The 220,493-nt window shown below is 46.6% G+C and overlaps 8 protein-coding genes, 2 long non-coding RNA genes and 6 other non-coding genes across 18 annotated transcripts; 9 read left to right on the forward strand and 7 right to left on the reverse strand.

The window, feature by feature from the left end:
• The first annotated feature begins 5,644 nt into the window (after positions 1–5,644).
• On the forward strand, positions 5,645–6,580 carry LOC129554197 (olfactory receptor 4D11-like). Its single transcript, XM_055422806.2, has one exon. The coding sequence runs from the start codon at positions 5,645–5,647 to the stop codon at positions 6,578–6,580; it is 936 nt and encodes a 311-aa protein (XP_055278781.2).
• Positions 6,581–20,240: 13,660 nt separating this feature from the next.
• On the forward strand, positions 20,241–21,200 carry LOC129554198 (olfactory receptor 4D9-like). The gene has a single exon (XM_055422807.2). The coding sequence runs from the start codon at positions 20,265–20,267 to the stop codon at positions 21,198–21,200; it is 936 nt and encodes a 311-aa protein (XP_055278782.2). The 5' UTR covers positions 20,241–20,264.
• Positions 21,201–32,700: 11,500 nt separating this feature from the next.
• On the forward strand, positions 32,701–33,636 carry LOC129554200 (olfactory receptor 4D9). The gene has a single exon (XM_055422808.2). The coding sequence runs from the start codon at positions 32,701–32,703 to the stop codon at positions 33,634–33,636; it is 936 nt and encodes a 311-aa protein (XP_055278783.1).
• Positions 33,637–45,638: 12,002 nt separating this feature from the next.
• LOC129554201 (olfactory receptor 4D9-like) lies at positions 45,639–46,646 on the forward strand. Its single transcript, XM_055422809.2, has one exon. It carries the CDS (start codon positions 45,639–45,641, stop codon positions 46,644–46,646), a length of 1,008 nt encoding a protein of 335 aa, XP_055278784.2.
• Positions 46,647–51,703: 5,057 nt separating this feature from the next.
• On the reverse strand, positions 51,704–51,776 carry TRNAV-UAC (transfer RNA valine (anticodon UAC)). Its single transcript has one exon. It is a non-coding gene; the product is annotated as a tRNA-Val (tRNA).
• A 265-nt stretch (positions 51,777–52,041) lies between these two features.
• Positions 52,042–52,127, forward strand: TRNAR-UCU (transfer RNA arginine (anticodon UCU)). Its single transcript is given in 2 exon segments — positions 52,042–52,078; positions 52,092–52,127. It is a non-coding gene; the product is annotated as a tRNA-Arg (tRNA).
• Positions 52,128–52,558: 431 nt separating this feature from the next.
• TRNAL-UAA (transfer RNA leucine (anticodon UAA)) lies at positions 52,559–52,641 on the forward strand. The gene has a single exon. It is a non-coding gene; the product is annotated as a tRNA-Leu (tRNA).
• Positions 52,642–57,603: 4,962 nt separating this feature from the next.
• TRNAK-UUU (transfer RNA lysine (anticodon UUU)) lies at positions 57,604–57,676 on the forward strand. The gene has a single exon. It is a non-coding gene; the product is annotated as a tRNA-Lys (tRNA).
• A 1,650-nt stretch (positions 57,677–59,326) lies between these two features.
• On the reverse strand, positions 59,327–59,399 carry TRNAK-UUU (transfer RNA lysine (anticodon UUU)). Its single transcript has one exon. It is a non-coding gene; the product is annotated as a tRNA-Lys (tRNA).
• Positions 59,400–59,508: 109 nt separating this feature from the next.
• LOC148775789 (uncharacterized) lies at positions 59,509–65,388 on the forward strand. 2 transcript variants are annotated; one of them, XR_016039024.1, is made up of 5 exons: positions 59,509–60,787; positions 61,227–61,407; positions 62,482–62,758; positions 63,163–63,499; positions 64,465–65,388. It is a non-coding gene; the product is annotated as an uncharacterized LOC148775789 (long non-coding RNA). The 2 variants fall into 2 exon arrangements; XR_016039023.1 differs by having other exon boundaries at positions 59,512–60,787; positions 62,676–62,758.
• On the reverse strand, positions 64,068–64,140 carry TRNAF-GAA (transfer RNA phenylalanine (anticodon GAA)). The gene has a single exon. It is a non-coding gene; the product is annotated as a tRNA-Phe (tRNA).
• Positions 65,389–70,948: 5,560 nt separating the features above from the next.
• OSBP (oxysterol binding protein) lies at positions 70,949–100,049 on the reverse strand. Its single transcript, XM_055424195.2, has 14 exons — positions 99,612–100,049; positions 94,890–95,098; positions 92,506–92,756; positions 87,689–87,884; positions 87,349–87,451; positions 86,988–87,042; positions 86,671–86,802; positions 81,805–82,050; positions 81,418–81,538; positions 76,588–76,691; positions 75,480–75,575; positions 74,247–74,428; positions 73,092–73,312; positions 70,949–72,988 (listed from the first exon to the last, which is right to left on the reverse strand). Exons 1-14 carry the CDS (start codon positions 99,977–99,979, stop codon positions 72,846–72,848), a joined length of 2,427 nt encoding a protein of 808 aa, XP_055280170.1. The 5' UTR covers positions 99,980–100,049; the 3' UTR covers positions 70,949–72,845.
• Positions 100,050–110,226: 10,177 nt separating this feature from the next.
• On the reverse strand, positions 110,227–111,931 carry LOC129554202 (uncharacterized). The gene is made up of 3 exons (XR_008685571.2): positions 111,804–111,931; positions 110,950–111,070; positions 110,227–110,804 (listed from the first exon to the last, which is right to left on the reverse strand). It is a non-coding gene; the product is annotated as an uncharacterized LOC129554202 (long non-coding RNA).
• Positions 111,932–119,619: 7,688 nt separating this feature from the next.
• On the reverse strand, positions 119,620–148,375 carry PATL1 (PAT1 homolog 1, processing body mRNA decay factor). Of its 2 annotated transcripts, none has more exons than XM_055424196.2 (19): positions 147,360–148,375; positions 145,402–145,513; positions 139,817–140,034; positions 139,436–139,516; positions 138,431–138,625; positions 137,396–137,497; positions 136,857–136,946; positions 136,408–136,628; positions 134,736–134,825; positions 132,412–132,592; positions 131,818–131,941; positions 130,901–130,998; positions 130,143–130,202; positions 128,980–129,128; positions 127,550–127,709; positions 123,597–123,752; positions 121,613–121,704; positions 121,368–121,517; positions 119,620–121,054 (listed from the first exon to the last, which is right to left on the reverse strand). In XM_055424196.2, exons 1-19 carry the CDS (start codon positions 147,372–147,374, stop codon positions 121,033–121,035), a joined length of 2,316 nt encoding a protein of 771 aa, XP_055280171.2. In that variant the 5' UTR covers positions 147,375–148,375; the 3' UTR covers positions 119,620–121,032. The 2 variants fall into 2 exon arrangements, with proteins under 2 accessions (XP_055280171.2, XP_088699482.1); XM_088843356.1 differs by lacking the exon at positions 147,360–148,375 and adding an exon at positions 145,599–146,801.
• Positions 148,376–174,258: 25,883 nt separating this feature from the next.
• Positions 174,259–175,188, reverse strand: OR10V1 (olfactory receptor family 10 subfamily V member 1). Its single transcript, XM_055422810.2, has one exon. It carries the CDS (start codon positions 175,186–175,188, stop codon positions 174,259–174,261), a length of 930 nt encoding a protein of 309 aa, XP_055278785.2.
• A 28,253-nt stretch (positions 175,189–203,441) lies between these two features.
• Positions 203,442–204,401, forward strand: LOC129554204 (olfactory receptor 10V1-like). The gene has a single exon (XM_055422811.2). It carries the CDS (start codon positions 203,442–203,444, stop codon positions 204,381–204,383), a length of 942 nt encoding a protein of 313 aa, XP_055278786.2. The 3' UTR covers positions 204,384–204,401.
• The last annotated feature ends 16,092 nt before the right edge of the window (positions 204,402–220,493 follow it).

Here is a 220,493-nt window from a genome sequence, read left to right on the forward strand (position 1 = left end):
AGCTGGATTTCTTCTCTCTGGAATGCAATGAAGTGTCCAGGGAAGGAGAGGGAGGAATTGGGATACTGAGACTGACAGATATATACTATTGATGCTGTGCATAAAATAGAAAATGAATGAGAACAACCTGTGTAGCACAGGGAATTCCACTTAATGCATGTGGTGACCCGAATGTGAAGGAATTCCAAAAGGCAGGGGATATGTGTACATGTATGGCAAATTCATTTTACTCTACAGCAAAAACTAACACAGCATTTTAAAGCAACTATACACAAAAAAATAAAAAAAGAAAAAAAACATTGTTGAGGAGAACTTGGGCTTACTGGCACACTGCTGGTGGCAATCTCAAACGAACATGCAAGAAACAAGTGTCCCAGGAAGGGTAAACGCGTACTGACCATATAATTGCCCTTACACCTCCAGGCACTCACCCAAGAGAAATGAAAAACTATGTACACAAAAACACTTGAACAAGAATATTGATAGCCAACATTTACCCACAAGAGCCAAGAACCAGAAACAACTCAAACGTCATTTAACATAATTAGGTAAACAGACTGTGATATATATATATATATATAATCTAATACCACTCGCAACAAATAGGAGCAACTGGTACATACAATAACACGGATGAATCTCCAAAACAAGAAAAATTCAAATATGAAAGTTCTTCTATGTTCGGACTCTATAGGCTTGATTTTTTAATTGAACTGAAATTAATGTGTCAAAATATCAATATGTATATATTCCTGGTAATGAATACATAGTTTTCTATGGCTCTTCTTCAGTCATATTTATACTGCTGCAAGAGTTATCCCCAAAGACCAATCTTGTCAGTTCTCTGTTAAGAATCTTCCGTTTTCAGCATCAACCAAAATTCTCACAGTTAATCCGACCCTCCATTTACCCTTTGACATCATCGCCTGATCAGTGGCATTCTCCATGCCTCACTCAACTATTCTTTCTGTACAAGTGTAAATTGCAACAATACAGGGCAATAATCATCCTGTGTGTAATTAGAAACTGGAATTGTAAAAACAGGATTTGTCCAGTTGTCTTATTCCAGCTCTTTGGCATTCTAATTAAAACTCACTTGTAGACAGTCCTCTGAGCCTTGTAAGTCCTAGAAATGGAACCCTTGCAGTCTCTCGGGAACAGAACTTGGCATGTTTTAACAAAGGTCTGATTGAGTGGTGGATTAAGGCATAAGTTTCATCTACTGCCTCTAAATAATTTGGACACTAATTAAAATTTGTATGTGTGTGTGTACATGTGCATGTCCTGGTGACATTTTAATAACTCCCATTGAAAATTCTTCACCAACAACACAATCATGCGTTTGACTTTCCCTTCCTAGTCCAATAATATTCCTTTTTCAGTTCTTATATGATATCAGAGGCTGAGGGGTTTGTTCATTAGACACAACAAAAGAGCCTTGAAGATGTGATTCTTTGAATCTGCCTTTTCTCTCGATATTTAATCCTCCAAAGAGCTTTACCATCAGAAACAAATTTTTTAAGAATTAATGTCACCAGTATCTTGTTCTGCACTTACCTAATGGCATACGATTCACACTTGGAGTTTCAAGATCAAAGGACTTAGGTAAAAACATTCAACTTCTAGCTAAAGTTAAAGTCACGCAGAATGAAACTGAGATGTCCTTCTTGATTTTGTATAAATACTTTGACTGTCATATTTCTCAGTTGAATTAAATATTTCAGAGCCAAGATGGTCTTCTCAGTACCAGAGAAGAAGGTGGGTGTTACCCAGTGGGAAGAGAGATGCTGTGTTCAGAGGATGCAGAGATACGGTCCATTCAGTGTGATTTTCAGAGCCCTTGCTGCCAAGGGACTTATCTTCAGACATACTTTATCATATGTTCTTGTTATACAAAATTATTGCTATATATTCCTCTTATATGTACACATACACACACACACACATATTGTTATTGTTGTCCAGTCACCCAGTCATGTCCGACTCTTTGTGACCCCATGGATTGCAGCACACCAGCCTCCCTGTCCTTCACCACCTCCTGGAGTTTGCCCAAGTTCAAGGTAAAAAAAATGGATAGTATTTCTTTCCATCCTATTTCCATTTCTTTATTCCTTTTAACCAGACATAGATTCACAACATATTCCATATAAAAACCAAGAATAATATTAATACTTACTAAAAGATGATGATAGATAAACTTTTCATAACTCTTCATATATAGTGAGATCTTAAAAATAGTAGTTTTGTTACTACCGAAAATCATGACATCTCCTATCATATCTCTTATCCCACCCAAATCTACTACTTCTCTCCTCATAACACATTTCACTTTGTATCATGCTGAACTTATATATGTTCATCAATTTACACGTATCATCAATTCTGTTAACCTGTAGACACTTTGACAACATGGTGCGATATCTCTATATACATTGGGTTTTTTATATACCTATGATTTTTAAACTGGAATATACTTGCTTTACAATGTAGTGTTAGTTTTATCTGTATGCATTTGAAGATTGCAACAAATAGTCACTAGCTAAGGAGGAACAAATGATAATTATAAAATTTCCTAAAAATTATCAGTAACAGCTTGGTGTGATCACTCACCTAGAGCCAGACATCTTGGAATATGAAGTCAAGTGGACCTTAGAAAGCATCACTACGAACAAAGCTAGTGGAGGTGATGGGATTCCAGTTGAGCTATTTCACATCCTGAAAGATGATGCTGTGAAAGTGCTGCACTCAATATGTCAGCAAATTTGGAAAACTCAGCAGTGGCCACAGGACTGGAAAAGGTCAGTCTTCATTCCAATCCCAAAGAAAGGCAGTGCCAAAGAATGCTCAAACTACCACACAATTGCACTCATCTCACACGCTAGTAAAGTCATGCTCAAAATTCTCCAAGCCAGGCTTCAGCAATATGTGAACCGTGAACTCCCAGATGTTCAAGCTGGTTTTAGAAAAGGCAGAGGAACCAGAGATCAAATGGCCAACATCCGCTGGATCATTGAAAAAGCAAGAGAGTTCCAGGAAAACATCTATTTCTGCTTTACTGACTATGCCAAAGCTTTTGACTGTGTGGATCACAATAAACTATGGAAAATTCTGAAAGAGATGGGAATACCAGACCACCTGACCTGCCTCTTGAGAAACCTATATGCAGGTCAGGAAGCAACAGTTAGAACTGGACATGGAACAACAGACTGGTTCCAAATAGAAAAAGGAGTATGTCAAGGCTGTATGTTGTCAACCTGCTTATTTAATTTATATGCAGAGTACATCATGAGGAACACTGGGCTGGAGAAAGCACAAGCTGGAATCAAGATTGCTGGGAGAAATATCAATAACCTCAGATATGCAGATGATACCACCCTTATGGCAGAAAGTGAAGAGGAACTCAAAAGCCTCTTGATGAAAGTGAAAGAGGAGAGTGAAAAAGTTGGTTTAAAGCTCAACATTCAGAAAATTAAGCTCATGGCATCCGGTCCCATCACTTCATGGGAAATAGATGGGGAAACAGTGGAAACACTGTCAGACTTTATTTTGGGGGGCTCCAAAATCACTGCAGATGCTGATTGCAGTCAGGAAATTAAAAGACGCTTACTCCTTGGAAGCAAAGTTATGACCAACCTAGATAGCATATTTAAAAACAGAGACATTACTTTGCCAACCAAGGTCCGTCTAGTCAAGGCTATGGTTTTTCCAGTGGTCATGTATGGATGTGAGAGTTGGACTGTGAAGAAAGCTGATCACTGAAGAATTGATGCTTTTGAACTGTGGTGTTGGAGAAGACTCTTGAGAGTTCCCTGGACTGCAAGGAGATCCAGCCAGTCCATCCTAAAGGAGATCAGTCCTGGGTGTTCATTGGAAAGACTGATGCTAAAGCTGAAACGCCAATACTTTGGCCACCTCATGCGAAGGGTTGACTCACTGGAAAAGACTCTGATGCTGGGAGGGATTGGGGGCGGGAGGAGATGGGGATGACAGAGAATGAGATGGCTGGATGGCATCACCAACTCGATGGACATGAGTTTGAGTGAACTCCGGGAGTTGGTGATGGACAGGGAGGCCTGGCGTGCTGCAATTCATGGGGTCTCAAAGAGTCGGACATGACTGAGAGATTGAACTGAACTGAACTGAAGAGCTTATGTAAAAATGCTGATGATACAAGTATCCCTCCCTGCTATATGAACACTCCACTCTTTTATCTTTCATCCACAGAAGAAAAGGGGCAGAGGAGCGCATACCTGAAACAACCTGGACCACCACTCAGAACTAGGCCACTGTCTCTACTGACTCCCCCAGACTAGAGCAAGTATCACATCAGTTATACAAGACGAATATGTTCTAGAAGTTTGCTGTACATGACTGTGGCGACAGTTAGCAGTACGGTATTGTGTACTTGGAACATTTGTTAAGAAGGGAGCTCTTACATTTCTGTTTTTACCTAAATAAAAAAATCATGATATCATTTGAGATTTGGATTTACAAAGTTTCAAGCTATCTTCCAATAGCAAATTTTAAATGTTTTAAAGAATTATTAAGTAAGCTATCTCATTAGTATAAAATAATTGCAATGACAAGTTATCTACACAAAATAATGGGCAGCAGATTTAAGAAATCCCTCAGAAAAAGCCAAGAGCAAGGAAACTGACTCATGGACAGCAACATTGCAATGAGAAGTAAATGACATCTTTTTTAAGTGAGAAGTCAGCAGAATATTTCCTAACATGCTTCCCTGGTGGCTCAGAGGTTAAAGCGTCTGCCTCCAATGCGGGAGACCCGGGTTCAATCCCTGGGTCGGGAAGATCCCCTGGAGAAGGAAACGGTAACCCACTCCAGTATTCTTGCCTGGAGAATCCCATGGATGGAGAAGCCTGGTAGGCTACAGTCCACGGGGTTGCGGAGAGTCGGACACGACTGAGCGATGGAACGAAACGGAATATAAAGTGAAGGTGGCTCAGTCATGTCCGACTCTTTGCAACCCCATGGGCTAAGCAGTCCATGGAATTCTCCAGGCCAGAATACTGGAGTGGGTAGCCTATCCCTTCTCCAGTGGATCTTCCTGACCCAGGAATGGAACCAGCGTTTCCTGAATTGCAGGCAGATTCTTTACCAGCTGAACTACCAGGGAAGCCCAATGAGAAACAGATGACATCTTTTTTAAACAAGAAGTCAGCAGAATACGAATATTAAACTTGTAGATTCTTAGGTCCACAATGGCTGGAGCCGTGTTTTATTTATCTTTGAATACAAAGATATGGTTTGAATACAGGAAAATACTTTAGACAGCTTCTGATATCAATAAATGTGTGTGAAATTAAAAATAGTAACATTTTAAAAATAAAATAAATAAAATAGGTTGTGTAAAGGTCACTACTTAACACAAATGCTTATTCCTTCCAAAAACAGGTTTACACAAAATGAATTTTTGAATGGCTTCACATATGATGATTTGAATGGATCACTAAACTGACTGCAATCTTAAAAATCTGGACAACTCCACCAATTGTAAACACTACAGCCACGTGGGAAAAGTTCTGAATTGCATTCACAGTGTTTCAGAAGAAAACAAGATAAACAGCTGAGCACTTTCATATGAAGTAGCTTCAGACAAAACAGACAGAAAGAGGATGAGTCCATGGGGCTGGGAAACGGCACCAGGGTGGAAGAATTTATTTTCCTCGGCCTGACCCAGAATCAAGAGCTGAGCCTGGTCTTATTTCTCTTCCTCCTTCTGGTGTACGTCTCCACTCTGCTGGGAAACCTCCTCATCATGGTCACGGTCACCTGGGACTCTCGCCTTCACACCCCCATGTACTTTCTGCTCCGGAATCTATCTGTTGCCGACATCTGCTTTTCCTCCATCACAGCCCCCAAGGTCCTGGCGGACCTTCTGGCCCAGAGAAAGGCCATCTCCTTCAATGGCTGCTTCACCCAGATGTTTTTCTTCCATCTTATTGGAGGGGTGGATGTATTTTCTTTGTCAGTGATGGCCTTTGACCGCTACGTGGCTATCTCCAAGCCCCTGCACTACATGACCGTCATGAGTTGGGGGCGGTGCACTGCCCTCATCATGGCCTCCTGGGCAGGGGGCTTCGTCCACTCCATCGTGCAGATCTCCCTGTTGCTCCCCCTCCCCTTCTGTGGACCCAACGTCCTGGACACTTTCTACTGCGACGTCCCCCAGGTCCTCACACTCACCTGCACTGACACGGCTATCCTTGAGCTCCTGATGATTTCCAACAATGGCCTGCTCACCACCCTGTGGTTCTTCTTCCTCCTTGTATCATACATGGTCATATTATTACTAATAAGGTCTCAGGCCGGGGAGGGCAGGGGGAAAGCCATCTCCACCTGCACTGCCCACATCACGGTGGTCACCCTGCACTTCGTGCCCTGCATCTACGTCTACGCCCGGCCCTTCTCCGCCCTCCCCACCAATAAGGCCATCTCTGTGACCTTCACTGTCATCTCCCCTCTGCTGAACCCCCTGATCTACACCCTGAGGAACCAGGAGATGAAGGCAGCCATGCAGAGACTGAGGGGAAGACTCAGGCCTTCTGACAGGGTGTAGACTGGTCGCCCACTCCATTTCACCACCTTTGAAAGTCTTTGTGCATCAATAATCTGTTTTTATTAAAGGATTTCTGATTAATTATTAAAGTCTACTAAGATACATTGTTGTTGCTGTTATTGTTGTTTAGTCACTAAGTCATGTCCTACACTTTAGGACCCCATGGACTATAGACCACCAGGCTCCTCTGTCCATGGGATTCTCCAGGCAAGAATACTGAAGTATTCACACCCCCATGAATACTGAAGTATTCACACCCACCTCCATTTCCTACTCCAGACAATCTTCCCAACCCAAGGATCAAACCTGCATCTCCTTCATTGGCAGGCAGATTCTTTACCTCTGAGCCACCAAGAAAGCCCCACTAAGAAACATGTGACTTACACATGTTCTGATCAGCATGCAATCATAATTTTAAAATGGATTTTATGTTACAAAAGAAGAAGAGAAATTGAGTAGTTAGCTAGAGAAATTAATGTCACTTTACAGCCTTGGAAGAAATAAAGAAAATAGAATCCAATACACTCAGATAATTTTATCACACTGGATAGCTGTGGGGTTTTTTCAGCTCTATTGAGCTGCAATTGACAAATACAAATGGCATATATTTAAGATGTACAACTTGATATTTGGATAAACATGAATATTGTGAAATGGTCACTGCAGCAAAATGGGTTATGGCGGGGTCTCACCTGCTGACTCTTACAACTGCATGGGCGTCTACACTGATCCAAACAATTTTTTCAATTAAAAAAAAAGCAAAATCTATACCCAGACATTCCCTCTGCATTCCTACACTGTTCACAGGAAGGGAGATGAGACACATTAGAAAATAACACAGTTTGTGCATTAGTATTCTATCAGGTTTTCACATTTTGAGGAAATAAATATATCCAGAAGAAGTTCCTCCTCTGACTTTAGACTATGAATAAATTAAGTAATTATTTGCTGAAGGTCTTCCTTTCCAAACCTCACACTTTAGTGGTTGAAGGCAGGTGCCTTGAAGTTAGCACAGCTTGAATTAGAATATGTATGTCACTGAGGAGTTCTGTCTGAGCCACCAAGGAAAGTGGCCGAGAGGAGCTACCCCACATCCAAAGTCAGGAGCAGCGGCTGCGCTTTGCTGGAGCAGACGTGAAGAGATACCCCACGTCCAAGGTAAGAGAAACCCAAGTAAGACGGTAGGTGCTGACGGGGGCATCAGAGGGCAGACAGACTAAAATCACAATCACAGAAAACTAGCCAATCTGTTGACATGGACCACAGCCTTGTCAAACTCAATGAAACTAAGTCATGCCGTGTGGGGCCACCCAAGACAGACGGATCATGGTGGAGAGGTCTGACAGAATGTGGTCTACTGGAGAAGGGAATGGCAAACCACTTCAGTATTCTTGCCTTGAGAACCCCATGAACAGTATGAAAAGGCAAAATGATAGGATACGGAAAGATGAACTCCCCAGATCAGTAGGTACCCAAATTGCTACTGGAGATCAGTGGAGAAATAACTCCAGAAAGAATGAAGGGATAGAGCCAAAGCAATAACAACACCCAGTTGTGGATGTGACTGGTGACAGAAGCAAGGTTCAATGTTGTAAAGAGCAATATTGCATAGGAACCTGGAATGTTAGGTCCATGAATCAAGGCAAATTGGAAGTGGTCAAACAGGAGATGGCAAGAGTGAACATCAACATTCTAGGAGTCAATTAACTAAAATGGACTGGATTGGGTGAATTTAACTCAGATGACCATTATATCTACTACTGTGGGCAGCAATCCCTTAGAAGAAATGGAGTAGCCATCATGGTCAACAAAAGAGTCCAAAATGCAGTACTTGGATGCAGTCTCAAAAACAACAGAATGATCTCTATTCATTTCCAAGGCAAACCAACCAATATCATTGTAATCCAAATCTATGCCCTGACCAGTAATGCTAAAGAAGCTGAAATTGAACAGTTCTATGAAGACCTACAAGACCTTCTAGAACTAACACCCAAAAAAGATGTCCTTTTCATTGTAGGGAATTGGAATGCAAAATTAGGAAGTCAAGAAACACCTGGAATAACAGGTAAATTTGACCTTGGAGTATGGAATGAAGCAGGGCAAAGGCTAATAGAGTTCTGCTAAGGGAACGCACTGGTCATAGCAAACACCCTCTTCCAACAACACAAGAGAAGACTCTACATAAGGACATCACCAAATGGTCGACACTAAAATCAGATTGATTATGTTCTTTGCAGCCAAAGATGGAGAAGCTCTATACAGTCAGCAAAAACAAGACTGGGAGTGACTGTGTCTTAGATCATGAACTCCTTATTGCCAAATTCAGTCTGAAATTGAAGAAAGTGGAGAAAACCACTAGACCATTCAGATATGACCTAAATCAAATCCCTTATGACTATACAGTGGAAGTGAGAAATAGATTTAAGGGACTAGATGGACAGAGTGCCTGATGAACTATTGACGGAGGTTTGTGACATTGTACAGGAGACAGGGATCAAGACCATCCCTAAGAAAAAGAAATGCAAAAAAGCAAAATGGCTGTTTGAGGAGGCCTTACAAATTGTTGTGAAAAGGAGAGAAGTGAAAAGCAAAAAAGAAAATGAAAGATATACCCATTTGAATGCAGAGTTCCAAAGAATAGCAAGGAGAGATAAGAAAGCCTTCCTCAGTGATCAATGGAAAGAAATAGAGGAAAACAATAGAATAGGAAAGACTAGAGATATCTTCAAGAAAATTAGGGATACCAAGGGAACATTTCATGCAAAGATGGGCACAATAAAGGACAGAAATGGTATGGACCTAACAGAAGCAGAAGATATTAAGGAGAGGTGGCAAGAATACACAGAAGAACTGTACAAAAAAGATCTTCACGACCCAGAATATCACGATGGTGTGATCACTTACCTAGAGCCAGACATCCTGGAATGTGAAGTCAAATGGGCCTTAGGAAGCATCACTATGAACAAAGCTAGTGGAGGTGATGGGATTCCAGGTGAGCTATTTCAAAGTGAAAGTGCTGCACTCAATATGTCAGCAGATTTGGCAAACTCAGCAGTGGCCACAGGACTGGAAAAGGTCAATTTTCATTCCAATCCCAAAGAAAGGCAATGCCAAAGAATACTCAAACTACTGCACGATTGCATTCATCTCACACACTAGTAAAGGAATGCTCAAAATTCTCCAAGCCAGGCTTCAGCAATACATGAACCGTGAACTTCCAGATGTTCAAGCTGGTTTTAGAAAAGGCAGAGGAACCAGAGATCAAATTGCCAACATCTGGTGGATCATTGAAAAAGCAAGAGAATTCCAGAAAAACATCTATTTCTGCTTTATTGACTATGCCAAAGCCTTTGACTGTGTGGATCACAATAAACTATGGAAAATTCTGAAAGAGATGGGAATACCAGACCACCTGATCTGCCTCTTGAGAAATCCGTATGCAGGTCAAGAAGCAATAGTTAGAACTGGACATGGAAAAACAAACTTGTTCAAAATAGGTAAAGGAGTACATCAAGGCTGTATATTGTCACCCTGCTTATTTAACTTATATGAAGAGTACATCATGAGAAATGCTGGGCTGGAGGAAGCACAAGCTGGAATCAAGATTGCTGGGAGAAATATCAATAACCTCAGATACGCAGATGACACCATCCTGATGGCAGAAAACAAAGAACTGAAGAGTCTCTTGATGAACGTAAAAGAGGAGAGTGAAAATGTTGGATTAAAGCTCAACATTCAGAAAATTAAGCTCATGGCATCTGGTCCCATCACTTCATGGGAAATATATGGGGAAACAGTGGCTGACCATATTTTTCTGGGCTCCAAAATCACAGCAGATGGTGATTGCAGCATGAAATTAAAAGACGCTTACTCCTTGGAAGGAAAGTTATGACCTACCTAGACAGTATTTTGAAAAGCAGAGACATTACTTTGTCAAAAAAAATCCGTCTAGTCAAGGCTATGGTTTTTCCAGTGGTCATGTATGGATGTGAGAGTTGGACTGTGAAGAAAGCTGATCGCTGGACACGACTGAGCGACTGAACTGAACTGAACTGAACTGATTCAAGGTTGCTTTTGTCCTTTAACAATAAAGCAGTAATTCAGACGTTCAAAAAAAAAGAAAAGAAAGCTGAGCACCGAAAAATTGATGCTTTTGAACTGTGGTGTTGAAGAAGACCCTTGAGAGTCCCTTGGACTGCAAGGAGATCCAACCAGTCCATCCTAAAGGAAATCAGTCCTGAATATTCATTGGAAGGACTGATGCTGAAGCTGAAACTCCAATGCTTTGGCTACCTGATGCAAAGAGCTGACTCATTTGAAAAGACCCTGATGCTGGGAAAGATTGAGGGCAGGAGGAGAAGGGGATGACAGAGGATGAGATGGTTGGATGGCATCACTGACTCGATGGACATGAGTTTGGGTGGACTCCGGGAGTTGGTGATGGACAAGGAGGCCTGGCGTGTTGCGGTTCATGGGGTCACAAAGAGTCAGACATGACTAGCGACTGAACTGAACTGAGGAGTTGTGTCACCTCACGGAAAGTCCTCACTGTGACCTTCCTCTGAAGCCCTGGCACTGACCACCGTCCACTGTCTCCTTTAGCACCCAGTGCTGGGCTCCAAGCCAGCACTCAGGATGCTGTTTCCCATTCCTGATTCTCTTTACGCTGTTTATGGTTTTGTTCCCAGCACCTGACAGAGCAAGCAGACTATAGAAAACACTTATAAAAATTGCTGAATTAAAAAAAACAATGGGACTTCCCTGGTGGCACAGTGGATCAGAATCTGTCTGCCAGTACAGGAAGCATCGGTTCAGTCCCTGGTCCGGGAAGATTCCACACACCATGGAGCAACTAAGCCCATACACCACAACTACTGGAGCCCACACCCAGAGCCTGGAAGCCACGACAAGAGAAGCCACCATGATAAGAAGCCCGCACACCGCAGCCAAAGGTAGCCCTCCCGCTATGCACCTGGAGAAAGCCCAAGCAGAGCAGCGAAGACCCAGGGCAGCCAAAAATAAACAAATTAAATTTTAAAACTAAAAGTCCAATAAGTGAATATTGCCTCTCAGTCACTTTTTCGCTGCTCAGATCTTTGGAGAATAGGTTAAGAAAACAACTGACTCTTTTTTAATGTCCTGACAACCTGACTTCCTAAAACAGACAGAAACCTTTGAAGCTGCTTCAGACGATTCACATTCACTTTAAAGAGTTGGGATGAAGTGGAAAACGTATTTCCATATATTTTTCTATATTTTTCCACATATTTTTCCATATATCCATATTTCATTTGTTTACTGCTTACAGGTGATGGGAGGGTTTTTGTTTCTCTCCTTTTCTGGAGATAAATTTTAGGTCTTAAAATTTTTCAAATTAGAAAAATGTTCACGGTGTGATATAACTATCAGCCCACAAAGCAGACGTGCAAAAACCCTGAGTTTGGGGTGGGAGATGTGCCCAGAGTATCCAAGAAACAGCGAGAAAGACTTTGTGATCAGATGAGAGAAAGCAAGGAGAGGGGTAGACACTGAGGTCAGAGAGAGCCGGGTCCTAAGATCAGCTCACCAGGACTTCTCAAACCATTGGAAGGACTTTGGCTCGATGGATGTGAGGTTGAGTGAACTCCAGGAGTTGGTGATGGACACGGAGGCCTGGCGTGCTGCGATTCATGGGGTCGCACGGAGTCGGACACGACTGAGCGACTGAACTGGACTGAACTGAAGGATTTTGGCTGGCAAAGTACGTAAGATGAGCTGCACTTGGAGGACTTTGAAAAATGGACTAATTATGCAAGTTTTAATGGGATTGTAGGTGCTTCTGTTTTGAACAGACTAAAGAGGGTTGAGGACAGAAACACGGAGAGAGGTTAAGAAGTTACTACAGAGAAACAATGAAGACGCGACTTCGGGTAGTCGTGGTGGAGGGAGTAAGATTGTTGAAAGTCTCTGAAGGTCAAGCAAGTAGGATTTGCTGATGGAGCCCATGTAGACCTTACGAGAACTCCATCATCCACTTTGGTCATCACCTTGCCGAGCCCTCCTTCACTCTCACCTACGTGACCCTTCCGATCCAAGGGCTCCTGCCAACACCTGTGTCACACTTCAGCAATCTCCCTGCAAGGGAGAAACTGCCTGAGGAAATTCACAATCTTTAAAGACAAACATTTATTTCCCTATAAGAAAATTACAAAGGAAACCATTAGGGTAAGGAGGCATCGTGGCCAACCTGACCTAACAGGATTCTTGCTGAAGGCAGCCAGGGTGATCAGACATCACCTAGGAGGTGGTGGAGGATGAGAAAGCTGATTGGACGAAGAAGGTGATCAGATCGGGAGGGTGGGGAATTATGACTAAAGTAGCAGGATTTTTGCTAAAACTGGACAATGCAGAGACAAACATTTGGAGGTCCAAAGGTGGAAAGTTTATTGAAAAATTCAGGGGAGACTATGCAGTATTTGGTCAAGGAGAGAATCTTTACCACTGCTGGAAAATTTTAGACCCCAAACAAATGTGTGTTTCAAAGTGTATGTGCCTGCATGAAAAGATGTTCAGCATTCTAGTTATTAGACAAATGCAAATTAAAGCTACAATGAGATATCACCTCACACCAGTCAAAATTGCTATCATCAAAAAATCCACAAACAGTAAATGTTGGAAAGAAGGGAACCCTCCTACACTATTGGTGGGAATGTAAATTGGCACAGCCACTGTGGGGAACAATACGGAGGTTCCTTAAAAAACTAAGATAGAGCTACCATATGACCCAACAATCCCACTGCTGCTGCTGCTGCTGCGTCACTTCAGTTGTGTACGACTCTGTGCGACCCCATAGACGGCAGCCAACCAGGCTCCCCTGTCCCTGGGATTCTCCAGGCAAGAGTACTGGAGTGGGGTTCTATTGCCTTCTCCGAACAATCCCACTAGTAGGCACATATCTGGAGTAAAACATGGTCCAAAAGGATACATGCACCCCCAGTGTTCACTGCAGCACTGTTTACAATCGCCAAGACATGGAAGCAACCTAAATGTCCATTGACAGATGAACATTATCCTTAGAAGATGTGGTACATATATACAATGGAATGGTACTCGGTCATCAGAAAGAATGAAACAATGCCATCTGCAGCAACATGGATGGACCTAGAGATTGTCATACTGAGTCAAGTCAGACAGAGAAGCAGAAACATGAAATCCCTAATGTGCAGAATCTAAAAAGGTTTGATACAAATGAACTTAATTACAAAACAGAAATAGACTCATAGACTTAGGGACCAACTTCTGGTTGCCAGAGGGGGAAGGATGGGAGGAGAGTTAGGGAGTTTGGGATGGATAGGTACACACGGCTGTGCTTAAAATGAATAACAAACAAAGGCATACTGTACAGCACCTGGAACTCTGCTCAATGCTATGTGGCAGACTGGATGGGAGGGGAGTTTGGGGGAGAATGGATCCATGCATACGTGTGTCTGAGTCCCTTTGCTGTCCCCCTGAAACTACCACCACAGTGTTAATCGGCTATACTCCAATACAAAATACACAGTTTGATAACAAAGTATATGTGCCTGAATAGCTTTTTAATTACTCCCACTGAAACCACCTCTCCATCAGCAGAATATTTCCAGAGCCACATCCATCTGCTTTTCCTGTGATAATTCTCACAGTGGCTTGGGAATTAAGGAACTGGTAAATATGGTGTGGCACTGTGTCGCAGCATGGAAAAGTCAAGAAAATGTGATTCCTTGTGTCTGCCCTTTTCCTCATAAAGATGGAAGCCCCTGAAATCACTGGCGTTCAGAGGGGTATTTAACAGAATTTTCTGAAGCTGAGTGATTCGTGTGAATGTTCTTTAGGATGTCGGAGACCTGGAAAGGAGATTGGAAATTTTAGGTAAGATGTACAGCTCTACCTGGGTTTCCCAGGAGACCCTCGTGGTAAGGAACCTGCCTGCCAATGCAGGAGACATAATGGGTGCAGGTTCAACCCCTGAGTCAGGAAGATCCCCTGGAGGAGGGTGTGACAACTCACTCCAGTATTCTTGCCTGGAGAATCTCACGGACAGAGGAGCCCGGTGGGCTACAGTCCAGAGGTTCACAGAGTCGACACAACTGAAGCAACTTAGCACACACACAACTCTACGCGGGTATGTACATCTGTGATGTCGGCGTGTTTATGCAAAAGAGGGAGAAAAAAGGAAATTTAGATTTAATTGTTAATATTTATAAACATATTGTAACTACAAATGATAAGTGCACAAGATCCCAGTGTACCCAGAGTCAGAGCAGCACAGAAAGAAATGTTAACAAAAAGACATTGCAAGACGAGAGACATGAAAGCGAGCTCAGTTTGGAATTGGGAAAAAGCACCTTTTGTTTTCTGGCACCTCTTAAGCTGTACAAAGGAGAGATTTTCCTTATGCTAAATTTAAAATGAAAGAGAAAAATAAAATAGTTACAACCCTCAAGGAAATGGAAAGAATTGTACAATGATGAACATCTGCATATCTTTTCTTACATTCACAAGAAAAAAGAAAAGGTATAGCAATGATTTTCTTTCCTGCATCCTTCCAGGTGTACCTGTTTCCATCTCTTCATTCCCACCAAACTTCCCACTCGCAAGCAGCTTTCATCATCCAAATGGTCCCCGAGAGTCAGAGCTCCCTTTCTCTCCATTCCTACATGCCCCAAATGTAAATGCCACCTCCTCCATGCAGGATCCCCTGAGCCTCTCAAGGAGAAATCACCCTTTCCTCACACACAGCTCTTCGTCTGTCTTTCGATGATCCCCATCACGGCCTTACTGTTAGATTTCAATTGTCTTTCCACTGGTTTAGGGTTACACTGTTTTCTCACAATTAGCATAGAACTCTGCCAATTTTCCTTTAATATTTGCTAAATAATCAGATGGATTCAAAATAGCAAAAAGGTGGAGCAGCAGCTGGAGGACGCTGTCTGAATTATCAAAGGTTGTTGGTGAACATGCTGTTCCTTACTGATAAATGGGCTGACCTCAGGGCCTGAGGTAACTTCTACCCTCCTGTGCAGACCATAGTCTGTTATTTACTTGGGGGACCCTGTGGAAGGCTTCTGTAGGTAGGATGGAATCTCTCAATCTCTCTAGCAACTATATGGAGTTGGTTTTTGCTGGTAACCATTTCCTCTCTTTTTAAACTGGTCAGGATTGATAGCTCAGCTACCACTTTGTTCAATACACTCACTTACCGATAAGCCTCTTGTATTAAGGTTACTTAACAGAGTCCCAATCATCGTATAGTCAAAGCTATGGCTTTGCCAGTAGTCATGTATGAATGTGAGGGTTGGACCATAAAGGCTGAGCGCCAAGGAATTGATGTTTCAGATTGTGGTGTTGGAGAAGACTCTTGAGAGTCTCTTGGACTGCAAGGAGATTGAACCAGTCCATCCTGAAGGAAATCAACCCTGAATATTCATTGGAAGGGCTGATGCTGAAGTTGAAGCTCTAATACTTTGGCCACCTGATGTGAAGAGCTGACTCATTGGAAAGACCTTGATGCTGGGAAAGATTGAGGGCAGGAGGATAAGGGGACAACAGAGGATGAGATGGCTGGATAGTATCACCGACTCAATGGATGTGAGTCTGAGAAAGCTCCAGGAGATGGTGAAGGACAGGCAAGCCTGGCGTGCTGCCATCCATGGAGTCGCAGAGAGGAGGACATGACTGAGAGAGAGACTGAGCCACAGCAAGCCTGAGAGCTGAGACCGCTGCAGAAGTTAATTCCCTTAATCCTCCTAAGCTCCCTGGGAGGCGGGTATTACAACCCCTATTCCACAGATGAAGTGGAGACTCAGTAGGTCTTATTCACATGAATCACACAGGGGCAAAACCAGAACTTGGGAACCTGTGATTCTCTGTGCAGACACCCTGCCCCAGCCTTCTCTGGTCTGCTAAGATGAGGTCCGACCAGAAGCCCAAACAAGCAAGCCATCTTCTTAGGCCAAACACTGCCGCCACCTTCTGGGTCACTCTGGTTGCCACAGAAAGAAAAACAGCCTTCTATTTGTCTCAAAGCAGGATGTTCTAATGAAGCTGTAAAATACATGTTCTTGGACATATTTAGCTCCTCCAAGAGATGGTGAGTTTATTTAAAGACGCTGTGTGTCCCTATTATATTTAAAACAGATAACTGACAAAGACCTGCTGTACAGTACAGGGAACTCTGCTCAGTACTCTGTAATAACCTTAACGGAGAAAGAATTTGAAAAAGAATAGATACACATATGTGTGCATGTGCGTAAGTCATGTCCCACTCTGCAACCCCATGGACTGCACCCCCCCAGGATCCTCTGACTATGGATTTCCCAGGCATGAACACCAGAAGGGGTGCCGCTTCCTCCTGCAGGGGATCTTTCTGACCCAGGGATCAAAACCCGCGTCTCTTGCATTGGCAGGTGGGTTCTTTACCACTGAGCCACTTTGGAAGCAGACACATCTACATGTATAACTGAATCACTTTGCTGTACACCTGAGACGAATATTACGTTGTTAATCAACTATGCTCCGATATAAAATAAAAAAAATTTTAAAGTAAAGAAGAGGAAGGTATATGGGCCCACAGCATCCTACAAAAGCAAATAAAGGACTCAGAGATTAAAGAACAAAACTATGCCTGGTCTCTGAGCCAATTGTTATTCTTATTTCATAGACGATTTCATGAGTCTTAAATGTTAAAATAATAATTATTATAAAGCTCTCAAATGTGACTTTCATGTCTTCAAAAGGAATTTAAAAAGGGAAGCTTCCAGAAAAAAAAAAGTTGTATGTCTGTGAGAATGAATAACCTAAAGCTTTTCTTTGAGGCAACACACATGTAATCACACTTATTATGGATTAGGCAGCGTTCCCACTGCTGTTTGTCGTCATTCAGTCGCTCAGCCGTGTCCAACTCTTTGCCACCCCATGGACTGCAGCACGCCAGGCCTCCCTGTCCTTCACCATGTCCCGGAGCTTGCTCAAACTCATGTCCATCGAGTCAGTGACGCCATCCAGCCATCTCATCCTCTGTCGTCCCCTTCTCCTCCTGCTCCCAATCCCTCCCAGCATCAGAGTCTTTTCCAGTGAGTCAACTCTTCGCATGAGATGGTCAAAATATTGCAGTTTCAGTTTTAGCATCAGTCCTTCCAATGAACACCCAGGACTGATCTCCTTGAGAATGGACTGGTTGGATCTCCTTGCAGTACAAGGGACTCTCAAGAATTTTCTCCAGCACCACAGTTCAAAAGCATCAATTCTTCGGCGATCAGCTTTCTTCACATCTTCATTTATGGATGTCCAACTCTCACATCCATACATGACCACTGGAAAAGACATGGCCTTGACTAGACGGATCTTTGTTGGCAAATTAATGACTCTGCTTTTTAATATACTATCTAGGTTGGTCATAACTTTGCTTCCAAGGAGTAAGCGTCTTTTAATTTCATGGCTGCAATCAGCATCTGCAGTGATTTTGGCATAACTGAGGTTATTGGTATTTCTCCCAGCAACCTTGATTCCAGCTTGTGATTCATCCACCATGGCATTTCATATAGTGTACTCTGCATATGAGTTAAATAAGCAGGGTGACAATATGCAGCCTTGACGTCCATGCTCCTTTCCCAATTTTGAGCCAGTCCATTGTTCCATGTCCGGCTCTGATTGTTTCTTCTTGACCTGCATTCAGATGTTTCAGGAGATAGGTAAAGTGGTCTGATATTCTCATCTCTTTAAGAATTCTCCAGTTTGCTGTGATCAGTTCAGTTCAGTTCAGTTGCTCAGTCGTGTCCAACTCTCTGCGACCCCATGAATCACAGCACGCCAGGCCTCCCTGTCCATCACCAACTCCCAGAGTTCACTCAAACTCATGTCCACAGAGTCGGTGATGCCATCCAGCCATCTCATTCTCTGTCGTCCCCTTCTCCTCCCGTCCCCAACCTTTCCTAGCATCAGAGTCTTTTCCAGTGAGTCAACTCTTCGCATGAGGTGGCCACAAAACCTTCAGTTAATGAAGCAGAAAGTAGATGTTTTTCTGGAATTCTCTCTTTTTCTAAGATCCAATGGATGTTGGCAATTTTATCTCTGGTGTTTCTACTTTTTTCTAAATCCAGCTTGTACATCTGCTGGAGTACTGATGTTTTACACAGGTAAGTTCATGTAATCCTTATAAAAATTATATAGAGGAGCTGCTACCATTTCTAAACACCAGTGCAGAGCCAGAGGCCAAAGGGATGAAGTGACTTGCCAATTTTCGCATAACCAGTTAGGGTCTATCTGGGATTTGAACAGGTTTTGTGATGCCAGAGTTCCCCAGGTCTCTGCTGTGTGCCGTGAGACCTCTCATAGCTTTTTCAGTTTTCCATACTTAATAGACTGTGGACAAAACTGCACCCAGAGGAAAGACAACTTGAAGGGAAAGTGAGCAGGGTGGAAAGAAAGACCTTCGCTGGCACTGAAAGATACACCCAGAAAGCAGGAGGGGGAAGTATTTCACCTTTGCTTCTGATGCTAGCAAGAAAAGGGAGGCAAACTGCAAAGAAGTAAGGTAAGGGCCATTTCAAGGATTCACACACACACACCAAAGAAAGTAGTAACTCAAAAGCCATAAACAGTAAGTCTATGTTTAGCATTTTAAGAAACTGCCAAAATGTCTTATTCTTTATTTTTGGCTACACTCGGCCTCCATTGCTGCTCCCGAGTTTTCTCTTGCTGTGGGCGCAGCTCTAGGCTGCGGACCTCAGGCCGCAGAGGTTGTCTTGGCAGTGGTGGAATACGGGCTCAGTTGCTCCTCAACACGTGGACCCTTTGCGGCTCAGGGATGGAACCCACATTCTGGCCCAGGGATGGAAACCACGTCCTGGCCCAGGGATGGGAACCGCATCCCAGACCAGGGATGGAACCCGCGTCCTCTGCACTGGCAGGCAGAGTCTTATCCACAGCGCCACCAGGAAAGTCCTTAACAAACACTTTTTAAGAAATCACAATATTTGGGTCTCATTCGTATCAGGAAATGTGAGGCATTTTTGTTTGCTAGGTGTGCTAATGACATGATAGATAGATCATTATATGTCAGCATGTTAAGTAGTAATGGGTAAATTTATGTACAACGTGGGATTTTCTTTAAAATAATAAATCAAATAATTGGGGGCAGGGGGGAATGTGGTTTGAAAAAGAGAGGAGTGCTTCTGTAGAACTCAGTCCAAAGAGAACCATTCTAAAGACAGCAGTTTTTAAGCCATTTACATAAGGCATCACCTGGGGGAAAAAAATGGAACTCCTGGGAACTCAGTCATATCAAGCAGGCACTCACGGAAACTCAGTGGCACTAGACACTGCCACTCACCAAGCTGACTCCAGCTTCATATTTCTCATGATACAGTGGTCACTTTATCTTGAATACTTAGACCTTATATATGCAGAGCATCACTGTATTCGTTTTATAAAATATTCATAATTTACATGGGAAATAATAACTAAATGCACACTTGTGTCATGAGGTATCACTTTGCTCATGTCAGCCATAACCCCAGAACAGGTATACACTGGGTAAAGTATCTCACTAGGGTTTAGACCTAATACCTGACTCTCTAAACCTGACTCTGTTAAGGTAGGGCGAACACTCTCTGAAATAACACTTTTTATTTTTCCCAAGGTACACAGAAAGAGGGCACATTATTCAATGGAGTTGGGAAATGGTAGCAGAGTAGATGAATTTGTGTTTCTGGGGCTGACCCAGTCCCGAGAACTGAGCCGGGTCTTATTTCTTTTGTTATCATGGGTGTACATGGCTACCGTGCTGGGCAACCTCCTCATCATGGTCACTGTGAGCTGCGAGTCCCGCCTTCAGACCCCCATGTACTTCCTGCTCCGCAACCTCTCCGTCCTGGACATCTGCTTCTCCTCCATCACCGCCCCCAAGGTCCTGGCGGACCTTCTTTCGGAGAGAAAGACCATCTCCTTCCGAGGCTGCCTCACGCAGATGTTTTTCCTCCACCTCCTCGGGGGCGCAGACATCTTCTCTCTCTCGGTCATGGCCTTTGACCGCTACGTGGCCATCTCCAGGCCCCTTCACTACGTGACCGTCATGAGTCGGGGGCGGTGCACTGCCCTCATCGTGGCCTCCTGGGCGGGGGGCTTCGTCCACTCCATCGTGCAGATCTCCCTCTTGCTCCCCCTCCCCTTCTGCGGACCCAACGTTGTGGACGGTTTCTACTGCGACGTCCCCCAGGTCCTCACACTCGCCTGCACTGACACCTTTGCCCTTGAGGTCTTGATGATTTCCAACAATGGCTTGATCTCTACCCTGTGGTTCGTCTTCCTGCTTGTGTCCTACACAGTCATCCTGACGATGCTGAGGTCCCACTCTGGGGAGGGCAGGAGGAAAGCCATCTCCACCTGCACCGCCCACATCACGGTGGTCACCCTGCACTTCGTGCCCTGCATCTACGTCTACGCCCGGCCCTTCTCCGCCCTCCCCACCGATAAGGCCGTCTCTGTGACCTTCACTGTCATCTCCCCTCTGCTGAACCCCCTGATTTACACCCTGAGGAACCAGGAGATGAAGGCAGCCATGAGGAGACTGAGGGGAAGACTCGGGCCTTCTGTAATGAAATAGAGCAAGACTTTCCAACTTCTTCATCAGCAAGGACCCCGTTCATTATTTTTCCCATAGAGTCATATTTATATAGTCAAATACGTTGTCAATAAACCAACTGCACGTACTAGGTAATATTTTATTTTGCAATTTAAGTTAACAGATTACTGGTAACCCAAGCCTCTGGTAAGCACAGAGTATCAGGGTTATAGGATGAAGCTGATCGATGTATTTTTACTCAAAGACCAAAGTAACAATGTGTCAATCTCAAAAGCTATCTGGCAGATGAAGAGACTGACTGAATCTAATCCCTTGTTCAAAGGCAACTAAATAGAAGAATAAAGATAGAGTGATTTGCTCAAGCTTTTATCTCGAGTTAATTCCAGAGAGAAGTCTTCAGATACTCAGTCATTGCTGTCACCATATGAATGCAATTTACTTCATTACTGGACCTGTCCTGCCAAACTGCAATGGTCTACTAGAGAGTTCGCATGATCAGTGCCCCTGAAATACACATATATGAATACATGTGGCCTATCACAGATTAAGGAATTTGTTCTGCTGAGCTAAACTCCATATGGGTTCCCAACCTAGTGAGCACCTCCAAGGTACATAATGGCTGTAGCCCTGGATTCCTATCAGAATGAAGAAGCTTGGGAAGATTTCCCATGATGGGCTCAAGGCATTTACCTTATGCAGAACTAAAGACAGATTCAAATTCTTACAAGGTTAGACAAAGGCAGGTAGAACCTCAGGGATCCTACACAAAGAGTAACCCATTCTCCTTATTCAAGAGCTAGTTTTCAGTTACAAACATTTCCAGGGCCAAACTCAGACAGGATTTACATTCTTCCCACTGGAAAGATAGAGAAAGACAGATAAAACTAACCAGACTGTCCATTTTTCAATCTGTTAGTGTTTGTGAAGAGGCAGCATAGACTAACGTTTTTGTCTGCAAATATGGTCAATGTAAAAAGTAAAGTATGGCCACTGAGAGCTCTAACGTCAGAGTTACACAAACCTGGCTCTAAAGCCTACCTCTGCCACCCATCAACTGTGTGATCTTGAGTCAGTTTGACTGTTTTCTTTTTTAGTTATTTATTTTGGCTGCGTGGGGTCTTCACTGCTGTGAGCGGGCTTTCTCAAGCTGCAGTGAGCAGGGACTACCCTCCAGTTAGTTTACTCTCCAGAGAAGCAGCGCATGGGCTTCTCTTTGCAGGGGCTTCTCTTTTTATGGAGCATGAGCTCCAGGGTAGTGGGCTTAGGAGTCGTGGCTCACAGGCTTGGTTAGTCGCCCCTCAGAATGTAGGATCTTCCCAGATCAGGGATCAAGCCCCATGTCCCCTGTTTTGACAGACAGATTCTTAACCACTGGACCATCAGGGAAGTCCCTCGAGTTACTTTAACCCTTCACAAGTCACAGTTCACCTATCCAAATGTGCTTATCCGACCTCCTGGAGTTGTGTGAAGGTTAGCAGGCGATGGTATATGTGAAACACAGTCCCTGGCAGACAGTAAACGCTCAGTCAGAGGCAAACAGGTCCATTTTTTTTTTTTTATATTAGTGTTTGTGCTTCTCTCTTCCAAAATGAAAATAAATGTATTTTAAAATTACACTTATTATGTTTTCTTACCTAAAATGCAGAAATCTTAGAAAGCATAAAGCAGATAGTTAAAAATCTCCTACAGCTAGCTGCTTTGCACATCTGCAGCAAAAACCACACATGGGTCCATGTTAACACGACCCTTTTTGCTCTTCCTGACACACATGCCGTCCCCCATCAGCCTGCTGTACTCTTCTCTGATACAGCCCATATTCATCATTATTAGAAAAACAAATAGTGTGGAAAAGTTGGGAATGTACATTGAATTCAAAGCGGCTATCATCTTAAAATTTCTGGCTTTCTGAGACTTCCCTGGTAGTTAAGCCTCCCCAGGAGTTAAGTCTGCTGGCAATGCAGGGGGCCTGGAGTTCTGGTCCTGGTCAGGGAAACACATGCCACCAAGAGTTTGCGTGCCTGCAACTAAAAGTAGATCTTGCCTGCTGCAATGAAGAGCAAAGATCCTGCTTCTGCAACGAAGGCCTGGTGCAGCCAAATAAATTATTTTTTTTTAAGTCTAGCTTTCTGTCACCTAAGCATGACAATAGGACTTCCTATTTACATAGCTTGACGCATCATCCCTAAGCTGCTGCAGTATAGCGCAAGACAGCTTCAAAGCAAAAGAAAACAATGGCTCAAAGGGAAACCGCGGCTTTGAGAGCAGAGATAAGGGGTCAGACCTAGCAGGCAGACCCAAGCAGACGGAAGAGAGCCCTGAGGGAGTTAGTTAGCCAAAGGGTAGTGCGGATTGAGGGGGCTTCCTAGGGGGCTCAGCGGTAAAGAATCCGCCTGCCAGCCAGGCGACTCGGGTCAGTCCCTGGGTGGGGAAGATCGTGGAGCGGAACACGCAACCCGCTGCACTGCTCCTGCCTGGACAGTTCCGTGGACAGAGAAGCCTGAGGGGCTGCGTCCGCGGGCCTGCCCAGTTGAGCACACACAGTGAGTCTTGAAGACAGACTTCCTTCACACCCCTCACTGGATCTGGGCTGGCCCCATAAGGACCCACGAACTAACCAGCTCACCTGGTCATTTCCTGCCACCTGATCAATCAGCTCTAACTTTTCACAGTACTAACCCAGCCTGCAAATTATAAGATTAATCCACACTTGTCACCACTCCTACAGTCCTGCTAACATTGATCAGGTAGCTCTGGTCTCTAGACTCCCGAAGCTTTCTTTATGAAACTGCCTATGAAAACTGCATACCACAAAGCACCTTATAGCCTATTTCATGCAAATGCATCCTTCTCTTTCCTTCCTGTGACTTACTCACATCATCAGTTTTATCACTGCATTGGCACTGGACCTATGGAATGTGAATCACTGTATCTCAGAAGCGTAGTCCCCAGGGGACAGGAACCCAGGAACCCCAGCCACATCATTGTCCCTGACACTTCCTCCAACTGTGTCTAAAAACATGACATAACCTGATTCAATGATTCCAGAGAAGAGGAAAGCAACTGCATCTCATTATACCAAGATTTATTGTTTCTCTGGATCACAGAAAAGTCACAAGCTGGGCTGCATTTTTCCCATTTAAATCAGTTATTATTATTGCTTAAGCTCTGTGGTTAAGAGCCCTAGAAAATTTAACAGACTCTAGTCATATACATGGGCTTCCCTTGTGGCTCAGCTGGTAAAGTATCCGGCTGCAATGCAGGAGACCTGGGTTCGATCCCTGGGTTGGGAAGATCCCCTGGAGGAGGGAAAGGCTACCCACTCCAGTATTCTGGCCTGGAGAACCCCGTGGACTATACAGTCACAAAGAGTCAGACATGACTGAGCGACTTTCACCACCATAGGTCATATACATAGCTTTCAAACTACCCTTTTCAACCTCACTCCCTTTAATCAAGCATTTTAAAGGTAAACATCTCTGGGTACCCATGAACCCGATGCCATAAAATAATTCTGAAGTAACGAAACAGATGAATATCAGCAACTCTCACCACGCTACCTCCCTAGGATCCAAGCAAGCCATAGATCTCAGAGATGCAAATTAAAACAGTCACATGGGGCAATGCATATGTCACATTAAACAGAAATTGCAGGGAATCCCCTGGGGGTCCACAGGCTAAGACTGTTCTGCCATTGCAGGGGGCCCAGGTTCCATCCCTGGTCAGGGAACTAGATCCCATATGCCTCAACTAAGATTTTACATTCTTGTAGCTAAATATTCTGCATGCTGCAACTAAAGATCCCACATGCTATAACTAAAAAAATAGAAAAATCCCGAATGCCACAACTAAAAAAGATCCCATGGGCCACAGTGAAGATCAAAGATGTTAAGTGCTGCAGCTAAGACCCGGTGCAGCCAAATAAATTAATTTTCAAGAAAAGAAACTGCATCTATAATCCGTGCCATACAGTCTCTGAGAGCTACCCTGACTGTGGCCACAGAGCTTTGATTTTTCTATTGTTGCCCTTTTAATTAGGTTTCATTTCCCAGCTGACGGCAAGCAAACCAATTTTCTTGAGGAAGACAGTTGCGTGATCCATCTTGTGTTTTCACAGAAAATTTTCTTCCTAAGGCACGGAGGGTAACACACTGTCTCACGGGCTTCCTCTAGAGAAAAGGATGTGACCTGGATGTTCACTGGTGTCTCTGCAGGTCCCTGTGAGACGGGTCAGAGCGGGGATGAGGGAGATGGGGAGAGAGGAGGAGGGGGCTTGGTGACCCTTTAATGACTCCCACAAGAATGCCACTGAATTGGCAACTTAGCTTCTACATTCACACCCAGCAACACTCCCGCTATGAATTCCCTGATTAGGCTGCGGCTGAGGGACTAACAGAAGTGGCCAAGCCACTGCAAGCCACACGAAGAGACAGACGATGCGACTCCCGAGGCCGCCATTGCCACCTGAAGGGAAAACAGCAAAAGCACTAGCCTTGTGAGGTAGGCTGTCCGGAAACATAGTATTTCCCCGGAACCGACTTCTTCTCAGACGCAGTGGGAGAATCAGAAGAGGATGGACGTTTCCCTTGGAAGCTGAGTCATTTAGTGCTGGTGGATGGGAACTTCGGAACCTGGAAAACTGCTGACTTTTCAGAAATGGTGTAAGTATGTAGAATATTCTCCTTGAAAGCAAACTCTTAACGAAGCCAAGAAAAGTGGTAGCTGTTCACTATTAGGAAAAAGGGAATTGGGGCTTGTAAAATAGAAGAAGTCAGGTGCTTCCAAGGACACGAAACCTTTTTACTTGGTGAGATGTTGAGATTTGAATTGTTTTCAAGGTAGTTGAGAAGGTGCTGATACCCCAGCTCTCCGGAGGTGACAGCCTTGGAAAAACTGCTGTCCAAGACAGCAGTTCCTGATTCAGTATATGTACTGAATGGAATTTGGAAAGCTTTGAGTAAAGTGTTTTAACGGCTAGGTAATCTGTACTCTTGTGTGCTACTGAATGTGAATAGTGTTCCTAAAACGTGGAGGGATTCAATCAAGAGCAGACACTTCAATATAGGAAAAGAGAAGATTGTGACGGGGACCTCTCTGAGATTCCACTCAATGTGGGAACTCGGGCAGCACACTCAGTGGGAACGGAGCTGGGAGGTAACCTGAGTTTGCCGGCTCTATGTGTCTCATAAGCTTGTTTCCAAAGGATGGTTCCCTTTGAGGTGATTTCTAAGAAGACTTCATGATCTTTTTCACCTTGTCAAACTACAAAAAATATATTTCTTTTTTATTTTATTAAAGTATAGTTGATTTACAATGTTGTGTTAGTTTCAGGTGTATAGCAAATTGATTCAGTTCTACATATATATTTTTTTTCTTTTTCAGATTATTTTCCCTTATAGATTATTACAAAACATTTAGTTCCCAGTGCTATCCAATAGCTCTTTGTTGGTTATCTCATTTATATATAGTGATGTGTATATGTTAACCCCAAACTCTGAATTTACCCCTCCCCCAATTGTATTTCTTTATCCACTACCACCCCCTCCTGCGTCTGTGTTTCAATGCAATGTGCAAATCTTACAGTTTCAAAGCATCCTTCTCTCTCTGAACAAAGACAGCATCCTTAGGGACCCACAGGATTGTTGGTTTTCAGGAGTTTGTGTTTGAGGTAATGCTACTGAGAACTCATTTCTGCACCTTGCACTGGAACACTATATGGTTGGTGGAGGTTCTTGGTGAAGGTACCTCTGAAAAATGCAAAGTCTACTTATCAAACTCTGCATTTTTTTCCATGTCACTCTGACATCCTCTCATGTCAGTCACTTTCAGTCAAAACTTTCACTCACTGTGTGCCGGCTTCTACCTTCACCATCTTATAACCATGTTCTACTTTCACTTGGTTTGCAAAAGGTTTTTTTTCTCTGCAGGATTTTCTGAGAAGGGCTGATCAACACTGGGAAGAAGTATAGTTGCGGTGGTTAATAGCATCAGTCTTTGGATTAAGACAAATCTTGGTTTGAAACATGGATGGTACACTTGGATCTACCAGCAGTGAGATCTTGACCAAGTTACTTAATCTTTCTGTGCCCTGGTCTCCTCATCTATAAAATCAGGATAATGGTATTTATTTCACATGGATATGATGGGTTTTAAAAGCAATGAAATGAACATAAATATTCATGAAAAGCAAGAAAAAATTAGCAAAGCAGAGCTCCATTATTCTGCTCACATTTCTATAATGCTGAAACCTTGAAAGCTGTCCGGACTCCCACCCCACCCCACCCCACCCCAAGGCCAAATATCCAGATGACTGGGTTTCAAAGTGAGGGTTATAGTTTATTTTCTTTCTGTAAAGATTTTTTAATATAAATACCTATATTTACGACTGCATACAGAGATAAACTTACCTATGGTTATAAGCAGGTGTGTGATATAATACTCTGATTTTTTAAACATATGCCTTAGCTTAAATCACTGTGTAAAAAAAGAAAAACATCCCTAGAGCATAAATGGCATTTTGCACTTATCCCAAAGGCTGGGAAGAGGGCTTTGAACCACAGGGTCGCTGGCAAGATGACCCAAAAGGGACCTGGCTTGTGTAAGGAAGCAGGATGCACCTGAAGCTGGTGAGACGGGGTAGCGACTAGCAACTCAGGTTCCTCAACACCTTCTAGGTTGCAAAACAGACATGCGGTCTCACCTCCCCCTTAGAAGAACCCTGCTTACGAGGTAGGTCTTCGTAACAGTCGCCAAGTCATGTCCAACTCTTCGAGACCCCACGAACTACAGCACGCCAGGCTTCCCAGTCCCTTAGCATTTCCCAGAGTTTGCCTAAGTTCATGCCCAACTGTCACCATATTGTAAATCAACTCTAGTGGTGCAGGCTGAGAACTGACTCTAATTCACGTCCTGTGAACCTCACATGTATTTCTCATGAGTTTGGTACTATTATTGAGTAACCTGCCCAAGGTCAAACTAGCTAGGAAGTGGTCAGTCCCAAACTGCATAAATGCTCCAGATGACCCACAAAGGTGTATCCGAAATGGGAGTGTAGGATGTGATACCGTCCCAGCAGCCCTCCTGGACAAGATTCGCAAATACTCTATGTCCAAGTGGGATGGTTTTTCCTATACCTCCCTGTGATTTTGTACCACTTCACTTTTCTTTCTGCCGACTCCACAAGCTGCAACACGCTTCTTAACTGTAAACGCCTTCAGGAGAGGATCTGTGTTAGAGTCACCATTTCCTCAAAGTCATCATGATGATGACTTTTATGTGTCAACTGGACTGGCCGCAGGGATTCAGATTAAAACTGGCTGCTGGGTGTGTCTGAGAGGCTGTTTCAGATGAGATTAGCGTTTGGATTTGGGGACTCAGTAAATCAGATTAGTCACCCGTCCCCCGGTAGGTGGATATCCTCCCACCTATTGAGGACCCCAATAGAACAAACGAGGTGGAGGAAGGAGAAATGCACCCCCATTCTTTATCTTTTTTTTTTAAGAAAGAAAGAGAAAAGAAAAAAAAATCCAGTTTCCATTTTATTATTTATTTTTGGCCACACAGTGCAGCATGTGGGATCTTGGTTCCCTGACCAGGAATCAAACCCATGCCCCTGGCAGTGGAAGCGTGGTGTCTTAGCCACTGGACCAACAAGGAAGTCCTTGGACCCCTTATTTTGGCCTCACAGCTTGGGTTCGGCCAGCTCATCATTTATACCATTGGCTCCTCTAGTCCTCAGGTCATTGAACTCGGACTGAATTCCACTGTCAGCTTTCCTGGGTCTCCAGTTCGCAGAAGGCAGACTGAGGGACTTCTCAACCTCCAGAGCAGCATGAGTAAATTTTGCAGAATAATTCTCTCACTAACTGTGCATATGTGTACATATATATATACATATGTCTGCATGATGGACACAAACATCAATACTGATCTTACTGGCCCTGCTGCTGAAAACCCTAACACAGCCATGGAGATGGTATGCAGGGGAAGGAAAGAAAAAAAGAAAACCCAGGTCACCCGCATTGCAGGCAGATTCTTTACCAGTTGAGCCGCCAGGGAAGCCCAAGAATACTGGAGAGGGTAGCCTATCCCTTCTCCAGGGGATCTTCCTGATCCAGGAATCAAACTGGGGCCTGCTGCATTGCAAGCGGATTCTTTACCAGCTGAGCTACCAGGGAAGCCCCATAGATGTGATGGATACAGATATAAATACAGATCTTATTGGTTCTGTATTAGGGTTCTAGAGAACCCTAGAAATGGTACATAGAGGAAGGAAAAAAAAACATAAATAGAGAAGAAAAACAGGAGCAAGAAGGAAGGGAGAAGAAGTGACGCAGAAGCTTTTAATCTTGTCACAGTGGCTTCCTGAGCAGAAGACTTGAAAACCATTCACTTATCACTCCAGGATCCAAAAGAAAGATTCTAGAACAAGATGGTGGTGTCAATGAAAATACATCTACGTTCCGGATTAACCAAAGACTTTGAGGACGATTTCTCCATTGGTTATGGTAAGTAGTTAGTGTGGGGAATATGAGGATTCTTGAGAGCTGAAATTCCCTGTGACCATGATTCTGAAGATTTCTTCTTATCACAGTAACATTATTCTTATCACTCCACCTTGTCGACAGAAAGAACAAGCAATAATGGCAATGAAATGAAACAGGGGCTTTTATCTTGTTTTTCTGTGTGAATAAAAGGAGAATTCTGCCTGGGGAACCGTGCTCTTTAAAGGATGTTTTGCTAAGATTTGGAGAAGGAAATGGCAACCCACTTCAGTATTCTTGCCTAGAGAATTCCATGGGCAGAGGAGGCTGGCAGGTTACAGTCCATGGGTTTGCAAAGAGTCAGACACGACTGAACGACTAACTTATAAGACTTTCTATGATTAGAAAAGCAAGAGGAGTGGGGATGGAGGAATAGAGGAATTAAAACCAGAATCAGAGACAGAACTATAGCAGGGAAACTGCACAAGACAAGGATTTGGGAGGACCTAAAGTGGCTCAGAGGTTAAAGCATCTGCCTCCAATGCGGGAGACCCGGGTTCGATCCCTGGGTTGGGAAGATCCCCTGGAGAAGGAAACGGTAACCCACTCCAGTATTCTTGCCTGGAGAATCCCATGGACGGAGAAGCCTGGTAGGCTACAGTCCACGGGGTCGCATAGAGTCGGACACGACTGAGCGACGGAACGGAACGGAAAGTAAATAAATAAGAGAAAGACAAGATACTTTTCAGGTTCTATTTGATATAAGCTATCAGTTTATTTGTTTTAAAATAATAATTATGAAAATGTTGTTTGGTCACTAAGGCATGTTCTACTCTTTTGTGACCCCGTGGACTGTATGTCGCCCACCGGGTCCTCTGTCCTTGGCATTTCCCAGGCAAAAATACTGGAGCGGGTTGCCATTTCCTTCTCCAGGGAATCATCCAGAGTAGTCAATTAAATTTTCCTTGAAATGAAATGCAGCCTTTAGACATGAGACTAAACTATAATAAAGTCATTGCCAGGCTTATATTTTTGAACATTTTACTGAAGTACAATGTACATACATAGAGAAAAATGTACATAAGCCTAGAGTCTGATGAACTTCCACACAAGCTGAATATATCTTTGCAACAAGTACCCAGATCAAAGAAACAGAACATTATCAGCACTTCAAAAGCCTCCTTTGTGTTCCCTTTAGTTTTGCCCATCTCGGGTCTTTATGTGAACAAAATGGGAGTGTGTGCATCTTCTGTGCCTGGATCATTTGGCTCCGCATATTCGTGAGACCCTTGTGTGTTGTTTGTGAAGAAAGCTGATCGCCGAAGAATCGATGCTTTTGAACTGTGGTGTTGGAGAAGACTCTTGAGCCCTTATACTGCAAGGAGATCCAACCAGTCCATTCTAAAGGAGATCAGTCCTGGATGTTCATTGGAAGGACTGATGCTAAAGCTGAAACTGCAATACTTTGGCCACCTCATGCGACAAGTTGACTCACTGGAAAAGACTCTGATGCTGGGAAAGGTTGGGGGCGGGAGGAGAAGCGGATGACGGAGAATGAGATGGCTGGATGGCATCACCGACTCTGTGGACATGAGTTTGAGTGTACTCCGGGAGTTGGTGATGGACAGGGAGGCCTGGCGTGCTGTGATTCATGGGGTCGCGGAGAGTCGGACACGACTGAGCGACTGAACTGAACTGAACTGTGTGTTGTTACATGTAGTGAGGTCTCTCCCATTGCTACGTAGCACTGTGTGAATTTAACAGTTTATCTGTTCTACTATTAGCGGGTATTTGTGCCCTTCTCCCATTTGCGGCCATTACAAACAGTGCTATGAATATTCTAGGATATGTCTTCCAGTAGACACAACACATGTCCATATGTCCTAAGAACAGAATCTATTGTTCTTAAGATGGAGATGGTAGATAGATGACAGAGAGATACATATAGATCTGCATCTTCAAATAATAGCTAATAAATATATCAGTATTAGCAGATATAGTCAAACAGCAAAGTGGTTATTTTACACCCCTCCAGCAGGGTTCCAACTGTCCCATAGCCTCACCATCACTTGATACTTTTCATCTTTTCTAACTCAACCATTTTGTGTATGCACAGCAGTTTCTTGCTGCAATTTTAATTTGCGTTTCCCTGGTAATTAATGACGCTGAATCCGCTTTTGGATGCTCTGTTGTGAATTTTTTTCTACTAAATGTGTATTTGTCATTTCAGCTGTGCTGGGTCTTCCTAGCTGTGCAGACTCTTTCTAGCTGCAGGGAGCAGGAACTCCTCCCTAGTTGCGGTGTGCGGGCTCCTCCTGGCGGCGGCTTCTCCTGCAGTGCAGAACTGGGCTCTAGGGTGCTCGGGCTCCGTAGTTGCGGCTCCCAGGCTCTGGAGCACAGGCTCGATACCTGGGGCTCAAGGGCTTAGTTGCTCTACGGCGAGCGGGATCTTCCCCGACCAGAGATCAAACCCACGTCTCCTGCACTGGCAGGCAGATTCTTCACCACGGAGCCACCAGGAAAAGCCTTCGGTGAAGTCTTGGTTCCTGTCTTTGGCCATTTTCTGCTTTGCTCATCTGTCTTCTTTTACTGATTTGTAGAAGCTGTTTCCATACTCTGGATGTCAGTCTGTGCTCAGCTGTAAGTATTGTAAATATCTTCTTCCATTTAAGGGTTCTTTCAATTCTCATAGTGATGTCTTTGGAGAACCCAAATTCTTCACGTGTCCTAAAATGTATTCTTACAATGGCAAGTGTCTCATCTTACAGTAGAATTGAATAGGTTCACAGAGCCTGTGTTTCAGTGGCCAACAGTGATAGAACCGACCTGCTCGACCGACTCCCATCAGAAATGTGGGTCATCTTCTCCCTCACAATGGCAAACAGAATTGCAGACACAGAGCCCGCTCAGAAAATAAAGAACTTCCCAGGCCAGCACCAAAACCCGACTGACAGAAAAGACAAGGGTGGGTCTCTCAATGCACCCTTTAACTGTGCTGTTACTTCTTCCAGAGGTACACCTGAAAAAGAACCTGTGGGCCCATGGACCAGGGAAATTACACCAGAGTAAAAGAATTCATCTTCCTGGGCATTACCCAGTCTCGAGAGCTCAGCTGGGTCTTGTTCGTCTTCTTGCTCCTGGTTTACATGACGACTCTGCTGGGAAACCTGCTCATCATGGTCACGGTCACCTGGGAATCGCGTCTCCACACCCCCATGTACTTCCTGCTCCGCAACCTGTCGGTTCTCGACATCTGCTTTTCCTCCATCACAGCTCCTAAGGTCCTGGCTGATCTGCTCTCAGAGAGGAAGGCCATCTCCTTCAATGGCTGTGTCTCTCAGATGTTCTTCTTTCACCTGCTCGGGGGAGCGGATGTGTTTTCCCTCTCGGTCATGGCCTTTGACCGCTACGTGGCCATCTCAAGACCCCTTCACTATCTGACCGTCATGAGTCGGGGGCGGTGCACTGCCCTCATCGTGGCCTCCTGGTGGGGGGGCTTCGTCCACTCCATCGTGCAGATCTCCCTCTTGCTCCCCCTCCCCTTCTGCGGACCCAACGTCCTGGACACTTTCTACTGCGACGTCCCCCAGGTCCTCACACTCGCCTGCACCGACACATCTTCTCTGGAGCTCCTGATGATTTCCAACAATGGGCTAGTCAGTTGGTTCATATTCTTCTTTCTCCTCATCTCCTACACAGTCATCCTGACGATGCTGAGGTCCCACTCTGGGGAGGGCAGGAGGAAAGCCATCTCCACCTGCACCGCCCACATCACGGTGGTCACCCTGCACTTCGTGCCCTGCATCTACGTCTACGCCCGGCCCTTCTCTGCCCTCCCCACCGATAAGGCCGTCTCTGTGACCTTCACTGTCATCTCCCCTCTGCTGAACCCCCTGATCTACACCCTGAGGAACCAGGAGATGAAGGCAGCCATGCGGAGGCTGAAGAAACAGCTAGGGCATTCAGAAAGGGTTTAGCATCTCTGAGGACGAGATAATACCAGAATTCAGACATAAATATTAGGGGCTTCTCTGGCAGTCTAGTTGTTCAATCCCTGGTCAGGGAACTAAGATCCTGAAAGCTGCTTGATGTGACCAAATATATATACATACACAGGACAGGGGGGCATTTGAGCCAGTCCTGAAAGTAGACTGCATTCCAGCCTTTAGTCCTATGGCCCCGACTAACTGCAAGGGAGTCTGGGGAATGTAATCTAGCTCTGCGCCCAGAAAGAAGAGAAAAGCACATGAAAAACGGTGAGCACCAGAAGCCTCTTTGACATGTGTGACTCATTGCCAAGAAATCACGGTCAGATCAGAGCACAGGGACCAGGACACTGTGGTAAGGAGCCTCTTAAAACACAGAAATGTTCGCTGGAAGGAGCACTGGACACTTGAAATGCACAGAGAACCAGACTGAAGTGAAAGAGACATGAGATAAGCAAATCTAACTTTCCTGACCCAGGGACTGAAGCAGCATCTCCTGCATGGGCAGGCAGAGTCCCGACCAGCAGCACCGCCTGGGAGCGCCTGTTGTGAGCCAGCGTTTATCAATACAGAGGCTCCTATGGAGATGAGCGTCTTCTTCTTACTGTCCTTCCCAGTGTCCTATTCTATTTCCACCACTCAAAAACGTTCTGAATTATTTTCCAACATGAGACATTCTTACTCCAAGCACTGAAGTCCCAGTAAAGACATCCGCATGTCTTCACTTGGATCCATCTGTAGAATAACCCTTTACTGCCTGGTTCTATCTTTACTCTGGTACCATTGCTCTCCAGCTCCTCTATACTTTTCACAAAGGTGTCTTTTTCCCCTACTTCTCTGTTGACTTTACCTTGAGCAAAACCTCTGTGACTGGGCAAAGTTTTAAATAATCAAAGATCTATACCGTCAGAGTTTGTGTTCCCAAGTGTGTGTGTGTCGCTCAGCCCTGTCCGACTCTTTGCGACCCCATGGACTGCAGCCCGCCAGGCTCCTCTGTCCATGGGGGTTCTCCAGGCAAGAATACTAGAAGTGGGTTGCCATGCCTTCCTCTAGGGGATCTTCCTAACCCGGGAATAGAATTGCAGTCTCCTGCATTGCAAGCGGATTCTTTACCAGCTGAGCTACCAGGGCAGCCGGTTCCCAAGTGCAGGACCCCACAAACGACTGTAACCTAGGAAAAGTTGTTCAGGAAGCTGACTTGGACCATTTACAACATGCAAAACAACCTGATAAAGCACAGTGAGGAAAAGCAGTTGAATTCAGAAGACCATTAAATGAACTTGTCTGTCACCACAACATCAGATAATCACTTGGATCCATATATATATACAGATTTTTTCTCCAAGCAGGGACATTTTATTAAGGAACGATTAGATATTGAACTGATTCTAGTTTATTCTACACACATTCCATATATTTGGCCCTATCATTTGTGATGTTTTTTCCCACTCCAGAAACATTGATTTTAAACTTCCATGATATTTTTCATGAGCACATAAATGTATCTATATACACAAATGGGCTAATTCAGGAGTGATCCTGTCGTTCGGGATGTCTTTGGAAAATTCAAAGAAGGGTCAGGCTGCTTCAGCCTAGTTTCCAAGATGCAAGTGTGGTCAGCACCTCAGAAACTATACTGAATCACCCGTGGGATTCCAGCCCTGCAGAGCCCTGCTGCTCTTACTGTCACATAACTTGTCTTTTGAGTCTGAAGAGAGTATTGTCCACTTAGCTCTTACTCGATAATAGACTGTTAGCTCAGTTCGATGCTAGTGAGTGATTGCTGCGTAACACATCACCCCAAAACTTAGTGGCTTAAAACAGCACCCATTTCTTTTCATCTACTTATTTGTGGCTGTGCTGGGTCTTCATTTCTGCACATGGGCTTCCTCTAGCTGCAGTGGGCAGGCTTCCCATCTTTGTGGCAGCTTCTCTTGCGGGGCTCGGGCTCCAGAGCGCACGGGCTTCAGCAGTTGCAGCAAGCAGGCACAGTCGTTCAGGCTTGAGGGCTCCAGAGTGTGGGTTCAGCAGCTGTGGCCCACAGGCTTACTTGCTCTGAGGCACGTAGCATGCTCCCCGACCAGGGACAGAACCCGTGTCCCCTGCAATGGCAGGTATTCCCACCCCCGGTACCCAAGGGAGTCCCACACACATTTCTTAAGTCACAGTTTGTGTGAGTTGGGGATCCAGGCACAGCTTAGCTACGTCTTCTGCAGAGAATCGCTCACAAGGCCGCAGTAAAGACATGAGCTGAGAGCTGCAGTCTTATCTCAGGCTTCGACTGGGGAAGGGTCGGCTTCCAAGCTCACTCATATTGTGAGCCACTGGCCTGAGGGCCGCCGCCCCTTCCTGGCTGTGGCTGGAGGTCACCCCAGGTTCTAACCCTCGTGGGCCTCTCTCACAGGGCACCTTCCTTCACCAGAGTGCACAAACAAGGAGGAAAAGACTGTGTCAGCAAAAAAGCCAGAAGTCACGGGCTCTCAGAGCCTAACCTGGGCAGGGGCAGGCTATCGTTTCTGCCAGCATCTCATCCTTAGAAGCAAGTAACCAAGTCCAGTCCACACACAAGGCAAGGGGTGGCACACGAGCACGAATGTTAGAGCAGGAACTGACAAGTCCTCCAAATAAACTAGGAAAAAATGATTGCAAATGTTGAGAGAAACCTAAAAGCAACTGATTCAGGAAGAGTTACAAAAGACCTCCCCCTTCCAAAAAAAAAAAAGGGTAGAGGGAAGCGTCAGAGGTATTTCAGAGATACTGAGTCCATGTGACAGGAGAATAATAGTGCCAGGTACCCCGAAAGAAGGGCTGAGGCTTTCTTTTTTTTTTTTTTTTTGGCTGCACAGGGCCTCCACTGCTGTGCTCGGCCTTTCTCCAGCTGCAGAAGCTCGGGACTGCTCTCCAGATGTGGCACACAGACTGCTCACTGCCGTGGCTTCTGTTGCAGAGCACGAGCTCTGGGGCTTCAATACTTGTGGCCCACAGGCTTAGCTCCCCACAGCCTGTGGAATCTCCCCAGACCCAGGATGGAACCCAGACCCCCTGCATTAGCAGGCGGATTCTTAGCCGCTGGACCACCAAGGGAGTCCTAGTTCTGTAAAAATATTTGTTATTTTTACAGAAAAAGACCTGGCTGTCCCAGGTCTTCACTGCAACACGCAGGATCTCTCACTGTGGCGTGCAAAGAGTTAGTTGCTGCGTGTGGAATCCGATTCCCTGACCAAGGATTGAACCTGGGCCCCCTGCTTTGGGAGCACAGAGTCTTAGCCACTGGGCCATCAGGGAAGTGCCAGATGTGTTTAGTTCTTGAGAGTAATGATCAGATCTATTTTAGACATTTTGAGTCAAAGGTGTGCCCTGTATCCAAGTGAGACAAGCCATGGGTATATGGTGACAGACAAGGTTTCAAAAATGCTATTGAAAATAAGAGCGGGGGGTGGGGGGGAATGGAGTTTGGGGCTCACAGGGCCTGGAACAAGGGAGACACTCAGTAAATATTTAGAGGTGAATGGCACCAACCCATCCTCTGTCATTTACATGCCTTCTGGGTATGAGAAGTTCGGGGGGAAAACAAGAAACAATGCATCTCCAAGCCTCTATGATGCATCTCATTATGTATACTACCAGGACAACAAGCAAACTACCTGCCTTAAAAAAAGAGAGAGAAAGAAAGAAGTGAAATGAAATGGGCTGACACACACCCTCCTGGGAGTTCTATTCATTTCCCCTGAGTTCCCGCCTCTTAAGGAGACAGAATCCTCCGTCTGTCCCCATGAGCCCTTCAGGCAAAGATAGTTGGGTTCTAATCAGAAGATCTAAGAGAAGTCAGTCCTCCCCTGCACTAGGAGAATTTCAAAACCAAAATGTGCAGGTTCGCATACGCTTTCCGGTGCGTGTTCAATCTCTTAATAAGACTCAAGGGAAGGGCATCCCATTAGGAAAGTCTGGCTACTCAAGTTCAACTGTCACATCTGGAAGCACGCCCAGAGCTGAGGGGCTGGCACTCAGCGCACCATAGGGCTGGGTGGCAGGACCACGCGGAGGCGATTCTTGGAGCCTGCCCTGTGCCTTCAGCAGCAGGAGAGAAGATACTGTGTGGCCAACCCCCAGCTGCATGTCCGCCTTAAAGGGGACTGTTCCTGAGCACCGATGACTCCTGAGATCAGCGTATGCCACTGGACGACTGGCACTACTTCTCAGGCAGGGGTTAGAAGTCAGGAGCTCTAAGTGGCATTATTTGGGGGCTTTGGGGAGCAGGCCCAAGTGTCTGACTGTAGGTCTGTGCCTGTGTGCCGTGCACCACCAGCTGGGAAAACCTTATTGTGGATTTCAGAAATACCCTGAATGGTAACAATGCTCCTGAAAGGGAGAGGACGCTGGACAGTAAAGCTCAGCCCTGCAGAGATGCAGCACAGTCAGCCCTGCAGTATTCGGAAGGGTCCGTGAGCAGCAGAGAGAGGTCAGTTTGTCAAGAGGGTCCAGGGGGCACACGCTTGGTGATAGCTGAGGGGGTGAGGAGTCCCTCAAGTTGGGGGCTCCACGACGTTCATTAAGCCTGTTTTGGTTGGGGGATGTCACTGTTTGGTTGCCACTGTTGTTTTGCATTTCAGCTGAGCCTTCAGCTCTCAAGATCTTAGGTTCCCAACCAGGGTTCGGACCCAGGCCCAAGCAGTGAAAGCACGGAGTCCTGACCACAGGATGGCCAAGGAATTCCCTAGCCTGTTTTATCAGAATGGGTTTCTCTGGCCCTTTTTTTTTTTTTAATTATTCTTAAACTTTATTGTTTAGATTAAAATATTCCCTTTAGAAGTTGTCATTTTGCTTTCATGAGGGTTTCTTTTATGAGCAGTGCATTTATTTTTTAATTGAAATATAATTACAATGTTGTGCTGGTTTCCGCAGTACAGCAAAGTGAATCAGCCGTGTGCACACATATGTCCCCTCCCCACCCCACCCTCTAGGCCATCGCAGGGCAGCCAGCTGAGCCCCGCGTGCTATCAGCAGCTCCCCACTAGCCATCTATTTTACGTATAGTTGTGTGTATGTTACCCTCTCGATTGGTCCCTGGACCTGCTTCTAAAGAAGTTCTTAGGGTCTTGAGCTCGTTCTCACCAAAAGCAAACACTAAAGCCAACATAAACAATCCTTTTCTGCTTCTTTACTTCTGTCCTGTTGCAGACAGACACACACACAGAGGTCTATCCTCCCCCTTCCGAGTTCGCTCTCTTAGCTGCCAAAGATCCCCTGGAGGGAGGAGCAACATTTTCAGCATTTTTCAGTTGGGTCAGAGACGTGACCACTGTTACCACTCCCTTCTGCACCAAATCTCCTGCGTTTGGGTTTCAAAGCCCATTCTTCTCACCACTAGGACGAACTGCCCCTGGCACTTCTTGCCACCAGTCAGCCATCAGTTACCTTTCAAGACACACTTGAGATTTATAGGTTAACTGAGATTCAGAGGCTGATAAGCAATAGACAGAATACAGTCCTAGACTCATCACAAGATAATTGAGGGCAACACCATTTAAAACAATTGAGAATTAAAGCTCCAAAAGTCTACAGCAGGGGTAGGGGGTGGGGATAAATTGGGATTAACAAGTACACACTGTCATATATTAAAATAGATCAACAAGAATTTATTATATAGCATAGGAAACTATATTCAATATCTTGTTATAAACTATGTTATAATGGAAACAATTTTTTTAAGAACATAGATATTTACATATATACATACATAAAACCGAATCACTTTGCTGTATACCTGAAACTAATACAATATTATAAGTCAACTATACTTAAAAAATAAATTGACATATATTTATTTTTTAAAAGTTCCAGAGGACTTACCTGGAAGTCCAGGGGTTAAGACTATGCTTCCATGCAAGGGGCACAGGCTGGATCCCTGGTCGGGAACTAAGCTCCCACATGTCACATGGTGCAGTCAAAAATATTTCTAATTTTTAAAAAAATGAAAAGAAAATTTTTTTAAAAAGCTGCAAAGGTCTGGAAATCACCTGGATCGATGAATCCATTTAATATTGTGTAATACCGAGTAGACCTTGCCTGCTTACAAAGGGACCTGAGGCAGTGTGTGTTCCCATTTCACTCATGAAAAGACTAAACATCCTGGAGTTTAGATGCCTTTAAACCTTCCACTGTTGCTTCATGAAGTCCTCAGAGTTCATATCTCCGAAGCTGGTATCTTCTTTCTGAGCCACAATACTTCCCACTGTAGTTCAAAATTTTTAAAAATAAATCCTCTGTGCATTATCTATAAAACTAAAAAGCTGCATACGTTCTGATCACTTTATTTCAAAAATCTTTTAAAATATTTACTCTGAAAAATAAGTAACTGGCCCTTTTAAAAACAGAAAACATTTGAAGGGGATGAAATCTTTGGGGAGTTATTAATGGATTCATAGGTCACTGGGGGGCTTCCCTGGTGGCTCAGAGGTTAAAGCGTCTGCCTCCAATGCGGGAGACCCGAGTTCGATCCCTGGGTCGGGAAGATCCCCTGGAGAAGGAAACGGTAACCTACTCCAGTATTCTTGCCTGGAGAACCCCATGGACGGAGAAGCCTGGTGGGCTACAGTCCACGGAGTCGCAGAGAGTCGGACACGACTGAGCGACGGAACGGAACGGAGGTCACTGGGAGTAAAAGCCAAGAAAATTAGCTTTGTGCAGCTTTGCCTTCAAAGGAAAGAGAACAGGAGGAAAGTTCGCAACGTGAAGTTCTGTTCTGATGAGAAAATGAGACAGAAAGTACAGTGGGATCCAGAGATCCGAGTCATTAACTGAAGCTGAAGCTCCAAAACGTTGGCCACCTGATGTGAAGAGCCGACTCACTGGGAAAGACTCTGATGCTGGGAAAGGTTGAAGGCTGGAGGAGACGGGGACGACAGAGGATGAGATGGTTGGAGGGCATCACCGACTCAATGGACGTGAGTTTGAGTAAACTCCGGAAGTTGGTGATGGACAGGGAGCCCTGGCGTGCTGCAGTCCATGGGGTCACAAAGAGTCAGACACGACTGAGTGACTGAACAGCAGCAGCAGCAGCGGAACAAAGGCTGGCTTCAAGGTGGGAAGGACACAGAAAGAAGGAAAAAGAAGCGCCAAAGGTGAACACAGCCTGATGCTCCTGAGAACAGCAGTGAAAGGACTGAGCTCCGCACCTCTTTGCCCAGAGTGATCACAGGAGAGGGACAAGCTAGGGCTCGGCAGAGTCAAAACAGCGGAAAATTGCAGAGCTGGTCAGTGTCAGCGCAGTCAGGTGGCTTGTCTGCCTTCTGGCATTTATGTGAGTCAGCCCCCCCCACACAGACTGGGAGACAGAGGTTCCTTCCTTCATGATAATCACATTCAAAGAAACGGTCCTTTGAAAGAGACGCTTGTAAGTTTCAAGAGATATAATCACAGTTGCCAGGACTGGTCCGGAAAGGCTCTAAGCAAGGGAGACGGGAGCCACCTTTGATGTTGGCTGGAACAAACAGTAAATTTTCCTGGCAGCTTTGTGCTTTCCCAGGCAGGCATTTTAAATGAGGGCCTGGGGTCATCCTAAGGACACTGTCTTGTGTCTCCAGAGGCCATGCGGTGGTCTGGTCATCTCTTTTGCAGGTTTGGACAGAGTCCTTAGGTGCCAAAATTCTGTGGTTCTCAGGGGCACAAGCGAACTTTGGGGTGAGGGAGACGTTCCTTATCCTAATTTGGTGATGGTTTCATGGGTGTATGTATATGTCAAAGCTCATCAAACTGAACCTTTAAATGTGTGTAGTTCATGGCAAGTAAGTTACACCTCAACAAAGCTGATTTTAAAAAAAGCAAAAAGGTGCAAAAGATAGCTTTTTTGTTGGTAAAATTACAATAGACTGATGCCTGTTAACACCCGAACTAGAATTCATCTAAATAATACGCTCTTTAAAACAGGGTTGGAAATAGGAGAACAGCAGCAAATTAGGATCGGCAAATGAAGCTCGGCAATAAGTGTTTTAAAAATTGTGTTCCTTTGCAAAGTAGAAACGTTCTAAATTGTTTTATCCTTTGGTATATGTGTTGGGGCAGGGGGTTCAGAGGAACAGATTTTATTTCTTAGACCAATTTTAAGTTTACAGAAAAACTGGACAAAATATACAGAGAGCTCCCATCAACTACGTCTCCCCACTACCAGCCCGGTTGCCCCTATTACTCCCACTGTCCACAGTGGGCTCCACTGGGTAAGAACTGACAGGCCATTACGGATGCATTATTATTAACTGAAGTCCGTGGTTTGCATGAGGGCTCACTCTTTTTGTTAAGAAAGCTAAAGGAAATTTTAAGTTTCCTTTCCACGTCATACATGATCATTTACTATGAGGAAAAGAAAGATGGTTGCAATCACAGTTTTCCATATTCTAGATGTGTTTACAATACTGATATTTTAGCATTACTTTTAAAAAGGGAGGAAAATAGACACATCACATTCTTACTCTTTCCAATAAAAAGCAATAGTTCAAATAGTGCTAACAGCTTAATCATAAAAACAGATTATGGTTTTTAACCATAAAAGATAATGGATATTCACTTTTATCCATTAACTCACTTAGTGCTGAGTATTTCAATTTTCCTGCCAATAATGACAGAATAATAAAACATATGTCATGAGTATAGTACTTGCATGATTTTAGTAATGTTTTTTAAAAGTAGATCTACCCTTCAATGACCTAGTATTGAAGAACTGCAGTACGTCCTAAAAGCATGATTTAAGGGATTTCTAAGCATTTGCTGAGAATTATCTTAAGCATCACTAACAACGATAGCATGACAAGTAGAATGTCTTTAAAGCTCTTTAGAATAACAACTTATACTATTTTAAGCTAACCTGAATCATGAGTGCAAATCTGGCTTCAGTGGAGAATTTCCCCTGGGAGTATCTGATTTAAGTATGTGACCCAAATCCTTCCACATACTGGAAAGCAAGAATGCTATGTGTTCCTGTGCAAGATGGTGTTCCATACACATGAAAAGTCCGATCACAACCCACTGAAAGCTTGAGACCCTGATCTTAAACACCGCTTGGTGTTGTATTTCCTATGGGTTTACACGGTGTCATGCACCTGCAATCTGAGCAACATACAGAATAGCTTCAGCGCCCTAAAAATCCCATGTGTGTGTGTGTTAGTTGCTCAGTCGTGTCTGACTCTTTGCGACCCCATGGACTGCACCCCGCCAGGCTCCTCTGACCATGGAATTCTCCAGGCACGAATCCTGGAGTGGGTTGGCATTCCTTCTCCAGGGGATCTTCCTGACCCAGGGACTGACCTGAGTCTCTTGCATTGGCTGGCAGATTCTTTACCCTCTGAGCCACCAGGGATGCCCCCAAAATTCCCTGTGTCTCCCCTATTTATCCCTCCCAGCCTCCACACCCAGCCCCCAGTAGCCATTAATATTTTATTATAATTTTGTTATAATCTTTCAATTATGATTTGTTATATTGTCATTTCTAGACTATCATACAGTGGGATCATACAGCAAATGCCTTTTCAGATTGGCTTCTTTCATTTATACTATGAATAACATTTCATCCCCATCTTTTGCTGGCTTGGAACCTCATTTCCTGTGATCACTGAATAATATCCCATTGTACAGAACGGGATGCTAGATTAGATGAGATGAGATGCTAGATTAGATAGTAGTTGCAATTATTTCAAAGAGCTATATTTTATAGCAAAAGTATAAAAGTGCATTTTTGTCAGCATTTTCAAAAAAAAAATGTGTGAAAGACTGACCCTGCAGAATGTTAAGTGTGTTATACATGGGGGAGATGTGGTCTGTGTCACCTCAGGTTGACTGTATTAAGCAAGTCTCCTCAAGGTCCACAGTCCTGTAAAACAAACACGATGATACTCGGTTTTACTGATGATGAACTGAGGCTCAGAGTTACCTGCCAATTAAGTGGCAGCATCTACATTCAAATTCAGGCCTGCTGCATAGAGAACAGACTTGTGGTTGCCAAGGATGAGGGTTGGGGAGGGATGAATCGGGAGTTTGGGACTAGCAGATGCAAACCTATCATATGCAGAATAGATAAGCAACCGGGTCCTACTGTATAGCACAGAGAACTATATTCAGCAGTTCCCTGTGATAAACCATAATGAAAATGACTAAGTATGTGTGTAACTGAGTCACTTTGCAGTACAGCAGAAATGTACATGCACTGTAAATCAGCTGCACTTCAATAAAATAAATTTGAATACACACACACAAATTCAGGTCTGCTGATACTAACATCATTTTTTTTCTTTTGAACTTCTTATTTTGTATCCGGGTATAGCTAATTAAAAATGTTATCATAGTTGCAGGTGAATAGCAAAGGGACTCAGCCATACATATACACGTATCAAAATCCATTCTCCCCCAAAGCCCCTCCGATCCAGGCTGCCACATAACATTGAGCAGAGTTCCCTGTGCTGTACAGCAGGTCCTTGTTAGTTACCCATTTTAAATATAGCAGGGTGTGATACTAACATCTTTGCTCTTTGTGCAAAACTAAAGCCTCTACAAATACCGAAGTGACGCACAAATGCAGGTGACGAAAGGGAGGGAGACTGAGAGAGGCCAGGATGGCGAAGTCGTTGGCAACAGCATCATGAAAAGCAGAGACTGCAGTTGCCAAGTCCTGATCGTGGGCCCCAGAAATCAGAGAAAAGCAAGACACCAAAGAGAAGGAAAAGAAGAAGGAAGATGAGAGGGAAGGAAGGAGAGAAGAAAGAAAGAGAGACACACTCAGTCAAACTGTCTTAGCTGCTGCAAAGCTGTTCGTCCTAAGGAGAAAGTAAAACAGAAACTGTCTTTCTGGCCTTCATTTGGTGCTGATCACTGGTATCATGAAGATCCAGCAAGACTATGCCAAGTAGATTGTCTCCGGTGGAAGAAAATGAAGGAGAAGCTATAAGCTTCCATTAGAGCCACAGACTATGTATTCTACTGTTGCCCTGCGTGTGTTTCCTACTTCCTACCAACTGGATGCATGAGTGTTCATTGAAAACAAAAACAAAGTTAGTCTCTTTACTTCTCAGAGCATTCAGTGCTTTTTCAAGAATAAAATGATGAGACCATAAAAATTTTAATAAGAATAACGTACTAATTAAGGTGTTTTAATTAATTTGTTGGTGTTCACTCCTTAAGTTATGTCCTACTCTTCACAACCCCATGGACTGCAGCATGCCAGGCTCCCCTGTCCTGGAGTTTGCTCAGATTCATGTCCATTGAGTCAGTGATGCTAACAAACTATTTTCATCCTCTGATGCCCTCTTCTCCTCCTGCCCTCAATCTTCCCCAGCATCAGGGTCTTTTCCAATGAGTTGGCTCTTTGAATCAGGTGACCAAACTATTGGAGCTTCAGCTTCAGCATCAGTCCTTCCAATGAATATTCAGTGTTGATTTCCTTTGGTTTGATCGCCTTGCAGTTCAAGCGACTCTCAAGACTCTTCTCCAACACCACAATTTGAAAGCATCAGTTCCCCCTGCTCAGCCTTCTTAATGGTCCAACTCTCACATCCGCACATGACTATTGGAAAAACCATAGCTTTGACTATGCAGACCTTTGTCAGCAAAGTGATGTCTCTGCTTTTTAATATGCTGTTTAGGTTTGTCATAGCTTTCCTTCCAAGGAGCAAGCATCTTCTAATTTCATGGCTGCAGTCACTGTCTGCAGTGATTTTGGCACCCGAGAAAATAAAATCTGTCACTGCTTCCACTTTTTCCCCTTCTATATGCCATGACTGGAAGACCCCTGGAATGGCAAACCACTCCAGTATTTTTGCCTCAAGAACCCCATGAACGGTATGAAAAGCTTTTAATTAATTAATCCTTTGAAAACCCACTCTTTGTTTTGCTCTGAGGTAACTCAAAAAACACCGTCTACAGGAGTTGGCGTCTTTTCCCAAAAGGAAAACAACTGCGAAATTAACCCCCAAGGCAGTCCAGTCATATAATTCACACTCCTTTGGTTTTTAATGATTTCTTTTCTATATTCTATTTTCTGTCTTCTCTCCAGGAAGTTGAGAAAGAAGAAAAAACATGACCCAATGGAGCAGGGAAATCATACCAGGGTGAAAGAATTTATTTTTCAAGGACTGACCCAGTCCCGAGAACTGAGCCGGGTCTTATTTCTTTTGTTATCATTGGTGTACATGGCTACCGTGCTGGGCAACCTCCTCATCATGGTCACTGTGAGCTGCGAGTCCCGCCTTCAGACCCCCATGTACTTCCTGCTCCGCAACCTCTCCGTCCTGGACATCTGCTTCTCCTCCATCACCGCCCCCAAGGTCCTGGCGGACCTTCTTTCGGAGAGAAAGACCATCTCCTTCAGAGGCTGCCTCACGCAGATGTTTTTCTTCCACCTCCTCGGGGGCGCAGACATCTTCTCTCTCTCGGTCATGGCCTTTGACCGCTACGTGGCCATCTCCAGGCCCCTTCACTACGTGACCGTCATGAGTCGGGGGCGGTGCACTGCCCTCATCGTGGCCTCCTGGGCGGGGGGCTTCGTCCACTCCATTGTGCAGATCTCCCTCTTGCTCCCCCTCCCCTTCTGCGGACCCAACGTTGTGGACGGTTTCTACTGCGACGTCCCCCAGGTCCTCACACTCGCCTGCACTGACACCTTTGCCCTTGAGGTCTTGATGATTTCCAACAATGGCTTGATCTCTACCCTGTGGTTCGTCTTCCTGCTTGTGTCCTACACAGTCATCCTGACAATGCTGAGGTCCCACTCTGGGGAGGGCAGGAGGAAAGCCATCTCCACCTGCACCGCCCACATCACGGTGGTCACCCTGCACTTCGTGCCCTGCATCTACGTCTACGCCCGGCCCTTCTCTGCCCTCCCCATGGACAGAGCTGTTTCCGTCACCTTCACTCTCATCATTCCTGTCCTGAACCCCCTGATCTACACCCTGAGGAACCAGGAGATGAAGGCAGCCATGAGGAGACTGAAGAAGAGACTTGGAGCCTCTGAAAAGAAATAGATACCATGCAGTCTAGAATGGAAGAGTCAGAACTGAAAAGTATTTTCTCACACACAGTAGAAGACCCTTATCAATAGACCATCATGAGGCCAGATGAGGCCATCTTTACCCTATGGAAGAATCTTCTAATAAAGATGGTCTGAAATAATTGTTTCAGTAAGGATTTGTCATGGCGAGATTGTCTGCAACTTAAGTCTCAGATCCAAGAGCCATTAGCTCATGATGTTGTTGTTGTTCAGTTGCTAAGCTGTGTCCAACTCTTTGTGACCTCATGGACTACAGCACACCAGGCTATGCTTCACCATCTCCCAGTATTTACTCAAATTCACGTCCATTGAGTCAGTGATGTTATCAAATCATCTCATCCTCTGTCACCCCCTTCTCCTTTTGCCTTCAATCTTTCCCAGCATCAGGATCTTTTCCAATGAGTCAGCTCTTCACATCAGGTGGCCAAAGTATTGAAGCTTCAGTTTCAGCATCAGTCCTTCCAATGAATATTCAGGGCTGATTTCCTTTAGGATTGAGTGGGTGGATCTCCTTACAGTCCAAGGGACTCTCAAAAGTCTTCTCCAACACCACAGTTTAAAAGCATCAATTCTTTGGTGCTCAGCCTTCTTTACAGTCCAACTCTCACATCCTATCATGACTACTGGGAAAACCATAGCTTTGACCATATGGACCTTTGTCACCAAAGCAATATGTCTGCTTTTTAGTACGCTGTTTACATTTGTCATAGCTTTCTTTCCAAGAAGCAAGTGTTTTTTAATATCATGGCTGCAGTCACTGTCTCCAGTGATTTTGGAGTCCAAATAAAATCTGTCACTACTTCCACTTTCCCCCCTTCTATTTGCCATGAAGCGATGGGACTTGATGCTGTAATCTTAAAGGTTTGTATTACTTAAAGTTTGTATCACTCAAACACTTCATTTTACAGGTGAGGAAATGAAATCTGAAAGAAAATTACCTCTCAGTTCTTGAGTTGTGGCTGCACCAGCTTTAGCATAGTCCTTCCAATGAACACCCAGGACTGATCTCCTTTAGATGCTAGTGTATTACAATCCATACATGACTACAGGAAAAACCATAGCTTTGATTAGATGGTGGAGAAGGAAATGGCAACCCACTCCAGTATTCTTGCCTGGAGAATCCCAGGGACAGAGGAGCTTGGTGGGCTGCCGTCTATCAGATCACACAGAGTCGGACACGACTGAAGCGACTTAGCATGCATGCATTGACTAGAGGGCCTTTGTTCACAAAGTAATGTCTCAACATTTTAATATGCTGTCTAGGCTGGTGGAGAAGACTCTTGAGAGTCCCTTGTACCGCAAGGAGATCCAACCAGTCCATTCTAGAGGAGATCAATCCTGGGTGTTCATTGGAAGGACTATGCTAAAGCTGAAACTCCAATATTTTGGCCACCTCTTGCGACGAGTTGACTCACTGGAAAAGATTCTGATGCTGGGAGGGATTGGGGGCAAGAGGAGAAGGGGACAACAGAGAATGAGATGGCTGGATGGCATCACCGACTCGATGGACATGAGTTTGAGTGAACTCCAGGAGTTGGTGATGGACAGGGAGGCCTGGCATGCTGTGATTCACGGGGTCGCAAAGAGTCGGACATGACTGAGCGACTGAACTGAACTGAACTGAGGCTGGTCATAGTTTTTCTTCCAAGGAGCAAGTGTCTTTTAATTTCATGGCTAAAGTCACCATTTCCAGCGATTTTGGATCCCCAAAAAATAAAGTCTGTCACTGTTTCCATTGTTTCCCCATCTATTTCAATACCATGAAGTGATGGGACCAGATGCCATGATCTTCGTTTTCTGAATGTTGAGTGTTAAGCCAACTTTTTCACTCTCCTCTTTCACTTTCATCAAGAGGCTCTTTAGTTCCTCTCACTTTCTGCCATAAGGGTGGTTTCATCTGCATATCTGAGGTTATTGATATTTCTCCTGGCAATCTTGATTCCAGCTTGTGCTCCATCCAGCCCAGCATTTCACATGATGTACTCTGCATACAAGTTAAATAAGCAGGGTGACAAAATACAGCCATGACGTGCTCCTTTCCCAATTTGGAACCAGTTCCCTCCTGTTTCCCCGTCACGACAAGTTAGCTGCATCTCTGGGAGGCCATGGCCACCTTCTGGTGCTTACGATGCAGGAAGGGCGTCTGCAAGCCCATGCGCAGTAGTGTCTCGCCAGTGGTCTACTGGCCCAATCAAGGGCCCCAGGTGTCATCTCAGAGTGGAAGAGACACAGAACAGGACAACTGCAATGGTTGCACATGAGGGAGATAAGTCCAAGCCCAGGTGTCAGAGGTAACCTGAGAGACCCATGTACAGACAGGTGAAACACTTCAGCAAGCTGATGGGGCAACACAAGACAGAAGCTATTGACAAAATTCACATACACTCATATCTGATCCTGGACTTTTAAAACTCTACATTTCAAAAAAAATCTACATTTGCTTCTTTGGGGTGACTGCTACTTCCTGACTATAATTAAAATCACTCACCAGATTTCTGACTATAGCTCTGAATTTTGTACCGAGCTACACACATGACAAACATCAAGAACAACAACAGAAAGTCGAGAACAATCCAAACTTCCTCCCGAACCAAAGATACAGAATCATAGTCTCCCACAATCAGCATGTGCCTTTATCACCAGTAGCTATTTGGTTCCTTGTAAATCAATTTTTATACAAAAAAAAATCCCTTCCTCATACCTTTTCTCAGTGTTTAATCTTAACTTTCTAGAGGCAAACAGAGAATTGAGGATTCCAAATACACACACACACACACACAAATTCATACACACACAAATACCCACACATTTACTTTTAAGAAACAACAGATTTTAAAGAAAGTGAAAGTATTAGCCTCTCAGTCGTTTCCAACTCTTTGTGACCCCATGGGCTGTAGCCCGCCAGGTTCCTGTCCATGGAATTCTCCAGGCAAGAACACTGGAGTAGATAGCCATTCCCTTCTCCCAGGGATCTTCCCTACCCAGGGACTGAGCCCATGTCTCCCGCATTGCAAGCAGATTCTTCACCATCTGAGCCACCAGAGAAGCCCAGTTAATCAATTACTGGGTTCCTAAAAGACTATGGTGCTTTGGAGAAATAGTATACAGTAAAATCTGTTTTCCCAAGGGAATTCCCTGGCAGTTCAGTGGTTAAGAGTCTGTGCTTTCACTGTCAGGGGTGTAGGTTTGGTCCCTGGCTGGGGAACTAAGATCCCCAGCTTTCTGTGTAACCAAGTTCTTTTAAATAAGTAAGTAAGTTTGTGCTTTAAAAAAAAAAAAAAAACTTTTCACGAAAATGTTTCTCCTCCTTCAGTGTGATAAGAACATGTTGCTTGACAACGATCTTTTAACATATGAGTTCTAACATAGGGTATTTGTATTGTATTTTGACTAAACTGTTCAACATCTCCCACCCTGGGAAGCTGTGTTTCTTTCCTTTTTTTTGAAGCAGGGGATGGCGGGGTGGGGGGAGCTATATTTCTAAAGAACCTCTTCAATAGGAGCAGAGTCTACAGAGCGAAATGTTTCATAATGTCTTCTCAGCACTAGAGGGAGACATTCCTTTTCCATAATCCGCCCTTTGGCAAACATTTAAGAGTTTAACTGGATTTTTATTTCCAGAGATGAGGGCTGAAAACCCATGCTGAATAGGAAAAAAAAAAGAAAACCACAACCTAAGAATCAAGAATTATGTTTTATTCGGTGGTCTTACTGAGGACTTAAACCTGGGGTGCAGCCTCTCAGGTAGCTCTGAGGGGTTGTTCTGAAAAGGAGAGAGAGGACCAGGATGTATAGGAGTTTTTTGAAAAGAAAAACAAAATGTCAAATATCAAAAGATTACTGCTAATTAAAGAGACATCTCAAGTTAATGAATTTCGCACCTTTTTTATGGGAAGATGCAAGAGTTGGGCTTAACGGAATCAGTGCTTTGATGTGCACCCTAAGTGACATGGGCAGCATGTGACCTGGGCTGTCACTTTAACTTCTCTCTTTCGTAAAATAAGTGAGATAATAGTGACCATTCAAGATTTCCGCTATTATTACTCTACAGACTGATCCAGTCCAAAACCTACAAATAAGGAAACCCACTAGAGCATGGTCTGTAAGACTGAATACAATGCAATTGCTCATTAAAAGGCACAGATTAAAGAATTGGGCTATACCCAAACCATGAAGTGAAAGGACGAGTGAAGACTTAAGAAGGAAACAGAAAGACTTCTAGGATATTGCTGGGGCGGGGGAGCGGTCCTTATGGCATGCTACCTTTTGTACAATAATCGTGTCTTTTATGAAGAGGGGCTTCCCAGGTGGTGCTAGTGGTAAAGAACCCGCCTGATGCAGGAGACACAGGCGATGAGGGCAGATTCAGCTCCTGTCTGAAACAAACAGTAAAGGCGGAACGGGGCGGCAGCATTCAGCTCTCTCAGGCAGACTTTGAGTACGGTAAACTTAAGTACATGAAGCAGCTGGTCAGCGGCCGTGAAGTAACGGACAAATAAGGGAGGGGACCGTAGGGATGTCCCTCGCCGCCAAGCAGGTGTGGACTGAGCAGGGCGGACGTCCCGGGTCCTCGCTCCTCAGCCGCCCGCGGAGCCCCTCAGGCACCCGGAAGCAGATCCACCGGCGGGGGCGAGCGCGCAGGCGCAATGGCGCGCGACGCCCGCAGTCCCCTCAGGGACCCGGAAGCAGATCCACCGGCGGGCGCGAGCGCGGAGGTGCTACGGCGCGCGACGCCCGGCGTGCCCTCAGGGAACCGGAGGCCGACCCGCCGGCGGCGCGAGCGCGCAGGCGCAATGGTGCGCGACGCCCTGAGCGGGGCGGGGCCGCCGGCACGCTCCTAGAAACGCCACCAAGGGGAAGCCTCGGGGGCCCGTCTGCGCGAGCACCCCGGGGGGAGTTTGCGCCTGGGGCGCGGGGCCAAGCCCCGTTGGGAGTCACAGTCGCCACTTCCCGGGTTAAAACTCAAGATGCGGCAGGCCCCAAGAAATCGCAAACTTAAAATGCCTCTAAAAGAGAGCGACCCCCGCCTCGTGGTTCCACTGGGGCTCGAACCCAGGACCTTCTGCGTGTAAAGCAGACGTGATAACCGCTACACTATGGAACCGCGCGGTGTGAGCCTCTGCCAGGATGGGCTACAGAAAGCGCGCGCAGACCTTTCCCTCCGCACAGTCAGCGCGACCGAGGGGGAGGCTGCGGAGGGCCGCGCTCGGCTGGACCTCAGGCCTCCCAGCGCGAGTGCCGGCCGCACTTGCCCTGGGCGACACGCGCGCCCCGTTTGTCCGGGAGGGAGAGCGGGTGTGGGCGCGCCGCGGCCCGCAGACGCCGCCGCTCCGCCTTGATGCCAGTGGCGCGGAAGGGCCCGTGCACCGGGCTCTGTGGCGCAATGGATAGCGCATTGGACTTCTAGACACACGGAGGCATTCAAAGGTTGTGGGTTCGAGTCCCACCAGAGTCGCTCCTCTTTTGATAAACGAGGGAAGAGCTCGGAGGGAGACAGACACATCGCCCACGTAGGGAAGGTCCGGTCCCACTCCGCTGTGATGCCTCAGGGGTGAGTCCGCTGGGAGTCTTGCCCGTCGCTTTGATGTGGCTCCAGAGTCTCTGCTAACTCGACCTGAGGAAACGAGCAGGTCGTGGAGGAAGCTGCTGCGCGTCCCCTCCCCAGTCCCATTCCCTTGTTGTTCTTTCACACCAGGAATAAAATTTTTTATTGTTTTACAACTTCAGTTCAGTTCAGTCGTGTCCGACTCTCCGCGACCCCATGAATCACAGCACGCCAGGCCTCCCTGTCCGTCACCAACTCCGGGAGTTCACTCAAACTCACGTCCATTTAGCAGTAGCTTAATATAACTCAATTTGCGTAGAAAGAAGATCTACCCTGCAGCTACCAGAATGGCCGAGTGGTTAAGGCGTTGGACGTAAGATCCAATGGACTTGTATGCTCGTGGGTTCGAGCCCCACTTCTGGTGAGACGGGTCCTGCTTTTCCAGCTTGGGGCGCGATGTGCACGTTTTAATCTGAAAGTTGGTGACAGACCTGGAAAGTGCAGCCTTCAGAATTTAAGGCTTGGAAAGTTAAAAACTACACGTCCGCGTGAAGCTGCGCCGCTTAGTAGAGAAGCGGTCAGGAGGCACAGTGTCCAGTGAAGACGTTCGCCCTTTTAAACAGTCACCACTTAAGAACATGCTATGTGCCAAATACGGCTCTAAACGCCGAGGTTGTGGGAATGCGAAGATGGAAAAAATAAATAAGCAGAAAATAACATGAACAGCAACAAACATACAAGGTCCTTACCAGCAAGCTTACAGAGCAGAGTAGGAGAGGGGAGATGGTTTACAAACCAGCAAATAGGAGAATTCCAGATGCTGGTAAGCGCTAGGCACAATTAGGTGGGCTGGCGCGTTAGAGTGCCACAGAACTTTTTCAGGACACACTTGTTCCATTTGACTGTGGAAACCACTCGCCTTGACGTAAATGGTCTCTCCCGTCCCTGCGGCAAACAGAAGCTTCCCAGGACCGGTTCTGCCCCCGCTCCTCCACTGAACGCCTTCCCTGACCGCTGGCCCTCGCGCAGCTACGGCACTCGCTCATTCCACAGTGTTTGAGCTTGCGTGGTGCCAGCCGCTCACCTAAGCCTTAGTGATGTGCAGAGTCCCTGAATCACAGCACAAACATTCCAGGAGCAAAGACAGACCCATTCAGCGGGGGTCGAAGGTGGGCCTGCCTGTGGTGGGCGCAGCAGTACCGACGGTCTAAGAGCCCTCAGGCGCGGACGCCCTCTGGAAGGGATCAAGCCGGGATCTCTGTGGCAAAGACTGGCAAGATCCCTGACTTTAAGGACTGGTGGGAACTTCCCAAACCAAAGAACTTGGAAAGTGGGAAGACGGTGGCATTTCAGGATGGAGGACGAAGAGATGGAGATAGTGCATAGGGGGAAAAAAAAAAAAAACCACTACAGTTTGTTAAATGAGATTGCATACAGCTCCAGTTAACTCTGTGCTAAGCAACCCAGTTCCACACCATCAACACTTGATGTTTCGCCCTTCGAGAATTCGGTTCTCCGTGTTCACTGCCTGTCCATCTAGTCTGCCTTAGGAGAACAGCAAATAGATCTTCATGCTCCCCCAGTTGCATTCAAAGGCATACTCAGCTTTGAACCCCAAGCTGTGGTAGAAGCTGAGGTTATGCCAAAAGCTCACCAGCTCCTCAGAGGATTGACTTCATCAGACCGGGAGCTGCTTTTATTTTTCTTGGTTAAAGCCATGTCGTATGATTCACAGGGATCCACATCTTCATTTGTGAAAGATGCTCCTAATTTCACTGGTGATTTTTCACTACCAGTGTAGGGGAGCAAATTCACCACCTCAAAATGTGTCTTTGCACGTGGATCGTCTAAAGCTGGAAACAGTCGAAGTCTAAAAGACTCGGGAAGAAAGTGTGACTCTTGACCGTCTCCCTGACTGCCTGGAGAAAGGCGATGGAGGACCTGTTCTAGGCAGGGAGCTATCACTGTAGAGTACTAACGTGTGTGTAGACAGGGAAAGCCTAGCACAGGCTCTGCATTAAAAGTCCCCTCTGTCCCGCCCAGGGCCTCTGCGTGGCCCAGCAAACGTTGGTTTATCAAACATTTGCTCTTCAATCCCCATGTCACCTGCCTTCTTCCCCTTTGAGGTCCCAAATCACTACTCCTAGCATCCTCTTTTGGCTTTAGCTGAAGATATTTGTGGTGAGGGTTTCAGACATTTTGGCAAGTTACTGATTTTTCTGGGTCCCTTCCATGTATACATGTTATTCAACTTTTGTTTGATTTTCTCCTGTTAATATGTCTCATCAATTTAATTCTTAGACCATCCAGAAAAACTAAGAAGGATACAGGGGAAAAGTCCTCCTGGACACCAGTAACTCCCCTTCAAAACCCTGAGGCACAGAGGGAGACCCAACCCCTACTGGGAGAGAAATTTGCTTTTCATTTTTGTCTGCTGGGATCTGTAGAAAACACAGGATCAGGGACGCTTTGATCTGACTGCCTTTGTGATCTCTGAAGGATAGAATAATCTGATACATTTTTTTCTTCTTCATTTATTATTTAAAACAATACCTGCTTGTTTTTTTTTAGCCAATAATACAGATGTACTTAGAGGAAACACACACTTCAAAGCCGTTCCTCGAAAGGTGGTCATTTTTATTGTTTTCTATCCTTAAACATCTCATGTATATGCAAAAAACAAATATATAAACATATATATTTAATACATGTATACATATGTTTAACATATTTATATACAGATAGATACATTTAAAGGGTGTATATTCCTGTACACATCCTTTAACTCTTCCACACATATTATGTCATACATATTGTTTGGCACCTTCTGTCATTTTTGTTCAGCGTAACGTGAATATCTTTCCATACTGGATTACTTTTTAAACTTTGTTCATAGTTCCTGAGGTTACCAGCAGGAGCTGGAAATGAACTCAGGTTCAGCTGTTCTCACTCAAAAGTCAATAATCAAGAGACACAAGAACTGGTGGGAAAAGAAAGAAGCTTTATTCAGGAAGTCAGCAACCTAGGAAGATAGAAGATGGGTGTCCCCCAAACCGTCTCCAAGTTTTCAGTTGGAGAGAAAAAGATCTCATATGGAAAAACCAGGAAGTGTCTGGGGTGAGCGGGTGGGGCTTGTGTGCAGAACAGCACAGCAAGCTCTGACGGTCATCTTGAAATGAGTAATGCTGTGATCTGGCTGGACTCGTCTTGTTTTAATCACAGTTAATCTTCAACTCCAGGGTCACTTTGGTTCCACTTTCTTGAGGCCAATTTCTGAAAGTGTGCAAGCCACAGATTCGGTACTGCTCAAGATGGAGTCATTTGTGTCAAGGCTACAGTCTGCTCACTGTGCAGTTAGCTTTTCCCCTCTGGTGGTGGTTTTAGCATCGGCAAACCACCTCAGGAATGTGCATCAGATACTGTTATCTGTGTCCTTCAGGGAGGAACTGAAGACTCTGACTCATGTGGCTGATCTGTTTCCATTGTTACCAGTTCTCCTGGCCCAGGAAGGGGGCAGCAAAGGATAAGATGGTCAGATAGCACCACCACTCAGTGGGCATGAATTTGAGAAAACTCTGGAAGATAGTGAAGGACAGGGAAGCCTGGTGTGCTGCAGTCCATGGGGTTGCAAAGAGTTGGACACGTCTTAGTGACTGAATAAAAACTCCTGGCCCAACTGCTAGCTTTTGTTACTATATGTTTACATTTTTCCAATCCTTACCTCTAGAGCTAGTCTTTGGGAGGCCTGGGAGATGAAACCTTTTTTACAAACAAGAGACAGGTAGAGCTTGTAGTAGGGAGAGAGGGGTGTGTCCCAGGAAGCCCCCTAGGATCCTGCTCAGTTACACGATCCATTTCTCCATAAAAGAACTGCAATTATTCTTCCCGAATGGAGGAAGTGTCTGAATTCCAGGGACAGCTAAAACCCTTACGAGGCTCTACTCCCATAGGATTCCCTTCCCTTCCTTTCTCTTTCAAGGGATCTTATCCAATGCCTCAATGACATGGCAATGAAGGAGCAGGAGTAAGAAAATAAAAAGGGGTGGGCCTACTATTGACAATTGAAACACACACACAGCCTACAACCTAAGAGTTACGTTTTATTCAAGGGCCTTACTGAAGACTACAGCCAGAGAAGCAGACTCTCAGAGAGTTCTGAGCAACTGTTCCAAAGAAAGTAAGGCAGGACCCAGGATATATAGTTTTTTCTGGAGGGGAGAAAAAAAAAAAAAAGCCCATGTAATTGAACATCAAAAGATTACTGCTAAACACAGAAAAACATACATCTCACGTTAATTATTTTAGTGCTTTTCTAAGTATGGGATGATGCAAGGATTTGACATAATTTAATAATGTCAAATTATTCCTTTGACATGCATCTTAACTATCTAGGGCCAATATCCTGTTTTTTCTCCGTTCTGAATTACCCTTAGCGTACACCAACAGGGAAGCTGCAGTGACTGACTGGTGGCTTGGTGGCTGCAACATTCAGTGTTTGATAGAATGGTAGGCAACATGGGTTGCCTCCAGGGTAATAGGACTTCCTAAAAATATAAAATCCAGCCTGATCAAAACTTTTCAATGAGAGCTTCAAGGAAAATGTTCAGATTCACTGAAAGAAAGTGAAAGAAAGTCGCTCAGTTGTGTCCGACTCTTTGGCACCCCATGGACTGTGGCCTACCAGGCTCTTCTGTCCATGGGATTTTCCAGGCATGAATATTGCAGTGGGTTGCCATTTCCTTCTAGCGGAGGTCTTTTCCCTTCTGCCCTTCCCTCTACTCAGAATTCTCTTCCTGAGCCTTCAGGCCCCCAATTACTATTGGCAGCTCAGCTGGGAATCATCACCTGCTGGAAGACCAGTTAGGACCATTAACTTCCGGTGTTGACCGGCTTCCCACCACACAAGCGCTTGACATCTAGTTCGTGTGTCTTCCCGCCTCACTGAGGACGCGCACACTGTCTTGGTCCTGGATAGGTTCTGATGAACAAAGACAGGAAACCTAATCCGTTATTTATGAGGTTCCACCCACAAGGGGCTCTGGGGCTCTTCACTGACAAGCCTGGGTTCAGAACCCCCAGCTCACCAGGTGGCCCTACCAGGGCCCTAAATCAGCAGAATTCCTCATGGGACGTTCCCTTCAGGATGCAAGGGGTGACAGCACTCTTGTTTGGTCGGAGCAGGGGTTGGCAGGCACTTACTAATATTTTCTTTATAGTCTGTCTGTGATGGGATCAGAAAAGACTTACACCAAGCGCCTGCTCTAACTTGATTTTGCAGTTTCACAACTCACTAAATCAACAAAAAGACCCAAATTTTAATCCGATAGGAAAGGCAACGCGGTCTATTTCCTGTGGATAGAATAGGAGAGCAATTTTTTTTTCAAGAGCCCGGATAGCTCAGTCGGTAGAGCATCAGACTTTTAATCTGAGGGTCCAGGGTTCAAGTCCCTGTTCGGGCGGTGGTTATTTTAAAATCCTTAAAAAAGTTGGAATGTGTTCACACCACTCTCTAAAGTGAGGCTGTGCAAAACACACTTGATTCTGTCCGGAATTTACGACCCGGCAGGCAGGCCAGATCCGGGTGGGTTTTGCAGAAAAAGTGAAAGGGGAGGAAAGTGCCCGATAACTTTCTCTCCCAACCTCAGTCCTTCACAGCCTTTGTATGACAGATACTTGGTCTTTGGATATTTTTACCTTAAAATTAATATGTAGTATTTATATTCAAAACATCAATAAACACATAACCAAGACATTTGCATCCCAGTCGTCAGAGTCACGATGGTAATGCTCCCGACAGGAAATTTGCAAACATTCGCGCTGAGCAGGAACACTTCACGCTCTGTTTATGAGAAGAGCGGTGAGACAACTGAACTTGCAAGAAATATTTGAGGTCGTGACACGTGCTTATAAATCACCTCTCCAGCCAGGAACCATTCTGACCAGACTTCTAACGCACCGGTGGGACCGTGATTTGCCACTCCTGCTGTAGACACAAACGTTTTTGAACACTGTCTTCATGTCGAGGCACGATAAGAAAAACTTGCAAGCCCAACGTGAATAATTTGGCATCAAACCCAAGACCTTCCACCTGTAGACCTGAGCTGACCACATTATAAATGAGAGTCAGGCCACCTGCTGCGACCCAACATCCCATAGTGAAAGTCACTTACAAGTGGAGTGACTGTGCGGCTGGTCCAGGTTTCTCTAAAGGCTTAAGCTCTTAGCATCTTCACCGTGTGTGGTGGCTTGCCTTTTGTAAGTCACTAAGGAAAGGAAAGGACTCTAGACCCACTCAAAGACAGGTCGGCAAAAGCCCTGCCGAAACCCGGGACCTTTAGATCTTCAGCCTAACGCTCTCCCAACTGAGCTATTTCGGCGACACTGGCCACTTCTTCAACCCTGTTAAGGAAAATTTTAAAGAAAAAATTTCAAAAGGACTCGTCTCTCATTTCTGCTTTTTCAGTTGCCAACTTCACCTTCCAAATTGCGCCGTTTTCAGCTCGGGGCTTTCGAGGGCCTTAAGGAAGAAACCGCATTCCCGTCGCCTGAGGAACATTACGTCCCGCCGAGCCCCAGGCCGCCGTTTCTCGCCCCCTGACGCTCTCCCGGCCTCTCCCCAGGACGCCAACTCGAGGACCGACCGCCGCCCACGAAGGCCGCCGGTGCCCAGCGCGCGATCGACGCGGGTCCCCTCAGGCGCGCCCCGCCGTCAGGGTGGCGGGACACGGTGTCTTTAAACTGAGGTCACGCATCTGCCCTCAAGGCATCCACAGGCGAAGCAGGGCTGCCCCGCTCCAAACTGCGGGTGAGACCGCAGGGCGGCGGCCACGCGGGAGCCGCGGCCTTCCCGACGCGCCGTCCGCCTCCGCAGCGGGGCCGCGCCGCCCGCCGGCGGTTGCCGGGAAACCGGCGGCTTTGGAGCGTCCGCGATGCACGCAAATCTCGCGGGGCCTCTGCGGAGCTGTGCCCCCCGAAAGCGACTGGGTTCGCAGCGTTCACGCGCCACATTCCATTCCCTTTTCTAAAGGAAAGAGGCGAACAAACGGAGGCTCCTGCAGCTGGTTCTCACTTTCAAAAATCCCGGGATTTTTTCTTAAAAGTGGAAGGTGCGCCCGAACAGGGACTTGAACCCTGGACCCTCAGATTAAAAGTCTGATGCTCTACCGACTGAGCTATCCGGGCTCACGGTTAAGAGGCGCCTCTGCTGCGTGAAAGCCGTGCCGAGGCCGGCGCGGAGGATTGTGGGGGAGACGCTCCGGGCGTTTCCGGCTTCCTCCCGCGGGCTTTCCGATTCCAGTCAGCAGGCGCGGCGCGGGCCAAGTGGGGCGGACAGGAGGGAGGCGACTAGGTGACTCTCTGGCCGCCGAAGGCAGGTTTCTCCAGTGAAACAGAAGAGGCGCGCCTTTCTGTAGAGACGCCCTGGCTAACGTGCGTCCTGAGACCTGCACGACCCTGAGGCGGGAGAAGCCAGCCCTCACGGCCCCACCCGGCGCGGGGCCGGAGGCCTCGGTTCAGCGCGCGAGGCGGCGTGGCGGCCGCTTCCTCGCCCGAGAAGCGCCACGCGGCACCTTCCTGTCCCCGTCCTGGGCCCACGAGACGGACTAGCTGAGGGCGACGCTCTGGGCTCCGGCCCGAAGCCGTGGAGCGCCCCCGCCCTGGGCTCCGGGAGCCGCGTCCCTCCGCACACGCCCTGTTTCGGCGCCACAGACCCCCTCGCGCCCTTTCGGTCCTGTGGGCCTCGTCCCGCCGCGCCCTGGGGAGGCGCTGGGTGACCCCCCCCATCCTTGGTGTGCCCTCCCCTGCGCTGTGGGTCCACTGTAGAGCCGGGAGCAGACCTTTCAATTCAGTTCAGTTCAGTCGCTCAGTCGTGTCCGACTCTTTGTGACCCCATGGACCGCAGCACGCCAGGCCTACCTGTCCATCGCCAACTTCCAGAGCCCACCCAAACTCATGTCCATCAAGTAGGTGATGCCATCCAACCATCTCACCCTCTGCCGTCCCCTTCTCCTCCCACCTTCAATCTTTCCCAGCATCAGGGTCTTTTCAAATGAGTCAGTTCTTCGCATCAGGTGGCAAAAGGATTGGAGTTTCAGCTTCAGCATCAGTCCTTCCAATGACTATTCAGGACTGATTTCCTTTAGGATGGACTGGTTGGATCTCCTTGAAGTCTGAGGGACTCTCAAGAGTCTTCTCCAACACCACAGTTCAAAAGCATCAGTTCTTCAGTGCTCAGTTTTCCTTACAGTCCAACTCTCACATCCATACATGACTACTGGAAAAACCATAGCTTTGATTCGTGGGACCTTTTTTGGCAAAGTAATGTCTCCGCTTTCTAATATGCTGTCTAGGGACCTTTGGGGCCGTGTCAGACAGGGAGGCCTGGCGTGCTGTGATTCATGGGGTCGCAAAGAGTCTGACAGGACTGAGTGACTGAACTGAACTAAACTGAATCAATGCTTTAATACAGGAAGATGGAAGTGCTCAGATAACAAAAGAGTAATGCATAGAAGGCAAGGAGAGAAGGACCTGCCAGCGGGGGTGCAGGGAGAATTAGAACTGTGCCTTGAAAGGTGAGTAGGAGTGTGCCAGGATTTCAAGCTTGGTGATGCAGGCAAGTAACACCTGTCTTCCCTGGGCTTCTTGCTTCTATCTAAATACCTCTGGAAGAGATTCTCCAGGCTAGAAACTGGGAAGAGTTTGCCTTTTTAAGGCAAAGGCTCAACATTTCCTAGGAATATAATGCCCACCCTCATGGTGGTTGACGTTCAGAGCACTTTTTCCTCAGGAGCAATAATAACTATCTCACTCTTCCATCTTACCTGTGTGTAACACTTTAAAGCCTGACATCCCAGTGGATCCGGAGAAGACAATGGCAACTCACTCCAGTACTTTTGCCTGGAAAATCCCCTGGACAGAGGAGCCTGGCAGGCTGCATGCAGTCCATGGGGTCACTAAGAATCCGCACGACTGGGCGACTGCACTTTCATTTTTCACTTTCATGCGTTGCAGAAGGAAATGGCAACCAACTCCAGTATTCTTGCCTGGAGAATCCCTGGGACGGCGGAGCCTGGTGGGCTGCCCTCTACAGGATCGCACAGAGTTGGACACTACTGAAGCAACTTAGCAGCAGCAGCATCCCGGTTGATAGATCGAGACTTATTTTATCGTGGCTTCCCTGGTGGCTCAGATGGTAAAGAATCTGCCTGCAATGTAGGAGACCCACATTCAATCCCTGGGTTGAGAATCTCCCCCGGAGAAAGGAATGACAACCCACTCCAGTATTCTTGCTTGGAAAATCCATGGACAGAGAAACCTGGCAGATTACAGTATATGAGGTCACAAAGAGTCACACAGGACTGAGAGACTATTATTTCATTAGCTCAGGGGATTTTGGGGGCTGGCAAGTTTAAAATCTACTGGGTTGGCCAGCAAGCTGAAAATTCAGGTGAGAGTTGATTTTGCAGTCTCCAGGCCAACTTCAGCAAGGCAGCGATTTGTAGGCTCAGGCAGGTTTTCGATGTTAGTCTTGAGAAGAGTTCCTTCTCCATTAGGAAACCCCAATCTTTGTTCTTAAACCTTCAGATAATTGGATGAGGCCTACCCACATTATGGAAGGTAATCCACTGCTTTATTCAGAGTCTACTGATTTAAATGTTAATTGCATCTAAAGAATACCTTCACAGCACCATCTTACCCGGCATTTATGTACCAGAGCTAGCTATATTGACACATCAAATCCACTGTTACACACGCTGACATAAATCATGCAAAGTTTGTTCTGCCTGACATTACCCACTGTTTTTTTTTTCCTTTCTTTTGATCATCATTGACTTTTTTAGAGTACCTTATCAAAATGCATCCTTCCACCCAAAAACACAAAGATTTGGGGGATGAAGCTCCTCCTAGTGGCTCTCTTGGCACAGGTTAACAGAAGTGAAGTGAAGTGAAATCGACTCTTTGCGATCCCATGGACTGTAGTCTACCAGGGATTTTCCTGGCAAGAGTACTGGAGTGGGTTGCCATTTTGGTTAACAGAAAGGGGAGAGCAAATCACAGGTCTTCCATGCTGACTTTCATCACATTGTGAGTTTTTAGAATGTGAGGTGTAGGCCTCCTGCTTCTCTCCCTGTGTCCTAGCCTGGGAGCTGGCAAAAAATGGAGCCTTGCCTGAGAGTGGGTGGTCCATGGGGCTTCCCAGGTGCCCTAGTGGCAGAGAACCTCCAGCCAATGCAGGAGAAGTAAGAGACCCCTGTTTGATCCCTAGGTCAGGAAGATCCCCTGGAGGAGGGCATGGCAACCCAGTGTTCTTGCCTGGAGAATCCCATGGACAGAGGAGCCTGGTGGGCTACAGTCCATGGACGCGACTAACACTTTTACTTGTGTGTGCCATTGCACTGCCTTGAATGAAGTGGCTTGTTATCTCAACAAATTTTTCGATGTTTTCTATTTGTTTTCAAGATTTAGTCCAGAGCTTTCAAATCTCCCTTTCCTTGATGCCCCATCCCAGACCAATGTGGGCAGCACTGGAAACCTGGAACCAGGTAAGATGGCTGATTCCTGGGGTGTTCCATGGTAGTCCCCACCTGAGATCTTGTCTGGTGGTGATGAGAACAAATCAACTGATGCCTTTTGAAACCTGCAAGTTGTTAAGAACAAGAAACTACCAGTCTCTTCTGAAATCCAGTTCCTCCTGATGAGAGTTTCTGAGTGTCTTTGCCGGGAGCGTTCGGGGTGGGGGTGGGGGTAGGGGTGAGGGTGGGAGGGCGCATCCAGTTCAGAGCCGTGTGGGTATGTGATGGACAACAGCGGTTTGCGATTAGCAAATTACAGTTAAATTTGAATTTCAGAAAAATAACGAGTATGTAATTATTATGTCCCGTGCAATCTTTGAGACATGCTTATACCAAAAATAGTGATTGTTTCTCTGACATTTAAATTCAACCAGGCGCCCTGTATTTGAGTCGGTAACCCTAGTGCAGACATAAACCAGAAAGGAGTTCCAACCCCTCACGCCGCTTCACCCGGCCACCGCCACCATCGCCGAAAGCTGTCCTTGTGTCGTCAAACCAAGCTGCAGTGGCGGATCTCTTTGTCAGAGAGGGCAGCCCCCCACCCCGCACGTGGAGGCTCCCCACCCGCAAAACCCACCTGCATAGTCGTGAGCCACCGGCCCCCTCGATTGGAACTCCCGCAGTTAGCGGAGCATGGTCGGAACCAGGAAGGCAGGATGAACTGGAAAGGGAATGAAGTGGAAGAGTCTGGCGCTTATTATACAGAGTGAAGTAAGTCAGGAAGAGAAAAAAAAAACAAATGTATGTTAAGGCGTGTGTGTGGACTCTACAAAAATGGTACTGAAGAACCTCTTTGCAGGGCAGCCGTGGAGACGCAGACCGAGGGAACAGACCGGGGAGGAGAGGGAGGGACGACTCAAAGAGTAACGTTGAAAATATATATCACATGTAAAACAGAGAGCCGGTGGGAACTGGCCAGCTGAGGCAGGGAGTTCAAACCCGTGCTGGGATGCCTGGAGGGGTGGCTAGGGTGGGGGGTGAGGGGGGTTCAAGAGGGAGGGGCATGTCTGCCTGCAGCTGACTGCAGAAAGGAACACACTGTTGTAGCAATTATCCTCTAACTAAAAACAAATTTAAAGAAAAGCCAAGGGCCCGTGGTGCATGGGGAGAGCTGGTTCCTCACAGCTGGGTAGGGAAAGGGACACTGACTTGATATACTGACCAGGTGCTTCCTGTCCATCCAAGGGCAAATGAGGTCCCGTCACCGAAGGGGGAGACACGGATGCAAGCCTCAGAGCGTATTAATGGAATAGCTGTTGGTGGTGACGCCTAAAACCATTGCCGAAACCCGGGATTGAACCAGGGACCTTTAGATCTTCAGTCTAATGCTCTCCCAACTGAGCTATTTCAGCAACTTCTAGAAAGTGGAGTCCTCCTATCTGTAGTGAAATATCTGCTCCATTGTAGCAAAAGAAGGATTTGGATATACCTTTAGGGGGACGTAGGGAAAGGCTACCCAGTTCAGTGTTCTGGCTTAGAGAATTCCATGGACAGTCCATGTGGTCTCAAAGAGTCGGACACGACTGAGCGACTTTCACTTTCACTTTTTAGGGGGACGTAGGCAAGGCCTCTGTTTGTAAGCTAAAAGTAATAATTTTACTTTTCTCTTTTTCTAACTACCTTGCTCTTTGTTTTTCTCATGTAAAAGTAAATCATGGACTTTTTTTTCATGGTAGCTATGTGAACCGTGAACTCCCAGATGTTCAAGCAGGTTTTAGAAAAGGCAGAGGCACCAGAGATCAAATTGCCAAAATCCGCTGGATCATGGAGAAAGCAAGAGAGTTTCAGAAAAACATCTATTTCTGCTTCATTGACTATGCCAAAGCCTTTGACTGTGTGGATCACAATAAACTGTGGAACATTCTGAAAGAGATGGGAATCCCAGACCACCTGACCTGCCTCTTGAGAAACCTGTATGCAGGTCAGGAAGCAACAGTCAGAACTGTACATGGAACAACCGACTGGTTCCAAATAGGAAAAGGAGTACGTCAGGGCTGTATATTGTCACCTTGCTTATTTAACTTATATGCAGAGTACATCATGAGGAACGCTGGGCTGGAAGAAGCACAAGCTGGAATCAAGATTGCTGGGAGAAATATCAATAACCTCAGATATGCAGATGACACTACCCTTATGGCAGAAAGTGAAGAGGAACTCAAAAGCCTCTTGATGAAAGTGAAAGAGGAGAGTGAAAAGGTTGGCTTGAAGCTCAACATTCAGAAAACAAAGATCATGGCATCTGGTCCCATCACTTCATGGGAAATAGATGGAAAAACAGTGGAAACAGTGTTAGACTTTATTTTTTGGGGCTGCAAAATCACTGCAGATGCTGATTGCAGCCATGAAATTAAAAGACACTTACTCCTTGGAAGGAAAGTTATGACCAACCTTGATAATATATTAAAAAGCAGAGACATTACTTTGCCAACAAAGGTCCGTCTAGTCAAGGCTATGGTTTTTCCTGTGGTCATGTATGGATGTGAGAGTTGGACTGTGAAGAAAGCTGATCGCCGAAGAATTGATGCTTTTGAACTGTGGTGTTGGAGAAGACTCTTGAGAGTCCCTTGTACCACAAGGAGATCCAACCAGTCCATTCTAAGGAAGATCGATCCTGGGTGTTCATTGGAAGGACTGATGCTAAAGCTGAAACTGCAATACTTTGGCCACCTCATGCGACGAGTTGACTCACTGGAAAAGACTCTGATGCTGGGCAGGGTTGGGGGCGGGAGGAGAAGGGGACGACCGAGAATGAGATGGCTGGATGGCATCACCGACTCTGTGGACGTGAGTTTGAGTGAACTCCGGGAGTTGGTGATGGATAGGGAGGCCTGGCGTGCTGTGATTCATGGGGTTGTGGAGAGTCGGACACGACTGAGTGACTGAACTGAACTGAACTGATGTAAACCTATTTCATTCTTTTTAATGCGTACACAGTATTGGTTGTGTGGATATAACACAATATGCTTAATCAAATTCCTCATGATGGACATTTTAATTTTTCCCTCAGTTTTCATTATTAAAAGTAATACTGTAATGACTATCCTTTTGTATTTGTTTTTCTTGTGAGAAGGCAGATTTCATACAGCCAAAAGATATGAACATTTGGAATTTTTCAAATATTGTCAAAGTGGTCTCAAGACATGTATGGAAGAGAACAGACAGGAAGGCCATTTGTGAAGATTTCCAATGTAAATTTTCAATATTACCTCCCGATGAAGTATTATACATGGGGTCATGGTATCTGTATGTTAAAAGCATTGATATGCTAAACCTAAATATTTAAAGTGTACCTCAATTTTGTTGAAGCTGTGTATTGTCACCCTGCTTATTTAACTTATATGAATAGTGCATTATGTAAAATGAGGGGCTGGATGAATCACAAGCTGGAATCAAGATTGCCGGGAGAAATAACAACCTCACATATGCAGATGATTCCACCTTTATGGCAGAAAAGGAAGAGGAACTAAAGAGCCTCTTGCTGAGAGTAAAAAAGCTGGCTTAAAACTCAGTCTTCAGAAAACTAAGATCATGGCATCTGGTCCCATCACTTCATGGCAAATGGATGGGGAAACTGTGGAAACAGTGTCAGACTTTATTTTCTTGGGCTCCAAAATCACTGCAGATGGTGATTGCAGCCATGAAATTAGAAGTCACTTGCTCCTTGGAAGAAAAGTTATGACAAACCTAGACAGAGTACTAAAAAGCAGAGACATCACTTCGCCAACAAAGGTCCTTGTAGTCAAACTATGGTCTTTCCAGTAGTCATGTATGGATGTGAGAGTTGGACCATAAAGAAAGCTGCTGCTGCTGCTGCTGCTAAGTCACTTCAGTCGTGTCCGACTCTGTGTGACCCCATAGACGGAAGCCCACCACGCTCCCCCGTCCCTGGGATTCTCCAGGCAAGAACACTGGAGTGGGTTGCCATTTCCTTCTCCAATGTGTGAAAGTGAAAAGTGAAAGTGAAGTCGCTCAGTCGTGTCCGACCCTTAGCGACCCCACGGACTACAGCCCACCAGGCTCCTCCATCCATGGGATTTTCCAGGCAAGAGTACTGGAGTGGCTTGCCATTGCCTTCTAAAGAAAGCTGAGCGCCAAACAATGGATGCTTTTTAATTGTGGTGCTGGAGAAGACTCTTGAGAGTTCATTGGACTGCTAGGAGATCAAATCAGTCCATCTTAAAGGAAATCAACCCTGAATTTTCACTGGAAGGACTGATGCTGAAGCTGAAACTCCAATACTTTGGCCACCTGATGCAAAGAGCCAACTCTTTGAAAAAGACCCTAATGCTGGGAAAGATTGAGGGAAGAAGGACAAGGGGGTGCAGAGGATGAGATGGTTAGATAACATCAGTGACTCAATGGACATGAGTTTGAGCAAACTCCTGGGAGATAGTGATGGACAGGGAGGCCTAGTGTGCTGCAGTCCATGGGGTCGGGAAGAGTCAGACATGACTTAGCAACTGAACAACAAAACCTCAGTTTTTGTAATCTCATCTTGGCATTTAAAAATTTTGAAACATAAAGACATCGTCAAAAAGTGGAAGTGACTCAGACCTCTCTCAAACTCTGAGAAGCAATCTGTAGCTTAATAATATCCCCTAATATGCTGATTTATCCCACCTTCTCCCATTTCATAATTTTTGACCCTTCACATCCATATATATTTTATATATATATATAATTGCACTAGCCCAAGCTCTAACATCTAACTGAATAAGAATCTCTGCAGATGGGGCTCAGAATTACATATATTTTTAACTTCCAGGTGATTTCAGTGTGCAGCCTCTCAGCATCTCATTCCTCAGTTTTCACAAAAATGTAGCCATTACATTTGGACCGATGACTTTAATTTTTATTGGGATATAGTTGACTTACAATGTTGTGTTCGCTTCAGGTGTACAGCAAAGTGAATCTGGGCCCATGTTTTAAATTGCTTCCTTAACCTCTCCACAGGCTCCTCCAACTTGGAATGCCCAAAGTGAACCCATCTTTCCCTCTAGACTTGTTTAGCTTGCTACCACCTTTCATCCAAGTTTCCAGAGCCAGAAAAATACAGATTCTTTCCTCCTTCCCTCTGCTTGCCACCAACAGTCATGCTCAAGTGCTGTTCATTCCTGTTCAATATTCCTGGAATTCCTGCGCCTTTCATTCTCAGTTTCTCCAGCCTCGTAACTGACTGACTGCCTGTCACTCATTTTCCACACTGGAACTCACCATCCTGCTTACAGGTCTTTCTCTGGCTCTCTCACTGAGAACAAAAACCAAGGCTTCTTTAAACACTCAAGTATATGAAGACTTCCATGACTTGGGACTCACCTCTCTCCATCATCGCATCAGTGTCCTCTCCTTGACCCTAAACTCCAGCCGTTCATGTAGCCGTCCAGACTCAGGCTGCTTTCCTTGATTTTGGTCCATGCAGCATTTTATACTTTGCTCTGCCTGTAACTTGCAACTCTCGACGCAGACACACTCTCCTAGCTGTGGGAGGCTTCCGGGACATCTTTATCCCTGCTCTGTACCCCTACAGGCGTGTTTCCTCTCTGCAGTCCCATTTATCAACCTGGGTCGTATTCATCTGAGCTCATTGTCCCTCATGTATATTATGTGACAGGTTTGAAGTCAGTGAATGAATGAAGACATACTTAGCCGTATCTGTCTCAGGGCCAACTGGGTTTTGGTGTGTGTTAGTCACTCAGTCGTGCCCGACTCTTTGCGACCCCATGGACTATAGCCCGCCAGGTTCCTCTGTCCATATTTTCCAGGCAAGAATACTGGAGCAGGTTGCCATTCCCTTCTTCAGGGTATTTCCCGACCCAGGGATTAAACCGGTGTCTCCTGCGTTGCAGGCAGATTCTGTACTGTTTGAGCCAACAGGGAAGCACAAACATCTGGTTCTTTACTAACTTCTAAAATCACCTGATCATTCAGGTGTGACTTCCACAAGGTTATTTATAGAAGAATCTGAGATCTCTAGTTCTCACCTTTAAGGAAACTGCATCTGATCAGCTTGTTAGCTTCCCCTGCGGAATCAAAGTGAATCCCAAAAGGTGCACTTTACCTGAAAAGACAGTAGGGAGGAAAGCCTGAGGAGAATGTAACCACCGTTTATTTTATGAACTTTGGAACGGAAAACCATGAACAGCTTCGGGAATGCTTCCCACAGGGCAGGGCACATTACTGGTCAAAAGCTTTATAAACCTTTAGAAGCAAACTCTTAAGTTTTTATAACAATGTTAAGAGCTTCACAAGATATATACCTCATAGTGAATACATTCTAATGATTTTTCTACACTTCCTTTTAGGACTATAAGTTGATTTCATTTGTCTTGCTGAAAGTAGAGCAGATCCTTGAAATGTAGAGGTTTAACATTTTTGTGGGACTTCAGAGGTCCCTGTGGAGAAGGAAATGACAACCCACTCCAGTGTGCTTGCCTGGGATAAGCCCAGACAGAGGAGCCTGGCGGGCTACAGTCCGTGGGGGTCACAAAGAGTTGGACTTTCAACTGAGTGACTAGGCAGAGTTCCCTGACGGATGCAACGTGTCATTTTGCTGAGTCACATGTAATTGTGAATCATGAGGAAGGTAGACTCCTGGGAATATGTCCCAGCCCATCATGTCACAGCAGCCCCTTGAAGGACTGAGGGAAGGATGTTGAAAGGATGGAGCTAGACAGCCTCATACTGAGTGAAGTGAGAAAGAGAAGTATCATGACATCCCTTACATGTAGAATCTAAAAAGAAATGATACAAATGAACTTACAAGACATAGAGACTCACAGACTTAGAAAATGAACTTAGGTTGTGTGCATTGTGGGGAGGGCCAACTAGGGAGTTTGGGATGAACACGCACACACTGCTGTATTTTATTTTAAAATGGATAACCAACAGGCAGGACCTATTGTACAGCACATGGAACTCTGTTGAAAGTTATGTGGCAGCCTGGATGGGAGGGGATTTGACCAGGGTGGGGGGGATGGATACATGTATATGTATGGCTGAGTCTCTCTGCTGTTCACCTGAAACTATCACCACAGTGTTCATCAGCTATACCCCAACACAAAATAGTAAGTTAAAAAAATAAAGAAGGACGTTGAAATGTTTGGGTACATTCGACTGCCCCTATTGGAGGAAATTACATACCACCTGCTATTCAAGATTGTAGGATGCAGCTCTCACAAATGTCAGGGGTGTACTACCATGTTGCAGCTGCCAGAAAAAAACCACTGCTACTTCACACCAAGCCCATAATGGGAATCGGGCAAATACCAGATCAGCGGCCTTCCCAAGAACCAGGCTCGAAAAAATAAACCCTGACAATGCAACTGATTCTGTGGGCATGAGCACCTTGGGAAGTGAAGGCGTCTGGAGGCCAAACTTCAGGAATGCTCCTTCCTTCAGGTAGGATTCCCCACACAGTATTATACACATTAAGAAGCTTCTGGAAAGAGAGATACCCACTTCTTCACAATGTATAGCCCAGGAGGAGGAAATGACTTAGCTACCCACTGCCTTCCAACCGAGTGTCTCACAGCACACAAGGCTGCAAAGGTCGCAAGCCCCAGGGTTAAACAAACCCAGCTCAGAATTCCAATGGTGTGACTAACCAATCAACTACGTGACCCTGAGTAAATTATTTTCTGAGCATCTTTCTTCATATTCAGCGTGACAACATGAATGTCTTAAAAACTGTTTAAGTGGAAGTCCGGCAATGTTGGGCGCTCCAATCTCAGGACCCTAGACACAGAAATACATGCTCAGACAGGGGCCGCTCCCCCAGGCCAGGAATTGGCGTTGCCCTTCTCCGCAGCCTCCGAGCCCCTTCCACCGCTTTGCCCACTTTCTCCCCTCCTTGAACTTTGCAGAGAAAAACTAAACTGGCATTTTCAGTGTCCTTATGTCTTTCTAAAGTCTTCCAATCACCTCTCAGTTGCTCATGCTTCAAAACACAGAATTTGAATCCCTGCGTGGATCAGCTAAGATCCTGAGAATTTAAATAGGTGGGTGACATTCAATTCAAACATCTGGAAATCCATGCCCAGTTTTTCTCTCAGTTTCCCATGAAGATCAAGTTCCCTGACTCCCGAAAAACAAATCACTGTGGGGCCAGTTCACCTCTTCCCATCGCCTCCTACTCAGAAGTGAATCAGACAAACAATCTGACTTTTTAAAAATTATTTAATTTAGTAGTTTTCTTGGAAAAAAAAAACAATAAGGCAAAAAAAACCGAACATATATATAGTTTTGTTTTGCTTCCGTGTGACTTTATTTCACCTGAAGGACTCGAAGCTTCTTCCTTGAGCAGAAATCTGAGGACCAGGCTGGAAACGTAGTGCAGATGGAGGAGGCGGCAGGGGGCGGGGGGGACAGAGCAGGGAGTTCAGTCTCCGGGGCGGGGAATACCCCCAGGAGCGGGGTCGCTGCTTCTGTGGGCCTCCCTTGAGGCTGCCGTAACCCCTCGCTCGCGCTGGGAAGCGAGTCCCCGGAGGCAGCTCCGGACGGCCGCCAAGGAGGGCGGGCGGGGAAGGAGCAGGCCTGGTTCCCCGGCAGAAATCCAGCTTCCCTGCGGGGACGGCTTCCCCTGGAATGATTCCCCGCAAGGACCCACACTGGCTGAGGCTCGGCAGTTAGGAAACAGAACACTAACGAAGAGCAGACAAGGAAGGCACCTCGATTTGTGATCCTCAACCAAGGGTGGGCGGCACAGGGGTCAGATTTCCGAACAAAGACAAATGGAACAAAAAAAGAAGGGAACCGGGGCCACACAGGCGCGGTTCTCTTACCCAACCCACGAGGCGGGCTTGCAGCCCGTGCCCAGGAAGGAGGATCAGCTATGTGGCGCCGGGCTCGGACAGAGGTGGGCTGCGGCGGGAAAGGCCCTTCCTGCCCGTCTACCCACATGCTCCCAACGCTGGGCAAGCGGGCAGGGCTTCGTCCCCAAGAGTCGGGTGAGAAGAGCGGAGCTGAGACGGCAGTGGGCACCCAGGATGTGACCCGCGGACACAGACCCTGCCGGGTGCCCGCGGACGGGCCCGCCCAAGGGTCTCCCATCCGCCCGTGTGTGTCCGAGAGTCCCGGGGAGACAAGTGAGATCAGAGAGCAAGATTCTTAACGGGAGGGCGGGAAATCAAACAGAAAATTCGGCCTTTTCTCTACATATATATAATATACAGGTATTAACACATTATTCCACAAGTGGCTTCAGTCCGTGGGCTCTGAGATGGTGAAAACTCCCTCGGGATAAACGCCTTCTCTCGGATTCTGAAGTCTGTCAGAACGGGGCAGGTAATGCTTTGTCCCTCGGGGCACAAACCTGAGCGGGTACTGTGCCCGGAGACAGAGAGAGAGAGAGGAGCCAGGAGAGCAGAGAAGGCGGCGGGGCCGGTGGGGTGAGGGGGCGGCGGCCAGCCGTGTCCACGTGGCCTCGTGCTCCGGGTTCTCCGAAGCTCTCTGCCTGAGTGAGTCCGTAAAGCCCCCCGTGAGGACAAGGAGACCCTCCTGCGCCACCCGAGCGGCCCGGCGGGCATCAGGGAAGGCGGAGAACAGCAGCGGGCTGTGCCAACCAGCGAAGACACTTCCTTTCAAGCATGAGCTCCCCGCGTCCCGGTCCTGCAGACGAGCCCCTCACGGGGGCCCCGTGCGACCCGGGCGTCTCCTGGGCCGCGCCTCGGCTCCACCACGGCTCCGTCGCCAAGTCTGAACGTGTTTCTTTTTCGAGGGAACCTCTAGGATCAGCTCCCGCTGCACAGCGCCGGGCGCTCCGCAGCAGCGTGCTCCGCGGGCCTGGCCGAGTGGCTGCTCCGGGGGGTGAGGGCCAGCATTTCGGGGTGGGGGGGGCTGGTGGGCCCCCCGACTCCGGGGAAGTAGGGGGCGCCTCCCCGACGCGCACGCGGGGTCCAGAAGGTTGATTTCAGGGCCAATCAGCTAAGGCAACCAGCCAATCACCACCAACGGGGTCTGCTTCTGGTGACTGATTCGGAACAAGTGATTGGTTAAGACAGACGAGCTCGGGCGGCGGCGCGGGCGGCAGTCCGCGGGCTCCTCCTCCTCGGCGGCTCCATCAGAAGATGTCGGGGCACAAGTCCCAGTCCTGCCGCTCCTTGCACTCCCAGTAGCCGCCCCGGTAGATGTGCGTCAGCTCCCGGGTCACCGGGTCCTTCCTGCGCTCGAACCACAGCGCCTTGTAGGGGTCGTGGGCCGCGCCTGTCGGGCAGGAGGCGGGGTCAGGGCCGCGGGCGCCTCCCTCAATCGGGGCGGACACGGCCCGCAGTCGCGGCGCGGCCACGCGGGGCAGAGGCGCCCTTACCGTCCTCCGTGGCCCTCACGGCCTCGGCCTCGCGCTTCTTCCTCGCAAGCCGCTGCTTCTCCTCCAGGCGCTGCTTCTCCGCGTTCGCCTCGTCCCAGCGCCCGTTCTCCATCAGCCTCTGGTCGGGCCGCAGCCGGCTGTCGGTGGGCGCGGTGCCGGCCTCCCAGGCGTTGAGGGTCAGAGCCAGCTCGGAGAAGTAGTACATGTTCTCCGCGTTCTTCCTGCAGGGCAGGGGTCAGGAAGGGCCGGGCGATGCCAGAGCCCAGAGCCCCGTGAGTGAGAGCACAGCTGAGCTGCCCCAGGGACACAGCCCCAGGTGTCCACACAGCCTGTCGGGGCACCTATAGAGGAGACCGGCGGGACCACCCCCACCCCTCCCCTCCCTGGGCCCCCCGGCTGGAAGGTTTCCTGGGCGTGGCTTATGCTCAGTTGAAATTAGGAAGACTGAAACATTCTACTAAATAAAACCTCAAACTTCCTTTTGCTTTTTTTACCACTTTCTGAGATAACCTTGGCTATCACTAAGGACTGAACACATGAAATGATGACAGCAGACAGACGGTCTCCATCTTAATTATTTCCAACGTCCTGGACATTATCTCAGGGACCATCATATTGCCATAAGCCTTTAGGCCTCAGTAGGTAGGCATCTTTCTCCCTTGGCCGTTTCTGAACAGTTCTGCTCTCAATTACAGAAAAATATTCCTCTGAATCACAATCCGAAGGCCCTCTGGGTGTGTGCCTGCTCAGTCGCCAAGTCGTGTCTGACTCTGCGACCCCATGGACTGCAGCCTGCCAGGCTCCTCTGTCCATCGGATTTCCCAGGCAAGAAAATACTAGAGTGGGTTGCCATTTCCTTGTCCACCAAAGGACCTTTCAGTTCAGTTCAGTTCAGTCACTCAGTCGTGTCCGACTCTTTGCGACCCCATGAATCACAGCACACCAAGCCTCCCTGTCCATCACCAACTCCCGGAGTTCACTCAAACCCACCTCCATCGAGTCGGTGGAGACACCAAATTATTTTTTGGCAGGCGTGGTCTGAGTCGTTCGAACTCTCCTGGGACAAAGCAGGCGACAACCCCACCCCACAGGGCCGCCTTGCGGTCCGCGCAGGCTGAAGCAGGAGGGCAGGGGCGGGGCCGGCGCGATACTCACGGTAAAGGGTTCCGCCTCCAGAGCAGCAGCCTGCTCTCCTCCGCGTCGTGGCCGCGCTGCCGGGCGTCGCCCCCGTTCTCCCCAGGGGCCGGCTGCACTTTGACGCAGTCCATCTTCTCATCCCACGTGCCCAGCAGCGCGAAGTGAGCTCTCCCGGACGCATCGGTCACCTCCCCCGTCACCTAGGGGGGGCAGAGCAGGCTCGGGAGCACGGCGGCAGCGGGGTCACGCCCAGGACGCCCCAGCCCTGGGGCATATGCGGCTCGCACCCTGCTGCACAGACTCCGGGGAGCCGCTCGACTTACTCCGTGAGCGTGTGCCTGAACTGCTCAAAGGAACAGCGCCATGAATGGGGGCTTCGTTGCCATTGTGTGGTACAGGGGTTTTTATCTGTACAATGTACGCAGAAGAAGCGTCTGACCGTACTGGGGATTACGTTGTGGTCTTTTCCCCAGAACTCAGAGACCACAGACGGACGTCTCCACTCTCCTAACACAACTCCCGGCACAATGCCGCTGCGGTGGTAACAGAAGCCTCGCTCAGACTTCACGGGGTCACACCGCGCGGGCCTTCTTCCCGCATCCGTCCCTTAGGCCTGCCGCGGTGTCTCCCAGCCTTCTTCCCGCATCCGTCCCTAGGCCTGCCGCGGTGTCTCCCAGCCTTCTTCCCGCATCCGTCCCTTAGGCCTGCCGCGGTGTCTCCCAGCCTTCTTCCCGCATCCGTCCCTAGGCCTGCCGCGGTGTCTCCCAGCCTTCTTCCCGCATCCGTCCCTAGGCCTGCCGCGGTGTCTCCCAGCCTTCTTCCCGCATCCGTCCCTAGGCCTGCCGCGGTGTCTCCCAGCCTTCTTCCCGCATCCGTCCCTAGGCCTGCCGCGGTGTCTCCCAGCCTTCTTCCCGCATCCGTCCCTAGGCCTGCCGCGGTGTCTCCCATTTTCAGTCTCTCGTGGTCCTTTCTGTTTCTTTGTCTGCCACATTCACTCAGTTTGCAGGGTCTCAGCTCCCCGACCAGGGATGGGACCTGGGCCCACAGCAGCGAAAGCACCCTCACCACTGGGCCAATTCTAATCTCTCACTGCTCGCGACTTTTACTTTCTAACTTACTGTCTTTTGCTGAGGTTCTCCTTTACCTCTCCGTTTTGCACACACACACATCCCTCTATGCCAGCTCCAAAGGAACAGACTCTCTACAGGACATACACTAGGTGAAAAACACTTTAATTCCAACTTCTCTTACCTTTCTCGCCACGTCCCGAGAGAAGTAGCTATAAGGAACAAATTTAAGATTGCACTTGTCTCCCGTCTTGTGATTCACAATGTCAATTTCACCAGACTATGAAAAGAAAAGAACCATGGATTGTTTTATTAAGACTGAATGACTTGGATATATGCTAAGCCCCACACCTCATAATTCTTCTTTTCAGTCTTACGTTCTAGAGCTCGTACACTTAAGATTCTGGTCTCCGTCAGTCTCGAGATGCTGTGAAATGCTTTTATCATCTTGGTATTACTGGTTGGAATCAAGGCCAAATGACCTTTTTTTTTTAAATTGTGTGCCACGTTAGGTGGCAACCTTCAGCACACACATCGATATTCACATAATAATTTCCCTTCCCAAACCAATCCTCCACTCGTGCTCTTCCTGAACTCTGTGCTTAAATCAAATGATTCTACTCACAGTTCCAAGACTACACGTGGTGGGCTTTTCTGTATTTTATTCATTTCATTCTCTCCTCCTTTCTATCTTGTGAACCCCAATGCACTCTTGAAGACTCAGCTTCATTCCTACACCTACTGTGAAGCCTCTCCCACTGCTCAGACAATATTCCCTCTTTTTTCCTAAATATACTGCAACCACTGTCTTAAGAGCAAATTGATAACTAGATATTATCTTAGTACACCTCTTATGCGGGTCATTTTGTCAAATATTTTTCATCCTTCACATATTTGTCACAAGTCTCCAATGATAAAGTAACTCTTGAGGGACAATGCCCCATCTGACTTGGTACCCCAAAGACCCCGCGCTCCACCCGGCATTAAATGTCTGATGCGCAAAGGACAGAAGGTGGGAGCCGCGCTTATTACTTTCTTGGAGCCTTCCTGGCTCCTAACACAGTTCTAGCAGAGCAGTCATCGAACAAACATGGTAACCTGGTCATTTACAGACGGTAATCTGGGGTACAAAGTCAGCAGTTTGGCAATGGCGCTGCTGCCTGAGAGGAACCCCTTCAGTGAGACTGAGGCCAGAAGCGGCAGTCTGGGTCCAGGTCACGCGTCCTGAACCCTGCAAAGATGGACGTGAGCACTCTTCTGAACTTCAGAAGCGCTCAGAGGCCCTTGCTCACCTGGTCAATCCACAGTTTGCCCACGATGATGTTGTGCACTGTTGTGGTCACTTTCTTCCAAGTGTAGTGGTGCCCAGTTGCATGGAAAATACAGTGGATGCTGCCTAGAAGCAGAAAGTGGCACACACATTAAGCCGAACACTAGAAAAACAGCACCGTGCTGGCTGGAAATAATGATGGATTGACTTTATCAATACGTCTTACTTTTAAAAAGAAAACAGTTCATCAGAAAGGACTTATAATCTTTACAAATGTTGGAAGTATTAAATTTTTCACTTGATTTTTAAATTTGTTAAATATGAATAAAATATAATTAATGATGAACACTAACAACTGATGCAGCTTAACTGAAAAACAGTATTCTGCAACAGCAGAAATAAAAATGAAAGCAAAAACCCCAGTCTTTTCACTAACTATGCCTGCCATACTAGCAGCAAAATTAACAAGAACAGGTCAAATCTACCCCAACATGAAAAAAAAACTCCCTTGTGTTGGTGATGGACAGGGAGGCCTGGCATGATGTGATTCATGGGGTCACAAAGAGTCGGACACGACTGAGCGCCTGAACTATGCGGAAAAGAGCACATTGGTGGTCAGTACTCTAGAATCAGACAGAACTGGTTCACTGGCTCCACCACTCATTAGCTGTGTAAGCCTGTGTCGTATAGTAAAGAATTCGTCTGGTCTTCGTCCAACATTTAAACCCTTGCAATTTCCCAAGTGATAGCGTCTCTGTTACTCGTGAGGGCCCTGGAGGTGTCTGCCAGTGGGGTGCCTCAGCTGGGTCCCTGGACAGCAAAGGTGATCTGAATCAACTTCTTCACAACTCTGGAAATTAACCAAAGGCTTACAGTAATCCAAGAAGCATTTATTCAAGAAAAAGGGCTGAATCTCAGCAGCAAAATGAACTGTGTGCACTGTAACTTGCCCTAGCCCTAGTCCTATCGCCCTCTCCCCAGCCCAGTAGAAGCCTTGGAAACCAGCAGCCTGTCATTACCTGACCTGTCTGGTCCCCTGTTAAGTCCCACTCACAGGGCTTATCTTTATTGGATCTGATTCAGCACCAGCTCACCTCAAAAAGCTTCTTCCCTGGGGCAAGTATCAAAACAATCAGTGGCAATTATTTAACACAACAGCGGCCAGAAGTGGTGATAACAGTTGGAGTACTTGAAGAAATAATGGCCAAGAATTCTCCCAGTCTGACGAAAAACACTCCTCCACACAGCCAAGGAGGCCACTGAAAGCCAAGCAGCATCAACTCCAAGAGCACCATGTACAAACCCACCATAATCAAAGCAGAAAGAGTCAAAGAGAATCGTCAGAGCCTGAGAGGGACAGAGGAGTGACGGCATCACAGACAAGCGACCCGCAGACCATGCAGGGACCATGCAGGCGGTGGGAGGACACAGTCAAGACGCTGAAAGACAAAGGCCGTCAAGCCCAGGATCCCACGTCCAGCAAAACTACCCTTCACGGACAAAGGAAAACTCAAGACGTTCCCAGAAAAACAAAACCTGAAAGGATTCATCGTTAGCAGACCTCATCTTCAAGAAATACTCAAGGAAGTCCTTCAGGCTGAAATGAAAAGACACTAGTGAAAAGTGAAAGTGAAATCGCTTAGTCGTATCGGACTCTTTGCGACCCCATGGACTGTATGTAGCCTACCAGGCTTCTCAATCCATGGGATTTTCCAGGCAAGGGTACTGGAGTGGGTTGCCATTTCCTTCTCCAGGGGATCTTGCTGACTCAGGAATCAAACCCAGGTCTCCTGCGTTACAGCCAGACACTTTACCCTCTGAGCCACCAGTAACTTAAATCTACCAGAAGTTAAGAGACCAGCAAGTGCTTAGTCACTCAGTCATGTATGACTCTTTGCAACCCCATGGACTGTCGCCCGCCAGGCTCCTCTGTCCATGGAATTCTCCAGGCAGGAATACTGGAGTGGGTGGCCATTTCCTTCTCCAGGGGATCTTCCCAACCCAGGGATCAAACCTGGGTCTCCCGCATTACAGGCAGATTCTTTATCATCTGAGCCACCATTAAAAGACAATTATGTAAAGCAACAGTTATAAAACAATGTTGATAGAATTACAATGTAGAAAAATGGTTTGTATGACAATAAAAGCACAAAGGAGGGAGAAGGTAATGGATCCATACAAGGGCAAAGTTTTTCTGTACTGTAGAAATTCACCTGTATTAATCTGAACTAGATTATTAGAAGGTTTTAATACCCAGGGTAACCACAACAAAAATATCTTTAAAAACCACAGTAAAAGAAATAACACGGGAATTAAAATGGTAAACTAAACAAAGCCTGATTAATACAAAGAAGGAACTAATGCACGAACAGAGGAACAAAAAAGACATAAGATCTACAGAAACAAAATACCAGAATAGCAGATGTAAATCCTAACTAATCAATCAGTAATTATAATAAACACAGATGGATTAATCGCTCTAAGCAAAAAGTAGAACCTGAAAAATCGATAAAATACAAAAGGAGGATTTTTTGACCAAAGTGCCCCTGGAGCAAATTCAAGGTACACGGAGCCCAGCAGTCACTGACACGGATCAACACGCTGAGTGGCGGCTTCATTCATAGTCTTAGACTGTGACTCTTCTCAGGTCTGAGAACCCCAAACTATGAAAGAGTAGTCTTATTTAAATGTACCTCTTTTAAACTGCAAGCTGCCACTCAATTCCAAAGCGAGTGGATGAGTAGGCTCGTATTTATCCTCTACCTCAGTCTCCATAGTTTGCAAACATCAATTACATTTCCTAGAAGCATTCTTTTTTCCAGATGGCAAGAATTCTAACCTTTTCAGTCTGTTTTACAAGAAGACTCAGACTTCTATTTGCCTCACTTATAACCCTGTCTGTACCTCTTTCACCAGTGACATCTATCGGCTTAACAATTTACCCTCTGAGAGGTGAACGTCCCTGAATATGTGAAAATTAAACTGTACGATTCTCCTTCCAAGTCACGGATGCAAAAATATTAAATACAGCCATCCCCAGGGCTAACATCTGGAAATCCTTTATACTTCTGTATTCCGTTCCTGTCACTACGTCAATTCTTTGTTCCATTTCCCTACAAAGGCAGAGATCTCTGTTTTGTTCACTTATATTTTCCCAAACATCTTAGAACTACATCTAGTATGTGGTAGATACACTAAATATCGAACCCTTAAAAAAACCAGAGGAATGGAATCTGAACAAAGAATTTTTTTTGAACTCTTAAAAAACTGGATCCACCACTTTTATCATGTTCCTATAGTTGTTTACCCCTTAAAGAATTTGAAATTAGTCCAATCACAGAGAAAATGTGCAGCAGGTTACGGGTAATTTAGTTCTACTGCTCCTTTTAAAATCCATACCCTCTCAGAATTAAATACATATAATCCACCCCTTTAGTGATCCTCAGGGTGCTCTGAAACTCTTCTCCATGGATGAAATTTACATGACAATGTAACCACTGACACTTGAGTTTTGCAGATTAAGTGTGAACATGTCAAGTGTTGAGTACTTGCAACCTAACACACTTCTGAAACTATTCGCTTCAAAGACAGTTAAGCAATTAGAACCTTTTTACAGGTTTTCAGGGAAAGATCAAGACTGAAATCACTTAGTCTCCTTTTCACTCGGGGTGAAATTGCATGTTAATCACGAAGCAAAAAAGTTAACACTTCAGTCTCACTTCCAACATCCTTCGATTTTTCCTAGCGTCTAGTTTGCACTGTGCCTGCTACACTGTGTGTTTTCTGAGAGACAGGGGGTGGAGTAAAGCAGAAAGCTGTCCTGCAACAACCCAGCCCTGTAGCTCTGCCTCCTGAAAGACGAGAGCCAGGAAAGGGAGAGGCACCTCGAGCCCAGGCGCCTACTGGCAGCCGTCTCCAGGCTACTTGGTCTCTCGATCTGCTCTGGGTTTCTTTTCCTGCAGACCAGCACTCACTCTTTGACACGAACAGGGTCAAACGTGCTGCTCTCGCTGAACTTCCAAAGAGCATCAAGAGCCTGCTACACTTTTCGAATAACCGCTTTTCACCTGAAGTACAGACATGCTAACATGGTATACTAGGATTTCTATTCCTAGGCTGGATCCTTTAGGTCCTGGTGCAAAATTACCTTGTAATCCAATAAGATCTTTTAAAACAAAGTTTCACCTTACCTGGAGTTTAGCTGTTACATAAATGATACCTAACCGCTCTGGTGGAGGGAGGGGGAGGGGCTACTAGGAAACCTAACCTTGCAGTCATAGGAGTTCTGATCTATGGAGAGAAACTGCCTGCCAGGGAATAAGAGGCAACACCACCAGTTTAAAGACAGAATTTTTTAAATGTACGCTGAGATGTATATCCTAACATAGTACTTAAAAGTAAAAGGAAGTGTCAAAGTGTTAGCCACTCAGTCCTGTCCAACTCTCTATGACCCGATGGACTTCTCAGTCCATGGGATCCTCCAGGCAAGAACACTGGAGTGGGCTGCCATTCCCTTCTCCAGGAGATCTTTCGCCCCAAGGATCAAACCTGCTTCCCCTGCACTGCAGGCAGTTTCTTTATCATCTGAGCCACCAGGGAAGCCCCCAGAATAAAGACACATTAAACATAAGCTAAGAAAACAAAGAACCTGTGACCGAGTGGGTCCCTAAAGAGTCTCTTAGCCCTCATTCACCCGTGGCTGAGAAGTTACGTGACCTGCAGAGCTGGCTCCCAGGTTCAGTGCCCGAACCAGGCCTCCAGGCTCCCAGTCCCGGAACCAGCAACCTCCTCCGTTCTGCCAGAACAGCTTTCCTTTCCGGAGCACCAACCCTTACCCAGGCGCCGGCCTTACCGAGGGGCATAATGGAGAGGTATTTGCCACGAAACTTGCTGGTGATCTTGATCTCCTGCCGCAGTGTCCAGCCGTTTCTGGACTCGGCATGGTGTGCAGCCGCGGGGGGATGGTGGCTCACCTGGAAGAGACCGGGAGCTCAAATAAACAGGCAGGAAGGAGAAGAGACACCGCCGAGTCACACCCAGATTCCCGCTGGACGTCGCATGCCCACAGCAGGAGGTGAACACCAGGGCCTCCAGGGTTGAAGTCCTGAAGGAAAGGAAGGCAGTCTGGGGTGACGGGGTCTGGAATTTCTGCAAATGCTAACACCCAGGGTGGGGAGCAACCCCCCGAATCCCCCCTTCCTCAAACAGGAAGCGTGCCTCAGTCCTGAGGCTCCTTCACCTGCTCACAGAGGGATCGGTAGCCATTCTCCTCTAACCGGTCCAGCTCAAAGGTCTCCCCAAGGAGTGGGTTGAATGGCTTGCTGGTACGGAAGACAGTGGTGGAGTAGGAGGACACGGTGAAAGCTGCAACATAACAGAGCTGTTCTAGAGAGCTCTCACACTTGGCAGCCCGGTCTAGCAGCTCATGGTACTCCAGGTCTTCAGTGAGGCGCTGAAGCATGGACAAGGGCTCGTTAAAGTTCACCTGTCAGGAAAAGAGCAGATGTAAACACCTTGCCCACACGGCCACACCACACCGTTTCTTCTTTTCTCCACAGGTGGAGACACACACTGAGACGCCAAGACGATAAAGCAGATCCCTGGGAAAAGCAGCCTCTGCTCAGTGGGGACACTCTAAGCGCTGACCCGAAGAACAGCCCGCTCTCCGCGGTGCGCTGGGACTGGGTACTCTCCACCTGCACTGATCTGTAACTGGGAGCTGAGATGGAGCCATGCCTCTTCTGCTCAGCACTGCATACCAAGAGCCCGGGATGCCTGGCCCCAGGAGACTGTCATCAACAGGCATCGAACAACTGAACGAAAAGGGAACGGGCCTGGGCACAAGGACGCCCGGGGAGGAGGCCGGGCGTGGAGCCCTTCTGACGAGGAGAGGAGGCTCGTGGGGTCAGGAGCGGGCGGTCCTGACGGGGAGAGGAGGCTCGTGGGGTCAGAAGCAGGCGGTCCTGACGGGGAGAGGAGGCTCGTGGGGTCAGGAGCGGGCGGTCCTGACGGGGAGAGGAGGGCTCATGGAGTCAGGAGCGGGTGGTTCTGACGGGGAGAGGAGGCCAGGGTGCTGCCTTCTTCTCTGAGGCTGCACAGCTGCGTTTCTGGACCGGGAGTGTTCACACCAGGGCGGGGAGAGGGTTCTGCGTGCTCCTGTCATCCAGTTTTAGAGTCAACTTGAGGGCACTCGGCTACAGGATAAAGCGAGCGTGTGTCTCTGTGTGCCTCCCTTGGGGAGAAGGTGTCCACTCATGCCGCAAATTCATGTACGCCAGGCCCTACAGAAGCGAGTGTGTCTCTGTGTGCCTCTCCTGGGGAAATGTCCACTCACGTCGCAGATTCATGGGCGCCAGGCCCTACAGAAGCGAGTGTGTGTCTCTGTGTGCCTCTCCTGGGGAAGTGTCCACTCACGTCGCAGATTCATGGGCGCCAGGCCCTACAGAAGCGAGTGTGTGTCTCTGTGTGCCTCTCCTGGGGAAATGTCCACTCACGTCGCAGATTCCTGGGCGCCAGGCCCTACACAACCCACCGGGGGCAGAGAAGTGAAGAGACTTTGTTCTCCCCGAAGAGCCACCTTCTAAGTGGACTGTTTGGAACGTACGATGACTTTACTATTTAAAGACTTATTATCAAAAGCAGTTAGGTTCCCAGGTTAGCCCATAACGCTGTTTAGTCAGCAGCACAGCTGAACAAGCCTGAAAACCAGCAGCTCGAGTGCTGAGTCCAGAAAAGAGAAGAAGGAAAAAGAAACCGCACTTTGTACTGAGTGAATTTGACCAAAAGCAACGCTCTGGTTACGGAAACAAACATGACAATTTCCTTTCCTAGAATCCTACCTCTTTTCCTGTCTTTTTCTGCATTTTTATCCAACCTCCTGCCCGCCAATCTCTATGAGTCACACACTACCCTAATATTTCTGTCCTCCCAATTATGAAATATCTTGTAATTTACACTATGACACTTTGGAGAAACAAAGTTTAAAAGATAAAAAAATCTACTTGAAATACCATCACCCAAAGATAACCATCCTTAATAGTTTCATTTTTCTATGCATTTATGTTTTTTGTAAAAAGGGCCTGTTTTTTTCTGAGAAATAAACCAAGCATTTCCCTGCGAAAATTTCCCAATGGGGAAGGATGATCTACCATGCCTCAACTAAAAGTCTTCGAGTACCACACTCCAGCACCACCTTATCCATGGAGAGAAGAGCTGTATAGTGAGAAAAGCGTACACAGAGGGGAAACGGATGGACAGAACGTGAATCCTCCAGGTCTTTCAAAAGCGGGCACTTATTAACTACATGGACAAAATCTCTCAGGGGCTGAGCTGCAGCCGACGTGCAGTTAACGCTTCCATACGTTTCGGGGAAAGTGGGGCGGGGACGCGCTCCGCTGGCAGCCTCGGACAGGTGAGCCCCGCGGCCGAGGATCATCACATCCTCAGGTCATCACTGCTCATCACACGCACGGCCCTGCCCCCGAGAGCTGTGCCAGGACCCACAGCATCCCCAAGAGCAGGCAGGCTTTTCCTACTGGTCTTTTTTACCACTCAGAGGCCTCACGGGGGACAGAGAACTCTGAGACTTTGAAGTGGAAGGGAGTGGGCATTAGTGACATGGTTGATGGGAGAGTGGGGCAGCATAATAGACAACCCAGAGACAGCAGCAGGAAGCTGTCGGCAGGCTGCAGGGACTGAGGGATGCGTGGGGTCACTGCACACAGAGGCCACAGGCCCGCGCAGGAGCTGAGGCCTCCGTGCCCGTCCAGCGGGAGCGCGGCCCAGGACGCAGCCACAGGGAGCACCCTGGGGCGGCTCCCTCCTCCCACCAACTCCAGATGCCTTCTGGGGCCTCGCCCAGGGCACCCGGGGCCGGCATAGCCCGCAGACGGGGAGGAAACTGCCCGGGGCTTGGCCTCCTGTGACCCAGCACAGGCGGGTGAGGGGTGAGGGCCAGGCAGTGGCAGCACCAGAGGAACCGATGGGGACAGGAGCAGGGGCCACCTGGGCGCGGATGCTCCTCTGAGCAGGAACTCAACTTCCGTGGTGACGAATGGCCTTTCCAGCCCCCTTTCCTAGCACTTGCTTAGGGCGCTGGGCCAAGAAAGTGGGGCTTCTTTTCAAGACCCCCGCCCCACCCTGTGAACCAATCATTTTATGTTTCTCTCCACTGAGCCTAATCACGGCCCTTTCCGGTCTGGAGAGGAGTCTTTTTTTTTTTACCAAAAGTCCTACATGCTTACATTTCCAAGACTCACATTTGCTGAACGATATATACGTGCCAGGCCCTGGCTACACATCAGGGGTATGAAGACAGGTAAGACGGTCTGGGCAGAATGCCGTCCACGTCCACGGGAGGCAGAACCGCTCACTGCTCCGTAGGCCCTGAGTGGCCGGGAGCCTCTGTCCCCGGATAGCACGCGGGCAGAACCTGCAGCCCCTCACACTCCACTGTCCCCTTCATCCACAGGCAGCGGAATCCCCAGTTCTTATACCAGCCACACCACCAAAAACAGAAGTCGTGATCTCCAGCTAGCTGAGGCCATGCAACTGAGTTCTGAGTAAATAAAGAGACTGAAGGGGATGGTTCACACAGTTGGCAGGAAGCACCCCGAAAAGGCAGGCGCGCCATCTCCTCTCCCCCTCTGAGGGCCTGGGCTACAGTGGCCCCCCAGCACCCAGGAACCAAGGCCACATGGCAGGGCCACGGGCCAGAGTGAGCCTGGTCACAGCAGCGGGAGCATCGACCAGAACCCAACCACCTGCTTCTGGACTCCAGCGTGATGGTGACTGTGGCTCCTATTTGCGGGCCAGCTTTTTCTGTGGACAGCCAAACTGTCAATATTCGGGCTGTGAGGGCCACAAGGCCTCTGTCACACTACTCAGCACTGCTGTTCTAGGAGAGCAGCCACAGACAGTCGGTACGTGAACAAGCGTTTACTGCGTTCCAATAAAACTGCAAGGACACTGACATCTAAACTGTAGACAATCTTCAGATCACAAAATATTAGCCTCTTTTTGATATTTTCCAACCACTTAAAAATATGAAAATGATGCCTGGCTTGTGAGCTGTACACAGGGCAGCGAGATTTGCCCCAAGGCCACAGTCTGCTGACCCCTGGTCTAAACAAACATATTCTGGACTCGTTAAATTGAACTTATACCTAACTGATACAGCCCCAGGCAGCTTGGCCAACAGTAAATGCTCAGGGGATGAAAGAGGAAGTGAAACCCACTGCCCAGAAATAAACAGGGGCACTTGTTGGAACACAGGGCTGAGACGGCTCGCCTTGATGGGACGCCTGGCTGAAGCGGGCTGACAGACGGCTCTGCAGAACAGGCACCAGCCAGGGTAACGGCAGCGTGACAAGGGCAGGTGGGAGCTGAGGGCAGTGCGGGCAGACGCCGAGGGGGGCACCAGGGAGCCAGTGCGGACATGCGGTGGCGCCCCCGGCGGGCACACTGCCTGCGCACAGGGCGCCGCTCCCCGGGGGAGGGCAAGGCCCTGAGGGAGCTGGACTCCACTCAGAGCAGGGAGCAGCGAGCAAAGGATTCCCAGGGACGCGGTGATGGGACCACGTTTGCAATCCTAAACCCATCCCCTTCTAAAGCAGTCTGGACAGATGGGAAGTTGGCCTGATGGGAGGCAGGGATGGCCACCATCCCCCGGAGATGGGCCCCGGCTTCCCGCCTGGAATCAGCTGCTCTGCGCTGTGCCCCCCACGTCTCTGGGCGCACAGCACTGCCCACCAGGCGGCCACAAGAAGGGACGCCCTGTACCTGTCTTCGCGCCTGTCTCTTCAACTACACGGATCGTGAAAATAGAAACGATGCTGAATTTATCTCTGCCCGGCCCCAGCACATCTGGCCTAGGGATCTGCTCATAAATCACTGCTTCTGAACAACGCATCTGATTCTCGCTGATCTGGAAGCATGCCAGAAACCTAGCTGAAATCGGAGCCCCTGGTTCTCGGCGATGGTCTATGATTGTACGGATAACACGGGACACGCCGCAGGCGGCCGTGCGGGAGGGCGGAGCCGTCCCGGCAGCCCCCCCGGGGCCCTCAGGGCCCTCGGGCAGCGCCCCGGTGTGTGAGACCCTCACCGGCATGGGGATCTTGGAGAGCTCTTTGCCGATGCAGTTCTTCATGATGCTCCACAGGTTGAGGCTGTAGTTCGGCTTGTACGGTATCCGCGTCCGCTTCTCCTTCTTGGTCTCCTCCAGCTGGTGCTTGTACTGAGGACAAACACAAATCCACTCAGGGACCCGCAGAGAACAGAAAACCCAGGATTTCTTGGCCTCCCTTCCCCCACGCTAAAAGAATAAAAAATCGGTATCTCCTGGTCCTCTTCGTGCTTTACAAGCACATCCCTGGGAACACACTCTGTCCACCTCTGCTCATCACCCCAGGTGAGACGTACCTGTTCATCGAGGCTGATGTCGCTACTGGCTCCGCTGATGTTGCTGCCGGTGCGTCTACACGGGCGGGAAACGGACGAGGATGAGAATAAAGATCAGAGGTAGACAGTGGTCCTCGCCACGTCTTTACAAAGCAGAACGCTAAGGACACTGAACAAACTTATTCACGAGTGACCAAGAGACGACGCTTAGAAAAGAGTGCGCAAGAATAAACGTCTCTGGAGAAGCTGTTCGTATAGAGACAAACACTCTGCCAGGTACTTAAGGCAGAGTCCAGGCCCTGGGAAACTAGGATATCCCCAATGAAACACTCCCAGCCTTCCAATGGCTGGGCGGGGTTGGGGACAGTCACGCCTAACTCACTTGTGGCCCAAGGTCTCAGGCACGGTGATGATCTCAGGGGCGTCAAAAAACTCATTCTCATCATCCTCGTCACTCAGGTCTCCTTTGCCGGAGCAGCACTGATCTGCCGGGAGGGGGAAAAGCCGCGTTAGTTCACTTTGCTACCTGTATCGGAACCTGGCGCAGCAGGCCTTCTAAACACGAACCGCACACACAGGAATGAGGGCAGAAGGCAGCAGGAAACACGAAGGGCTGAATCCTGTCTCGTTCAAGGAACCGACTCCAGAGATCCGGGGCTCCGCTGGTTGCCACGACGACCCCTGCCCCAAGCCCAATGCCCCCCGCCCCCCGAGCCCCCCACCTTTGCTGGTGCCGGTGCCAGGCGCGCCTGCGGGCAGCACCGTGGCCCCCCGGAAGGCCCTCTCCAGGTGGTTGTGCTGCTTTGCCAGCTGCTCCAGGGTCTCCTCCAGGCGGATGCGCTGGTCCCTCTCGTACTGTAGGGACTTCTGCCACTTCTTACTGTGGGTCTGGGCCAGCACGAGGAAGTCTCTGCAGGCCTGTGCGGAGACAGAACACATGTGGGTCCCCTCGCCTTAACCAGTCAGAGAGCCACCTGCCTCTGGAAGCCCGCGGAGTCATCCCGCTCTGGGAACCTGAGCCAGCGAAGTGCAGTGAATGGCCCTCCCTGTCATGGCAGTGTCGGGGACAGCCAGCTCTGTGACACAACCAAGGTCAAGGCCAGAAAAACACGCAGAAAACACCGAGCATGGTGTCATGGGCACTTAGTATTTTCCTGGTCATGAGGACCACACGGATGCCAGCTCAGCAGCAAACCTAGAGCCAGGTTTGTGGCAGCATGGGGGAAGCCTGCTGACTGGGAGGGGAGAGAGAGCCTGGGGCACCGTAAGAGGCTTTCGACCCATTCCCACCGAAGGCGGAGGGACTCAACACCAACAGCAGCTGAGTCTGCGCGGTGACACCCGGAAAGCAGGGAACGTCCTTGTTTCTATCTCGGCCCCTAAGAGAACAACCGACCTCAAGAAGCCAACACACATCTCAGGGGTCAGAGAAGCAACCTCGAGACAGAACACAAGCCTGGCCATGCTCAGTCCTGCCCCAGGCTCCGCGCGGGTTCCAGATGCAGGCCTGACGGCTGGCTGCGGACACACAGGTCCCCGGCGGCCCCGCCCCCACCACGGAGCCCCCCAGCCGCACACCCTTCTCAGACACGCAGATTCCCGTGGGGCGGGAATGCCCTCTGCCCCCTTTCTCTACTTGGCCAAGTGGCCCTCCCCTTTGAGACCCATGGCAAAGTTACTCCTCCGTGACACCCCCTGCTTCCCATGTCCAAAGGAGCCAGGCTCTCCTGTGCTTCCGCAGCACTTTGCACATATTTCTATTTCTCAGCATCCACAGCAGGATCGTGACTTTCTCTCCAGATGGATCATGAGTGACTTGAAGATACCATTTATAGCTTATTCACATACTTATCTCCAGCTCCTAACTTGGCCGCTTTGTACACAGTGGGAGTTCATAAAGTTTGCTCAATAGAGAAAGGAAGCAACAGAAGCTTAAAAGTCTAGACAAAGCTAAAGAGAAACTAAAAGGTAAATTGAGTGTCTGCTCCCATGGTCTCAACCCTGACCAATGGACTAAGGCCTATGGAGTCAGGAATTCCAGCTTTGTGCTCGGGGAGCTGCAAATCAGACTACCCAACAGCCTACCCGAAAGCTCAAAGTAACCCCAAAATCAGTGGGCCCTACTGGACTCGCCACGCTCCCTTCCCAACCCGGCATCTGCTCACGAGCAGAGAAGCAAGGGGCTTCCTGGACTCTCAGTCTCCCTCCCTCCCCGCGTCCAACGACCGGAGCCTGCGCACTCTTCTTTGATATTGCTGGGCTCTTCACACTTCTTTCCGAACTCCAACTCCGTACTCGAGGCGGCACAGAGAACATACCCTGGATCGTCACAGCGCCATCCCACTGTCTAACGGGACACTTTAGCAGCTTATCGAGCCGAGAGGCGCCTCACCGTCCTCACGTGAGAAACAAGAAGGACAGCCGCAGCGCTCTCGCAGCGGTGCTCAAGCCGAACAGGTAAAGCTCTCAGAAAGACCCGGCTCAGCGTCACCACTCGACAAGGCGCTCCTGCCTGCAGCTGCGCCTGCGCCATAGCCGGTCTCGCCCCTCCCGACCCGCCCCACCCAGGGAGGCGCCTGCCACACCGGGCCCGGCTCCTCCCCCATGTCCCGAGACCAGTGACAACTCGGGCGGCGAGAGACGGCATGCCGGGCACTGTGCCCACCTCTCCACACCCATGAGCTCGTGAAAGCCTTTCCACACCCCAAGAGCAGAACCATCGCCACTTACAGAAAAGGAACTGGGTGGGGTCACAGAGGAAGGAGGCCCCCCGGCTACAGAGACGGTTAACTGGGGCCGCTGGACTCCACGGCCCCAAATCAGGGGTGCCTTTTTTTCACAGAAGACTCTGTCAGGTCTTCCAGGATTTAGGTGACGTGTTACCGTCTCAGATTCTCCCGGTCTGAGCTGGACACCCCCAAGGATTGTAGCACAGCAGCCTGTGCCCACATCTGCCGGGGCGCTCAGCACACTCCATAACCATCTGTTCACCTCTCAGCCCCTAAACGGAGAGTAACCTCCCTGAGGGCAGGGACCACGGCCGTATCCCCTAGCACCGTGCCTAGAACACCGAAGGTGCTCAACACGTGTTCACTGAATTAGTAAATGGATACACTAACAATTGGCAGATTCACTCCCCTGCTTAGAGACTCACTCTGGTAGCAAGAAAAGCTGTATCCTAAGCGAGCAGGCAGCTGAGCGAAACTCACGCACTCTTGCTTTGCACTGACACTGCCCGTTTTGAGGCGCGATGTGCTGCACAGCACTTTTCAGGCCTTGCCATTATCCCCCCGGAAACAACACATGGATTAAAAAACGCCTTTCCAGCAATAACTGGCTACAAAAGGGGCAAAGACAGTGCACTCCAGAGAACAGAATGAGAACTGACACAAGCTCTGGATACCTAGAACTCAGGGAAAAAGAATTCTCCCCAGGAAAAAGGAAAGCATATTTTCAAGAGAAAAGTTCAAAATAAAGTTTCAGTTTTATGAGACATTTTTAAATCAAGAGGTGTTTTATATAGCAAATATTTATCATAGTAGAAAATAATTGTCATGGGAGCAGACTTGGATAAAAGATAACCGACGATTTTTCCTGAGCGGTTCTGTTTCATACGTATATTTATGTACTATTGATTAAATGACCTGTGTGATTCATGAGTTTTCCTGATCACAGGAGGAACAGAAAAATAGGCACCAAGAGGTGGAAGAGTCTGAAAAGAGCGCAGGCCCAGAGGTCAGGGACACAGGTGCCCGCGCCGGAGCGCAGAACGGCGACTGGCGCTGCTGGGAGGCGCTGATCTGCCCCCAACCCTTAAATGGACAGAATAGCTTCTCTCCTCGCCTCTGTGTGAGTCAGAGCACGATGAGTGCTCACTGCTTCAGAACAGGGCACAAAAATAAAAGTCACCACCACTTTCTATTAAGGGGTTTTAAATGTAGGAAAGTAAAACTTCCCTTGGTCAGAGGAAAAAGACTTTTGATCTTGAAGAGCCGCACAAACTAAACTAGTTCTAAACAGAAGCCTCATTATCACTTCTTCAACAAGGGAAAAAATCGGACCTGACTGAAGGTAGTGTGAAATCGCTTAGTTGTGTCCATGTCTTTCTGACCCCATGGACTGAGTCCATGGAGTTCTCCAGGCCAGGACACTGGAGTGGGTTGCAATGCCCTCCTCCAGGGGATCTTCCCAACCCAGGGATCAAACCCAGATCTCCCGCATCACGGGCAGATTCTTTACCAGCTGAGCCACAAGGGAAGCCCAAGAACACTGGACTGGGAAGCCTTTCCCTTCAGGGCATCTTCCCGACCCAGGAATCAAACCGGGGTCTCCTGCACTGCAGGCAGATCCTTTACCAGCTGAGCTACCAGTAAGTGTTAGGTTCCTCCCATTTAATCAGACAAGAAAACAAAAGCACCAGCTGTGTAAGCCCTTTCTCACAGAGCAGACTTCTCATGTGCCTTGAGAACTATGCTCTCATGTTCCTACCTGGAAGCTGACTAACATAACCTGCCAGGTGAGGGTCGGCCTCCAGCAGAGGAAGCGCGGCACTGTTTATAAACCGCGCACTCACTCCACGCCTATCACCCAGTATCTGCCCCACATCACCAGTGCCAGTGGCGCTTTGGGTTTACCTGGAGCCCTGCCTCCAAGCAGCCGAAGTATCCCACAGACACATGACAGTCACCCGAGCTACGAGTCACAAGGGGGCAGAAGCGCTGGTCCCTTCTTTTGAAAAGAAGAGTGCCCAAGGTTGGGTATGTCATCTTATCACCTACAAGGGTGCTGAAGTGTTAGTCGCTCAGTTGTGTCTGACTATTTGCAATCCCATGGGCTGTAGCCCACCAGGCTCCTCTGTCCATGGGATTCTCCAGGCAAGAATACTGGAGTTGGTTGCTGTTTCCTTCTCCAGGGATCTTCTGGACCCAGGGATCGAACCTGTGTCTCCTGCATTGAAGGCAGGCTCTTTACCGTCTGAGCCACCAGGGAAGCTCTATCGCCTAGAGCTCTCTCAAAGAGTTCTATCACCTCTCAAAGACTAAAAGTGAGACTCACCCAGATTCCAAGGTTCTCCGTAATACCTGACCCAGCCCCCCACTTACCACACTGCAGGCCAGCATGCACTAGCAAAGCAGGGGTCAGACTCCAACGGAAATCTCAAAGAACAGAAAGGTGGAAAGGACCATGAAGACCTTCCAGTTGCAACAGAGAGTTAAGAAAAACAGAAAAGGAGGGAGGAAGAAAGAGAAAGAATGAAAGGAAGAGAGAGAGAGTCGCAGCCCCCAGAGGTGAAGGACTCAGCATCACCATCAGAGGCCTGCTGGGCAGTGCCCTCCTGATGGTCGGAGCAGGGCAGCGCGGAGGCTCATACTATCCGTGCGCCCTACTCAGTTTGGCAAGAGACTCTGCAACTCAAACCCCTTGAACAAGGAGGCAGGACCGATGGTCTACGCGTGGCCAATCACAGCCTTCCAGCATGTGGGGGGCGTGGCCTTTCCCCAGCTCGTAGCGGGAGCGGCCTTTCCCGCGGGGCGCTCACGTTGATCATGGCGTTGGACGTGATCCTGAAGAGGGTAGCACGCTCGTTGACCTGCTTGATCTTCTCGCTGCTCTCGGCCGGCAGCCGCAGGGCCTCCAGCTCGCTGAGCGAGCGCTGCAGCGCAGTGCCGTGCTTGGCAATCAGGTCGTTGCAGGTGCTCAGGTCCTCCACCTTGCTGGACAGGGTCCGCAGGGTGTTCTGCAGCTCCGTCTTGTCGGTCTGGGAGACGGACTCTTCGTCTCCTGACTCATCTGTGGGGCGAGAAGGGAAACCGTGGGACTCTGGGCCCAGGGCCGAGAGCCGGAACGCTCCCGGTCCGCCCGCGAGCCGACCTGCGCCCTCAGCCTGCGCCGTGACCGGCCGAGCTCATCGCTGCCAGGTGACTCTCCAGCACCAGTCCTCGGCCCAGCTGGGGCGGACACTGGGGGCAGACAACAATGGGCGTTCCTTCTGCTCCCGCTTTTCTAATTTTATTGAGATATAATTGGCGTATGATGCTGTTTTAAGTTTGAGGTGCACAGCACATACATCTGTCGAGAAATAATTAAAGTAACTAACCTCCATTACCTCACACAGACACAAAACGAAGGCTTTTCCCTGCGATGAGACTTTCAGGATCTGCTCTCTTGGCAACTTTCAAACACACCACACAGCAGAGCTCACCAGTCACGTGCTGCCCACGACATCCCTGGGACTTACTTGCCTTCTAACTGGAGGCCAGCATCTTTGGACCACCCTCAGCCAACCCCCTCACGGCCCACACGGGGTTCTTCCTAAAGATGCAGTCTAGGCCCCATCCCCAGAAAGGCTCTGATCTGGCTGGTGTGAGGCACGGTCCAGGAATCTGTACTTGGCAAAGCTGCCCGGGTGATTCTGACACACGCTGCGGGCTGTGAACTAGTGATGAGAGGGCAGGGTGCAGAAGCTAAACGGCTCTTACGGTTGGGAATGAATTATTGCGCCTTTAACCCTAGCATGAGGGTCCCAAAACAGTCATTCTGACTGTGGCTGCCAACCCACAGTCATCTGTTGGGTGACTGGCAGGCCCCTGTGTGTCCTGGGCTGAGAGTCACAGCCCAGCCCTCTGTGAACCACACTCACATCCTCAAAGGGCACATTAATTCCTCTTTCCTACGGGAGGACGCAGGAACTTCACGGTGGATTCATCCGACACTGAAAACGCCTCCTGAATAACAAGTCACGGAGAGGCTGAGCCTGCCTTTCACTGGCAGGTTTGTCCCCAACGCTGTGTAACTGCAAAGTCATTTTCTAGCCATGTCCCTTCCTCTGCGGGAGCTAAAATCAGCACTAAAATCAAAACAAAACAAACAAGGAAAGACCTGCCTTATCTATATCTGCTAGACAGAGGGGCAGGGCCAGAGTCAGAATATAACCTGTGACTCAGAGACTTATAAAGCAGGAAACTTTCCTTTCGTTGCTTAAGAGACATTAAACACAACCTGGGGAACCACAAGAGATAGGAACGAGAGACGGACCGAAGTCAGCAGCTGAGCACCACGGTCAGCTCTAGGCGAACAAGCTCAGTGGCATTAAACTACCACTTCCCTTTAAGAAAAATCAAAACATAAGCAGACTGTGCCTTTTAGTGAGACTATGGCAGCAAAATAAAGATTTTTCACAGAAAATATCACAAGTAATTCTTTCCCATGTGTCTTAGGCATGAAACAGCTCCGGCCGCCGACCCAGGTGGGGATGAGGGACGGCTGGAGCTCCTCTGCCCCGACCCGTGACAGCAATCCCTCCATCAGGGGTCTCTGCCCACTGCCAGGGGGTTCAAATATCATGCTTTGGCAGTCTACGGAGATTGCTGGTTTCAATGCAACTAAACAAACAGTTAAGTAAGAAGATGTCAAGAGAAAAGGAAACAGTAAGGACAGAGCCAACCTGTGAGTTTATCAGTTTCGATGTGATTTATCAATCAAATCAATAAATCAAAACTGATTTATCAATAAAATCATCCTTTCTCAAGATTTTAAGGCAGTCAGTGGGCATTAGAAAGCAAAAGCTAACTGCCATGCTTCTAAGACAAGAGTTTCCCAATTTCAACCGTTCTGACATTTGGGGCCAACCGCCTCTGGCAGGGGTGGATGGGGGGCTGTCCTGAACGCTGGTGGGAGCTTCAGCAGCAGCCCTGGCCTCTGCTCCCGCAGGTCAGGAGCACTGACCCCCTCAGTGGGAACAAGACGTCTCCAGACATCACCAGATATCCCCTGAGGGGCTGAACTGCCAAGCTGAAAACCAGCCCTCCGGGAGAGATTCTGCCCGCCCGGGAGCCAACACACAGCTGGTAATTAGATGACAGTGGGGGCAAAGGAGGTCTGCGTGTCAGGGGCGAATGGAGCATCCCCAGGGGCTCGCCCCACCTGACTCGGCCAGCATCTTCACCGCCTTGGCCTTGGCCAGCTCCAGGGCCGTGACCCAGCGCTGCCGCTCCACCTCTGAGCTCGCCTTCAGGTGGTAGGTCTGTGCTCCCCCGTTGGAGATGATGAAGTTGCAGGAGTCCTCCACCGTGATGTTGGCCGTGGCGAGGTTGATGGTGCCGCGGCAGGTGTGCCGCATCTCTGCCTTCGACCTGCAAGAGTGAGCCACAGACAGCTGAGTGGATGCACGTGCGCCGGCCCTCTCGGCACACTCTCCTCCACAGCTCTGCGTCTTCCAAACATACCGCAGTCCTAGGGATCAGCAAGTTCTAATATTCTCCTTGCATGGCTCCCTCCAATTAAAAAGTCAGTCAGCAGGGACTTCCCTTCTGAGCCTGTAAATGTTCTGAGTCAGAGTTTACTGCTCCGCTCTTCCCCTCACCCTGAGCTTTGGAAAAACAGGCTTCACTGAAGGCGAACTACAGACAGCATTAATCCTGGAATTTTAAGTGTACAATTTAATGAGTTTGGACAAATGTAAACAATTGTGCAACCAACTCCACAGTCAAGATGGAGAACACTTCCATCACCCCCAAGAGTCCCCTCAGGCCCCTTTACAGTCAGGAGTTACCTTTCATTTAGCAAGATACAATTATCAAAGGGTGCTTAACAAACTCATGCAACCAAATTCTATATAATAATCTCATTCTCTAAGAGAAAGAGGGAGTTCTCTGGCAGGTCAACGGTTAAGACGCTGTGTTCCCAGGGCAGGGGGCACGGGTTACATCCCACATGCCATGTGGTGTGGCCAAAAAAAAAAAAAAAGTTAAAAGAATAGCTCCATTTTACAAATACTGAACAATCCACTCCCCCAATCCACTATAACTCAGCCTCAGTGAGAATGGTCACACCACTCTAAAGACCATCTTGCAGGCGTGTAAGGCACACTTAGATGTTTAGAGTATTAAACACTGTGTGTGCGCTCAGCTGCTAAGTGGTGTCTGACTCTCTGCAAGCATATGGGCTGAAGCCGCCAGGCTCCTCTGTCCACAGGATGATCCCCCAGGTGGGAGCACTGGAGTGGGTTGCCATTCCCTTCTCCAGAGGATCATCCCAACCCAGGGATCAAACCTCATCTCCCACACTGGCAGGCAGATTCTTTACCACTGAGCCACCAGGGAAGCCATTAAACACTGACTACAGCTTAAACAATATGAAAGAGGAGTCACTAGCTCTCTGTGGGAGTGAAGAAAGCATATTCATTAAAGGAGCTCAGGGTGGTATAATCTTTCAGGAATATATTCTTTCCTAAGGTCCACTGACCTCTGGTGGTGGGAACTCCTAAGCTACCCTATTAATAGCTAAGAGAAATTCAGCAAATCTCTTCTCAGAGGATTGGGTGTAAAAATTTTCTCCATTGCTACTGACAGTTCTATTAATAGGCTAACTTTTGAACCTTACAGCCCCGCTTGGTGACAACAAGCTACAAGAGAGTTGGCATAAAACAGAGCCGCCAGCACAGCCAAGTGTACAGGGCAACCTGCACTCATTTCCCCGCCACCCGCCGACCTGCCCAGGGGACCTGCATGTTGAGACTGCAGTTTTCCCTGACCAACTTGGAACAGAAAGAGGTCAAAGTCCTTTGCCAACTGCCAGCATGCAAAGCAGGGCCGTCTCTCTTTCACGAGTGCCAAGCGGCCAAACACACCTGGCACATCCCAAATTCCCGCATGCCGGAAATGACAACACTCGCTCCATCTCTAGAAACCAAGATTGGGGTAGGTTTGAGAAAGCCTGTTTACTGTGCTTAGGAAGACAGCTTGGCTATTGTTCGGTTTGTCACATGAAACTGGTTTTTCTTCCTCAGATGCACCGAGAAGCACGGGATCGCCGGTGGGGAGGGTGGGGGTCTCAATAAACCAGGCTATTTTCCACCTCCCACACCTGCCATGCTGTAACGTGACTCCTGCTCTTTCTACTCCTCCTCCCCTCCCCTGCGCTTCAGTTACACTGTGAATAATGCAGGCTGAATTACCAGCTCACCCTCACTTTCTACTCCAAAGGTTCCACTCGGACCTTCTGCCACATTCCTCACAACGTGCTGATCTTTTCCACAGGCCGCTTCCTAGGAATCTCCTCTGCTCGGGTCATGTCCATGAACTAAAAAAGTTTCCCAAATCATACAATCTATAGCACTTTTAAAAATACCAAAAGACTCTGGAAGTTCAGGCAGGCTTGACTCTGGAGCTCTTGGGCTCAAGCAGATACACCTCTGCTTATATGTGATTAGCGCAGAAGTATTTGAAAAGACATGCTTTTCAGGGTGCAAGAGAAGTTCTTCAGGCACCACAGTATTAGGTGGTGTTTTCTGATTAGTAAGTTCTTCCCAGAAAAGGCCAGCCAAAATAGTAGCTCCATCTCCAGAAGCGAGCCAAGAAAACTAATACCACGGGCTTGTCACGATGTGTCTGGGAGAGCTGGGATTCTACATATGGTTTTAAGTAACAGGACAGCTGTGTAACTTTGTATATAACCAAGAACAGGATAGGTAAAAAGAAGGCTTGCCAAACCTTATTAGGACAGTTCATCAGAGGATGGGTTTAGGAAGCACTTGGTTAAAAGAGAATCGTATTTTGTAAAAGGCATATACAGGAAATGGTTTTGGAGGCATGAAAAGCAGGAGGCAAGACGATTTGGCTAAATGAACCCTAAGAACATGGGGATCCAAAGAACCAGTTTGGAAGAACACCAACTGGTTGGTAGAAAGGACTTCAATGTGATTTTGAGGGTAGCATGTAGACATGATAATTCTGAATGCTGTTCCTTGGTTGGTTTGTGGGTGGAACAGTCTTGGCTGGCAAGGACAGGCCCGTGGCATATTTCCCAATACACGGTTTGGTATGTTTGGGAAGGCGTTCTAGCTGCAGTCAGGTACCACTAGCTCTTGTAGAAGAGAAGTTAAAAGTGCTTACAAGATAACAACATCCACATTATTACTGTCCAACCAAGATCAAGACTGACCAAGACAAGTACTGATTAAAGACAAAACTGGGCTGGAAAGTGGATCTGATTAAAAACTTGCATGAGGAAAAATGACCACACATTAAGGCTCTCAGCTGATACACAACTATTAAAAAATGGGGACTCAGTGTTAATACTGACTTACATGCCAAGCTAGGATATCAATCAGTTAACATTAGAATGATGGTCCATGTAACAGGAAAACATGAACTTGAGCAGGGGAAAAACTTTGGAACAAACGAAAACTTTAGATTTGTGATTTAACCTTAAACTGATAGTCCCGGAAGAATAATTAAAAAGGATTAAAACGAAAATCAATTGTGAATAATTCAAATGATACACATAAATGTTCACAATTAATGTCACTTAAGCAGTGAGGATGCACTAACGCATTTTCTACCATGTTAGAGACCAGGTAAGAATGTGTTCCTACTTCAACAACCTCCAACTCCCATCTTCAATTCCCTTTCAAGATTCTTTAAGAGTCAAGGCAATGAAGTTGAGGGAAAAGAGATTCCTTCACCCAGACTGTCCCAGTGGCAAAGCAACTCCTGGCAGAGGGCAAGAAATATAGTCTTAACAACACTCTTTCGGGTCTCAAATAGAATGGTCTTTATAAAAAGATTTTACTTAGAAATTTCACTATATTAAGCAAAATCTTCCTTAAAGAAGACTTCTATACATTTTGTATAACATACACAGAGTGTCATATCTATAAATTTGCTGTAGACAAGTAGTTCTCTCTTTATCCGACTGATTCACGTAACACTAACCTGGGTTTTAGGCTGTGTTGGTATGAAAAGAACTAGTTTCAAATCCTGACTCAAGATGTTGGGAAAGTCGCCCAAGCTGTCTCTGGTTCCTGACTGGTAAGATGGGAGTATCTCCTAACTTCCAGGTTGCCGCTGGGAGTCAAAGAATACTGTACATAACACACCTGTCCAAACTGTCTAGCACTCAGGAAATGTTTATGTCCTGTCCCCAAATCCAGCATCCCAACCTATCTATAGTGATACTCATAGCCAAAAGCATGCTATGTTATGGCAAGACTGTGAGTCACCACAAACGTGTATCAAACGTCCCAACACAAGGGCTGCTGAACAGGAGTCCAACAAAAGACACGGAATGTTCTTGTGAGCAAACTTGAACCGAACTAACCGGCTGGCCCCCAGCAGTCCCGGCTGGAACACTTAATGATCTCCCCCTGGGAGGGCGCGGGGGCTGACAAAACTACCAGAAACCCTGGAGGGCGCGTCTCCGCTGTGGGCTGTGCCAAGGCGAGAGCTGAGGCCAATCTTGCGAGATAAGGACTGGGGACAGACCCCGAGGCCACCCTGTGCGTGGCGTCCTTGTGCGTGAACGTGGAGGGAGCAACGGCGGGAACGTCAAGGGCCGCTGACAACCCTGAATTCTGGGGCCGGGGCACAGACAACCAAGCCTCGGGACTGTGACAGCAAGTTCCCCGGGAGCGGCGCCCGGGCTCTGCCCCCGCAAGCACCGACTCCGGCGCCCTCCCTGCGCGCTCGTCGCTGCACCGAGGCGCGGCAGGGGACGCAACCCCAGAGCAGACGCGCTGCTCCCGGAACGCTGGCGGGGCCGGGCCGGGCCGGGGGCGCGCGGGCGGCTTCGTGCGTCCCGGCGCGCCCGCTCTCGCGAGGGTGGGCTCGAGTGCGGGCGCGGGGGGCGCGCCCCGGAAGCACTTACCTGTAGTAGCTGAGGAGCCCGTTGCTCAGCACGAACCACCGCCGCTGGTAGCCTTTGATGTAATTGGTCCACTTGAAGAGCCAGCCCTCGCGAGCCGAGCCCGAGCCCCCGGCGCCCGAGCCGCCAGAGCCCCCGGCCGGCGGCGCGGGAGCCGGGCCCGCCGCCGCGACGGCCCCGGCCCCAGGGCCCGGGCCGCCCGCCGCCACCGCGGCCGCCGCACCCGGCACGAGCCCGGAGCCCGGCCCGGAGTCTCCGCGGCCGCCGGCGCCTCCACCTCCCACCCCGGGGGGACCGGCGCCGCCGCCGCCCGGGGCCGCCATGGTGGCCGGGCCCGGGCCCAGCGCTCCTCTGAGCTCCGTCGCCGCCATGAAGCGCCGCCGCCCGCTGACACACGACCGGAACCGCCTACGAGAGCCGCCGTCGCCGCCCGGAGGGCCCCACTCGGCGAGCGCCTCAGCCGCCGCCGCGCAGCGTCCCCGCCCCGCCAGGCCGGCTGCGGGGAGGAAGAAAGTCGATTGGTGCCGCCGAGTGTCACTTGCGGAGGGCCCCTAGGACATTGGCATTTCTCTGGGGCCTGTCATGCCGCAGCGCCCAGTGAGCGTCCGAGGAGGGACGCTTCCGCCAGGCCCGCCGCCGATTGGTGCAGGTGAAGGCCAATCAGACTCAGGTCAAGCTCATTGGCGCTTTCCCGAAGTCTCCGGCGCTCAGGGAGGACTCGAGAATGCAGACCGCGCAGTCCGTGTGGCTGTCGATTGGCCAGTATTTCTGCCACTCATTCAGTTTGTGCATTCGTCACCGCCACGTCACCTCCTCCGGTCAGTCGTCTCCGCGGCCCTCTTCCGCCCTTACGGATTGGTGGTTGATATCAGCTGCTCAACCTTTACTACCATTCACTGAACGCGTTGAGGGTAGAGGGGCGGTGTCTACGCTTCACATCTTCACTCTGATTTATTATTGGCTGGAATCGATGTCACTCACAAGTCTGTGAACGCGGGAGCGTGACACTTCTGACCAATGAAAGAGACCAGTTGAGAGAGGGGGCGGGGCAGGCCAGAGCAGCCAATTAAATCCGGGAAGAGCAATTCGGAGGCGTGCCCGCCTGCTTCCGCCTTCGGGGAAGCTTGCGAGTGGCCGAAGCCCGTCGGTTTCTCTAACGCGTGTTTTGATGCTGTGTGTCGGTGTTGGAGTCGCTCTTTCTGAGTTACGATCGCCAGTTTGTTAGGAAGAGTGTTTCTGCGTAGTTGGCCTTTGCCCGAGTTTTTCCCTGCTGGCTGGAGACCCGAGTTCCTGGGGACCCCAGAAATGGCTTCCCCAGTGTCCTCCAGAATCCACCATCCTAACTCCCTTTCCTAGTGTGCTCATCATAGTACCACACACCTTATCTCTTGATTCTAGACTGTCATGTGCTTCTGATTTTGTCTCACGAGTTGCTGACCAAGCTGTGAGGCGTAAGTGGACCTGAGAGGACCTGACTTTATTTGTACTTGGACCTATGTCTCTAACAGTCCTAAAGGCCCTTTTTGGTTTTAGCATCATGAGCGCACGTGTGTATGCTTAATTTTGCACAGAATATCTTAGATACACTGATTTTGTTCTCACATCTGTGAAAGTCGCAACTTCAGTAACTCATTTAACATTTAGTTGTCCTGAACTATTGTTAACAAATGGAGATTTGCGGGAATCTGGCATCTGTTACATTTTGCTAGTTTTGCTGGACAATAGAAATAGCTGCCGGAGAAGGAAATGGCAAGCCACTCCAGTACTCTTACCTAGAAAATCAAATAGATGGAGGAACCTGGTAGGCTGCAGTCCGTGGGGTCGCTAAGGGTCGGACACGACTGAGCGACTTCACTTTCACTTTTCACACATAGGAGAAGGAAATGGCAACCCACTCCTGTGTTCTTGCCTGGAGAATCCCAGGGAAGGGGGAGCGTGGTGGGCTTCCGTCTATGGGGTCACACAGAGTCGGACACGACTGAAGTGACTTAGCAGCAGCAGCAGCAGAAATGGCTGCTGGCTGGAAAACAAATAGCTTTTTCTTGGCAATGTGCTTCATGGTATCAGGAAAATAAAGAAAAATATCCTTTTTTAGAAAACGTTTTTAAGAGAAGAGACATTTATTGAATTCTGGAGATAAAATGCACTTTGAAAATCTGCAGTTAGATGTAGCTTAGAGGATTGTTTTAACTCAACTAAAGTGAACCCCTTTATGCTTGAGTCATGCCTTTGCTAATTACTTAAGCACTCCCAGTGTCAGTTTTCGTTTCTGTTAAAAGGGAATGAAACCTTATAGGGATATTGTTCTGATTAAATGCATATATGAACATGTTTGATAAACTAAACAGCTACAAAATGTAAGTTGTATTGCCTCTGTTTATTTGCCAACCACAAAGGAGAAACACATACTTTTATACCAAGGAAAATCTGGCTGTCCCCACCTTAACCCAGTTAACCAACTGGGTTATCATTAACTCTGGGACAGCCAACATTTTTTATGAGGTCCCTTATCTGCTGCTTTAAAAGACGCTTGTTCCTTGGAAGAAAAGCTATGACCAACCTAGACAGCGTATTAAAAAGCAGAGACATTACTTTGCCAACAAAGGTCCAGCTAGTCAAAGCTATGGTTTTTCCAGTGGTCATGTATGGATATGAGAGTTGGACTATAAAGAAAGCTAAACACCGAAGAATTGATGCTTTTGAACTGTGGTGTTGGAGAAGACTCTTGAGGGTCCCTTGGACTTCAAGGAGATCCAACCAGTCCATTCTAAAGGAGATCAGTCCTGAGTGTTCATTGGAAGGACTGATGTTGAAGCTGAAACTCCAATACTTTGGCCACCTGATGGGAAAAACTGACTCATTGGAAAAGACCCCGATGCTGGGAAAGACTGAAGGCAGGAGGAGAAGGGGACAACAGAGGATGAGATGGTTTGATGGCATCACTGACTCAATGGACATGGGTTTGGGTGGACTCCAGGAGTTGGTGATGGACAGGGAGGCCTGGCATACTGCGTTTCATGATGTCGCAAAGAGTTGTCACAACTGAGTGACTAAATTGAACTGAACTTGTGTGCTGCAGCATGAAGTATACAGCTCCACTTAATTAAGTTTTCTTGCCAAAGTATTCTTGATCCTGAGTCCAGTCAAGCCTTTAGATCTATTCTTCAGTTTACAGAGACTGGAGGAACCAGTTAAACAACACCCCCCAAGGAGACAATTGAATAAATCAAGAATGTGAGACAGTCTATAAGACAACTGGTTTTTACAGAAGATAAGATAGAAAGATTAAGGAAAAATGATGTGGTAAGAGAGTCATGTGGTGATTGTTGTAAATTAAAAAAAAAAAAGTTTTTAAAGGAGACCTCTCCAACAAATGCTTGACTTTATTTTGATTCTGAAACAAAACAAAACAAAAAATTGTTCTTGTAGACATCAGAGGATAACTGGGGAAATTTGAAAATGGACTGGTTTAGATGATGTTAGGCAGTTACTACATTTGTTCAGTGTAATACTGTATGATGGCTATGAAGGAAAGCAGCGTTAGACTCTGGAGAAATGTCACCCTCTTCAATAAATGGTTTTGGGGAACATGGCTAAACTACCTGCTAAAGAATCAAACTGGACTACTACTACAAACTCTCACACCATATTACAGAAGAAGTTCAAAATGGATCAAAGACTTGAATGTAGGGCCTGAGACCATAAAACTTCTAAAAGGAAGCTTAGGCAGTATGCTCTCTGACATAAGTCTTAGCAATATTTTGGAGAGTATGTCTCCTCAGGCAAGGGAAACAAAAGCGAATGGGACCTACTCAAACTTAAAAGCTTTTGTACAGTGAAGAAAACTGTCAACAAAATGAAAAGACAGCTTACTGAATGAGAGAAGATATTTGCAAACTATATTTGGTAAAAGATTTTTTTTCAAGTATATTTTATTTTATTTTTTTTAAATTTTTATTTAATAAATGGTACAAAGCACAATGCAAAAAACATTAACAGTTAAAATTTCACCAAATGAAAAAATACTATAGAATACACAGTTGTAAAAAGCTACATTAAGTTATTTTACAACTGCCTCAAGCTGCTAAAAGAAAAGAGATTAATATCTAAAATATACAGAGGACTCCTACATCTCAACTTCAAAAAACCAAACAACCCAATTAAAAAATGGGCAGAGGCTCTGAATAGACATTTTCCCAAAAAGTCTTACAGATGGCCACCAGACATGTAAAAAGATGCTCAATATCATCTTTTCCCCTGATGATCCCTAATCATCAGGGAAAGGCAAATCAAAACCACAATGTTTTATCACCTCAGTCTGTCAGAATGGCTATTATTAAAAAACGATATTTAACAAGTAACGAGTGTTGGCAAAGCCATGGAGGAAAGGGAACCCTTGTGTGCTGTTGGTGTGAGTGTGAATTGGTGCAGCCACTGTGGAAACAGTACGGAGGCTCCTCACAAAACCAAAAGGGGAGCAGCCCCATCTGAGCCGGCAGTCCCACTTCTGGACACTTATCTGAAGAAAATGAAAACGCTAATTCAAAAATGATACCTGCAGCCTCACGTTCACTGCAGCATTGCTTACGATAGCCAAGACATGGCAACAGCCCAGGGGTCCCCTGAGAGATGAATGGATAAAGAAAATATAGAATATTACTCAACCATAAGAATGACGGGGTTTTGCAACACAGATGGACCTGGAGGGTATTCTGCTTACTGAAGTAAATGGAGAAAGACATGAAAGGAAGTATGTTATCACTCATGCGTGGGGTCTAAAAAAATGAGCAAACATAACTAAACAGAAACAGAGCGACAGATACAAAGAACAAACAGGTGGTTGTCAGAGGGGAGGCAGGTGGGGGAGGAGAGAAATTAACCAGGAGGTTAAGAGGTTCAAGCTCCCAGTTGCAAAATAAATTAGTCATTGGTATGAAATGTAGAGTGTGGGGAATAGAGTAATTATGTAATATCTTTGTATTGTGACAGAGGTAACTAGACATTTTGTGGCGAATGTTTTGAAATCTATAGAAGTATCAAATCTCTATCTTGTGTGACAGGAACTAGCAGTGTTGTGGGTCAATTATACTTGAAAAACAAATTCATAGAAAAGGAGATCACAGTTGTGGCAGGGGGCAGTGGCGGCGGGAGGTGGGGTGGGAGGACTAGGGTGAAGGTAGCCAATGTTACAAGCATTCAGTTATAAGACAAATAAGCCCTAGACACGGTAATGTACAACATGATAAGTATAATTAACACTGCTCTGCCTTACATATAAAAGTTAAGAGAGTAACTCCTAAGTAACTTCCTGCTCATCACAGGAAAAAGAACTGTTCTATTTCTTTACTTATGTATCTGTGAGATGACAAACGTTCACTAAACTTACTGTAGCCATCATTTCATGGTGTCTGTGAGTTGAATCATTGTGCTGCACACCTTAAACTTACACATTGCTCTATATTAATTAGATCTCAATAAAACTGAGCAAAAAGAAACAGATTTTGGAGAAGTGTTAGGAATCTGTAAATTTCTTCTGAAATGGTAAGAACAGGAAAGAAAGAAAGCCCCCCTCCCAAAGTAATACAGACTTTGATATGCACACAGACACACACATGAGCATCTGTATATCTGACATGACTGAAGCAACCTAGCGTAACACATCTATATGCCTAAAGCACACTGCTATTGTTCAGTCACCAAGCGTGTCTGACTCTTTGAGACCCCATGGACGGCGGCACACCAGGCTCCTCAGTCCTCCCTTATCTCCCAGAGTTTGCCTAGATTCACGTCCAGTGGGTCAGTAATGCTCTCTAACCATCTCATCCTCTGCCACCTCCTTCTCCTTTGGCCTTCAATCTTTCCCAGCATCGGGATCTTTTCTTCTTCGCATCAGGTGGCCAGAGTATTGGGAGTTTCAGCTTCAGCATCAGTGCTTCCAGTGAATGTTCAGGGTTGGTTTCCTTTATAAAGGCAAGTAGACACAGGCTGGGCTTCCCCAATGGATCAGTAGTAAAGAATCCGCCTGCAATGCAGGAGCCCCAGGAGAAGCGGGTTCGATCCCCTGGAGGAGGGCACGGCAACCCACTGCAGTATGCTTGCCTGGGAAATCCCAGGCACAGAGGAGGCTGGCGGGCTACAGATCATAGGGTCGCAACGAGTCGGACACGACTGAAGGAACGTGGGACATGCACACAGACACAAAGTTAATTGTTGAATGTTGGTGAGAAGTACAGAGGCATTTATTGTACTATTATTCCTGCTTCTGTTGTTTATCTGAAAACATTTCCTTAAAGGTTTTAAAAGGCTGAGTTAGTGTTGTTGCCCACCAACGCTTCCAGAGTACCGCCCACACTTCTTTGCCTGCTAGGAGGCCTCTGACCAGCGGGTGTCCCTTCCTTTCTCGCCTCTCCGCCTGTTGCCCTGATGCGCTCCATGCTCCAATTGCGTTGATCCCTGTGTCTGCACCACTTTTGCGCTCTCCTTTCCCTCCCTCCAGAGTCTGCTCTGAGCTCTCTGCCCAGAAGACCACCATGTCCTCGGGACTCGGGATTTCCTGTGATGCTCACTGTCTTGCTTTGTAGCCAGCTGTGTTCCTACCATGTCACCCCTCCTCGGGGTGAGTTCCCCCAGTGTGTGATCTGTATCTCTTTCATCTCTGGCTTCGTCGTGACAGCCCACAGCCTGTTACCGAGTGGGTGAGAGGTCCGGCTGCTTGCCGAACAAAAGCCCATAAACAGGACAGACTGGGGGAAAGGGAAGTTTGCTTTATTTCAGATGCCAGTGACCAGGGGTGCGGGGAGGGTGGTGGACATCTGTCCAGAGGCTGATTCCCCACCCCCCAGCCCTACAAGCAGGGAGTGAGAGCTTTTACAGACAGAGCAGGGGGCCGGGCGTGCCACGCGCAGAAGCAGCACAGTCATCTTCAGATTACTCGTCGGTGGCCTGAGCAGCAGCACCTTGGTTGTTTTAGGTGCAGTTAATCCTCAGTTCTGGTCCGTTTTTTCCTATACTTTTTGAGGCCAGTTCTCAGAACTGTGGCCGCTCGTGTCCTGGGTACAGTCTGGTCATCGTGTCGTGAGCTTCTCCACCTGGTGTTCCAGTATCGATAAGACAGCTCGCAGGACATGGCTCTGAATATTATCTGTAGCCCTTGAGAAAGAACTAAGGTCCTTGACTTTGCTCGATGACATTGTTATTCTTTAGTCTCCTTTGACTCTCTCCCTTTGTTTTCATATCTTTCACTTCTCTGATTAAACATATTCTTTGACTAAGGTTTTCCACAGGCGAAAGGCAAGGTGCAGGAGAGGCGAGAGAGTCCTGCTCCGTCTCAAGCCCAGCATGTTTATTCATTTCACAAATACGAATTGGGCCTCTCCTGTATAATCACCAGGCCTTTGTCAAGCGGTGGGGGCAGAGTAACGAATGTGTGGATACGCTCTGGTATTAAACCAGAAAAGCAGACAAATGAACATATCAGTATACACAGTGTCTGCATGGGCTTCCGGTGGTGCCGTGGTCAAGAATCTGCCTGCGATGCAGAGACGCAAGAGATGGGGGCTACATCCCTGGGTCAAGAAGATCCCCTGGAGGAGGAAATGCAAGCCGCTCCAGTACTCCTGGCCTGGAAAATTCCACGGACAGAGCAGCCCGGCGGGCTACAGTCCATGGGGTCGCAAAGAGTCGGCGTGACTGCATGCACATACACTCGCACAGAGAAAACATGGACGTTACTGAAGCAACCCGGGGGACCACCAGGGCGAAAGAACGGCAGGTGCAGCCTGTTCCAAACGGATAAACTCTCTCTCAACACCTGGGGCTGGAGAGGAATTAGAAAGAGAAATGAAGGCACGGGGAGAGTCCTTCTTGTGTGAAGAAAGAAAAGAGAGGCAGTACCTGAGGCAGAGGGGTTGGAGGCGAAGGAGGCAGGTGTGAAGGGCCTCCAGGGCCTTGGCTTTTATTTCAGGAACAAAGGGAAGCAATTAAAGGTGCCTGGCATGCGTGCTGTGTCACTTCAGTCGTGTCCGACGCTCTGTAACCCGATGGACCGTAGCCCACCAGGCCCCTCTGTCCACAGGATTCTCCAATCTAGAGTACTGGAGTGGGTGGCCATGCCCTCCTCCAGGGGATCTTCGCCACCCAGGGATAGAACCTGTGTCTCTTCTGTCTCCTGCATTGGCAGGCGGGTTCTTTACCACTAGCACCACCTAGGAAGCCCCAGGGTTAGGAGAGTGACCCCGTTTTTAAATTTTTTTTGCCTCACCGCATTGTTTGCAGGATCTTAGTTCCCTGGGAGTGAGAGCCCTGAGACTTAACCACTGGACCCCCTGGGGAATCCCTGGGGTTCACTCTTGATATTATACATTCTGTGAGTCTTACAAGTGTGTCCTGATGTGTATCCACCATTATAGTTTCACACAGCATAGTTTGGGGACTTTGCTGGCGACCCAGTGGGTAACACTCTGTGCTTTCAAGGCAGGGGGCACAGGCTCTACCCCGGGCGGGGGAACTAAGAGCCCACATGCCCTGGGGCGTGGCCGAGACAGACAAACAAACCTGCATCTTCATGCAGAGCAGTTTGCCTGCTCTCAAAACCCTCCGTGCGCATCCATCCCTCCCTCCCTCCTTCCCCCTGGAGCCCAGGTGACCAGTGATCTTTCTACCGTCTCCGTGGTTTTGCCTTTTCTCAGAACGTCGTATAGCTGGAGTCACATAACATGTACCCTTTTCAGACCGGCCTGTTTCGCTTAGTCACATCCATTTACGGTGCCTCCATGTCTTTTCATGGATTGATGCTTTGTTGCTGTTGCTTAGCTGCTAAGTCGTGTCCGACTCTTTGTGACCCCATGGACTGCAGCAAGCCAGGCTCCTCTGTCCTCCACTGCCTCCCAGAGTTTGCTCAAATTCATGTCCATTGAGTTGGTGATGCTGTCTAACCATCTCATCCTCTGTCACCCTCTTTTCCTTTTGCCCTCAATCTTTCCGGGCATCAGAGTCTTTTCCAATGAGTTGGCTCTTTGCATCAAGTGGCCAAAGTATTGGAGCTTCCACTTCAGCATTAGTCCTTCCAATGAATATTCAAGGTTGATTTCCTTGGAAATCAACTGGTTTGATTGACTGATTTGACTGGTTTAGGATTAACTGGTCCTAACCTTCTTCTTCGGAGAAGGCAATGGCAAGCCACTCCAGTACTATTGCCTAGAGAATCCCATGGATGGAGGAGCCTAGTAGGCTGCAGTCCGTGGGGTCGCTAGGGGTCAGACAGGACTGAGCGACTTCACTTTCACTTTTCACTTTCACACATTGGAGAAGGAAATGGCAACCCACTCCAGTGTTCTTGCCTGGAGAATCCCAGGGACGGGGGAGCCTGGTGGGCTTCCGTCTATGGGGTCGCACAGAGTCGGACACGACTGAAGTGACTTAGCAGTAGCAGCAGCAACCTTCTTCTTGCAGTTCAAGAGACTCCCAAGAGTCTTCTTCAGCACCACAATTAGAAAGCATCAATTCTTCAGCCTTCTTTATGGTCCAACTCTCACCTCCATACAAGACTAATGGAAAAACCATAGCTTTGACTAGACAGATTTGTCAGCAAAGTGATGTGTCTGCTTTTTAATATGCTGTCTAGGTTTGTTTTTTAATATGCTGTCTAGGTTTGTCATAGCTTTCCTTCCAAGGAGCAAGCATCTTCATATTCAAGGCTTCAGTCACTGTCCACAATGATTCTGGAGCCCAAGAAAAAAAAATCTGCCACTGCTTCCACTTTTCCCCTTTCTATGTGCCATAAAGTGATGGGACTGGATGCCACGATCTTGGTTTTTTAAATGTTGAGCTTTAAGTCAGCTTTTCACTCTTTCACCTTCATCAAGAGGCTCTTTAGTTCCTCTTCGCTTTCTGCCATTAGAATGGTGTCATCTGCATATCTCTTGTTATTGATATTTCTCCCAGCAATCTTGATTCCAGCTTTGGATTCATCCAGCTGGGCATTTTGCATGCTATACTTTGCATAGAAGTTAAATAAGCAGGGTGACAATATACAGCCTTGTCATGATCCTTTCCAAATTTTGAACCAGTCAGTTGTTTCATGTCTGGCTTTGTTTCTTCTTGACCTAAGTACAGGTTTTTCAGGATACGAGTGAAATGGTCTGTTATTCCCACCTCTTTAAGAATTTTCCACAGTTTCCTGCAGTTCACACAGTCAAAAGCTTTAGCATAGTAAACGAAGCAGATGTTTTTCAGGAATTCCCTTGCTTTTTCCATGATTGCAATGAATGTTGCAATTTGATCTCTGTTTTCCTCTGCCTTTTCTAAACCCAACTTGTATGTCTGGAAGTTCTTGATTCAAGTACTGATGAAGCTTAGCATGAAGGATTTTAAACATAACCTTACTAGCACGTGAAGTGAACACAATTGTATGGTAGTTGGAACATTCTTTGGCATTGCCTTTATTTGGGATTGAAATGAAAACAGAACGTTTCCTGTCTTATGGAACCTGTGGAGTTTTACTCATGACTTGATGGTGGTTTAGTCCCTAAGTTGTGTCCACCTCTTGTGACACCATAGACTGTAGCCTGCCAGGTTCCTCTGTCCACAGGATTTCCCAGGATAGAATGCTGGAGTGGGTTGCCATTTCCTTCTCCAGGGAATTTTCCTGACCCAGGGATCAAACCTGGGTCTCCTGCATTGCAGGCAGATTCTTTACTGACTGAGCCACCAGGGAAGCCATCATGGCTTGATAGATGATCTCTTTTCAGCACTAATATTCCATTGCCTGGATGGGCCACAGTTGATCTATTCACCTACTGAAGAACAACTTGGCTGCTTCCAGGTTTTGCAATTGTGAGTAAAACCCCTGTAAACATTACTGTGCATGTTTTTGTGTGGATGTAGCTTTAAACGTACTTGGGTAACTTTCATGCTTCTTTTTTTTCTGTCATTCTCCACATTGTCACTGGCTTGCTCTCCCAACTTTTGCCAAATAATAGTTTCATAATGCAGATTTTATCAATGGGATCGGTCCAGGTATTTGGTTTCCCAGTTTACCTTTTTTATAATCGATACAAAAAATTCTTGCTGGAAAAAAGTAATTCATGATTTCAAAAGACAACAGTGTGTCCCCCAAGCAAATGAAGCAGAAATTCAAGTTCGTTTAAGTCAGGTTTGCCTTGTAAGTTACTTGAGGCGTGCTCCCCGGGACAACACCTGTGAGGGGGTAAAGGACGCAGGGTCAGAGGGAGAAGTTGAACCAAGAGGCACTCACAACAAAAGCCTCAGCTCTGGGGAAATCTGAACTTGGGTTGGTCTGTTGCAGGCGTGCAATCTTGAGACAAGACAGCTGGGTGCTTACCCCGCAGGATTAGCCAGTCGTAGCATGCTGGGTGCGTGGAAGGAGCCAGAGCTGCATCCCAGCCCTTTCGTCTTCCTCTTGCATTCAAGTTTGCGCAGCAGGATGATGAAATTTACTGAAACTAGGAAGGCACAAAAGTGAGGGCAGATTCTCCAGCGGGGTCTCACGGGAGGCTATTCAACTCTCTACAGGGGAACTGGGTGCGACCAGAGAGCAAAGACCACATTCTCTGTGTATTTTACAGATGATCACACAGGGATGGATTGTAAATTTTTAAAAGGGGAGCTGCATACTAGCTGGGAAAATTCACATTCCTAACCTCTTAGCCGGAGAAGGCAATGGCAAGCCACTCCAGTACTATTGCCTAGAAAATCCCATGGATGGAGGAGCCTGGTAGGCTGCAGTCCGTGGGGTCACTAAGGGTCGGACATGACTGAGCGACTTCACTTTCACTTTTCACTTTCACACATTGGAGAAGGAAATGGCAACCCACTCCAGTGTTCTTGCCTGGAGAATCCCAGGGACGGGGGAGCCTGGTGGGTTTCCGTCTATGGGGTCGCACAGAGTCGGACACGACTGAAGTGACTTAGCAGCAGCAGCAGCAGCAGCAACCTCTTAGCAGGAGGCACTATTGACTGATCGACACTACAGTAAGTCCCCCTACGTACCAGTGAGTTCTGTTCTGAGAGCGCATTTGTAAATCCAATTTGTGAGTCCAACACGGTTAGTTTAGGTACTCAATTAATACAACCTGCTGTCGTACTGTGCTGTAATAGGTTTATGATACTTTTCACACAAACAATTCATATAAAACAAAGGCAAAAATAAACATTTTTAATCTTGCAGTACAGTACCTTAGAAGTGCAGTGAGTGAGTGTGAAGTCGCTCAGTCGTGTCCGACTCTTCGATCCCATGGACTGTAGCCTACCAGGCTCCTCTGTCCATGGGATTTTCCAGGCAAGAGTACTGGAGTGGATTGCCATTTCCTTCTCCAGTACAGTAGTACAGTGAACACCAGCTGGCACACAGGGGCTGGCATCGAGCGAACAGGCGGGAGGAGTCACTAACAGAGGAGGAGGAGGGATCCGAGGGGGAGACGGCGGAGCTGAAGGGTGGGCAGCAGTAGGAGGCGGGCGGGGGCGGTGGGGCACGAGCTGCAGCCTGTTCCTGTCTGACCTTGACGGCACGGGTCCTGGTCCCTCGCTGGACTCAATTTCATGTCTACCCTCTTGAGAAGAACGATCCAGGGCTGCGGGTCTCTCTTCCCCATCTTAGATGAGGCGGCAGCGCTGGGTTGCGCTCTGAACGGCTGCGGCAGCCTTCCTGTAACGTTGCACAGTTGGGTCCTGGGCCCGAGAAGCTAGCGCTGCAGCTCAGACAAAGGCCGTCCCCGGCCGTTTCCTGTCCTGAACCTCCTGGGTCCTTCTTCTTCCTCCTGCCTCTCTCCATCACTTCCCTGGGCACATTCACGTCTTTGAAAGTTCACAACTTAAAGGTTCCTATGTGGGGGCCTTACTGTATTCATTACAAGTCTGTCTTTGCAGCACAACATAACTCATCCAAGTAGGACCCCACACACGGCTTCCTAGTGGGTATGACAAACCTAGAAATTCTGGAACTTCATATGAAGTACAAACGGCTTAGTAATGCCAGGGAGTCTCAACTTTCACCACGTGTGAAGCACTTTACAAGTGTAATTTCATTTATTCTTTGTTGCTGTTCCGGTTTTCTACCACCCCTTCTACAGTTTAAAAAATTGAGAATCAAGCAAGCAAAATATCTTATAAAAGCAAAGCCAGCATTCAAACATAGATAAGAAAAGCTCTTCAGCCTTGGCAGGCTTCATATAACTGGTGCCTGGGAATCTTTTTTTCTCTTAATGACAGAAACTATTCAAAGAATTAAATCCGGGTTCATAAACACAATGAACTGCTGTTTGGTTTAAATGTAACAGAACTACTGTGATACCTTTATCTTTAAAAAGTATCACTAGCCTGCCCCTGTTCCTGCTTACCCCAGGGGCATATACTAACATTTTAACCAACATCTTCAGGCTACACAGAGCCTTCTGTTTCACACCAGCTAATCATGCATCGTACCTCAGAGAAAACGGAGGCTGTGTGTGAAGAACTCCTTCAAATTTGTAATAATTGTTTTTAAAAGATCATTCAAAAACTGCTTTTCCCCAATAGCAGTTAATGAACTCTCATGTTGAATGGCTGAAAAAAAACAAAACCCTTTGTAATGATTCAGATTAGGTTTATTTGCAAGTACAAGCACAGGCACTTCAGTCATGTCCAACTCTTTGCGACCCCACAGACTGTAGCCCACCAGGTTCCTCTGTCCATGGGATCCTCCAAGCAAGGATACTGGAGTGGGTTGCATTTCCTCTTCCAGGGGATCTTCCCGACCCAGGTATTGAACCTGAGTCTCCTGCACCTCCCACATTGCAGATGGATTATTTACCGCTAAGTCACCAGGGACAGAGGCCCAATTTATGTTGGTTTAAACACATAAGAGTTTATTTTCACATCTAAAGAAATTAAAAAGATAATAATAAAAGAAATTCAGAGGTAGGCAGTGCAGGATTGGTATGGTAGCTCACTGAAGTCTTCTCAGACAAAGCCTCCTTCTTTCTGCTCCACTGTGCATGGTTACTGTCATTGAGATTATTTTCTGCCCCAAGATGGCTGCTGGAGCTCCAGTCATTGTAACTGCATTCCAGGCAGCAAGAAGAGGAAAGAGAGGAGGACAAATAGGTATTTCCTCTTTTAAGGAGCATTTTTGGAAGTTCCGCACAAGATGTCTGCTTCTCTGTTAGATGGAGAAATGTTGGGAAATGACTGTGAATGTAATTCAGGCTTTCTTTTTCTGCCTCTCACTACAATGCTGGACAAGTCATGTCCATGCTCCCTCCCTTTTCTTCCATCCTTTAAATACAAACCAAAATATATTCATTATAAAAGATATAAGGGTTCAGAAATGCAAATATAGAAGACGAAAATTCTCCTTAACCATACCTTCTAGAAATGACCATTATTAACAGCTGGATACATATTCTTCTACTATCCTGTGGCTTTTTAAAAATTAAAAAAAAGTTAATGATAACATGTTTGACACCTACTAGTTTGCCAGGACTGTCATAACAAAGTACCAAAGACAGGGTGGCTTTAACAATGAAAATGTGTTTTCTCACAATTCTGGAGCCTGGATGTCTGAAATCAAGGTGTGAGCAGTGCTGGTTTCTTCTGACGCCTCGCCGTGGGGATGGCTGTCTTCTCTTGGTGTCTTCACAGACAGGCTCCCTGTGCCTGGTTCCCATCATCGCTTCTTGTAAGGACACTGCTCATACTGGATTAGAACTCACCCTAATGACTTTTAATTCACTTATGACTTCATTTTAAATTAATCTTTCTTTGTTCTTTTGAACTCTCCATTCTGTATTGGCGTATAGCTGATTAACGATGTGAGTTTTAGGTGAACAGCGAAGGGGCTCAGCCACACATATCCATGGATCCATCCTCCCCCAAACTCCCCTCCCATCCAGGCTGGCGCAGAACATTGAGCAGAGTCCCCTGTGCCATACAGTAGGTCCCTATTGGTTACTCATTTCAAATTCAGCAGCGTGGACATGTCCACCTCAAACTCCCTAAGTATGCCTCCATCCCTTGTCAAAGGTGCCATCCCCAAAGTCACACGCTGAGGCGGGGCACCAGGGCTGCACCTTGGGCTCTGCTGCTGTTGAAGGACAGGGACTTACAGCGTTGCTTCTGCTGTCAGCAAAAGGGAAGCAGTGGCACACGCACACGTACGTACCCACATATGTACTTACGTGCCCTTCGGATTCTTTCCCCTTCTGGAGTATCACAAGATACTGAACATGGCTCCCTGTGCCATACAGTAGGATTTTTTAAAAATTATTTTATACAGTAATCTGTATGTGTCATTCCCAAATACCTGATTTATTCCGCCCCACCCTCTACCCAGCGAAGTGACTTTTAAAAATAGTTTTGTCCTTTCCCTTAAAAACTCTGCCAAGCTTTTCCTTAGGCTCTGCGAAGGCTTCCCGCGGCAATGTGAGTAAAGCCCTTCAAGGAGTGTGGGCACTGCACTCCAGCGACAGCCACCTCACGGTCCTGAGAACTCACCTGTTCTCATCTCGGGCAGAGGTCACCTCCTTCATCCTGCTTGGGATGCTCCTCCCAGCCCTTCGCTTGGCCGTCCCCTCCTCAGGATTCGCGTGCCTGCTTCAGCGTCACCTTCTCATCAAGGCCTTCCCTGGCCTGTCTACAGTACAGATCCCCCCCAGTCTCCATTCTTTCACCCTCTAAGCACTTAGCACCAACTACCCGCCCCCCCCCACCCCAGAGCAGAGCCTCTGTCACCCCTGTACCTAGAGGAACGCTGCACATTCATGAGACTTTGACTAGCTTACTGTATCAAACTGTTTCCAACCTAGGGGTTGCTGTGATAAAATGAGTGACAATGTCATTTGGAATGGGCCTTGCACACACAGATGAGTTCATGCCATTAAGGTCTGTCCTCTCGGTTTTGAAGACCTGAATAATCCCATCAAGCTGATTCTTTGTGGCCCAACTGTTTTATACTGTCCCTGGTGGCTCAGAGGTTAAAGCGTCTGCCTGCAATGCGGGAGACCTGGGTTCGATCCGTGCGTCAGGAAGATCCCCTGGAGAAGGAAATGGCAACCCACTCCAGTATTCTTGCCTGGAGAATCCCATGGACGGAGCCTGGTGGGCTACAGTCTACGGGGTCGCAAAGAGTCAGACATGACTGAGCGACTTCACTGTATTTTATGAAAAGATGTCCGTTGGATGCTTGCTTGGTGTGGCCTGTGTGCTGGGAACTGGGGCACGGCTGGGAATGAGGACTGCTGCGTTTGTGGGGTTCCCGTATTAATGCAGGGAACTGACGAGGGACTGGACCACCTGGGGCTGAATATATCTCACATAGACAATGCATTTCCAAATACTGAGATGGAAGTGTGGGAGCAAATCTTTTTTAAAATCTCTTCAAAATGCTTAAACCGAAAGGACCACACAGATGCCTGACAGCTGCCTTTCTGAAATTCTGATCCTTATATACTGTAATGGACCTCGATAGTTAAAATCTGAATCACATTTTTGACACTACTGAGAGGGAATTATTTAATCTGACTACTGGAAATGAAGGCATTAAAACCCAATCAGAAGAGTTTGCAGATGTGTCCTTAAATGCTTGCAGCTTCTCAGCTGCTGCTACGTGAAACATTTATCCAGAAACAGGAGCCTTCTTGTAGCCACGATGCTGGATATGGAGTTTGAAACTTCCGGTTTAAATCTTAAACCAGAGCACTTATTTGCTGGATGGTCTTGTACTGTACAATTATAGCTGTCGATTCTAATACTTCAAAGGGTAATGGGGAAGACCTGAATTAGAAAATGAATGTCAGTGCTCTCTGTACACTATAAAAAACAGCTATAGAAACACAGACAGCATATTAAAAAGCAGACATCACTTTTCCGACAAAGGTCCGTCTAGTCAAAGCTATTGTTTCTCCAGTGGTCATGCAGGGATGTGAGAGCTGGACCACAAAGAAGGCTGAGCACCAAAGAACTGATGCTTTTGAACTGTGGTGTTGGAGAAGACTCTGGAGAGTCCCTTGGACTACAAGATCAAAGCAGTTAGTCCAAAAAGAAATCAACCCTCAATATTCATTGGAAAGACTGATGCTGAAGCTGAAGCTCCAATAACTTCGGCCACCTGATGCAGAGTTGACTCATTGGAAAAGACCCTGATGTCACCACTGACTCAATGGACATGAGTTTGAGCAAGCTCTAGGAGATGGTGAAGGACAGGGAAGCCTGGTGCGCTGCAGTCCATGGGGTCGCAAAGCGTCAGACATGACTGAGCAACTGAACGGCCATTGTGGGTTTACCTTTGCTCACTGCTGGATGAACAATCACTTGGCAAAAACTACCCGAGGATGGACTCTGTTAACAGGGGAGCAGTTAAATTATGGCATGCAGAGGGACACCATACCATCATTAAAGTAAACAGTGGCACCTCTCCGTATGGACACGTAAGGACATCCATGATTCATGAGGGAAAGTCCAGTATCTACTGTTCTGTGCCCTGCGTGCGCACAGACAAACCACTCGGAGGATACTGTATCTAACTGTCAGCCAGGGCTTTTCTAGGGGTGGAGGTGTGAGCCTTCAGATTGGCACTAAGTTGTAAGCAGTGTAAGAGACACTCTACTCAAAACAGGGGAAGTGCACACACTGCTGGGTACCTCGGCCCGTCTAGGTGTTCCCTAGGCCGCGGGCTTGATTCCGGTTAACAGTTACCTTGGAGAATGGACTTGGCTGCACTGTGGAGCTTAGAGTCACAGTGAGTAAACCAGCTCCTTGGAACCGTCTTTCATGCCAGGTTCCCAAGATAAAAGGCAAAGCTGAGGCTGTTAGGTGACCTGCAATCTGTTCACAGCTGTGCCTCCACTTCAAGAAGGTTAATGGCCAGAACTATGCTGTCTTTGGTCTTAAGACACTCGACTTGTTGTCTGTAAACCTCTACTTTACTTTCTTAAGGGTCACAATGCCAACATACTTAAACATATTTGGGTGACGAGAAGTGTAAGATGCCTTCCACTACTGCCCCACTTGGACTTTTCACACAAAGGACTTCACTGCTCTCCACAGGGAGATGGTGGAGGGCAGTCGGTGGTCTGCATCAAACTCGGAAGGTCATCGTGGTCTTCCTGAGACAGACAGGGCAGCTCTGGTGAAAGCCAGCTGGCTGGTACTCGGGCCACAACGGACCTGAGCAGATTTTCTGTGTGGATGGAGCTGAAATCCATCCATTTTGATTCAGTAGTCAGTGAGAAAAAAATGCAATTTCTGTAAATACAGAACCTCACTGGGAGATACGGCTTGGACTTAAAGTGGTTCTCTGATTCCTCAACTGTTTAACAGTGGAGTTTTAAGTGTTTAACAATGGAATACCTGACCACACCTCATGGGATAACTGCCTTGCTTTCACATTTTTTCAGCAATTCATCTTTCAAAGTCGAATACACTGGCTCTGAAATCAAGCCCAACCAGAGCAGACATCCTTGTCCTACTAGCACTTCTCATAGAAAGTAGGGGGCTACGATTTTTAGCAGTTTAGCGTATAACCCCCTTCTGGTTCTAATAGCAATACATGCAGGCTGAAGACAATCTGGACAATGGAAACGAGGAACAATCACCCACACACAAAATCCTCCACAACCCTCCCCCTTAAAGGCAACCACCGCCCTTCAATCACCCTGGGTTGTATTCCTTTTCCCATTCCCCCTGCCCACATACAGTCACATACATATGAAGAACTCACTGATACTCAACATTATACTCTAAGTGCTTTCTCATGTAACTAGCTCTTCAAAAACAGTATTTCTCCTCAGAATATAAGCACTGCTTGCTCTCTATGGAAGATCTGGAGAAAACTGGAAGCAAAAGGAAGCTCCCCAGGGTCCTGCCACTGAGAGATGCACGTGCTTAGAGCAACACCTGCAGGAGCATTGCTCTCGCTCAGTCGTGTCCGCTTCTCTGTGACCCCATGGACTGTAGCCCGCCAGGCTCCTCCGTCGGGGTTCCCCAGGCAAGAATACTGGCGTGGCTTGCCATTTCCTCCTCCAGGGGATCTTCCCGACCCGGGGATTCAATCTGTGTCTCTTGCATCCACTGAGCAACCTGGGAAGCATATCCTCCCAATTTCTTCCCCATCACATATACATTTTCATAAAAGAACTGCATTCCAAGCATATACACTTTCTGCTTTCCCTGACACTAGACCATAAACACTTTTCATGATTAAATATTATACCTGTCCATGACACATAGTTTATCACTTAGCCACTAGTGAGCATTTAGGTTATTTCTAATTTTCCTATTATAAATGATGCTGTGGTAAGTTTGAAATAGCTAACATGAATTTACTACAGAGAACTACCAATTTTTTCTTACCTCTTTGGGGAAGATAGAAATGAGAGCTAAGGAAATACTAACCATGAGGGCAGCTTAAGGTCAAACTGGGCTTTGTGAAGTTTCTTAAATAAACTCTCAGCTGCCTAGAGATGAAAAAGATGAACTATGGTCTATCCACTGAATTTTCTAATTCTGTTTTGCAGTTAAAAAGTTGGGGGGGAGGCAGTGACTGTTGAAAGCACCCTAGGTTTTCTTTTTTCAAATACGCATTTATTTATTTGTGGCACATGGGATTGGACCAGGGATCGAACCAATTTCCCCTGCACTGGGATTGCAGTTTCAGCCACTAAACCATCTGGGGAGGCCCACACCCTAGGTTTTTTAAGGAAAGTTATTATGTAAACATAAGATCTTTATCTGTCTCCTTTATGACCAAATAAGAGATAAAAACATCAGGTGATACCATCCTTGCCAATCCCCAGCACCAAGAGGTTTGCTGATCTATCTAAATACGCTAGAAACACATTAAAAAGCATGTTCAGAACTGACAAGCAGAAATGTTGGCACATATTTTTTTTTCAAGTATACAATTTGTTTTTATTTACAATACCCTATAAAAATGTAAATTTAGAAACTTTTTAATTAATTAAAACCAAACAAAAAAGATAAAAGCACAGAAAAGAAGAGATAATCATCCAGCCTTCACTTGATCTGCTGTGAAGGGAAGGCAGGGGGCGATGACAGAGGGACGAGGGGGCGCACGGGGCACAGCGGGGAGTACAGGCAGAGAACAGGACAGCTGGCTGGAGCGGAGGGCCTCACTGCTGTACAATACATTTATGTGCAAAACGTTCATTCGCATATTAAATACCGGAACCTGCCCCCCTCCCCCACTACATTCGGAAAGGTCAGAGAAGCAAGGTGTGCTCAGGACAGTCAGGTGAGATCAATCAGATGCTTTCTGCTCAAGGCTGGCATCACCAGGGACCCGGGCCCTCATCCGGGTGACGGAGGAGCAGAAGAGGGAGTGGGAGAGGGTGGTGACTGCGGAGCAGGAGAGCGGGGCACAGGGCGCCACAGACCCAGGCCCTGGCTGCCAGGGAGGGGCCGGGTGAGACCAAGGGGCTAGGGACCGAGGGGTGGAGCGGAGGCCTGCGCTCCCCGGGGAGGTGCAGAGGTCCCCCCAGGACACCAAGTAAAGACAGGGAAGGGGACGACAGAGCATGGCTTACTGCAAGGGTCTCAGGAAGACAGAGCAGAGCGCGGTGAAGCTGCACGGTGGAAGCAGGCTCCAGGCCGGCCGTCTCCCGCAAGCCTCCGCGCACCTGAAGGCACAGGCTCAAGTACCCGCGGCTGGAGCAGGACAAAGGCTAACCGTGTGCCGTTTCCACCACGGTGGACAGAACAAAGGAAACCCGAGAGGGGAGGAGACGAGGAACGGCTCAGCTGAGAGCTGGGCACCGGCCAACTGAGAGCTCTGAGTTTATTACACGTGCTGCATACCCTACATTTTATTAGAACAAGTAGAACCTATCAAATTAATCAGAAGATGGATGAGGAACAGATTAAAAACACATCAGCTGGTTTGTGGTTAGAGAAGGGATGGTGTGCCAACTAAATTTCTCAGTCTAAGCTCCTTCTTTAAGGACCCTCTGGAGACCACATACACGTACGTATCGGGGTGTGCACGCATATATATATATTTCTACTTCATCAGCTTTCCTACAGTCATATTAATAAGGGGTGGTGAGGGAAGGAATTCCGTGGCAGGCTACAACCTACTCTGAGCTGGATCAGTGGTGGGGGGATGAAGGGAGAGGTTATGCTTGTGTCTCGAGGGCAAAGAAAAGGCAGAATGGAGAAGAATCGAGTCAAGTGGGACATGCAGGACTGTCACACAGAAGGTAAGAAAACCAGCAGAAGGATGAACCCAGCCACATTTCACAGAGCAGTGGGGAGTACCTGGCATTCAGAGACAACCCCTGTGAATGGGACTCAGTCCCCCCAGACGCTCGGCCAAGTGAGCTACCTTCCCTCCCTTCTTAAAAACAACACTCCACTGGTGATGGCAGCAGTGCGGGAGGCAGCAAGAGGCGGCACAGGACGCGTGCGGAGGCCTTTACCGTATCCCCTGAACTAGCCTACGACACAAAGAGAGAGAGGGGACCTGTGTGAATGAGCTCAGACAGCACTCATCTGCGCCAGAACCCCAGCCCTGTGTGGCCTCTCCTGATGGAGCACTCAGAGATCTGGACCCCACTGTTATTTCACCGGGAGGGTTCTGCTGTGGCCACAGTGCTTTACATCCAGCAGACACTCGTGTTTTCACAGAAGTCTTTAATCTCTTCCACCGAATTCATGACGTCTTACGCCCCTCTCACCCCCAACCTCCTCAATGTAACTTCTAAAGTGCCAACTTCAGTGAGATGTGGAATTCTCTTGTTTCCAACTTACTGCAGTTTTGTCTCCAGCAAGTTCAGTTTCTGTCGGTCAACGTAACGAGAAAAGAGGGATACTAGGTTTGTGGGTATAGAGATTGGCTTGGCCAGGCCTGTCTGTGGAATCCGCAAAAGTTCTCGGGTTGCCACGAACATCACCTCCGTCCTGACAGGGAAAACAGATGATGATAATAATGTAAGAAAAGGAATGAAAAAGAGGACCTGAAAGAACTTCAAAGAAGAAACATGGCCCAGACTGACCACAGGTTGCTTTGCGCCGATTCTGAAGCAGCGTCTGAGCTCTGTAGGTCTTCCCCGCGGCTCAGGACGACGAGGAGCAGGGACAGGCCAAACTGCAAGAGGAGACAGAGGGCGTCAGACACCACAGCACCAGCGCCCATGGGCCAGGCGGTCGAGGGGGAGGCGCTGAATGCAGGCACCCCGCACCGTGCTGCTCTGAGCCGCGCAGAGCCCAGAGGCATCCCTCCTGACGTGGCAGCTCAAGCTCTCTTAAGGGCAACAGGAGCCCGGGGCCCCACAGCCCCCGGCTCCCCCACCCCACCCTTCGATGATGAAAAGCAGACTCTTCCCTGCCAGAAGATGGGGGGGGGGGTGAAAATAGCTTTTCTCCTATTTACTAGAACAGAAATAGAAGGGAAAGTTACATGAAGACATATTTTGATACAGAAAATTAAAGTTTATAGAAAAAACAAAAAATTTAAAAAAAAATAGAGCTTGAATTAAGAAAACAGGTGTTAAAGCCCTGTGGGGAAACATACAAAGAAAGGGAAATGGAATGATCAGGCTACGAAGAAAACATTTCCCTAAAAAATGACATACGTATCTGGAAATATAAAGGCTTAGAGGATGTTAATGAGAGTTTAAGAGAGAGAGAGAGAGGATGGGCAGATTCATCCACCATGTCGAGGACTGCTGACACTCAGCAACGCGCCAGAGAGAAATATATAAATGTTCATCTTACTCCGTGGGCAGAAGAGCAGGAAACGTGGGCTCTACAGGGGCACAAACACGGACAAGACTGAGGTCAAACGTGGGAATCACGGCTATCATGGCCCATGAAGAGAAGCTGCGCAGATTCTGGGATTCCACCCCCCTTTCTGGGTTCACCTCATGGAGGATAACCTCGCCTTTCCACAAAGTTCCCTTCATGTCACTGTCAGAAAAACAACAGGTTACATAATCTCATCTGACTTCAGGCTTTTTGACTGCCTTTATCAAAAGTAAAGCTAAGAGACCAAACAACGTGGAAGGCACATAACTCCGGGACCCCCGTCTTACGTCCCGAGGCACCATCACCCCCTCAGTCTCTGAGGTACTCACTGCCCTTCGAGCCAGGCTCTCCAGGTTTTCAGGTGCCAGAAGGAAAACCCCATGGGTCTCCTTTCCCCTTTACTGTAATGGATGGTCCCGAGTGAGCACCACCGTGTACCCAGCATTAAACTGCATCGTTCACGGCTGCCTGCTCATTTAAGTGATGCTGACATCACCTCCACTTTACACATCAGGAAACCGTGGCTCAGCAAAGTGCGGCAGACGAGGCGCGGAAACCTGCTCTGTCTGAAAGTGCACACTCTCATTCTGCATTTATGCTTCCCCTGGGAGTCTCTGGACCTTTAATCTGATATAAACGAAATATGAACGGGGATGTCTTCTTGTGACAGAGACCACTCATTACCTCCCTAATCCTCTTTCCTCCTACTAGATCTGACTTCACCGGTGGTGACAATGGCGTGAACTCAGAGGTGTTTCCAGCTTTCCCTGCACTCAGGTGTGGCGTGTGACTAAGAGCTGGCCATTGAGATTAAGTAGAAGTTGGTGGTTAGAGCTCCGGGAAGAGGTCCAAGTGAGGAGGCCAGCTCCCCCACACCCTTCAGCCCTCTAAACCCACCTCTCCTCCTGATGCAGAGCAGAGCCCTGCATCCACACCCACCGTGGACCTGACAGGAAGCAGGCGTGGCAGTCACTGCTGGGGTGGCACAGCGGGAGACCCAAGGAGTCTGCAGCCCAACACACACCGGGTTTTCTCCACGTGAGGTACAGAGCACCCTATCTTGTGAAAATCACTACTATCTCCAGCTTCTGTCATCATGAGCTTAATGGAGCTCCCGGCTGAAGGTTACAGCGCCAACCCCCTCACCCTCCTGCTTCCCACCACGACGGCCACAGCAGCTGTCATCTGTACCCGTACCTCGGACTGAGAAGGCTTGCGGAGCTCAGGGCTCACCTTGTTCTGGAGCACGGCAGAGAGGTGTGGGTTGGACGGAGCTGGGGCTGCTGCACTCTGAGGTAGGTTCATCAGCTGCTGCAGAAGGCTGGTGACGGTCACTGGTGGAAGATGGTAGAGAAGGAGAGAGAAGGGACTCAACAGGCATGGCAGCACCTACAGAAAAACAGAACGGACAGGCCATCACAGTCTGGTAACTGCTACTTCAGCTACACCCATGGGTGGGTAGGGACAGAGGGGTGCTCACTGCCCCAGGCAAGATGTAACAAAGGAGCCTGACAAGTCCAGCAGACACTATCAGCACCTCAGCACCGGATTCCATGGCAACTGCTGAGGATTCTTTCCACTCGCACAGGAACAGCATTACTTGCGTGAACCAAGGGCGCAAAATCACTTCTCAAATACATAGCAAGATACATGACAGAACATCGTTATTCATTCTACAAATACTCAGATGCTTACAATGTACCAGGCACTATGGGCTAAAAACATGATAAACAGGACAGACCCTCAGGGCTCTAAAATACAGAGAAGCCATGAGTAGAATGGCAACTTAATATACGGTGAGAGGCACGAACATAGGTAAATTAGAGAATTACTGAGAAGTATTTTCAGACTTAATGGTATCTTGATTTATCTTTATAAAAGCTCAGTGAGGAAATGGAGAAATGATCAACCAACGTTTATAAATCAGAGAAGCTAAGTGATCAGAAACTCAGACTTTGGTTACAAAGCTAGTAGCTAGAACCAGAATTCAAGGCTGTTGGATTCCAGCCTGCTAGTTCACTCATTCTGCTTTGCCATAAGGCCCAGACTGGGAAATTAAAATACAGAGCTACTGGTATAACTAGGTTATGACACTTGAAATCGAGGGTGCTTCCAGCACTCAATGACCATAGCATAAAAAATGATGGCTGGTTCTACTTTAAGTAGCATTCAAGGATAGAGAAGACTCCTTTTTATGATCGACTATTCTAAATAAACAGAGCTTTAAAAATTAAAGCATTCTTGCATGCGTGCTAAGTCACTTCAGTTGTGTCCAACTTTGTGTGCCCCTATGGGCTGTAGCAGGCTCCTCTGTCCGTGGGACTCTCCAGGCAAGAACCCTGGAGTGGGTTGCCATGTCCTCCTCCGGGGACCTTCCCGACCCAGGGACTGAACCCGTGTCTCTTACGTCTCCTTCACTGGCAGGTGGGTTCGTGACCACTAGTTCCACTTCCACTAGCAAGTCCAAAGCATTTTCAAACATACACAAAAGTACAAACAACAGTACAGTGAAGTCCCCGTACCACAACCCAACTTCAACAACAATTCAACCAAGAACAAGTTGCCAACCTCATTAAATCTATTCTTCCCATATCACATCATCTTTTTCATAAATAGCAATACTTCAATTCTCTCACAATATTATCATACCTGTGGAAGTTTAACTCCTTAATTATCATCTAATATCCACTCCAAACTCAAATTCATCCAACTGTCTCAGAACTGTCTAGGAGCCGATTTGTTCTAACAGTGATTCAAATCAGACCCACACGTTGCGTGTGGCTTTAAGGCTTTTAGAATCTGTTAACAGGTCCTCCTTCACTTGCCCATCTCCTTTTCTCGTGCCTTTTATTTGAAGAAACTGGGGTCATTTGTCCCATAGTTTGAGTCTGGCTAATGGCACCTCTGTGGTATCACTTAACAAAGAATCAATCTTCAGTCTTTCCTCCATAAAAACTGGTATTTAGGATCAGAGGTTTGACTAAACTCAAGTTCAGCAGAGGGGGCAGGGTGGTGCGTGGCAAGGACACCCCACGGAGAGTGGAACTAGTGGTCAAGCAGTCACACTGCTCCCCTCCATGGGGCTGACGGTCGTCTGTGGGTTCAGGTATGGCCAGCCTGCCCCAACCAAAAAAATGAGAAAATCCCCATTCATCTCTGACCTCACGGTTTCAGCTCCACTAATGGCTGCTTCCTAGATGGACTGTTTTTTTCCATTAGGAGCTGTAAAACAGCAATTTTCTCATTTCTTTGGAATTTATTAGCTGAAATTCTTCTATAAAGAAGAACTTCCTAATAGCAACACTCTAGTCACCTTGACATTTGGTTGTAATGAGGCAGGATAAAAATGCTTCTTTTCCTTTACTTACCACTTTTCAGAATGAGTTGATGGCCAAGCAATCTCTCAAAGTGTTTAGTACATTTTTTTCATATCATTATGAACTCATTAAACATTCAATCTACAGCAGTTCACTGGTGTTAATTTTTGTTTCTGACACAAATTGTCTCATTGTGACTGAAAGGAGGTTCCTTCAAGTTGGTCTGTGCGTCTTTTACACAGAACCATAGTAATCTTTCAGCTTTCTTGGTTTCTGACACGACACTCCACACTTGTCTTCTACATTTTATGCCTCAGACCTGGAACCTGCTATTACTTCAAACAAACAGTATTTAGAGATATGGTCTATTATTCTTTAACACATACAGGTAAAGTCTTAGCTTCTATATTCAACCAAGTTTTCCTCACTAGCAGGTAAGCAAGCTCCACTACAGGAGGCCTCTCTCGGTTCCTAAGTCCTAGCACTAAAAACTAGGCGCTATACTTATAGGACCTAGCCAGTGCCTGGTACATAGAAGTGCTTAGTAAGTATTTGCTGAGTGAAGAAATTCTTTCAGTTCTATTATTTCAGAAAGGATAATTTTCACGTCTTTCGGGTTCATTCTCATAAATTCTATTATTCTGAATCTCATACTTAATAATACTAGCCCTTTGTGCTAACCGTATCAATTTCTTGCTTTGAACTTCTAATACTATTTCAAATTTTGCTAATCTTTCAAGTATCGTGATAGGAATAAGCAGAGAGCAATTCTTACAAACTTGATAATCATGTTTCAAACTCTAGCCCATGGCTTCCCTAGTGGCTCGGCAGTAAAGAATCTGCCTGCCAGTTCAAGAGACATGGATTTGATCCCTGGTGCGGGAGGATCCCACATGCCTCAGAGTAACTATGCCAGCGTAACCCAACTACCAAAGCCCACACCCCCGAGAGCCTGTGCTCCTCAACGAGAGAAGCCCGAGCACCGTAACTAGAGCGGCCCTGCTTGCCACCACTAGAGGAACGCCCAGGCAGCGACAAATACCCAGCACAGTCACAAATAAATAAAATTTAAAATGCTACCACTAATAATAATACAGAAAATAAACCCCACAAATTCTAGCCCAGTTTAAACTGCTTAAAAGCACTGGCCCCATTCCTGTGGGACACCATTCAAGTCAGTCTACACGTCAGTGTTAAGCCAATACTAACAGCCCATGGATGGAGGAACCTGGTTGGCTGCAGTCCGTGGGGTCGCTAAGGGTCGGACACGACTGAGCGACTTCACTTTCACTTTTCACTTTCACACACTGGAGAAGGAAATGGCAACCCACTCCGGTGTTCTTGCCTGGAGAATCCCAGGGATGGGAGAGCCTGGTGGGCTTCTGTCTGTGGGGTCACACAGAGTCAGACACGACTGAAGTGACTTAGCAGCAGCAGCAGCAGCAACAGCCCACGAATGATACTTTATATCCAACAAGGTAACCAAGATTACAAACTGCAAATAGTGAGCCGTCAGACCCAGCTGGGGGCCTGATCTTCTCTCTGTAAATACCGATTCAGCAAGTCTGGGGCAGGGCTGAATTATTTGCTTCCAAAGCAGTTTTCATACAGATCACAGCTTAACAACTGTGTCACGTAAGATGGAATTACTACTTTGCTCATGTTTAGGAACATAGTCTGTTGGATAAAGAAGTGGCATTAAAAATACAGGCTTGGAGTAAAGTTTTTGTTTTAAATACTCAAATCATTGAGCCAAAGATTAGGTAAAAGAACACAAAACGGAAAAGGGGGAAAATAAGAAGTCTGGCTTCTAAAAATCTTATCACTGTGAAGATCCAAAGGAAACAGGAACCCCACATGGCAGGTCACCTCATCCTGTGCGTCCTTCTTGATGAGGAAAGGGAGGTTCCTGGCTGTTGTCATGAGAATGTCAGCTGCCTGTTCAGTGGAGAGGAAAGGCAGAATCCGGGCCACCATTCTCTTCCCCTTTCGGATACACATGATCTGTACAAAGTGGTCATCACTCGGCCTGTGGGAGAAGAAAACGACCACTTGGGTCAGCAAGAACAATGCAAAAACCCCCTTTCTGTTACACATTACTGGATGAACACCCTACATTTATTTTCACTCTGCAATGATCTGTACCACAAAACAGTGAGAATGACTTTACCAATTCTGAACCAAATAATAAAAAGTAAATTCTTTGAGTTTCATGAATATTGAAAATCATTTCAAAAATTGTACATTAAAAAAACTAATCAAACTATAGGCATCGATTTCCTTTATTAACTTTCAAGTAACTACACAAATGACACGGTTAAAACAGCAAAATCTGAAAATATATATATAAATAATAATATTCATAATCTGAGATAATGTACTAGTGTTATCATTTTGAAGGCATTTTTGCTGTGTATTATATATTTTCATCTTCCATTTTTTAAAAAGGGGGGATCCATATAATTTATGTGGCTTGTTACTTGACTTTTTTCACTCGACAACTTCTTATGAAAACTTTTCCATGGCAATAATACTTTACACAGATTTTACTGGCTGCATAACAGTCCAATCTACGGAGAAACCCAGATTTATTCAACCAAACTCCCTGTCAGTCCAACTCCGGAAAAGATGTGCTAAAAAGAAGGTCCTTTTCAAAAAGTTTTGTTTTGCGTATGTCCTAGCTTAAAAGAATCAGCAATTCTCTTGAATGGGCAAAGACAAAGGGAGTGTCCTCTTGCATTCATCAATAAATGTTGAGATTTATAGAACATTTACCATCAGCAAGATTCTATTCCAGATACTGGGTGGGAGAGAGATGACAGAGAGACAGAGAAATTATACTAAGGAGCTCAGTCTTCACTGGGAGACCGACTGGCTTCCACAGCAAATAAGAGCTGTATGGCAATCCCAAGAAAGTATGAATGTTTACACTTTCCATCTTAGCAAGAAAGAAAATACATAAAGATTACATAGTTGAACATTAGTAAGCATAAACTAGATACAATCTATAAGCTCACTGAAAGAAACTAAATAATGTTTCCCACTGTCTCCAGCATCCAGCACCATTCCTAATAAGACACTGAAGAGGTACTTGCTAAATAAATGAATTCAAGATACATAGATTTCCACCCCCCTCCGGCTCAAAAGGATTATACAATGTTTTATATGGAGTGGCATTTGAGTTAGGCCAAAAGGAAAGACCCTGAGCTTGCTGGAATGGTAAGGAAGGGCAAGGGTAGCGTGTGTAAAGCTCAAAGGGATCTAGCGAGACTAATGTTTTTGCAAAGGAGAATCCTCACCGCTCTTGTCCAGGCAGTTTCCCCCTTAAGTTGTCATACATGCAACAGATTGTGTGCTTTCTTTCGTCCATCAGGGCAGGTCGCTCTTCTTCCAGACTCAGGAGGTAACGCCTCTCGTAATCCTCCACATCAAGCAGTAAACTATAGGTCTACGGGAGAGACGCAGCGGGCCTCAGCAAACTCAGAGCATTAGGTGAGCAACCTGGCAGTTCAGGACTAGCAGACAACACCAGAGTGACAGCTCACAGAAAGAAGGATGAGAGGGAGACAACCTGCCCTTTGAAACCCAGAGACACAGCGAAATAACTCAGAAAACATTCTTCAGGCATCGTTCCCTGTCCCTTCTTGACCTCTAATCCAGCAGGCGATGGCAGTGAAACGATTATCCCCTTTCCAAATTTTTCAGCAGCAGCACTGTTAGTAATGTGAACGGGCGCCACCACGTCCCGTGACGCCTCTATCTGTGAAAACGCACAGCTAACGACTACAGGGTTCCAGGCCCCGCTCTGAACACCGTGCAAATACTCACTCACGGCATACTCACCACAGCCCAGGGAGAAAGAGACTCTTACCATTTTCATTTTTAAAGATAAAGAAACCAAAGACAGCACAGAAAGATAAATAACTTGCCTCAAGTCACAGGCTTGGTAAGAAATGAAAGAGACATGATTTGGAGCCTGTTCTCAGAGTCTGTGCTCTTAACTCCTATACTCCACGCCCCCCAACATGGTGTTTTACGGTTCAACACTAACTGCCTGCTACTGATTTTCCTTAGAACCCAGGACAGTGCCCAGCACCCAGGGAATGGTCAATAAATAGACGTGAACTGACTGAACAATCAATTCACAGGCAGAAGAGTGTAATTTTTCATTTTCTTAGAAAGATGCCCTGCCCTAAAACACTCAGCTGTTAACTGAACAAGCTTGGACAAAACCCCAGGACTTCTCATTGTAACTGCAGTGCTTTCTCCATGAGGCCATAGGTGAGGTAAACCAAATTCCTTTCCAGCATGCCCTGTACACAACAGGCACTCTACACAAACATGTACATTAATTAAAATCACAGCACACTAACCGACTGTTCACTTTCCCACGTGCTGCATACACACATTTCACAGTTTGCTTAACTGAAACTACAGCCACTTTAACAATTCTAAAACTTACTTTCTCAATTATGAAAAGGGTTTTTCGTCTTTTGTCCCGAACCTGTTTTTCTTTTGTCTCCTAAAAAAAGACAGACTTTTCAATATGAACTCTTTAACCATGTTAAGAATAATTTACTGCTGGTAAATTCTATAGGTAATTCTATTTGTGACAGTACTGTGAGGATTAATAATCAAACAAAAGTAAAGTGGACAAAGGTCACAGAGTTGACTGAATAAACCCACACATAAACTATTAACTAAATTCATGGATAAGCAAAAGGTATTGGAGAATGCAATGGAAAATGAAGATATCATAGGAAAATCTTGCTGCTGCTGCTAAGTCACTTCACTCGTGTCCGACTCTGTGTGACCCCAGAGACAGAAGCCCACCCGGCTCCCCCGTCCCTGGGATTCTTCAGGCAAGAACACTGGAGTGGGTTGCCATTTCCTTCTCCAATGTGTGAAAGTGAAAGTGAAGTTGCTCAGTCGTGTCCGACCCTTAGCGACTCCACGGACTGCAGCCTACCAGGCTCCTCCATCCATGGGATTTTCTAGGCAATAGTACTGGAGTGGCTTGCAGGAAAATCTTAAACACATAGAAAATGACAGTTTTAAAAACTGGAATAAACAGCTAATGCTGTTTGTAGCCAGGGTTACCCAGTTCAAAGGCTCCTGTCACCCCAGGTCCTACCTGGCTGCCTTAGGATTCCAACCCAGGGACCGTCAAAGCAGTGCTGACCCAGACTTCCTTAAACACACAATTCTGTGGCTACTTACATCATCCTCACTCCGAGACGTCACAACAGCATCAATCATTTTTCGGGGATTATTCACACTAGAGACAGTGAGCTTTCCCAAAGAGCCCTCAAACTGCACTGCAAGTACAAAAAAATTGCCAACAAGTAAAAACCCAGCAACACAGGCAGACGGCATTCAAAGAAAATCATCACAGTCTCTCTTTTCTGGCCCCACTGCATGGCCTGTTGTTGTTTAGTCGCTGAGTCGTGTCCGACTCTTTGTGGCCCCATGGACTGCAGCCTGCCAGACTCCTCTGTGCAATTTCCCAGGCAAGAATACCGAAGCAGGTTGACGTTTCCTTCTCCAGGGGACCTTTCTGACCCAGGGAGCGAACCCGCGTCTCCTCTGTCCCTTGCACCGGTAGGCGGGTTCTCTGCTGCTGAGCCTCCAGGGAAGCCCCGTTGTGTTGCATGTGGGGACTTTGGCTCCCCTGACCAGGGATGGAACTCAAGCCCCCTGCAGTGGAAGCACAGTCGTAACCACTAGACTGCCAGGGAGGTCCTATGTTCTCCAGTCTTTACTCAGGACCTAAAAATTTACTACAAAAATCTATGTATTATCGAAGGCAGTCTCTTATCAAAACCTATCTTTTCCCATTTTTTTTTTGGTTGTCATAATAAAAAGTCTGAAGTATCTTCCCCTCTACCTATTTTATGGATACTAGAAATTGCATTTTAAAAAGTAATGGACTCTCAAGCAGAAATGGACTTAACAGGTCATCTGTCCAGCTATCCACTCTGCGCTTGGACACACGGGCCTCTGCACCTGTCAAGGACAGTGGTGCCGTGTACATCGTCCTGCACAGCTGCCTGCCACCATCCACACAGCTGCTGCTGCGCTGTCCCGCCAGCAGCACAGCGCATCTCCCCGTCGTGGTATGGGGACGGGGCCCTCACCTGGCTTGTAGGCGTGCTCCAGCTTGGCCACCTGAGGCGTGATGAGCTTGGTACGCTCCTTTTTTGGGCCGTCACCTTGCACTTCTTCAGCAGCTGACAGTTTCTCCAGTTTTTCAAAGTAATTCTGCCATGTGAGAAGATGATTTCAGTTGCAGCAAGCACAGAATATGGCTGCTCTTTACCATGAAACGATTTATACCAGTGGCAGAAATACTACTCGTACTCTATATACGTACTGGTTTTTAACTTTTGTTGGATTGTGAAGAATTTACTTTACCAAAAAATCCCAGCCTTCACAATTAGCATCAATGGAAACATCACTAGACTGCCAAAATTCTTAATTTTAAGAACCAGATTACTGATGCCAAAAAGATTTGAAAATATTGGTTTGAGAGTCTCTACAGTTTAGAAATAAAAGGCATATATGCAAACCTTTCAGTGAATGTTGTGAGAGATTCTTCAGCTTAAAAAACGGGACCAAATTCTTACCCACTTGAAGACTACCTCAGAATAAAATTCTACCAATATTTAAATGAGTACCTTCACCAGGGTAAGCGACCAAACTTGTCTTTCAAACTGGCACACAGTACATACCTGGTAATAAAAATCATCCAGGTAGGGATCAGTGCTTTGCAGTTGCATCATCTGGATCTTAGAGACCCAGTCTTTTTCTCGCTGTAGCATGAGGTTGGCATACGGATCCTTTCGGATATGATCCTGATGACTGCTCCGGTGACTCCCTCTGTCTCCTGCACCGTTGAGATTCCGATGCTGACTGGAAAAGAAATACAGGCCATATGCACTCCGAATGGATACATGAATTACGCTTTATAACAATACTGGAGTAAACCAGGCCAACTGAAGAAAAAAAAAAATTCCCCTTTGCTTTTATTAAAAGAGGAGTGAAAAAGAATAGAATCTTAACAAAATTTGAGAGGAAAGAGCTATGCAATACCTAATCAGAGGACTAAACTAAGATCTGGGTGCCTTACCATAAGCTAAGCACCTTCACCTACAGACTTGTGTATAAGCCCACAATAACCCTATGAGGTTCATAGGTTTATTTTCCCCACTTAAGACAACAAACTGAGTTCAGAAGAGATCAGGTAACTTGCCCAAACCAGTACACCTGGCAGCAGTGAGATGTCTGACCACAGGCCAACTTGACTCCAAATCTACATACTTTTAAAAAACTTGTTGAAATTTATGATATACTTTAAACATATAGAAAACTCCAACAAACATTATTCAAAAATCCATTTATTCACCATTTGAACTTAATGAAAAAATTATTTGGTCAAATTTGCTTCAGATTTTTAAAAAGTAATATTAAAGTAATACAGTGCTATGTTTACAGTTGTAGGCCCACCTATAGCCCTCGCGATCAGTTTCCAGCTCCCCCTTCCTTCCTGTAGGAACCACTATCCTGACTTTGATACATATCCTTCGTGAAATATTTTTATACTTGTATTATTTGTACATCTACCTTTAAATATCATACAGTAGTATTCCATTTTACATAAGTGGTATTACGCATAATCTGCTCCTTGATTCTTATTCAATACTGTGTTTCATACTTGTCCACATTGATAACATACCCCCAGGTATATTCTGAAAAGTAAAACTGCTAGGATTCAATGTATCCACATTATCAACCTTATTGTTTATTGCCAAATTCTCTCTTCAAAGGCTATATATATTCCATTCCTGCTAACAACGACAGTGTTGAGACACTTGATGTTTTGCCGTCTGAAGATATAAAATGGTTATCTAATTTCAATCTGCACTCTTCTCATTACAAGTGAGCCTGAAAATCTTTTCATTTTTATGAGTCATGTAGGTTTCCTCTATTGAAAAATTGCACGCTTGTGTTTGATGCCTTTGTTATACAGAAGTTTAATATATTTTTACAATTTCAACAAAAATATTTGTAAACACCTTTATTCAGTGATAACTGCTATACAAAGAAATGTACAATTTAATGTATACAAATTGGTAAGTCTGGAAAAATGCAAACACTTGTCATGCCATCAGTATAAAAAAGGCACTAGACATATACACCCCACTCCTTGGGTCCCTTTGTTCTTCTTCCCTTTTTTGGGGGTGGGGGGGTAGATACTTAACATGAGATCTACCCTTTTAAATTTTGAAATGCACAATACCATAATGTCAACTGCAGGCCTGAGAAGCTTTGTATTTTAACAGTCAATGTATTATTAATCTTTTCCATATGGTTTGTATTTTTTGTGTCTTAAAGGCCCATACTAGTTTTTTACCTCTGCAAAAAATATTCCAGAATTTTTTTTGAAAGAAAAAGGAAATTATACACAAAGAACCATAAAAGGGAAGGCTGAAAAAACTTCAAAGTTATGTTTAATGCTCTTATTTTATGTATAAGAATGATGATAAAATATAAGCTCCATGAAAGCAAGGGCTTGTTATGTCTTGTTCTTCTTTCAATCCTCCAAACTGACCACAGTAGCTGGTACACAGCTGGGGCCACATATATAAATATATATTTGAATGAGGATTAAACAGAGGCAAAAATAAAGTGACTTTTGGCTTTACGTAAGACCCAAATGTAATGCTAGAGACTATACTTCAAGATTACCTCTGAGCCGAGACGGTAAACAAAATGCAGTTAAAAGTATGGGAAGAACTTGGTAAGGAGTGAGTATAATATGTTGACCAACCCCCACCCCAGATCTAAACTGCATTTCAGAATTATATTAACTTGGAAATAAGTTGATAAGCTCTAGTCATTCAAAGCTTGTGCATTACATAAAATAGCACATATGATCTGACTTAGCCAGTTGAAATAAGCTCAACATTGATTAAACTTTCTTAAAAAGTAAGCTAAATCGGTCAAAAATGAAACCTAAATTAAGAAACCACAAGAGAGGAGGTTAAGTACTTACTTTCTACTCTGTTGCTGTCTCTGATGCAATAGTCGACGGTGCTGTGGATGAAGATGCGTTGTGTCTGGTCTAAACATTGGGGCCTGTGATCTAAGGAAAAAGGGAAAGATGTTCAGTTCTGTCTTTTCGATGACCTGAAGCTTTAAAGAATGTGGTCAACACTGGATAACTTCACACAGGTTCACCCAGGAGAATGCTGGTGTCTACTCTAAGATGGTCTTTCAGAAGGAAGGCATAGCTGTATTTTCATGTCTTCCACAAAAGACAATTCTCAACTCCTTAGAAGACAATCATAAAATCTGAGTGAACCAGCAGTAAGCTGGTTTAATTCTCTTTGCTCCTAACTGTTAAAGAGAAGTCTCTAACTAAATTTAATGTACTCAAATTCACATTTGGAAATGACACTGAAAATATACACGTGATGGTTAATTTAATATGTCGACTTATCTTAGGATACCCAGTTGTTTGGGCACTCATCTAGACATTGCTGTGATGGTATTTTGTAGATGCTATTAACACTTACAATTAGCTAACTTTAAGAAATAGAGAGATGGCCCTAGATAATGTGGGTGGGCCTTGCCTATCAGTTGAAGGCCCTAAAAGGAAAATCAGTTTCCCAGAGAAGGAATTTTGCCTCAAGACTGGAACATGGGAAGGCCTGACTGAGTTTCCAGCCTGCTCACCTGCCCTACAAATTCAGACCTCAGGTTGCAACCACAGCTTCCAACAGAATGTCTGGCCTGTTGGCCTGCCCTGCGTGTTTTGGACTTCTAGTCCCACAATCATGTAAGCCAATGCCTTAAAAGTAAATCTCTTGTTTATTTATCTATATCCTATTGGTTCTGTGTCTCAGGAGAACCCTGAGACAATGTGATATATGATAAAACACAATTTCACTGAAGCAGGGACTTAAACCTCTATCGTAAAATCCCAGTGGAAGCAAGCAAGTAGCTAAGCACTGAGATTAGCTGAAAACTCAGCATCTGTATCTCTGTTCGTCTTTTTTTTTTGGCTGCATGATGTAGCTTGCTGGATCTCAGTTCACCTGACTGAACCTGGGCCATGGCACTGAGAGCACTGAGTCCTAGCCATGGGATCGTCAGGGACTTCCCTCTCTGTTCCTCAGTGTAAGATAATTCTTGTTAGGTGAGAAGCACTTGGTGCATGTGTGTGTGTGTCAAATGGATACATGAGACATAAGAAACTTTAGAAGAAATGGAAAAGGTGATTATTAACGTGCAAATGTAAGTAGGAAGCATCCTGTTGTTTAGTTGCTAAGTTGTGTCCGACTCTGTGTGACCCCAAAGACTGTAGCCCATCAGGCTCCTCTGTCCATGGGATTTCCCAGGCAAGAATCCTGGAAGGGGTCGCCATTTCCTTCTCCAGGGGATCTGCCCGACCCAGAGATGAAACCCACCTCTCCAGCACTTGCAGACAGTTCTTTATCACTGAGCCACCTGGGAAGCCCAGGAAGCACGTGACTCAAGGGAAATGTGATTCATATAAAACCTTGGAGACCATCAAACATTTCTGTGTTTGGCAACTTGAGGATCAAATAACATCTCAAAATACATCATTTGAAAATAGCAAGGAGACTGCTACCTTCTATCACTAAACAACAATCAAGAGACTCAGCGGACAAGGGACAGACAATGGCACTTTCTCTGCATACCTTAGGTTTTGCAAGTGGGGTCCTGGGCCAGGGGGGTGCTGCTGCGGAGGTGGCGGTGTAGCAGGGGGTGGGGCGCTGAAGAAGGCACGGAAGCCTGGTGCTGGGGGGAGCATCTGCCCGACTCGTCCTTGCAACAGCTTGGGATTCATGGCGGCAAGCGGGCTGCCCACAAATCCGGGGACCCGTGCAAACTGGCTGGGAGACATCCGTCCAGGCTGTAGCTGCAAGAACAAGATCTTGAATTTAGTTGACTGGCAGGTCCCCTTACCTTCATCCACAGAACAGTGAATACTGCTTCCATCGGTAACTTTGCGTGAGAAAGTAATGGGGGGAAGAAAGAAGAGGCAGTAGAACTGATTAGTAGCAAAAAAAAAATAGGGGGATGTGAGCTAGTGAACCTTAGGAAAGTTAGATGAGCTCTTTAAGGGCTGAGCTAATCCTACGCTTACCTGTGCTCCTCCAAGAAGCTGTGCTCTCTGGAGGGGGCTGAGGACAGGAGGGACGCTTGGGGGGAAAGGGTGGCCCAGCAGGGAGGAGTTCTTAAAAAAAAAAAAAGGAAACGAAAGCATTAGAGTCATACCATAAAAACAGGGAAATAACAGGGGAACTCAACAGAAATGCAAAATAGACGTGGACAGGAAAATTCTCAAAGGGTAGAGCCGAACTGTCCACTGAAGGAATGTGAGAGAGAGTAATACTAGAAGTTACGAAGCACTAGGATTATGTAATGTGAAAAAGCAAGCAGTAGAATGAAGGACTGTAATAGCATGAAACCAGATCACATCAAGTTTAGATCTTGAAAGATACGAAATGAGGTAAGAAATAGCTGAACACGATGAACCATGTCTCCTGACCTGGGCACTCTAAGATCCAGAAATTCAAGTATGGAGATTATGAGAAACACGCATCCTTTAGGAGGTATCGCTGCACCAGGCACTGATCAGAAAATACACCCTGCACGTCCTCACGAGGTTGCAGACTGACATACCGGGACACCGCAGAGCTGGTTTGGAGACATCCTCTCACCATAGGGAGCAGGATACCGTGGTGGCATTGGGGGCCGAACATGGACAGGCTTTGGACACAGAATCTACGAGGACAAACATACATACAACTACACTCAGTGAAGCCAGTTTCTCCTCCACCTGCTCCCTCCCCTCGAGCACCGGCAGAGACACAGAACTCAATGCGAAGCCCTACTTCTGAGCAAACTGCCATGGCTTTGGTCCACGTGTAGAACCTTCGGTCACTTCCTCTCACAAACACCAAGCAACGTGTCACTTTTTAACTGAGGAAGATTTAGCTAATTCTCCAGTTATCCCCACCCTTCCATGCTATCTGAGGGAGGTACCAGCAGATATTCTGACTTGCAAATTCTCTCCAAGAGGATATGTTTTGGTAGCAGTGAGGGAGATGGAATGATAAGAAAGCTGGAGGATTAACTAAGTCCTATTCTGAAGCCCCTGTGATATGGCCGCCATGCTCAGCTCTTTCGTGTCCACTGTGACTCCACCATTTCAGAGGATGTTGAGCCTAACTAGGCCATACCAACACCACCCTCCCCCCATACCTTCCACATTGGCCTTCCTTTCCAGCTGCTGGTTTCAGGTGGAGGGAAGTCTATGGAACAGGACTGCACAGGCTCTAGGGAAAGCAGGGATATCTTAAAGGTAAAAAGGGATGTGGACAATGCTGTGTGTTCCCACTCCCCCCAGCTTTCAGTTACCTCTCTGCCAAGGTTTTGGGCAGCCAGCAAAACACTTTAAAAAGGATATTTACACTAACTGTGGTTAACTACCCTTTTTCTCCCCCAATTAAAAGGCAGCAGCAACAGGAGCAGCACCAGCAAAGGGCATTGGGGAATGTGTCTCTTATTTGGGCTAACTTCTCCTCTAGTCGGCTATTTCTCTTTCTAATCTAATGCCTACCCCACACTCCCACCCTCCTCCCAGTAGCACATCTCCCAAAGAGTTTTGCCCAGATTCCCAGTATCCTGGGCTGAGTGCCTGTTGATGAGAGGTACCTGCTGGTTGAAGCTGGGCACAGCCATCTGCTTAGGTGGGGTGCCTATGGGGACAGCTCTAACAGGAGGACTCCCAATGACAGGCGAGGTGGACCGCCTTGGTAATGCACGCTCAGAAAGGTCCCGATCATCTTCTGGGCCCTGGGGGGGCCTCTGAGGCAAGGCATATTCTAACACAGACACTGTAGGCATTTCCTAATTGAGGAAGTAGCGTTAAAAAAATTAGCTAGCTTGAAATCTCTTAATCACCTTTACAGATGCCTAATACCTTGAGAAATTATTTTTTAAATTTTTATTTAGTTTTATTTCACATCCAGTAAAATTTACCCTCTATGACATATAGAACTAAATTCTGATAAATGCAGTCATGGACCTACCACCAAAATCAAGACACAGAAGTTTTATCACTCCCCAAACTTTCTCAGTATTGTCCCTTTGCAGTCAACCTCTCCCATCACCCTCAACCACTGGCAAACATCAATCTGTTCTGTCCTGACCGCTGTGCCTAAAAATGACTCTGTGTGTGTGTCTGTGTTCAGTCGCTTGGTCGTGTCCGACTCTCTGCGGCCCTATGGACTGTAGCCCACCAGGTTCCTCTGTCCATGTACTCCAGGCAAGAATATTGGAGTGAGTTGCCATTTCCTACTCCAGGGGATCTTCCCGGCCCAAGGATAGAACCCGTGTCTCTTCCAACTCCTGCACTGCAGGCAGATTCTTTATCACTAGCGTCACCTGGGAAGCCGCTAAAATGACTTTAACTGAAATTGAGATCATAAGCTGCCAAAATTTTCATGTTCCAACGGCTCCCTTTCAACCATTTCAAAGGAAAGCACAATCAAGTGAGCATTACCATAGATTCTGAGGTTCAGCTATGGCTGCTGGACGATGTGACCAACATGAGGCCAACAGAGAACATACATCTATACATCGCTCAAGTAAGGCAACGGCAACAGGACCCAGGTTGTGGATGCTAGGAATTTTATATAATGAGAAAACATTTAATACCTGAGCAAGAAGTGGTCCTCGGATTCGCCTCAGAACTTCAGATCCATCCCAGATGCTGGAATTGAGACTTCCTGGTTGGGGCTAGGAAGAAAGGAAAATACACACAAAGTGTGGAATAGTGCAGGCTTTCTGGGGAACTTACCAGTTTGTGGTGAACAAAGCTCCCAAAGAGCTGCAACTGTTGAGGATAAAGAAACCACAGCATTCTAGAAAATACCTTATACCCCAACTTCATCTCTAGAATTGCTATCATAAGGAATAATATCATTAAATTTCTATGGCATGTGTAATTCTCTCAGTACGTAAATGAAGTGAAATAGCAATAGCGAAGCCCAGTACTCTGCTTCAATTACTAGTCTGCTCCAGCTCACAGCCACTCACTTGCAACACTGGCCTGGTCTGCACTGCCCTCATGATAGCTGGGTCTTCGAGTTCATTTTCAATCACCATCTTACTGAGCCTCTCTGCCAGATTCTCCTCATGGTCACCCAACAAGTCCATCTCATCCCTTTCTCCATTGCCAGTGTGTTCATTAACTGCTGCGGGTAGCTTCTCTTCCAGTTCAGCCAGGCGCTCATGTGCTTCCTGCCAATCATCATCTATGAGGAAATTAGAAAAAGAAACAGTTCATATTGGAATAAAGAGTTTCATGAAATTCTTCTGTTAACCAAATAAACAATTCCAACTCCAGAAGACAGGTGGGAAGTTAAATTTCCACCTAGACACATGAAATATGGTTTAAATTAAGGGGGCTTCTCACTATTGACAACAAACATCCTATCAGGAATAAAATTCAAACTTTTAGAGTAACAGATTAATACATCAGCAATGGCATCTAGACTATATTCTGAAACTGATTTCTAAATTGGTGATATATACATATACTACAACCTGTGGGTTTGAGATTCTGTGACATTTTAGGCAGAAACTCATGCCAGCACACAACTTTCTCTGAGATAACTGTCATCTTCTTTACAAGCTTTTAAATCCATTCATTTCATCCAATTAGTGTGTTTTGAGCATCTATGATGTGACAAACACTGTTCTAGGTGCATGGCATACATCGCCATAAGAAACAGACAAGGAAAGTGACATTTGAGCAAAATTCAAGAGTTGAAAAGCTAGCCATGTGGATATCTAGGGGAAGAGTGTCTCAGGCAAAGGTCAGTCAGTATAGAGGACTTAAGATGAGAGACTGACAATTTTCAGAAGCAGCAAGGACTGTGTTTGGACTGGAATGAACATGGGTGAAGGATAGAAGAAAACTGAGGCTGGCGTGGATCAGGGGGAGCTCTCGAAGGTCCTTTAGAGCTGCTCTGAAATGGGGCCCCTAGAGGTCAGGATGTGGCTGGACTTGCTGAAAGCATCGATCTGGCTGCTGTGCTGAAAACAGATTAGGGGAAGCGTGGAGGTCTGTTAGGAGGCTACTGCAAGCATGCCAGGGGAAAGGTGAGGGTCAGCCCTCTTCTTTAACTGTCTCCGTTTCTGTACACTACTATAGGGTCTGTATCACTGACACGAGGTTATTTTATCATTGTTTATGCTGACAAAGCATTATTCCACAGATGAAAATCTTCAGAAGCCTTTAAGAGCTTCTCCAGAACTAGACCTCACCGCTATCATTCCAGGCTCCACTCATCATTCCCTTCTACCTCCATCATAAAAGCGCTACTATTTTGCTTTTAGCATTCAAATTCAGACACCTTTCTTTCCCTCCTCACTGACGCTTTCTCTAAATAATCTTTTCATTTCAATTCTTACCTTTGCCTCATCTAACCCACCAAAATCCCATGTATTCTCTTGCATATGTTACATATTTTTATTAGTTTAGTTTTGTATGTTCTGCAAAATCCAACACAGAGATAATAGGTAATTCTCTTTATAACTAACATCACAACACAGAATTCTGAAAAACTGTCCTTAATGACAATCCTCCCCATTTAATTTTTCTATATATCTCTTTTAAAGAAAGGACTGGAAACAACATGCAAAGAAAAACAAAGTGTCTGCTATATACTAAGGGTGTAATAAATGGCAGCTACTTCAAAAAAAGATTTAGACTTCCATATGCAACTTGTTAAAAGTATCTTTACTCTGTTTTCCTGTTTACAAATACATGTTTGCCAAAAAAAAAAAAAGTTTAAACATACAAATATGTAACCTAGCGAAACTTCCCCACAATTCTTCAGGAATGTTAAATTTTTAAAAGTAGAAACACATAACTACTGATAAAAACAAGGTTAAGCGGGATTTCCAAATTTATAATCTGATATGATCAGAACCACTGTCTAGTCTTGGAGGATTGTGGTAGATCTGAATGTACTATGTACAGTAAGGGAAAAATCTAGTTTAGATGAAAATTTACAGTACTAAATTATCGGTTATTAAAAAAAAACAAGGAATAGCATAATCAAAAATCAACTGTGACATTAGTATTCTCTGTCATCTTTGCTAAAGAAGAGTAAGCTAAGCACGTACTGAAGGACCAACTGCTTTTTCCAATCTTATTGACTCAACAGTGACAAAAAAGGGAAAAAAAAAAAGAGTCTATAACTCCGAATTATGGGATGTTTTAAAAACATCTATTACCCAAATTTAAGAAACTGATTTATTAATGGATTAATTCTAATGTAGAAGAGGTTTCATTCACTTCTCATACTCCTATTTACTAACTTTACTATATGTCTCATCAAAGATGACAATCTATGTGTCCTTAGTAATTAACTCTAAAATACTGATTAGTAGCCATATTGGGTAAGAAAGGCTCTGTTGTGAATTGCGACTTTTTCAAACATGTAAGTAAAGAAATCTATGCCACAGAACACCATCATCGTCATTTTAGGTATTTCCTGTTTTGTGAAAAATCACCTGAAGCAACGTCAGAGGCCACACATGTCCTTGGTGTAAAAGGACATTTCACTCTGTATCTGAAAAATATAGTTACTTAAACATGCCCTTGTTTGTTTGACTTCAACCTACCCTCATCAAAATGATAAAGGGTAGGGGGAAAAAACAAGAGAAATGAAGGGAAAGAGATATCTATTTCCTTCAACTAATTAACCTATGCTCTGGGACTTCCCTGGTGGTCCAATGGCTGAGACTCTGTGCTCCCAATGCAGACAGCCCTGGTTCGACCCCTGGTCAGGGAACTAGATCGCACACGCCACAGTGAAGATTCTCATGTGATCCAACCAAGTCTCAGTACAGCCAAATAAACACAAATGTTAAAAAAAATCAACCTATACCCAGATGTGAGTTACTAAAGCCCTGTCTGCTTTTATAAACCAGTACTTGTTGTGGTAATTCCCTTCAAATCTGTCTCAGGGATATAGCTGAATAAAAACAAAATAAAAAGGAAGTAGAGCTAATTTAATTTTAGAGCAATCTCAGTCTCTAAAGATTTCAGCAGCTATCAGTAAAAAGGAGCAAGAAAGAATGAGGATCCTTCCATGTGGAGGCAGAAGATTTCCAAGGGTTCCCCAAAGGCTGTTAAACATAACTCATAGTTTACACTGATTGTATTTATAGTTACTTAACCTCTCTGGCACTTTCCTTCTTCATTGGCTAAAATGACGATAATAATAGTACCTACCTCATAAGGTTGCTATGAGGATTGATAATATATGTAAAACATTTAGAATGGTCCTGAACATATAATAAGTACCTTGCAAGCATAAGCTTTCATTTTTAGAGAATGAGTTGAGGTTACTGTGGTCCATTTATTGCTCAAAGATGATGCAAATGTTTTTTTCCATGCGAAGACACTGACTAGTTTCTTATGGAAAGGTGACATCAGAGCATTTGTAGCCGTGACTTAAAATAACAACTATATTAACAGGCATTACTCAAGACACTCTCTCCTTGAGTTAAAAACCATCAAGTCAAAACATACCTCATAGGTCTAAGGTTCTACCTCGTTTAAATTCTCTACCCACCTGTGGAAGTATATTAAACAAGTCACAGGTGGACTTAGAAGCTTTCTTTTTATAAATCTGTATACTATTTATATCAAGGTGTTAGCAGGAACCAGGATTTTAACAATTGTCTCAATGTTAAGGGCTCACATTTGGAAACCTTTTCTCCACTACAGACTCTGCAGACCAAGAAGTCCTTAATCATCCTTTGCCTCAGGGTACAAAACGGGCTACCCACAGGCTGTTTCACTGCTCTAACCTTTTGGCCACCTGTTCTTTTACTGTGTAACCCTAGGTGCTTTTTTCAATGTGTGTGCACTTTTCACTTTTCCATCCCATAAAATACAATTCTGCATACTTTAAAATTCTTTTAAGGCAATACTTTCCTTATCATGGGAGAAACTCAGGAAAAAAAAAAAAAGACTGTCGAGCACTCTGGAAGTCAGAGAGAAAGCAAGACTACTTTTCTCCTGCCCAGGTTCAAAACTGAGGACATTAACTGTGTCTAGTCTTAATATACTTCATTTTAACACAGATGAATTTGCTACAGAATGGTAACATTTAGTACAATATTTTAAGAGAGAAAGTTCCAGAAGCAAGCACACACTTGTTTGTAGCTTTATTGTATTCTATAGGTTTTTACTAAAGTTTCAAATAGAATCTGCAATTCCCACCAGCTCCCTGCTTTTGTCATTCTGTTCTTCCTCCCCTTCCCTATGACCTCCATAGAGAAAGAACAGCATCTTAGCTCATCCTCTTGGACGAGCTCATCCCTCAGACTACGGCTGGGATCCAAAAGGTCTTCAGTTCCCTTTTGTAATGAGCCTTGCTTCCACCTTAAATACTTTTCTTGCTGCTTCCAAAAGTGGCAGTTTTAGCTCTCCAGGGAATTTGTAAACCCTGACTGAACAGAGAACATTTTTTCATTTTTGCCAGTTCATTCAACTTGGTTTAAGTTTAAACTTAAGCCATTTAGGTCACTGCAAAACCAGTAACCAATATGACATTTTTAAAGACCTCTTGTTTGTTTTTGATATTCATTATTTTGGGGTTACCCAATACTGATAAGTTTCCTCTTCTTCTTCCTTACTACTTACGTTCTAATATTTGTTGCTTAGACAGAGTTCAAAGAAACTCCACATATTCACGCATCCCAGTGTAAATGCGGTCATTGTTTTTCAACACCATTAGTCAAAGCAAAGATAGCTGCATCTCTCTCTCTCTTTTTTTGGCCTCGCACATGCTGGATCTTAGTTCTCCAACCAGAAATGGACCCAGGGCCCTTGGCAGTGAGAGTTCAGTCTTAAGCACTGGACCACCAGGGAATCCCCTTACCTATTCATCTTTTAAGTACAGTTTACTTTTAACTTATTAGTATGCTAGTTCTAGAATCTCAGTTTTCGAACTTTATCATATAAACTTGCCCCCTAAATTTCTCATCTCAGTAATTATAACTGTGACCTCTAGTTTAGTTTGGCTCTTTAATTTTTTAACCTCTTCCAACTCCGGAAATACTTATCTATCTCCAGGGATGAGAAAATCTCATCTGTGCACAGTACTTTTCTAACTTATGAAGACTTTCTACCACCAAAATTCTTAGAATCAAAAACTCTATTTTACTGACTATACTACAACAGCAGGATCATGCTATATACTATTGATCAACTAAATTTCAAAACATACGTATCTGAATCTGAGTTTTCTCCTAGTCCACTAGTTTTCTTAAGTTATATTTTCCACAAATAAATATTTCCTTCTTCTAGGATTATTTTAAGCCTTTATAAAATGTGCACCTCTCTAATCACTTGATTTTCTCAGTGTCAACTGAGGGCCACAGATCATAAAGCTGGAAGGGACAGGGCTTAGAAAAACACCTGGTTTTATAAGTGAGGCAAACAGAAGCCCAGAGGAGCAGGGTAGATGCTTGGAGTGAAGAACAGAAGTCTGCCAACTCTGTGAATGAGGATATTCCTGCTAAGACAAAACTATCAATGCTATAAAAGACAGCATTTAAAAAGAGCAGGAGACCAAGACATGAAAGTTGTCACTTACCAACTGCACCTGACCCAAATGTATCATCATTGAATTGATCAATCTCTTCATCCTCCTCTCCCAGGCCCTGAAATGCATCTTCATCTTCATCCAGAGGACAATCCTCCAAAGACTAAAAATAAAAAAAAGAAAAAAGATTAGCTATTCAGGAAGTTCACAACCTCCTTTTCAAAATGTTCTAAAAATGTTCTTCTTACCTTACCAATCAACACAATAGTTTCATTATGACTTTCTGTACAGATGGCATTTTTTTCTATCCCCCAATTTCCCTGACATTGGAAGATTCAGTACCTTTTCTTTCAGCTTCTCTTTCCTATTTAACCTCTTCCCCCAAACTTCCATTTCTCTATTTATCAAGGCTCTAATAATAGCATTTCCTCATGCACCAAGAAATTAGGCCTGCAACTTCCTTTCCAACACTGGTTACAATGACAACTGAAAATGAACACTTTATTATTTTGCCTGAGTTATTATTTTTCACTGAAATTCTCATCTTCCCCATGTTCATGTCATATTCTTAACTATGAATCCCTTTTAAAGCTTTCCCTTCATTTTCCTTCACCCGTTTTGTTTTCCTATAGGCTCAAACTTTGGAAGTAAAGGAGAAAGCAAAGTTTTCAATCAGTGAACTCTTGAAAAACTGTGATGTGACAAGTTCAAGCTCAATCTCTACTCCCACAAGTGATGCCCACCTGGACAAGCCACACCCCTTTTGTTAATTCATTGAATACCTCCTGAGCACCTATGTGTCTCAGGCTGTGTTAGAATTTAAACCACAATCTCTTTTAAGTGGTAATGCAGGGACAATACCATCTCCTTCAGAGGTGTTGTGAGGCTCAAAGGAGGCAAAGTTTTAGACAAACACTGGATATTGCTAAACAATGCTAGATATCACCATAACAACCTAGGTGTGGTCTAAACACTCCCTTCCCTCCCCCTTCGTTTCACTTTTCAACTGATTAATTTTCCAAGTTTTCTTGGGAACTTTGCCTACTGCATCTCTTCACTTCTCTCCATATTTACATAAAGCCAGTTTGATCTTGAGCCATTCCATAGCAGGTCTATGAGTTTTCAAAGACTCAGGGTCGGAATTCCACACTCTCTCTGCAGGCACGTTTCTGATATACCTTGCCTGACCACCTCACAGTGAGGCCGTTCCCAAATGAAAAGTTAGGTTCAAGGGCCAGTCTAAACTCAACACGAAACAAGCATGCGACTGCCTCCACATCAGAAGCAACTTCTCGAAGCACTCGCAAATCACGAAAGTCTACTGAACCAAATCACTGCTTCTCAAATCGGAGAGACTCTGAGGGATCACCTAGACCAACCCTGTCAGTTCTACAAGTCCCAGAAGCCCTGTCCAAGGGATCAGGAGTCGCCAGAGGTCACACGGCGAGTTAGCGACAGCGCCAAGGCTCTCGCCTGGTCCTGCGTTCCCGGGACCTTCCCGCAACCCACGTCTCCGTCCACTCGCCCCCAAGAACTCCCGCGGGACACGCCCCTCCGCAACCCCGAGTCCTCGCCAGTAAACAGCCCTCGGCCCCAGTCAGAAGGCAAGTCCGGGCCCCGGGCCCCGACGGTCGCCCGTTTGTGAGGGGGAGACGCTTCGGTGTCCAGGGCGGGAAGCGCGGCTCTGGCCTTCCCCGAGTGAGTCCTCCACAGCGATCACCGGCCGCGGGCGCACGGCGCTGCACTCGGCGCTGCCCCGAGGCGGGGGCGCGGGGCTGTGCGGCCACGGGCCCGCCCCACCCCACACAGGGGCCAGCTCGCTCCGCCCGCCCCCCGCGGCTGGCCCACCGCCCGCGGCCCCAGAGCCGACGCCCTCCGCGGGGTCCCGCGGGCGCCCCGGCCGCCGCCTCCCGCGGGGCGCGGGGCCGGCGCGCGCGAGGCTGAGGCAGGAGGAGAGCGGGGCTCGCGCGGGAGCCAGGGAGCGCTCACTTCCGGCAGCGGCGGCTCACCTCGTAGCGGAACATTCTCGGGGAGGGGGGAGGGAGCGGGGAGGGGGTGGGAGAGGGAGGGAAGCGGCGCCGACTCCCCGGGCTGCTCCGCGCGCGGCTCCTCCGCCGGCTCGCGACCCCTGGCCGCCGCCGTACGCCGGCGCGTGCGTGGGGACGTGCGCAGGCGCGCCTCGGACAGGGCGGCCGCGCCGCTCGGCGCCCGGCGGCGGCGGCTGCGCGGGGACGGATTTGGCGTCCCGCTTCCTCGTCTCAGCGGCGGGAAGGAGGTCCCGCGGCGAGAGACTGCGCACGCGCCGCCCGTCGGGGGCCTCCTCGCGTCTGGGCGCGTAGCTCCACCCCCTCCGGCTCGTCTGCGCTCGCCCGGCGCTCAGGTTCCAGTCACGAGTTTCCCGTCACCGACGGGGCGGAGAGCAGCCTTGTGACTGTCACAGGACAGGGCTTTGAAGCGTCCCCGGCTTCAGTCAGCCTGGGCTGGAAGAAATGGAGATGCCTCGTCTCTGTCCAACGTCCGACGCCGTCTCCGAGTCGCTCGGCGTTCCTCGCGACTGGCCGTTGGCGCCGAATGCGGGGACGCGTTCAGGGCTTCGGAAGGGCTGCGTTGGTCGCCCTTTCGGCGGCGCGGCGCCCGCTGAGCCGACGGCAGGTCCGGGCTGTGGTTTAAGTGTCTCTAAGTGGTGAGGGCGTTAAAGAAAACAAAAAGGCCGAAGACTTGTTCAGGGAGGTTCCACCCGAGAGGTACTTCTAGGCCCCAGGCGCGCGGAGCGCGAGGGCGGAGAAGGGCCGCCCAGCCGCGGGCAGCGCGGCCTTCGAGGCTGAGTGCGCGCCGGGCGACACCCGCTGCTGGGACGACCGAGCCCGCGAAGGCGTTTGCCCGCGGCGCCGTGCTCCGGGAGCCTGCTGGGGAACGGCCCTCCGCCAGCGCCGCCCGCCCTGCCCTTTCGGCCTCGGGACTCTCCTCGAGGATTAAGCTCGCACCGCGAAGAAGTAATTAACTCGAAGAATGAAGGAGGGCGTTTCGCAACTGCTTTCTCCTGGTGTCTCAGAGTGCAGCCTCGCCTTGGGAGTGGCATAAATTCCTTACGTGTTAGTGTGACCAGTTTAATCAGAGTCTGAGGAGTGGACCTTGTGAACTCGGAACAGGAAGTTCTGGGTGGGAGTCAGTGCTTTGTCACTGGCTGTTAGGTTTGGAGCAAGTTACCTAAACGTGTCTGAGGCTTAATTTCTCTGTAAAGTGGATTTAATGATACGTGCCTCACAGAGTAGCGGTTCAGTGGCACGATGACTCTAATACTACTACTCATGATTGCGGTTTGTGAGATAGTGATACTGTTAATCGCTCAGTTGTGTCGTTCTTTGCGACCCCACGGACTGTAACCCGTCAGCCGCCTCTGTTCCTGGAATTCTCCAGGCAGGATTACTGTGGTGGGTTGCTATTCCCTTTGGCTCTTCCCGACCCAGGGATCGAACCTGGGCCTTCTGGATTGGCAGGCAGATTCTTTACCTTCTGAATTTATGAGATGAGTACTATTATTTTCTGTATAGATGTGGAACCTGAGGATTAGAGATGATAAATAATTTATCCTAAACAACTTCCCTTGTAGCTCAGTCGGCATAGAATCTGCCTGCAGTGCAGGAGACTTGGGTTCGATCCCTGGGTCAGGAAGATCCCCTAGAGAAGGAAATGGCAACCCACTCCAGTATCCTTCCCTGGAAAATCTCATGGACACAGGAGCCTGGTGGGCTGCAGTCCATGGGGTTGCAAAGAGGAGTCGGCAAGACTGAGAGACTAACACTAAACCACCCGTAGCAATGGCAACCAGGTCTCTCTGGTGCCAGAAGTCCAATCTCTTAATCACTGTGATGGATTTACAAAACTGAATGTTTACATGGGCCAGACCTAAAGCTTGAAATGGAGTAGGCGAAGTATAAGATAATAAATAGAATCCAAGTGTTCATACACACTTGGATTGTTACACAACTTCATATGCCAGGTACCAGCAAGTCTTAAAAATGATCAAAGAATTGGTGCCATGTAGACCCGTGCATGCGTGCCCAATCATGTCCTACTCTGTGCAACCTCATGGACTGTAGCCCAGGAGGCTCCTCTGTCCATGGGATTTTCCAGGCAAAAATACTGGAGTGGGTTGCCATTTCCTCCTCCAGGGGATCTTCCAGGTCCAGGGATCAAACTCAAGTCTCTTGAGTCTTCTTCACTGGCAGGAGGATTCTTTATCACTGCACCACCTGGGAAGCTTGGCAAATTGTGACCCAGAGACACATCTGGCCAGCTGCCTTTTTTTGTCAGTAAAGTTTTGTTAGAGTGCAGCCATCCTTATTTATTTACATATTGTTTTTGGTTGCTTTAGGGAACCAAGGGAGAGTTGCATACTTACAATGGAGGCCATTGGCTAGCAAAGCCTGAAATATTTACTATCTGGCCTGTACAGAAAGAGTTTGCTGATTCCTGATGTTGTGGATCCTGTTTCCTGATGATTATGTTAGAAATCAGAAATTAAAAAAAAACACTCCATGCCTCTAATTAATGAACTACTTGAGAAAACTTAATGGGAAGTAGGAAACATTTAGAACTCAGCTATAAATTATTAACATAGACTTTTAGGATACAGCTAAAGTAGTTTATATAGAAAATAGGATAATTTCAAATAATAACGAAAAAAATTATAAAAAGCAGAAGTGAAAGAAGCAGAAAGCATGGTATCATAGAGACCAGCTGAATATCATCGAGTGACCCCACTCAACCCCATGTGGAGTAGAAGAATCACTCCACTGAGCCTTTCCCAAACACCTGACCCATAAAACTGTGGTGATACAATAAAATGGTTGTTTTAAAACACAAAATTCTGGAGTGGTTTATTACTACTAACAGGTACCCGGGACATCTCTTTAGAAAAGTTAACACCAGACTTGGAAATAAGGAAAAAGGTTACTATGTGCTCTTCTGTGTTGTAACAAGGACATTGTCTAATGAGCCTGCTTAAGGATAACTTGAAGCTCTTGGAGAGGTAATTTTATTTGACTTGTTTTTACTGTTATGAGGTGCCAAACTCGGTACAAGTTAGATGTTATTTTGTAGAAGATTGCTAAATTGCAAATTACTTTTGTCCAGTTGAGATGATTTCATTTTGACAGAAAAGGTAATCCCAAAGGGGACAGTTTAACTGACTCCCCAGATATTAAGTGGTATATTTAACATTTGAGTCTCACTCAGCGTTCTTTTCTTGACTCAGTTTGGTACATGTTTTCTTGTATTTCTTTTAAACCAGCCTTACCATTCTGCTGGTTTTCTCATTAATGAGATAAATGGCCCATACTCATATTGGTTCACAGACTGGTCCCCATACATGGAGGACGGGGAGAGACTGAAGAGCGCCCTTCCAGGTTGGTAGGTGGTAGGAAGCGCCTGCACAGCAAGAGAACTTACATACTGAGTCTGGGGCTGTCAGAAGACGAATAGGTCACCGCACTCACCTTCCAGAATCTTAAAAGATTATGTAGAGCCCTGAACAGAGTCCAGCCATGCATACTGTCCAGGTGGTCTCAGCAACCCCTTACTCTCTTGTCCTTGAAATAGCTCCCACCTGGGGAAGGTGGGCAGACCGTACCTTCTGGGTACAGGGGAGGGGTGTGGAGTGTCAGGTATCCAGGGCCCAGCTCCAGGGTCAGCAGGTGAGCCTGTCCTCCTAGTGACGGCCTGCAGAAGCCTGTGATGCATTTGGCAGTTTATTATGGAAGAAGCTGAGAATCTGTTATGTGCTGTGTTTTGGTCATGGCCTGGATGGTTTATTAGGTATGAGTTACGTGCTGAATGGTCGTGTATTTATGCTCGCTGCTGTAACAACTTACCACAAACTCAATGGGTTAAGCAGCACTAATTTATTCTCTTACAGTTCTGGAGGTCAGAGTCTAAAATGGGTTGTAGTACTGTGTTCTTGCTTCCAGAGATGACCAGGAGAGGATCTGTTTGCTTACTTAGTGTCTAGAGGTTGGCTGCATCCCTTGGCTTGTAGCCTCATCCTCCATTTTCAAAGCAAGGACCACAGCATCTCCCAGACTCTCCATCTGTCTGCTTCTGTTACCACATTTTTCTCTCCCTTCCACCTTCCTCCCTCTTATAAAGTAATCTGTGATATCAGTGCATGTTCATAATCCAGGGTAGTCTCTTCATCTCAAGATCCTTAATCTCATCTGCAAAAATCCCTTTTACCATATAAAGTAACATACAGGTTCTGGGGTTTAGGACTTGGGGGACCATTTGGGAGACCAGTTGTCAGCCTACCCCATGTGCTATCGTGTGAACCATTGTGGGGTATCCAAAATGATTTTTGGTGATATAATGAAACATTTTAACATTTAAGTGTTGGTTCTGTATTCTATTTAAAGATGGAAAAACAGACTTCACTAGGTGACACTATGAAGGGCGTTGAAAGAATCAAGAATGAGCAGGGGAACAGGCAGGCTTCCCGCCCCCTCCGGCCGTGGAGCCCAGAAGGGGCAGCTTGGTGCTGACAAGGCCTTGGCAGTAAGAACAGGCTGCAGGGACATCTCTGCTGTGTGAGCCTGTGAGTGGCTGGCTCTACGGGGTGAGGAAATGTGATGGTTCGCTGGGGCAGACCATGGCGTTAGAGGATAAGACAGCAGAAAGCCAGTCTTGCTGCACACGTTTCTGCTATCGAGCTGGTGAGAGAAGGGGGCGCTTACAGTGCTGTTGCTGCTGTTATTTCCCGTTGACCCTGAGCACTGCAGAGCAGAGGTGGGGCGCCGAGCACTAGTCCCCTCATCGTTCACACCAGTGGTCCCCAACCTCTTTGGCATCAGGGACAGGTTTTGTGGAAGACAGTTTTCCCACAGACTGGTGGAGAGGGGGAGAGTTTGGGGTTATTCAAATGCATTACTTATTGTGCACTTTTTGTTCTTACATTGTGATTTCATTGTACAACTCACCGTCACTCACCGCTCACTGATAGGGTTTGATACAAGTGTGTAAGCAGCTGGTTTATGGTGGTCCCTGTGAGTCAAGTCTCTCTGGAAACGATCTGTATTTGCAGCTGCTCCCCAGAACTAGCATCCCTGCCTCAGCTCCTCCTCAGATGATCTGGCGTTACGTTCTCACCAGATCTGATGGGAAGCAGAGCTCGGTGGTAACAGCTCTGGGGAGCAGCTGCAACCACAGATGAAGCTTCAGCTTCCTCACTGGATGCTGGTCATTTCCTGCTGTACGACCCAGCTGGGAACCCCTGATTTACACAACTCAGGAAAGGAATGGTTTTTGTTTTTTTTTTCTTTTTTGCTGCTTGGTCTGCAGGATCTTCGTTCCCTGACCAGGGATAGAACCCGTGTCCTCAGCAGTGAAAGCACTGAGTCCTAACCACTGGACAGCCGGGGAGTCCCAGAAACTGTCTGTTGTTCAGCATTTCATTCTCTCCACAGCGCCTGCTTCAGCACCTGACAGTGTAATTGCTCAAACACTTCTGAGTTCTTCTTTTTAGTTGTCGACCAGCATACAGAAAGAGATGGTTCATAGGCACTGTCTTCACACATTCTACCTTGGAGGTCCAGGTGCTTTTCAAGGACCGCTTAGTATTACCTCCTCACCTTGATTTCTTGTGGTTTCTGCAGAATGATCAGAACTGGACTGGATGGCAGCATCCAATATATATCTTTGCCCATTTAACTGGCAGTGCTGCTGCTGCTGCTGCTAAGTCGCTTCAGTCGTGTCCAACTCTGTGCGAACCCATAGACGGCAGCCCACCAGGCTCCCCTGTCCCTAGGACTCTCCAAGCAAGAACACTGGAGTGGGTTGCCATTTCCTTCTCCAGTGCATGAAAGTGAGATGTGAAAGTGAAGACGCTCAGTTGTGTCCGACTCTTAGCGACCCCATGGACTGTAGCCTACCAGGCTCCTCCGTCCATGGGATTTTCCAGGGAAGAATACTGGAGTGGGTTGCCATTTCCTTCTCCAGAGGATCCTCCTTGTGTCTTATAAGCCTGGTACAGCTTAATTCCTTTGGGTTTAGAAAGCATGGCCACTAAAAACGTGCCCATCTTACTAGCACCCCTTAGTTTGGCTTTCAGTCATCCAGAGCTCAAAGCTCCCACTGTTTTCCTGCACAAGGAAAACATCCACTCTCTCCATGTCCCTCCACCTCTGCGTGGAGGTCAGGCCGCTGTGCACTGCCCATCGGGGCGCTCACCGCCCTGGGCGGCACCACCAAAAAGGGACTGAACACCGAGGACACATCTCTCTAGAGCAGCGGTCCCCACTGTTGGCACCAGGGGCCGGTTTCCTGGAAGACGATTGTTCCCGGATCGCGGTACAGGGAGGGGAATGGTTTGGGGATGACTCAAGCACATTACATTTAGCGTGCACTTTATTTCTATTATTGCATCAGCTCCACCTCGGATCATCAGGCATTCACTCCTGGACTTTGAGGACTTCTGCTCTAGGCTGTTGGGAGTGTGCCGGGCTAGAATAGACTCTCAAAGGGGAACGAGAATTTGAAACAGCAAGCGTCTTGCTTCTGATGCTCTGTGGCTGCTGTCACACACGTAAACATCCCTCCCTCCCAGCAGTCATCATGCAACAAATCACCCACATGCTCACACGTTGTGTTCATTACTACTTGGACCTGGGTCAGAGTCACTCTCATGGGAAGGACGTTTAGGTTTTTACCGAAAGGGCAAGATTTGAAGGTTCTCATAAAGACTCTCATCCCTAAAATTATTTTTTTTCCCCTGGTAAAAAAGAAAATTCAGCCAGCTAAAATGAAAATGTGCATTAAGATGGATGGGAGTGGGTGTGTTGATTAAGACGGCCAGGTAAATGCTTTTGTGTCTGTCAATAGCACCTTATCCTATTGTATTTGCCAGAATCGATTTAGCTGCGTTTTCAGGCCCTAGAAAGGGCATTTGGGAGGAGAGGGTGACATTCACTGGGTGTAAACCTTGGGCTTCCCTGGTGGCTCAGCTGGTAAAGAATCCGCTTGCAATGCGGGAAACCTGGCTTCGATCCCTGGGTTGGGAAGATCCCCTGGAGAAGTGAATGGCTGCCCACTCCAGTATTCTGGCCTGGAGAATTCCATGGACTGTTCAGTCCATGGGGTCCCAAAGAGTCGGACACTACTGGGTGACTGTCACTTCACAGACCTTGGGGCATGACTATATGTCTTTCAGCAACTCGGACAATTTGTTAAATACCACTTTATACTTTGTCAATGTATTTACGTTCAGATAGCTTATTTAAATATTGTTAAAATGTTCAGCGGGTAGGAGGTTAGCTATTAATACCTCCATCTTGGGGCTGGAACACAGAAAGTGTAATTAACTTGGCTCATTATCTTTCAGGATTTACAGCATTTAGATCTCCTTGTAGGTAGCAAGGATGACTTACATCTTGGCTTGATTCTTGTCCCAAAACCATGAACTATCTGTGATCTTGTCACTGAAAATAGTCGGAACCCAGGACAAACCAGTGAATGACTTTTCCCAGGTCATAGATCTCTTATACACTGAAGCATAACCTTAATGACATTTAAAACTAGAGGAAAAGATAAAAAAGAATTTCATCCAAAATTTCTAGCTAATTCTTTGAATCTACAAGGTGTCTGTGGTTGGGCTACTCTAAAAATACTACTGATTTGAATAAAAATTACATGAGTGAGACTTGGTTGAGCCTATAACTGGTTCATATATCCACAGACTCAAAGTTGTGGTTATAGGCACCACAAGGGCCAACCTCTGGTTCCTTAAAACACAGTCATACTGACTGGTCCACAAAATTGGCAATAAAGTCCAGTAGGGTTAAGAGCTATTTAGAAGTCTATAACCAACCTGTCTTTTGAAAGGTCTAACTCACTCTGAGTAGCACATGCCCAGGAAGATATTTTAAAAGAAAAAATGGCTATTCGTGTGAAGATATTTCTAGTGATTGCATTCATTTGAATTTAAAAAAAAGCTCAGTAATTGAAAACTGGATAAGCATATTTTTAGGCATTACGATTGCTATCATGGATTGTTATATAGCCATTTAGTAGTGTTGATATATGTAAAACCATATGGAAAAATGTTTAAATGAGACTCAAAGTGAAAACACAAATTACTGTGTTTACTGAATGAACTTGTATAAAAATTTCTCTACATTAGAAAGAATCAGAAGAAAACACTAATTAGAGTTTAAGAGGTTCTTTTTTTTTCTATAAAATATTGATGTGTGAAATAAAAAAATAAAAGACTAATTGGTAAAATGAAAAAACAAAAACTTGAGTCTGGAGCCAAGAAGACCTTGCCAGCTGTGTAGCTATGACAACCTTATCTCTGTGCATTTCAGTTTCATCTTCAAAGTACAAGTAATCAGCCCCTCATTTAAAAGTAACGTAAAGTGTATGTAAAATATACAAATGTTACAATATGTAATGTTTTCCAGATACTTTTGCATTACTCTTTTATTCCAACACTATTTTGTGAGCTTGAGATGTTGTTTGTGTTTTACAGATGAATCAATAGACACTCACCCAGGCTAAGCCATGCACAGTGCTTGAGACAGGGCTGAAATCCAGGTTTCATACCTTGAAGTCCCTTTTCTTTTGTTTTTGCACAGCACAGTGCTTGGTACTGAATCTTACAAAAGTGAAGAGCAACAGGTTAACACAGAAAAGCCTCATCTTCTGAGCCTCAGTGGTACAACGCCAGGGGGAGGTTTCTTTTATTATATTAGGCTTCCCTTGTGGCTCAGCTGGTAAGGAATCTGCCCGCAGTGTGCGGAGACCTGGGTTCGATCCCTGGGTAGGGAAGATCTCTTGGCGACGGGAAGGGCTCCCCACTCCAGAATTCTGGCCTGGAGCATTCCATGGACTGTATAATCCATGGGGTCCCCAGGAGTCGGACAGGACTGAGCGACTTTCACTTTTCACTCTTCTTTCACTGCAGGGCCTGCGGCCTCAGTAGCCGCCGCACGCGGGCTCAAGAATCGCATCGCAGGTTCCGGGCTACAGGCTCGATGGTTGCTCCTTGGCGCGTGGGATCTTCTCGGACCAGGGATCAGACCTGCGTCTCCTGCATTGGCAGGCGGATTCTTTACCACCGACCGCCAGGGAAGCCCCCCTATAAGTTTAATTTTATTCAAACTTCCTTCAAGTAAAACTTTGTTTTTCATTGCGTGTTTCTCTTGATCATATAACCCCTAGAAGAGCATCATTTCCAAGGTCTAGCAAATTAAACTAGCAAATCATTTGCTTTTTAATACAGTTGGAACAAACGTGAATTCCTTCTGTATGTATTTCTGTATAAAGGATACAGATCATAACCAGTGAATAAAAAAATGGAAAAATTGAATTTTTAATTATAATAAATATGTACTCAAAGTTACTGGGATATAATAATTTCTTGTAATATATTTAGACATCTTGCTTTCATGGAAATAAAATTTGTGTGATTATTTCAATGCTTACTGGTTCTAATATTTCATTTTTTATAAAAGTCATCACTAGATTTGACAGTCTTCTTTCTTGTGCCATTGTAGACCTTACATTTCTAATACATATTAAATTTGAGAAGCTATACTCCCTACTTGGAGAAGGAAACGGCGACCCACTCCAGTATTCTTGCTGACAGAATTCCATGGATGGAGGAGCCTGGGGGCTACAGTCCATGAAGTTGCAGTCAGACTTGACTTAGTGACTGACTACCATACTTCCCACCGGCCACTGACACTGCAAAATTAAACCTGAGAGGTAGAAGGTCCTGAGAACTGTGCAGCATTTGAAAGTGTCTAGTAAATGATCACTGTAAATGTATCACACTGTTAAACAGAAATTTCATGCCAGAGTTTAGAGAATTATTTGAAGTTCTCATTTCTTTTATACTGAGTTTACTTCAGTATTACATTCTTTATTGTGGTTGTCACTTAATTTCCATCATAAATTTTTACATACAGCTACAGCAGTTCACTTTTTCATAGTTCTTTAAATTTAACAAGCCAACTAGGGTACTGAAAAGGCCACAGAGTTTTCTTAGTAGTATAAAGCTTTCTTTGAAAGATAATACTGCTGTACCCAATAGAGAAAAACAACAAATTGATTGGAAATTACATTTTAGATAAGAGATTAACTGATTGTGGGATTCACATTTCACAGTTAAACTGACTTTATTCCTTTTTTTCATTTATTTTCTAGGTTGGCAAAGCTGCCATAAGATTCAGAGGCTCTGAAAAATGTATTGGGCATCAATTATGTATATAAAAATATGCATTTATATACATTATGTACGTTATATATACATTATGTATGTTATATATACATTATATACATAATTTTTTTGTAGTGTCACTGGTTTGTTTTGAAAGAACTTATTTTGTCCCTTCACCTGCTTCCAACAGCATTGTTATAATTTCAGTGCCTGCCACATTAATTAATTAATGCAATTGCCTAAGAGATTAATATGCATAAAATATTATGCCAGATTATAACTTGGAAAACTGAATTTAAAAGCAGTTATTTTCTAAAGTGTATCTTTGGCTTGCATTCTGGAAGCTCTATCCTTATTCACCTCATCTCATCAGCAGTTTTCTAAAGAGCACTGCAGCTTGTCTTTACCAGGTTTTTACGGCAGCAAGCTTACCTTTTCTACTATGTATTTGACAAGAGCGCTGCATTTATATTTGGTAAATGTGTCTTCAGTAGGTTCCAGGATTTTGTCAGAATTGAAAGTAATTGCTCGCTCTCTTGACTGATACAAAGTTTCAGTCATATTAAGCAGAGTTTTGCTACATTGTTTACCATAGAAAAACCTAGAATGTTGCACAGGATCTTCTATTTCAATCTATTATGTATTTCATTCAAATTTATACAGTTGCTGTATATCCAGTTCAGTTCAGTTCAGTTCATCGCTCAGTCGTGTCTGACTCTCCGCGACCCCATGAATCACAGCACGCCAGGCCTCCCTGTCCATCACCAACTCCCGGAGTTCACTCAAACTCATGTCCATCGAGTTGGTGATGCCATCCAGTCATCTCATTCTCTGTCGTCCCCTTCTCCTCCCGCCCCCAACCTTTCCCAGCATCAGAGCCTTTTCCAGTGAGTCAACTCGTCACATGAGGGGGCCAAAGGATTGGAGTTTCAGCTTTAGCATCAGTCCTTCCAATGAACACCCAGGATTGATCTCCTTTAGAATGGACTGGTTGGATCTCCTTGCAGCCCAAGGGACTCTTTAAGAGTCTTCTCCAACACCACAATTCAAAAGCATCAATTCTTCGGCTATCACCTTTCTTCACAGTCCAACTCTCACATCCATACATGACCACGGGAAAAACTATAGCCTTGACTAGACGGACCTTCATTGGCAAAGTAATGTCTCTGCTTTTTAATATGCTATCTAAGTTGGTCATAACTTTCCTTCCAAGGAGTAAGCGTCTTTTAATTTCATGGCTGCAATCAACATCCGCAGTGATTTTGGAGCCCAAAAAATAAAGTCTGACACTGTTTCCACTGTTTCCCCATCTATTTCCCATGAAGTGATGGGACCAGATGCCATGATCTTAGTTTTTTGAATGTTGAGCTTCAAGCCAACTTTTCCACTCTCCTCTTTCACTTTCATCAAGAGGCTTTTGAGTTCCTCTTCACTTTCTGCCATAAGGGTGGTGTCATCTGCATATCTGAGGTTATTGATATTTCTCCCGGCAGTCTTGATTCCAGCTTGTGCTTCTTCCAGCCCAGCATTCCTCATGATGTACTCTGCATATAAGTTAAATAAACAGGGTGACAATATACAACCTTGACGTACTCCTTTTCCTATTTGGAATTTTTACAAACTTAATAAAGACTTAAAACTGGTGCCCATAAACAGACTTGTGGACGCAGTAGGGGGAGGAGAGGGCGGGAAGACCTGAGAGAGTAGCCTGGAAACGCATACATCACCATATGTAAAACAGATAGCAGTGAGAATTTGTCTCATGACGCAGGGAGTTCAGATCAGGTGCTCCCACCTAGAGGGGTGGGAGGGAGGTTTAAGAGGGAGGGGACGCATGTATACCTACGGCCAGTTCATGTTGATGTGTGGCAGAGACCAACAAAATATCATAAAGCAATCATCCTCCAATTAAAAGTAAATGAAATTTTAAAAAATGGTCCACATTAGAAAACGATAATGCTTCTTAAAACAACAACTTGGATAAAAAGCAAGGAGAAGCCATTTGAGCACTCTGAAAAGCAAATAGTTGCAGGCAGTTTGGGGAAGAAGACTGGAAATAAGAACCACTGAACTGACGGTTGGTTTATCCCTCTTCACACCCTGTCCAGTATTCCCTGGCCTGGACTCAAGGCAGCCTGGAACCCGGAAGTCGGCACTGATGTAGAAAGTCTGGTCTTCAAGAGAAATACTTGGTCCAGACGTGAAGAATGAGAAGCGAGCTGCTAGTGGTGACAGTGGCCTCAGTGGGACCCGCAGGCCCCTAAAATTCAAGGGAAGGTCCATTCTCTTCCAGATTCCCCTGTGGCTCAGCTGGTAAAGAATCCACCTGCAATGTGGGAGACCCGGGTTCGATCCCCGGGTTGGGAAGATCCCCTGGAGAAGGGAAAGGCTCCCCGCTCCATTATTCTGGCCTGGAGAATCCCATGGGGGTTCCTAAAGAGTCAGACAAGACTGAGCAAATTTCACTGTTTCTTTTCCAGTGAAACGGCCTGTTGCCCTAGATGGCAAGGTGAACCTTTGTTGATTTTTTTCTCTCCCCCGTCTTTCTGCTGCTTGGCCTCCGACTTGGATGCTGTCAAGGGAAACTCCCTTCAGCACAGGGTAAACAAAGCCTTCTCAGCCTTCTGACCCAACAGAAGAACCTCGGGAACTGGAAAGTACCAGGGAGATTCTGGAGAGGGAGGATCTTAAGGAAATAACTGGATAGGGTTGTTTATGAACTCCCGAGCTCACCCCTGAGCCACAGATGAGTGGAAATGATTCTACAGAGTAAGACTTCAGGAACTGAACTAAGAGATAAATTGCTTTTCAGGTGCCAGACTGGCCACAGGGTGCTGGAACACGTGTGGAATGTATCTGAATATCCCATTTTCACTTTGAAATATCCCTTCTCTCTGAAAATGGCCCACAACATGAAGGGGTGGTGGAGGCAAGAGAATTTCCTGCCCTTTGACTCTAATAACCAGAGAAATCACGGCGACTTGGGGTGATAGGAACCATGCCAGAGAAGCAGGATGGGGGACAGATGGTCAAGATTTGGGGAGAGCTGTGAACGCTGCTGATGCCCCAGCTGGACCACTTTCTCAGGCAGTGGATCTTAAACTTTATGAAGTATCAGGATCACGTGGAAGTCTTGTTAAAACTCAGGTTGCTGAACACCACCTTCTCGTTTCTGACTGAGTAGGTCTGGGGTGGGGCCCGAGAGTTTGCATTTGTAATGTCTTTCAAGGTGATGTGGATGTTGGTGGCCTTGGAAATGCACTTTGAGGATCACTGCTGTCAAGGAACATTGCAGAGGGACCAGCTTGGTTCCAGGTGCATATTATTAATTGGAATTAGAGAGACACCAGATAGAATCCTGTATGATTTAACATTTCCGTCTAACAGTTAGATGTTGAGTGTTAAACACACACAGAGTTTAGGCCCTAACCCAAGCCTGAGAGACTTCCCTGGTGGTCCAGTGATCAAGCATCCACCTGCCAGGGCAGGGGGCGTGAGTTCGATCTCTGGTCCGGGAACTAAGACCCCATATGCTGTGAAGCAACTATGCCCGGGCCCCACACCTGGAGCTCTGGGCAGCAGAGAAGCCTCCGCAAGGAGGAGCCGGTGCACACGAGAGAGTAGCCCCCACTCTCCGCAACTAGAGAAAGCCCGCGTGTAGTTACAAAGACCCAGTGAAGCCAAAAGTGAAAAATAAATAAGAAATAGCTGCTGCTGCTGCTGCTAAGTCACTTCAGTCGTGTCCGACTCTGTGTGACCCCATAGACGGAAGCCCACCAGGCTCCCCCATCCCTGGGATTCTCCAGGCAAGAACACTGGAGTGGGTTGCCATTTCCTTCCCCAATGTGTGAAAGTGAAAAGTGAAAGTGAAGTCGCTCAGTCGTGTCCGACCCTTAGCGACCCCACGGACTGCAGCCTACCAGGCTCCTCCATCCATGGGATTTTCTAGGCAAGAGTACTGGAGTGGTTTGCCATTGCCTTCTCCAAGAAATAGCACATATATGTAAAAAAAAAAAAAAAAAATACCAAAACAAAAATAAACAAGAAATAATACATATATGTAAAAAAGAAAAAACAAAAAATAAACAAATAAACAAGGAATAATACATATATGTAAAAAAGAAAAAACAGAAATAAATAAATAAACAAAGAAGAAATAATACATATATGTAAAAAAACCCCAAACACAAATAAACACATAAGAAATGACGTATCCATGTAAAGCAACCCTGGCGCCACCCCCAGGAGCAGCCCCGCCTCTGCTCCCCCAACACTCACCCCTCACTCGCCCCCTTTCCTCCTGTGGGGGCTGTTGCATCAGGTGCGGAAAGCACGTCTGTATCCCCCGAGCTCAGGAACCGCGCCTTCCGTCTCCCCGCCTTCTCCCTACCTTCCCTCTCCCTTTCCCGTCTCTCCACGCTGCTGCTGCTAAGTCACTTCAGTCGTGTCCGACTCTGTGCGACCCCATAGACGGCAGCCCACCAGGCTCCGCCGTCCCTGGGATTCTCCAGGCAAGAACACTGGAGTGGGTTGCCATTTCCTTCTCCAGTGCGCGAAAGTGAAAAGTGAAAGTGAAGTCACTCAGTCGTGTCCGACCCTTAGCGACCCCACGGACTGCAGCCTACCAGGCTCCTCCATCCGTGGGATTTTCCAGGCAAGAACACTGGAGTGGGTGCCATTGCCTTCTCCATCTCCCCACTCTACTTCCGCCTTATTTTAGATGCACTTACAAAGCATATTTGGAATTTCCATCAGAACAATTCCAATTCTCAGCACAGTGCTGACTCAGAGGAGGTCACAGAGACTTTCTTCAAATAATTATTAAATTGTTGCAACATCAGACACCTGGTTCCATTGCCTATAGATACTCATAATACCTTTCGACTCACTTCTCAACCATACATTGCTGGATTTTCCAGGTGAAGAATGGATCTAGGTGGGGTTCACTGATTCAGTTCCAGTTTTTGTAAACTGAACGTACAACATATGTCCATTAAGCCAGATCGGTCTGTAGAAAATCAAATGAAAGAGTACTTTTATTTGCAGTGAAGCCCACCCACCTAACACTGGGTGCGGCTACTTCACAAGCTGGCCTCTGTACTTTTTTGTTCTTGGGATTTGGGAAGAAAGAGACAGAACTTGAGAAAGATAACAGATGAGCTAGTTTCAGCAAGTTCCATGAGAAACAGGAAAGAATCCTTTTGAATGTCAAAAAACAATTACATTTACAATCTTTCTGACATCAGGAAGAAAAGAATGAGCTTGTTCTAATTCTTTTCATAATTTTCCTTTTTAGAAAAATATCCATAAATAAAACTTTCTCAACCTACCCATATAAACAGCATATCTGAACTTAATGATCAGAAAGATCATTAATTAATGATCCTCATTAAAGATCAGTGGAGCAGTCTTAGGTACAAAAAAAGTACATCATTTGTATTATTAAAACCTGGACACACCTAAAGTGTTCAGTTTGGGCAGAATGGTTTGACTCTGTATTAATCAGCTCTTGCTTCGAAGATGTTGTATAGCAAACCAATCCCAAACCCAGTGACTTATAAACGTGAATTTACTTATTTACTTTAAAAAATTGTGCAGGTGACTGTGGGCCAGCGTGGGTTGCTCTGATTTAAGCTGCAGGTGGGACAGACTTGTCTTCAGACTGTGTTTGTCTTCTGCACATGTGTTGTTTTTGGTCCAAACTGAAGGGTCACGCTTCCTGGGGCATGGCTTTCTCATTGTGATACAGGAAGGTAAGGGGATTGGTCAAACCAAGCAGGTGTGTCTGAAATCTGTGCTCCACCGTGTGTGCTAACCTTCCATTGGTCAGAGAGAGTCACATGACCAAGACCAGCATCCAGGGAGCCTGCCAGCATACCCTGCCCAGCCACGGGTACAGCCAGGTCATGTGGCGGAGGGAGAGAGTACAGGAATGAGAATGACAGTCTGCATCTGGGACACACCTTTATGATCACATGACGAGATGTGCGTGTGATTGAGAAAGCTCAGTGGATAAGTCGTGTCCAACTCTCTGTGACCCCATTGTGTGACCCCCACCAGGTTTCTCTGTCCATGGACTTTCCCAGGCAAGAGTACTGGAGTGGGTTGCCATTTCTTCCTCCAGGGGTCTTCATGATCTGGAGATTGAATCCAATGTCTCCTGCATTGCAGGTGGATGCTTTACCATTGCACCACCTGATAAGCCCACGTGATGAGATATTTTTCTTAAAAAAAACAAACAACCAAAAAACCCACAACTTTTTATTGTGGGTAATGTCAAAACGCTGAAGCTGAAACTCCAATCTTTTGGCCACCTGATGCAAAGAACTGACTCATTTGAAAAGCCCCTGATGCTGGGAAAGATTGAAGGTGGGAGGAGAAGGGGACGACAGAGGATGAGATAGTTGGATGGCATTGCTGACTCAATGGACATGAGTTTGAGTAAACTCTGGGAGGTGGTGATGGACAGGGAGGCCTGGTGTGCTGCAGTCCATGGGGTTGCAAAGAATCGGACATGACCGAGCGACTGAACTAAACTGAACTGAATGTCAAAATACGCAAATAGCAAGAGGAGTTCAGGGAGCCCCTGGGTGCCCTCACTCAGCCCCTGGCTTCCCTTCCTTTATATGAAATTCCATTCACCCACCCCCCACCCCAGTTGGGTTATTTTAACTCCTAGATGTCATATACTATAGGATCTATATGTAAGAGATAATTTTTAAAGAAAGCATTGACCATGTTCTCTTGAACAATAATTTCCTAAGAACTTGATGGAATCTTAGTTATAAAAAACTATGTCAGTTATAGGTTTGAACGATACAGGAAATGAACATAACTTTTTGTGAAAGAGGATAACATATTGTCACAGGTACATTAAAAGCATGCTACATAAGAGATCAAGTGGGAATTCAACAAAATGCTAGTAACAGTTGTTCTTTAGTAGTGGGAATAAAGATAAATTTTAAGGACTTTTAATTTTATCCACTTATGCACTTTCTTTAATAATTATGGATTACTTTTATAATGATGACAAATTTCAGTTCAAACATAAATTTAAATTCCTGGGCAAGGCAGCTTACCTGTTTGGATATACAATCTTCCCTAATAGTCCTGTAACTAGTTTACTGAAAAGGAAGAACAAAAAAGTAGAAAGAGAAGTGTGCTTGCCATCAAAGGAGACGCTCAGAACCTAGGGGGACTCCCCGTTTGTCAAATAAGGATGATGTCAGAGCAAGCTAGAAACATTTTGTTCCTGAGGATCAAGTACATGTGAAAACATTTTGTAAATAGGAACTTGCCATACAGTTGGAAGATATTCCTACTACTTCTGAGACCAGATTCCAAGCTAGCACCTAAAGGCCAATAACCACAATAGCACATTCTAGATGGCGGGCTCTGAGAAACTGTCTTGTTCTTTCATTTCACGTGGTCAGCTGGAAAGAACCCTGGGCTGATGTCAGGATGGGCTAGGCTTCTAGCTCTGATGTTGTCACTGACGAGTGCTGGAACCTTCTAACAGTCCTGCCCTCATTTTTTTTTTTGTTAAAAATTAGAAGTTTGGATTAGATAATGTTTAAGGGTTTGAACATTTGCTTCCAGTCATTGGGTTGATTTGTTTACTATCTGCTGGGTTGATATTCACGCAAATCTGTGCAAATATGGTGAGAGGGAATGGACCAATTAAAACATGGAATCCAAGTTTTCAGAAAGCAGATGTCGACTGTGGAGTTTCTTATATAGAACCACACAATACACCGAAACATCATTTATTTGAGAACTTGTGAGCTGCCTTCAGTGTGAGCTGGACTTAATCAGAGCACTTAAGTTGACAGACTGTGCCTGCCCCTTACTAGTTGAGTGACCTTGGCAAATCCCTGAAGTGTCTTGATGATCCATTTCTCAGTCTGACAGATGTACGTTATAATGTTTGTTTCATAGGGATTCTGTTAATAGGATAAAAATGGTAATTTTTTGAAAGAGCTGTGCATGTGGAAAAGCGCTGTACACGTGCAAGATTTCTACGCTGATGGTCAGGGGGTGGGTCATCTGAAAATGCAGCACGTCCTGTTTTCACTCATCTTAATGAATGAAGCTGGTAAAGGGAGTAACCAAAGGCCATGGGTATTTTTTAAAAAGTAGACAAAAGAAATAATTAGTTTCAAAAGCTTACAAGAACCAGAAATGGGAGTTGGAGCTTTGAATGTTGACACAGGAGCAAGAGATTTGTCAGGAGACCAGGGCTTCAGCTCAGTAATTACCACTCCCTGGATTGTTATCCTGATCCTTACTAAACAGAGTTAGAACCCTTAGGGATATATATAAGGGCAAGCTATAATTATTCTCTGGGGACACTGTGTGACCTTAACACATAATTATCAGACTCAAGGAAAAAGTTGAATTTGTATTACATTAATGAAGAGAACTCTGATAATAACTGGGAACAAAAGATTCAGCACACATCTAAATAAAAATGCCAGTTCTCAAATATTGGGGTCAATAGTTCAGAGATGTTTTCTTGTTTCATGCATTGGCACAACTCTTTTTTAAGACTGCACAGTTTATATTCTTTTCCCTCTTTCTCATGTCTTACAAAGCCTTAGTATTCTGGTTATTTTATTCCTCATAATCTTGATGTCTTGGTAAAATATAAATTTTTCTTCCTCTAACTGTACATGGAACAACAGACTGGTTCCAAACAGGAAAAGGAGTGCATCAAGGCTGTATATTGTCACCTTGCTTATTTAACTTATATGCAGAGTATATCATGAGGGAACACTGGGCTAGAAGAACCACAAGCTGGAATCAAGATTGCCGGGAGAAATATCAATAACCTCAGATATGCAGATGACACTACCCTTATGGCAGAAAGTGAAGAGGAACTAAAAAGCCTCTTGATGAAAGTGAAAGAGGAGAGTGAAAAGGTTGGCTTGAAGCTCAACATTCAGAAAACAAAGATCATGGCATCTGGTCCCATCACTTCATAGGAAATAGATGGAAAAACAGTGGAGACAGTGTCAGACTTTATTTTTATGGGCTCCAAAATCACTGCAGATGCTGATTGCAGCCATGAAATTAAAAGACGCTTACTCCTTGGAAGGAAAGTTATGACCAACCTTGATAATATATTAAAAAGCAGAGACATTACTTTGCCAACAAAGGTCTGTCTAGTCAAGGCTATGGTTTTTCCCGTGGTCATGTATGGATGTGAGAGTTGGACTGTGAAGAAAGCTGAGCACCGAAGAATTGATGCTTTTGAACTGTGGTGTTGGAGAAGACTCTTGAGAGTCCCTCGTACTGCAAGGAGATCCAACCAGTCCATTCTGAGGGAGATCGATCCTGGGTGTTCTTTGGAAGGACTGATGCTAAAGTTGAAACCGCAATACTTTGGCCACCTCATGAGACGAATTGACTCACTGGAAAAGACTCTGATGCTGGGAAAGGTTGGGGGCGGGAGGAGACGGGGACGACAGAGAATGAGATGACTGGATGGCATCACCGACTCTGTGGACGTGAGTTTGAGTGAACTCCGGGAGTTGGTGATGGACAGGGAGGCCTGGTGTGCAGTGATTCATGGGGTCTCGGAGAGTAGGACACGACTGAGTGACTGAACTGAACTGAATGGTAAAATAAGCAATTCTATTAGTTCCTCCTGGCAGTCCAAATGTCCATCTCTCTTTTGGAGTGCGCTTCTCTAGTTATTTTCCTAGAAAACTCCAGCTCACCTTTCCTCAGACGCTCCAGTGTCACATCCACTGTGAGGGCAGGTGTGGTTACCCCAGTATCTCACACTCAATGTGGGTTTCAGCTTAGCCCTTGTTGCATCAGTCAAGCTCGGTGTCTCAGTCATGTCCGACTCTTCGCAACCCCATGGACTGCAGCGCACCAGGCCTCCCTGTCCATCACCATCTCCTGGAGTTTACTCAAACCATGTCCATCGAGTCAGTGATGCCGTCCAACCATCTCATCCTCTGTCGTCACCTTCTCCTCCTGCCCTCAATCTTTCCCAACATCAGGGTCTTTTCAAATGAGTCAGCTGTTCCCCTTAGGTGGCCAAAGTATTGGAATTTCAGTTTCAGCATCAGTCCTTCCAATTGAATATTCAGAACTGATTTCCTTCAGGATGGACTGGTTGGATCTCCTTGAAGTCCAAGGGACTCTCAAGAGTCTTCTCCAACACCACAGTTCAAAAGCATCAATTCTTCGGCGCTCAGCTTTCCTTTTAGTAAAACTCTCACATCCATACATGACCACTGGAAAAACCATAGCCTTGACTAGATGGATCTTTGTTGGCAAAGTAACGTCTCTGCTTTTTAATATGCTATCTAAGTTGGTCATAGCTTTTCTTCCAAAGAGCAAGTGTCTTTTAAGTTCAAGGCTGCAGTCACCATCTACAGTGATTTTGGAGTCCAAGAAAATAAAGTCTGTCACTATTTCCATTGTTTCCCCATCTATTTCCCATGAAGTGATGGGACCAGATGCCATGATTTTAGCTTTTTGAATGCTGAGTTTTAAGCCAGCTTTTTCACCCTCCTCTTTCACTTTAATCAAGAGGCTTTTTAGTTCCTCTTCACTTTCTACCATAAGGGTGGTGTCATCTGCATATCAGAGGTTATTAATATTTCTCCTGGCAATCTTGATTTCAGCTTGTGCTTCATCCATTCCAGCATTTTGCATGATGTACTCTGTATATAAGTTAAATAAGCAGGGTGACGATATACAGCCTTGATGTACTCCTTTTCCTATTTGGAACCAGTCTGTTGTTCCATGTCCAGTTCTAACTGTTGCTTCCTGACCTGCATACAGGTTTCTCAGGAAGCAGGTCAGGTGGCCTGGTATTCCTATCTCTCGAAGAATTTTCCACATTTTGTTGTGATCCACACAGTCAAAGGCTTTGGCATAGTCAATAAAGCAGAAATAGATGTTTTTCTGGAACTCTCTTGCTTTTGCTATGATCCAGCAGATGTTGGCAATTTGATCTCTGGTTCCTCTGCCTTTTCTAAATCTAGCTTGAACATCTGGAAGTTCACGGTTCACATACTGTTGAAGCCTGGCCTAGGGAATTTTGAGCATTACTTTGCTAGCGTGTGAGATGAGTGCAATTATTCACTGTGGTAAATTTATGAGATATTCAAAGATATGTTAGGTATAGTCTCTGGCATCAGTGAGGTCAGCCTCTGACTTGGGAGATAAAACACAGCTTTATCTCCCAAGTTGTTGTTAGGAAGGCCAGAAATGTTTCCCTAACAACAAAGTCCAAAGTGAGACTGTCCCTTGAAAATGCTGCTATCATAGTTGACGATGGACAGACAATAAGCGTCAGGGAAGGTTTGTGGTGGAAGTGAGCTGGCCCTGAAAGAATGACTATGAATCAATGATGATTGGATTGATTTAATGGTTTTGAAATTTCTAGATCCCAGCTAATAGAAATAGTTTCTTTCTCCCAAGAGGTCAGAGTGTACCTAGAGAGGTAAATATTAGCGGTACCGTGTTACAGATGCAGTGATGCCGTTATATTCCAGCACAGAGTGTGCTCAGACACAGCGCCATCACATGTTCTGGAGTGAGAGGGTGGCCAGGGAAGCTTTTTTAGTTGATGTGCTGCTGGGCTGAGTAGCTCAGAATAAAATTATGTGTCCTTTAAAAGTATGTAAAAGGCAGGCTTCCCTGGTGGCTCAGTGGTAAAGAGTTGCCTGCCAATGCCGGGGGACACCGGTTCAATCCCTGGGCCAGGAAGATCCCACACTCTGCAGAGCAGCTAAGCCCACGCACCACAACTACCGAGCCTGTGCTCTAGAGCCGGGAGCCGTGACTACTGAGCCCATGTGCCCGAGGGCCCAGGCTCTGCGACAGGAGAAACCATGGCAATGAGATGCCCAAGCATCACAGCTGGAGAGTCGCCCCCCAGCCACGACTAGAGAAAGCCCGCTCACAGTGACAGAGACCCAGAACCACCAAAAATAAACAAATAAATGACCCTTTTAGAAACGGTATGTAAAAGGGAAGGGATGGTGGGATAGTATTTAGGTTTTAATCATCTCCCATATTTTAAACAGAAAAGATGGAACATAGTGAGCTGTAAATCACCGAAATATCATTGAAAGGGGTGGAGAGGTGGGCTCTAGGCTCAGATGCCAGGAGAGACTCTACTACGCAGAACCGTCATCCCAAGGAACCAGGGTCAGGGGAGCAGGGAGTCCTCAAAGACGGAATGTTTGACCCCAGAACCACGACGCCGGTGCTCGACTCCCAGCAGCAGAATGGAAGCCTCACGCTCAGGATGCTTCCTTCTCCAGGTTACTGGACTTCAGTTCACTTCTCAAGGGACTGCACTTGGTTGGTGGAAAGTAAATAATGTCCTAGTTGCTAGGGAGTCTGGGAAGTCGAAAGCTGGTAACTTGAAGACTCACCAGAGGGTGGTTGGAATAGGTTATGTACAGACCAAGTTGCCATATCCTGCACAAGTGGTACACCAGCTGCAAAAGCCAAAGACTTCCTGGTCCGTCACCCTTGTGTGTGTGTGTGTGTTAATCATAAATTGTTGTTGTTTAGTTGCTAAGTCACAGCCAGCTCTTTTCTGAGCCCAGGGACTGTAGTCCACCAGGCTCCTCTGTCCATAGAGTTTTCCAGGCAAGAATACTGGAGTGGGCTGCCATTCCCTTCTCCAGGGACTCTTTCCAGCCAAGGGATGGAGCCCAGGTCTCCTGCATTGGCAGGAGAGTTCTTTACTGCTGTGCCACCAGGAAAGCCCAATTATAGACTACAAACTTGAATATTCTCCACATGTTTGACTGGTGTGGGACAATTTCTAATCTGTAATTTGCAGTCCATTTAGACAGACCACTTACCTGAGATCCCACCTACCAACTAAAGATCCCGTATGCTGCTACTAAGACCCGGCACAGCCCAATAAATAAATATTAAAACAGTAAAGGAGTCATTCTCTTCAAAACCAACCAACCAACAAAGAAACTAGTGATGACCAAGAGTCCATAGGAAGTTCCTCAAATATGCCAAGTGTACCTCACTTGAAAATAAGGCTTCTGAATGGCTAAGTTTATATAAGTGTTTTAGTGTATTTTGATTGTATGAAAGGATTTGATATGCTTTCTATGATGTCCTTCTTGAAGAGATGGTTTAGTCTGGATTGCATGGTGAATTGGTTACTTTTTCCTGCAAAAAGAACCACTCCAAACTTAAAATACCCGTCATTTTATTTTCCCAGGCTTCTGTGGGTTAGCACTTAGGCTAGTTCAGCTGGACAGTCCTTCTGCTGGTCTTCCTGGGGTCACTCACGTGGCTTCAGACGTCTGGTGGTTTGACTGGGGCCAGTCCAGGGAGCCGCAGCTTGACGTCCAGTTTGCACTCCATGGGGTGTCGCCCTAGCCCTGGCTTCTTCACAGGTCAGTCTCAGGACAGCAAGAGAGGATAGGCACCAAAGGGAAGGGTAAGCCACTGCCTGTAGCACCTTTGCTGGCGTCCCATTGACCAAAGTGAGCCACGTGTCCATGGAGGACAGAGGTCACCTAGATGCACGGATACAGGACAATGGGGCATCCTAGGGGTGGGTCCCAGTGGAGACAGCACCCCACAGATGGTATTAACTGAGCGGATTTCTATCTAGTTGGACAACAGTTCCCAAAGAGGAAGATTGTGTTCATCCTGACCTGTTCTAGATATTTGTCAATGACTTGGAGAAAGAAAATTAAAGACAATTATAATTCTGGCCATGACATAAAATTCTGATGAATGAAATAAATCCTGAAGATCACTTTGTCAGTTTGGATCACTCCAAAACCAATAAAAACACAATGTATCAGTGTTAAATAAAAAGTTTTGCATGTACATTAGTAAAATAAATTATGGTCAGGCAGCATTGAGAGTCGTATGAAAATGGTACTTGGGGACTTGCCTGGTGGTCCAGTGGTCAAGACTCTGTGCTTCCAATGCAAGGATTGTGGGTTCCATCCCTGGTCAGGGAAGTAAGAGCCCACATGCCCATGTGGCACAGTCAATAAAAGAAAAAAAGAAACAAATAAACTAAATTTGATTCATATTTATGAGGCTAAAATGATCAAGATGAATGAATAAAAATACAGTTCACAGGTAAAAGTAATAGTTAATAGGTGAATTTAACTCAGATGACCATTGTATCTACTACTGTGGGCAAGAATCCCTTAGAAGAAATGGAGTAGCCATCATAGTCAACAAAAGAGTCCAAAATACAGTACCTGGATGCAATCTCAAAAATGACAGAATGATCTCTGTTCGTTTCTAAGGCAAACCATTCAATATCACAGTAATCCAAGTCTATGCCCCAACCAGTAATGCTGAAGAAGTTGAAGTTGAATGGTTCTGTGAAGACCTACAAGACCTTGCTCCTTGGAAGGGAAGTTATGACCAATCTAGACAGCATATTAAAAAGCAGAGACATTACTTTGCCAACAAAGATCCATCTAGTCAAAGCTATGGTTTTTCTAGTAGTCATGTATGGATGTGAGAGTTTTACTAAAAAGGAAGCTGAGCACCAAAGAATTGATGCTTTTGAACTGTGGTGTTGGAGAAGACTCTTCAGAGTGCCTTGGACTGCAAGGAGATCCAACCAGTCCATCCTAAAGGAAATCAGTCCTGAATATTCATTGGAAGGACTGATGCTGAAACTGAAACTCCAATACTTTGGCCACCTGATGCGGAGAACTGACTCATTGGAAAAGACCCTGGTGCTGGGAAAGATTGAAAACAGGAGGAGAAGGTGACGACAGAAGATGAGATGGTTGGATGGCATCACCGACTCAACAGACAAGAGTTTGAGTAAACTCCGGGAGTTGGTGATGGACAGGGAGGCCTGGTGTGCGGCATTCCATGGAGTTGCAAAGAGTTGGACACGACTGAGTGACTGAACTGAAATGAACTGAAAAGGAATAGTTCCCTCAGAATAACATATTCCCAGTGGATTTAATTTGTGGGTAAAAATTTGTAGAATATGGAGCTAGAGAAAAATCTAGAAGGTGACTGGTATGATGAAAGGTTTCAAATATAATCTCCTGGAGGAAAAGTTGACGGAGTACTTGCTCTGGAGAAAAGAGGACTGAAGACTTAAAGAAGAGACATAATCAGTTCTTCTAATATGTGGAAGAAAGGTCTTAACAGGGTAAAAACAAGAACAGTGGGAAGAAGTTGTCTGTAGACAGATTTTAGCTCAAGGTAGGTTCAGTTCAGTTCAGTTCAGTCGCTCAGTCATGTCCAACTCTCCGCGACCCCATGAATCACAGCACGCCAGGCCTCCCTGTCCATCACCAACTCCCGAAGTTCACTCAAACTCATGTCCATCGAGTTGGTGATGCCATCCAGCCATCTCATTCTCTGTCGTCCCCTTCTCCTCCCGCCCCCAACTTTTCCCAGCATCAGAGTCTTTTCCAGTGAGTCAACCCGTCGCATGAGGTGGCCAAAGGATTGGAGTTTCAGCCTTAGCATCAGTCCTTCCAATGAACACCCAGGATTGATCTCCCTTAGAATGGACTGGTTGGATCTCCTTGCGGTACAAGGGACTCTCAAGAGTCTTCTCCAACACCACAGTTCAAAAGCATCAATTCTTCGGCGATCAGCTTTCTTCACAGTCCAACTCTCACATCCATACATGACCACAGGAGAAACCATAGCTTTGACTAGACGGACCTTGGTTGGCAAAGTAATGTCTCTGCTTTTTAATATACTATCAAGGTTGGTCATAACTTTCCTTCCAAGGAGTAAGCGTCTTTTAATTTCATGGCTGCAATCCGCATCTGCAAGGTAGGTTACAGTACTTTAATAGCTGGAGTTGTCCAGGGAGGAGTGCACTATCTTACAAGTTAATCATCTCTCTCCCTGGGAGCTCAAGTGGAGTCTGGAACCCTGTCTGAGATGGAAGAGATTCTCGCGGAATCCAAACCCAACACTGCCCGCCTTCTTCCTCGCCTGTATTTTCACTTGTTAAATAATGCTTTCCTCCATTATTATTATTATCCTTTTTATTCCTGGGGTGCTCTGTAAACAGTATCAACAGAATTGTGAGTTTTCATTTTGGTTAACAAAACGACGTGTAAAAGAAAAAGTCCACCTTCTTTTGGCTAATTGCAAAGCCACCTTTTTTTTTTCCCATTCTGGGTCAATATTTGAAACATACTGTTATGACCATCAAAGGAACAGGTGAACTCTTTTAGTTCAGCTTTGTCTCCTCAGAAATAAAGAAACTGAAGTCTAGAGGCTTTGAGAGACTTGTACAAGGTAACACATATTCCTACTGGCAGAGCAAGCCTAGAACAAGGAGAGCATCACTGTGTGAAGAAGCTTAATGCTTAGATTTCTGAATACTTGTGTTCTCATCCTGGTATGTATTTTGCCACTTTCATTTTCTTTTCTGAAGTAAAAAAGACAACGATACTTATAACGGGCTGAGTGAGAGAGCCCACATGACGTGCTTCAAACCCAGTAGATGGCCAATGAATAAATGTTGCTACTTCTCCATTCACGCCAGGACATTGTGTTGCCCTGTGTGATAAAAGTTTATTTCAGTCGGTAGCATCCACATCCTCCAGTGCTCCTAGAACACCGTGTCTCTGTTGAGAACACCCTTGGCTCCTGCAAACCATCCGAGCATAATTATTAACAGCCTCCCATTTCATTCTCAGAAGTGTCCTGATTTAAATGTCACAGAACCATCCTACCTAGAACCTGCTTAGTGCCCTCCTGAGGGCATTTTTCAGTTCTTTGTTCCTCATACTATAGATCAAGAGGTTTAAGATGGGAGTGACGAAGGTGTAGACCACTGACACCGCCCGGCCCGTCTCAGGAGAGTAGCTGGAGCTGGGGGACAAGTATATGAAGCTGGTGCAGCCGTACTGCAGGAGCACCACCGAGAAATGACAGGAGCACGTGGAGCAGGCCCGGCGGCGCCCTTCCGCGGACCGGATCCGAAAGACGGTCGCCACGATGAAGACGTAGGAGACGAAGATCACCGACAGGGGAATGCTTAGCACGGTGAAGCTGATGACGTACAGCGCGGCCTGGTGAACACGTGTGTCGGCGCAAGCCAGGCGCAGGACAGCAGGCATGTCGCAGTAGAAGTGGTAGATTTCACTCTTGTTGCAGAACGGGAGGCGGAAGATTAAAAGAGTCAGCGGGAGCGACAGCAAGAACCCTAGTACCAGGGACCCCACCGTCAGCTGCACACACAAGGGCCAGCTCATGAGGAGGGTGTACCGTAAAGGGTAACGGATCGCTATCAACCGGTCGTAAGCCATGACCGCGAGCAGGACGCAGTCAGCCCCTCCCAGGAAGACGAAGAAAAACATCTGGGTGCCACATCCAGCGATAGAAATGGGGGTTCTGCCCGTTGAAAGAAGGCTTGCCAAGGCCGGAGGGGCTATGCAAGATGTATAGAGGATTTCCAGAGCTGCCAGGTTAGCCAGGAAAAAGTACATGGGGGTGTGGAGGGAATGATTGACCTGAACAATAACGGCAACGAGGGCATTTCCACCCAGGCTCGTCAGGTACATCGCCAGGAAGGCCGCAAAAATCAGCACCTGGACCTTAGGGTCGGCTGAGAATGGACGAAAGAAGAATTGTACCTTTGCGGTTTTGTTTATTTCCTCCATGGATACCGCACTGGACCTATGGAAAGGGAAGAGGACACGAGTCTGTAGGTCTCTTTTAAATGTAAACGTTTTGTTTTCTGTTGGGGTGCAGCTGCTTAACAGCATTGCGACAGTTTGGGGCGAACAGCGAAGGGACTGAGCATGCACACCAGCGGATCCGTTCTCCCGCGAACGCCCTCCCATCCAGGCGGCACCGAGCGGAGCTCCCTGCGCTCCACGGGGTCCTCCCCCGATTCCAGGCGCCTCTTTCAGCAGGATGCTTTCCCAGCTGCTCACGCAGAGGTACCGGGCCTCGTTCATGTCACAGCCGATCACGTGACAGTACAATGGACGCGCTTGGCTCTCTCTCACCTTCCCCGTCCTTCCTGCGCTGAAGACAGAGCTCCTCAGTGGCGGGGATTCTGACGACCTTTACGTTAATTCCCGGCTCTAGCACAGTACTTGGCCAAGAAAACTTCTCAAGAAGTATTTCTGAACAAACGAATGGATAAAGTCAATTTAAAGTTCAAATTTACGAAACAGATAAAGTTGGGTATCAATTCATCATGGGAAACTTGAAATAAAAACTTTTAGGAACATATAAGTAGATACGTGTCAAAGTTTGAAGAAAACTGTGCGTTGTGATACTGGATCAGAAGCTCCATAGTTTACATGCATACATGATTGATACTGTGTATAAAACAGACGCCTAACGAGAACCTAGCATAGCACAGGGAGCTCTGCTCAATGCTCTGTGGCGACCTGAATGGAAAGGGAACCCAGAGAAGACGGGATACATGGATATGAACAGCTGATGTGCTCTTCTGTACAGGGGAAGCTAACAACATTGTATAGCAACTGTATGCCAGAAAAAACTAAAAAAACAAACTCTGTGATTTAGTTTAAAACCTGGAGACTTTATTGATTTGTTTTGCTTCCTCTCCTTTATCCAATAATATCAGTATTTATTTGTCCCTAAACACTGATACTGTCCTTCAAAATTCCTCATCTCTAAAGACTAATATATGATATCACTTATGTGCAGAATCTAAAAAAGATGATACAAATGAACTTATTTACAAAACAGAAACAGACACACAGACAACACACCCAGGGGAAGAGCTAGGGGGTGGAGGGATAGACTGGAAGCTGGGGTTGACATGTGCTGTGCTCAGTCGCTCAGTCGTGTCCGACTCCTTGTGACCCCATGGACTGCAGCCCACCAGGCTCCTCTGTCCTTGGGATTCTCCAGGCAAGATCACTGGAGTGGGTTGCCATGCCCTCCTCCAGGGATCTTCCCGATCCTGCAATCAAACCCAGGTCTCCCACATTGCAGGTGATTTCTTTACCATCTGAGCCACCAGGGAAGCCCAAGAATACTGGAGTGGGTCGCCTATCCCTTCTCCAGGGAATCTCTGGACCCAGGAATTGAACTGGGGTCTCCTACATTGCAGGCGGATTCTTTACCAGCTGAACTACCAGGGAAGCCCAGGATTGACATGTACACACTGCTATATTTAAAACTGATAACCAGCAAGGACCTACTATATAGCACAGGGAACACTGCTCACTGTTCTGTAACAACCTACGTGGGAAAAGAATTTGAAAAAGAAAAGATACATATATATGTATAACTGAGTCATTTTTGCCATACCTGAAACTAACACAACACTGCTAATCAACTCTATCATAGAAATCAAGGACTTCCTTGGTGGTCCAGTGGTTAGAATACACCTGTCAATGCAGCGAACGTGGGTTTGATCTCTGGTCTGGGAAGACTGCACATGCTGCAGGCCACAACTACTGGTCCTGCGTTCCCCGAGCACGTGCGCTGCAGCAAGAGAAGCCATTGTGGTGAAGAGTAGCCCAGCTCACCGACGGGAGAAAGCCTGTGAGCAGCAGCGAAGGCCCAGGGCAGCCTAAAGGAAACAAACAAACATTAAGCAATTAAAAGATGTCGCACATCCTTGGCTTCGCTCCCTTCCCGCTGCCCCGTCAGTTCTATCTGCTGTTATCTTCCATTGGGATTTTCGTGGTGGCCTTCCTTCTAATCTTCCATTTCTCTTCTTTTCTCTCTATAATTCATCTTGCTCTCCATGATCATAGAATTCATCTGCTTAAGGTTTTTTAATGCCTTCCTGTTTATTAAATGACAGCTTTCACACCCTCTGCTGGTTATCCCAGTCCCTCTTTTTTCGGCTAACCCCACTGAGGACAGCCCTCGGTTATCCCTGCTATGCACCATGTGGCCTAGTCAACGGCCTCTTATCTATCTTTCCCCTTTCCGCTTCATGTAATTCTGTTCTCCTTCTAGCTAGAAAACTTCTCCCTTTTGCCTAATTCAGATCCTGCCCACTTTTAAAATTCTAGGCTGTGTTCTTCTTTTGTGAAGTCTTTCTGAAACACTCCAGTTTAAATTGCTCTCTCCTTTCTCCGAAATTCTTTGTCACTCACAGTGCTATCACTTTAGGGTTAATATATAGCCTTTACTGTATCTCTTTGTTCTGTTCCAAGTTATATTCGAGGTTCTTGGAGGACAAGGGCTCTGTCTTCTGACAAATGATCACTTATTCCAAGCTAAGTCCTAGACACAGCGACAGTGCTGAATGCTTACTCGGGTTAGCTTACTTCATCCATTCCAGCGGTCCCCAGCCTTCCTGGCACCAGGGGCCGGTTTCTTGGAAGACAGTTTCTCCATGGACCGGTGTTGGGGGAGATGGTTTTGGGATGATTTAAGCACATTACAGTTATTGTGCACTTTATTTCTGTTATTATTACATCAGCTCCACCTCAGATCATCAGGCATTAGACCCCAGAGGTTGGGGACATCTGCATTAAACCACTTTAGTAAGCATGTACTTTTATCTCCCCAATCTACAGATAAAGACATATAGGATTACAAAGGTTAAAAAGTGATTTGAAGTCAAGTAAGTTAGCAGTATGAAAGCTAGCATTTGAAAGTCTGTTCATGGAGGTTTTGCTTAATTTCTGTCTATACTACACTGCCTTCCCCTTTGCTTTATGTCTCCGAAGTGGTGGCTCAGATGGTCAAGCATCAGCCTGCAGTGCAGGAGACTTGCATTTGGTCCCTGGGTCAGGAAGATCCCCTGGAATAGGAAATGGCAACTCACTCTACTATTCTTGCCTGGAGATTTCAGTGGACAGAGTAGCCTGGAGGGCTGCAGCCCTTGGGGTTGTAAAGAGTCAGATACCACTGAGCGACTAACACTTTCAGCACTTTCAAGGGGCTTTGTTTTTTATTATAGTTCAGCCATAGGTAGAACTCTGGATGGTCTATTGGAATAAGAGCACCTAACATCTGAGGCCAAAAATGTTGGATTACAGTATTTCTGGACTAGAGAGGCATAATTATAATCTAGACCATGGTTTATCTACATGGCCTAATTGACCTTAATGTGTTATCTGTTAGCACTAATTTGGACTTACCTGAAGAAAAAAATAAAATCTTTATTTGGGAACTCTGACTGTGGGATAAACTGGGAAGGGGGAATAATGTTCTAACTGTCATTCAGAGGGCTAAAAGCCTGCTTGGAGCAGAGGTTTCTGTGTCTCCTGGAGGTACTCGTACAGTTGGAGGATTCCCACATCAGATGTACCCAAACAAAAATATATTTGTCCTTATAAAAGATTCTTGAATAAGGCTGTTTATATGTCATTATAAATGAGTTTATATATGAATTTATGAATTCATAAGTGGCATTCATAAAATTAATTCATAAAATGAAATATACATTTTATGTTGTTCAGTCACGAAGTCACGTCCAACTCTTTGCAAAACCACGGACTGCAAATTTTAAATATGTCTGTAAATCTGGGAAAATTATATGTCTGAAGAGACTATTTACTTTCTGAAAGAGACTCCAAGAGTATTTTCTGGCAGCAGCATCTGGAAAGATGAGCCAATATCATGTCCCTTTACTCTTAATACCTTGAGTCATATGGAATTCGCTTCTGGAAGGTGATAACGGTGGAATATAGGCAATCTCACATAATACTTTTCAACGTAATACTTTCTGAGTATTCTAAGCACACTCTGAGTAAATAAAATGAAATGTTCAGACCAACAGCATTCAACAGAAGGCATTATTCTCCTATTGCATAATACTAGATAATATTTTGGAGAAGGCAATGGCACCCCACTCCACTACTCTTGCCTGGGAAATCCCATGGATGGAGGAGCCTGGTAGGCTGCAGCCCATGGGATCACTAAGAGTCGGGCACGACTGAGCAACTTCAGTTTCACTTTTCACTTTCATGCATTGGAGAAGGAAATGGCAACCCACTCCAGTGTTCCTGCCTGGAGAATCCCAGGGACGGGGGAGCCTGGTGGGCTGCTGTCCATGGGGTCGCAGAGTCAGACACGATTGAAGCGACCGAGCAGCAGCAGCAGCAGATAATATTTATTGGGTCCAGTATACCTCATGCGACAAGTTGACTCACTGGAAAAGACTCTGATGCTGGGAGGGATTGGGGGCGGGAGGAGATGGGGACGACAGAGAGTGAGATGGCTGGATGGCATCACCGATTCTGAGGACATGAGTTTGAGTGAACTCCGGGAGCTGGTGATGGACAGGGAGGCCTGGCGTGCTGTGATTCCTGGGGTCGCGGAGGGTTGGACACGACTGAGCGACTGAACTGAACTGAGCTGAGCTGAGACCACGCGAATCATTTTACAGGCATCCCTTCACCAGGTGGTCCCTCAGTCCTTTATCGTCTGTATTTTTTTCAAATGGAGACATTCAGGCTTAAAGGCTTTAACCAACTTGCCCAGCTAGCAAATGGGAAAGGAACAATTTCTAGCTCAGGCTGAAGCAAATCTCAGCTTCTGTCATGAAAATAAAGTTCACCTCACCGAGCAGCGCACTGTGTATGAGGCTGACTGGTAGGTGTCCTCGAGTCAAGTCCTTTCATTCTAATGGTCCTTCGTCAACAAACTTTTTCTCCATAAATTGAGTGCCACAAACCTTTCTCAGATCCTTACAAAGTCAGAGCTCAGAACAATAATTTATAATCTCCCTCTTTTCGTTTTACTCTTTCTTTTCACCCTCTCTCACCAAATACTCCTTTAAGCAATATTTACTTTAATAAATTTAAAAAATTAACTTTTATTGGAAATAGTTGCTTTACAGTGTTAGTTTCTGCTGTACGGCAAAGGGAGTCAGCTGCGCATATACATACATCCCCTTTCCTGGACTGCCTTCCCATCCAGGTCTTCACAGAGGACTGCGCAGAGTTCCCTGTGCTATTTGTTTTCATTCGTTATCTATTTTAATAAATATTAAAAGACGTTGGTTAAGACCCTCCACCACGTCAGGCATAGCTCTAGCTTCTGGGACAGAGAATGAGACGGCGTATCAACACTCAAGGAGCTCAGAATTGAATGAGAGATTCAGTAATAGAAAGAATACAAGTCAAGGGCAGCTAAGGTGTCATAACAGGAGGATGTGTGAGGACACCCAGGAACATCTCTTTCTATCCAATGATGCTTTTGGAAAAGTTCACGTAATTAGAATTATTTTTTTTAACGCATATGGGGGATTCTTTTCTTTTTAAAAAATTTTATTTTTTAACTGGAGGATAATTGCTTTATAGAATTTTGTTGTTTTCTGTCAAACCTCAACATGAGTCAGCCATAGGTATACGCATATGGAGAATTCTTAACGAGAAGGAACCTTCTAGCTATTCCTCTTATAACAGAAGTAGTCATTTTCTAGTTCTTTGACTTCTATAAGCTTGACGTTTGTGATGATGGATTTTTCAAACCAGAGAAATCCTTGAAGGGACCTACATCTCTGTATTTCAAGGTTAGGATAGTGTTGGACTCAATCTAATCTAGGGGCTTCCCTGGTGGCTTAGTGATAAAGAATCCACCTGCCAGTGCAGAAGACACAGATTTGATCCCTGGGTTGGGAAGATCCCCTGGAGTAGGAGATGGCAACCCACTCCAGTATTCTTGCCTGGGAAATTCCATGGACAGGGGAGCCTGGTGGGCTACAGTCCACGGGCTCAGAAAAGATTCAGACATGACTGAGTGACTGAAACAGCAGCCTGATCTGGACCACAATCCCTTGACCATATCAGACAGAGCCTCCTTCTTGCCATTCGTCATTTTGAAGAGCATGGATTTCACAGCATGTATTCTGGAACTCCCCTTCAACTGTCTAGTATAGAACACTGGTTCTGAGTCAAAACTGCTCTTTGACTGTTTCTGGGAAATTTTCCATTCTCAGCTTCTGTTCCTGGACAATGTCTACCATGCGGCTTGTCCTGGTTACAAGTTAGAGTTTTCCCCAGGCTTCTAAAACTGGAGTCTAGAAGAAGATTCTTACCTTTTAATGTACTCATGTGGACTACAGGTCATTGCAGATTTACGTGAATTCTTTGCTAAATGCTGAGGACCCCGGCGTTCTGTCCTCAAAGGATCCCCAGGCTGGTTTGCTGATCACTTATGGATTCAGGCACATCGCTATGTTAAAGCACTTCTCAGACTAGATCTGATTCAACTCTGGGGCTGAGACAATGTTTCATCCTGCCTCTTCTTTCTGTATAAGGCAACACCCGGCTTTAATTATCGTATCTCTGTGGCTTGGAACTAACTTCTGACTTTCCCTTGATGTTAAGACTCAAAATTATCATCAAATAATGACATTCATAATAACAAAGTTGACTGAAGGGACACTCTTGGTCCCCAGAGATGACTTGGGAAGGTCTGCCTGGGAAGCATAAGGCTACAAGATTAAGTTCAGTGTTTCTAATATTTAAAATCGCATCAGGACTATTCCACTGGTACATCTTCCCCAAGGATTATTCTTTCAGTCACTTGATGAATTCAACGATGTCAGTTGGGGAAAAGAAAAATGATTATTTTCACTGATTTACCTTGAAATCATTTTCAAAAAAGGAAATGTCCACATGGAGCATTATTCATTGCTCTTTTCCATATTCTGCAACATCCCATTCTCTCTCTGTTTTATGATTTTATTTATTTACTTGACTGTGCTGGGTCTTCACTGCTGTGTGGGCTTTTCTCCAGCTGCAACAGGCAGGGGCTACTCTCCTGTTGCAGAGCACGGCTCCAGGGTTCTCTGGGTCAGTAGGAGTGGCTCCCAGGCTCTAGGACACAGGCTCAACGGTTGTGCATGGGCTTAGTTGCGCTGTGGCCTGTGGGATCTTTCCAGATCAGGTGCTGAACCCTTGTCTCCTGCACTGGCAGGAGGATTCTTTACCACTGAGCCAGCAGGGAAGCCCTCCCCTTCTCTCTTTGTTCCTGGGAAATTAATTCCTCCTGACTTTCTTCTCATGTCTTTGATATTTTTCCTTAGTCTCAGTTCAGTTCAGGCACTCAGTCGTGTCCGACTCTGCCACAACATGCACGTCAGGCCTCCCTGTCCATCACCAACTCCTGGAGTTTACTCAAAGTCATGTCCATCGAGTTGGTGATGCCATCCAGCCGTCTCATCCTCTGTCATCCCCTTCTCCTGCCCTCAATCTTTCCCAGCATCAAGGTCTTTTCCAATGAGTCAGTTCTTCGCATGAGGTGGCCAAAGTATTGGAGTTTCAGCATCAGTCCTTCCAATGAATATTCAGGACTACTTTTCTTTAGGATGGACTGGTTTGATTTAGGATTAATTTCTTAGTCCATATCACTGGTTTTCCCACTCAAGCTGGGTCTTTGTTTCAGTTTCTCTTTTCTATTTACATTTTTTTTGGGGATAAGTAATCTTGAGAAACCTGTATGCAGGTCAGGAAGCAACTGTTAGAACTGGATATGGAACAACGGACTGCTTCCAAATAGGAAAAGGAGTATGTCAAGGGTGTATATTGTCACCCGCTTATTTAACTTATATGCAGAGTACATCATGAGAAATGCTGGGCTGGAAGAAGCACAAGCTGGAATCAAGATTGCCGGGAGAAATATCAATAACCTCAGATATGCAGATGACACCACCCTTATGGCAGAAAGTGAAGAGGAACTCAAAAGCCTCTTGATGAAAGTGAAAGAGGAGAGTGGAAAAGTTGGCTTGAAGCTCAACATTCAGAGAACTAAGATCATGGCATACAGTCCCATCACTTCATGGGAAATAGATGGGGAAACAGTGGAAACAGTGGCAGACTTTATTTTTTGGGGCTCCAAAATCACTGCGGATGCTGATTGCAGCCATGAAATTAAAAGACGCTTACTCCTTGGAAGGAAAGTCATGACCAACCTAGACAGCATATTAAAAAGCAGAGACATTACTTTGCCAACAAAGGTCTGTCTAGTCAAGGCCATGGTTTTTCCAGTGGTCATATATGGATGTGACAGTTGGACTGTGAAGAAAGCTGATCGCCGAAGAATTGATGCTTTTGAACTGTGGTGTTGGAGAAGACTCTTGAGAGTCCCTTGGACTGCAAGGAGATCCAACCAGTCTAATCTAAAGGAGGTCAGTCCTGGGTGTTCATTGGAAGGACTGATGTTGAAGCTGAAACTCCAGTACTTTGGCCACTTAATGCGAAGAACTGACTCATTGGAAAAGACCCTGATGCTGGGAAAGATTGAAGGCAGGTGGAAAAGGGGACGACAGAGGATGAGATGGTTGGATGGTATCACTGACTCGATGGACGTGAGTTTGAGTAAACTCCAGGAGTTGGTGGGGGACAGCGAGGCCTGGCGTGCTACAGTCCATGGGGTGGCAAAGAGTCGGACACGACTGAGCGACTGGACTGAACTGAACTGAACCATGGTCAAGCTAATTAACTTCACTTCATGTAGTTTTTTGTATATGTGTTAAGAAACTTAATATCAATTTGCTTAGAAAATTTCAAGTGTATAGTGTGTTTTTGTTAACTTTAGTCACCGTGTTGTACGTTAGAGCTTTGGAACTTACTCATCTTATAACTGAAACTTGTACCGTTTGGCCACCCTGTCTCTCCACTCCCTGGCCCTTGGTAGCCACCCTTCTACTCTGTTTCCATGAGTTCAACTTTTTTAGACTCCACACGTAAGTGATAGCACCATTTGTCTTTCTGGGTCTTGTTTATTTCACTTAATGCAACCTCTTCCAAGTTCATCTCTGTTGTCTCAGATGGAAGGATGTCATTATTAGGCGACTGATATTGAGTTTATGTATATGTACATAGATATGTGTATACACACATATGTATGTACTTTTTAATCCGTTCATCCTTCAATAGACATTTGGCTTGATTCCATCTCTCAGATTCTCCAAATAATGCTGCTGTGAAGACGGGAATGCAGGTATCTCTTCGAGATGCTGATTTCATTTCCTTTGGCTATCTACCAAGGAGTGGGATTGCGAGATTCCACTGCCACATGGTAGTTCTATTTTTAATTGTTTGCAGAACCTCTGTGCTCTTTTCCATAATGGCTGCACCAGTTTAAATTCTCAGTGACAGTGTATAAAACCTCCCTTTCCTCCACAGCCTCGCCAAGACTTGTTATTGTTTGACTTTTGGATAATAGCCATCCTAACAGGAGTGAGGTGATATCTCAGCTGAGGTTTTTATTTGTGTTTTCTTGATACATAGTTGCATTGAACATGTTCTTGTATACTTGTTGGCCATTTGTGTGTCTTCTTTGGAGAAATGTTTATTCCGGGGTTTTGCCCACTTAAACGTTGGGTTGTCTGTGGGTGTTTTGCTTTTGGGTTGTATACATTCCTTACATATCTTGGATGGCATCCATTACTGCATTCATGGTTTGCAAACATCTTCCCTCATTCTTCAGGTTACTTTTTAGTTTCTTGACTGTTTCCTTTGCTGTGCAGAAACTTGTTAGTTTGATGTAGTCCTAGTTGTTTATTTCTGCTTTTCTTGTTCATGCTTTTGGTCTCACCATGGGAAAAGTCATTGCCAAGATCCGTATCATGCAGGCTCCCTCCATGTTCTCTTCCAGGAATTGTATGGCTTCAGATCTTATGTCTACGTTCTTGACCAATTTTGTGTTGATTTTGTGTGTGGTGTAGGATAAAGACCCAGTTTCATTTTTTTAAATGTAGATATACAATTTCCCTCATATTGTTTGTTAAAGAAACTGTCCTTTCTCCACTATGATTTCTCGTGACCTTTGTTGAAAAATGTTGACTATATATATGTGGGTTTAATTGTAGGCTTTCTATCTGTTCAATTGGTCAGTGTGTCTGTTTTGTGCCAACACCAATACTATTTAAATTACTATAGCTTTGTATTATAATTAAAAATCAGGAAGTGTGATCGCTCTGGTTTTGTTCTTATTATTCATTTCTTTTGCTCTGGAATCTTTTGTGGTTCCTTCCATTTGAATTCTAGGATAGTTGTTTTCTACTTCTGTGAAAAATGCCATTGGAATTTTGGTGGGAATGGCATGAATCTGTAGGTAATTTTGAGTACCATGGACATTTTGAAAATGTTAATTCTTCTGATCCGTGACCATGGGTGACCGTCTCACTTATTTGTGTCATCTTCAATTTCTCTCATCAATGTTTTATGTGATAATGTCCCAAATACGTGTCTCTTACCTCCTCCTTTAGGTTTACTCCTAAGCATTTTATTCTTTTTGCTCCTATGATAAATGGGATTATTTTCTTAATTTCCTTTTCAGATAGTTTGTTGCTAGTGTATAGAAATGCCACTCATTTTTGTATATTGCTTTTGTATTCTGCAACTTTGCTGAGTTTTTCTTAGATTCTTTTGGTATTTTTGTGGAGTCTTTAGAGTTTTCTGTATATCATATAAAATCATGCCATCCACAGAGATAATTTTATTTTTCTGATTTGGATAGCCTCTACTTCTTTTTCTTACCTAACTTCTCTGGCTAGAAGCTCTAGTATTTTCTTGACTAGAAGTGGTGGATTTGTGTTCAAAGATGTTTAAAAATTATTTTATATATTTCAGCAGAGATTCTTTATAAGAGCTCTGAATAAAATAGAAGTAGAAATAAACTGTTTGAATATATTGTAATTTCCAGTAATCCCGTTAGTATTTATTGAGTACTTCTGGTGCACCAGGAACTTTCAGTGCACTGGTGAATAAGAGAGAGAATATTTCTGCTTTGTATTTGCGTTAGTGAGTGGTTTCTGTGATGTCAGCGCTTCCTTGGTGGCTCAGTAAGTAAAGAATCCACCTGCAAGTCAGGAGACCTGGGCTCGATCCCTGTCAAGAAGACCCCCTGGAGGTGGGTGTGTGAACCCACTCCAGTATTCTTGCCTGGAGAATCCCATGGACAGAGGAGCCTGGTGGGCTGCAGTCCACGGGGTCTCAGAGAGTTGGACAAGACTTAGCGACTAAACCACCATAGGCACTTTTCTGGGTACTTCACGTGTGTCACTTAATATTCACCGTTAGCTTGATGAAGGAGGTAACACCATTAACCTCATCTTTCAGGTAAAGAAACTGAGGGCCAAGTTGAGTGACGCACCCAAGGTCATACAACCACGGAAGGACACCACAGTTCAAACCCATGCTCCCCCGCTCTAAAGCAGGGATCAGAGACCTTTCTGGCAGTCCAGGGGTTAAGTTCTCCTTTGCAAGGCTGGAGACACCACTCTGATTCCTGGTCTGGGAGCTGAGATCCCACATGACGTGGAGCAGCGAGCCTATGCACTGCAACAAATGCCCCTGCGTGATGTGCAATGAAGGTCCCATGTGCCGCGGCTAAGGCCCAGTGCAGCCAAGGTGTAATAAATAAGTGAAGATTGTTAACAGCACATGGAGCAGGTATCAGCACGCTACAGCCTCCAGGCCCCATCTGCAGGCTGCTTGGTTTTGCAAATTGTGTTCATTGGCGCTCAGCCACACTTACTCAGTTCTCTGTTGCCTGTGGCTGCTTTTGTGTTACCACAGCAAAGATGAGCAGTTGTGACAGAGATTGTATGGCCCATAAAGCCTAAAAATGCACATCCTCTGGGACTTTACGGAAAACATTTGGTGGTCCCTATTGCATCACAGAGATCAACTTGCCAACATCCGCTGGATCATGGAGAAAGCAAGAGAGTTCCAGAAAAACATCTATTTCTGCTTCATTGACTATGCCAAAGCCTTTGACTGTGTGGATCACAATAAACTGTGGAACACTCTGAAAGAGATGGGAATACCAGACCACCTGACCTGCTTCCTGAGAAACCTGTATGCAGGTCAGGAAGCAGCAGTTAGAACTGGACATGGAACAACAGACTGGTTCCAAATAGGAAAATGAGTACGTCAAGGTTGTATATTGTCACCCGCTTATTTAACTTATATGCAGAGTACATCATGAGGAATGCTGGGCTGGAAGAAGCACAAGCTGGAATCAAGATTGCCGGGAGAAATATCAATAACCTCAGATATGCAGATGACACCACCCTTATGGCAGAAAGTGAAGAGGAACTCAAAGGCTTTTTGGTGAAAGTGAAAGAGGAGAGTGAAGAGGTTGGCTTGAAGCTCAACATTCAGAAAACAAAGATCGTGGCATCTGGTCCCATCACTTCATGGGAAATAGATGGGGAAACAGTGGAAACAGTGGCAGACTTTATTTTTTTGGGCTCCAAAATCACTTCAGATGCTGATTGCAGCCATGAAATTAAAAGACGCTTACTCCTTGGAAGGAAAGTTATGACCAGCCTAGATAGCATATTAAAAAGCAGAGACATTACTTTGCCAACAAAGGTCCGTCTAGTCAAGGCTATAGTTTTTCCCGTGGTCATGTATGGATGTGACAGTTGGACTGTGAAGAAAGCTGATCGCCGAAGAATTGATGCTTTTGAACTGTGGTGCTGGAGAAGACTCTTGAGAGTCCCTTGTACTGCAAGGATATCCAACCAGTCCATTCTAAAAGAGATCAATCCTAGGTTTTCATTGGAAGGACTTATGCTGAAGCTGAAACTCCAATACTTTGGCCACCTCATGCGACGAGTTGACTCACTGGAAAAGAGTCTGATGCTAGGAGGGATTGGGGGCGGGAGGAGACGGGGACGGCAGAGAATAAGATGGCTGGATGGCATCACCGACTCGATGGACATGAGTTTGAGTGTACTCCGGGAGTTGGTGATGGACAGGGAGGCCTGGCTTGCTGTGGTTCATGGGGTGGCAAAGAGTCGGACACGACTGAGCGACTGAACTGAACTGAACTGAAGCTGTTACATCTACCCGTGGCTCAGAGGTTAAAGCGTCTGCCTCCAATGCAGGAGACCCGGGTTCGATCCGTGGGTCGGGAAGATCCCCTGGAGAAGGAAATGGTAACCCACTCCAGTATTCTTGCCTGGAGAATCCCATGGACGGAGAAGCCTGGTAGGCTACAGTCCACGGGGTCGCAAAGAGTCGGACACGACTGAGCGACGGAACGGAACCCGGAACCCGTTGCAGACCTTAATTCTCCATCATACACTGACTCCTCATGTTGAAAGACTCCGCTAAATTCTCACAGAAGGGATCATTTTCAATGGGGCGCAACCAAACCAGGTTCACAAAGTATCAGGGGCTGGAAAAGACGCCCACTGTTACGACGATTATTCACGGCTTTGCCGAGGCTCTAAATAGTGCACCAGGACGAGAACATAAAATCACTGGCATCGATGATGCGATTTTACACCTTGAAAACGTTAAAATGAATCTTCACGTATTTTCCATGAAAGTTTTAAAATGGATTTTTCTCGGCGTGTAGCCGCGCTCCCACGCTGTGCTGGTTTCTGCCGTGCAGTGAGTGAAGCAGCCACGCACACACAGCCTTCCCCTCCGACGGCCTTCCCGCCCCGGCACCACAGGGTGCTGAGCAGCGGCCCCCGTGCTCCGCAGCAGGCCCCCGCGGGCTGTCTGCGTCACGCACAGGGCCGAGCTCGTGTGTGTCCCGGTCTCCCAGCCCGTCTCCCCTCTGGCGTCCAGACGCTTCTTCTCTGCGTCTGCGCCTCCGTCTGCGCTCTGCGAATGGGGCCCTCTATGCTGCTCTTCTGGGGTCCACACACATGGATGCACCTGCGGTCCATGTTTCCGACTGGCGCCACTCTGCACGGCACTCTCTAGGTCCGTCTCCACGATGACCCCGGTTCGTCCTTTTCGCGGCAGAGCAACGTCCGCTGTGTATGTGCTACACCTTCCTTGTGCATCCTCTGCTGCTCGACATCGAGGTAACACTGCTGCGCTGAGCGCTGGGGTGCCTGTGTCCTTTGTGGGTTTCCCTGGGTCTGTGCCCAGGAGTGGGATTGCTGGGTCATGTGGTGTAGAACGCAATGATAATCTTGCTTCTGCGTGTTTTAACTTCTGTGTTTCAGGACTCTGTTTAAAGATCGTTTTCCTAGAAAGGTCACCCTCTACTCCCGAAACTAAAGCCGCCCACTCCCACCCCACTCCTCTGCTTTATTTTTCACCCGTCATCACCTACATTTACTTACTCTTTAATTCATCATCCGCTCCTTCTCACTGGGTTCTGAGCTTCCCCAAGCCTAGGGCTTGTCTGTCTTGTTCGCCGCTCTTTCCACTCACTGCATCAGGAAGACACAGCAGGCACTCAATACGGAGACGTGAGATGGACTCAGCGGCGGCTCCTGCGAGGGACGGAGATGACAGCTGACACCAGGGTCTCGCATCCCTCAGGAGACTCCGGCAGTTCTTCTCTCTGGACCCGAAATGATCCGTCACGTTTCCCAAGCTCTCAGGGCACTAAATGCTTAAAGATCCCACTGTTAACTAAGCGTCCTGAAGATTTTCAACAAGCCTCAGGTAAGGTTTGGGTTTTGTTTGGAAAAAGCCTCTTAGATGATGGGTTCCCTCCAGCCCATGGGGTCGCAAGAGTTGACGCACAGGGATTGGTCTGCAGTGGGCATTTTGGGAAGGCAGGCTGGCTGGGAGAGCAAACTTCCTTCAACTCCATTCCAGGGACGATTGATGATAAGTTTTCTGAATGAAGGACTAACTGACCATTCATGGAATGACACTTTTATTGTTGAAAATAAAGTCATCAGTTGGGGCTAGACATATATTTTTCTTAATTTCTGTATAAACTGTTTGCTTTGAAATTTTGCAAAATACTGTCCTGCACAGTCTGAGGACAACACTGCTTGTTACTCCCTTTGTCATGTTAAAGTTTGCACTAAGTGGCATGCTCAGAATGTTGGTGTTCATTAAAGAATATTAGAACACACAGAACAGGAAAAGCACTTTTCAGGCTCATCACTCAAAGTGTGCATTCTTTCTCCAGTATGGCAGAAATATAATAATAATGTAATAATAATACTCAGCCTCCTTGCTCATCACAGTGCTTAAAATAAGGACCAGTACGGGATGTCTGTGAAGAAAGGGTGGATGGGTGGATGGGTAAGACGGTGACTGCAGTTGGTACAGTAAGTGCCACCCTGTCACCTGTTTTAAGGGCCTTTACCCCTGAAGGCATGCAGGCCCAATGGGTTTGCATCCAGACTTCTTTTGCTTTTTTCCTTTTCTGGTTTCCACAGCCTTACTATATTATTGTATTTTTTTACATTTGAAATTCCTTTTTGTTTTGATCCCATCACTTACTCATCATTTTCTCTTTTTTTGCTCGTTTCTTTTATTTAAAATTTATTTTTAATGGGAGGATGGTTGCTTTACGTATTGAGTTGGCTTCTGCCACACACCCACGTGAATCAGCCACAGGTATATACCTGTCCCCTCCCACTCCCCACTGCGTCCCAGCTGTCTAGGCTGTCACAGAGCACACACTGAGCTTCCTGTGTTAGAGAGCAAATTCCCACTGGCTATCTGTTTTACATATGCTAATGTGTACGTTTCCGTGCTACTCTCTCAAGAGACATATTACTCGTGTTGACCAGAGATGTCCGTATACACTTTTAGAGAGATGTGATTTACATTGCTGTGCACAGGTGTTAGGGTTTAGAATTGACCAAGGGCTCACTGTGCTATTTAGGGTTGCCATTGTCATTCACATTTTGCTCTCTTAAGTTTTGGTTCCAACCTTGTATATTTTGTAAATTCCAGTTTATTATTGTGACATTTTCAAGAATGGTGCATCGCGGAGTTTTGAGTGAAGAGTAGTTTTCAGTGAACTCTATGCAGATTCTTTCTGCGGCTGTTTGAGCAACATGTGCACTAGTGCCTCAGAAGTTACAGCTCTTCAGAATATAGTTCTGATTCGACAGTGTGAATGTTACACCAACAAAGAGACAAAAATAAATCTTAGTAATTGCCTCTGACGTGGAAAGTGAAAATACAACTCACGGTGCTGGAGAATGCTCCTTTGCTTCTAAAGAAGAGCAGATTGAAGACAAGATTTCAAAAAAATTAGAAGACTTTATGGTGTGTCAGGGGTAACTACTGAATGTAATAACCTGCCAAAAAAGTTGTTGCTGTTTACTCAAACATGGGCATTTCAATATTCACTTACATAATAAAACGCCAGCCACAACCATTAGTTTCTGCAAAAATTCCCTGGTCATTAAAAATCTGTCTGGCCAGACTATCTGACAGTGATCTTTTTCTTTTCACAAAATCATACTTCTTCTTCTGCGATTGAGTCTCATATGCTTTGGTATTGCGTCTTTAAAATGTCTGTAAGGCCCCTTGAAGCAGAAGTTGCTTGTTCTGTGTTCGTGCTTTCTGGCGCTCCTGTGTTTGCTGGGCATGTATGCTGGATACCTAGTTCCAGGCTCGAGACACACATGAGCCCTAATCTTTCCTTCACGTGAAAAAGGGATGGTACTAAGAGTACGCTCTTGTAGCACGGGGTTGGGATGGCGGTCACATAAGAGGATGACGTGCACAGCTGTAGCAGGACAGGGCAGAGAAAGCCGCGGCCTCTTTCAGTCCTCAGTCGTTCCCAGCTGAGCTGCTTCCACTGTTTGTCGAGTTTGTTCAAGTCTTGCCTTCTGGATGGCCATATTGGCTCTGCCTTGATAGTAAGTAGTATCTAGTCCAGACTCCAGCCTTGTTCTGCCTGCTGCTGGACAGGCCAGTGGCTTGAGACACACGGTGTTGGGCCAGGATTAACAACCTTATTCAGACCAGTGGCCTCAGAAGACAGTGGACTAGTGTCCCAGAGAACCATCTTGCCTGAGTTAGAAAGCGGGCGTCTTTGATGAGAAAGGGGGAGAGGCCGTGGCTGGCCGCTGCACTTAGTACTGGCCGGGCCTTAGGGGGCGCTGTAACCGTCCTTTGTTCTTGCTGCTGTCCATGTGGGTCTAGTTACAATGTTCCTGCAACCCTCCAAGACAAATGCTACTCTCTATTTGCAACTTTTTATCTGAATATGAATGGAAAGTGTTAAACCTTCCTTTCAAGGTCAAGTCTGGGAGGCGGAGCACAGAAGGGGCCATTCTGTGTATTTCAGGCTATAGGTGACATTGTTTCACAAAGGTGCAGAGCCAGGCCACAGAGCACAAAGGTTCAAGCCACAGGCAAAGATCCAGAGTCTGGAGTCAGGTCTCTCTTCTTTGTCACAGTACTGACTGATCGGGACCGGGGGCTGTCTGTGCTGTGCTGAGTTGCTTCAGCCCTGTCTGCCTCTGCAGCCCTATGCACTGTAGCCTGCTGGGCTACTCTGCCCTTGGGATCCTGCTGGAGTGGGTTCCACGTCCTTCTCCAGGGGATCTTCCGGGGATTGAACCTGCATCTCTTTGACTGTGTGGATCACAACAAACTGGAAAATTCTGAAACAGATAGGAAAACCAGACCACCTGACCTGCCTCCAGAGAAATCTATATGCAGGTCAAGAAGCAATAGTTCAAACTGGACATGGAACAACAGACTGGTTCCAAATCGGGAAAGGAGGATGTCAAGGCTGTATATTGTCACCCTGTTTATTTAACGTCTATGCAGAGTACATCACGAGGAACGCTGGGCTGGAAGAATCACAAGCTGGAATCAAGACTGCTGGGAGAAATATCAATAACCTCAGATATGCAGATGACAGCACCCTTATGGCAGAAGGTGAAGAAGAACTAAAAAGCCTCTTGATGAAAGTGAAAGAGGAGAGTGAAAAACTTGGCTTAAAGCTCAACATTCAGAAAACTAATATCATGGCATCTGGTCCCATCACTTCATGGGAAATAGATGGGGAGAAAGGAGAAACAGGGATAGATTTTATTTTTTTGGGCTCCAAAATCACTGCAGAAGGTGACTGCAGCATGAAATTAAAAGACGCTTACTCCTTGGAAGGAAAGCTATGACAAATCTAGACAGTATATTAAAAAGCAGCGACTTTACCGACAAAGGTCCAAATAGTCAGTTATAGTTTTTCAACTAGTCACATATGGGTGTGTGAATTGAACCATAAAGAGGGCTGAGCACTGAAGAATTGATGCTTTTGTGCCTGGTGTTGGAGAAAATTCTTGAGAGTCCCTTGGACTGCAAGTAGATCAAACAGTTTAATCCTAAAGGAAATCAACCCTGAATACTCATTGAAAGACTGATGCTGAAGCTGAAACTCCAATACTCTGGCCACCTGATACTAAGAGCCAGTTCATTGGAAAAGACCCTGATTCTGGGAAAGATTGAAGACAAAAGGAGAAGGGGACGACAGAGGATGAGATGGTTGGATGGCATCACCGACTCACTGGACACGAGGTTGAGCACACTCCGGCAGAGAGTGGAGGACAGGGAAGGCTGGTGTGTTGCAGTCCACGGGGTCACAAAGAGTCAGACACGACTTAGCGACTGAACAGCAACAGGACTTTATGTTAGGCACCAGTTTCTATGGGGCACAGTTTCAGAGTCAGTAGATTTTTCTCCCTGCAACTTTAAAAAATTGAGTAATTACTTAGTGCCTATAAGATGCAGGCATGTTAAATTCAGCATAGGTGACCAGGGGGAAGAAAAGAAGAGGAAGGAAGCCAAAAGAAACTGAGAGAGGGAGAGAAGCGGGGGCAAACTGGGAAACGTAGGGGAGGAGGGCTGAAGACACTCATGTGGCTGCGTTAAAAAGCAGACGGCCAAAAACGGCCCACGGTGCCACTCGGATGACGGTGACGCTGGCTGCAGTGGGAAGGGTCTGGACTTCAAACAGATTGAGCTCCAGCTCGAGTCTGGCAGCTAGCTGCTCTGCAGCGTCGCATTCTGAAGCTCTGAGCAGTGTATGAAAACTGCTGACCATAAACCACCTGAAAAGCCAGTCACCGCCTCTTTGCAGCCCATGGGTCAGCAGCTTGCAACCTCTGCTCTAGAGAAGCAGAATGGTTTTGTTTGTTCTTCCCCAGTGGACTCCTGATACTTGCTAAAGTATGTTCCTGCTCAGGATGCACATAGTTAGACCGATTAGACTTTCCAAGTGGCTGGCGGATTGTTTCTCTGGAATTGTTTTGCATTTTTCTTTCAGGATTGTTTTGACAAACTCCTGCCAAGTGTTTGCTCTCTCTCTCATATAAGACTTCATTTCAACAGCACTTTCAGAGTTTTCAGAGCTACTTGTCCTTGAGATGAAAGCTTTAGGGGCTACCTAAATGATCATTTAAATATTTGTTGTACGAATTTTAAAATTGGGGATAAAAAATATAACCAGTACGACGCTGTTATGTAAAAAAAGTGAGTGAACTGAATTTAAGTCAAGAAAAACCTTAAGTCAATAATCCTGATAGCGCAAATAAAACATAAATCATGAACATTGTTTGTGTATGGCTGAAGTTTGAAAAAAATTTTGTTTCTACATTTTGTAATGTAGTCACCAGTGGCCACTGTTACAAACCACATCGGTTATAGGGAGTGTGCTAGGGTTTTAGATGATATTTGGTGAGCAAATAAAGGAATGCCCAGCGCTGTAACACTCTGGAAACAATGAATACAAGACCTGTTAGGTGCTTAGTCCCACCCTAGGTGATAAAACGCGATTGCCTTGAATTACTCGCTCTCACTGAGGACCTATCCTAGTAGAAGTCAAAAAATGAGTATATAAACACAATGTTGTTTCTGTTCAGTCGCTCAGTCGTGTCTAACCCTTTTCTGACCCCGTAGACTGTAGCTCGCCAGGCTCCTCTGTGCATGGGATTTCCCAGGCAAGAATACTGGAGTGGCTTGCCATTCCCTTCTCCGGGGGATCTTCCTGACCAGGGATGGAACCCAGGTCTCCTGCATGGCAGGCAGAGGCTTTCCCACTGAACCGCCAGGGCAGCCCTGTGTAAATACAACACGGAGAGACACGAGCTGTGATGAGGTGGGCACAGCCACCGCAAGAAGCAGCGTGATTCGCACCCACTCCAGGGCTCGAGCCTGGAGAGTCCCATGGACGGAGAAGCCTGGTGGGCCGCAGTCCATGGGGTCGCACAGAGTCGGACATGACTGAGCGACTGCACTCACTCACTCACTCAGGGGAGGGCATTAATGTGTATCAGAAAAAGGCTCCATCGAGCAGGTGACACTTGGTTGAGTTTTGAAGGATCCTTACAATTTGTCTAGGTACACAAAATTAACCCCTACTTGGATATGTTAAAACTGCATGTCTGCCTAAACTACCTCAACATGGGAGAGTAAAAATCTAGGCAATAATTAAAACAGAGCTAAGTCTGGCAGCAATTAAACCAATTTAGAATATCATGTCCCTAAACAATTCCTGTTTGTGTTCAAACATTGACCTACAGGGGATGGTCAAGTTAAAAGGTGACTTAGCCTCCTGGGGCTTGGTGAACCAAAAGTGGCAGGAAGATCTCAGAAGTGAGATGAGAGGGAGTGGGAGTTGAGAAGGAAGCCGGGGCTCTGCTCCCACAGGTCCTGAGGGCCCACGCGGCTCCCCTGAGGAGAAGCAGCTGGGAAGGTTGACGGGGTCTAGATGGGAGTGCCCCTCGTTCCGGGTGGTTTCTTAGAGAGTCGGCCTCAGTGGTCCCCATGGCACTAGGAGCGGGATTCCAGCTTGTGCTTCACCCAGCCTCAGGGAAGGCTGTGGCTGCCAGCTCTCGAGGCAGAAGGTAAAGAGGGTGGACGGCCAGGCTGGCTGAGTTGCTGTGTGGTCTAGACCATGGGGATGGGCCAACGAACCCTACTGAGCTCGGCTTTTCTCATCCCGTGAGGGGCTTCCTGTGTGGGGTTGCAAATGAATTGGAGCATCAGTTGACCCTCCCGGAGCTAATGCAGTGACACCACTGATATCAAATATACAACAACAGGGCTCCCCACCCAGTGTTCTCGCCTGGAGAATTCCATGGTGGGCCACATCCAGTCCCCGGGGTCACAAAGAGTCGGACGTGACTGAGCGACTAACACGTTCATTTTACCTGCTAACCACAGCAAGTCTTAAGAAGACACTCCATTGCTGAGCACGCGAGAAGGAAAGTCTCTTCCTCCTGAGAAATATGACCCATTTCCCAGGCTGTCTGAGACGGGTGAGAGAGAGTTGTCATCTCTCCCTGGTAGGAGGTCTGCGTGCTTTGTTGGGACACCCAGAAAATAGAGTGTGATCTACTCAGGTTTTCAAGTTGCATACCCGATGCCTACGTGATGGTAGATGCTCAATAAATTCTTGTCACACGAGTGAATGCATGAACAGTCCTATTAATTACACTCTGTGAGGTGAGGAGGTAGAGGAGTGTGCCAATGTCTTGATGGAAAAGGAAGATCTCCATGTGAAGAGCACCAAGTCTTTGGAGGTAATGCTGGTGGCACAAAGAACTCATCAAAGAGGATGCAACGTTACCGAGGGTTTACACTTCCTGAGCGTGAAAAGACCTGGCGTTTCCCCACCCAGCCTTCAAGTAGCAAGGAACTGTGCAGAAGCAAAGGCGGAATAAAGCAGACAGTGGACGAGAACATTTAGCTACAACCAAAGCTTATAGACAGTATTGCTGTTTCTGTCTCATTGCGGAGACCCCAGGGGACAAGTAAAGTTGAAAGTGGAGAGAAGAGAGGTTTCTCTTGCACGCCTCACTGCCTTGGATGAAGACACAAAAGGCAAGGATGCTTTTTATTTGTATAATGCATTCATCTCCTAAAAACACGGTGTCTTACAATAAAACCCGTGACTGTAGCCCGCCAGGCTCCCCTGTCCATGGGATTCTCCAGGCAAGAATACTGGAGTGGGTAGCCATTCCCTTCTTCAGGGGATTGTCCCGATCCAGGGATCAAACCCAGGTCTCCTGCATGATAGGTAGATTCTTTACCATCTGAGCCACCAGAGAAGCCCCATAATAAAACCCAAGCTGCAATAAGATGAAAATCAACTTGCACAGTATTAAAGGTAGAAGTTAAACATATATGAAGATATTGGGGCTGAGAAATACTGAGCAATTGAGTATAAAATTTAGTTTCGGGCTTCCTAGCAGCTAAGGCAAACAGGGAAACACGAATTATGTAGCCCTTGTGGACAAGTAGGATGACATATGTGTTCAATAAGAGATAAGTGTGTGTGTCTGGGTGAGTGCGTGCGGAATGCATTGAGAACTCAGGTGAGCCTTTATCCTGGGCAAGGTGAACATCCATTGTATAGGCAATGTGATTGTTTGTCGCAATGCTCACTGCAGCTTTAAGAGCTCCAAAGATATTCTACACAATGAGTCTTGTATTTTTAAACTGATTTGAAAACTGACTGATATTCTGAGGTAAATTTTGAGGGATATTAAGGGCCATATGATTGAGGGTTGTAGCTTCCATGAACTATGGTCCAAAACACAGTTATAACTTTAGGGAGCATGTTCACTAAATTTCTAGATGACAATGGGGAGAAACTGATTATTTGCTGGAATAAAGAATTGTAATTCTCCACAAGATCTCGATAGGCCAGCATGATGAGCTCAATCTAAAAGGTTTAGAAAGAGATGAGAGTAGGGGTGGGATGGGGAGGGGGCTGGGAGGGCGGTTCAGGAGGGGGGATCTATGTGCACCCGCGGCGGATTCTTGCTGAGATTTGACAGAAAACAACAACATTCTGTAACGCAATTCTGTTCTCTTCTGTTCTGTTCAGTTGCTCAGTCGTGTCCAACTCTTTGCGACCCCATGGACTGTAGCCTACCAGGCTTCTCCATCCATGGGATTCTCCAGGCAAGAATACTGGAGTGGGTGGTTACCATTTCCTTCTCCAGGGGATCTTCCCGACCCAGGGATCGAACCCGGGTCTCCCGCCTTGGAGGCAGACGCGTTAACCTCTGAGCCACCAGGGAAGCCCCGTAACGTAATTATCGCTCAGTAAAAAAATTAACTAAAAAAGTCCTTCACGTGGTCGGTCTGAGTAGCATTGTTCTAAGGACAGGGGTGAAAGGAAATTAAAACGAGAGAGGCGAGAGGAGAGGAAGAAAGAGACGAGGGAAGGAAAGCAGGAAGAGAGGGAAAGGGAGAAAAGAAGGGGAAGGAGGGAGGAGGGCACCTGCCCAGCAACAGACTCAGCCCGGGCCCAGAGCGTGGTTTGTCTGGAAATGAACCAGCGCATAAAGAAGCGCGGAGGTTTAGCGCAGTCTTGGACGACACTGTTGAGAAGTGTGCAGACTCTGTGGCCATGCCGAGGCGTTACTCTCCGCTCTGACAATTAGGGCTGTGTTACGTGACTTCACTTTCCTTGTCTCCCAAATGGGAATTTTAAAACTCAACAACATTTTTATAATTTAAAAATCAATGCCAATTCTTCCTCGAAAGTTTGAAAAATGAAGAAAAGCATGAAGAAAACAGTCGTCTCCCGTTTTCCTCTGAAGACCCCACTGAGGATTCGTGGTTTCCTGTTTAGCCTGGCGGCGTGCCTGGTGTTATGCTCCGCCGGCAATGCTGCCTCTTCATCTCCTTCATCTGCAGGCGTGCGTGCTCAGTCGCTCAGGCGTGTCCACCTCTCTGCGACCCCATGGACTGTCGCCTGCCAGGCTCCTCCGTCCATGGGATTCTCCAGGCAAGGATACTGGAGTGGGTTGCCATGCCTCATCCAGGGGACCTTCCTGACCCAGGGATCGAACCCTCCGCTCATGTCTCCTGCATTGGCAGGCAGGTTCTTTATCACTAAGGCCACCAGGGAAGCCCTTTTCCTCAATTTAACATTATATCATATGCACTTTCTCACTTTATTAAACCTTATAATTATAACACTTTAATGTCAATAATACCACAGTTCATGACATGAATATACCTCAAATGACTAGAATGTCACCTTTTGATGAGTATTTGCTCTGTTTCCTTGTAAAAATTATTGTCCAAGCACACTGCACGTATCTTTCTGTATTTGGCTCCATATTCCAGACTGTTCCTCAGGACAGATCCTTCAATATGAGAGTAGTGATTCAATGCACATATTTTATTGAAAATTGCTGACTTTCTTTCTAGAAAGGATGTGCTTTTTTAGCATCAGAGTTCTAAATTGAAGATTATTATCTCTACTTCCAGAGTCCTGGGTAGCAGTCACTGGCATTGATAGAAGCTCGGTAACTCTCCAGTATTCGTGTCAGTACAGAGGTACATGGTTGCCTGACACTGGGCCAGGTCCTGGGCGTTAGTGAAGAGTGGAACCCAGCCAGTCCCTGGCCTCATGGAGCTTGAGGTCCATGGAGAGGACATAGATACACAAGCAAACAGAGGCAGGCACATCATGAAAGGAGTGATGAGATCCCTGGTTATAGATAATAACTCTCTTTCTTGTGCTTGATTGCTCCCCTTGGTGTCTAATTCACAAAGATTAAACATTTGGGGATGAGAGTGTTTGGGTGTGTTTACTTGCTGTGTGTGGAGACACAGGCAGGCAGGTGTGTGCTCCAAAGCTACTTCCAGAAAAGGAATTAAAGTTCTCAAGGAGCAAGACCCTTAGGAACTTCCAGGTGAAAAATTCCTGACCACAATTCCACCCATCTTCCAACCCTCTTTGGTCGAAGGACCTCAGCCTGAGCTGAGGATTGGAGACTGATCACCTCCTCTTGGCAGAGAACTTGAATCCTGGGCCTCCCTCATAGCTCAGTTGGTGAAGAATCCACCTGCAATGCAGGAGACCCCGGTTCTATTCCTGGGTCGGGAAGATCCCCTGGAGAAGGGATAGGTGACCTATTCCAGTATTCTCGGGCTTCCCTTGTGGCTCAGCTGGTGAAGAATCCGCCTGCACTGTGGGAGACCTGGGTTCGATCCCTGGGTTGGGGAGACCCCCTGGAGAAGGGAAGACTGCCCACTCCACTATTGTGGCCTGGAGAATCCCATCGATTGTGTAGTCCATGGGGTGGCACAGAGTCGGACACGACCGAGTGACGTCACTTCCCAACCCTTTTACCCACATAAGGCCGTGCCCAGCAGATGACAGTGCAGAGCAGAAGCCTTTAGAAAAGGGAAGAAAAACTTGAAAGCACTCAGGGAGCCAGACTTTAAAAGGGCTGGCCTACCAGAATAAAAAACACAACATATATTCAAAAGAAAAAAATTTGCAAGTCAACAAGAATATTAAGGTTGCATTATTCTGTTTAGGGAAAACAGCAATGTCCTTACATCATTTTCATATTCTTAAAGGTTGTGATGTATCTTCAGGCATCAGCACAGCAGAAACAAGCAAAAATACATTCCTGGTGGGGGAGAGCAAGGCCCATCAGGTGATTCTGTCAGTTTTGGTTTCACTCCGGTGCCAAGTGCTCCCTGCCTCGCCCTCTCCCCTGCCCCCCGTTCTGTGGCATGTGAAGTACTTAATCACTGGAAGCAAGGCCAAGCTCTGTTTCTACAGCAGGTATGATGTGTGGGGTGTGTGTATAGCTGGGGTGTGTTGTTTTGGATACCACATAAACTTGCCCTGAAATTCTTTCCAGCTGATCATCAGCATCAGAAAGAAAACTGGGTGAAGAGATTCTAAAATAAAATAATAAGGTTCTTTCCTCTTATACATTCAACAATCAGCTATTTAAATGTTCTCTGTGCTAGTCATACAGACAGAACTTGGTGTTTAATTTTGGGACCATTTATAGAAATGAGGGCAGAATTAAGGGCATTTATTTTTACTCAGTCCAAGCTCAAATTCTTCACTGAAAAGTCAAGTGATGAGCTGTCTGGGCATGGATGGAGACTTTATTCAGAAAACCAACTGAGCAAGAAGATGGTGGGCTAGTGTCCCAAAGAACAACCCAGTTGAATTGCTCTTGGATCGAGCACTTTGGAGGCCACTGGAGGCCTTTGTTGGCTGGTCTCTGGGCGTAAGATGGAAAGCAGACTGTGCTGCAGGACGAATAGGAGACGGCTGATGTGGAAAGGAGTCTGGGAGGCCTTAGCGGGTGATGTAAGACTCAGAGGCTTCTTCTCCTTTTAACCATGGGAGGTAACTTTGCTGTAGAGGGGATCAAAGGGAGACATCAGAGACAGAGGGAATGACTTGTGCAAGATCCCAGATGGGGCACAGGGGCCACGATGATTCGCTTTGCAGAGGAGAGGGGACGCTTCTAGAAAGGCATGTGGAAACTTGCTGTGGGTGTGGGGCTGGGCAGAGAGTGTTTTGGGTCTCGAGCCAGTGAGAATGAGGAAGAGTTGCCTCCAGGTAGCTTCTGTTATTTACTTACTTTTTTTTTTCCAATGAAGGCTGGGTCATTAATGTTGGTGAGGGAGGAGAGAGCAGAAGAGAGGTCTTAAAGTGACCAGGGAAATTTGCTCCAGTCGTCATGGGGACCAGAGGGAACAGCTGACTCAGAGGCTTGGGGACAGTACTAGTTCATAACAGCTTTTTACCTCTGCTGTGGCACCAGTCAGCAGAATTTTGTGATTTTCTGTAGTCATTGTCAGCCTGGAAGGAAGTTGCTGGATATTACAGAAGGTAACAGGATTGGCAGAAGGTCAAGAAGTGAACGTATTGGCCAAAGACTGATGGAAGAGTTGGACCGCAGGTCTTGGTTGGTTGGAGCGGGGAGGGAGGCTGAAAGGAGACATGTCTGGGAGACCCGGGGGCATCAGGGTGGGCATAAAAGGTGGAAGAACAGTCATGTTGATGGCGCTTGCTCACATACGCAGAATTTCCTGGGGGTCAGACACGGTTACTGTTCAGAACAATCCTAAGTGCCGTGTCCTACTGCTGTCTTCATAGATGAAGAAACTAAAGCAGAAGCTTTAGCAGTTTGCTCAAGATCATTCCATTGGTCAACAACAGAAGAGCTTGTGCTCTTGACAGTCAGGCAAGGGAGTGAGAAAGCAGAGAGATTTGTGCTCTGGGAACAGTATGCTGTGCTTTCCGGGCGGCTCAGTGGTAAAGAATCCACATGCCAATGCAGATGTGGGTTCAATCCCTGGGTGGGAAACATCCCCCAGAGAAGGAAATGGCAGCCCACTCCAGTATTCTTGCCTGGGAAATCCCATGGGCAGAGGAGCCTAGGGGCGTAGTCCATTGGGGCACCAAACATGACTTAGTGACTAAACAGTAACAACAGTGGTATGCTGTGGATTAATAGTTCACTGCTGACCTGAACAGCTGTTCGTCCACCAATGTTCATTACAGACTTATTCATAATAGTGAAAAGGTGAAACAATCCAAGTGTCCGTGAACAGATGAATGGATAAACTCAATGGGGCAGACACACACACAGTGGAGTATTATTCAGCCTTGAAAGGAATGTAATTTTGGCATAAGCTATTGCCTGGAGAATCCCAGGGACAGAGGAGCCTGTTGGGCTGCCGTCTATGGGGTCGCACAGAGTCGGACACGACTGACGCGACTTTGCAGCAGCAACTACATGGATGTACCTTGCCAACATTATGCTTAGCAGAATAAGCCAGACACAGAAGGACAAATAATGTATGATTCCACTTATATGAGGCACCTAGAATAGGAAAAGTCAGAGAGACAAAGTAGGATTGAGGTTGCTAGGAGCTGGGAGGGGGTTGTGCGGAGCTTTAGTTTATTAAGTAGAATGTTTGTTGGGGATGATGAAGAGTTTTGGGTAGATTAGAAGTGATGGTTACACGGCATCGTGAGTGTACTTAATGTCACTGAACTGCACACTGACATGGGCTTAACATGAGAAATCAGTTCAGTTCAGTTCAGTCACTCAGTCGTGTCCGACTCTCCGCGACCCCATGAATCACAGCACGCCAGGCCTCCCTGTCCATCACCAGCTCCCGGAGTTCACTCAAACTCACGTTCACAGAGTCGGTGATGCCATCCAGCCATCTCATCCTCTGTTGTCCCCTTTTCCTCCCACCCCCAATCCCTCCCAGCATCAGAGTCTTTTCATAACATATATTTTACCACAACTTAAGAAAAAAAGATTTCACTGGGGAGCTACTTCTGGGTGATTATGAGAAAAGAGCTGTTGAAGAAGTGAGTTGCTGAGTTTGGAGGGAACGATGGTTGGAGCTGAGAAAGGAGGGGAGACACGCAGAGCTGAATGGGTCAGCAGCAGGAATCCTGTGTCCTGACGTTTGGCTATCCTCAGGGGCAGCGCCTGGACCATTAGCAGGCCCGAGGCATGGACCACATGGAGGATGCAAACCAGACTGGCATGATGATTCACTTCCACTTCCGCCCCTTCTCCAAACTCCCTGAGGTTCAGATGCTGATTTTCGTGGCCTTCCTGATTATGTACCTGGTCAGCGTCAGTGGCAACATCTCCATTTTGCTCCTCATCTGGACCCACCGCTCTCTGCACACCCCCATGTACTTCTTCCTGGCCAACTTGGCGGCTCTGGAGACCTGCTACTCCTCCACCATTGCCCCTATGACACTGGCCAGCACCCTGTCCATGGGGAGGACCCTCATCTCCCTGGCTGGCTGTGGTGCCCAGATGTTCTTCTTCATCTTCCTGGGCAGTGCCGACTGCATCCTGCTGGCCGTCATGGCCTATGACAGGTTCGTGGCCATCTGCCACCCTCTGCGTTACAGCCTCATGATGAGCTGGCGGCTGTGTGCCCAACTGGCCCTGGGCTCCCTGGTGTTGGGGTTCATCTTGGCCATGCAGCTGACTGTGCTCATCTTCCGACTCCCCTTCTGCAGCAGCAAGGAGATTGGCATGTTCTACTGTGACGTCCTGCCCGTCATGAGACTGGCCTGTGCGGACACCCGGGTCCACGAGGCCACGCTGTTCGTGGTTAGTGTTGCCGTCCTCACCCTCCCCTTCCTGCTGATCACCCTGTCCTATGTCTTCATCGTGGCTGCCATCCTGAAGATGCGCTCTGCAGAGGGGAGGCGCAAGGCCTTCTCCACCTGCTCCTCCCACATGACTGTGGTTCTGCTCCAGTACGGAGGGACCAGCCTCATCTACCTGTGCCCCAGCTCCAGCTACTCTCCAGAGAGGGGCCAAGTGGTGTCTGTGGTTTACACCTTCGTCACCCCTATGCTGAACCCCTTGATCTACAGCATGAGGAGTCGAGATCTTAAGGATGCTTTGAAGAGAGCAGTGGTGAGGTTCCTGTCATCCTAAACACAACAAACAGCCTGGATGCTCCTCTGGATCACTGTGGGGTGGAGACAGATGGGTGTGCTCCCTGAGAGACGGAAGACGGGGGCAAGTGGCCATAGCTTTTGCACTGTTACTTCTTCCTGCTTATATTATTTTCGAGAAGTCATTTTTCCTTTGTAAGGAAGAGACGGAAACAGTGGAAACACTGGCAGACTTTATTTTCTTGGGCTCCCAAATCTCTGCAGAGGGTGACTGCAGCCATGAAATTAAAGGACGCTTATTCCTTGGAAGAAAAGTGATGACCAACCTAGATAGCATATTAAAAAGCAGAGACACATTACTTTGCCAACAAAAGTCCATCTAGTCAAGGCTATGGTTTTTCCAGTCGTCATGTATGGATGTGAGAGTTGGACTGTGAAGAAAGCTGAGCACCAAAGAATTGATGCTTTTGAACTATGGTGTTGGAGAAGACTCTTGAGAGTCCCTTGGACTGCAAGGAGCTCCAACCAGTCCATCCTAAAGGAAATCAGTCCTGAATGTTCATTGGAAGGACTGATGCTGAAGCTGAAACTCCAATACTTTGGCCACCTGATGCGAAGAACTGACTCATTGGAAAAGACTCTGATGCTGGGAAAGATTGAAGGCGGGAGGAGAAGGGGACGACAGAGGATGAGATGGCTGGATGGCATCACCGACTCAATGGACACAGGTTTGAGTAAACTTCAGGAGTTGGTGATGGACAGGGAGGCCTGGCGTGCTGCAGTCCACGGGGTTGCAAAGGGTCGGACACGACTGAGTGACTGAACTGAACTGAAGGAAGAGGTGTTGTTAAGAGAACATCTTCTCTGTCTGTTCTCTTCCTCGTTATCCGTCCATTTGTTCTTTCATCCTCCATTGCTTCACCCACACACACACACGTTCACTTATCTCATATTCTCTCTTGGTGCCTTTCTGTGGTTGATATTGCCTGAATATTTGCATTCTTTCCAAATTCACAGGTTGAAATACTAATGCCCAGTGCGATGGCATTAAAAGATGGGCCTTAGATGAGAGGAGCTTAAGTCAGGGGGCCAGAGCCCTGGTGAGTGGAATCACTGCTTTTATGAGAGAGACTCCTCAGAGCCCCCTAGCACCTTCTGCCGTGTGAGGGCACAGTGAGAAGCCTGTGGCCTGGAAGAAGGCCTTTACCCAACCTTATTCTTAGACTCCTCATCCATAAAGGGGGATTAAAATGCCCACAGGACCTAAATTCTGGGGTAGTTATAAGGATCAAAAGATATAAGTCGAAGTACTTTGTGACTTTATTTTTTTTATTGTTATTATTATTCTGCCATGCAGCATGTGAGATCTTAGTTCCCCGACCAGGGATCAAACTTGTGCCACCTGCAGTGGAAGCATGGTTTAAACCAGTGGACCCCCTGGGAAGTCCCTCCACTGTGACTTTCAGAGGGAGATAAAGCGGTGTACATCAGAATCGCTATCCTCAGCACCACGTGTAAAGTCTGTGTTCTTTCCTTTGAACTTCTCTCCAGATATAGTTCTCCAGTTCTTAGCAGACCCAAACACTGCACATATGGGCAGGGGAAGAGCCAAGAATAAAATACAAATCAAACTAGGGCCGTCCCATCTTATGATTTCCACAATGTAAATGCCGAGTTTGTGCGTTTTTGAATGTAAATGCCGAGTTTGTGCGTTTTTGAATGATTTATCTTTAACCCCACATCATCTTCTAGGGAAAGTGATGGGGAAAGCCTTAGAATTTTAAGTTTTGTTGGCTTCTCTTTAACTTTATACCTGGAGCTAAGCCACCTCCATCTCCATCTCTGACTCCGTGTTAGTCTGCTTCCAAATTGGCCCTCGTTTGGACCCCCTCGCGGTTAAGACTCCATGCTTTCACGGCAGGAGCCGCAGGTCTGACCCCTGCTCGGGGAGGCGCGGAGCCCATGCCCCGAGTGCACGCCACTCTCTTTCGTCCCGTCTGTTCGTTCACTTTTCCATCTCTGTCCGTTTCTCCGCTCATTCTCTCTCTCTTGCCGTCTCTCTCACACACGCGTTCCCTCTCCATCCCTGGTTGCTATGGGCTCCCCTGGTGGCTCAGACAACGAAGAGTCTGCCTGCAATGCAGGAGACCTGGGTTTGATTCCTGGGTCAGGAAGATCCCCCGGAGAAGGGAATGGCCACCCACTCTGGTCTAGCCTGGAGAATTCCATGGATAAAGGAGCCTGGAGGGCTACAGTCCATGGGTTGCAAAGAGTTGGACACCACTGAGTGACTAGCACTTTTCACTTTTTTCTAGTTGATATGGTCCAAATATTTGTATTCCTTCCAAATTCGTATGTTGAAATATTAATGCCCAATGTGATGGCATTAAAAGATGGGCCCTTTGGATGTGCTTAGGTCAGGAGGGCAAAGCCCTCATGAGTGGAATTAGTGCTTTTGTTAAAAAGACCACTCAGAGTTCCCAGCTCCTTCTGCCGTGTGAGGGTACAATGAGAAGTCTGTGGCCTGGAACCTCTTCTGGTACCCAGATCTCAGACTGCCAGAACCCCAGTGAGAAGTAAATTTCTGCCGCTGGTAAGCCACCCAGTCTTGCTGTTGGGTCACAGCAGCTCGAATGGACTAAGACTCTAGCTGAGTATGCATACTGCGGGAAAACTGCTTTGTTCATGAAGCCCCTTGGTGTAGAACGGAGGCAGTGTTGGTTTGAATCTGGATTCAGGTAAAACAAAGCTAGTTCTGTGAAGACAAACACTGGCTGGAAACAGTGAGGAGGGAAAAGGACTCATTCACGAGACTCCCGGCAGTCTGCGCAGGATGAAAACCGTTGTGGTGATGGCCAGCTGTCTCATGGAAACGGCAGCAGAACACAGATGCTTTGCTGTCTTTGTGTAGAGGAAGCTCATTCACTATTCTACCCCCTGATTACTGATGAATTAATTTATTCCCCAACATTCAAGGAGACAGTAAACCTTGACTCATTGAACTCTCCTGTGTACTATAGCTCAGCTGGTAAAGAATCCGCCTGCAAAGCAGGAGAGCCCGGTTCGACTCTTGGGTGGGGAACATCTGCTGGAGAAGGGGTAGGCTACCCACGCCAGTATTCTTGGGCTTCCCTTGTGGCTCAGACAGTAAAGAATCCACCTGCAATGCAGGAGACCTGGGTTTGATCCCCGGGTTGGGAAGATCCCCTAGAGAAGGGAACGGCTACCCCACTCCAGTATTGTGGCCTGGAGAATCCCAGGGACTGTATAGTCCATGGGGCTGCAAAGAGGCGGACACGACTGAGCGGCTTTCACTCACTCACTCACTGTGTACTATGCTCCCACCTGTGATAGGTACAGCAGGAAATAGAAAGGTAAGTGAGAGGAAGCTCCAACCTGGAAGGAAGCCAAGTCCAGCCATAGCTGGGACTTCTCGGGTGGTCCGGTGGCCAAGACTGTGAGCTCCCAACGCAAGGAGCATGGGTTCGATCCCTGGGGGAGAAACGAGATCCCACCTGCTCCAACTGAAGATCTGCGAGCAGCAGCGAAGGTAGAGGATGCCCCGTGCTGAAACTGAGCCCTGGAGTAACAAACAGACAGAAGAACAATTACCCCAAAGGCCGAGGGCTCTCACCGTAAGCTCTGAGCCACCAACGGAGGGTCAGTGACGGGCATCCAGGCTCGCTGGGAGCGGGAGGGGCGCCTGAGCTGCGCCGCGGAGCAGGGCGCTCCTGGAGGGGACGGGCGGGCGCAGCTCGGGGCGTCGGGGCATCGGGGCATCGGCTCCGCTCCGCCTGCGGACGCACGCAAGGGGCGCTGCAGCAGCTTCCTCTGATTTTCTCTGACGCGGGTCGCAGGCCTCAAGCGCGGAAACCGTGACCAGAGCTCGCGTGACGGGAAACTGAAAGCTCGTCTTATTCTCCTGAAAGACGAGAGCCCGGAAGGACCTTCTCCGCTTCACTCGCGGTCTTGCCGCCCCTCCTTCGTTGTTCTGCAACGGCCTCGAGGTCAGTACGTCCCTGGTGGCCCAGACGGTAAAGCGACTGCCCACAGTGTGGGAGACCTGGGTTCGATCCCTGGGTCAGGATGATCCCCTGGAGAAGGAGATGGCAACCCACTCCAGTAGTCCTGCCTGGAAAATCCCATGGACAGAGGAGCCTAGTAGGCTACAGTCCACGGGGTCGCAAAGAGTCGGACACGACTGAGCGGCTTCACTTCGGGAGGTCGGTATCTGCAGGACTCCAGTCCTGTCCAACACCAGGTGTTTGGGGGAGATAAACACGATACGGCCAAACAAACGTGAAGAACAGCGAACTGATCAAAATAAAACGAATTGCTTATTGCAGGGTTATTCGGCACCTGTAATGTGCAAACTTGGGGTCATGACTCTTCAAGGTGGGGATGCTGTGTTGACCTGTTTCGAAATTCTGTGACCATCAAACTCTTTTATTCCTTGGACTCTCTTAGGAAATGCCGAACCTACTTTGGAAAATGCTGCCGTAGCTGATCCTGACTGAACACCGAAAGGGTGATTTCACTAGTGATTGAAACACTCCAGGCACTTTTCAATTCTCCAGCCTCTTTGAGCAAATAGTGTGGTCACGAGTTAGCAGCCTTTTCTAGTGATTGAATAAGGAGTTAATGATTGCCGTATGTCAATGCATTCATCACCACAAGAACACATGAGATGCATGTTATGATCTCTGTTTACATACGGGGAGACTCAGACACAGGGAGGATGAGTATCCTGTTCAAGGTCACACATCCAGTAAACGAAGAACTGAGCTTTGACCTAGGCAACGTGGTTTCAAGCCCTGGGCACAAAACCACTGTCTCTCCCAGCAGCTATGACTGTCCTGTAAGAGCTTGGGAAAATTGCTTCATTTTCCTGTCGTTCAGTTTATTTCAGTCTGTCAGTTGTGTCCGACTCTGAGACCTCATGGACTGCAGCATGCCAGGCTTCCCTTTCCACCATCAACTCCCAGAAACTGCTTGAACTCATGTCCATTGAGCTGATGATGCCATCCAATTCAACTGCCTAATAAAGCAGGGACAATAATATTTATTCTGTCTCCCTAAGTTACTGTGAGGTCTCCAAGGAAAGAACTCCCAACATAACAGGACAAGGAGCATGGCCATGCAGACGTCTGCATTGAGTAATATACTAGATGGTGTATTTTTTATTACAAACTGTTTAAAGACGTACGTGTTCAGTTGCCTCTCACCTGAGGTTTCCCTGTGCGTACTCTGTGAACTCTTGACAGCTGTTTCACGGAAAAGCAAGCGTGTCTTCTCCAGCTCAGAGGTAACAGCTTCTCTGCAGGCGCTTCCTCACCATGCCCCCCACTACCAGGCTCTTCAGATGTGAGCCATGTGTCCAGGGGCTCCAGGGATTGAGGCATTCACATAAACATAGAAACCAGTGAATGTGGTACAAATTATTTATAATGCCAAATCAGAGGCATGGTCTTGTGGTATAAGGAGATTTGTGGGTAGAAAAAACATCTGAACAACATGATGTAAAACATCCTATAGACAAGACACATTATTTTTAAACAATTTATTTTATTGAAGTATAGTTCATCTACAAGGTTGTGTTAGTTTCTACGGCACAGCGAAGTGATTCAGTTATACATATATATACACACACATTCTTTTTCATAGTCTCTTCCCATTATGGCTAATTATAGCATATTGAATATGCTTCCTGTGCTATACAGTAGGACCTTGTTGCTTATCCATTCTATATATAGTAGTTTGCCTCTGCTAATTCCAAACTCCAATCCATTCCCCCTCATCTGACAAGTCTTCTCTCTATGTTTTAAATACACTATTTTAGACACATCTCAGTGATACATAGTTCATCCCTCACTGGAGCAACAACTGCGTTCAGTTTTAAGGTCCAGGAAGGCCCTCTAATCCTTCTTAGGGAGAGGACAGGAGAATCTGCAGGGAGTGTATGTATGTGTGTGTGTCAGTAGTCAACTATGCTTTGATTTAGCCTCCAAATAATTGCAGTGTGCCTACCTTGTGGTAGCCCTGGAAGATGAATAATATAAGACAGATTTTATTTTCCTGGGCTCTAAAATCACTGCGGACAGCGACTGCAGCCATGAAATTTAAAAAAAAAAATTACTTCTTGTAAGGAAAGCTATGACCAACCTAGACAGCATATTAAAAAGCAGAGACATCACTTTGCCAACAAAGGTCCGTCTAGTCAAAGCTATGGTCTTTCCAGTAGTCATGTATGGATGTGAGACTTGGGCCATAAAGAAAGCTGAGTGCTGAAGAATTGATGCTTTTGAACTGTGGTGTTGGAGAAGACTCTTGAGAGTCCCTTGGACATCAAGGATATCAAACCAGTGATTCTAAAGGAATTCAGTCCTGAATATTCATTGGAATATTGCTGAAGCTGAAGATCCAATACTTTGGCCACCTGATGTGAAGACTCAGCTCATTGGGAAAGACCCTGATGCTGGGAAAGAGTGAAGGCAGGAGGAGAAGGGGACGACAGAGCATGAGATGGCTGGATGGCATCACTGGCTCGAAGGACACGGAGAGGATAGAGGAGCCTAGTGTGCTGCAGTCCATGAGGTCACAAACAGTTGGACACGACTTAGTGACTGAATGACAGCCACACTGCCATCAACACAAATGTAAGCAAGAAGGTACAAGACAACCCAGGGTTTGCTTTTAAAAGAGATCTGAACAAGTACTCTTGAGGGCGGAAGGGCAGAGGATCACGGAGACCATCCGAGTGAGCTGCAGAAGGCCTCAGTCTTGAGGCGGAGCAGGGCCTTGCTGGGCATGAAATTCAGAAAGGGCAACCCAGGCAGAGACAGGTGGGGGGCACGGGCACAGTGGGCACAGAGAAGCGGTGAGAGTTTGGTGAGGCTGCTGGTGGCTCTGTGTGTGTGTGTGTGTCTGTGTGTGTGTGGCTCTGTGTGTGTGTCTGTGTGTGTGGCTCTGTGTGTGTGTCTCTGTGTGTGTGTGTCTGTGTGTGTAGCTCTGTGTGTGTGTGTGTGTGTCTGTGTGTGTGTGTCTGTGTGTGTGTGTCTGTGTCTGTGTGTCTGTGTGTGTGTGTGTCTGTGTGTGTGGCTCTGTGTGTGTGTCTGTGTGTGTGGCTCTGTGTGTGTGTCTCTGTGTGTGTGTGTCTGTGTGTGTGTGTGTCTGTGTGTGTAGCTCTGTGTGTGTGTGTGTCTGTGTGTGTGTGTCTGTGTGTGTGTGTGTCTGTGTGTCTGTGTGTGTGTGTGTCTGTGTGTGTGGCTCTGTGTGTGTGTCTGTGTGTGTGTGTGTGTCTGTGTGTGTGTGTGTCTGTGTGTGTGTGTGTCTGTGTGTGTGTGTCTGTGTGTGTGTGTGGCTCTGTGTGTGTGTGGCTCTGTGTGTGTCTGTGTGTGTGGCTCTGTGTGTGTATGTGTGCGTGTCTGTGTGTGTGTCTGTGTGTGTGTGTGGCTCTGTGTGTGTGTGTCTGTGTGTCTGTGTCTATCTGTGTGTGTTTGCCTGTGTGTGTGTGTCTGTGTGTGTGTGGCTCTGTGTGTGTGTGTCTGTGTGTCTGTGTCTATCTGTGTGTGTGTCTGTGTGTGTGTGGCTCTGTGTGTGTGTGGCTCTGTGTGTCTGTGTGGCTCTGTGTGTGTGTGTCTGTGCGTCTGTGTATGTCTGTGTGTGTGTTTGTGTATGTGTGTGGCTCTATGTGTGTGTCTGTGTGTGTGTGTCTGTGTGTGTATTTCTGTGTGTGTGTGTGTGTCTGTGTGTGTGGCTCTGTGTGTGTGTGGCTCTGTGTGTGTGTCTGTCTGTGTGTGTGTTTGTCTGTGTCTGTGTGTGTGTGTGTGTGTGTGTGTGTGGCTCTGTGTGTGTGTGTGTTTGTGTGTGTGTTTGTGTATGTGTGTGGCTCTATGTGTGTGTCTGTGTGTGTGTGTGGCTCTGTGTGTGTGTGTCTGTGTGTGTGTGTGTGTGTGTGTGTGTGAGAGAGGCAGTAACAGAGCACGGGGCTTGGAGCCAGACTGAGTGAAGGCTTGAACACTATTCGAAGAAAACTCTGGACCCTCTACTCTTGCAATGAGAAGCCACTGATGAATTTCAATCAGAAGAAAGACGTAATGGAATCATGTTACCAGAAGAATCATTTAGTAAATTTGGTATAAAATGGCTGAGTGCTGGGCTTCCCTGGTAGCTCAGATGGTAAAGAATCTGCCTGCAATGCAGGAGATCTGCATTCTATCCCCGGGTCAGGATCTCTGTGTCGGGAAGATCCCCTGGAGAAAGAAATGGCAACCCACTGCAGTATTCCTGCTTGGAGAATCCCATGGATGGAGGAGCCTGGAGGGCTGTGGTCCACAGGGTTGCAAAGAGTCAGACACTACTGAAGCGACCAGGCAAGCGGGCAGGCTGAGGGCCTCACATGTCTCTGGCCTACTGGTTGGTGCTGGGCTCACATCCACGATGAGGAGGCACCAGGCAGCTGACCTCATGAAGCTCACGGAAGGTGTGGGAGGCAGGGCAGGTGACTGCACAGTGGCAGAGCTGTGATGAAGCCCAGCGTGTCACTGAAGCGCGTTTGAGGGACACGATCCTAGAATGGCCAGCATTGTCCCGTTCAGATACAGAGACGCGCGCTCTGAGGCGGTGAACTAGCACTGTCCTGGCATTCCTTTGGGATGTGTTCCTGGCCTTCATTCCTGTGTATATCCCCTCACCTTGAGTGGGGGCTGAACCTAGTGAGTCACTCTTTTTTGTTTGTTTAGTTTTTTGAACGTTGAGTGTTTTTTTAAATTAATTAATTTTAAAATGGAAAGATAATCGTTTTACAGAATTTTGCTGTTTTCTGTCAAACCTCAACATGAATCAGCCATCAGTTCAGTTCAGTTCAGTTGCTCAGTCGTGTCCGACTCTTTGCGACTCCATGAATCACAGCATGCCAGGCCTCCCTGTCCATCACCAACTCCCGGAGTTCACTCAAACTCATGTCCATCGAGTCGGTGATGCCATCCAGCCATCTCATTCTCTGTCTTCCCCGTCTCCTCCTGCCCCCAATCCCTCCCAGCATCAGAGTCTTTCAATGAGCCACCTCTTCGCATGAGGTGGCCAAAGTACTGGAGCTTCAGCCATAGGTATGCATATATCTCCTCCCTTTTGACCCTCCCCCATCTCCCACCCCGTCCCACCCCCTAGGTTGATGCAGAGCCCCTGTGTGAGTTTCCTGAGCCACACAGCGCCCTCCGCTTGGCCGTCTGTCTTGCACGGGGTGGTGGGAGCTTCCATGCTGCTGTCCTCACATGTCTCACCCTCTGCTCCCTCTCCCTTTTCCACAAGACTGTTCTCTGGGTCTGTTTCTCCATTGTGCCCTGAAACTAAATTCTTGGCACCATCTTTCTAGATTCCGTATACATGTGCTAGTGTACCGTGTTTACCTTTCTCTTTCTGACTCACTTCAGCCTGTACAGTAGGTTCCAGGTTCATCCACCTCATCAGAACTCTCACATGCGTTCCTTTTTATGGCTGAGTAATATTCCATTGTGTGTATGTACCACAACTTCTTTATCCGTTCATCTGTTGATGGACATCGAGGTTGTTTCCGTGTTCTAGCTGTTGTAAACAGTGCTGCAGTGAACAACGGGCACATATGTCTTTTTCAGTTTGGTTTCGTCAGGGTATATGACTAGGAGTGGGATTGCTGGGCCATATGGTGGTTTTATTCCTAGTTTTTTAAGGAATCTCCACACCACCTTCCATCGTGATGTACCAATTTACATTCCCACCAACAGTGCAAGAGCGCTCCCTTTTCTCCACACCCTCTCCAGCATTTATTATTTCTAAACTTTTTGATGATGGCCATTCTGACCGGTGTGAGGTGATATCTCATTGTGGTTTTGATTTTTATTTCTCTAGTAATGAGCGATGTTGAGCATCTTTTCAAGTTTTTGTTAGCCATCTGTATGTCTTCCTTGGAGAAATGTCTGTTTAGGTCTTTTCTCCACTTGTTGACTGGGTCGTTTGTTTCTCTGGTATTGAGTTGTATGAGCTGCTTGTGTATTTTGGAGATGAACCCTCTGTCAGTTGTTTCATTTGCTGTTATTTTCTCCCCTTCCGAGGGTTGTGTTTTTGACCTCAATCGTGGTTTCCTTTGCTGTGCAAAAGCTTCCAGGTTCAATCAGCTCCTGCTTGTCTACTCTTGTTTTTATTTCCACTACTCTGGGAGGTGGGATTCACTTTTAATCAATAGAATATGGTTAAAGTGATGTCACAGTGAGGTTAGGTTCTAAACGCATCTTGGTTTTCCTCTCTCCCTCTCACCCGCTTGGTCTGATGGACTTGAGCTGCCCTAGGAAGGGGCCCATGGGGTGAGAAACAGCCCTGATGAACTGAACCCTGCCGGCAACCGTGTGACTTCAGAAGCAGGTTCTTTCCCAGTCAAGCCCTGAGATGAGGCATAGCCCCCAGCCAACTTAACTACAGTCTTGAGGCAGAGGCACCCAGATTCCTGAATCACAGAAACCATAAGATAATGTTGTTTCATTGTGTTTTAGGACAATTTGTTATGCAGCAATAGAAAACTAATGCAAAGGGTAAGGGGGCAAAAAGTACGAGTCAGGAAGTGTATTCTCCGCCCTCCCTGTGGTGGGGAGGAATTGCCATGGGGGAGCAGAGAGGATCTTCGCCTTCAGTTCTCTGGTTCCCTTATCTCCTTTGACCGAAAGACACAGCCTGGCTGTACTGCCTCCAGGTACAAGAGTCACAGCAGCCCCGAGGGCCAGGACGGGGTAAGCCTCAGGTCTTTCCTCCTGTGGGGAAGAGACGGGCTTAGAGGGAAGAGAGAGGGAAGCAAAGACCCAGACCCCAGGGTCCATTTTTGGTTTGTTTGCAAAAATGAAATTAACCATTGGTCCTCTACAGCCAAAATGCAAACACGTCAATTAATCTGACTACACTCGTTTGTGACCCGAGTCACAAACTGGACTGTAGGCCGCCAGGCTTCCTCTGTTCATGGGATTTCCCAAGCAAGAACACTGGGGCCGTCACCACTTCCTCCTCCATCCCTGACCCAGGGGTCGAGCCCCCATCTCTGAATCCGCTGCACCGCCTGGGAAGACCTAATGGTTGAAGTAAGTCAGTCAGCGTCAGTCGCTCAGTCGTGTCCGACTCCGTGACCCCACACAGTAAAGAGCCTCTTGACGGAAGTGAAAGAGGAGAGTGAAAAGTTTGACTTAAACCTCAACATTCAGAAAACTAAGATCATGGCGTCCGGTCCCATCACTTCATGGCAAATAGATGGGCAAACAGTGGAAACAGTGTCAGACTTTATTTTTCTGGGCTCCAAAATCACTGCGGATGCTGATTGCAGCCATAAATTAAAAGACGCTTACTCTTTGGAAGGAAAGTTATGACCAACCTAGACACCATATTAAAAAGCAGAGACATTACTTTGCCAACACAGGTCCATCTAGTCAAGGCCATGGTTTTTCTAGTGGTCATGTATGGATGTGAGAGTTGGACTATAAAGAAAGCTGAGCACAGTAGAACTGATGCTTTTGAACTGTGGTGTTGGAGAAGACTCTTGAGAGTCCCTTGGACTGCAAGGAGATCCAACCAGTCCATCCTAAAGGAGGTCAGTCCTGGGTGTTCATTGGAGGGACTGATGTTGAAGCTGAAACTCCAATCCTTTGGCCACCTGATGTGGAGAGCTGACTCATTTGAAAAGACCCTGATGCTGGGAAAGATTGAGGGCAGGAGGAGAAGGGGACGACAGAGGATGAGATGGTTGGATGGCATCACCGATTCAATGGGCATGGGTTTGGGTGAACTCTGGGAGTTGGTGATGGACAGGGAGGCCTGGCGTGCTGCAGTTCATGGGGTCGCAAAGAGTTGGACACGACTGAGAGGCTGAACTGAACTGAACTGAGAGTGTAGCCTGCTGGGCTCCTCTGTCCATGGGATTCTCCAGGCTAGAATATTGGAGTGGATTGCTATTCCCTTCTCCAGGGGATCTTCTCGGCCCAGGGATTGAACCCGGGTCTCCTGCATTGCAGGCAAATTCTTTACCATCTAAGCCACCAGGGAAACCAGACAGTAAATGAACCACACACAGTGTTTTGAAGAGGGCATGGCAACCCACTCCAGTATTCTTGATGCAAAGTTCCCACGGACAGAGGAGCCTGGCGGGCTATGGACCATGAGGTCTCAAAAAGTTGGACACACTGAAGTGAAACTGAGTACTGCACTACTTCTTTAGTGGGGAAACACCTACACACTAGACATGGCGGGAAACCAAGCACCAGGATAGAGCAGAAAAACAAAAATATATCAGCGAGAAGGAGCTCCTGCGAAGCCTGAAGCCAAGGCTCTCTCCCTCTACCCGGACACGCTGCAAGTCCAGTCGGGCTGTGTTAGCGTCTTCCTCGCCAGCCGTTGCACTCCCCTTGCCCAGGTCCCTTGTCCCTCAGTAACTTGCCTTTCTTCAGCTTATTTTACACAACTAGCTTCTGGAATCCAGACTTCCACCTGTCATGGAAGAGCAAATATTAATGGAAGATGAACAAAATTGTGTTCACACCTAATAGGAGTTTTAAAAAAGGCTCGAAGTCTGTTATACCGAACTTTAAAGAGAATGTAATAAGAAAAGGTCTCTGATGATGCTTCCCTTCATGGGTTCCTGGACTCCCAAGTGCAGTTAAGAAGGCTTTTTTAAAAAAAATTGTAATAAAAATTTTTAATAATTTTATTTTTGTTTTGGCCATGCTGTGCAGCGCATAGTCCTCAAACCAGGGATCGATTCTGTGCCCCTGAGTTGGGAGTGTGGAGTCTTAGCCACCAGGCCACCAGGGAAATGTCAGGAGGGCTCTTTATTCTGGTTTTTATGTGTTAAAAGTTTAAAGAAAATCAAATAGTCATTTCTGTTATGGCCACAAAGGATAACCAAAAGGTGATTTTACTTTTCTTCACAGAAATATCCTTGCATAGGAAACCAGGTTTCTTTCTGTTTCCTGGTTTTATTGAGACATAATTGACACATAACAGTGCATCAGTTTAAGGGGTGCCACACGAATTTAAAAGCCTTATTGGCGCACAGTTGATTTACAATGTTGTGTTAGTTTCAGGCGTAAAGTGATTCAGTTATACGAATACTCATTCTTTTCCAGATTATTTTCTCACATAGGTTATTACAGAGATTTGAGTAGAGTTCCCTGTGCTATTATTGTTGGTTATCTATTTTATATACAGTAGGGTATGTATGTTAATCCCAAATTCCTAATTTATCTGTCCCTGCCAAGTTTCCCCTTTGGTAACTATAAATTTGTTTTCAAAACCTGTTAGTGTTTCTTTTTTGTAAATAAGTTCATTTACATCAAATGACTGGATAAATGCATATTCTGCAAAATGATTGCCACAATATATCCATCACCTCACACAGTTACAATTTGATTTTTATTATGATGAGAACTTTTAAGATCTAGTCTCTTAGCAACTCTAAATACATAATACAGTATTGTTAACTACACGTAATGCTGTACATCACATCTCCAGGACTTCCATATTTTATAATTGCACTTTTTGACCGACATCACCCATTTTGCTCCCCAGCACCCACTTCTGGCAATCATCTGTTCTCTGAATCTATGAGTGTGAAGAAATCAAAATTCTGATTATCTAGTAAATGTATTTTCTAAGTGTTATAGAATCATTCAAGCACAATATCCACAAATAAAAATAATGTGTGATGTTCTGGATCTTTGACTTAGTAAGAATAGAATGCTAGATTTCTAATAAAAAATAGATATGCAACAAACAACAAAGGTTTACTGCATAGCACAGAGAACTATAGTCAATATCTTATAATAACCCGTAATGGATAATAATCTGAAAAAATAAGATATGTGTATATGTAAACTGAACCACCTTTTTGTGCACCGGAAACTTTGTAAGTCAGCTATGCTTCAATAAAGTGCATGCATTAAGGAAAAGAACTGAAAAAGAAAAGGTTGAGACGCACCAGTTTTGATCAACTTCCTTATCTCACAGATAAGAAAACAGGTTGTGTGATGTCACGTGACAGCTGTTTTGCGGTGGAAACTGTGTCTAGAATGCAGTCCTCCCGGCCCTGTGTCAGCAATTGTTCCGTGGCTCCAAAGCTGCTGTCCGGAAACCCATCTGGTGACAGGAAAAATTCCTTAAGTATTCAGACAAAGGCAAGGAGCAAGAAAGAGTGGTGTAAGTTATAGGGAGGGAAAATTTTTGTTCTGCGTAAAAAAAAACTTTTAAACAACAGGTGGAACTTTTCAACCAGAGAAAGTGTTTGGTAGTGTTTGAAATAATGGTTAAAAAAAAATTACAGTATGTTCAGGCAGAGGCTGAATGCCTACCCTTGCTCATCTCCTAGGTCCTTTCAGAATTCTGATGTAGAGAGCCGCTCACGTGTCTGCATCCTCAGAAGGCTGTGTTCCTAGAGCTGAGCTTCGCCACCCTCATTAACAAGCGTGTTAAGGAGAGAAGGTGGAACACGGTTTCTGACCGGTTCGCCTTTCCCACTGCTGGCCACCTGGGGGCGCACGAGCCTCCCTGTGACCCCAGACGGGACCGCGACCCCGGATCGCCGCTGCCCGGTCGCGGACCCAGGCGAAGACCCGGGCGGGGCGGGGGTGCAGACCGTCCTCCCGCCGCAGGCCGCCTCCACGGGAGGCCAGCACGCCAGCGCGGAAGGCGCACCCGAGATCGCACCGGAGGCCGAATTCTGCTAGGATTATGAAAAAAACCGTCTTTTAAATATGGATAATGTTTAAAGCCTTTACTGAATTTGCTATAATACTGTTCCTGAGCAGGGATGGAACCCACACTGCACGCCCCCGCCCGCATGGAGAGAGGAAGTCTTAACCACGGGAGGGAAACCGCAGAGCCAGGCGAATATTCACAGCATTTAATCTGGATGCATAGCGCAGATCCCTTCCCTGAACTGAGAACTGGCCCCTCGCACCGCCGGTCCCACTTTTTGAGCTCCACTCCTCATCTGCGGGACATCGCGTTTGTTCCCGAGCAGGAAGACGGACCGGGAAGAGGAAGGAGAGTGGAGGTGCGGGGGCTCGGGGGAAAGCACGCCCCGCTCTCAGAAGGGGGTACCGCCCGGGCAAGACTGAGGGCGGGAGGACACGGGGCGACAGAGGACGGACGAGATGGTGGGACGGCGTCACCGACACGATGGACCGGAGTCTGAGTGAACGCCGGGAGCTGGTGATGGACAGGGAGGCCTGGCGTGCTGTGGTTCATGGGGTCGCAAGGAGCCAGACACGACTAAGCCACTGAACTGAACTGAGCCACCTGGGGAAATCAGACAGGAAGTAACAGCTTAAGGTTTCCAGTAGGAACATCTTCCTTGCTTACACCTCTGCTCCACAGGAGACGAATCCTCCTCTGGCAACAGGCCTCACAGCAAACTGGGAAGCTGTAACTGGCTCTGATTCATTCATCCCCTAGAGAAGCAGTAACTTTGCAAAGGCGTCCACACAGTGAATGGTAGGTGTTCTGACTGCATCACTGAACTGCTTACATTTCTCTGACGGATCCCCATGGCTAACATCACAAAATCCAAATTCTTCTTCCCAGACCACCCCACCCTGCCTCACCTCCAGTAATTTTCATGAAGAACAGTCTTTCAGCTCCACCCCGCAGTTTCTGGACCGTGCACATTCCTTTACTTGGAATGCCCTTCCGTCTAATGGGAGGCTTACCAGTTGGTGCTAGTGGTAAAGAACCCGCTTGCCGATGCAGAAGACGCAAGAGACTCAGGTTCAATCCCTGCATTGGGAAGATCCCCCAGAGGAGGGCATGGCAACCCACACCAGTATTCTTGCCTGGAGAATGCCAAGGACAGAGGAACCTGGTGGGCTACAGTCCATAGGGTCGCAGAGAGCTGGACACAACTGAAGTGACTGGTTGGAAGAGGGTGTTTGCTATGACCAGTGCATTCTCTTGGCAAAGCTCTACTAGACTTTGCCCTGCTTCATTCTGTGCTCCAAGGCTAAATTTGCCTGTTACTGCAGGTGTTTCTTGACTTCCTACTTTTGCATTCCAGTCCTCTATAATGAACAGGACATCTTTTTTGGGTGTTACTTCTACAAGGTCTTGTAGGTCTTCATAGAACCGTTCAACTTCAGCTTCTTCAGCA

Source organism: Moschus berezovskii, chromosome 14 (genome assembly GCF_049115385.1).
Source record: "Moschus berezovskii isolate FMDL1 chromosome 14, NW_MosBer_1.0, whole genome shotgun sequence".
Taxonomy (NCBI): Eukaryota; Metazoa; Chordata; class Mammalia; order Artiodactyla; family Moschidae; genus Moschus; species Moschus berezovskii.

Coding starts and splice junctions, on each gene's coding strand:
- LOC129554201 (XM_055422809.2), top strand. CDS start 45,639: ATGATTTCTTTTCTATATTCTATTTTCTGTCTTCTCTCCAGGAAGTTG.
- LOC129554197 (XM_055422806.2), top strand. CDS start 5,645: ATGGGGCTGGGAAACGGCACCAGGGTGGAAGAATTTATTTTCCTCGGC.
- LOC129554200 (XM_055422808.2), top strand. CDS start 32,701: ATGGACCAGGGAAATTACACCAGAGTAAAAGAATTCATCTTCCTGGGC.
- OR10V1 (XM_055422810.2), bottom strand. CDS start 175,188: ATGGAGGAAATAAACAAAACCGCAAAGGTACAATTCTTCTTTCGTCCA.
- OSBP (XM_055424195.2), bottom strand. CDS start 99,979: ATGGCGGCGACGGAGCTCAGAGGAGCGCTGGGCCCGGGCCCGGCCACC. Junction 82,051..86,670: donor TCTCCAAGATCCCCATGCCG/GTGAGGGTCTCA, acceptor TTTTCCTGACAG/GTGAACTTTAACGAGCCCTT. Junction 76,692..81,417: donor CCTCTCCATTATGCCCCTCG/GTAAGGCCGGCG, acceptor TTCTGCTTCTAG/GCAGCATCCACTGTATTTTC.
- PATL1 (XM_055424196.2), bottom strand. Junction 137,498..138,430: donor TGCCCAGCTTCAACCAGCAG/GTACCTCTCATC, acceptor TTGTCCTCGTAG/ATTCTGTGTCCAAAGCCTGT. Junction 121,518..121,612: donor TCGGCGCAAAGCAACCTGTG/GTCAGTCTGGGC, acceptor TTTCCCTGTCAG/GACGGAGGTGATGTTCGTGG.
- LOC129554204 (XM_055422811.2), top strand. CDS start 203,442: ATGGAGGATGCAAACCAGACTGGCATGATGATTCACTTCCACTTCCGC.
- LOC129554198 (XM_055422807.2), top strand. CDS start 20,265: ATGGAGTTGGGAAATGGTAGCAGAGTAGATGAATTTGTGTTTCTGGGG.